Raw genomic sequence first — 229,977 nt, 5'->3', positions numbered from 1 at the left:
TTGCCAGGCTGCAACAATTAATGCATATAATTATGCACACACTTAACTTCACTACTGAATGTAGCCCATTCATTTCAATGGGACCATTCCAGTAGTAAAGTTAAACAAATGCATGTTTGCAGAATTGAGAACTAAGGCCTAGATCCTCACAGGTATTAATTAGTGCCTAACTTCCATTGAAATCAATCTGAGGATCTGAAAGCTAAACTCCTAATCATGTAATGAGCTCTAGGCAAGCAGACCTATTTCCATGGACAGCTGTATTAATTTCTGAGGGGCTTTATGTGTGCACAAGCCTCTGCCTGCATGTTCATTTTGGGATTGGGTCCTAAAAGATCAAATTCATTTTTCATTAATTTGTATTTTTCATTTTAATTTTCATTAATAATAAGATGTGTTAAAGCAAATTGCAGGGAAATCTTAAAAAGTTATAAAAGCAGGAGAGCTATATTTCCCTCCAAATGAAAACATTTGAGGATATTTTAGAATAATTTATTGGTGGGGGCACTATTTCTAATAATTGTTAATTTGTAATTAAGGGTGTTGTCCTGTTATCATTATATAAGAACTTCCTCCAGTTACTTCTATTGAAAGGCAAATTCAAATGGTTTGTGTAAAACTTAGGACTGATCCTGCAAGCTGATCTCTACAGCTTGACCCCTAGGCAGACCACCAATCAAATCAATGGGGCTTTGTAGGAGTCAACCTTACAGGATCCAGTGCAATAAATAAGCATATTTTGTTTTGCAGACTTGAAATGTTAAAAGTTACCTAGTAATGCTCTCAAGATCCTTGTACCTGTGAGGTGCCCTGTTAACTTCATTGAGGCTCTGGCCAGGATCGTCAATGGCTTCTAGGCACCTAGCTCCCACTGAAATCAATGAGGATTTGGCTCTCTGTAGCTACACAGGATCCTTCCTGCAGACCATTATGCCTATGAGAAATCTTACTGACTTCAATGTAAAATTAGTCCTGAGTGTGCATGTTTGCCAGATTGAAGCTTTTATTACCAACAAAGCAAATATGTGCTATCTTTAATTGGAAGTCTGCTTGCATAAGATTGCCAGGGGCCCCTAAGTATTTATGCAGACATCTTATGTCACCACTTCAATGTCCCTCATGTTTTGACTAAATCCTTTATTGCTCAGAAACCACAGTATCTTTTTTAAAAAAAGGAGGGGAGGGGAAAGAAGCAGCAACAAATATTCATAAAAACTCAAAGATATTCAGAAACAGGAAGTATTGTCCCTTTTCAGCCCTTGTAGATCCTCTCCTATTTACTGCAAAGAGAGAAGTTTTATTAGGGTTTCCATAGTTTCTGCCCCACTCACTGAGATAACACAGGGCCTTGAGATAACAAGCTCTTATTCTCTTTTCCAGACCAGCCAATATAAGGAGCATAGTTCAGCTGAAGACTCAGCCCACAGACTTTAAGAGAGAGCATAAGTCTTCCAGTGAAATACATTAATCAAATGTTCTTATTGTGTGTTTGAATGCTGTGCAAAACTATATATCTATATTTGGCTGCTTATATGTTAAAACTGAAGGGAAGTTTGGAATGAAGAGTTTGAGAGTGTTTAGATATCTTGATGTGGTATTTGGGGCTGGTATGGAGGGATATCTTGTCTTAAATGGTGACTTTGACTTCCTGGAGTTTTAGATGTTGCTTTATTAGGAAATGCACTTATGCAAACTCAACTGTAAGTTAAAGATATTTTTTGTGGGTGGGTATTTAAACTGAGGATAATGATGTAACATTAGGATTTCCCTAGCGTGCTCTCAATGAAAAGTCAGGACTTTAATAAAGATACTGATCTGAGTTTCTATATCCCTCCCTAACTCCCCTAATGCATTGCTGGCCTCTGCACAGGAGTGAATTTCACTTATGATGATGCACAGTAGCAATACCATATTTACATTATGTTTTGACATGATGTGCAGTTAATCCACTCAGAGGCTTATTTACTAGTAAACTGGAACAATTTTTATGACCTCATTGGCATTAAGTTATAATTAATGCTAGTTAGAAAAATATAACTATCTACTGAAATACAGGAGACTTGCTTAGTATCATATAATTTCTCTCTAGTCCCACTTTTCCTAGAATATGTCGACCACCAACCAATTTCAATACTATGATGAATTTTAGAGATGCTCTGTAAAAGCATATTCCAAGGTAGGTTTATGGTGCAAAATAATAATGAAATATCAATTCCATAAGCTATCAAATTGTTAGTGTTTTAGGCCCCAATCCTGGGGTGATCTTCCTCAGTCAAATCATTGCATAAGCAGGTCCTTATTTTGTAGTATCTAAAGAAACACCATACAAAATCAAAATATAGGGGTGTTTGTTCCAGGTCAGTAGCAAATAAGGTTACTTCATGTCCACTTTCCACTCATAAGTAAACCTAAAAATACAGTATTTTTGATAAAATTATGAGTCATAAAACCCACAAAATAAGGTAAATCCGATTTGAAAAGTGCCCATCTGTTCCTAATCCATTTCTCTGTTATAATTTACAACCACCTTGCTTGTAACTGTTATTTGTAAACCACTTAAAATATAGCCAAGTTAGGAGAACTCAATTAGAATTAAGGTCTCAGCAGTTGGCTTGTGCAGATCTCATTACAATATAAAGATCTGTGCCCCTGAACGATGAGCTGAAATTATAAAAGATACAGCTAATTACCTGATTTTCACCTTCACAGAGGGACGCTCAGCTTTGAAAATGTAGCCCTTGATGCCACTTTAGTGTACATTTTGCTGATAACAGTAGTTAGACATTGGAAAGTGAATCCATTTGTCCCTCCATGTTAAACTGGGTAAAAGGAGGGGATGACATTTTGTTGTTGCTCACTTGTTCAGCTCCTCTGATTTCAATAGCTGTTAATGATTGTTTTATAACATTTTGGCAAATATTATTACAGAAGAAAAGAAAAGAAGGAACCAATAATAATAAGTGAGAACAGGTGCATATACTCCCACTAAAACAGAAGTCCTTAATCTTTCTCCAGGGATTCTGCAGCTTTTCAAGCTTGTTGATCCCCTTTTCAAAATACACGAACAGGTGCACAGTCCTAGTGAAAATGTTTCCATAAACAAGGCTCTTATGCTATAAGAGACAAATCATTCTTAAACTTAATATTTCTGCACAATATGCAGTCAAAGCCAGAAAAGAGTGTCAGAGTGTATCAAGGAAATATACCCCTGCAGGGTATGTACTAGAAAAGGCCCTCAGCTGGATCCTGAGGCCGCAGGAAGTGTCACTTACTTGTAATACGACAAATATATTGCAGTTATAACAACCTATGACTTGACACTGTTTAATCAGTTTAAGGAATAATATACACATTGCAGACCACAAGCTCCCATCTGAACTGAATGACCCATAAAAAATACAAGCTTTCATCCCACCAGCTTCTTATCTCTTTTGTTAACTTTTCCCTCTCCCGCTCTACTCACTTGTTCTTCACTATGAAGGAGCTCTTTAACACTACCCTTCTTCTCCCTACCTGCCTCCTCTCCACTGGCCTAGGTTTTCCAGACAGAACCTCTCCCAAGCCAATTTTCCTGAGCCCAGCCAAGTAGTTCAAAATGCTTTGTAAATATTACACCCTAGTGAGGTAGATAAGTATTATTTTGCCCATTTCACAGTGAAACTGGGGCAAAGAGACTAAAGCTGAAGTTTAAATATGTCCGCTAACAAATTCTGAGCACATCAGTATTTAGGTTCCCAGTCTGAGGTACCTAGAATCCAATTTTCAGAAGCACTTAGCACAAAGCACTCCAACAGAAGTTAATGGGAGCCACAAGTCCTCAGCATCTCTTAAAATCAGGTCCTAAGCATCTCAGTCTGTGCCCCTAAAAATTGAGGCACTTAAAATTAGTAGACATTTCAACATTTTAGTCCAAGGACACACAGCAGTTAGTGGTGGTTCAGGGTCTAGAAACCAGGCATCCTGGGTTAATTATGTGTAACCCCTTTAGAGGAGAAGCTCCTGTATTACCACACTGAGCCTCAAGGAGGCTGGCCCCTGGACTCCAGAAGCAATGGCGATACAGGCTCAGGACTCTGCTTCTCAGATTATTTTAGGCTCCGGGGCAGAGATGGAATTTGCTTGCAACACAACCAGACCCAAGCATAAGCTAGAACTCAGAGACAAAGGGCTTGGTTTGGTTTTTGCTTTCAGTTTTGGCTTTTGTTTGGAGTGTAGCAGAGAGAGAACCATCACAGCTAGGAAGAACCCTTCTATTATCCACACTCCTAGCCAAGGGAAGACTTAGAGCCCTTTGAGGATTTCTGGGACATTGGACAGTGTCATCTCAGCAGAAACCAGAAACCCAGGAGGCTGAGGAGAGAGTCACAGACTACCAAGAGGCAGCCTAACTCCACATTTGAATAATGCAGACCAGAGAGCCACAAAGACTCTCTTACAATTCTTGGTGTGGATACTTTAAGAACACCCCTGTTTGTTTATTTTGATATTGTGTTTTAAGCCATTCTCTGACTTCAGCACTGCACTGCCCAACAAAGACTGTGCCTAAACTAACTGTTTACCTAAGCAGGTGCTGGGAGGGGGCGCATGGTGATGTGCTTGTAACTGCTAGCTGCTGCCTCCATCTTCTGCAGGCGAAATGCCACCTTTGAAACACCTGCCACCATCTCTTGGCAGCAGTGTCTGCAGAGGCATGCCAAATAAACAATGACTCCCTAAAAAGCAGCAGCTGTCAGTCTCAATTATTAGGGTGAGTGGGCTCCATACCTTCAGCACATAACAATGCACCACGCTGCCAGCTTGGATCCTGCCAGGAAATGAATTTCCTGGCCTAGCTCATTTCCTTCCGCAGTCCCCAGAGTGGGCAGACAAGATGACCCACAACAGTCTTCAGCGATGAGCATCGAGTGATACTGTGCATTGTTGCACTGTGAATCACAGAATACACATCTAGAAAGCTGTATTGCTTGTCACAGTCAGATGCAAGGCCAGTGCAAATGCCAAGCATGACGACAGTGTGATGATATTGACAAAGTGGTCTCATGGTAGTGGTTAATTTACCCATGGTTAGCATGCAGTGAAGACATAGACAAAGAGGGACAGGGTATCTTTATACAATAGGCTATTTCTGGGGTCCTGTGATGAAACAATTGAATGGCTAAGCCATATACAGGATTTAACCTACTCTTGATTAAAAGATATCTACTGAGCCTGCAGCTTTACTGGTCAAAATAATAAACTAGAATGGCCTGTTGTAGCTCAGATCATTGGTTTGCTTTCCCCAGCTAACTGGATCATATAGTCAGAGGTAAGATTCAGAACAGAACTTGTTCACAAATAATTCACTGCAGGAATTAAGGGCTACCAATGGTACTATAAAAAGAATGTTGATTTAGGTGAGCCAGGCCTGGCTGACCTGGGACCCAAATGTAAGCACTATAAAAACTCAAGGTATTCTAATTTCATTTCTACCATTTGTGTCTTTCAGATATGTTATGAGTTGGGTGGTTATACACCCCATTTTATCAGACTAGTCTATTATACTTCTAGCAAGTATAATCTAATGGAGACTGCAGCTATCCCAGATGTGAAGTGAGACTCTAAGGTATTTCATCTGCTTATTACAGGATTGACTATTAGATGATCCGAACATCAAGTGGTGATTGTCATGTTCCTGTACCAGATATGGACTGGCCACAGACTTTCCCTATAGACGCCAGATGTGTTCATCGTAAGATCCTTTAATGCTCTGCCAGGTATAGCTGAGGTTCATTTAAATAAAATATTTTATACAGTGACATCTAGTGGCTGAGCAATATAATATAGATTAGCATTCCATTCCGGGTGACCGGAAAGGCGGCATAACATCTAGCTATGTGAAAGAACATAGGCAGTTCTTATGGACTTTTTTGCAATCCTAATATCTTAAACTATCTTAAAGCTTATAGCTATCTGTTGGTATAAACGAAACCACTGAAACGCAAACTGTATATTCAATGTATGGTAAACTCCCCTTTACTGCTGCCTTGGGATGGAGGAAATGGCTGTGTGACATATTTTTAGGGAAGTGTTATGCAGTTCTGGGCATGTACTGGCTGTTTCTGTTTTAATTTGCAGGCAGATATTTCAAAAAATGTTGAGCGATATGTAAAGTACTGAGTAAAAGGAGTGGTCATCCCAATATTCTGGGGCTCCTGGCAATCAGGTTGTGTCCTAACTATTAGGGTATTTATACAACCACACTGATGTTTCAGAAGTCCTGTACTTGCTCAGTACACATACAGCCTGTTTATATAAATACAAAAATACCAGAGGCATAGACAAAAGTGAACCTAGGGATTTAGCTTATTTGTAATTCTACTACATTGGCATTGCTGCCTGTGAAAGCACATTCCCTATTTTCATCTGGATACTTACACCACATCATTGAGCAATGCTGGGAAAAAGAAAGGTTGATCTTATTTGGTTAGCATTTAATTAGGATCTAACAACCATATTAGATCTCCCTGATGTATATACAGGAAATTTTCTCAGAAGCCATCTCCAGTCATTTTGATTTATGATAGTGTGTTCTAATTGAAGGGACATGTGTTCATATGCATGGAAATATACACCAAATAAGTTTGAGATATTCTGGATGATTTCAAATGAACTTATCTCCGTTATTATTATGTATTTATTATTTGTATTACGATAGTGCCATAGGAGCTGATGACGAGAATCCCCCAGTAAACACCTTGTTCTCCAGTTACTATATTTTATATTGCTTAGACCATAAATTGGTAACGTAAAGGTCCATGCATAAAGGAAAAAAATAGTTTACAAATTCCTTAACCTTATTCTAGCAAACTCCTCTCATGTGTTTAGTATACATATAGGGGTATCTATTACCACTAATACTAGTACCACTTGAGAGATGGTGCCTTCCATAGCTCCCCACAACATTCCCTACTCTCTGCACATTTGTGCCTGGCTGGCTACAGGCCTGGACTTGATCTACATGTGCAGGCACTTTACATGTCTGCCTCTTCTCCCATGTCACTATCATGCATACTATGGTTCAGTGACAAAGCTTCTACACTTTGGTCTGAAGTTTCCTAATAGGCCTTATTATGTTAGCTTTAATTTTTTTGTCACACTCTCAGTAAAACATATGCATGAGTTTAGATGATGATTCACCCAGACCAACCTACATAGGAAAACCAGCCTTAATAGCCTTAGCTCTTTTGAAAAAAAAATCTTTTGAGTCATGGGAAGAATCCTGATCCTCTCTGCCCAAATTAGCAAATACAAGATATTGCAGCATTAGTTATGGAGAAAATTACACTGTCTTGAAGTGATGATCTTGACTGAGTTTATTTTTCATGGGACCCTTTCAAAGAGATGTAGAGTCTATTGACCACCTGCTATACTCTGAACCCTGCAAGCTAGTTAAACCTATTCCCCTGGTCTCTAAAATCTTCTTATCACTTAATGTTAATCACTTCGTTACTCCCTCTTTTTTTACTTTTTCTTTAAAAAGACTATGCGTGTTTAATTGCGTTATGCACATGCAATAGTTTCAGAGAAGTAGCTGTGTTAGTCTGTATCCGCAAAAAGAAAAGGAGGACTTGTGGCACCTTAGAGACTAACAAATTTATTTGAGCATAAGCTTTCGTGAGCTACAGCTCACTTCATCGGATGCATGCAGTGGAAAATACAGTAGGGAGATTTTATATACACAGAGAACATGAAACAATGGGTGTTACCATCACTCTTGTTACAGTGTGTATGGTAACACCCATTGTTTCATGTTCTCTGCGTATATAAAATCTCCCCACTGTATTTTCTACTGCATGCATCCGATGAAGTGAGCTGTAGCTCACGAAAGCTTATGCTCAAATAAATTTGCTAGTCTCTAAGATGCCACAAGTACTCCTGTTCTTTTTATGTAATTTATTTATGAAGAGGTTATGGAAAAGACACCAATCATGCTGTACATTTAAATGGCCACATGATGGCGTCAGACACTAGGAAAACAGGATAAGCTTCTCCACTTCATAATGGCTGAATATGAACATATTTTCTTTTTGCATCACCAGTATTGAAAGACAACAGCTAAGGAACACACACAATAGCTTCTTAGCAAGATGTTCACAAGATGTTCACTGCTTAACAAGTTTTATATCTTAGCTTCCCTCCTCAGTATTACCTCTGCCAAGTCTGCTAGATGCAGTGAGAGATTGTATACAGTATATTCAAAGATATATACACAGAAGTTAATTTTCCACTCATATTCCAACTGTGTTACATGACCCAGACATAATCTGCATATTCTGTAAAGCTTTCACTGTTGCAAAGTATTAGCATAGACATTTTGGACCCTGGCACATAGATTAAAAGAGACCTATATCTTTAGAGACTTCTTTCTAGCTAGATAATTACACACACCCATTAAAATATTAGTAACATTGTAAAGTCAAGCACTTAAAAATTAGGAAATGCAAAAATTAGAGTTGCCTGGTTAACCTTAATTCTGCCCCTTGTGCACATGCATTATGATACAATCATTAATCACATGCTATTTCTTTCACAGAACCTCTGCCCCATTCAGTGCACAGAATGGCCAATGCTCACGTAATGAGCAGCTATTCAATATTTTCTTTTATCCTCATTGTCCAGTGTGTGACCCCATGCCTTATTTACTGCATACTATTCAAACCCTGTTCTGAAAACAAAATAATTAATTTTCCTCATGAGCTTTCGTATGGCACTCATCATTATAGTATCTGAGTTATTCACAAACATTAATTAACCACTAATTTGGGGTACCCAGTTTAGGATGTCAAGGACCTGATTTTCCAGAGTACTTAGCATTATATAGCACTTTACAGATACCCAAGCACTATTTCCATTCACTTCAGTTGCAGCTATGAGTGCTCAGCAAATCAGATCCTAGGGTCTCAAGTTGGGCACCCAGAAATTGATGAACACAAATTAGTGACCACCTATGAAAAGTTTAGTTAAGTGACTTGCCCAGCATCACATAGGAACTCTGTGGCAGAAGCAGAGAGAGAGAATCAGATTCTCCAGGGCAACTACTACTGTCTTAACCGTAAGACCCTCCTTTCTCTTCCTATAATCCCCTGCCTCCTTCCCTACCCACTCCAACTTCTGAAACAAACAAAGTAAGGGTCCTACAGAGAGTAGCCTCCTTCACTATAGAAGCCTGATTCATTTCCAAAGGAGGTCTAGCCTGTATACTGAATGAGGCAAGGATCCTGTGGAAAAAAAACTCTGTGATCACATAATTAAAGACTGTACCATAATGCATATGCACAATGGGGGGCAAGCTTAATTCTAGCATTTCCTGACTTTTCAGTGCTTGACTTTGAACTTTAATAATGTTCTTTAGTTTTCTATAGTTTTTCTGTAATTTCCTATTTTTTTAAAAAAGAAAACTGAAAAACCAGAAATTCCATCATGTGGCATTATATTGACACCCACATGGTTCATGAGCAGGGTTAGAACTTTAAGATCCACTGCACAGACCTCTGCTGCTTTACCTAATGGAGTAACTGATAGCAATAGTAGGTTGTCATCCTCCAGGTGTACCAACACAAGAAGGGGGTGAGACATATGCTGTGACAGTGTGTTTCACACAGAATTGTTGACAGCAGAGGAATGGTGAGACTCAGGAGTTTTGGGTTCCGTTCCAGGCTCAAGAATAGCGTGCTTTTGTGTGCACAGATGCTTTTGCCCCTTTTCCCCAACCTTGACCCCTTCTCCCCACCCTAGTCCCCATCCCAGTCCCGTCCCTTACTCGCATCTAGCTCCTTATTCCCATCCCATTCTCCTTGCCTACTTGAGTCCCAGTCTCCACTCCTCAGGCATCTCATCCCAGTTTCACTCTCCTTACACAATTAGGCCTAGTCTCCCACTCCAGGTTTGCTATCCAAGTCCCAATCTCTCCACCTCCCTGTATCCCAGTGTCTCCTCCTCCCCACACCCAATAACAGTCTCCTTGCCCTGCTAGTCCCAGTTTCTCCCTCCCAGATCCTCATCCGATTTGTCTCTTTCCCTTCACTGGCTCCCAGTCCCAGTCTTCCTCCCTAGGTTCCTCATCCAATCTCAGCCTCCTCCTCCATCCCTCCCCCTGGCTCCTTGCCCCCAAACCTCAGTTCCTTGTGAGATCTGTCTGTCTCTCTCCATACTCATTCCCTTCCCACTAAATCCTAGTTCCAGCCTTCTTGTCCAGCCTGTCCCAGTCTCCCCACTTTCTTGAACTCCACATCCAATCTAGGTCCCCCTAGCCAACTGGCTCCCACTCTCCCCATTTCCCTCACCAGCTCCCAGCCCCAGATTTCCCTTTTGTGACTCCCATACCCAGTCTCCTTGCTCAACCAGTCCCAGCCTCCCTTCCCTCCAGGCTCCCAGTCCCAGTCTCCTTGTCCAACCAAAACCATTCTCCCCTTCAACTCCTAAATGCAGTTTCCCAGTCCCAGTCTCACCAGACTCCTTTGTCTCAATCTCTTTTCCTTTCCCCTGGTCCAGCTTTTATCTCAGGTGGCTTCCTCCTTCTTACAGATGTCTGCAGGGGGAAGGAAGGTTCATTGAAAGCACAGGACAGACCAGATCCTGCTCTCAGTTCTGGTGCCCAACCCCACTCCCGCCTGGAGTGGTCATTACAGAGAAAGTCCAGCTTTGCCCATGTAGGTCTAGGTTGAAGTATGCTCAGTTGCTTTACAGACATGGCACATGCGCAGTCCTCTCACATGTGGGAGCTGTGATGAGAGCATGCTCGGCTGCTCTGTATAGATGATCATGTATCCAGGCAGAGTTCCTCTGGGCAGCATCTGCTGGCTCCCTAGACACCTTTCAGGAGCAGTCAGCGCTGTCCAGGGTTCTCTGCTCAGTGTCCCCCTCCAGATCCCTTATTATGACCTCCATGCCACGGACCTCTGTGGCTCCTCTTCTTAGGCTGGGGGAGGGGCCTTCAGCTTGGCCAGCCCCCTAACCAGGATTCAATAGGTGCTCTGTGAGGATGATGCATGTCAGTCAGGTAAGCACTAGGAGCTGTGAGAGGCTCAAGCATTCTTGGTCACTCTGTGCAGATGTTGGCTGCACAGTCTGGTCAGCACTAGGAGCTGTAAAAGGCTCAAGCATGCTCAGTGAGGATAATACCTTTCACGATTTTAACTGTTAAAACCAAGTCTCCGTTGAGCATGTAAACTGAGAAATTTCAAAGGCTTATAACTTGGCCAAATTTGGGTGGATTTTCCCAAGGACAGCAAAAGGCACATCCTGGACACAAAGGCCACCCAACTGCCAAATTTCCAAGCCCTTACCCCAATCTTGTTCTCAGAAATAGCTGAATACGTTTGGCTGGTGGGGTGGGGGCGGAATTAGCCTAAGGCAGACACACAGCATAAGAAATTTCAGTCCAAGCAGTTAAAGTTTGGCAAAGTTATGAGCAACTGAAAAACAGGGTCTTATAATGGGAAGCGTCGGGCAACCTTAATAATAGATCGTGCTACCAGACCAGCCTATAATTATATGTGCCATCACTGTTGTATCTTTGCATTTGAAATGCCCAGTAAAGTTTGAGAAGAGAGTTAACACATAACTAAGATCAGCTGGCAATCAACAATTGAGAACCAGTTTCTCAAAAATACTCATAAGGGCAAGTTATTGAAGATAAGTGCATAAAAAAAAATTGGAGTTTCTACACCAAGCCATTCCTGGGACAGGAAGTTCTAACAAATGTTAAACCACAGTAACAAAAACCTTCCATTTTTCAAATGTCTGAAACTCTATAAAGCACCTCACCCAACTCACTGAAAATTTAGCAATGTCAGTTCTTTAAAGGCATGATACCACAAGGGATTTGTTTTGAGGAAGTCAGATGAGGAAGAGGTCAGTTGAGTTTATAATTTAAAGCTAGTTACATTCTTAACGATGTACAGCCTACTCTCCCACTACAACATATGCAATGTCCCATTTTTGGCACCCTGTAGATAGACTGTTCAAAATATTATGGTCTGAATTCTGCCTGCATTGACACCCTATACAACCTCATTTACTTCAGTCGGGCAGAATGTCATATATCAGGGCAGATTTTGCCCCTACCTGCACATGTACTTTTCTGTGAACAATCATGTGTCCATAGTGTTAGGCAAAAAGATTCTTTTCCCCAAGAATCAGGCAAGCACAAACAATACTGAAGGGGGTTTATTCACAGTACCAGGAAGACTGATAAACAGCTTCAAAAATATGGTGCCACCGTGGCCAGTTGTATACATTCTTTTATTAATTCATTTGCATTTATTTGTACATACAGAGACAGACATTCTTACAAGTTAAGAGAGAACCTGAACAAAGATTAAAAATAGGAACAGTACATACATATAGAGGTCAACCTGATTGCATTAAGCATCTATGGCTACCTTGCAAGGGGAAAGGGGGGGGGGGACAGTAAGGGGGGAGGGATGAGTGCTTACGGATATCCAGTGGGCTGTGAAGGGAGGGTTTGTCAGTGCCCTTGGCTGAAGCATTCCTGCTTGATCTGAGGTTTCCATCTTAGCTATTAGCTAAATTTTAACTCTTGTCTGACAATGCCCTCGTGTTGACATATCGAACTTTTAGGTGAGATAAAGTCAATACTTCAAATGCTTTGATATACATGATTTGTTTTAGGGTTACCCAAGGTAGGGGTGACGGAGGAGGGAGAGGGGATTTGGGGGAAGGGGGTAAAGGTAGGAAACATAGTAAGATTTTTAAGCATGTGTCTAAAGTACTCACACATGACCAGAGAGGTTAGTAACACAATATAGAAGCAGCAGCAGCTGTTATTTGGACAGTGGTCCACCAGGAGATGGGGCCGTAGGATGCATTATGAACAGGATCAACCAGTCGGGTGATGGTTTGGTTGGAGAGCTGGACTTGAATGTGACCTTTGGTACGTGGTTATGAACAGGTTGTTACACTATTGAGGAGCCATTGTCATTCCAGTGAACACCTGGCCAGGGAGGTGCACATCACCTAGGGTAAATGAATCAGTAATTTGCAGGCACATGGAAGCATTTGCCTGGCACTGTAATGGTCCGTATATGTAATAAGTTGCAGCGGTGATGAAACACCACTGAGTAGTGGATACTTGTACAGCAACTTCACCATCTGCAAGAGGAAGAGGCTCAACAACAGAAGAGGACGAGGTTAAAGGATGAAGGGTAGAACAGGAACACATGATGTAACTGTCCGTTTCTTTACAACAATCCGAGGGTGTCATCAGTGTAGCGTTACTGGGGGATGGTGCCAGGTATCCGGACAGCCCTACTTTGTACAGTATACAGTTAGTTACATATTTAATAGACTTAAAACGGAAAGAAGAAGGAAACACATTGGTAGGGATAACAGAAGGGTAACAAGAAGGAAATTAAAGGAGAAGAGTAAGTCTGGAGGAAGTAAAGAGGCTACTATTAGTTGAGTAGAAATGCCTGCAGTGTGGGCAAGGGTGGGGGAGGAAAGGGTATGGGACGGGGGGAAAACCCAGGCATACATTTAACATATTGTTTTTTTGCAGTGTTAAACAGATCAGGAGCCAGCATATTACAAGTACAACCTTTAGCTTGTGACTTGGCCAGGCTGACTATAGCATTTGAGGTTTTCTTAATGATTTTGTAAAAATCCTTTATGGCTACATTAATTGCAGTTAGAGCATAAGATAACCCGGTGTTAGTAATCTTAAAGGCTTGGGTGGTTTGGCCTTTGACCCAAGAATTGTATGACCTTTCAGAATTAAAATTAAGCATATTTAGTGCGGAATTGGAGCTTTCAAAAAATCCTCCAATGTCCCTTAACAAGCTACGTTCCTGTTTTTTGGCTTTTTTCCCAAAATTTTGTGATCTTGCATCCCAAAATTGGGGGCCCTCTATGTGTGTGCCCACATCCCCTGAAGCTAAATACCCAGTTACAGTCCAGATCCGGTGAGATGCAGGGAGGGAGCTGAAGGCTGCTCCCGGGCTGTTGTAGTCGGATTGGGACCTTGGAGCCAGGATTCTTCTGGGGGCGAGCCGTAACCACGATAAGTTCCAGGTGCTCCGGTCTGGGGGTAAGACAAGTGTCTGGTTTCTTTACCTAGGTGCCACTGCCTCCTGCAGGGAGTTACACATACTGCCCAGCTTTGAAACGGGCATTTTGTGTAACATGTACCAAGGGCAGTTCCCAGGAGAGGACACTGCATCAGGTATGTTTGCCAGGAGGGTTAATATGGGGAGTTACATTTGTTACCTAAAAAGGTACAATATAAACAATATAAACAAAATTAATTCATTTATACATTTTAATTGTGGTTTTATGGACCCATGTTGGGATTCCTTGCACTTTTACAGAGGTATGTGTATGGGTCAATACCAGGTGCGGGCTGGAGTATTTTGGCTGAAGTACCCTGGGGTTGACCTGATCTCCCTCCTGTACGTCCGCCCATGGGTGGGTTTCTGGAGGGTCCTGGGCTTCTTGTCAGTCTTGGACAGTTAGTCTCAGGGGCTGCGAGACTTTTTAGGCCTTTGATATATTCCTGTGCAGTGTCAGAGATCAGGGGGAGGGGAGCCTGGACTACACATTCTTACCGCAATAACATAGTTATTCCAGTTATGAGTTTGAAAGGGTGAAACTCCTGTACTAGCCTTAGGGGTTGCCCTCATGGAAAGAAAGGCAGCAGGTAGTTGTACTATGCAGTTGGTTCCTTAACAATAGTATCCTCAGAAAGGGGGCACTGATGAGATTTCCCTGTAGTCAGCATCAAGGTAGAAGGATTAAGAAGATTAAAGTGTGCAATTGCAAAGTGTTAGCTTAAGAGGGTGCATTTGCACAAGGAACCAGTATGCCTTGCTGAAGTAGAGTGAATAGTGTTACCTGCTGCATCCACAGCCTCAGGTGTGAGAGGGTATTGCTTCGTAGGTGGAGGGAGTTGACTGGCAACCTGGCTGGGTGGGCAGAGATGAGCAGGGACCGAAACTGCAAGACAGCTTCCCCCCCCCCACCCGCAACTGAGGGGAACCTGGAACATAATACCTGAAAAGGGTTAGAGGTGTCCCAAGGGAAAGCCACAGATTTGGCAGTTGCAACAGAAGAGAGAAATTTATTATTAAGGTGAGGAATGGTATGAGTAGCATAAGTTTATTAGTAAATGTAACTGTACTCTGAGCAAGGTTGAGAGTTGCTGCAAGGTCACAGAGGATGTCCATGCCCAAAATAGTTCCCTCTGCATTTGGAGCTACATAAAAGACTGAGTCCAGAAGAATAGATTAGATTTTACAAGAACAGGGTAGCTTTTATAAGCTGTGAGTTGTGCACCTCCTACCCCTGAAATAGTAATATACTGTTTAGTAGTGGGGAGGGGGAGGTCAGTAACGGGAACAAATGCTTTCATGTCCACGAGAATTGTGCATGACCGGCCCCTTATTCATGTTTGTAAGTGCGGCCTTTAGGGATTTATATCTACACTAGCAGTACTGACAAGCAAGGTGGGGGCCACTGGATCCTAGCGGGTCATAGAATTTAAAAGCCTGGCCATTTCCTCTTTGCTTAGGTGTGAGTGAGGGTTGGCAGCTGGTTGAGATACTGGTTTGGGCCGGTTGCCCAGGGCTACTTGGCTTGGGCATCCAGCTGCCCCATGTCCAGTTTTCTCACATACAAAACACTGTGAGGTAGGAGGGGGGGTGCAGACGGGACTAGGACCAGATTGAAAGGGCAGTGAGGTGCTGCAGGGATTCAGCTGGCCATGATTCTGTCCCTGACTAGGCTTTTGGGCCTTGTGCCTGCAGTTCTTATGGGTATGCCCAAGACACCCACAATTATAGCAGGCTACATTACTTTTTGCTGTTACCACAGAAACGCGAGTAGCCTTGCTTTTTATTTCTTTAGCTTGTCTGGCTTCACATTCAGAGGACCACATACAGATGGATTCATAATCAGAGCCTGGGTTCAGTCCCAAATTAAGGGCTGTTTGCAGGTGGGAGTTAAAACCTTCCTTTAACATTTTTAGAAACTCCTGATCAGTTTTCTTTGGGTCTGCAATGTCTGCATTGCTGGAATACACCTCCCCCCCCTTTTTTTTTAACAATACTGAGCCGCAGGCTTGTCCTTGCCTTGTACGCAGCCCACGATCAGTCCCCAATTACTGGCTCCGTTCCCCAAGGCTTCTTAATGACTTCCTTAAACTCAGTACAGGCACGGGTCATATCATTTTCGGATTCAAATTTAACAGAGCTCAAACACCGTTTCGATGTCCTTCTGTAGGGATCTTGGCCCATGACAGATCGGGGCATTTAGCTGTTGTTAAGATATAAAGTTCCCTGGGATGTAACGTATAGGTGGTAACCATCTGGCTTATTCTTTTCCAGAATATCAAATTTGGGTCTTTGGGCTTTAGATGAGGGAGATCTTTCAGTAAGCCCCTCATTTCCTCTGCTGAGAGGAGTGTACTTGTAAGTATTATGAACCACTCTGTTTTCACCTTTCCCTGACCACTGAGTGGTCACTTGGAGAGGGGCCAAGGGAGCACTGACACTTAATTCTGGGTTAAAAGGGTGGGTAGGTGGAGGAGGAGGGGGCCAATTATCTCGATCTTCCCCCGCGTGTGCCAGGTTTCAGTTCTGAATTTGTTTCTTAAGGTGTTTCCAATTAATTTCATTTTGGTCTTTATTAGTATTGCTGCCTAAACCAAAGTCAGTGAAATTATCCTTTTCTTGTATGCTAGCAACAATACAGCGTGCAGAGGAGTTGTTTTCTTTTAGTTTTGCTTTTAGAGTCTTGTTTTCTGTTTCAAGCTCACTCAGCTTGCGGTTTCAATCTGCCTTTTGATTTAGCTCTGATGTAAGAGCCTCTTGGAGTATTTCCAGCTCTTGTAATTTCCTTTCATATTCACAATACGTTATTACAATCCCCTTCTCTAATCTTCCTTTTGTCTTACCAGACCACCACAACACACTGTCCATCATACTCATACCCTTATTCCATCCATCTTTTGCCACTGTTTTTTGAACCTTCTCATGTTTCCCTTTTATAAAATCAATGAGTCTCCCTCCCATAGAGGACATCATTGGTGCACCCTGGGGCACACCAACCAGTCCCCCTCCCGTAGAGGGAATCGACGCATTCTGGGGCAATTCATACAACATTGTATCCCAGCTTCCTGAAACCCACTTAAGCGGCACTTCAGGGGAGACCGACTGATCACACCCTTGTACTCAGTTTACTGCAGCACACACTCTGGTGCTCAGTACCTGGCAATGCAGCCTTCACCTACAGCGATCCCTGCACCCCAAAAGTTTATAATTTAAAGCTAGTTACATTCTTAACGATGTACAGCCTACTCTCCCACTACAACATATGCAATGTCCCATTTTTGGCACCCTGTAGATAGACTGTTCAAAATATTGTGGTCTGAATTCCGCCTGCATTGACACCCTCTATAACCTCATTGACTTCAGTCGGGCAGAATGTCATATATCAGGGCAGATTTTGCCCCTATCTGCACATGTTATACTTTCTGGTGAACAATCATGTGTCCATAGGATAGAATAGTAGCAGGACTATTTAATTATTTAGCTTGTGAATTCCATTAAGAGCTACACAGATTGAATTAAAGGATCTTCTATTTTTATTAGCCATTTTTTTCACTATGTTTTTACCATAAATTGGCTCAGTGATCCTAAGGCTCTTGTAGAAATGTGATGGCAAAGCTACAAGAATCACTGGCATATTTTCAACATTTCTTTTGGAGGAAGAAGTTCATATGGCTAAAGTACAATTCAGTGTAGTGAAGTAATACCTGAATTCCTTCCAAAACAGGGCTTTTAAAAAATCTCAAGGATTGGCATATCTGACAAGTATGCATAGGAACCAAAAGAGCAGAAATTCTGGGAGAGGCCCTGAACATATTACATCAAAATACCATATTTCACTTTGTACGTGAAAACTGGTGCTGTATGATATGTAAATAAGAAAGAAAACAGGATTTTTTTTTGGCATTTTTACACTTTTCCATTAAGTTAAATTGTGCAGGTAAGAATATCATGGATATATTTTAAAAGGTATCAACCCACACTTTTTAAAACTCTGTTTGCCATCCCACCACATTCCCCTAAGAATATCATAGCAAAATTAGTCAAACTGATGCTGTCAGCTGAAGCTCAAACAAATATGTCTTCAGCAAATGTGCTGAAAACTATAATAATTATACTTAGTATTTACTCATTACATGACCAAAGCTGAACAACCATAACCTAATTAAACTCCCAACTTCCTTGTGAAGTAATTATTCTCATCCAGATTTTATATAGAGAAACTGAAGCAAACAGGTAGCATGACTTGCCCAAAGCCACACAAACAATGGCAGAGCTGGGATTACAAAAAGCCGCTTTGATCTAAATGTTTTTAACCACGTGTAAGGTTCAGATTTCAAAGGTCAAAGAGCTATTGTCAGGTGCCCAGAGTAAAAGGCTCTTACTTGTATTAGCATACCATCAGTCAGGATCCAGATCTCTATGTATCATCTGATAACTCACCTAAATGTATGCAGTGTTGTTGTAGCTCCCCTAAATGGCTTTTTTACGCCATCAAACCATGACTCCTTGCCTGCATTATTAATTGTGCCTACCTGACTATATAATCTACCTAGCTGTTTAGAAGGAAGCTGAAGATCTTTGTGACCCTTTTAGAACAGTATAGGCTAGAGGGCATAACCCTGGTGTCCTGGACAATGATAGGTTTCAGAATAGTAGCTGTTAGCCTTTATCCACAAAAAGAAAAGGAGTACTTGTGACACCTTAGAGACTAACAAATTTATTTGAGCATAAGCTTTCGTGAGCTACAGTTTATGCTCAAATAAATTTGTTAGTCTCTAAGGTGCCACAAGTACTCCTTTTCTTTCTTCTGGCCAATGATGTCTTTCTCAATTGTAGGTTCTGTCTAAAGGCTATTTGTGAACTTTCACTGAACAAATGACTGTCTAATGATGGCAGTGTTTGCTTTCAGACACTGCACTGCTGGAATCTAACTCATTAGTTTGTAAAGTGATTTGAAGCAACTCAAGTATGAAGGTTCTGTTCTATGGAGAGTGCCCTGAGACACCACTTCTGTTTCACTGTACTTTAGATAAATACTGAAATTCTTTTAAAACTAGTTTCAAATAAGTAAATCAAATGCCTATTTCTTGAAATAGTAAATCCCATATTAAATGTGCCTAAGTGTGATGGGGTGTATTCCTGAAAGGGTACATGAGGTCAGGCAGGCCTAATTAACCAATTAAGCAGCCAGCTGGGGAGAGATATAGGCTACAAGGAGGCCACTAATTAGAAACAGGCTGAGCTGCACAGGAACAGACAGTGCCTGTATAAAGCCCAGGAGCCACCAGTAGTGGGGGTTTTAGGAGAGGAGTCTGTCTCTTTTTCTTAAGAGGTAGGTGAGTGGAATAACAAACCTAAAAAGGAAGGGGAGCTAGTTATGTAGGAAGATACCCAGGTGAATAGCAGCAAATGCTAAGATAGTACAGGCTTGGGATCCAGGGTAGGAACCCAGTGTAAAGGATGGGTCTGTGTTCCCCCTACCAGCCCCTGGGTAGTGGCACAGGGCATTGGAGATATCAGCCAGGCAGCTGCTCTGGAAGGACTGTGGTATCTCTGGAATGGAGGAACTTAGTGACCTGGCCAAAGGACCAAGACATTACACAGTCTTCATCTGAGAGGAAGCCATGAGACAGGAGGCTGATCAGGAGAATGAAAATGACATAGCAAATGTGGTTCAGGTGACTTTATTTGTTATGTACACATGACCAAATCTGCCATAGCATACAACCCTCTGTCTCACATACACAGGTACATGAGAGAGAGAGAGAGAGAGCGAGCAATGGGATTTAGCTTATACACTTCAAAAGCTACCATATCAATGTGCTGTAATTAAAAGATCCAGCCTAGTTAGCTAAATTTTTCACCATTTTAGACTACCCTATATTAATATAAAGCTTAATTTTTATTTTCCCTTTATTTTGTATGCTAAATAAGCTTGATTTCTATAGGATTGGAAGTGTTTACTGCAATGCTAAGGGATAATCCCAGCAGAGATTAACAGTGAAGGTACTATGTTCTAGGTGCTCAATAAAGGCAAAGGAAACTTTGAGACCCTTGCCCCCCAAAATGTTGTAAACTAGTCAGGGTGTGTGTGTGTGGCATGCAGAAGCCGCTATGGTTGACACCAGGAGAAACACTAGATATGTTGGTTGGCAAAGTATGTTGAAAGACTACAGCCTGTAGATGCTGTGAAAGGTTTCAAGGGAATATGTCTTAACACCGATTAACTAGTAGCATGTATCAAAATAAGTCAAATTACATGCAATGTGAGTCTACATCAACCTCTACATAGACTCCACAAAAGGATTTCATTTTCGCCTAATTCTCATGGTAACCTGGACACTGAAGGCCAAATAATGTCTTTAGATACAAGCATGCAAGGGAGATTTTCTAATAGCCCAAGGCAGTGGCTCTCAACTGGGAGTATGTGTAGTTTTACAACAGGCTACATAAAAAGCACTAGTGAAGTCACTAAAACTAAAATTTCATGTTGACAATGACTTGTCTATACTGCTTGATATGCTACACAGTGAAATATAAGTACAATATTTATATTCCTATTTATAATATGATAAATGGAAAAAGTAAGCAAGTTTTCAGTAACAAATGCTAAGACACTTTTGCATTTTTATGTCTGATTTTGTAAGAAAGTAGTTTTTAAGTGAGGAGTGTTGTATGCAGGACAAATTAGACTCCTGAGAGGGGTACAGTAATCTGGAAAGGTTGAGAGCCACTGGCCTAAGGGATTTAGGACAACAAATCCTGTAGATTTATTAATTTGTATTATTACAACACCTAAGAGCCCTAATCATGCATCAGGATCCCACTGTACTAGATATCATACAAACCCAAACAGAGTTCCTTCCCTAAAGATCAGAAAATTGCAAATATAAGATGAGATACAGACTACTGGGGGTACACAGAGAAAAAAGAGACCGTATTCGTTGGCAGGATTGTGGACTCAATACTCCAGCATCATAACAGTTGTGGGCATCATGGTAAAGGAGTTTTAAGGAGGGATCTGAAAGAGAACAATAAAGTGGTTTTACAGATGGTTACAGGGAGTACCTCCCAAACATGAAACACAGCGGGAGAGAGAGAGAGAGCACAAATGCTTGTTTGAAAATTTAATAAGTAGGTGATGGAGAATTGCATCATGAGCCAATCAGAAACATAAGTCAACCTCTCTATATTGAAGGACTGATGATAGGTAGGATGGGGATAGGTCAAAAATGTTTGATATGGTAGAGAAGAGGGAGCCAGTGGACAGATGCAGACAGGGGTGTGATATGGTCAAAGCAATCGCTCAGAAGAATGATCTTTGCAGAAGCATTCTGAATGTGTATGAGCAGGGGAAGATTATATTTATCAAGGCCAGAGGGAAAGATGTTGCAGTAATCAAGACACAAGCTGATGAGAGCCTGAACAAGAGCTTTAGCTGTGTCGATGGATAGGAAATCTTCTTCTCTTACAGATGCAATACAAAAAGAATCTGCACATAGGCGCCGACTTCCATTGGCGCCGGTGGGTGCTCGACCGCTCCCCCCCCAGCCCCACCCTGCCTGGACCCCTCCTGCTCCCATTCCAACCCCTTCCCCAAATCCCTGCCCTGGCCCCACCTCTTCCCCTGAGTGTGCTATGTTCCCGCTCCTCCCCCCTCCCTTCTGGAGCTTGCTACAGCTGTTTGGTGGTGGCAAGTGCTGGGAGGCAGGCTGAGGAGCGGGGACACGGCATGCTCAGGGGAGGAGGAGGAGATGAGGTGTGGTGGGGCAGGGAGCTTGACTGCTGGTGGGTGCAGAGCACCCGCTAATTTTTCCCTGTGGGTGCTCCAGCACCCGAGCACCCACGGAGTCGGCACCTATTGTTGGATCATATTAAAGAAGTTCTGTATTAAAATCACAGATGAGTTTGATTCCCCATAGTTTAAATTCCCCATAGTTTAAATTCCAGGGTATTACTAATTAAGAGGTCTCTTGGTTTTTGGTACTGTTTCTCTCCCTCTATGTGTGAAACTTGCAAACTGCTAATTGTGTTAGTACATTCTAAGACAGAGTCTGTTCTCAAAGCAATTCTTTGTAACAACAACTACTCACACAGAGAGAGACTCAAAGCAATACTCTGTAACAATAGAAACAGCACCCAGAGACTCCCCGCCCTTTTGTTGTATTCATCTCGCTTTGTTAACATTTGTGATTAAAATAGAGATAGAGGATGTATGTGGATGGATGCTTGGTGTGGATAATAACTGAATGATCAGGGAGGTGCTAGCCTAAGAATCCAGTGTCCATCGGCTGAAGAAGGCGTCAAGTGGAAATAACCAGAGGACCCCCAGAGGGCAGACTGGAATCCACCCAACAGCCTCAAGAATGGGAGAACCAAAGAACAAGATAACATCTAGCAGCACGGAGCCATCAAGAATGTGCCATCTGCTGATTGATTCAGCAACCGCATGATGAAGCAATTCCCATAGACTGGCATAGGAAGAAATTCCTATAAAAATGGACTCTGGAAAGTGAGAACTTTGGGGTCTGATTCTGCAAACCAACTTCCAGGAGCATCAGATGAGTATCTGACAAGGCCCTGCTCCCTCCTCATGTCCAGACCACCTGACCAGTGGCTTGGCATGAGCAACTCTAAGGCTGGTAACTATGATAACAACCTTGCAGAACCTCTGTGTCTGTGTGTGTTTTTGTATGAATGAATGTGTGAATAAATATGAGATTGAATGAAATGTTATAGCTATAACTAACTGCTTACTATGGATTCTTTCTGTATTCACAATAAATGTGGTATTTTGCCTTTTCCCCTTTAATAAGATCCTGCTGGTTTTTATTTTATTGGTATAACACTATGAATCTGCAAGAGTTAGACATAGTCTGGATATGAGAACTTGCAGACAGGTCCGTGCCAAAGAGGACACCTAGGTTATGGGCCTGAGTGACAGTCATGATGCTCATGATGAGGTAGCGGGGAGGTTGGGGGGGGGTATATTTGGTGAGAGTGCTGTTTTAGCCACATTGAACTTCAACTATTAGACATGCACTGGGAGATGTCAGAGAGGTCAAGATTTATAGTCCTAAACCCCGTACAGGCTTGGAAAAATCTTCCCCAGCAATTCCTGTTGACTTCTAATGTGACAAAAGGTGTACCCAAGGGAAGAATCTGGTTCTGTAGTATTCATGTAAGATTACAATCACTGGAATCTTGCATTAAGTAACTCCCACTTTATATTTGGATTTTATTTTAAATGTATTACGGATGTGGACTATGGGGGCCAATCTTGCAAAATGGATTTTGGAATTTGAGGATGGTCATCACCTTTCAGAAGATGCTTGTCATTTTGCAGAATCAGACCCACAATGACTTTTGCTGTATGTCCAGTAATGGCTAGCTGCTTTGCCTTCTCTCATTCACTGAAAATGTGCTAGATGAACAGGGTAGTTTCTCCGTCAGTATATCTTTCCAGATGCTGTATTACTAAGATTTTTTCAATTTGAAAAATGTGTTTGAAATCATAGAATATCAGGGTTAGAAGGGATCTCGGGAGGTCATCTAGTCCAACCCCCTGCTCAAAGAAGGACCAATCCCCAAATAAATCATCCCAGCCAGGGCTTTGTCAATCCTGACCTTAAAAACCTCTAAGGAAGGAGATTCCACCACAAATGTTATCTGCTTATGTCTTAATCTTTTTTAGGATTCAAAATGTTTCTCCTATCCTCTTGCATGAATTCCTTCTGCTCTTTTAGGGGTGCTTATCAATGGAAAAAAGTTGCTCTAATAGTGGTTTTATAAATTAATAAAATCTTTAAAATACATTCATAATTTAAAAGCTTTTTAAGAGACTTTAAAAAAAAGGAAAAAATATTAAATATGGTGTACAAACTCAGGAGTCTTTGTGAACTTTAGGAGAAAAGTTAAAAGATAAATATATTTAACTAATAGGATACCAGTTTTTAGTTTGTTACAAAAATAAACATTTGAATAATGGAATTAAAAATGTGAATGAATTCTAAAAATATGCTTATTTACACTCTCTCTCCCAACAGAGAAACCTTTACTTTCCTGTAGTGGTGAAAGCATGCATACACCACTCTAACTGCTTTAATTACTACAAGAACAGTTGATTGTTCTGCTGCTTTGTGTGTCTGTGAGGTACACAGTGACTGTAGAAGAGGAAGAAACCTTTCAACAAATATCTAAATTTTCTACTCTCACTAGCTTTTTTCTTATTGCTCACTTCACTCAGCAATATGCTGCCTGTGCAAACATAAAAAGCAATAAACAGTCAGACAGGGACTGTAAATTGAGAAGTAGGATTTTTTTATAGTACTAGGCAATGAAAATAGACTGACCTTCCCTAGCTGCAAGATTGACCTTTTTGGTGGTGTCAGTTAATGATGGATCAGTGGTGAGATGCTTGTAGCAACTGTTCTATTTTGTTGTTGCAATATTAGGCTGCTAAGGCAGTGGTCAGAGAGGCTAGGTGACCATATTTCAGATTACAGTATTCTTCATAAGAAAACCAAGAAACTGAAGAGATATACAGATCATAATACTGTAGAGTAATTGCCTTCACAGAAGAAGAGTTGTGCAGTTTCCAAAGGAAAGACTATGTATTGTACATGTAATAGACATTTTAAGGTTTCTTTCCTTCCTTACTTTTTGGCTCAATATTTATCCTTATACTTATTCATTGGTGGTATATACACCAGCTGACATATCACCTTTTTACGGTAGAGTATAGCAGAAGAATTGGAACCTATGGATGGTTTTGTCCACTGGAAGCATGGCGCACTGTGACTATTTACCACAGCTTCTTTCCACTGTCATCTTATCTGTACGTATTGTATAATGCCCCTTTTTCTGCTGAAAGAGCTTGTGGAGAACTGGTGGTGCACAGACCATTGAATGATTAGGCCCTTGGTAAGAGACAACTCTGTGTCATGTGGTTTTGAAACAGGTTTAAAAAAAACTGTCAATTTAAATGTGTCCATTTTGCTATTACAACGGACAGATAATATTACCAGAAACGTTTCTTTAATCACATCTCCTCCATAATCTGTGGTGAGTGCATTAATTAGCATATTATGCTTACAGCTAGAACGGTATGTTAAATTCAGTGCCACCGCAGCAGTTAGCAGCGAAGTATTCCTTCGAAAAACTGAACAACAGTAAAACTACCTGCCCCCGATCTCTGAAAGCTGTTAGGGTACAGGGGGCTTGGAGGGGATTACGCAGGGTGGAAGAAGACAGAAACGTGGAATGGGTACAGCGGCCAGGGCAGGCAGATGACTAGAACTGTAGGGTTGGGGTAACTTCTCCGGGAGCGGTGAGTGGAAGCTGAAGGGCCCTGGCTTGACCTGGGGGCTTGACCGGGGAGCTCTCCTCCCTGCCGAACTGCTGGGCGCTGTCAGGACCGCCACAGGCCTTTGCTTTTAAATAAATACAGTAGCTGAGTGCGCAGCCTTTAAAATTCTCCCTTGCACATGCCAGCAGCGCTCCAGCCACCCCTGCCCCGCGCAACCCCCTCTCCTCCAGCCGCTGCTCCGGGCCTCTCGCGGGAGCTCCGCCGCCCCCTCGCCCAGTCAGCGTCAGGCCGCGGCGGAACCAATAAAGTTGTCGGGAGGCGGGCGGCGCTGGGCGGTGCGTGCCGCTGCCGGGGAGGTGAATATCCGCCCGGCCCGTAGCCGCCGGAGAAGCCCCTGGTGCCTCCACCTGGCCAGGCTCTTGGCGCGGAGCAGCCGCCGTGAGTAGCCCCGCGCCCGGCAGCTATTTATATAGCCCCTGGGGGGGGACGCGCTGCCAGGCTGCGCCCCCGCCCCCGCGGGCCCAGGGCGCATTGTTCGGGGAGACTGACAGGCGCAGCCGCCCCTCCGCCTGCGCGTCCCCCGGCCGCCGCTGTCTGCCTGCGGCTCGGCCCTGCGCGGCGGGACTGGACTCCCAGCTCCCGGGGCTGCCTCCCCGCGGGCGCTCTGCAGGCTGGGGCAATGTAAGTCTGGCTCCCGCGGGGCGGGGACTCCTTCCTGTTTTCCTGGCTGTTGACTTGTGGGGGGGTTGTTTGTTTTTGTAGGGGTCGCGCCTGTATTTCCGACACTAAGTGTCCCCCCTTGAAAGAGGGCAAGTCGCCAGGCAGCAAAAATGCCCCCCACTAACCAGATTCGAGTTCTGCTTCTCAGCGCCATGGAAAAGCTGGAGAAGACCCTCTTCAGGCTTGAGCAAGGTCAGTGCTGACATGTAACGGGGCTGCTCTGCGCAGCGCTGGTTCATAACTGAAGCGAGAGTCTAGGCAGAGGGTAGGTAAGAGACCACTGAAATTCATTCATTAAAACGATCGTGGAGAGCTGTTGTTTTTTCCCTCACACACTCACAGTGTGTTCAGGTTAGTTGCTGTCCTCTGCTATTGCAGTGCTCTTTTTATGTTGTTGATTGTTTGTATGGTGATAGCTTTAGTGACCACAACTATGGATCAATGTGGGTTATAAAACACTTTCAGGCCAAAAGGCAAATTGTATAAAAAAAGCAAAATCACTATTCCAGTTAAATATGAGCCTAGTTTAAGACAGTACCTGAAGGATGGTATAACTATAGCACTCCCATATCCATTGCTGCTTCAGTCCCTGTCTTTGCTATTTATAAAACTCTTTGCAATCCAACTTTTTTTGTGTAGTACTAAATCTGTTATGTACAAATCCCATATCTTAGTGGTAGGTATATGAACTATATTGATGTTGTCAGTACTTTTTTTGGGTTACAGGTAAGATTTGGAAAAACATGTTTGTGTGCTAAATGTATTTCAGCAATGCTGTAATTTGCAATTATTTCTCATGTTTGTAAATACTTGGAACTATTTTTATTCTTAAGTATACCCATCAACCTGTTAGTGAAAGGTATATTTGGACCAGTATCCTCTTGGTCAGCAATCTCAGCCCATAAACTGTTCAAGATGAAAATGTTATCTGATATCTTTCTTCTTTCTTGCATACATTTTTTTAAGCGGCAACCGTAAAAGTTTTAACTTTCACCAGGAAGATTTAAAAAATATTGTCCAAGAATGGTTGATTTATGAATTTACGGTACTTTCAAAATACTTTCAGAACAGCCCAACCTTTTTTACCCTTCTCTAAAACTAGAAGTCTGCTTAAATACTTTGATTTCAGAATTTGCTGAATGATTAGTATGTGAATTTACCAGAAACTTTTATCATTAACGAACAAAGTGCAGAGTCAGTTCTGACCTCCTTATTAACTTTTCTTCAGGCTATGTAAGCTTTGTTTGGAGGCTGCTAAATATTTGAAAACCATACATTTCAAATTGCCTAAATTGATAGCTACTCTCTCCCTCAACTAGCTAATTTAGGCAAAGCATTCCTGGTATCAGTACTGTTACTATAGGGAATAAGATATCTAAGGCATATAACCCTGTAGCCTGATCTAATTTTAGCAGACTCAATAAGGAAATGTCAAGAATATAGTGGGGAGAAATTGCCTGAACTTTTTGAGGGCACGTCTTCACTAGCAATGTTAAAGCACTGCCGTGGCAGCTCTCCCAGCACTATAAAAAACCACCTCTATGAGGGGAATAGCTACCAGTGCTGCGAGCGCAGCTCTTAGTGCTGGTGCACTGTCTACAGCGGCACTTTACTGCACTGAAACTTGCAGCGCTCAGGGGGGTGTTTTTCCACACCCCTGAGCAAGAAAGTTGCAGCACTGTAAAATGCCAGTGTAGACAAGCCCTAAGAGTGATTTTTTTGTGTGCAATTTTTGCAACCAAGTTAGCTAGGTTTTTAATTGATAGGTACCCAAATCCTGAAACTTTTTTTAAGCCTTTGCACTATTATGTGCTTGGAGGGTGGGTTTTTTTATTTCTCTTTTATGTTTAGTGGATGATAGGGTAAGTAACGTACTATAAACTTCATTGGCATGGGCTATTTAAATGTCTTTGGATAGCTGGAATCTGATATTTGGTCGTGCTAGCACAATTCCATTCGTTGAGCAACTTTTTTATTCAATCGGGATAGCGTATTCAGCTGTTTAACTTTTTTACATGTTACAGCACAATTTTAAACTCTTTTTCTAATACATGGTTGGTTTATCTATTCTTTAGACTACATGTAGAACTTCCTTACTAGGAAGACAAGACAACCAAGAGTATTTTGCTTTTTAACTGAAGAATGGGTAAAAAAGTCATGGATTCCAAGATTCTGATCCTGCAATTGACTGTCCATGGAAGTCACTGTGGCCCTGCAGGGTGCATGGCTGTGTGTGGGTGTAGGCAGTTGCAAGGTTGAGGCCTCAATCAGTAATGGTTGTTGCCTTGCAAGCGCTTAAGTATCTGTCCAATTTTACTCACATGAGCAGACCAGGCTTTTAAGGCCCTGATACTACAATCCGATTCATTCAGGCACATACTTGCAGTGAGACCTGTTGGCTTAAATGAAATTCCATGTGGACAAGTGTTCACCTGAGTGGATTAGATTTTAGGATTGGGGGACACATGTTTCCGTTTTAGGGTATTAAGGCGTCAATCTTGCAGTTTACAATTTGTGGATGAGCGCTGCACCCAGGCAGAGTCCCATGGAAGTCAGTGGGGTCCATGCAAATATAGCTGTCCAAGCTGTAAATTGCAGGAGTGGGGCCTCAGTCTGTAACTTCATTTATATCTTCAAAAAATGTAAAGGTTTTTGGATTTGTTTAATTGAACATTCCATGAAATGTAAAAATACCTAAAGTAAAATATTTTCATTTTCAAGTTTGGTCTTCTGTTTTTCACAAATACCTATCTTCCCAATTCAATTAAATTTAAAAAAATGAGTGTCCACTTAGAACCTCGTCAGTTTAAAAAAAAAAATGATAGAAAGTAAATTCAGGTGCTACATATTCCCAAGTTCCTGTGCCAGTGTATGTGGTTTGAGAGTCATATTTTCCTGTTGTGCTTTTATTTTTGAGAATTATTTTCTTTCTCTGTTGCTATGAGTATGTCTTCACTACCCGCCGGATCGGTGGGCAGCGATCGATCCAGCGGGGATCGTTTTATCGCATCTAGTTTAGATGTGATAAATCGATCCGCGAGCGCTCTCCCATCTACTCCTGTACTCAAGCGCCGCGAGAGGCGCAGGCAGAGTCAACAGGGGGTGCGGCAGCCGTCGACTCACCGCGGTGAAGACACCACGGTAAGTCAATCTAAGTACGTCGACTTCAGCTACGTTATTAACTTAGCTGAAGTTGCGTAACTTAGATCGATTTCCCCTCTCCCCCCGCCCCATGTAGACCAGGGCTATGTGAAAGATTCACATAAATATGAGAAACTGACTAGACAGCAAATGTTTCCAAGTGCACAAAGAGAAACAGACTAGAGAAAAATAGCATTCTTCCCCACTATGTCAACTATAGTGTCATTTATAGTCTTTTCCCCCCCATGTGTTAATTATAGTGATATAGTAATTGGGTGTTACACATAACAAAAATAGGTAAAATATGGGTTTTAAGTTGACATTTAAATTAAATAAAAAATGTGTACCATCTCTATATATTATGTATTAAAAATGAGGTGACTGTTTAGATAGTAATACTCCTGTCACCTCACAATTCTTCTAAAACTGCAATAAATAACTTTTTCCAGGCATTTTTAGTTACTGTATTGTATTTGAACAGAAATAGAAATAAAGTGCTCTGAAGAGGGATACATAATTAGTTTCCCATTTCCTATTTCAGGGTTCTGGTTGGTTTTGAATGGTAACACTAGCAGAGAAGTAGAAATAATTATTAGAGCATCATTATCTGTTGATGAGAAATGCCAGTAAAATAAAAACATTCTCTTAACTTTACACCCAATATACCTATTTAGAATTACAGTACAGTACATCTATTAACTTAAAATCTTCATATTGTAAATCACAATAATAAACCAAAGATTTAGTCTTTAATTTTAATAAATGAGATTATTTTTTTAAACCCATTCTCTTTTCTGTTGAGGTTTTGAACTGCAATTCCGACTGGGCCCAACATTACAAGGCAAGCATGTTACAGTGTACACTAATTACCCAGCTTCTGGAGAATTATTCAATCGCCGCAAGTTCAGGGCACTATCATGGCACAACCCAACAGGAAGAGAAGATGATTCTGACAAATATTGTAAACTGGATCTCCAAATTTCTGGATCATACCAGTATTATTTCAGTCATGAGTAAGTGGAACTTTTTACATATGAAAAACTGCAGTCTTCCCCTCACTACTCCATGTATCTCAGTCTTGACCTAGAAGGATAACTATGAGGTGTAAGATGATAATTCAGTTTCCATTTCAGTGCAGTCATTGGCTTCTTCAGAGGACTGCCCACAAAGGCTGCAAGATGTGGTTTTTGATGCTGCAGTGCTTTGGGGAGTACTCAGAACAAATTTAATCTTCTATTTGTTTATGAATTTTGGAAAGGCAATCCATGCCTGCAAGGTTTCAAAGTCATCAGCATTCTAATGGTAATTAATTAATAGACTTGGAATGTTGTGAGAGATCAGACATTAAAATAAGTAGTCTTTCTTACATATCTTCATGTTTTGTTCCACTCAGTTCTGACATATAGCTGCTACCAGAGCTAGAAACCATTATGTTCAAAACCTATGTAATAACCCATTCATCTCTAACTTTTCAGTGATTTTTTTTTGCGGTCTTGAGACAGTGTAAGAATAAAAGTAAGATGGTAATAAGAATTCAGTTTTTTTATAAAGTCTAATGCAATCAATCAATCTGTAGTGTATTGTACCTCACCTATTACCATTGTTTAAGAGCTGATAGTTTTGGGACCATTGTGGCTGATCAGGACCATAAAAATCTTCCGGGTTCTCAGCCTGGACCAGTGATCAGAGGAAAAATTTTGATCCCAGTTTATAATTTTCACCATCAGCAATACTTCCTCTAGTAGTTATCTCATCGTGGTTATGAGAATACTCGTGTTCATTCTATTAAAAAATTGCTTAGTAGAGGAATTTCTTGTAGATTATAGTCAGAGTACCTACAAAAACAATGGTGGCTGTTCTGATTCATGATTTTTAAAGTTTTATAATAAAACTTGCATTCTTACTTTTTTCCCATTTAATCATTAGCCTTGGTGTTACACAAGAATAAGACTCGGGCACAGTTCTTCAAGGTGCTGAATTAAATCAATGTGGGGGTTAAGAATACTCAGCAACTCATAGGTTCAGTCACTGTTTTTTGACCCCAATTCTTCACTTCAGTCCATGCAGGCTGATTCGCATATCTGCACAAAGCCCCATTGAAATCCATGGGACTTCAAACAGTCCTAAAGGTCTACTTGCATGGATCCAACTGCAGGACTGAGGTCTTTTGTATGTCCTTTCTCCAGAAAAAGGCCTTGTTGTAAATTTCACAGGTAGAACATGAAGTACATTTGAGTCTAAATGCATCCATAAATTGGGGAAATGGTGGGAACAACTCTGAGTTTGAAAGATCGATAACTGTTTTGTGGCTAAAATGGAATGATTTTAAACTACCAGATTATAGATTGGCTTCTGGTGTTAGAAATGGCTGGTGCAATGGGCATTTGCTTTTCCAGTGGTTAATAGACTCAATTTATTCTAGAAATGAGAAAAGTGGTGGAGGTTACATAGTTGTGGACCCTATTTTGCGTGTTGGAGCTGATAATCATGTATTGCATTTGGACTGTGTTACGCTCCAGACATTCCTAGCTAAGTGTCTGGGACCATTTGAGGAATGGGAAGATCGTCTTAAAGTTGCAAAAGAATCAGGTAATAACCACATACTCTGTAAAGGTCATTTTTAAGGGACACGGCTTACATTTATACTGGTTAAGTTCTACTGGTATGTGTTACACCGTTCATATATCTTTTTTTAGTTTGCAGTTTAAGTTATGAAAATAGTTATGAAACTGAATTCAATGCTAAACATATAATAGAGCAAACCAGTCTGATTAGTAAAATATTTGCTTTGAAAGACAAGTATTTGGGAATCACCTTTAAAAATGTGATATAAATTTTTAGATTGTTTTTGTTTCACATAGATGTGAAGCTTTGTAGACTTGATTGAAATGGGGGACAGGAGATGGGGATAGAGAATGGTTTAAATCTTACCCTAAAACTTCTCTTAGTTATTTGAAAAGTTTTGTTTTCAGTACATACTGTGATAAATGGTATAATCATAGAATTTCCTCATCTTCATTGTAACATTTTTCTTGTATTAACAAATGGTTTCCTTGTCATTTTTGTAGGTTACAACATGATTCATTTTACACCATTGCAAAAACTTGGATTATCTAGATCCTGCTACTCTCTGGCTGATCAGTTAAAAGTAAATCCTGACTTTTCAAGCCCAAACAAAAAGTGTACTTGGAGCAGTGTAGGAAACCTAGTGGAAAAAATGAAAAATGAATGGAATATGCTTTGTATAACAGATGTAGTCTACAATCATACTGGTATGATTTTTGTTACACTATCTTGATGCTTTCTGTTGCCAACTCAGTAATGCTGTCAAAGCTAATCTGGTTATTCCACTAGTCCATTTTTTTTTCCTGAATAGACCTTTTAAAAGGCTTTTTAAGGAACTTCTTCTTCTTTATCTGCCTTCTGAACCCTTTAAGTCTAAGGCATCTCTTGTGTCTGTCAGGGAGAGTTGTCTATTAAGATGGCAAAATGAGAATTCTTTATCTGTGCTTAAAGCACCAAAAATCTAAGGACATCCTCATAGAAACAATGTATCTATCGAACACCAATATGCATGTCTATATTTTCATACTAACTGTAATTATATATACCGCAGGGCATTGCTCAGGCATAAATTCACTGGATTACACTGTGTGACAAGTGTGATGTTCTTCACTGTTTAAAAAAAACACACCAACTTAAGGATACTATTATTAGAGGGAGGAAGAAAGGAAAGCAGTAGTGGGCGTGAATGGGGCTGATGGGAAGAGAAGGTATGGAACAGGTCCATATAATACTTTTAAAAGAAGAGAGGTTAAAGGAATATGTTCTTGACATTAGTAACAGGATCAATTTTGTATCCCAATAATTAAGTCTAATTATTCCACATAATAGTGCGAAAATAGATCATATGTTCTCAGTCTTTCAGTTTCTTTTATAATGTACTCTGTAGAGCTGCTACTCATAGCGCACTGCACCCCTCTATTTTTGGAACTTCTGATTCTTTCAGATGTTGGAGTGCTATTTACTTAGACATCAAAGATGCTTTTAAAATTCATTTCTTTGACTCAATGAGCAATGATTAACAAAAACAGATTAGGAATAAGATGGTTATTTAAAAGAGTAAGATGAATTCTACCATATACATTCTCCCAGATCCCGTGAAAGACTGTACATTTCCACAATGTACCAAGGAAAACCCTTTCCCCACACACCCACTCCTGTGCCCATTTCCAAAGGTCATGTGTGTCCTTGGTACCAACTCTGTATATTTTATTTTTTGTAGGAGTCTAATATCTAAATACAGTTCAGTATGTAATATTTCTATGGTACCATTAGTTAGGCCTATGGTATTTTTATAGCTAAATAATAGATGGTCCCTACTTCAATGGCTGTAAAATGAAAGAGCTGAAGCCTGCAAACTCTTAGTCACATGAGTAAGAGCTATTCACATGAACACGTGTTTGGAAAACAGTACCCAAGTTTGGACATAACATAAGTCATAATAGCAAGCAGTGTAGGAGTGGTAGGCCAAGAAGAGGCAAGTGAGGACAGCCATTAAAAACTTTGCTTGGTTAGATATACATGCATTTTAAAAGGTTCCATGATTTTATTTTTTGTTTGCTGCTGATAAACTAATATAGGTGGTGGTTCTTTTTTTATTTAAGTGGTGAAAAAGATTTCAGTTGGAATATTTTAATTCTAAGCCGCTTCTGGGAAGTATCTTAATCATTATTTGACTAATCAAAATAATTTGATAGAATATTTGGCCGTCTGCATATTCAAAAAAAGCTTAGTTTTATGCAATACTCTCAAACAACTGAATGTCTGATAATGGGATCAGCAATAAAATGATTAAACATGTTAGTGTCACAATCCTTTCTTTAAATGAAATGTAGCTCTGTGTAAAGCAAACAAAACTTGCAGTTTATTTCTTTTGAGCTAGCTAGCCTTGCAGACAACAAACACCCCTGGCCTCGTCTGGTATTCTTGCTACAATAAGCTTTTTTACAAATATAGATTAAAAGCTTGGGCTCTGAGTCTACAAATTCTCATGCATGTATGTAACTTTACTAACATGAGTAAAGTTATGCTGCTCTTGTGTGTTTGCAGGGCTGGGGCCTTATAATGTCCCCACAACACCAGATGAGAATTTGCTATATTTTAACATCTGTAACTACAGTTCCTGTACCATTCTCTAGCTACCAGCCCTGCTTATCTCTTCTGTCTTCTTTCTCTGCCCAGCGTGTATGTGCATTACAGTTTAGGGAAATTTCTCCCATTTCCCTATAGCCAGAACTATTTTAATAAGTCTTCAGTAGCACTTAAATTTATGTGGTAAATCAAACTAGTCATCAGAGTCAACACTTATTTGAGATGAAAGGGAAAAAGTCTGAGTGCTATTGTTTTTGTGCATCTGGCTGCACACTCAAAAAGACAACATTGCATTAATTTCAGTTCTGAAACTAATCTTCACAACAGAATGGGCTAGTAAACTTCTTTCTTCCTCTTTTCTTCCTTCCTTCCTTCCTTTTTTAAAATGAAGCTAATATTATGGTGAATATATTATTTGCTGAAAATCCCTACATCGGTGAATTTCTGTAATCAGATATACATATATTTTCAGTCTGTTGCATTTCACAAAGCAAGAATAGTTTGTCAACCATAATGCTGTGTGTCTAGTGTTTCTCCAGAAATAAGTTTCTCTCACTAAATTCCAATTATTGAGAGGATTAATCTTCAAAGCAATTCCTTTATCACAATGATTAGAAATATTTTCATCTCCTCTCTGGTAGGCTAGAAAGGCAGTTTCTCAGAATCAAGTGAAAAGTTGTCATTTTGCTGCCTTATATTTTGTTGGAAGGAATCAATCAACCATTTCTGAGGCCAAAGGAGAAGTCTTTCTTAGAAGCATCTATCATGCTTTTTGCTCATCTACGCAGAATAGGATAACTTTGCTTTTTAAAGAAAAAAAATATTTTTCATACAGATGTCTGAGATAGCATATGCATGTTGAATAATTCCCCATACAAAATATTTACAAGTGAAGCTTTTAAAAGCCCAAGGTAATGTTGCTTTGTTCCTTTCAGTTGAGCAGGCTGCTTTTAGTTGTGGATGGCAGAGTTCCATATTTATAAAGGTCGAACAGTCAAAGCCAAATTCTAAATGATATTGAGCTGCAATGTTAGAGGTCACTTTGAACAAGAGAGACCTATACATACTATAGGGTGAGCAGCAGTGCTGTTTCTTTTCCTTTGATATAAAAAGATCCCCCTCCACTCCCCCATAAAAAACCTCAACAAACCCCCCAAAACAGTTGGTAGTTTTTATTAATCAGCCCATGTTGTTTGTGGTTCCGTTGTGATATAGGGGATTTTTGACTCTTAATATTTATTCTGCTGTTTTACCAAGGTTAGAAATTACTTGTGGATAGTAACTGACACAATCCTTTTTTCCTCTTTCTTTGAGTTAAGTACCACATTTGCTTTACTTCAGTCTCTCATGACTCCGCTAAAACAATTCAGTGCTAAGAAAATGCACATCTAAAAGTCGAGTAAGAATTATACAGAGATGAAACCAATAGTGATGAATGAAATTGCTCCCAGAAAAACCCCATGGAATTTAATAGTGATCATTTTTGTTTGGTTGTTGAGCCATTCTGTAGCAGTTCTAATGCTCTATTATATTACATAGACTAGTTCAAAAGATCCCATGAAAATAATAATTTTCTATTAAACTCTATCTAGGACTTTTCCATGAGGAAAGAGAAATGAAGTAATGGGAGTTAGATGCTTTCTTTTCTTTTCTTTCATATTCCCCCAGTGATTTATAATCTCTTCCACCCTTCAGGGGTACCCACTATTACTACAGGCATAGCCTTGTGTATAGTGCAGTGAGTTGCACTCAGTTTCTGTGATCAGGGCTCCTTGGTTTCTGTATTGTGTTCATTTTTAATTTTATTTAAAACAAACATCAGTATTTTTCTCTATGCTGCCACAGGAGTGAAGATAAAAGGGGTCTTACATGAACCATCATTCAGCTTGCTGCATGCACCAGAGGGAAGGATGTGCTTATTACTCCGTATCAGGGCTTTGTAATGAAGATCAATGATTTGCCTCCCTTCCCATCACTACATCTGGTCCAGTGGGCTGATCAGTTTATTTACAGCATAGGGTCATATATAAATCCTCCACTCTGGGTTCACCTCTCCTCTACCCTCCCAGGCATCCAAATCACTACTCTGAAAGGTTCTGTTTCTTTGGAACATCTTGTATCTTTAGGCCATTTTTAGCACCATACTTGGTGAGAAATGATATTCTTGACCGTAAACATATTAAGGGGCTATTCGGAGAGAAATAATGCCCAGCAACCAGTGTGTGTTGTTTTGCAACAAAAAATGTAAAATTCTCTCTGCTATACTAGAAGTGATACCTGTTTGTCTACTGACTTTCTATAGTCCTATCAAAGACGTTAGTGGAATGCAAGCTTTCACATGGCCTGATTCTGTATTGGCTGAAGTCAAACCCTTCCATTGGAAAAGGAACTGATTTTACCTCCTGTGCTATCCTAACGTTTTGGTCCTAAGATGTTTGTATAAAAGTTAAATAATTCAACTTGTTTAATTATTCTGTTTTTTTTTTCTCTTCTTAAATAAGCTGCTAACAGCGAATGGATTAGGGAGCATCCAGAATGTGGTTATAATCTTGTAAATTCTCCGCACCTGAAACCAGCCTGGATCTTGGACAGGGCTCTCTGGCATTTAAGCTGTAGTGTGGCTGAAGGGAAATACAGAGATAAGGGGCTGCCTCCTTCAATTGAAAATGACCATCACCTGAATGTAAGTAAATGAGAAACATAGCATTTCACTTTTGTAATAATAATCTGTGAAACTGGATGAAGAAATGTTCAGTTATCTATACTGTGGGAGTGCCTAAAATGTGCTGATGTTTTTTAAACATATAGGAAGACAGTTCCTGCCCTGAAGAGCTTATTTTTTAATGTCAACATTTAATAGTTTTATAGGACTTGTGTATTGTAAAAGTAACTTTTCTTTCTTTTTTACAGAGTATCCGTAAAATAATTTGGGAGGATATTTATCCCAAGATAAAACTATGGGAATTTTTCCAAGTAGATGTTAACAAAGCTGTGCAGCAATTTAAAATCCTTCTGACTCAAGGTAAAAACATGCCTGTTACACATAAGTAATCCTTATACTTCAGTATGTTTATCTGCTGTTGGGCAAACCTTGTATGTAAACGATAAACACAGTGGGGTAGGGAGGAAAAAACAATGTAGGAAGTCTTAACTTAGATGATGTGTTGAAGGCAGTAGTTTGCCCAGCTCATTCATCTACAAAAAAGTTTTGGTAGAAAAGTAGCAATTGAAAAAGTTAATTCATGCTAGACCATGGAAAATTAGATATATAATTCTGCTGAAATATTTTTATTGTAATATGGAGAATATCTAAAATAGTACAACATATGAGACAGGTTAGTAGTAGTTAGTGGACAGTATTGCAAGAAACCCACAGAGTATAGTGGGTTTTGTTTTTGTTGGTGTGGGGGAGGTTTTTGGTGTTCTGTTTGGTTTGCCTCTGAGCATGCATTCATCTTGAACACTATCAATTCTGACAAACTTTATTTTTGTATCTTTCATCAGTATGCACAATTGGCAAGTACTTTAAAAACTACTTTATCTAAGAATTGAGCTAAAATCCTGACCCGGCTGAAGTCAATGGGTGTTTTTGCAATTAACTTGAGTAGACCTGGTTTTTCTCCCTTATTGTCTATATTTCAGTTTCTAGGTAAACTGGAACAGCAAAAACTGTATTCTTTGTTTTTAAGATTTATTCTGTGTGGTTTTAAACTTCCACCCTACATCATTTTGTGTTAAATGTTTTTCTTCAGGTAACAGGAAAACTAAATCTGATCCAAACCAACATCTTCAAATAATTCAGGATCCTGAATATAAGCGACTTGGCTGTACTGTAGACATGAATATTGCATTGGCAACATTCATACCACATAGGTACTGTAATATAGGGTTTGTACAAGAGAAACTGAACCTTAACTTTAAACTGAAAAATCTAGTATGGTGGTATGTTCTGGGTGGGGGAGGGAATTAGAATTTTCATTCCTCAATATTTGAGTTACCTTTGATTATAAATATATATATTTTTAAAATTTAGGAGCTTTAGACAGGTGTATAATGATATCTGAACCTAATGGCTTTTAATTGCTGTTTTTCTCTTGTTTAGCAATGGGCCAGCTGCAATACAAGAATGCTGTAACTGGTTCCAAAAGAGAATTGAAGAATTAAATGCTGAGCAGTTTCGGCAAACTAACTACCATCAAGAGCAGGTCTTATTAATGCTGCATTTAAATGTTGAATTCTTGCTTTCTGTTATAAATCATAATTTATTCTATTTTATTGAACTAACATTTATATTAATGTACTTCCAGGCAGTCACTTGTCTTCTGGAGACTGTGGTTTATGAGAGACTGGCTGACCATGGTCCTAAACAGGGTCCTGTTAGCAGAAAATACCCTTTAGTTACCAGGTATTATGCTTTTGTCTTCCTCTCAAAAACCCATTTAAAAATTTTCTTTCTTGGATTGACTAGAACTTCCAGATTTGATGTTACATACAATATTATCGGCCTGATTCTTATCATCTTTAAGGCCACGTCCTATAAGGAACTGATCACTGACATGAACTTCAGCAGTCCTGCTGAGCACCTTGCAAGATTGGACCTTTACACTGATATAAGTTAGGAGTAACTGCTCCTTAGGTCAGTGGAGTAACAACTGTGTAAGAAGAGAAGAATCAGGCCTTATATCTTAGAAACCAAACTATGTGGAACTTATTTTAATTGAGGAAGTATGAATTTGGAGCTTCAGCTTTACTTCAGCGAGGGTTAGTGTTTCTTTTGTAAACTGCTTGTGTAAGTTGCACTTATGCCTGTGGAGGAGAGACATTTCTGGTGAGGTGAATGCAAAATTCAGTAAAACTAAACTTCAAAATAAAGCTTACCTTTTTATCATAATAACATGGGATGCCTTCCTTATAGTAGTTGGCTTCATGGCTACTCTAATTTTAAGACTAAAATCTTCTGTTTTGAACTACTGGCCTGCAAAATTTCATTTTCACATTCTGAGCTACAGTGTAAGCCTTTGCAACTCTTTCCCTATCTTTCTCCTCCTCCCTTACCCACACAGATGGACAAATGGTCACTTAGTAAGACTAAACACTGATAATGCTTTGTTAGCAACTTTGTTAGCAATGACTGAACTTGATAAGAATTTTGGATAAAATCCTACCCCCAAAAAAGTGATCATCAGATGAGACTATAGAACACAATATAGTGTTCAGGACTCTATTGAAATCCAAGGGATTTTGCATGGTGTTCATATAGCGCTCATCTTGACGGAGCAGGAAAAATTATACCACGCTGCACTTGCCAGGTCAGTTGCATAGTGGAGTTTTGCAAGGGTGTGAAGTGCAGCCTGAGGGAAATCGGATGCGTAGGGGATCCTTTGTGTGGAGCTGTTAGAATCTCTGCACTAGTGTGGAAGCAGTGCACTACTCAGTAAAGAGGATACGATGACCCAAAATCCCTACTTATTGAGTATAATTTGGAATATGGAATAAAACTTAAATGGAACTATTTATATGCATTAAAATTAAGGATATGCATCAGTGTTTGCAGGATTGGGATCTTAAACCCAGATTTTTGAAAGGTATTCAGGCTTTGCTGTGCTCAGTGATGCAATCCGTAACTGATTTAGGTGTCTAAATCTAATTTTCAAAAGAGAGTTAGGCATTTAGGAGCCTAAATTCCATTGTAGGTGTTTACAGCCATACTTTTAAAAATGTGGGCCTTAGTCTTCAAAATATCAGTGAACTATCACATTTCAGCAGCTTATCTTGTCATCCCAAGTTATCCAGCTATGTTGCAAAACAGAAAACGGCCCTTCATTTATGTTCTAGCAATAGCAGATACTTTTTACAATGAATAAAAGCTAGGCGGTCTTGCAACTTATTGGTTGATATAAGGCAGGAGGTATTTCAATTGTCTTCAAAAATTAAGACAAACTAAAATGCACTTTAAAATTAACTATTTGTGCAATCTCTAGATACTTTACTTACCCATTTAAAGAGATGACCTTGGAAGAGGAAGAATCTCTGATGCATCAGCCTGATAAAGCTTGTCATTTCTTGGCTCATAACGGTTGGGTAATGGGAGACGATCCTCTGAGAAACTTTGCTGAACCAGGTTTGTGAACTGAACTTCAAATCACTTTATAAACAAAGCAAAAAGGGCATTTTTCTGTGTCTATCTCAACACAGTTCCAAATTTTAATTGAAAATTGTGCCAGTATATAGTATTTGTGTTCCAATTCAGCATGCTAATGACACTAAAAATACTTCAGGATTTAGAGAGAGAGTCTTTCAATGTAGATAACTTTTCATTCTCTGAGTGCTGTTGACTGTTATCTTTCCATGTTTATAGCAACCACTGGTAGTACCTACTATAGTTTAAGCTGCAAAACACTTCGCTTTCTGAATAAGTAAGAATGGACTTACGCTGTGATCATGATTTTCTGAGACATTCACTTTTTTTAAATGAAATTTTCTATGCTTAGTCTCTCTACTTGAAGGGATGCAATTTAAGTTTAAATGCATCTTTCCTGGCGTTTGAGTTAGGAGAACTGAACATAATATTTTTCCCTGTTTTTTTTATTCTGACTGCATTTTTCTATATAGATAGCTCAAATACATCTGAACTTTGAGGGCCAGATCCTCAATTTTGCCTTTAAGGTACCCCACGATTGTCTTAAATTCTCAGATCACTTATAGCTTTTATTTTATTTGGGGAAAACTCAGAGCAGTGGAAGTTTTGTCTAGTGTGATGGAGTTTTTAATTCCAATTCAGGAACCAAACTGTATCTTCATCTGCACAGCCTGGTCTCTGGTCTTGGATTCTCTTATTCCATACCCCCTCTAGACTGGAAGTTTTGCTAATGACTAAACTGAGAACATTCATGTTGTTGGTAAAGGAAGGAGAAGGGAAGCTCCGTAAATCTAGCCTGTGGACAACATCACAGCAACTGTTCGCTCATAAAGTGAGACTCATAAATTTACTGAAAACCTGTCAGAGCTCTGCCAATAGGTACTTTCAGTATGTGGCTCTTAATTGTTGCAGAATAATTGACTTTCTTTTTTTCTGTATATATTCTCTTTAAATAAGTAAAAGTCAAGGCATAGCTGAAGATAATACATGTTTGCCCAGTGTGGAATTAATTCTTTTTTAATCATCCTTCAGTTGGCTGACCTTTCGTGTTGGCAAATAAACATGTATTTGGCTAGTGCAGTTGTCGCCCATTGTCTAGTTTTCACTAAATGGGTGAAATCTTGGCCCCATTTGAAATCAGTAGGAGTTTTACCATTGAATTTGGTGCCAGGATTTCACCTGGGTGTTTGAAGACACTTGTATCTCAATATATGACAGTCCTTTGTATTCTCCTTTTAAATCAGTTTGCCTTAAGGGGCCACTAACCACATGACTTGCACACTTCCATTGATCAAACATTGTGCGGTGATGCACAGGTAACTGCGGTGCAGGCTATCAGTGTGTCATAGCTCTCCTTTTTCTGTGATCGCAGTGAACAGGTGTTCACGACTTGCCAGGGCCCAAATGTTTGGAGTGAAAAAATTCACAAAAATAGCAGAGGGAGAGGTTTGAAGTCATGCAGGATTAGTTTCTCAAGTGTGTGCAGAAAGTTTTCCTTATGTTTCATGATTCAACCTTTTTTACTTCGCTAACTGAGTAGAACAGTGAGAATAAGAAGACGTCATTGTAGAATCAAAGCAATCATCAGACCATCAGAAAGCCTTATTTCAAATGACTCTGCATTTGACGAGCAATATGTTTCTTATGCATGATTGTAAGCAATTACCAACTGTGGCTTGACAGCCGATGCTGAAAATCGAAGTAGCTTCTGCAGCCTTCTTGGATGTCTTCAGTAGATCATAAACACCTTTTTCCTGGTCTGACTGACAAAATACTTTTAATAAAATCTTCCAGGGCTGTGCCTTTTTAAAATAGTAGAAAATCTCATGTTTTGTGGTGCAATGGAGTGGAGCATCATTTGCAGATAAATTGTGATTTTAAAATTTATACGGATCACCTCTAAAAGACTGCAATAAGTGAATAAATGAAACAAACAGATTAGGAGTACAATTTTCAGAGTCAACTCAGTGACTTAGGTGCTTTTTCAAAATGTAACCCTAGATTAATAGGAATAGAAACTGCTGCTAAAATTGATTAAATTTTAAAATTGAGGCTGTTTATATTATACACACAGATGCCGGTACGAACCTGTTCACTATGAATATTTTGTCAGTATTTGAATTATTGTTTTGTAGATAACTGAAAACATGGAAAAGATTGTAGAGAAAGGGAAACCTTTCATTGAGTTTGAAGTGCTGTTAATTTTAATGCATAGTACACTGTTTTCTTTTATTCCATTCTTTCATTCAGCCATTGTTGTACCTTATTTGAGATTTAAAATACAAATTGGTTTACTGATATTAATATAGTTCTATAAACAGAAATCTTAAATACACCTTTAGAATAAACAGATATGGGGAACTGTAATTTAGCATGCAGTACATAATTTGGGAGTTGATATGGTATAGTTAATCTTGTTTTAATCTTTTTTTTTTAAACTTCTTTAGTTATAAACTCAATGTGTCTCATGCACTTGCTCCCAGTGGTGTATTGTAGCTAAATGAATTTCTTTTCTTTACAGGTTCAAATGTTTACCTAAGAAGAGAACTTATTTGCTGGGGAGACAGTGCCAAACTGCGCTATGGAAATAAACCAGAAGACTGCCCTTACCTGTGGGCACATATGAAAAAATACACTGAAATTACTGCCAAATATTTCCATGGAGTACGTCTTGATAACTGTCACTCAACTCCTCTTCATGTAGCTGAGGTGCGGAAAGAATAGGCATTTTTATGATAAAGTTGTTTTTGTCTGTGAAATAAGATTTACAATGCTGTTTGTGATGGAAGCCTGTGTATGTCCACATAGCAAAAGTTGCTCATGCATTAGCCTATCTGAGCTAGTTTGAACCCAGGTAATGCAGATAACAATAGCAGTGAAGGCCAGCACAGGATTCACAACAGGCTAGTGAGCTGAGTGCATATCTAGTGAACTGAGTGCTAGGCTTGAACTACCTGTGCTGAAGCCTGTGCTTGTATTGTCTTCACTGTTGTTGTTCGTTGTGCTAGCTGGGTTCAAGTGTTGTAGAGCCATACCCTGTGTATCTCCTGTCACAGAGCTTTGTCAGAGAATATTGTTTTAGGTGTGGTATGAAATTCCTTGAATGTTTATTTTTTTTCTACTTTCCGATGAGTGCCTTCTCTCTTCAAGACAAAATCACTCTTAAACAATATAGGCTACTCATATCTAACTCATTGCAATTGGTGTCATCCTTTGTGAATTAATAATTTGGGCATTTGCATCTAATTTTGTTTTAGATTACTATGGAAAATATTTTTTTCAAAGCTCTGTCTGATCAAGCATAGTGTGAGTGACTATCCAACTAGCTCTCCAAGATGCATCTTTTTTCCAATTTAAGTCCAGTTAATGAATATTTACACAATTATTTTTCTGATGACTGTATCAAAGCAGGATTGAAACTAATTGCAGATCTATAAGTGTTTTCTGCATTTGGGGAAACAAAATATTGATTCACTTAAACCAATTCTAAATGCCCTGGGAGCCATAGTGCAGACAAGCTTCCCACAGCTAGACCTGCTGTTACTACCACTTTAATTAGATCTGCTTTTCAGCAGGTTTAACTGAACTGCTCATAAAAGAGGGCATAGCCATGAGACTCTTGTCTAAGGGTATGTCTACACTTAAAATACTACAATGGCACAGCTGCACCACTGTAGCATTCCTCTGTAGACACTGCCTACATCAACAGGAGGGTTCTCCTATCAGTGTAGTTAAGCCACCTCCAAGAGGCAGTAGCTAGGTCAACAGAAGAAGTCTTCCGTCACCTAGTGCTATCTAGTCAGAGTCTTAGGTTGAGTTAACAGCACCGCTCAGGGATGTGAAATTTTTCACACCCCTGAGCAACATAGTTACACTGAACTAATTTTCTAGCATAGACCACGCCTAACTCTGGTTTAGCTGAAATGGCAGTAGAACTGATGAGAATGTTTTTGTTGTTTGTGTTTTGTTTTGTTTTTTGCACATTTCCCCAGAGTAGACATGGATATATCAAGACCAGTACTGAGTGTCACAAATATCATTTTTCATCAACATCACCAGCAACAGTGGGTGCAAATGACCATGAATTTGTTTTCAGCAGCTTTTCATAGTTACTATTATTATTGATGATGCTAGTGTTTCCTATAATGTAAACTCTTGTTGCCGACCTAAACTGTGTTTCATCATAGCCTTTCACAACTGGTAAAGTATAACCTACAACAGTATAGTTTGAAAGGGTTATTTTTAAGTGTTCTGCTTGTTTTTTCTTTTTTACCTTAGGACTTTTCTACACAAACAGCTGCATCAATATAACAAAATTAGTTTCTAAATCAATTTAGTTAAGCAGATGCAACCCGTTTGTGTGACATGCTTAGATCTTAATGCAGTTTCTTATTAAAATAAGCCAAACTAATATAAGGCCCTCTTAAACTGATTTCAGAGTATCCAAAGACAGGTGTTGCACAGATTTAAATCAGTTTTTAGAAATTATTTTAATTAATCAGTACAGTTTCTAGCTGTAGACTGGGCCTTAGAAATATGAAGTCTCATTTCTCTACTTTTGGTCCTTGAAGGTGCAGAGGACTAGAATGGGAACTTTCTCACCCTTAATTTAAGTATTGGTGTTGTGTCTTAAACAGAGATCTTTCTTCCCAACTGTTCGTTCATGCAGTTGAGTTTAAAAGGTATTGACAAAAACAAGCAAAAAACCCACAAAGTTTGAAATAGTTTGACTAAAAATCCTGTGAGTTTTTTCAAATTATTCAGGAGGCTTTCCAAATAATCTTGTAAATGTTCACAAGCACACCATGGGGGTCTAGCTTTTTTGCGATAAGTTCTGTATATTTATTGAATTCAGTATATTTTTGTTTTCTTGAGCAAAATTGTTTAATAACTCAATTATTTGGTTAGCATGCATAATAATATATTATGATAGATGCCTAGGTTTCAAGGGGTTTTTGATGAAGATAATTAAAAACAATTATTATGATCTATAGGAGATGCTAGCAGCAGCTAGGTCAGTCAGACCTAATCTTTATGTGATAGCTGAACTCTTCACGGGGAGTGAGCATATTGACAATGTCTTTGTCAACCGCCTGGGAATTACCAGTCTTATTAGAGGTACTATAGACACCTGAAAGCCATATAGGATTGCTATATATGGTTCAAAGTTTTTTAATGTGAAACTAACATTGGTTTGTTTTTTATTCTTCTTGTATCTTTGTCCTTTGCAAATTCAAACATCTTTCCTGCTTCCTTTTTCTTTTAACTCCTCCATCTGTTGTATCCTTCTATTCCTAATTTGGCTTTTTCAATTTGTTAACTTTTGTATAATTGAACTTGTTTGGTTTCTTCGTATTTTGGCTTTCCATTTTGTCTCTGCTGCATGGCACTTCCCTGCTGCCCAATCCATGCCTAGCCTTGTATCCTTTCTTTTTTTCTGTTCTGCCTTTTCCTTTTCTGTGGCTTTCTTGGCTGTGCTTTTTGCAGTACATGCTGGACACAGCTAGAAAACTGCGTGCTGATTTGTATGTAGTGGCTGAGCTGTTCACAGGAAGTGAGGAGTTGGACAATATTTTTGTGACTAGATTGGGCCTTAGCTCCTTAATAAGAGGTAGGCTTGCTATGTGTGTGGTTCCCCATTACCTCTCTGACACTGCATGTATGGTGTGCCATTTATGAAGAAAATGTCATATATTAGAACTGCACAATTTATCATATTTCATATTTTATATTTATCTATTTAAGTATGTTATTGCATCTTAGACGGAGAGATGCATCCTAGGTGTAAGGTGTCTAAAAAGAATAGTTATATGTCAGTCCGGAGGGGTGGGAGTATTTGTGGCATAGCTTTCCCGTACTTCCTGCCGATTGGTTTTGGTTTTTTTTTAAGAAGTTGATCACCTCCTCTGAAGCCTGGTAGACCTTGAAAAGGGGATCCTAACATTTTAAATGTTTTTCCCCCCTTCCACCCTAACACATGATGATAAACTACATAGTAGATGCCTTCAAATTATGGACACACTGCCTATAATTAAAGTTTAATGTTCTATTAATATTATTCATTAATATCTTTGATTATTTAACATGCCAAATGTAAAACCATTTATTATAGTCTCCCTATTGGATAACCTTTAGTTATGGTAGTAATTCTCCTATAAACACTCATGCAAGTTTTGTTCTGTAGAGGCAATGAGTGCATATAACAGTCATGAAGAGGGAAGATTAGTTTACCGCTTTGGAGGAGAACCAGTTGGTTCTTTTGTTCAGCCACGTTTGAGACCTTTAATGCCAGCTATTGCACATGCACTGTTTATGGATGTTACACATGATAATGAATGTCCTATTCAGGTGAGCACTTAAATTACGTTAGATTTTCATGTTAAATACATATTTTTTGTACTGTGATTCAGTCATGCCAATTCATAAGGGTTATGTGAAATGGAATTACTTTTGAATGGTGTTTCGGAAAGTCATGATGGTAGTTAAAAGGTTGCATGAAATAAGTGGAATTGTACAGTAGTTCCCACTGCCTTTCAACCTTCTGTCCCTTTTGGGAGAGAAGCATAAAAGCAACTAAATATGTCCTGTTTTTACTCTTGCATGTCCAGCTATTATGAACCGAGTAATGTTTGCCTGTTCTCTCAAACTTACCCACTCTGTCCTTCCCAGGATAATAATGGGAGGATCAGAGGAAGATTGCTGGGAGTTGGGATGACATTGTTAGGAGCTCTGCTCTTTTAAGCCTTGTGGTGATTTTGTTTGCTTGTTTATTTTAAATAAAAGCCTGTAGAAGTTTTAATCTGTGATTACAGTGTGATAAGCACATCAATAGACAATGAGTTCTTCTGTAAAACAGGTATTTCTATGTATCTAAGTGTTTGGAAGGAAATAAGATGATGATAGACTAGGTTCATTTGTCTGTTTTTATTCTTCTCAATAGCACCGATCTGAGTATGATGCTCTTCCCAGCTCAATGATTGTTTCCATGGCATGCTGTGCTACCGGAAGCACCAAAGGCTATGATGAGCTAGTACCACACCAGGTCTGTGTCTCCTCTTTTTAAAACTTCAGTTGACTCAGTTAAAAATAAAAAAATCACTACTATAATACTGGAACACACATATTAAAGTGTATACAATAACTTGGGTGATTTACTCATTTAAAATTCCAAGTAGATAGCTTATTAGCTATTTCACGATATCAGTGAATAATAAATTTGTAATATCGGATAAATGTATCTGTGTGTGTATAAGTAAAATATGGCATTTCCAATTATTTTTCAGAATAGTTCATATATGGCTAAAGTTTAATTTATTTGCAGATTTCTGTAGTCTCTGAAGAGAGGTTTTATGCCAAATGGAATCCAGCAGCAACACCCTCCACTCCTGGTGAAGTTAATTTCCAAACTGGAATTATAGCAGGAAGGCTGGCCATGAACAGGCTGCACCAAGAGCTGGGAGTCAAAGGCTTCATTCAGGCAAGAAATTGAAGTAAAATGTTTCACTCGTTTTAAATTTTTTTCAGAATAAGAATGTGTGTTAATTTATATATTTTGTAGGTGTATGTGGATCAAGTTGATGAGGATATAGTAGCAGTGACTAGGCATTGTCCTAACACACACCAATCTGTAGTGGCTGTGTCTCGTACTGCTTTCAGAGATCCTAAAACTTCCTCCTACAGCAAAGAAGTGCCTCAAATGTGCATCCCAGGTATTCAAACCTGTTTTTGAAGAGTTGACCATATCAAGGAAATTAAAGCTTAAAGCTGAAACTGAGTGATTGACAGACTCCATGCTCGCCATGTTGATTCTAATTTCTTGAAGGTTATGTGATTAGGATGCAACATTAGGTACCTTTTATATGCTTTAATATCTATGCATCACAAATAGTTAAAGGGACACCAACTGAAAATAACTTTTGACTTTAAAAAAAAATACAGTAACTCCTCGCTTAACGTTGTAGTTATGTTCCTGAAAAATGCGACATTAATCGAAAAGATGTTAAGTGAATCCAATTTCCCCATAAGAATTAATGTAAATGGGGGGTTAGGTTCCAGGGAAACTTTTTTCACCAGACAAAAAACTATATATACACACACACACACACAGTATAAGTTTTAAACAAACAATTTAATACTGTACACAGCAATGATGATTGTGAAGTTTGGTTGAGGTAGTAAAGTAAGAGGGTGGGATATTTCCTAGGGAATGCCTTACTGCTAAATGATGAACTAGCATTCAGCTGAGCCCTCTAAGGGTAAACACGTTGTTAATGTAGCCCCACTCTACAAGGCAGCACGAATGGGGGAAGGGGAGACAGCATGGCAGACAGAGAGAGAGAGATGTGATTGCCCCTTTAAGTACTCTGACACCATTCTAAGTACATTACCTTTAAAAAGATCAGGAAGTTGAGACAGCAGCTGCGGAGACCTTGGGCCAGCAAGCTCTCTCCGTCCTGAGCCCTGTCCTGTCTCCACCCTACTCTATATGGAGAAGGGGTAAGCAGGGAGCAGGAGTAGGGGGGAGGGGGATACCCTGACATTAGCCCCCTCTTCGCCCTCCTCCCCTGCACAGCAAGCAGAAGGATCCGGGGAGCAGCTCCAAGGCAGAGGGCAGGAGCAGCATATGGCGGTGCCGGGGAGGGACAGCTGAACTGCCAGCAACTGATAGCCTGCTGGGCAGCTGCTGCACAGGAACTTAGAGGAGCAGGGAGCTGATGGGGGGGCTGTCGGTCCACCCTGGTTCCAAGCCCCCACCAGCTCGCTCCAACGGTCTGCTCTTCCTGCAAGCAGTGGACAAAGCAGGCAGCTGCCAAAAATCGTTATAAGGGAGCATTGCGCACCTTTAAACGACCATGTTCCTTAATTGATCAGCAATGAAACAATGTTAACCGGGATGACTTTAAGTGAGGAGTTACTGTATGTCATCTGCCCCAATATCCCCATGGAAATACTGTGGTTTCATTTCCTCTCTTGCTGTTTGCGAATGAGCCACATAAATGGGAAGCTAATTAACTCTAGCAGAAGACCACTGGAAGTGACTGAATGAAAAGTGTCTCTTTTTCTTTTTTGTCCGTATACAGCAATCTTAATATCTTATTTTACAGTATTCTTAAGTGTTACTAGTAGTTATAGGTAAAGAATTTCAGATGTGTGGGTTTAAGTTGGTTGAGAGTGATAGTTTAAAAAGAAGCATCAAAGTGAGAGAGAACTGGCACAATAAATTGTACATATGTATTTTTGCAGGTCCATAAGACTGACAGTGTAGACCTCATTAGATAATTGAGCATTCTGCATTGAAGTCAATATTTGATCTGAGCTGGCTGTAACATTTCTGAAGAAGCCATTGCAATTTTTTGTATTAACCTTTAGTAAGGACCCAAGCCTGCAAACATTTCTTCACTTGCTTGACTTTTCTCACATGGTAGTCCCACTGAAGTCAATGGAACTGCTAAAATGCTTAAAGTTAAGCACATGTGTAAGTGGTTGCAGCATTGAGGGCTTAGTTTTTAGATCATTGGATGGATAGAGCAAATAAGGTCTTGAATGTCAATGTGGTTGCACTGGTATTTAAAAACTGATGTGCTCCGTTTAAAATAAGATCTGTGACTGCTGTTTGGGAAGTGGTGCAGAGCTTTGCCTAATTCAGAACCCCCAAATAGTCACATCTAGCAAGTCACCTGTTGGGTTTAATGGTGCAGGGTCAAGCCCTTATTTGTAATCCATGACTGATATCCCCATAACTCATTGTGAGTTAGGAAAGTTCTATCTTAGATTACACCATGGCCAATAAGTGTGTAGTGAACATGTTTAATCAATCAAGATTGAGTGACTGTAATGTATAGAACAGTAAAATATAGATAAATTCCCTTTCAGAGCTGTCAAATGTATTTAGTAATTTAACTGTGCAATTGAGACATGCATTTTCTGTAGTTAAACTCAAAAATGTTGTTTAATTTGTGTTTCAAGCAAGATTTAAACTTATTTTAAAACCAAGAATGCCATATATATTTGCTATCAATATTTTTGTGTATATATTTTGAGTTATGATATGTGATTTAACTGTTTATAGGCAAAATTGAAGAGGTAGTGCTTGAAGCTAGAACTATTGAGAGAAATGTTAGTCCTTATAAAAAAGATGAGCATTTTATCAACGGATTACCTAATTACACAGTAGAGATCAGAGAACACATTCAGGTAACTACAATCTTTTCTCTATACTAGCAGATGCAACAATTTATCAGAGAAGGAAAACTGAATTCATTATAGTTTCAACTATTTCTTCTTTTCTAAGATCAGAGAAAGTAAAATTATAAAGCAAGCTGGAACTGCCATAAAAGGTCCCAATGAATTTGTTCAAGAAATAGAATTTGAAAACTTAACACCGGGAAGTGTGATAATATTCAGGTATATGATGATCAACTTACTAAATGTGTGTCAATTGGCTGCACTAGATTAAAGGCAATGGAGGGGTGGGTTTTTTCAGTCTTAGTTCCATTACTTCAAAAAATAGTAGGTGGAAGTGCTAACTTCTACAATTTGTGCATTGATATTTACAGAGTTAGTCTCGACCCAAAGGCACGAGAGGCTGTCGGTGTACTCCGTAATCACCTGATCCAGTTCAGTCCTCATTTTAAATCTGGAAGTCTTCCCGATGACTGTTCAGCACCTATATTAAAAAATCTTTTTTCTTCGTAAGTATGCCTTGTTAGAGTACATACAGTAGAGGGCTGGATTAGAGGCAGAGATCAGCCTGCAAATGCTAACGAGTGACAATTCTTTGCCAAGTTCTCGGTCTGTCTTGGTTAATGTATGAACTACTATGTTTAGCCATCTTATTGCTTTATACAGAAAATAGTGGTTCAGACTTTAAAAACTCCTCACCTCTTTCACATGAGTAGTTCTCAGAGTAGCAGCCGTGTTAGTCTGTATTCGCAAAAAGAAAAGGAGGACTTGTGGCACCTTAGAGACTAACCAATTTATTTGAGCATAAGTTTTCGTGAGCTACAGCTCACTTCATCGGATGCATCTTTTTATGAGTAGTTCTGTGGGTTTGCTGCTGGCAGTAGATTTTATGCCAGGAAATTTTACATCCTGCAGCAAGGTGTTCAGATGACTTTGTCAACATACTATGTAGGTTACCAGTTCCATCTAAATGACTTTCTTAAAAGAAACTCGCATAGCAATCCAAAAACCAATGGATACTACATTATGCTTTTGTGGAGAAAAGATGTATCACTTTTAGTTGAATAATATTGAAATCTGTGATCATTTACTTAGTATTTTCTGTACTTATCTGCAATGATAAAAAGAGATCTCGTGTATAGTTAACATTGTGGAAACAAATAAGCTAATTTTAAATCTTGTACAAGAAGGGAGGTTTTTTGTTTTTGTTTTTTTCTTTTTAAAGGGAGCCCATAGTTACTCTTAAATCTATTCCATGGTTCCTAAATAAGTGGCCAGATTTTTAAAGTCAGTGATAGCTGCAAGGTGCGTGTTGCAGGCCCTGTTTTCAGGAGTCTAAACATGGAGTCTAAGCATCCCTTTTTAAAAATAGCTTGGCCTAGACCAAAACCAGAATTCTTCATGAAATTGATGTCCGTTATATAGTTAGTTATCAATGTTGGGTTTTTTTCCCTTTCCCAGTATTGCATCTAAATTAACCTTGGCTGATTTGAATCAAATACTGTATCGGTGTGATGCTGAGGAACAAGAAGATGGTGGAGGATGTTACAACATACCAAACTGGTCGCCCCTTAAATATGCAGGCTTGCAAGGTAACAATTCATGCGTGCTTTTTTGGGTGGAGGGGAAAAAAGGAGAATGGATCATCTCAATCTAGATCTAAAACAGAGGTGGGCAAACTATGGCCCGCGGGCCACATCCGGCCCACGGCACCCTCCTGCCGAGCCCCTGAGCTCCTGGCCCAGGAGGCTAGCCATTGGCCCCTGCCCTGCTGTTTCCCCCTCTCCCGCAGCCTCAGCTCACTGTGCCATCGGCACAATGCTCTGGGCAGCCGGGCAGTGTAGTTGCAGAGCTGCGGCCTGACCCAGTGCAGCGGTAGCACCACCAGTGCTCCGGGCAGTGCAGTAAGGGGGCAGGGAGCAGGGGGTGTTGGATAGAGGGCAAGGGAGTTGGGGGGCGGGAGGGGAGTGGTCAGGGGATGGGGGTGTGGATAGGGGTCAGGGCGGTCAGAGGGCAGGGTACAGGGAGGTTGGATGGGGCAAGGGTCTCAGGGGGCAAGTCAGGAATGGGATGGGGGGTTATATGGAGCAACAGGAGGTATTCAGGGGTGGGGTAGCCAGGGGACTGGGAGCTCGGGGTGGTGGATGGGGTAGAAGTTCTGGGGGGGCCGTCAGGGACTGGGGAGGGGGGGTTGAATGGGGACAAGAGACCCCGGGGAGCCGTTGCGGGGCAAGAAGCGGTGGGATCGGATAGGAGGCAGGGGCTGGGCCACACCTGGCTATTTGCGGAGACACAGCCTCCCCTAACCGGCCCTCCATACAATTTTGGAAACCCGATGTGGCCCTCAGGCCAAAAAGCTTGCCCGCCCTGATCTCGAATAGTGTTAGATTTTGTGCACTGTTTGCTCTTCAAATAGAAGAGAACAAGTTGCTTCTGCTTGGTCTATACAGTATGTGCTTGAAAGAGAGTAGCAAGCAAATGGAGGCAAGATACTGAATCAAGAAACATCTCTTAATATTGGGGTAGAGGATGAGTTTAAATATTTAATTTTACATTAAAACTTTGGTAATCTGACCTTTGGGAATACTTTAAAACATGTTTAAATAAGTACACCTCCAGTCACAAATGGCCTTACCTAAAACCCACAAATATTACCTGTTACATGAAGTGTCAGTAATAGCTGTCATTTTAACATCTGAATGCTGTTGTGTGACATATTTTATAATTATCTGAGTTAGATTTTAAACCGTAAAGAAGCATGGGCTCAGTGATTACACAGTATTTGTCTCAAACTTACTGTAGGTCCACTGAGCCATAGCAGGTGGGATGGGTCCCTTCTCATTGTACAATCAGGCTAGAGCTTTAGCCTTTCTAAAGGCTCTCTAGCCTTTAAAACACACGAAGAAAAATGACATCAGGTTAAAAAATGTATAACTGGTCCAGCTCTGGTTCATAACTTTTCAGATCTGCAGTGTTGGATTTACTCCTGGAAACTGGAATTGCAGGTTGTGATAATCATGTGGCCAGTAATATAGTGTGCTGTTTGTTTTATTTTCAGGATTAATGTCAGTGATGGCAGACATTAGACCAAAGAATGATTTGGGTCATCCTTTTTGTGGTAATTTGAGATCTGGGGATTGGATGATTGACTACGTCAGTGACCGTCTAATTTCACGTTCAGGAGCCTGTGCAGAAGTAAGTAAATCTATTAAGTGTTTATCTATAAGGATGGAACGTTTTGGTCTACTTCACAAACCTTTGCCACTTGAGCACATGGAATAACTAATAGCAGTAGTAGGTTGTCATCCTCTTTATTGACCAGCACTAGAGGCGGGGTGAGAAACACACTCTGCCAGTGGGTTTCACAGATACTCGAGGACCACAGAGGAATGCTGAGCCCCAAGAATTTTGGGTTCCAGTCCAGGCTCTAGAAAAGAGCATGCTCTTGTGGTGACAGCCCCTTCTGCACCACTACAAGATTGACTGACTCGTCCCGATCCCTCCCCCTTCTGACCCATCCCCTCCAATCTTTCCCCATCCTAGTCTTAGTCTCCCTTTGCCTACCCAATCCTAGTCTCCAGCCCTCAGGTTTCTTGTGCCAGTCTATTTCCCCCTGCATTCCCGGCCCTTCATCCAATGTGTCTCTCCTCTGCGCCCCACCACACTGACTCCCAATCCCAGGATTCTCACCCAATTAGGCCCAGTCTCTTTGCTCAGTCAGTTCAGTTCTTTCCTCAAACCCCAGCTCCTTGTCAGATTTGTTTCCCCATTACTCTGACCTTGATCCTCCCCGCAGCTCATTCACCAATCGGAGTTTCCTCTCCCGAATGCTATTTCCCTGACTGGCTCTCGTTGGTGTCCTTGACCAATCAGCCCCCCCCCCCCCCCCCCCCGGTCACAGTTTCTCTTCTCCCTCCCAGTCTTCAGTCCCAGTTCCACCTGGCTGCTTGTCCCAATCTACTCTCTTTGCCTCTTCCCCCAGTTCGTTTCTTGTCCCCTCTGCATTTGATTCAGTCAGCGTCGTCTTCTGCCATGTTGCCTGGGCACCAGCAGGGGGATCATAGAAGTGAAGGACTGGAAGAAACCTCAGTAGGTCATCTAGTCCAGTCCCTTGCACTCAAGGCAGGACTACGTAATAACAAGACAATTCCTGACAGTTGTTTGTCTGACCTGTTCTCAAAAACCTCAAATGATGGAGATTCCACAACCTCCCTCGGCAATTTGTGCTTAAGTATACAGACAGGAAGCTTTTTCTAATGTCCAACCTAACCCTCCCTTGCTGCAATTTAAATCCATTGCTTCTTGTCCTATCCTCCAGAGGTTAAGGAGAACAATTTTTCACCGTTTTCCTTGTAACAACCTTTTATGTACTTGAAAACTGTTGTATTCCCCCCCCCCCCCCCCCGGTCTTCTCTTCTCTAGACTAAACCCAACTTTTTCAATCTTTCCTCATGGGCATAGGCGCCAACTTTTCCTGGTGCCGGTGGGTGCTTGCCCCTGCCCCGCCCCCATTCTAGCCCCGTCCCCAAAGTCCCTGCCCCAACTCTGCCCACTCCCTGCCCCTATTGGACTCCTTCCCCAAATTCCCGCCTCGGCCCCGCCTCTTCCCCGAGTGTGCCGTGTTCCCCCTCCTTCCTCCCAGTGCTTATTGCCGCGAAACAGCTGGGAGCTAAGGGGAGCAGCAGGGACGTGGCATGCTCAGGGAAGGAGGCAGAGCGGTGGGGGCAGGGTGGGGAGCTGCCGGTGGGTGCAGAGCACCCACCAATTTTTCCCCGTGGGTGCTCTAGCTCCGGAGCACCCACGGAGTCGGCGCCTATGCTCATAGGTCATATTTTCTAGACCTTTAATCATTTTTGTTGCTCTTCTCTGGACTTTCTACAGTTTGTCCACATCTTTCCTGAAATGTGGTGCCCAGAACTGGACACAATACTCCATCTGAGGCCTTATCAGCACAGAGTAGAGTGGAAGAATTACTTTTCATGTCTTGCTTTCAACACTTCTGCTAATACATCCCAGAATGATGATCACTTTTTTTGCAACTGTTATTCCGTTGACTCATATTTAGCTTGTGATCCACTATGACCTCCAGATCCCTTTCCACAGTACTCCATGACTCCCTAGGAAATTCCCATTGTTGTATGTGTGCAATGGATTGTTCCTTCCTAAATGGAGTCCTTTGCATTTGTTATTATTGAATTTTATCCTATTTACTTCAGACCATTTCTCCAGTTTGTCCAGGTCATTTTGATTTTTAACCCTATCTTCCAAAGCACTTGTAACTCCTCCCAGCTTGGTATCATCCACAAACTTTTTAAGTGTACTCTCTGACATTTATCTAAATAATTTATGAAGATATTGAACAGAACCATAACCAGGACCGATCCCTGCAAAACCCCACTCAATATGCCCTTCTAGCTTGACTGTGAAACACTGATGACTGCTCTCTGGAAATGGTTTTCTAACTAGTTATGTGCCCACCTTATAGTAGCTCCATCTAGGTTATATTTTCCTAGTTTCTTTATGAGCAGATCATGCAAGATAATGTCAAAAGCCTTACGAAAGTCAAGATATGCCACATCTATCGCTTCCCCCCATACATATGGCTTGTTACTCTACCAAAGAAAGTCATTGGGTTGGTATGACTGGATTTGTTCTTGACAACTCCATGTTAACTTACTTATCGCCTTATTATCTTCTAGGTGTTTACAAATTGGTTGATTATTTGCTTTATAATCTTTCTGGATACTGAAGTTAAACTGATTTCATTGAGAGCACTGGAGAGAGAAACTTCCTTCTTTTGGTTCTAGTGCCCTGACCTGAACCAGAGCAGCAATTACAAGGAAAGTGAACCTCTCTACACCTGCTGTGGAACATTCTCAGTCACTCTATGAGCTGATGAATGCGCAGTTTGGTCAGTACTAGGACCTGTGAGGGGCCAGGGCATGCCTCATTGAGGATGCACTGCTAAATTCTTAGTTTCTAGTGAGCATGTGCAAACTGAGATTTTTTTTTTTTTTTTTTTTAGAGGCTTATAACTTGGCCAAATTTGGGCAGTTTTTCACAGGAACAGCAAAGGGCACATCCCTGACAGAAAGGCCACTCCCTGCCAAATTTCACGTCCCTGCTCCAAAGCACAGAGTCTCTCAAGTCTCAAATAAAAGGTGTCCACATTTTTTTAAAAAAAAAACATTACAAAACAACATTTTTTCCTAGCCTCAGTCTTTGAAACAGCTGAACCATTTTGGCTGAAACTTTCAAAAAAATATTTCTTTCTGAGGAAGACCTGTGGCATTGAAAACTTCAGTGTGAATGGTTAAAGTGTGGCAAAATTACAAGCAACTGAAAGTAGGATGTATAACGGGACGTTTCTGCCAACTGGAATAGGTGGTGCTACCAATCCTGCCTATAATACAAAAAAATATAATAGGGGCCTAAAAAGTGTAGGGAAACTGTAACAGGAATTCTACCCATTTTCCAGTGCAAAATGTGATTGCCAAAGTATTAATTCCCTGAAAGTAGCCTTTGCTGCATTTAGGAGTTGTTAACTTACAAAAATGTTATTCTAATAGGTCGGTAAATGGTTGAAGGCCATATTTGTCTACCTAAAGCAGATTCCACGTTACCTTATCCCATGTTACTTTGATGCCATATTAGTGGGTGCATACACAACTCTTCTAGATCTGGCATGGAGTCAAATGTCTAGGTATGTCTAATAGTGTTGAAAGAAATGTATGTGTATGTTTACGTTATGTTGTATTATCATTTGTGCATTAGGATAGTCATTTATACACTTTACATATGCTTAAAAGGCACTAAAAGTTTTCTGGCCAAATTTTGTCTTCCTTGAAACTGCAACAATCTGATTAATAAGGAGAGCACCTTTTATTGTATTCTAATCTTCCAATCCATTGCAAATGTTAAATGCACAAATGCAGTGTCTTCTGTTAGGTCTATCTCAGCTGCCTAACACAATTCTTAAACTATATGGCTGCCTGCATAACAGTACTGATGTACAAGAAGATACACTGGCATAAGGCAAAAATATTCATGTTGGCCAATGGAAAAGCATAAAGCTGATAGAAGGTGCATATAGTTTTCACTAAGGGAAAATTATAAACATTAGACTAGAAGGTCAAGAATTTATTATTGCTACAGGACTTGGATTTACAGCTAATGCTGGCAGTGCAGTAATGGGGAATGAGACATTAAACCAGGGTCCGTCTTCCAGTCTTCGAAGGCTGCCTTCATTTTTTTGTAATTGTCCCTTTTCTCGTTTTTTGTTCCTATTCTTGTTTTAAACATGGCTAATATTACTTTCCTTTAAAAATAGATATCAAAACTGTGCCAACATGGACAAGGTATCTGATACTGGTGTTTTTTGGGTTGTGGGAGGAGGTAGTTTGTTGTACTAGTCCAGCATGTAGACCCAGGCACAAATTAATAAAAATCATTTAATGCATCATCTTTTTAAATATAGTAATTGAATTTTAAAATACTTGTGCAGAGCTGAGATTTTTCTTTGCTTTGAGATCAACTAGGTAATAAAATACCCGAATGTTTTATCGTCTCCTTTCAATATAAATCATTTTTAAAAAATGAATATAAAAGTAAAGGCCATGATTTGGAAGGGAAGAAAAAAAGGGGGAGGGGAGAACCTGAAATTAGGTGCTTAAATTTAATCTTTAGGCACCTAAATAAATGGCCTGATTTTTAAGTGCTATGAACTCAGCAGCTCCCATTGGCATTAATAATTTGACTTAATCTTAGGAACTCACTTTTGAAAATCATTACAGTATTTTGCAACTGAAGCACCCTTATGAAGCTGGTTTTTAAACTATGGCAAGGGGGGAAATGGGTAAACTTTAAACAATGAAGTTGTTGAATTTGAATTTTTTTTTTCTCAATTCAACTACTTTGATTACAGCTTTGTTCAGAATGGATCAACATTTGTTAAACACCTGTCCTTGGGTTCAGTTCAGATGTGTGGGATAGGAAAATATCCTTCTCTGCCAAATCTGTCTCCTGCTTTACATGATGTTCCCTATAGGATGAATGAAATCACAAAAGAGACAGAACAGTGCTGTGTTTCCTTAGCAGCTGGTAAGTAAGGGCTCATTTGATGATTGTTGAAGCAGGTTGTCTTACAAAACCATGCAACTACTTAGAAATGTGTAGACAGCAAGATCAATGTGCCAGGACTGTGATGTTTAGAGACCAAATAAAAAATACTGTTTCTTTGGTCAGTAGCTGTTTACTTCACCCTTCCACTGTCTTATTCTGCTCTATTTAATGGGAAGGTTTTGTTTGTGTCTGAGAGAAGCATAACCAGGCAATGTTTCTGCTATTGCTGTAAAAGGAAGACTTGTGAAGAATTTCACTTTTGCTATATCTTGAACTATAAGCAACCTGAGCTACTCTGTCATATTCTGAGACCTTTTGAGCTTCAGAATTATGTTATCTCTTTCCCTGTAACTCTTCAGTAATTGAAATACATTGTGGAACACTTCCCGCAAGACTTTTGGTTTATCACTTTAACTATGTTTTTGTTTTCCTCAACTATCCCCTCTTGAACTTTTTTTAACCTCTATTGAACTAAAAACATTCTCACCAATTTGTTTGCTTTTGTTATTTAAAAAATTGCCACACTTGATCTTGACTTCAAATGGTCACTAATTCCACCAAATATCTAGAGAACTTTTCCCCAGCTGAACATGAAATAAAAATGGAAACTCTTGGTAAAATAGCTTCTTAAATTGTCATGCAGAAATTGCAGGTCTGTGACAAAAATAAATTAGAACTTGAGCATGGCAGAATCCAGCATTCAGCTCCAGAAAACTCATTCAACAAGACAGTAACCCTTGTTTTAGGAGAAGATAGTAATTATGTGGCTTCCAAACTAATTAGGTTAGTTAACTGCCTAGAAAGTAATTGAGAGAGGGGGCCTGGGTTGAATGGCAGAAGCAGATTGTTTAGTGCAGTTTCTCCTAAATTGAGATTAACTGTTTCTGGTTTTGGATCACTCTTTGCTGCAGTTATAAGCAGTCTTTAAAAATATATGTGTTCAGAAGAATAAAGCATAGAGTAGTATGTGAGATTTTTTGAATGAACTTAACTTGCAAATTTCTAGATATATTTGTCTGCCTAGTATATTTTAGAATCTGTCTAAAATCTGAATCGTTTCTAAATATAAAGACAGTTCTTCTGGGAAATATTTTTGCCTTTGTTTCTTTCAATAAAAGTTTCTCCTCTGTTATAAAAGTGTTTTGGATTATTTTTTTACATCTCTGCATTTTATAGGTTTTAAATCTTATTGAAATGGGTTTTTCTTCCTTCTAGAAAGACAAGTAATGAAAGATTTTTTTTTCTAATTAAGTAAAACAAAAGTATGAACATTATACTTTTAAGACTTAAAATGCTTTGTTTCTATCAAAGATATATTCAGAACTTTGTATCCTGCTTCATGCTGACCATAATTCTGTAGCAAGCTCCCATGATTTCTGTGGCAAACAATCCCTGAATTGTTAGGTGAACTGAAAATTCCATGTCAGCATGATTCTACCCAAGTATTCTTTCATTCGCTTTTGAAATGCGGGGGCTCTAGGTGCATACAGCAAAGGGAACATTTTTCCCCACCTCCAGCATCTAGTAGGACAGTTGTAGAAAGCATGGGATTCTGCATGTAATGAAATTATACATAGCGTATATTTTTGTAATGTTCTACAGGTGAACTTTCTTTAAAGAATTTTTGATCCTGAGTAGTTTACACACACATTTAAAGTGCATTTTTAGAAAGTGAGCACATGCTGTACAGTGTATACTGTGTGTCATAAATAAGGCTATGTTTTAGTCATGGGTATTTTTAGTAAAAGTCATGGGCAGTAAACAAAAATTCATGGCCCATGACCTGTCCATGACTTTTATTATATACCCCTAACTAAAACTTGGACGGAGGGCTGCGGGTGCCCTCTGGGAGGGGTGGTCTGGGGGCGATGCGAGGCTGGCAGGGGCTCTCTACCCCGTGTGTCTCTGCAGTTCCGTGGTGGCAGAGGGGCCAGGGAATCCATGCGCTGCTCCCGCCACAAGCACTGGCTGCGTAGCTCCCACTGGCCAGGAACCGCAGCCAGTGGGTGTTGCAGGGAAGAGGCCTGCGGGCATGGGCAGCGCCCGGAGCCCCTTGGTCCCTCCGCCTAGGAGTGGCAGGATCATGCCAGTGGGAGCTGGGGAGCCCCACTCCTCCCCAAGGTAAGCACCCCCCATGCATCCCCTAGCCTTGAGCCCTCTCCCCTACACCTTGGGCCAGCAGCAGCAGTTTGGGGGGTGGGTGTGAGTTTGTGTGTGTACATGTGTAGAATCTTCATATTAAACAGTCTAATGAGTTAGTTCATCACGTTTACTCTTTAGGTTTACCACATTTTTCATCTGGCATTTTCCGCTGCTGGGGAAGGGATACCTTTATTGCACTGAGAGGTCTAATGTTGCTTACTGGGCGTTATTTAGAAGCAAGGTAAGAAAGAATGTATAAGTATTAATCCATCTTGAAAGGTTTCTCCCTTTCTATGTATAACTGGAAGAAGGAGGTCCTTTTTTTCCGAAACAATTAAAATGCTCTCTTATTTACTGTGGCCCCAGGCCATTTTTGAATTCTCATCAGATAGAACTACAAAATTACTTATCATGTATCTCAGTTGTTTTAAATGTTGTTGTGAAGCACCTATTCCATTTTTTTATATGCATAACTTTTTTCTCCAGCACATTATAGTGCTCATACTAAGTTTGAATGAAATGTGTCTGCTATAGGTTTTTATTTCAATATAAAATACTTTTTATCAGTATTGGAGAGCAGTAGGTTTGAGAATCTCTTTGCAATCACATTTGAGGTGTGGGGAGGTGTATGTTGTGTTTTGTGATGACCACTAATATAGCTATCAAAGCTGGAAGTCAGTGGTTTGTGGATCATTGCAAACTAAATTTTGTGTGTGATGTAAGTCTAAAACCTAACAAATAAACATAGGAAGTTTGTGTAAGATTTGCGGGCATGCCCTTTCCACTAGTCAATTTTAATTTTTTTTGCCATGAAATGTTGGTGCTGAAGTGAGCTGAAAATGAAAGTATGGATTTCTCAAATTTAACTCATTCTTAGTGAAAACTTGTGTATGTATTTACTTTATATTTGCATAACCAAAAACCAAAAAATGAAAGGGTCAAGTAACTACTGGCCTCACCCTGCAGCCCTTTCTTAAACCCTATTCTTACAAAGGGATCCACAGTCTGCTAGTATGGTGCCTTATACCAGCCTGTAGTTCCTCTTAAAGACAATAGGATTCCTATGATGACATTCAGTACTACAGACCCTTACATTACTCGATTATGCCTTTTAGGTAAAACTCCCACTAAAGTCAGTGGAGGTTTTGCCTGATGTAAGGAGCCTGAGACTGATCCCTGTAAAGAGAAATTCTCTCATATATATGAAATTCTCTTCGCCCATTGCCTCCTTTTCCTTTTTGAAAGGATCAGAAGACAAAACCACTTGAGAGTGTCACACACAGGATGAGGCATTCTTTTTTAACTTTGCAAAGGAACTTGGTTTTATTCAGTTATGAGATTCCTAATCTATTGTGTTTTTTTACAAATACAGGAAAAATGTGTTTTAGGATCAAGCACTCAATATTAACTTTAAAGTAGATCTAAAATGTGGCTGAAATGTTAAGCATTCCAAAACACAGTTCTGTTTAGAACTCTTTGCTATATAATGGAGGTATTGAGTTCTGCTAGTATCTCTTTTTTTTTTTTTTTTTTTAAAGGAATGTGGTTGAACATTGAGGACCAGACCTTGAGGTCTTTACTCAGTTTTTACTCATCAAATGCCTGTTGACTGACTGACAATAACAATAGTGTAAAAACTGGGTAAAACTTCAGGTCCTTAGATAATATACATATTTTGGTTGTAATTCATATTTTTGTAAATTATTATCAAATAAGGAATGCATGTAAGAATGAACATGCATATGTCACTCTTGAAACCTATTGCCTGGCTACTAGGGCCTGATCCAAACCTATTGAAGTTGCTGGGAGTCTTTGGATTGATTTCAATGGACTTTGGATCAGGACATTACTTTCACAACATGTTGAAAGTAAAGCAACTTTTCTATATTGGCACAAATGTCTCATTACCTTTTCTGCAAAAAAAAAAAAAAAAAAAAAAAGGGAAGAAAGAAAAAGAAAAGGTTGAGCATATATTTTAAATATATCCTTCCACATTTGCAGTGGTCGGCATTACTGAGTATGTGGGGGCTTATTTTTTAAAAAGCTTGTATTATGTGTAATCACCTTTTGTACCATGAAACACCAGAATATTGACATTTGCCATTCAATCCTAATTTGTTCCCCAACATATCTTGGTATAAAAATATATTGTATTTTTTAGTTTACTACTTGGAACTTTCAGTACCTTGAAAACCAATTCAGTGTGTATCGGATTTTTTTATTTTATTTTTTTAAAGGAACATAATTTTAGCATTTGCTAGTACCCTGAGACATGGTCTTATTCCCAATCTGCTTGGCCAAGGGACCCATGCCAGATTCAATTGCCGTGATGCTGTGTGGTGGTGGCTTCAATGTATACAGGATTACTGTAAAATTGTTCCAAATGGCACAGACATTCTCAAGTGTCCCGTTTCCAGAATGTATACTACAGATGACTCTCCCGCTCAGCCTGCAGGCACACTGGTAAAGATCATTTCTAATAAACTACTTATATATCTTATATACTACAAACATAATTGTAAGTAAATGAAATCCTAAAAAACCAAAAGAATCCCTGTTCGGCATGTTGTTCTCCTACTTAAAGAAATGTTTTTGCAGAGGTCAGCTTTTACTGGGGACAGCATTTGTAGTATTTTCAGGGGCCATGTTTGCTTATTAATGGAGGGCTTCATGGAAGATTTTATAGCTGTAAAATCTTCCAGCTCTCATTTATGGTGGAATGTGCAGTAAAACAGGGATGTTCCGCTTTTTGGTTGTTTGCCAAACAGTTGGATGACTCCTATCAAGCACACGTTGGATGGTGGAGAATAAAACTTTTTGAAACCAGGGGAAAAAATGTTACCAGTTTTATTTCTAGCTTTCTCCATTTTTTTTTCAACATTTGAAATTTCAGATTTAAAAAAAAAAAGAATTGGCCAACTCTAATTGACTGGATTCCTGTTGGATTTCATATAAAGTATAGTAATCTGAAAAGTTGAAGTACTCGGTATCTGGATATTTCATACAACCTTTGTCTTTCTCCCTTGTCACACAAACAAACAAACCAGGATCAACCACTGTATGAAGTAATACAGGAAGCTATGCAACAACACATGCAAGGCATAGAATTCCGAGAAAGGAATGCTGGTCCACAGTTAGATCGAAATATGAGGGATGAAGGTAAATAACATGAGTTACTTAACTTGCTCATATATAGATCACTTATAGTGAAGTTCAAATGTGAGTAAAATTGTTGTACAGATTTTTTTTAGTTAAACTAATTTCTGCAAAACTTTTTACGTTTAGTGCTTCTAACAATGTAGTGTTTATAAATATATATATGTTAACACTTTAATTTCAGCTATTCTAACATAAGTACTGTGTAAATAATATCACATCCATAACAAAAGCATTCGTGGTGGTTCTAGGAAGACCTTCACCTTTTTCTTTCTGTGGTTCTTTAGAAACAAGCTGACTTCATTCTGATTTTCTTACTGGGTAGGTTTTAATGTGACTGCGGGTGTCGACCATGAAACTGGTTTTGTCTTTGGAGGGAACCGCTTTAATTGTGGCACATGGATGGATAAAATGGGAGAAAGTGATAGAGCTCGCAACAAAGGAATTCCAGCTACTCCAAGGTACAAACTTTAAGTGTATTATGTAACTTTAGAATAAGTCCAAGTTTAGTCTCTTGCATAGTGAGATCCTTGCTCTTGGTGTCTGTGCCACCAGTAATAAAACATGAAGAGTGATATGTGAAATATTCTGAACTCTTCCGAATTCTATTTGACTATTCTAAAACATTAACAGAAACCTTCTGTGTACAATGCAGATTCAGAGGAAAAGATCATTGCAAAACATATCTGTTGACATACTCAGTTCAATATGCTATTCAAATATAATAACTCTTCATGTCTGATGTAAATTACACTGCTGTAGCACCAAATAATTTAAAAAGTTAACTGATTAGATGCTGTTGAGAAAATACCCAGTAATATTCTCTGTTGATGTGTGTTGTGGGATTTGAGTGCAACTTGAAATATTTGCAAAGGTTTCTTTCTTATCCTCCTTCCCTAATGCTAACATTAAAATGTTGTCAGTGAAAGCTCTGTATTCTGCTGACATCTATTCAATTTTAGATAGATGAAACATTTTTTAAAAAATGTTACTATATGCCTGTAAACTGGTGCAGGCTCTCTGGCTTTGACCCAGGACAGGAGAAATAAGTTGGTTGCTCAGATCAGATCAGTTTCAGTTGTGAGAGTGAATCCAAAGGAAAGGCATTTGAACTATTATTGCAAAGCTTTCAGTGTCTTTCTACAAAATTGAATACCATGTCTGTTTGGTGGTTCTTTGAGTGCTTGCTCATGTCCATTACGTTGTCGGTGTGTGTGCTCGCCACATGCACTGGTGCCAGAAATTTTTCCCTCTGTAGGAACTGTGGGGGACTGGCTCTGGCGCCCTCTGGAGTGGCATGCGTATGCCTCGGTATAAGGAGTGCCACTGGCTCCCCACTCCCTCAGTTCCTTCTTACCGCCAGTGACTGTGCTGGAATGTCTCCTTGCTTTGGCAAGATTTCCTGTCTCTACTGTATCTAGTAGTGAATTTGTTGTATATAGTTTATAGTTTAATAATTCCCTTAGCGTTAAGTTAGAAATTAGTTGCATGAGGGACTCAGCCTAGGGACGGGGCATGCCCCGGTCCCCAGGCTTCAAACCTTGTGACTGTTGCAAAAAGCCCGTGATCCCCATAGAAGCTGCCTAAAGTGTTTAGGGGAAACCCACGTGAGCGACAAGTGTCGCATTTGCAAGATCTTCAGGCCATGGACCAAAAAGGAGTGGGACGTTTGTCTCCAAGTGCTCCTTATGGAGTCGGCCCTCGCACTGTCCTCAGAGCTGATGAGACTGGACTCTGCTGCAAGCACTGCGGCCTCTGTGCAGAACGCCCTACTGGCACTGACCTCTGACTGGCACCAGTCCCCATCCTCAGTTCCAGCTAAAAAGCAAAGAAAGGCCGGGAGAGGGTGTTCTCCTATGTCCCGTAAAGGAAAGGAGAGAGATGGAAGAGAGCAAAGACCTGTGCGGGGCAGCTCTTCACCTCCGGACAGTGACCAGGCTCGGACTCCCACAGAGCTGTCGAGCCCACTTCAAGACCCGCCCCCTCACCCTGGGAAGCGGCAGAGGCACTTGGCACCTGGCAGTGCCGTCTACACTGGAGGCCTTTCAGGCCACTAAGGACATCTGTCCCTTCCGGTGCTGGCCACTCCGGCCACTGAGGTGCCCCATTCAAGGGGTAAACCTGTCTTGGGACCCTTTCAGTTGTCTCCATCACTGCAGCACCATTCCTCACTGCAGGGGGTACCCTGCCGGCACTCACCTGAACAGTGCCACCAGCCCCCAGACGTGGGTCAGCTTACCTGCATAACAAGCAGGCATTTTGAGGATGTGTTTGAGGGTGACCTTCCAGCCTGTGGCGCGGATTCTGCTCCCCTGTAATTTCCCGTTTGTCACCCTTCCTCCCTGCCTGAGTCACTATAACATCGGACCAGTGGGTCCTCAGCACAGTGTCAGGGGAATATACCCTCCGGTCTATTTCTGTCCCACCTTTCCTCCCCTTCCTTCTTCAGGGACCCTTCTCATGAGCATCTGCTCGCTCAAGAGGTGCAGGGCCTTCTGCAGGTGGGAGCCATGGAGAAAGTCCTTGTGCATTTGAGGGGGAAACAGTTTTAGTTCCACTATTTTTTATCCCAAAAGCTGGGGGGGGTGTACACCCCATCGTTGACCTGTGGAGCCTCAATAAGTATCTTAAGAAACTGAAGTTTCACATAGTTTCCTTGGTCTCTATCATTCCTTCCCTGGATCTGGGAGACTGGTATGCTGCCCTCGACCTGAAAGACACTTACTTTCACACATCAATATTTCACAGACACAGATGGTTCCTATGTTTCGTAGTTGGGACTGCCCACTACCAATTTGCACTCCTCCCTTTTGGCCTAGCAGCGGTGCCGAGGATGTTTTATGAAATGCATGTAAGTGGTGGAGCTTCTAAGGTAGGTCTCCACCAGACATCGGGGTATCCATATTTACCTGTACCTCGACAACTGGCTCTTCAAGGGCTGCTCCAGGGTCTGGGTCCAGAGCAGCATCGAGACATTGCTTTTCAGGCTCTCGGCCTGTTGATCAACAAAAATCAACATTGATCCTGGTCCAACGGATAGATTTTATCAGAGCGGTGCTTGACTCTATCTGAGCCAGAGCATTCCTGCCAGACACCAGGTTCAGGGCAATACCAGATCTGATTTGCCAGCATCACCGCCCATCCACTCACCACGGTCAAGGTGTGGCTTATACTATTGGGGTACATGGCAGCATGCACCTACGTCGTCTGACCTGCGAGACTCGGGCTGCGTCCCATCCAGTTGTGGCTGGCATTGGTCTACTCCCTAGCCAGACATCACCTAGACAAGGTCATCATGATCCCCCTGGGAGGACTTACCTCTCTGTTTCTCAGGTGATCCGACCCAATTTTTGTGTTGGAAGGTGTGCTGTTCGTGACCCCACGACCCATGGTCTCCCTGATTTCAGATGCATCCAACCTCAGTTGGGGAGCGCATCTCAGTACACTGCGGATTCAAAGGTTATGGGAGCTTAGAGCCATCTGCCTGACTTGCGGTGTCTTTCTTCCCTAGTTGTCCAGTTGAGTGGTGCAGGTGTTGACAGACAACACGGCATCTAAGTTCTATGTCAACAGGTGGAGGGAGCTCGATTTGTCGGCTCTGTGCCAGGAGGCCCTCCATCTGTGGGACTTCTGTATCCAGTGGGCAATCCACCTGGAAGCCACCTTCCCGGCATCCGGAACGTGCTGGCAGATCACCTCAGCAGGTCCTTCTTCTCTCGCCATGAGTGGTCCCTTCACTCAGAAGTCGTCAGAATACTCTTTCAGAAGTGGGGAGCTCCCGAGTGGATCTCTTTGCCACTAGACAGAACAGAAAGCGTCATGAGTTTGTTCTCCAAGGCCTCAGGAGAGGCTCACTATCCGATGCCTTTCTCCTGTCTTGGTCAGGAGACCTGATGTTCATCTTCCTACCACTTCCAATCATCAGCAAAGCTCTCTTGAAAATCAAGATGGTCAAGGCACGAGTCATTATGATCGCCCCAGCATGACTTCACCAGCATTGGTTCGGCATGCTCATGGACCTGTCCATTGCAGCCCCGTGGCCGCTTCCCAGCCGCCCGGACCTACTCTTGCAGGATCACTGTCGACTCCTGCACCCAAACCTCACGTCTCACCACCTTACAGCTTGGATGCTGCATAGCTGAATCCAGAGGAACAAGCTTGCTCTAGTCAGGTACAGCAGGTTTTTTTGGAGAGTAGAAAGCCTTTCACCAGAACAACTTACCTGGCGAAGTGGAAGCATTTCTCCTGCTGGGCATTGGAGTGGAATATCTCCCCGACCCAGTCATCTCTGCAGTCCATCCTGGATTATATGCTTCACTTAAAGTATCGGGGTCTCTTGTCTTCCCTTTGATCAAGGTGCACCTGGCAGCCTTATCGGCCTTCCATCATCACATCCATGATAGATCCGTGTTCTTGCATGAGATGTCTATCAGGTTCCTGAAAGGCCTTGGAAGACTTTCTGCCGATCTGGGACCCAGTTCCCCAATGGGACCGTGACCTGGTCCTCTCCAGGCTCACAGGTCCACCCTTTAAGCCTATGGCTTCTTGTTCCCTTTCTCATTTGTTGTGGAAGGTTGCATTCCTTGTAGCTATTACCTCGGCGAGACATGTCTCTGAAATTAAAGCCCTCACTTTGGAGCCCCCATTCACGGTATTCTACAAGGACAAGGTCCAGCTGTGGCCCCATCTGGCCTTGCTGCCAAAGGTGTTGCCACACTTCCATGTCAACCAGGATATTTTCCTTCCCGTGTTCTGTCTAAAGCCTCATAGGACCAATGAAGAGAGGCGACTACACCACTCTAGATGTCAGGCGCACCCTGGCTTTCTACCTGGAGCACATCAAACCCTTCCGCAGATCGACCCTTACTGAGTTATATGGATGCCATTTGAGTAGCTCTCTTCTTCCCAGAGAATCATGTTGGACATTTTGTTTATCATCTTCAGGCCTGTGTGATGAGACTATTGCCCTTCCCATCCCACCTTATTTTAATATGTACATGAGGCCACTAGGAGAGAACCGTAAGTGACATGATGCTGTCACTATTTGGATGACTGGCAACTAAATCTCCTTTTTTGCCCACAATAGTCACTTGTGTTTCTAGTTTCTTGGCAGAAATTGAAAATTGAAGTATTCAATCAGAGCAAGTTGGGTTGGGCTCATCACAGATGCTGGGAGGTAATGGAAAGTGTTTGGGGAGGGCATCAGGAATGGTGTCTGCCTCTGTATATGGATTTGTCAAGAAGTTTCACTTTCTAGAGCATCAAATGTGATTTTTAAACTGACAGTAATGAGTGTTCTTTTTTTTTTTTTAGAGGTTTGAATACATTCACGGGGGGAAAAAATCCTCAAATGTTGGTATCTGCATAAAAAGTCTGTGACCTAATATCTTCCTTTAAGTTTCTTCTTAAAAGCAGCAGCTGTTCTTTTTTCATCTTAGAGATGGATCTGCTGTGGAAATTGTTGGCCTATGTAAGTCAACTATTCGTTGGCTGCTGGAGTTGTCAAAGAAAAAAGTGTTTCCTTATCAGGGAGTCGCCATAAAAAGGCATGGTAAGCTGGTTTATCTCACAAATGTGTGATCAGTGTAGAACCATGATAATTGAATCAGTGGATCAGGATCAATATTGTCTTGCAATCTGTCTACCTTGTGAACATTTTAATAAATATTATGTTTGGGGAATGGGTGTTCATAAAATTCAGGATAAGGCTAATTGTTGTTTTGTATCTAAGTAGCAAAATCTGTGCAAAGCCCACAAAACACACTTTTTTGTAGAGTATCTAACTAAACCTCACTAGTCCAGCTTTGCACTTCTGTGGGGTATTGATATGGCTATGAATTCACTTGTTTGTTTGAGCTGATTATGACAGGAGTTATAAGACCTCTTAACCCTTAAGTGAAAGATTAATTTTTAGTTTTGTACTGTATCGTCGTCTTATGATGATTTCTGGGGAGAATTCAGTACGTATTACTGAGATTGAATATATAAACTGTTTAAAATCTCTTAACCTTGGGAAGCAACTGTGTTAACTGTTCCTTTATGCAGTACTATACCCCAGCCCCAAACCCAGTCCCAGACCTGCCGTGGCCAGGGGAGAGGCGTCCCTCTCCTGGCCCCAACCCAGCCCTGGACCTGCTATAGCAGCAGGACAGGCGCCCCAGACCTGCAATGGCCGGGGGAGAGGTGCTCCAGACCTGTCACGGGTGGGGGAGAGGCACCTCTCCCCTATCAGCTTAGTTGCTGCTGTGGGGAGAGAGAGCTAGGGGAAATCCTCTCTCTCCGCTGTAGCCCCAGGACAGCCTCCATGCCAAGCCCCTCATCTCCGGCACCACCTCAGAGCCTGCAGCCACAGCCCTCACCCCCACACCTCAACCCTCTGCTCCAGCCCTGAGCCCCCTCCCACACTCCAAACCCCTCAGCTCCACTCCCGCCACATGAATTTTGTTATGTGCACCAATATGAAGGTGGTGTGTCACCCATCACCTCCATATTGGTGCAAATAACCAGTCATTCCGCACATGCGTAAGGAAAAATTAGAGGAAACACTGGTTAAAATTCCTATGTCCACCCAAAGACTTGTGCCTCCATTTTGTATTTATTTTTGGAATGGCTCTTAGATACGCAGTGTTTTTGCAAGTGATTATATGTAGTACATGTAGAAAAAGATCAGCTGTTAAGTGGGATTGTACAGGTTTAAGTCAGTACAGAATTTAAATCATAACATTTGATTTCTAATGTTAGTGTTTTATATACTCTTTTTTAAGAGACTCTAAAAATGATAGTGCAATTAGATATTTGTTTAATACATTGCTTAAAGGAAGAAAAGTCCTAGCTTTTGGCAGATACAGCAAAAAGCAAGCTGGTTTGTTCAGCAACAAGGGGAACAGAAAATAAATGGCTATTGATGTCCCAAAAGCAACCAGAGTAGATAGGGTAACACTAGAAGTAAGTCATTTTATATGTCTAGGGAGTAAGAAGTCCAGTGATGGTGGCACCATGCTAGATGTCAAGCACTGAATATTAAGAGCAGAAGGCAACTTTAATAAACTTTTGAAAAGATTTGGAAAAGTAGTATGATTGCCACTAACAGAAAAATACAAATGTTTAATGCTGGCTTCATGTCTGTCCTCCTTTATGGAGCAGAGTCATGGAAATCTACAATAGAAATTGATAAGATCAACTCCTTTTGCAGACATTTACTTTAGTATATCTTCAGAGTTCAGTGAAAAGAGTTTCTTGCAACACTGAATTTGTTTTCCTTAGAATTTCTAATGTAAAGTATCAGACGTGGTAAGAAGACAATGATGGGGATATTTAGGAAACGCTTTAAGGATGTCACCAACACAACTTCCATGTCAAGTGATAATATGGACACTATCTGGAAAGAGAAGAGGGCAACTTGGAGAAATGTTACATGGAACAATGGAGAGAGAAGCCAAATCCATCAACGTGACTCTCAGAAGCCTGAACAGGCCAATGAAGATTAAATTAAATGGCGGAAACTGGTGGATGCCCTATGCACCTAAGATAGCAGGAGGATAAAGAAAAGATATTTGAAGGAGAACAGTGAAGTGGCTTTACAGATGATTACAGGGAGCTCCTCCCAAGCATAAAGAGCAGCATGGGAGAAAGCATAAAAATACTTCTTTGAAAATTTTCTATAATTTCAGAGTTATCTGCCAATGATAGTGTTTCAGTCACATTATGTATGTCACATAGCCACAATATATCACCTGCAGCAAAAAGGAGAAAAAATCTCCATCATCCAGAAACAACCATAGATAAGTTTGTGATAAGAACCAGCAGATTACAAAAAGAGGTAATTGATGAAAAAATTGCCCAGTTTGTTTATGCAACAAACTCTCCTTTCCGTATGATTGAGAATCCACACTTCGTTAACATGGTTCAGTCATTCAGACCAGGATACAGTCCACCCAACAGAGCAGATGTCACAGGCAAATTGCTGGATGAAGTGTATGAAAGAGAAATTTGAGCAGTGTGCAAAAGGTCTAGAGGGTAAAATTTGTTAACCTGAGTCTTGATGTGTGGAGCAATGTCCACAATGATACTTTTGTATGTGCTTGTGTGACAACAGAATAAGGGAATGTCTTCCTTACAGAAACAATTGATACATCAGGAAATGCACACACAGCAGAATACTTAAAAGAAGTAGCAGTAAAAGCTATAACAAACTGGGGGGGGGGGGATCAAATGTCTAGTACGCGCTTGGTCACAGACAATGCTGCAAATGTATCCAAGATGAGAAGAAATTATTTAGAAGAGAGTGAAGAGAGTCCCAAGCTAATAACATACGGTTGCAGTGCTCATTTGATGCACCTCCTAGCCAAAGTCTTCAGTGTTCCAGAAATAGAGGTGAATGTTGCTGAAATTGCAAAATACTTTGCAGCAGCTGCTCTGAAAAAAGTGGAAGGAACCAAGCTAACTCTCCCACAAGACGTGTGATGGAACTCAGTAGTGGACTGTTTTGAGCACTATATCAAGAACTGGCCTAATCTGATGACAGTTTGAGAACAAAATCGTGAAAAAATAGATGGCACTGTCAGCCAAAGTTCTCAACATTGGGCTTAAGAGAAAAACACATGCTGAGTACCCTGAAGCCTATTTCTGTAGCCTTGAACACAATGCAGGGAAATAGCTGTTTTATTGCTGATGCTGTTGAAATTTGGAAGGAACTGCATGAGATCTTAAAAAGAGAAATATGCAATGATAGAGTTAAATTACAAGCATTAAAAAAATGAATGGGACAAGCACTATCTGCAGCTCATTTTCTTGCAAATAGTCTCAGTACTCGGTACCAGGGTCAAACCTTAGCTGCTGAAGAAGAGGAGTTGGCTATAACATGGACATCCAGCAATCATCCCTTCATAATGCCAACTATAATAATCTTCAGAGCTAACGGTGAACCATTCAAGAAATATGTGTTTGCTGATGATGTTTTAAAGAAAGTCACACCAGTGAACTGGTGGAAGTCACTTAAGCACTTGGATTCAGAGACTGTTGAAGTGATGATCTCACTTTTAACAGCAGTAGCTTCTTCTGCCAGTGTAGAAAGAATATTTTCTTCCTTTGGACTACTTCATTCCAAATTGAGAAAACGTTTGGGACCTGAAAAAGCAGGAAAGCTTGTTTTCCTTTTCCAGATTATGAATAAACAGGAAAATGAAGGTGAAGATGACCTAGTTAGCTGCAGAAGCCAATATTTTAAGTTTCTCATGTTGACCTGGCTGACAGTCGATTTTAATTTTTTTTAAACATTTTAAACTAGTTTTAGTTAAAAACAATTTTAACAAAAACCTGATTCTAAAAAACTTGAATGTTTAACTAAATTCAAAAATTCACATGCTTCTTTTGTTAAAATATGTTTGCTGTTGAAGAAAAAAAATCTAGACCTACATAACATTGTCGTTTTAATTTAAATAAAACAATTTAAATGTCTGGTGATGTTCTCCTCCTAATACAGCATGGCAAGAAAATCCTCCAAATATTAATGATTAATCTGTTGAATTGGAGCTAGTTCACTTCCCAGTGACTTCATAAATATCTGCTTCAATTACCTTTGTTTAATGAAATAACCAAACAATCATTCATTTTCTGATATACCTGTAAAATTAATCTGAAAAGTTTTCAAAATAAGTCACTTAAAAATGTATAGTGTTTACCTTCTAAAAATGGAACCTACATCTCTCGAGTTTTGAAGAATATGTATTAAGGTTATAACAACCAACAAGAATGCACTTTTATGTAAAATCCATGATTTAAATTGAGTCTTCCTGACTAGTGATTTAAATCATGATTTAAATCAAATGCACCCTGCCAATCTATTGTTTAGTCAATTTGCGGTGGGTACCAGTCAGCACTGAAAGGCTTTAAAAGAGATATCTGTGGAGAATAGGAAAACCTTTTAGCTTCATTGAACTGAGCTTTTTAGAGGGATAAGGGTGGGAAAATGATAAATACTTAACCTTAAGGAGTCTCTCAAATATTGACAGGTATCTATGCTAGTTGTTGTAAAAGTAGTAGTCTGCTGCCCTGTCAAAATGTGTCCTGAAAAACTACAGATTTATTCACAGAGCAGTTTAACAATTGTTATATATAACAGAGGCTACTACTTTTAGTTTTCACCTAAGGAGAAAACCCAACCTAAAAAACCAAGCAGATCTGATAAATTCATAGTTGGTCTATGTTTAAATCACATCCCAGAGGAAGACAGACTAGGCATAAACAGATATAAAACAAGATCTTCTACATCTCATTTTTCAGCAAAAAATACAACATTTACTCCCTCCCAACCCCTGGCCTTGGATTCACTTAGCTCTTGTCCATCTTGATGCAACAGTTTAAAAAAACTGAACTGTATTTTTAAAATTCTATTTAAAAACTAGTTCATAGTAACAGTTTAAACACTATATTTTCTGGTTAGTCTGGATGAGGCATAATATATGCTAGACTGCAACCTAACTAGTAGAGCCTGGTTTAACTACACCATTTATTAAAATGGCTACTCCCCATCCAGACTAACCAGGCAAACCCTTTGGGCCTGAACCAGTATTAAGCCATGTTTAAAATCTACTCTCCTAATACTGTTTTATTCCCAATATTGATGAGATTTCAGTTCACACTATCTTGGGAAAAGGGAAAAGAATTTCCCACGCCAGCTCTTGAATCTAGATAGCCTGCATATCCTTGAAAGCATTTTGGGGGCCATTGGCATAACCTTCAGTTTTCACGTTTATAGTAATCTACACATTGTTATAATGGCCATTCCTTATTTTATCGGCAGCTGTAGAAGTCTCTTAAGACTTCAAGTATGCAATAGTCAATAATATTTATAAAACTAAGGAGAGGAGTAGATTTATTGCCAGAAAACAAATCCTGTATATTAACATTTTTCAGGAAAAAAGGAAACCATCACATATGATGAGTGGAACAGGAAGATTCAAGGGCACTTTGAAAAGCTGTTCTTTGTTTCTGAGAACCCAGGAGATCCTAGTGAAAAACATCCAAATCTGGTTCACAAGCGTGGCATATACAAGGACAGCTATGGAGCTTCAAGTCCATGGTGCGACTACCAGCTCAGGCCAAATTTTAGTATAGCAATGGTTGTGGTGAGTGGAAAAACATGTTCAAAGTCACAGCTCCTTTAACTATTTTGATTGAATTGAACTAAACTTGCATGAGGGGGTTCATTTGCATGGGGTAAACCAGGAATTACTTGGAATGCACTTGTATCTTTAATAGAGTAGTGGATTTTTCTTTAATAAACTTTCAGAATTGGCCCATCTAGAACCTCTTCCAAAGGACTAACCTAATTATGTTTGGGCCTGCTAACCAATGTGTCATTAGGATAAATATAAAAAGGCACTTCCTATATTGAAGATGTATTTGCAGGATGCTAATTGAAAATTGCCATTTTTTGTTTGTTTTGTTTAATCTCTTTATGGAATTTGTGAGAAATCATGATACATTTTAAATCTATTATAAAGGGCTGTAGCTCTCTCTGTGAGCATATTGAAAAGTAATAGAAATGTTTGATGTGAACTATGCAGTTTGTTGATTTCATAAAACAATACTATTTTTTAAATGCAAAGTTCATTGGTTAAATCTGTTAATTGTGCCAGGCCCCTGAGATATTCAGTCCTGAGAAAGCTTGGAAAGCACTTGAGATAGCAGAGGAAAAGCTGCTTGGTCCACTGGGCATGAAAACATTGGATCCAGAGTAAGCATATTAGAGATTGTTATGTGTAGTATGCATAGTTTTAATCATGCAACAAGATTAACAGTAAGAAGTTCACTGTGATACGTTTCGTTAAGAATACCTCAAGAACTGCACTAGCTAATTACAGTATATAATATATTTATTTTAGTCAAGATTATTTAGCTGTTCTAAATCCAGTTCAGATTCATTTAGTTATTTACAAAAGTACCATTTTATTCACTATCTTGCTCCCTTTAGAAGCTGGTCATTAAATTTTCAAAAACTTCTAATAAAACTGGCTAGTATTAGTTTGAAAAAAGGCAGCACATAGAATTTTGAGCATAAGTTATGACAGAATTGTGACCAAAATACTATAGTTATGGACTGAACATAGAGTTCTACACTTACAGCTCTGTAGTTCATTGTATTAATACAATAGGCCTTGCATAAACTAACCACTGAAGAATATTAATGCTATAATCTTGTTAGGGCCAAGATATATAATGGTCCTTCCTTACTGTGCCCTTGTGCCGTGCTGAGTACAATCTAACCATGTGAATTCATATTATTTTGAGTTATTTCTCTAATGCATTGCATATATTTTATTTAACTTGTTGCTTTGTCTAAATCCTGTACTTCCTTACAGTGATATGGTTTACTGTGGAGTATATGATAATGCCCTGGACAGTGACAACTACAATGTTGCCAAAGGTTTTAATTACCATCAAGGACCTGTAAGCGCTAAAATTCCTGAGTTTCACATTAAATTAAAATTTGTTGATATCTCAAATTGATAGCTAACATACTATCTCTTACATCTTTTTGTTTAGGAATGGCTCTGGCCTATTGGATATTTCCTTCGTGCAAAGTTGTACTTTTCCAGGTTAATTGGTCCAGAGATGTACGCAAAGACTGTGTTTTTGATTAAGAATGTTCTTTCTCGCCATTATGTTCATCTTGAGAGGTAGGTCATCATACAGTTAAAATATTAATCCAAACTAGTGGTGTCCAATGTATTGCATTGCATATAAAAGATGCAAGACACACACAAATTTTGTTCAAAAAATGAGTTTGAGCATTTAAGACCTACAAAAAAGCACCAGTGATTTGGTGTTTTCTAAGTGTAAAAGTCACCACTATGCAGAGTGCCATTTAAGTCCTACAGCAGCCTTCAACATAGGCTAAACATTACTGCCTTTTTTTAACCTCTGAAATATTTAATATCTGCCCTATCACAAAGTGAGTGAACAATTTTAAAATCAGTCATGGAGAAGAATAAATAGAAAATATTTATTAAGAGAAAACAGAATTTGAGGTCTAAATTGCTAGACCACTTACAAAAAATGTGATGCAGAAGAAAAAATATGGATGTGTACTTTCAAAAATTCTAAATATCAATATTTTTCAAGAGTTTGATGATGATGAGTTTGAGGGCTGATCGCAACAGGTTAAATAATGTAAGGAAATAACCGTTAAATTGTATAAAATGGGAATACATAACTTCTGAAGTTGACTGGGTAGGTCACATGAATGTGCCAATTAATCATTACTATAGAACTGCATTTCAGAAACTAATCACTTCACTGCACAATGGAAATATTACTTCATTAAGAAAACAGAGGCATTTACTCCCCTACAGTGTATATGGCCTTCCCTAATCTCCCCCACCCCTTGCCTTTTGTTCTCTTGTCCACTGTTGAGTTTTCCCTGTTCTTCCTGCAATATTTTTTCCTCTATACACTTGTTCTTCTCCACTATAATTCTGAATAATTCCCATTTTCACCCTTCCCAAAGCATTTCTAGATAAACAGAGATCCTTCAATATGCAACCCACCCAGTTCAATGGGTGGGAGACTTGATTGGACCTGCAACATTCTGGACAGCTTTGGAATAAAAGGAGAGAGTGTTCTGCCTCCCAATGTGTGCTCTGCCACCCATTGGCCAGCCAAAGGGAGATGGGAGCCAGCTGACTCCTTGTTCCCCAGCATTATCAATTTAAACCCTTGCATGGGGTTTCTCAAGCCTCTAACTCAATTTTATTTGAACCCACTCTTCCTTCCTTTAGTTATATTGAAGCATATAGTAGTTATATAGTAGTATAAGAACTGTGTTTGAGGATGCTGTGGGTCTGACCAATTGCCTGTGTTAGGGAGAAGGAAGCAATTTTTCACCTTGGGACCAAATTAGCTGAGGCCTAGCAGGTTTTTTTCATAGCATCATGATGGCAGTTAGGTTACATAGGAATAGCACTTGAGAAATCTAGTGTTAGGAATTTGTAGGAATGGTTAATTCATCATAGCTTTCGGCTGGTATCCATTGCAGATGAAAGGCCAAAAGGAACAGCACCATCCTCAGCCTCAAAATACAATGACCAAACAAAAAGTAAAATTGGTAGTGCCGAAACTTGTGGCCTTGGGATGTCTGTGATTGGCAATCTGTAGTTTTATTTTCCTGTGTTATCTTTAATGTCTAATAGCAGCTCTCAACATTTCTCTTGTGTTCCCAGATACTTTTTCATTCAGTTAATGAAAAACTGAAGGTAGAAATGAAAAATATAAGTTTATTTAAAACAACTAGACTTACCATTTAATTTGGAAATCTTAAAATGGCTTGAAATACAATTTCATAAATAGCATGGATTTAAAAAAAAACCAGTCAGGCTGGTAAGAACCTTGTGCACGTTCACAAAACCATGCTGATTGCATTATTTCAGTATTATTACTTTCAAAAGGTAATAAAGTTGCACTGCAAAGATACCTGTACTTCTCAGGTTATTGAAGGCTCCCCTGCGTGGAGTCTCAGGAAGCTCCTGCAACATACACATGTTTCAGTATTATGATGTGTCTTGTCATATGTTAATGCTCTCTTATTTTTATTTCACCACTTTAATGCTTTTGTAATATTTTCATTGTGTTCGGTATTTCTTCTTTTGTACACTTGGCTAAATTGACTCATACTTTAAAAACGTGTTAGAAGTATAATCATAAAAGAGAAATGTTCTTTTAATTTGTTATGAAATATAGCATTAATCATATTTTATGCTGGGATTTTTAATTTTTATTTATTTATTTATTGGGCCAGGTCATCCTGGAAGGGGCTTCCAGAGCTGACCAATGAAAATGGGCAATATTGTCCATTCAGCTGTGAATCACAAGCCTGGTCAATTGCTGTTATCCTTGAGGTTCTTTATGACTTGTAAAAGTTGGCTTTGATTGCTCGGTAAAATTTGCTATGCGCTTGTATTCAAAAAGTACAAATGAAAAGTTTGCTCATACTATAATGAAAATGTTTTGCACAGTTATTTAAATAACTATGGTCTGATTTTTTTCAAAGGTGCTTAGTATCTGTATCTCCCATTTACGGAAGAGGTATTTAAGGGTGCTGTCAGCACTTCTGAAAATGAAGTCATTAGTATGAAAATATATACACACATACACTTGATACAGAAAAACTTATAAAGCAGCAACTTGGAGAATGTACACACATGCATTTAAAATAGCTTTTGATTTGTACACATACTAAATTAAACTATATCCCCGTATAGCAAGATGTTAGAAGAATAGTCTGGTTCCAAATTAGAATATGAATGCCAAGTGGTTCCAAAAATCTGAGTTTAAACTCATGGGGTTCTCTTTTCCATATTTTCTGTTAGTCAATAGATGCTATGCACTCTCATCATGGGGGAGAATAGATTGTACTGTAGGTAGTATGATGTGTTTTCTGCTGCAGTCGTGCATTTCATAGATTGCACTTTCATTAGTGTTTTGTCCCTCTGTGCTGAACTGTGTGACTTTTCCTAACAATTTCTTCTCTTCCATGTTCAATTGAACACTCCATTAAAAAAATAAAGTTTTCACTCTTTACAGATAATGGTAGTAAATTAATATCTTCACAAACTTTAAATGAAATTTGAGGACAGTAATTCTGAGCAATGATGTGGATGTATCCTGTGTGAGATACTTAATAGGTTATTTTTTGTGTTGTGGACCATATGCCAAATTTTATTTCTTTAATTTAATTTGGCTTAAAATAATGTACATCTGTCAACAAATGTGTTCTACCAGTAGGAAACCAGAAGAAACACTTTATCATGCAATGTCCTGTACGTATATCAGGATCCAGGAGCCTACAGAGTTGGGTGCTGGCTTAATGATGAATTTGAAAGAATTGTAATTTTATTTCAGCCCTTGCTTCAAGTAATCTTCTTCACTGGGGGTGAAATTCTGGCTCTACTGAAGTCAACTGAAAAACTCCTTTTGACTTCAGCGGGGTCAGGGTTTCACTCCAGTTGCAGAAAGGGGGCAGTCTGATTCCAAAGTCTCTCGATGTGTTGCTAATAAGAGCAAGGGTACTGACAGCTGCCTGTTGCTTTTCTTCCCTTGAATGTTACTTCCATAAGAGTATTTGTTCTGTAATATATAGACACACAAATAAATACCTTTACCTGATCTCAACCCAACCTTTTCAAAAATTGGGGTGTGTGGGTGGGGTGGGAAATGTATCCATTTGAATCTTCTGCTGGTCCTTAAAGTAATGAATAGACAACAGTTAGATTGACTAGTAATGTCCTCAACATCACAGAAGGAAGTACAGCACTGCGTTGTAGAAGAAATGGACTGACAATACAGATTGAAAATACAAACCTGCCCTACTTATTATTATTCTGCCATTCATATATATTTTACAGTCATGTTTTAAAATTTGCCCAACGCATTTAAAATTTGGTGTTGGCACATACCTACCTACTTCATGAGAATATACAGTTATAGGTATATTTAAGAACAAACTGCTGAGAGAAGCATTTAGGCAAGTGGACTAAAGATAAAAGTCCAGTGCAGTTTTATTTGTGATGGATTTCAGAGATTTATTTTATAGAAGCCAGAGTTTAGTTTTGTTCAGGTTATCATTTAAATTTATGGTACTTCATTGGTTACAGTTGCACTACTCAGATCACTTAGTCATATTCACTTTTTTTAATCTAACCACTGTGTTTTATGTGTGTGACGTGGTAGTTTGGATACATGAGGTAATATCATGCTTTCCCCATACAGAGTTTTTAGTTGAATAGAACTCATAGTTTAGTAATATAGGTCACTCTGTATTATTAGTGTGTTCTTAAATTTTTATATAATTGACTTTCCTTAATATGGGTTCAAATAATTGGAAGTGATGCTTAAAGGAAATTTATCTTGTTCAGATTTTCTTTAGTGCTTCGGTTGTGAGCTGTTTGAAATGGATTCCTTAGGAAACGTTGTCATCTAGCCTGACAGATTTGCATAAGAGATGGGACAAAAACATAAGTTGAAAGGAAAATGATTCATTGTTCTGTTTAAAGAATAGCTAATTCTTTATAACTTTAGTAATCAGGATTTCAAAATTAGGATCCAGATTATTTTGGTTCTTGAGTACAGTTTTTTGACTAACTGTATTTGTTGAAAAGTCAGCAACAACCCAGTAAAGGAAAATTTATATGCCTTCATAAATCAGCATGCCATTTTATGTGTTTCTGTGTGCATTTGAGAAAATTCAGACAGTTTTATTTTTGAAACATTTAATAATGATACATAAGGAACATAAGAAGTTACTGCTTTCCCATAAAATTATGGGTTTATTTCTAGCTTAGCTATTCATTACTGTGGTTAAAATTGGAAAGTGTACAGTGGGTTAACTTGGGTGAGGGGGAGGTGGGATTTATTCATTAAAGCTATCTTGAAATTGGAAAAGTTTGAAGAGCTATGATTGTTATAAATAGATTGGGATTATATTGACTGCAATAACAATCTCTAAATGTAAGAAATATTCGGGAGAAATTTTTGCTTCAAAACTTCCATTTTATCAAGGCTAACTTTAAAAAGTTTTGTGAATTGCACTGTTGACGTGAACATAATACACATTTCTCATTGCTAGTTTATTTTTAACTTAATTAAAATATTTAAAAAGAGAAATTACAGAGATGTACACAGATATATACATTATGCTAATTATGAATTTTGCGAATAGATGCATGTTTAAAATGCTACTTCTGCACTGATTAACTGAATGTAATTCTAGTGACATACCTACTTTTAAGAATAAAGTAGGTAAAATTCTATATTATGGGCTGGTTTTGCCCATGGAAACAAGAAAATTTAGATTTTAAATTACTACTCACCCCTTCTAGCTTTGATCTCAAACACTTTCAATGCTTTTGGTCAGACTGGACAATTTAAGAATAAAGTGAGGAAGTCATAGGCAACATTTCTTGAATTTTCCTCTGAACACATTTAAAATAGCTAGTTTATGACTTACATTTAATTTTGGAGGGTGGAGGGAAGAGAGAAGAACTGTTGATCTAATATTTTATTTTGTATGTTGGGCTTCAGCACCAAGTAAACCTGTATACAACCAAGTTACAAACACCTTTAAAAATAGTTGGCTGTAATTTAGAAATGTTGACTGATCCTGAACCATAGTGATACTAACACCATGGTATAATATACTGTAAAACTTACATGGTCAGTAAAATTCTTATTTTTGTAGGTAAACTGAGTGGGAACTCTGTACCTCTGCCATGTACCAATCTGTTTCTTGGTCTGTATGCTATAGAGCAGAAACTACTAGCATTGCTTCACCAGATCTTTTTTTGTCAATTCAAGTAATGTGCATTATTTCTAATCTGTTTTCATTCATTTAATAGGTTTTTACTGATCAAAAATGGATAATTTTGAGAATCTTTAAAACAAGGACTCATTCTAGTACTGCATGTTGTAATATAAAATGAAAAGACTGAGTCTAGCATAGCAACTACTGAATTTAGAAAAATGTAATTCATTTGTCTGTGAACAGCATAAAATAAAAGTATAACAAAATTGTGTTTTTCTTTCTTTGTCACTGTAGTTCCCCAACAGTAAGTTTTAAATCTTAAACTGTTAATGGCAAATCTTTTTTACAATTGTTGCTGCTGTTTGCAAATCCTGAAATCCTCTTACTTAACAGAAATGAACTGCTTATTGCCATTGTTTAAGCTGAAGATATAAAGCATCATTCTGTAGTTCACTTTTTTCACGCATAGCTAGATATTTATATGCAGCTAATGATGACCTGTGATGCTTATGTGCTTAAGTGCTTTAAGTCTGAATCCAAATATCTAAGATGAAACAACACTATTACAAATTACCAAAAAACAATGAGGATAGCAGTCTGTAACATACCCTGTTGTAAAACTCTTTAATGGACAAATCTTCACCATGTACCTTGCTGTGTGAAGTCTCAAATGGTCAATGAAGTGTTCAACTTCAAGTTCTTTTGCCAAGGAAGAAAATACCCAGTCACATAAGCTTTTGATCTAAGGAAAAGATGATTTCCACTAAAATGAAGTGTAGGAATTGTGTAGTTGGTCGAAACTAATTTCACTTTTGATTTTTAATTCAGATGACCTTCTGAGGTCTTACCCTGAAACTAAGCAAGATTACTATAAGGTAATTAAGCTAAATTGGGAGACAGTTTTCTTTATAATTTATATCATAACTTCTGCTAGAATGTGAGAATCCAGGAAGTATTGTACAAATAGTCAAATCATATTACTGTGTATGAATCGGTGTCCAGTTACAGATAGTTTTTCAAAAGAGCACAATTATTAACTCGTCTTTTTAATATGTAGAAACTTTGGATTCAAATCCTAAATCACAGATAAATAGAAATAAGACTACATGAAACATGTGCCATTGGTTTGTTAGCTTGCATTTCAGCCTTATTTCTGAGCCCATCACAAAGATGGTTTTCCAAAACTTTGTGAGGTAAAAGTCACGATCTCCATTTAGTAAGCTCTAAAAGAGAAGTGGAGAAGCAAAGGCCAGTGGGGAATGGAGCCAGAATCCCTTTTTAAGGTTGATAACCTCACAGTTTTGGTTCCTGATTGAAACTAAATATCAAGAGGACTTTTTTTTTTTTTTGAGTTATCTACGCAGACTTAATTGAATCGCCTTTAGGCATTGTCCAGTAAATGTACTTCCTTTCTTGAATATTTCCCAAACCGTGAACTCTATCCTGATAGAGGCTGTGCAGTGGTTTATTTAACTATACTTCTCAGTTCTTCTAAAAGATAGCACAAATGATCATTTGCTTCCGAGAGTATTTACCTGTCACTTTTTTGGGGGGGTGGAGGGCGGTATAAGGAGACCATGAACATATTACAGCCTGCAAAGGGGTTCTGTGGGGAAACTCTTTTCTTGCTCTTTTTGCAGGATCTGTGGCTAGGCTGAGTAGAATTACTTTTGCAGCACTGAGTGTTTTCAAGATTCCAGTCATCCATTCATAAGTGGTCCCATTCTTACATTATTCCTTGCATGTGACCTCTGTTTAAACTGCAAAGTGATATTTATGAAACACCATTTTCCAACAGATATACTGTAGGTCTGGAGTGAATGCATTAATAAAAAATTATTATATGAAACTGTCAGTACATAGGAATACGTTAAGGCTGCCATAACCTTATTCTTATCCCCATTACTCTTGCCTTTGCAGCATGCTTATATTTTGACTTTACAGTGTATCTGTTAACATTGTTTCACTGCAAAGGTACACAATAAAATATCAATTTTAGTTGATCGGTTTCTATTAAGACAAAGATTTTCACAAGAGAGGGATCTTAGATTTCTCTCAGGGAGAGAAAGCACAGCTAATTACACCTATTGCAGTAGTCAGTGGGTGTGGAGATACACAAAACCTATTTCATCATGGAAAACAAAGTACTAATTCTCGTTTGAGTTTATGGTATAAGTGTGTAATTGCCCATCCCTGCTTTAAATGCTCATGCAAACTTTTTGGTCTGAATCTCACATCTGGGTGGGGAAATTGCATGCTGGGCCATGAATGTAGGGCAGGGGAAGGGGATGAGGTGTGGGAGGGTGTGCGGTGTGCAGGAAGGGGCTCAGGGCAAGGAGTTGGGGCAGAGGAGGGGGTGCAGAGTGCAGGAGGGCGCTCAGGGCAGGAATGCAAGGAGGGGTGCTGAGTGCACTCAGGGCAGGGGGTTGGGGTGCGGCAGGGGGCTCAGGGCAGGGAGTTGGAGTGTGGGGTGCAGGAGGGGTTTGGGCTCTGGCCTGGCGCCGCTTACCTTGAGTGGGTCCAGGGTGGCAGTGGGGCTAAGGCAGGCTCCCTGCCTGCCCTGGTCCTGTGCTGCTCCTGGAAGTGGCCAGCACCATGTCCCTGCAGCCCTTGGGGGAGGGGCAGAGGGTTGTGCATGCTGCCCTTGCCTGCAGGTACCTCCCCCGAAGCTCCCATTGGCTGCGGTTCCCCGTTTCCAGCCAATGGGAGCTGTGGGGGTCAGTGCCTGCAGGCGAGGGCTGAGTGGAGCCCTCTGCCCCCCCCTTCCCTCAGGGGCCGCAGGGACTTTGTGCCGGCCGCTTCTGGGGCGGTGCGGGGCCCGCAGCACCACAGGGGTGGCAATCCCGTAGGCCAGATCCAAAGCCCTGACGGGCCGGATGCAGCCCGCGGGCCATAGTTTGCCCACCCCTGATTTAAAGTGAACAACAGAGTGGCATATTTCACATTGCTTACTAACAGAATATTTAAACCAGGAAGATCTCTGGTGGTAAATTTCATGATTTCACCGATATAAATCTGAAATGTCATTGTGTTGTAATTTTAGGGGTCCTGACCCAAAAAGGAATTGTGGGTGGGGGAGGTCGCAAGGTTATTGTGGGGGGAGGTGCGGTACTGATACTCTTCTGCTGCTGGTGGCAGAGCTGCCTTCAGAGCTGAGCAGCTGGAGAGGGGGAGCTGCTGGCCAGGAGCCCAGCTCTGAAGGCAGAGCCATTCCCAGCAGCAGTGCAGAAGTAAGGGTAGCATGGTATGGTATGCTGCCCAGCTGTGAAGTCCGCGCAGAAGTAAGGGCAGCAAGACTGTGGACACGCCCCCTCACCCCCCCCCCCATAATAACCTTGTGGACCTCCTGCAACTCCCTTTTGGGTCAGGACCCCCAATTTGAGAAACACTGGTCTCCCTCAGTGAAATCTGTATAGTCTAGGATAAAAGTACCCAAAAGACCAGATTTCACGATCCATGATGTGTTTTTCATGGCTGTGAATTTGGTAGGGCCCTACTCATGCCCCATTCTTGTATATTATGCCCTCAGGGGAGGCAGCAGCCATTCTGTTGTGGTTGTTGCCCCACTCTCCCACTTGAATAATCGACGTATAGTTTGAGCTGTTTCTAAAATGCTGTGGGTCTAACCTAACACTAGTTTTCAGTGTAGCTATACTGCCAAAGACCCTTAATGTAGATTCAGCTTATACCAGCAGCAGGAATTGTTTCACTGGTGTAGTTAAACAATCTCCCCAACTGTCATAAGCTATGCCAGCAAAAAGATTCCTGCTGCTATAAGCTGTGCCAATATAAGGATTTTTGCCAACATACCTCTGAGTTCGGAGTGTGATTTCTCCCTCCCGCCACCTCTCCAGTGACGTTGCTCAGCCACTGAAACTTTGTAGAGTTGACCTGGCCTCAGCATTGGGCTCAATCCTTGGGGTTAGGCTGAAAGGCCAACCCTGAAGATGTGCTTTTTGACATGGAGACTGTTTTAACAGCACAGTAGACCTAAATATATGTAATAGTAGATCTCAAAGTACAGGTACCCCTCCAAAGAAGGTATCCTTACCCACATTTTACAGATAGTGGTAATGCTTGCAGGGTTTTGTTTTTTGTTGGGGGGGGGGTTGTTAGTATACCCTAAAATTGTGGCCTTCACATTGAAACACAGACATGGGAATGGATTGTATTCCCCTTCATGTCCTATAAGGGAAATTTCATACTGTGGAGAGTTTTGACTTATGTAGAGCCTGCCTCAATATCTCATGTTTTTTATTTGGACTCTTCCCCTTCACTGTGAATTCATAAAGGTGATTTTTTTTTAAATCCTTTCTAACTGTGTTGAAGCAATTGATTTAAGCAAACTGAGTTTGCCCTTCTAATGTACAAAGTGTCACTAATGGAGCAGATAGAAACTGGAATTCCTTTTCCTTGGGAAATTCTGAAATTTCAGAAACAATATTTCTAAATTGGAATGAAATCTCAAAGTTTTGTTTTGAAAAAGTCAGTGACGCTGTTAGACCTTTCTGAAACTTTTCTTGAGTCTCCCTGTGTTACCCTAGACTCTCAACAGGTGGGCAGGGAAACCTTGCCTAGTTCTTATCAGGTATTCACAAAATTGTCACAGTCCAGTGGAATGCTTACCCTTTTAAATATCTACCATCAGAACACTGTCTATCCAGCTCTTGTCATCAAGTTATTGTAGACTATATCTTGACTAACATCAGTACTCCTAAACCTTTTGCAAGCTTCTAGCAATCTGAAAATACGTGCCTGAAAAATCTGGCATAGTCAATAGCTGTTAATCAACTATTCTATTTTGAAGTGTTTACCTATTACCTTAATAGTATTTGATAAAAGTACTTGGCTCAGATGGAGCAAAGAGGGGAACTAGGGTCAGACTAAAGATCATTTTTGTATAGTCCAGCTCCTGCTAAGTTTGTAATAAATATCAAAATACTTGCTAGCTTTAGTATTGAGCAATTTTGTGCACATAACTCTTCTAACAAATGTGTTTTGACAAGTTAAAAAAAATGACCTTTCTCATCATTGTTTCCTATTGTCTAGCCTCTGCTGGAGGGATAGCTGGGTGGTTTGAGCCTCCTTAACCCAGGGTTGTGAGTTCAATCCTTGAGGGGGCCATTTAGGGATCTGGGGCAAAAATTGGGGATTGGTCCTGCGCAGGGGGTTGGACTAGGTGACCTTCTGAGGTCCCTTCCAACCCTGATATTCTATGATCCTCCAGGTTGCACGTTGTCCTTTGGTGCCAGGTTAGCTGAGGGTGTTTTCCCTTTTGTTTGTATTGCATTAGTACTTGGCATCCCTTCCCTTCCTTTACGTCCCCGGCTGGGTTGCCTGGCGGAAAGGGAGGGGTTCTCCCCTGCCCTCTGGAACGAACGCAACAGGTGCCCGGTCCGGTTGGAGGCCAGGGCGTCTGCACCAGCACTGTGGTTTCCCCACTAGCTTTTACCCTTGGGGGCGGTTCTACGCGGGGGCGGTGCAGGAGAGTTTTCTCCCACGGTGGGGGAGGACTGGTTCCCTCCCTCCCGTCCTATCAGGTTACAGGCTTTGCCCCCCCAGCGGCGGCCTCTGGTACACATTTGCCCCTGCGGCCAGCAGCCCGGCGTTCCCGCCTCCCCGGGCGTGGGGTGGGAGCTGGCCTGGGCTCGGGTAAGCCGCGCTGCTCTGCACCCTTCGCCGCAAGCTGCCCTGGGCTGGCTGCTGGGGAAGTCCTAGCGCCGCACCTCGAGGCTCCTTGCGGCCCCAGCGGCCGAGCGGGGCAGTGCATCTCCGGCTGGAATGCGGCTCTGCCGGCTCAGGCCACGCCCTGGGGCCCCTCGTCTGTCCTCCCCAGGCGGGCGGTGCCAGTCTGCAGGCCGCGGCATCCGAGAGGAGAGACGCAGCCGGGCAGGGGCAGGGGTAAGAGACGCGGTGCGCGGGGACAGCCCCGGGCAGGAGAGGGGCTGGTGGCAACCCCGAAGGTTAGTGCCAGTCCAGCCCCCTGGGGGGCTGCTAAGGACCCAGTGGGGTGGGTCTATCTGTCCATCCCCCACGGCTATGGTATCTGAGGGCTGCTGAAGCGTTAAACAGCAGCACGGATCTGAGTGGGGAGCGGTCCAGTTCATCCCTCTGGCTTCGCATCCAGACCGGCCGGTGTGAACGCAAGCCCATGAACCAGTGTAGGTCTGAGCACCCGTTGTGTGTTTGGGCAGCAGCAGCGGGCTGGGTGCTTGTCAGCCAGAGACGCATTTCGCTGCAATGAACCTGAGCTGCCTTTCAGATCTGTGAGGAAATCAGGTGAAGCTTGCCCTGTTTAAACCTCGAGGATGGAGCTTGTGGGCTTTTCCTTTGAATGCTTGAGAGCTCTATCCTTGGAGGTCCTGAGTGGCTCTTGGAAGGTGAGGGCGCTCCTTACTCCTTGACTTTAGTGGGATTTGAGTGTGCCTGATACCTCAGAATCACGGCCTGTACTCACTAAGTTAAAATTGAAGTATGTGGGTGGGTTGGTTGAGTCTCCAGAGGTTTGTATCAAAGTGCAGTTGTGTGCATCCGTGATCAAAGGAATAAACTCTTCTCAGCGTGGCAAAGTCCACTTCTAATGGAGTTAAAGAAATTAATTTTAAAACACTACTTGGATGTAAGGTACAGGTGCTTCAGGCTAATTATAACTTCTATATTGTTCACTTTAGTAACAAGGCAAGTTCAAGGACACAACAGAACGGGCAAGCAAACTTGCTGATAGCAAATGGGAAAATCATTGTGGGAGCAATGCTGAGAGGGGAAAACTGGGCTTCTGAACAACTTTGGTTGTTGGTGGATTGACCCTAAGAGCTGTTTTGACACTGTCTCTTCATGGGTCACTTGCAGTTTTGCAAATCTATGCATAGCTCTGTTTCTAACCTGGAAAACGATCCCCCAATCCTCGCCTACAGACAGCCCCCCAACCTGAAGCAAATACTCACCAGCAACTACACACCACACCACAGAAACACTAGCTCAGGAACCAACCCCTGTAACAAACCCTGTTGCCTTCTCTGTCTCCATATCTACTCTAGCGAAACCATCATATCCAGCCACACCATCAGAGGCTCATTTACCTGCACATCTACTAACGTGATATGTGCCAGCAATGCCCCTCTGCCATGTACATTGGCCAAACTGGACAGTCTCTACATAAAAGGATAAATGGACACAAATGAGACATCAGGAATGGTAACATACAAAAGCCAGTAGAACACTTCAATCTCCCTGGACACTCTACAACAGATTTAAAAGTAGCCATTCTTCAACAAACAAAGTTCAAAAACAGACTTCAAAGAGAAACTGCTGAGCTATAATTCTTTTGCAAACTTAACAGCATCAATTTGGGTTTGAATAGGGATTGGGAGTGGTTGGCTCACTACAAAAGCAATTTCCCCTCTCTTGGTATTGACACCTCCTCATCAGTTATTGGGAGTGGACCACATCCACCCTGACCTAATTGGCCTTCAACACTGGTTCTCCACTTGTAAGTTAACTACCTTTTCTTCACGTGCCAAATATATTTATGCCTGTTTCTGTAATTTTCACTCCATGCATCTGCAGAAGCGGGTTTTTAACCCACGAAAGCTTATGCCCGAATAAACCTATTAGTCTTTAAGGTGCCACCGGACTCCTTGTTGTTTTTGTGGATACAGACTAGCATGGCTACCCCTCTGATACTCTGTTTCTTTTGAAAGGTAAAAATGGAGAGGGCTTGTGGCAGGGATGCCATTTCAGATTTGGGTGGAGGAAGACTTTAACCATGATTCCAGGGCATATTTAGGCACTTGAAAACTCTAGTTTTTTGGCAGATAACTTAGCAGTTAGTTGACAGGAGCACTGTATCTAATTCCTATATAAACAAAAGAAAATTAAATATTAGACCCACTCAGCTCTAATACTACCATCTAATACTGACATCTTGTGGCAAGTCACTTAAGGGACAATGGTTAGGTTTAAAATTTTAATGTATATTCTTACTTTGTTAATAACTCTGGGGGGAGAGAGAGGCCCCATCAGGACTCCTTGGCTCTATCTCAGCTCTGGTAGGGGAGTTGGGTCTAGTGAGTTACAGAACAGATAATCATCAAGTGATTCATCCCCTGTTGCCCATGCCCAGCTTCTGGCAAACAGAGGCTAGGGACACGCAAAACATGGTGTTGCATCCCTGCCCACAGGCTAATAGCCATTGATGGACCTATCCTCCATGAACTTATCTGGTTCTTATTGGAACCCTGTTATAGTTTTGGCCTTCACAACATCCCCTGGCAACAACCTGTGGAGCTTTACTGCGAAAAAATATTTTTTGTTTTAAATCTGCTGCCTATTAATTTCATTGGGTGACCCCTGGTTTTTGGGTTATGTGACGGAGTAAATAACATTTCCCTACTCAATTTTTCCATTCCATTCATGATTTTATAGACCTCTATCATATCCCCCTCCTTAGTCATCTCTTTTCCAAGCTGAAAAGTCCCAGTCTATTTAATCTCTACTCATGCAGAAGGTGTTATGTACCCCTAATCATTTGTGTTGCCCTTCTCTGTACCTTTTCCAAATCCAATATATCTTCTTTTGAGATGAGGTGACCAAGTCTGCATGCAGTATTCAATATGTTGGTGTACCATGGTTTTATATAGACGCATTATATGATATTTTCTGTCTTATTATCTGTCCCTTTCCTAATGATTCCCAATATTCTGTTAGCTTTTTTGATTGCCACTGCACATTGAGCAGATGTTTTCAGAGAACTATCCACAGTGACTCCAAGATCTCTTTCTTGAGTAGTAACAGCTAATTTAGACCCCATCATTTTATATGTATAGTTGGGATTATGTTTTCCAATGTGCATTACTTTGCATTTATCAACATTGAATTTCATCTGCCATTGTGTTGCCCAGTCACCCAGTTGTGTGAGGTCCCTTTGTAACTCTTTGCAGTCAATTTTGGATTAAACTATTTTGAGTAATTTTTTATCATCTGCACATTTTGCCAATTCACTGTTTACTCCTTTTTCCAGATCATTTATGAATAGGGTGACCAGATGTCCCGTTTTTAAAGGGACAGTCCCATATTTAAGCCCTCCTGTAGGTGTCCCAACTTTTTCTTAAAAACAGGCAACTTGTCCCATATTTACTGTCTTCCTCCCCCTCCCCCCAATCAGTACTGGAGCATCCTGCTGCTGGCAGGGCCGGTGTAACCACTAGGTGAACTAGGTGGCTGCCTAGGGCCCCAAGATTTGGGGGCGCCAAAAAGCGGTGCCCCCCAATATTTTTTTACACTATTGCTCCAGGCGGGGGGATGCTGTGGTTGGCAGTGGCAGGGGAAACAGTGCAGCCAGCAGCGCCTCCCCCTGCTCCCGGGGGGCTGCCAGCCAGGGTGGCACAGCCAGAAACACACCAACACCTTCCTGCCTCCCAGAGAGACTGATGCAGTCTGGCGCTGCAGCTCCTACTTTGAGCCAGCCTCTCCCTCCCCACTCCCCAGCCCTCTTCACCCCCGGGCCCGAGCAGCGCCCAGCCCAGGACTCACCACTCTGTGTCTCTGCCCAGGCTCAGAGCAGCCCCCACTCCAGCCATGCCCCGACAGGGGAAGCAGCCCGCTGGTAGTGCTCCCCCTGCCACAGGGGAGCCAGCCCCTCTGCCCTGCGCCTTGCAGCCAGGGGGGACTTTTGAGCGATGAGATGGCTGAGTCGCCAGCTGGCTTTTTCTCTCTTGGGGATCTTGTAGATCGCTGCTCTCCTCTTCTTCCTGGGGGCGAGGAGGAGACTAGAGGTGGCAGGACCCGAAGGGCAGACACCAAAGGTAACGAGCACCCGCTTCTCTTCAGGGACTGGTGGCTGGGGTCCAGCCCGGAACGGCGCAAGGGGGCTTTGTAAGAGCAGTGTGGCGTGTCCAGCTGTCCCGCAGGCTAGAGCCCCTGCAAGTGGCCGCAGGGAAATGCCCCGAGCACACGTGCAGCTTTGAGAACATTCACATGTGGGAGAACCACTTCGTTCGGTACCCTCCCTCCCCCTGTGCTCATGCTGTATGCCAGGCTTGGGGAACTGGGTGCCAACTTCTTTGCAACAGTTTCCCAGTGAAGTCCTTTAGGCTCTTACTTCCCTTAGAGAAGGCAACCAAACCAGGGCATGATGCAACTGAGAGCATCATCACCAGTGGCTTACATCTATCCATTAAACTCCTACCACCATCTCTTCCTGCCCAAAGGAGCTGGAGGAGCGAACAGGATTGCATGGTAGCCCAGCCATAGACGAAAGGCAAGCAGCGTTTGCTGTGATAGGACTGGAGATTAGCTCACTGGTTTCCTTGCAATCTGCAGGAGTTTTGCCTGAATAAGACCTGAAGTGCTCAGCATCTCTGAAAATCAGGCCCAGAATGACACTGACGCCTCTGCCCTGGGCCAGAGCTTTCTGAGTAAGGGGCTTCAGCAGCGATTGGCGTGGGGCAGAGTAAAGCAACCAGGACGGTCATGATGGAGGCTGGAACTCTGTCCTCGCCTCACACCCATGGGAAGACAGGCCTTCAGATACCGCTCCCACCTGCATTGCACTTTCCAGCCCAGGAGCAAGGAACCATTTTACACTTTAGCGCTGTGGGGAGCTGAAGCCCAGAACGGGGAAGTCACTTGCCTGAAGTCATCCAGTGAGTTGGTGCCATGGTGGAGAATAGAAGCCAGATCCCAACCCCCAGCTCTGTGCTCTGACCCCCAAAACAGTCCTTTCCAGATCCAGTGGGAGGCGGGGGGGGGGAGGGACTCTAGCCACGTGCAGGAGACCCAAGGCCATTTATTTTCATTAAATATGTAGACTAAATAATTAAATTAATTTTCAAGCCGAACGTGTATTAATTTCTAAAGAACAATGCCACATTATGCAGTATTCATTTTTGAAAGTTTATAATAAGTGATGATCTGGGAGGTGCAAGGTGGAAGTTTCACCTAGGGCGCAAAATATCCTTGCACCGGCCCTGACCACAGGAAGGGAACCTCACGGGACAGGAGACCCTAGAAAGGGGATAACTGTTGGGGGATAAAGGGGACTACACTGTGGCGCCGTAAATAAAAGCACAAGGGTGAAACACTGGAAGAAGGTGTGAGGAAGCTTATTTTGCCAGCCTGGGCACAGGGAAGAGAAGGAGGAAACCTGTGCAGACCCTGTGACAAGAATTCACATTTTCTAATAAAAAGCAGTTCTAGAGAGCAGGTAAGACATTGTAGTCTGGAGAAGCATTACTGGCACCTGAGAGATGTTCTACCAATAAAATAAAAACCAGCAGGATCTTATTAAAGGGAAAAGGGCAAAATGCCACAATTATTTGGAATACAGAAAGAATCCATAGTAAGCAGTTAATTATAGCTATAACATTTCATTCAATCTCATATTTATTCACACATTCATTCATACAAAAACACACACAGACACAGAGGTTCTGCAAGGTTGTTATCATAGTTACCAGCCTTAGAGTTGCTAATGCCAAGCCACTGGTCAGGTGGTCAGGACATGAGGAGGGAGCAGGGCCTCGTTAGATGCTCATCTGATGCTCCTGGAAGTTGGTTTGCAGAATCAGACCCCAAAGTTCTCACTTTCTAGAGTCCATTTTTATAGGAATTTCTTCCTATGCCAGTCTATGGGAATTGCTTCATCATGCTGTTGCTGAATCAATCAGCAGATGGCACATTCCTGACGGCTCCGTGCTGCTAGATGTTATCTTGTTCTTTGGTTCTCCCATTCTTGAGGCTGTTGGGTGGATTCCAGTCTGCCCTCTGGGGGTCCTCTGGTTATTTCCACTTGATGCCTTCTTCAGCCGATGGACACTGGATTCTTAGGCTGGCACCTCCCTGATCATTCAGTTATTATCCACACCAAGCATCCATCCACATACATCCTCTATCTCTATTTTAATCACAATTGTTAATACAACAAAAGGGCGGGGAGTCTCTGGGTGCTGTTTCTGTTGTTAGAGTATTGCTTTGAGTCTCTCTCTCTGTGAATTGCTTTGAGAACAGACTCGGTCTTAGAATGTACTAACGCAATTAGCAGCTTGCAAGTTTCACACATAGAGGGAGAGAAACAGTACCAAAAACCAAGAGACCTCTTAATTAGTAATAGCCTGGAATTTAAATTATGGGGAATCAAACTCATTTGTGATTTTAATACAGAACTTCTTTAATATGATCCAACAGAGAGATTTAAAATTTGCAGGTTGAATCTAGAACAGAGGTGAAATTGAGCAGGACTCTGGTATTTGGAAACCTGGGAGGAACATCAGCATATGTTCTTCTAATTTTTTGGGAAGAGGAAGGATAAGGTAATCTAGAGCTAGTGAAATACATTTGAGAATGAAGATCTTAGGCTGCCAGGAGAGACATAGTGGGAAGAAAAGCAAGGGAGACAAAATTTGACAAACTGTGTTCTTATACAGCTGCCATCATAAACTAAATAGGCCCATTTAAATTGTGGTGGACAGTATCCTAGAGAAATGGAGCCTTAAAGAAAAGAGCATTAATAAATCATTTATATTTTTTAATTAAGTACAAACACTGTCTTAAATTCCCTAATAATTTTAGACACTGAGACAATAATTGGATCGGGAGTTTCAGGACTGTGGTAACAATATGCAGATCTGTGAATATAGAATCTTATATTACTCTTCAGTAACTGGTCATGCTATCTGTTGTTTTAGTGCACAACAACATGCTCGATAGGATCATTATACCTTTGTTTTAAAATTTCTGCTCCTATGAACCATGAATAAAATACTGCAGCCAATGTTTGTTTTGCAGAGAATGCATGCACATACAATTTAAATTACTTAGCACTGTGAGCAGATTTTATTTTTTAATTCAATTTTCTCTTGAGATAATATCTTCCCAAAATTGAGAAGGGAAGGAAACAGTCTTTTCAAAGACACTGTGGTCTGCGTTGGAATTAAGCTGTTACACTACTTGATGTTTTGTTATCTGCTCCCCTGGTGGGGCTGATTTAACTACAAGTGTGTCCTTTTTTCTTTAAAACCATTTAACTTAGGACTGCTTACAGAATATTGGTTGGTTTGTTTTTTCTGTAGACTATGTCTCTGATCAAACTGATGGACCAATTATAGTATTCAGTGGTTGTTTGAGAAAGTGGATGTAGACTGAAGAATGTTACCAGGCCTACTTTAGAAATGAGATATCTAGTTGGTGTAAAGGTCTTGCTTCAACAAGTTTATATTCATATTATTATTGTAATTATATTCCTTTCTAGAATAATGATTTTCATCTTTTAAAAATATTGTCCTATATAAATCACATCTTGTGAGTTGGAAGTGTTTCCAGGTTTGTCCTATTTAGGTATGATCAGAAGTCTGAACCCACCTAGGAGTGAACAATTGATAAAATTTTATTATGTTGGGTTTTTTGCTTAATATGAAACTCTTAACGACTTCCAATAAAAGCAAGTGGACCAGACCCTACATGTCATGCACATGCAAAATTCCTATGGATTTCAGTTCGACTATTGGTGTGCAAGTAGATTTTCAGCAAGTACCTGTGGGGTTTTTTTTAATTATTTGCTTCTTCCCTACAGATGGAAGACTGGATTTACTGTCTCTTTCTTTTTTGTGCGGTGTTTTCTGCAAGGGTCCTTGGTTTTCCACATGGAAAAATCAGCCCAGCTTGTGATTCCATGTTACCTAGTCATGGTAACTCTGTTTCACAAACTACCTCAGCACCTTACAGGATCTCCATATCCAGCACTTCATTTGACCCAGGAAACAAGATCACAGGTAAATTAGAACTTTGAATAATTTGGAGTGTCTGGATGGAATGTAAATGAATGTAAAATTTTTAAAGAAATATCAAAGAGGCTCATTATTTTAGCTCACTGATTGTGGCCATTTCAGTTGTATTACATTGCACTGTGCAGAACCAGAATACCATTATGGTTTTTACAGTGTCTTGTGCTCTCCCCCAGCAGTCGAGCCTTCAGAATTCCAACAACATGGGACAAGACTGAGCCCTGTTCACAGGGGAGAAACCTCCTACAAGCCTCTAGTTCATCTTTGTTTGATTTAGCCATGTGTCCTATTTTATTGATTTGGTTTTAGATATGTTTAAAATGTGCCTTGCATGGTCTTCAGGTGCTTTTACTTTAGTTATGTAAATACACATAGCTCTCTCTCTCTGCCTTTAGATATCTTCTTTGTTCTTTGTATTTATAGATCACAAAATTACAAACATTCCGCTTGCAGGAAATCTGCTGTTGTATGTAACTGATAATACAGAATTAAGGGGTCGAATCCTCAGTCTGCAATTCTTATTTTCTTCATTATCAAGGTTCATATGTTCAGAATGCAATACACATTTTCACAAACAATACACAATTCTGCTAGCATCAAACCATCCCTCTCTCTGGTAAGAGGTATGGAAGCAAGCCATACTATTTCTTAGGTTATTCTTAGTGATACGAAGCTGAATGATGCTATAACTGGTTATTACTTTCACTGTCTTATCTTGTATGCGGTGCTGTTGTAGCTATGTCAGTTCCAGGATATTAGAGAGACAAGGTTGGTGAGGTAATATCTTTGGACCAATTTCTGTTGGTGAGAGAGATAAGCTTTTGAGTTTATACCAAGGTCTTCTTCAGGTCATCATTCTTACTAGACAATCTCATGAAAGAGAGTGAGTGACAGTAGCTAATATTTAAATTAACTATTTTAAGTAACTTCCATATCTTTTTCCCTCAGTGACTCTACAAGCAATTGACAATTCCAATTTTAAAGGATTTTTACTGCAGGCCCGAGCAGTCAGAGGAGATGGTATTGTTGGTACTTTTCAAATCATAGATCCAAACACGCAAGGTATTTTATGTAACCAAATTCAGGTATGCGGTCACATTTTAAACTAGTTTGTTGAACTCATAAGTTATTTTCCTTGCATTGTGTAAAAGATATGATAAATATTGTCTTTTTGCATTACAGGTAACACTAAATGTGATCTGGAGGCAGCTTCATGCTTTCTAAAGTGTTTAATTCTGCTAAATCACTTTAAAAATAAAAGATGTATACTAGTTTTTCTGTGATGTAGACTAATGCCTGTGAGAGTAGTAACAAATAGGGCTGGTTGGAAAAGGTAACAGTTTTTGTGGGAAATACTTTTTAATCGTTTTCAAAATATTTCAAAATTTTAAAACAGAAATTTCAGCTTTTGAAAAGCAGAAAAGTTTCTGGGTTTGAGTGCTCCCCCACCCCCTTTTTTGTTTCCCCTATAAGAGGAAAAAAGGGGACACGGGAGAAAACAAACTAACAAAAAAAAAACTGATTGGGGGGGTTGAAAATGAAACCAAAGTAAAAAATTATTTGATTTAAAACACAACTAATTTTTTTTCATCAAATTCTTTTGGAATTTGCCTTTGAAAAGCCTTTTGTCATTGTTGAAAAAACTTGACCCATGGAGTTTTTCAGGAATAATTACTCCATGTGTAGACAAGCCCTGAGAACTGCATCCTGGGCATCCAGATTTGTGTGTAAGTGATTTCTGCATCAAATGTGCCTAGTTTGTTCTAACGGCCAGCTTTGCAAATCATCTGGGCCCAGAGAGCCAAGTGGAGTGGGTTTTTTTATGTCCTGCTTCAGAGTGAGTGTAAACAATTGCATATTAAAATCATGTGTGTTTTTTCCTATTTCTGTGAAAAAGCACAATTACTAGGTATGTAGCTAGTCTTGTTTTCTAGCACTTTGAATCTGGACAGAGGCCACAGTACTTCTTTGACCTTAGGTACCAGGCCTAGGTCTTACATCATTAATGGAAAATGTATGCCTGTGATTCCACCTGCTAATCTTTGATTTCAGGCAATTGCAGTTGAAAGCGTTTAAAGATTATCTTCGAGGAGAAGGCAGTTTGGGTTAGATATTTTTACTGTCAAGGGAGGAGATAAATGTTTGGAAGCCACTGTAGGATTCTTGCCCCTCTGGCCACTGGACAGGGGACTTTGTATTTTACTTTCCAGCCCAATAGCTGCTGGTCACTCAGCAATATAATGGTATCAGAGGAAACTGCCTGCCCTCTCATTTCCAGGGTGATTTAAATTATCTTTGCTGCTGTTGATGCCTGGGAAGAACATTGTACTGTTCAAAGGGAATAGTTGGCTCAGAATGAAAGTATGAGTGGAAGCTCTAAAAGTCAGCCAGCTTGAACCAGTTAATATCCTGGATCACTGCTTCAATGAGAGGAGGACCTCATGATATTTCAGGGGGAAAAGTACATTACTTTCTTTCATTCGAGCATTCGGCTTGGTTTTTAATTGCAGAATTCTGCAATGAGTCACACAAATCGCAACAGCAAGCAAAATGTAACAGCAATTTGGGTAGCACCACCAGGCACAGGAAATGTACAATTCAGGTACGTTTTTGATTCCTAATATACTAACATTTCATAAAGAAATTAATTTGCAGAAGGAATAAAATCTGTTAAATTTTGCAAAGGACTTATCCTTAGCAATATTGTAATGACAGTGATTTGAGATTTTCCCATAATTTTTAGTACCTCCCTGGCCTTTGTTTCATTTCTAATACTTTTAAGATATGCTGGCAAGATGAGGTTTCATGTTTAGTTTTGTCTTATCATAAGTAGTTACTGAACAGTGCTTTCCCAAACAATGGACACCCTTAAGGTTAAATCCCACTTCCATCTCTAAAGGTAAATGCCTTTATCTATTTGAAAAAGTCAGGATTGATTACTGCCAGCAAGATGTCTGATATATTTAGAAACGTTACTGGTGCCTTATCAGAACATTTCCCAAAATAATGCCTCAAAACGATGCGTGTGGTGTTTGTTTTGTTTCTAGAGCAACTGTCGTTCAGAGTTTGAGTGTTTTCTGGGCTGATGTCAGAAGTCAAACTCTTGTGTCTTCCAGCTCCCCCGTTGACTCAGTAAGTTGTTTCATTTTGATATGATTGTGAATATATTGTTTCACAAATATACATAATAGTGAGTCAAATGAATGAATTTGGGGCAATTTTTCCAGGAAACTTTTGGTGAGAGGTTTATTAGAGCTAAACTCCTAAGATTATTATGTTTTCTAATCAAATGAACTAAATTTAAACTTAGATGTTTAATTTGCTTTTAGTCCATTTTAAATACCTTTATGATAGTGATGGTGATTTCACTTAATTGTAAATATAACTATTGTAGCTGTTGCCTCTTGGGCAAAATCTGCAATAGCTGGTCTTAGAATAGCAAAGAAGGGGAATAGAAAAGATGTTGTAGGCCAGGATTGAGGTGATTTGATAGAACTACAGGGGGAAAGATTGTATAGCCTCTGTCTGAACCAGACCTGTCTTAAACCAATGGAATTAGCTTTTCATGTACAGAAACCCTCCTGTCTACCCTCATGGCATTCCTTCAGATTTCTGTTGCTGTCACAGTACACCTGCCTAAGAGTGGCACAGATGGTGTTTCCAGGGAAAGTACCCTAGAGGGTCTATTCTTTAAACTGCTGCCTTAATACTCAGATCTGATGTGCGGAACCTCCAGACCATTTCTACCAATGCCATCCATTCAGTGTGGAACTAGATCAGTGGGCCCTGCTAAAGACTCTTCTGTCTCTACTCTCTCTCTAATCCTCAGAAGGCAATCAAACATACAGGACCTAGTGTGACCATATAGTCACACTATTTGAATTTTAAAGCTTCAAGTTATTTGTCTCCATTGCTTTTTTTTTTCTAGTGCAGCATGTCCTGGGTCATTGTGAAGGGAGGGGTTTGCATCTCACCACTGATATGTGGACCGCGGTTCAGGCCACTGACTACATGTTAGCAGCAGCAGCGCAGGCAACAGGTCTGCCCTCAGTCAGCAGCATACCTCACTGTCGGGGCGTGAGTTTGGACAGCCCCACACTTGCAGGGACATGGAGAACCTGTGTGGTCTCTCAGAGGAGTGGCTAAGGCCCTTTGCTCTCTCTGCTGAGGTTGTGGCAGCAAACAGTGAATTAAATATCGCAAAGGCAGTGCATGATTGTGGTTTCCAGCGTGTTTCTTGCCTTGCTCTCTGCCTCAGTCTGGTTTGTAAGGGAATTTCTGAAAGGGGATGCCCAGTCCAGGGATTGCTCTCAACAACCAGGAAGATCTGCAGCCATATCAGCCGATTCTGAGCAGTGTGCCGCAGCCTTACACAGCCGCAGGCTCACTCTTTCTGCCAGGCCACCAGACGAAGCAGGAGGTGGTGACCAGATGGAATTCCATCTTTTACCTGCTGGAACGTCTGTATGGGCGGAGAGAAAAGCTGTGCTAAAGGTGGGGAGTCATCACAGTCTGGGAGCAGCTGTTTTGGTAAGACCGTGCTTCAAGTGGCCTGGCTCAATTTGTATTTACTTATTTATTTTTGGCCAAGGCACTGACCCCTGGTGACCTCCCCTGATCTTTAAGCACTGAGAAGCTGTGCAAGTGTTGTACATCCATGGGCCCACACAAGCACAGACAGACATCAGCTTCCACTTGTCACCCTTCCACTGACTGCTCTAGAAGCTAATCAACATCCAGTGGCATTTTGGTGAGGCTCTAAAGCTGGTCAGAGGGAGTGATATGGGAATGAGCCAAGAAATTTCCTTGCTCTGCCTGCTGGAGAGAAAACTGACTCATGGAGAACCTCTTCCATCAACAGAGTGACAGGGGAGTTGTGCTGTCTGCTCTTCTGGGTAATTGCCATCTCCAACCCATCAGGGAGAAGAAGCACTATTTGATGGCAACATGTCTCAACCCCTGATTGAAAGCACCATGGCTTCCTCCATCTCAGATAAAAGGGAGGCTGAGGCAGCCATACCCTACTTTAAAAATCATCTGATGCCAGCAGTGAAGAGGGATGTGCGACCAGAATTGCATCCGCTGGCTGTTGCCCACCTCTCCTATCCACCATCACGCTGGCATTTGGAGCGCCTCTTTAGTGCACCGGGCAGTACAGTTTCTGAGAGGTACACGTCTCTCCACAGGGAAGGAGGAGAGACTATCATTCATCCAAGTGAATAGAAACTGGCTTCCCCAGAAGCACACCCTGATGGGAAGATCCTGAAACCATAGCAGGAGAGGAGGAGAACTCTGCTGAGAGCCTAGCCTCTTATTTGTGTCTAGACCCAAACCCTTCCCTTGTGAAATGATGCAAGTGGAGGGACTTACTTCAGTGTCCATGTTGGGACTTGCAGAATGGGCACATAACAACACAGTCAGACACCAGTCTCGGTACCATCATGTGGAATGTCATTTATTTTATATACTGCATCCTCATACAGAAAGAGAAAGGGACCAGCCTGCCAGCTGTACATATAGAGGAATGAGAGACAGATTGTATCAAGAGCCTCAGGGAAGTGTGCTTGCAGAGCACCTGCTGTCAGTGATGCTGGAACAGTTTTTGGAGTAGGGGTGCTGAGCTGCACCCCTCTTACCCCTGTCTGTGCCCCTTGAGCTGGGGCCGGGAGCAGAGATGCAGACAGAGGTAAGGTGACGGAGGCTGGGGCCACAGCTGGGGGGCGGGGTGCGGAGCCCTAGGCATGGGGCCAGTAGCCAGGACCCCGGGACTGGCGGCCAGGACCCCAGGCATGGGGCCAGCGGCTGTCTGGGACCCTGGAGCCAGTGGATGGGACCCTGCATGCGGGCCAGCGGCCGGGACCCTGGGGCCAGCAGCAGAGTCCCTGGGTGCAGGACCTGTGGCCAAGTGGGACCCCGGGGTCTGCGGCCAAGCGGGACCCAAGGCCAGCAGCAGAGCCCCCGAGCAGCAGCGGGGCTGGCGACTGGGATCCTGGGTGGCAGGGGTGCAGGGCCAGTAGCTGGGACACCGGGCGCAAAACCTGGGGGTGCTGCAGCAACCCCCTGCACCCTTACTTCCCGCGCCTATGCCTGCTGTACCTCTCTGATCGTCTTCCTTTGTTATACAGTTTACGGGAAATTTTAAAAATACCTTTTTGGGGGTTTGGGGTGGTGTGTGAGCGCAAACTCCTTTTCCTCCACTTTACATTATTTAAAAAACAAAGTGAATGTGAAAACCACACAGGGGTGGGGTCCCACTAGATTAGATTTGTTAATTAGTCAGTGAGTGAACAAGTCAGCACTTTTTTTTTTTTCTTTTTTTTTTTTAAATTTCTCTCACACCTGCTCTGGCTCTGGTTTCAGTGTAGAAATCCCAGAGTATGTGGGTGAAGTGTACTGGGAGGATTTTCTATCACCTGTCTGAGGCCATGATCGATAGTAGAATTTATGGTTAAATTTCCCATTTGTTGTTTTAGAAATCAATTTCCTTAATAAAACAAAAGTGTGTTTAAAATGAGAGGTTGGCTCCAGAATTGTTTCATTAAGTTGTTTTTAGGAGCATAATGAAGGAGTGGTGATCAGGGATTGGGAACACCCGCCCTCACGCTCCAAAGCAGGAGGAAAAGACTCTAAGCAAAGTGTAGCAGTTGTGAGTGTCAGTAATATCACACGCGCAATGCAAGTGAATACTGTATGCAGTCAGGAGTCAGCAGCGGTATCACACAGTGTTAGGGAGCAGGAAAGAGGCCCCTGTAAGGGGCTAAATGAGCCATGTGGCAGCAGTGTTTATGCATGGAGGCCACACAGAGCTGTAAGGTGTGTGGCTAAGAGCCATTTTTATGCTCTGGTAAGGGAGGGCAATTATGTTGGGGAAGGTGTTCTAGGCCCCGTGTTGCCAACTCTCATGATTTTGTCATGAGTCCCATGATAATTGTTTTCTTTAAAGCTCCAGTTCTAACGATTTTAACCTTCATTAGAAAAAGTAAGCTTCCAGCTCTTGGCTCTGGAGAAATGTGATCCCAGTGCACCCTAAAAACTCAAAAAGCAGAAGGAAAATAAAGAACTCAGAATCTATCATTGTTTATGTGATCTCCTGATTTTAAAGCCAATCTCATGATTTTTGGTGAGCCTGAATCATGGCTTTTGGACATTTGGGGTTGGCAATGCTGCTGCTAGGCCCCAAAGAGCAGACAAATAGAACTAACGTGAATATTCACATTATCATTGAACAACTTTTTATGTTTATACTTTTTAAAATAAGAAATAAAAATTAAAGGAGGGGAGAACCATCTCTCCTGGATCCATTAGCCTTCCTCCTTTAAAGGAGGACTAGAACCATCCCCTTCTACTAGGACAGAGGGTAGATGGGTTCCAGAGGATGGAGCTTGGCTTAACAGCCAGTCTGTAGGCTCTGCCTTCTATTTCAGGAACCCCTTCAATCCTTCAGGCATTGGGCATGGAGGTGCTGTTGGGTTACGGATAGAATGTAGGAACCTGTGAAGGAGCAATCATCTCCCATCAGGCATGTCCCCAGGTAGCAGTTAAGGGAACATCCTGTAGATGCAGGACAGCTGCAAATATCCAATAAGCAGTGGCAGACCAACTGGCAGCATCTCTGAACAGGGTGTGGTGGGGTAGCTGGTGCCGTGGCTACCTCTATAAAATGCCACAGAGGCCCTATGATGAAGACATCAAGGCAAATAAAGACTGCCTAAAAACAAGTCTTGCTGGGGCAAGTGGAGTTCGGTAGGCAGCTCACCTAGGAGCAGGGAAACTCCAGTTTCAAACCAAGCGTGTCAGGCTTGAACAGCCAACCTGGAAAGCTTGTCCAATAGATATGGTCACACCAACCCTCAATAAAGATGTGGCAAGGAAGAAGAAGAGGATAAAAAAGAGGAAAATGTTCCAAACAGCTGCAGAGTTGCTGGCCATCCAAAAGCCAGCATCTCCCCAGAGTTACAACAACAAAATATCTGAGATAAACAGTTACTCCCTATTCTAAGCATAGGGAGATATGGTGGTATCAAATGTTCTTTAAGGTGGCAACAGTTCTACATATAGATCTACCTATTTTATTTCTCCTAACAGGTGAAGAGTTGAAAGTGAAGTTTTGTTTTGGTAAATAGGAGACCGTAGCTCCATTTAGATAATATTGCCTAATTAATATTGGTAAATTTAACTTACAATCTAATAGTTTTTCATGCTGTTGTAAATTACAGACCTCTGGATGTAAAGGCTGTGGCACACAGAAGTTCTGTTTCAGCAGTCCCACTGGGTGTAGTCTGGATGATCCAAACTGTTATTTCATGTCTTCTGAGTCACTAGGTGGTGATGCTTTTAAATTTGAAATGAGCGGCTTTTCTGATGGATATATAGCCATTGGGTTTTCTGATGATACACAAATGGTAAGATACTATCACTGAATACACTATTGGAACAAGAACAAAGTTCTGTTTTGCGAACTGCGGAAACTTGACAATGAACTATTCAGTGATTACAGTAGAGAGACAGGGGAGACCTGTAGAGCAGGACAGTTCCATTATTTTTAGCAAACCTAGTAAGAGTGTTGATTATTCACAGATTCCAAGGACAGAATGGACATATCTGATCATCTCTTCTGACCTCCTGTATAACACAGGCCATAAGAACTTCCTTAAATTAATACCTAGAGCATACCGTTTAGAGAAACATCACATCTTGATTTAAAAGAATGATGAAGGATCCACCATGACACTTGGGAAATTGTTCCAGTGGTTAGTTAACCTAAAATTTACACTTTATTTCCAGTCTCAATTTGTCTAGCTTCAACTTCCAGCCATTGGATTGTGTCAGACTGATAGACCTATAATTACTGGGGTTATACTATTTACCCTTTTTAAATATTGGCACAACACCAGATTTCTTCCAGTCTTCTGGAACTTCCCAGTGATCCAAGACTTACTGAAGATCAACATTAATGGTCCAGCAAGGTTCTCATCCAACTCTTTTAAAACTCTTGGGTGTTAGTTATCTGGGCATGCTGATTTTTAAATGTTTAACTTTAGTAGCTGCTGTTTAGCATCCTCCTTAGATACCAATAGAATGGAAAGAGTTATTGTTATCATTATCTAATATAACTGCATGATCTATTCTTTCCCCAAATACAGAACAGAAATGTTTATTGAACACTTCTGCCTTTTCTGCATTATTAATGATAACTCTACCATTTCCATCTAGCAATGGGCAAATATCGTTAGGGTTCTTTTTGTTCCTAATTCACTTACGAAACACCTTATTATCCTTCATTCTACTGGCTACCTATTTCTGTGTCCCTTTTTCCCTTTTCAGTGTTGTATAATTCCTTGCTTCTGATTTATATTCATTACTATCAAATTCCCCTTTCTTCCTTTTGTTATAGATCTTATAGCTGACTTCGCTTCACCTCTAAACAAGACAATTTCCAATTATCATTTACCTTTTTCTGTTAACATTCTTCCTCCTAGCTGATTTGGCCCATAATTGCTTTCAACTTTGTGAAATTGGCCTTTTTAAAGTACCAAGTATATATATTATTGGTCTGTACTTTATTCTTTTTGCATATTATTAATGTAATCAACTTATGATCACTTGTACCGATGCTACCATTAATTTTTAATTCTGTGATCAGTTCCTCTTTGTGTCATTGTAAGGTCTAGTATAGAATTCCCCCATGTTGGATGCATCACTTTTTTTTGAGTTAGGAAATTATCTATAATATTTCAAAATTCTAAGAAATCATGAGGCACCATAGCACATTACCTGAATAGCAAACGCTGTTATAATATTACAGTTCTGTGCACCGCAGAGACAAATTCCAGTTAATTGGCATTGTTTATGAGATTTCATTTTTCTTGATATTTTTTCAGCTCCATAGTTATATTTCCGTCACCCGATTCAGCACTTACACTCTGAAGTCAATTTGAATGGGGTATCAGTCTGAGTCAATACAGAATTTGGCCTTTATACGTAACTGGTATCTGACTATTAGGGAACTTGATTGCCACTGTGCTTGTTGTGTGCTGATATGGCACGACATCCTTTAAGTAATACATCCCAGTAATCTTTTTTTTTTCTTTTTTTGTTAAAGTATAGTGTTATGGACATCTGCAACTCAAATCACTGCAGGACAAGATTCTCAAAAATAGGAATCTAAAGTTATGCTCCTAAATAAGACTCCAGTTTAGCAAAGCACACAAGTTAACATGCTCAAGTGTTTTGCTAAATCATGTTCTGAGTAGACAAATTTTCAGAAATTCTGAGCTGTCTCCCATTGAATTCATTGTGTGCTTGGTCATTTATATAAGTACCAACATATGGATTTAGGAACCTAACCTTATGCTCTCATGGTTTAAAATCTGGCCTTGATCAATACATTGCATTTTTAACACAGACATGTGAAAAGTGGTGGAAAAAAATCTAAAAACATCTTTTAGGCATTTTCCCCCCCAAATGAAAAGCTGATGATGTAGATCCTCCAGGTACACTGACTGACTTTAGTTACAGTGATCTTTTAAAGCACAGGTGCCTTAGATTGGAATGAAAAATTATTTGTAAAAGGAGATCATTGTTGCAGTGGCTTCTTTAGAGCCAGAGTGGAAAAAAGGCTTGTGTGATGAGAGTGGCACATGTTATACACATGCTATAACTATTGCTCCTTTGCAAGAAACTGAATGGAAGATTATATTTAAGGTGCAAAGCGACTGGACATTATGCCAGTTGTCTCTAATGTAGAGAGACCCTCAAATATCAGTAGGGTTTTGATTTTATTATTATTATGGTGCTCAGTTCTGTAGTCTTGGTGCACCTGAAACTCCCATCAAAGTTTGTGTGAGATTTCCCTGTGTAAGATCTGCATGCAGCTTTACTCAGTCACCACTGACCTGGGCAAAACTCTGCTTTTCCAGGGGAATGACGACATTTATATCTGTGGTAAGAATGCAATAGGACAAATAGAAGTTCAACGTGCCTTTTCAACTGGACGAACTATTCCCAACATTTTGTCTCTGGTAATTTAATTCCAGATTATGTTGTATGTATGTGTAGAATAACGCTGTTTCATATTTTTTAGTGTTGCATGCGTTTTATTCCAGAGTTGTTGCTGAGCTACAGTATCAGTGCTGAATTCCAGACAGGATGATAAGATCACCAAACTGTGAACTATAGTATTGAAAGCTAGTGGTATAATTTTGCTCTGAACAGAGTTTATCCCTTAAAATTGATTTGGACCATCTACATATTTTCATTCACATTAGCTTTTCTCCTGGCTCTGCTCTGATTTGGTATTAGCAAAGACTAATAGCTAGACAGAGACCAAGATAGACAGGAGAGGGGAAAAAAGTGGATCAGCCACTGATTTATGCAGTAAAACTTAAATCAAGTAATATGCTGCTAAACATTTAACCAATCAAAAATGTAAGCCTCGTAAACAGAACCATGTTGTTTATGCCTCCTGCAGCAGTATGGGAAAAAATACAGTTTAAAAAAAATTAAGACAAGAAAATAAATGTTGGTTTTATTTTTTAAGTACTTATACCAGAAAAAAAATTATTAGCAAAGGAATAATCAATAGATCTTCTGGAATATGCTACATCAGAGATTTCCTGCTTTTGTATATCAGTTATGAATATCTGCTATTACCTATACCCTAGTTGACCCCACTGATTTCATTCTAGTTACTCCTAATTTACATTGATATGAGTGTCCCGGGGAATGAGACCCTAAGCCAATGGTGGGCAGCCCGCAGGCCGCATGTGGCCCATCAGGCTAATCCACTAGCAGGCCATGAGACAGTTTGTTTACATTGACTGTCCGCAGGCATAGCCGCCCACAGCTCCCATTGGCCACGGTTCGCCAGTCCCAACGAATGGGAGCTGCGGGAAGCAGTGGCCAGGACGTCCCTGCGGCCCGCGTCACTTCCCACAGCTCCCATTGGCCGGGACTGGTGAACCACGGCCACTGGGAGCTGCAGGTGGCCGTGCCTGCGGACGGTCAATGTAAACAAAGTGTCTTGCTGCCCACAGTGGATTACCCTGATGGGCCACGTGCGAACCACAGGTTGCCCACCATTGCCCTAAGCTCTGATGTCATAGTTAACACACTGGGGAAGAGCAATATACATATTTTATTTGTGTCAAGTTAAAGAAATGACAGATTTTAACTAAATCATCATATAGTTTTCGGTCTAACCATGCACACATTTATGCATGTGAATACCTGCTCACGTGAGGAATCCCATATTCACATGGGTATTTCTAATGAAGAGAATGGGATTTCTCCCTTGACTAAAATTTCTCAGGTGCATGTTTTCAGAATCAGGCCCTTATTGAGTACTAGTAAAGAAAAACTAAAAACCCGGCATTGCTGAATCACTGTTTACTTAAAGTTGTAACGTGGTGCAAATCCATAAATGACTCTTTACTAATAGCCCATAATTTTGTAATGCTATTTCTGCTGAACAATTTATAAATTCTATCATTTGTTTATTGCTGTATGATGAATGTTCTATGTAATAATAATTACAGATATTCTGGTTTTAGGGTGATGTTCAGAGCATAATGACTTCCTTTAACAATGGAATCATCAACTGCTCTTTCATTACAAGAAATCCCATATTGACTCAGTCAAAAGCTGCCAGCAATTTGTGCTTCATATTTCTGGCTCAGGGACCATCATCAGCTGGTGAGTGTTACTGTATCATGCAAGGTCCAAATGGAAGAGTAACAATTGCGGAAGTGTGCACACATATACATACATACATACATACACACACGCACATACACATATATATTTTGTGGAGGAGAGGAGGCACAGAGAATGAGAGGTTTGAAATGTGAGCAGGATAACAGATCTTTTATGGTCTGAGAAGATAACATGCTGACGTGATGGCAGTAGCTTGATACATGTGAAGCTTGCGCTATTGGAAAGAAATATATTCTCAGTGTATTTGTGTTTTTTTTATTATTGCTTGTAAAAGAGCACAAAGAGGCTCCCTCCGAGATCAGGGCCCCATGACAATAGGCATTGTACAGACAGTCTCTGCATCAAAGAGCTTACGGTCTAAATCAGGGATCAGCAGCCTTTCAGAAATGGTGTGCCGAGTTTTCATTTATTCACTCTAATTTAAGGTTTCGCCTGCCAGTAATACATTTTAACGTTTTTAGAAGGTCTCTTTCTATAAGTCTATAATATATAACTAAACTATTGTTGTATGTAAAGTAAATAAGGTTTTTAAAATGTTTAAGAAGGTTCATTTAAAATTAAATTAAAATGCAGAGCCCCCCGGACCAGTGGCCAGGACCCGGGCAGTGTGAGTGCCACTGAAAATCAGCTCACATGCCGCCTTTGGTACGCGTGCCATAGGTTGCTTTCCCATGGTCTAAATAAACAAGACAGAGGGTGGGAGAGGAAGTAGAATTTGGTGGCTTACCCAAGGTCACACAGGTTTCAGAGTGGTAGCCTTTTTAGTCTGTATCAGGAAAAAGAATGAGGAGTACTTGTGGCACCTTAGAGACTAACAAATTTATTTGAGCATAAGCTTTTGTGGGCTAAAACCCATTGCATGCATCCGATGAAGTGGGTTTTAGCCCATGAAAGCTTATGCTCAAATAAATTTGTTAGTCTCTAAGGTGCCACAAGTACTCCTCATTCTTTTTCCAAGGTCACACAGGAAATCAGTGGCACAGCTAGGAATCGAACCCAGGACTCTTGAGTCCCATTCCAGGGGCGTACATACTGAGTCATGCTACTGGGTTAAAATATGTACAAAAATATAAAGAAATATTGACCCAACCTTTCCTACACTCCAGTGACTTTGTGCCACTCAGGCAATGCAAAGCAATTGGAAGTCTGGCTTATCTGGCTCCACTCAGCAATCCTCTTGGGTACAGGAAAATCCATTGGTGGGTTAGAGCTCCCATAGTGACTCTATGCTCCCTTCCTCTTTAACCCTTGGCATGTAGGGGTCATGGCTGGGGAAAGGAGCCCTGCACTTCTATTATCCCAGCTATTAGAACGTCCCTTTTAGACCATGCACAGGTAGGTGTAGCTTAAAAAGGGCTCAGAGGCTGCCATGTTGAGGGGACAATGGCACTAGGACAGGACAGAAATAGGGGGTGTAAAGGAGGCTTTAAGGCACCGATTTTGTGCCCACCTTCCTGAACTGTGCTAAATACTGGCATGGTTCAGGATTTGGCTCATTCTGTTGCCATCATGATTAACGCAGCCTATTAAAATATTTGTGCTGAGGATTGGGGAAAGGTTTGTTGCAGTCTGTATAAGCTTTGCCACTGTGCACTTATCTATTTGGTGCAGTGATGTGCACTTCAGGGGATGTGATTTCTAAAGCATACTAACGTGTTGCACACTCACTTATCTGTGTAGACCCTGCTGGTGTGCACTAAAAGTTTCCTAATGCACTTTAACATAGTGCTGTTTAAAACACTACTACATCAAAGTGCCCTAGGGAACATTCAGTGCATAATAGCAGGGACTACATGGACAAATTAATGCCCAACACATTAGTGTGCTTCAGTAATCACACCCCTGTAGTGCACGTTACCCCACCATGTAGACACACCCTAAGATTCCAACTCTGCAGGTGAATCAGCCAACATGGATCCTTTTGCCTTCCTGTAGTTCTATTAAATCTCTCATTTTTGTATTAAAATAAAAAGTAATTTTGTAGTTAAATCCCAAGAAACAGTGACAAATTAGAACAAATGACATTGCATTTGCAGAAGAAACTGTGACTCCAAAAGATCACTACAGACATTTATTTGGCCACCCTAAATCAACTTTAAATCCAGTCCAAAGTACTTTAGTTTGAATATGAATTTAGGGTCTGATCCTGCAGTGTGGCCAGTGCCCTAGTCTACAATGGTTTTTTTCAGGGGTTCAGCACCTCTGAAAATTAAGCTATTTGTTTAATTCCATAAATATGGATTTAGAAGCCTAACTTTAAGCATCCAAGTTTGTAAATGTTGGTCTAAGCATTCTATATGCAAAGAACAAATGATAAAATGGTTAACAACTCTGATAGCATGGGCTACATGTTCTGCAAATGCCAGAGATGATAAGTGTATGAATAATATTTATTATTTGGAAGTAGCAAATCTGAGGTGAACCCGTAGACATGAAACTGATTTCTGGCTCTCCTAGCATTCTGTGGACAAACATTCAAAAGAAAATCTAAACCTGAAACAAAAAGCCTCATCTTGAGGGATTTGTTGGAGGAGACATGCCAAAATAAAAATATTAAGCTGCTGTTGTGACACACATTCTTGGTTCCTAGGATGTGCCAGCATGTATTCAGGCAAATTCAATACTTACTGCTTACTCTTGGCCAGTGAATAACCTTTTTATTTCTTCATTTGTTTTAAAGAGCCCAATAGCTTGAATAATGGTTGCTTAATGTTTGCAGGACAGATACGGAAGCATCTTAGGACACCTTTTATCACTCCTCAGAAAGTGAACATTTCAAGCTATGAAGCAGTAGGTGGCACCAGTTCTACACCTTCTATTATTAAGGCTCACGGTAAGAATATTTTAAAGAAAGTAACTGGATGAATCAACTATCCATCCCTTCCTTGTAAGGGGGAAAGTGTATGTTTTTATAGATATGCTCACACTCACATCCTTTCCTATAAAATAAGGCTCCTATTTCTAGTTCTGCAGATTCAAATCATATTGGACTTTAAAGTCTTTTTTTTTATGTGTAGAAAATCGGTCACTGGTGCTGGACTGAATTTTACCTATTTTAGAGGGATGGAGTGGGAGAAGGAGGACAAGGTCATGCCTGACTAATCTAATCGCCTTCTATGATGAGATTACTGGTTCTGTGGATGAAGGGAAAGCAGTGGATGTATTGTTTCTTGACTTTAGCAAAGCTTTTGACACGGTCTCCCACAGTATTCTTGTCAGCAAGTTAAAGAAGTATGGGCTGGATGAATGCACTATAAGGTGGGTAGAAAGTTGGCTAGATTGTCGGGCTCAACGGGTAGTGATCAATGGCTCCATGTCTAGTTGGCAGCCGGTGTCAAGTGGAGTGCCCCAGGGGTCGGTCCTGGGGCCGGTTTTGTTCAATATCTTCATAAATGATCTGGAGGATGGTGTGGATTGCACTCTCAGCAAATTTGCGGATGATACTAAACTGGGAGGAGTGGTGATACACTGGAGGGCAGGGATAGGATACAGAAGGACCTAGACAAATTGGAGGATTGGGACAAAAGAAATCTGATGAGGTTCAATAAGGATAAGTGCAGCGTCCTGCACTTAGGACGGAAGAACCCAATGCACAGCTACAGACTAGGGACCGAATGGCTAGGCAGCAGTTCTGCGAAAAAGGACCTAGGGGTGACAGTGGATGAGAAGCTAGATATGAGTCAGCAGTGTGCCCTTGTTGCCAAGAAGGCCAATGGCATTTTGAGATGTATAAGTAGGGGCATAGCGAGCAGATCGAGGGACGTGATCGTCCCCCTCTATTCGACATTGGTGAGGCCTCATCTGGAGTACTGTGTCCAGTTTTGGGCTCCACACTACAAGAAGGATGTGGATAAATTGGAGAGACTCCAGCGAAGGGCAACAAAAATGATTAGGGGTCTGGAACACATGACTTATGAGGAGAGGCTGAGGGAGCTGGGATTGTTTAGTCTGCAGAAGAGAAGAATGAGGGGGGATTTGATAGCTGCTTTCAACTACCTGAGAGGTGGTTCCAGAGAGGATGGTTCTAGACTATTCTCAGTGTTAGAAGAGGACAGGACAAGGAGTAATGGTCTCAAGTTGCAGTGGGGAAGGTTTAGGTTGGATATTAGGAAAAACTTTTTCACTAGGAGGGTGGTGAAACACTGGAATACGTTACCTAGGGAGGTGGTAGAATCTCCTTCCTTAGAAGTTTTTAAGTTCAGGCTTGACAAAGCCCTGGCTGGGATGATTTAATTGGGGATTGGTCCTGCTTTGAGCAGGGGGTTGGACTAGATGACCTCCTGAGGTCCCTTCCAACCTTGATATTCTATGATTCTATGATGAAACAGCTGCCATTTTTTAAAGTTGCTCAGTGGATTGGATTGCTAGAATAAGTTCTAGAGTAGATGGATTACTGAGTTGGGCGGAAGAGGGTAGGAGAGGAAGCCAAAGGTGCATAATGCATTTATTTATTATATTGTTCTGCAACTGAGCATATGATTCTCTAATTTATCACATGGGTATTTATCTCCACATGTCTGGGGGGGGGGGTGGATATACACTGCACACACACACGTAGTGAACCAGATCCTCAGCAGGTGTAAATTAGCATGGCTTTATTGAAGGTCTGTTTCTATATTATGTGAAGTAATTATCTTCTGCAGCTGACACAATAAAAAAGGCTAAATAATAACAAAATAAATTTGAGCAGGAACTCATACAGGAAACTTAGATGAAAATTCATATTATACAGTTGCTAACCCTCTGTATCAGTTATGAGTTATTTTACAGTGATCTACAAAATTTGAAAATTGATTTTCCACCACACAACAGATGACCTTTAATTTTCCAAATCTCATTCATAATCTGATCTTTCTTGTGTGATCTTTCAAAAATAGCATGATAGTTTTACTTCCAGGAGAAATATTTTGTAATATAGAGCACAGTAGTTTTTAAAGGGTGTATATAATACACTTCCAGTATGTTTCAAGGAAGATCAAGTGCAATCATTAAGGCTAAAAAAGATTAATCTTCAACTAAAAGATACAGAATAGAAATAGATTTTGGAATATCTAAAATCCGTATATTTGAACATTTGCTTTCTCTGGTTTATGCTCCACAGAGAGCTTTGATCTTGACAACTGGGATTTCTCTGTACAGAATATCTTCAATATATTACAAAATATGACAATAACAGATTTACAACAAAGGATACCTAACTGTTTCCTAGGAATGGCACAGTTCTGGACATTAACTGTACAGCTGGATTAAAACTCAGGAAAATTTATATGGTTCTTGCATGATAATTTACCTGGTCATATTAATCACCTAGATTTTTGTTATTAAATCTTTCTTCATTTTTACAGAGTAACAAAGACACACATTTTGCGACATTGTCAGGTAAAAATCACTGCTGTGTGTGTCTAGTATAGGAAAGAAGATGGCTATAAAGAGAGAGGCTTAGAAAAGAAGAGAGTACCAGGGAGAGGAGAGAGATCCCCCTACAGAGACTCAGGGTATGTCTACACTACCCACCGGATTGGCGGGCAGCGATCGATCCAGCAGGGGTCGATTTATCGCAGCTAGTCTGGACGCAATAAATCGATCCCCAAGCGCTCTCCCGTCAACTCCTGTACTCTACCGCCGCAAGAGGCGCAGGCAGAGTCGATGAGGGAGCGGCAGCAGTCAACTCACTGTGATGAAGACACCATGGTAAGTCGTTCTAAGTACGTCGACTTCAGCTATGTTATTCACGTAGCTGAAGCTGCGTAACTTAGATCGATCCTCCCATTGTGTAGACCAGGGTTCAGGGCTCAGGGAGAGAGAGAGATAGAAGAAATGTATAATGACCCAGTAGGTGACTCATTTATCAGCTACACTTGTTACTCCTGGGGGCATCTGTGCCAAAAAATTAAAAATTCTTCAAATTTTATTTGTCAAAATAATGCTACATAATATTTATCTTGGTAATTTATTTCAAAATACCTGTCAACAAGTATGTCTGTAACAATACAGACACACAAGACTCCTCATAAGAAATGGAAAGGGAGGTGAATATTTTTTGCTGTTTTTAAAATTAAATAGGCAGCTAGTTTTGTTTTTAAAATTATTATGAAGAACAAGTTTAAGCTTTGTTGTAATGTGCGTTGTTTGCCCGGACTGCTCAAGACCTGAATGCTTGTGTAGGAGGAACACTTTGAGTTGGCTTCTTAAATACTTTCATTTTGTTTCAAATCTGATACTCCTTGATGAAACATAGAAGCCTTGTCTTATAACAGGCTTATTCAAAGTGATACAAGCTACGAACTTGAGATCTTGGAAGAGTGTTGCCATTTTCATAATGTAATAAAAATACTGGAATGATAAATCATTAATAATAAATAGTGTCATAAGCATGTCATAAAAACAAATTTTATATTTCCAAGATCATTGCTTTTATAATTTATACTCAGGTAAAGGAGAAAATCCCAGGAAATATTCATTTTTAGGAAGAGGTTCACGAGACTTGACATTTTCGTGAAAGGGATTCACAGGTTGTTAAAGTTTGGGAACCACTGCTCGAGCTCCCTCTCCTTCCCCCCAGCAGTTCTTCTATGTGTGAGCTGGGCTCTGCTGGATCCAGTGGCCCCTAGTGGCAGCCAGCAGCACTGCAGCCCATTTCTGTGGGGGAAAGGAAATTCTGCGTGCACGTTAATTTCTGCAAAATTCTGCACAGTGGCGCAGAATTCCCTCAGGAGTAAAGACTTGTATATAAAATACAATTGCATAGCGAAGTCTGTAACTAAAAGAAAGTGCATCAATCCTGCAACTTTTTGAGTTCTTGCCATTATTTGTATGAGTTTTTCAAGGGCTGCAATTTCTGATAAGTTTTATACCAGTCCCTGACTTCTAGAGACGAACTGTGTTTCCACCTTTGCAAAATAAGCCATTTGGCTACAAATGCAGCCTGAAGGAACTAGAGTTTTTGACAATTTGTAAAGCCTCATTTTTATCTGCCTCTGACCTAGGGCTTGTCTGCGCAAACATTTCATTTACTCCAAGCTGGGGTGAGACACTGGCTGCACTAGCCTGCTGCAGTGTAACTGTTTGTATGCATGCTGCTGATGTGAACTAACAGTCTGCCTATGCGCTTTGATTTAGTCCTGTTTCAAAGAATACTAGATCAAAGTGTTCTAATGAATTTTTAACATCCATCCCCAGGGAACACAAAATTACACTGTAGCGGGTTAGTGAGGGCTAGAGTCAAACCACAGCTTTCTGCAGTCTAATTGTTTGTGTAGGCAATCCCTAGTATGAGAGTTTCAGTGTTAAAGGAATATTATTAACATTTAACATAAAGTTTGTTCTGTTACACACCTCTCTCTAACAGCCTTAATAATACTGTTATGTTATTGCTTGAAGAAACAGAAATGTGGGACTTCCCTCTTAGCAATTAAAAACAAGTTGTTTATTATTTAGTTTGAAAGAAAGAGAGGGAGAGAGAGAGAATGTTAGCACATTAGCTTAATTACACTAAAAGAAAGAATCCTTTAGGGATCAATCCTGGAAAGACCTGATTAGCCTGGCCTCTATCCAAGAAAGTACTTTAAACACTTGGGCAGTCTCACTGAAGTCAATGGAATTACATACATGCTTCTAATTAAGCACATTCTTGAGTGTTTTGCTGGATTGTGGCCAGAGTGCTCAGCACCTTGTAGGATCAGGCTTGAAGTGCAGCATTATAGTGCTAACACAAATACACTTGCCTTTGTTTTCTGCTTGCTTAGTACTGCCTGAAGGTGTGATTTTGATTGTTTTTAATTAGGAGTGGATTGGAATTACTGTTCAGAATTTGAACATATCCTCTATTCATTGTCTTGGTTTTTCATAAGGGGCCCTGATGCTGATTGCCTGGATGACCACAGGAAGTATAGGAATGATATTTGCTAGGTATTTGAAGAATGCCATCAGAAAAAGTCTCCTTGGCAAAGATATTTGGTTTCAGGTATGTAAATAAATGGAACAAAAACTATCAATGACTATAACAGCATCACTGGCAAAATGAAATGATACAATGGGCAAACAAGTGAAAAGAAAAACTCTGATAAGATTGATTTCTCTATTTCTTCTATGATTTTGCAGTGAAAATGGAGAAACCGTTTCTAAACAATAACTGATCAAAGGGAAGTATGTGTACACACACACTCACAAAATGCATAGGTCATCCCATTTATTAGAAAAAACATCTGGAACTTTTATATCCAGTAAATGGTTATGAAAAATGACTATATTAACAAAAATCAGGGTTGGTAGCACTCAAAACAAAGTAGAAGATTCACTACCCTACAAAGAGACTAAATGTGTAGCAAATATTATTCATTATGAACAGTTTGACCAGCTCTAATGTTTGAAGAGAATATTTAAACAATGTTGAATACTACAGAACATTACAATCATATGCATGACATTATTTTGGTTAACAACGAGAAGGAGAAAATTAGATCAATACGCTTTAGGAAGTAAAAGGTCAACACAGGAAAGTTCTTGCATGATGTAAAGAATGCCAGTTTACACCTCTTGCTCTCTTCTTTTTTGTAGGGTTTATTCCAGGGTAAGGAAAAGGCATGTCAGTAGTGTGAGGAGGTAGAGCTGGATGACAGTGCACTCTAGCAGCTCTGTGTCTGCTCTAATTTTTTTTGCTGGGGAACCTTTTTTGCACCCATATGCTCTCAGGGTCAGAGAAGGTATAACAGGGTAGCTTAGAACCACCTTTGCCTCCCTTTCCTGCAGTGGTGTCAAACTTGGATCTAAGAAGTTGTAAAATAATCATTGTTAACGAAAACTTTGTTTGAGTTTCCACACTATTGATAAATTTAAAAGGGTCATCTTAGACACCACATGACTTGTAATGCCTCATCACAAACATGGAAGTTAAGAACAAGCTCTGAATTTATTGCCTTAATTTGGTGGTTTGACCACAGCTATTAGCTGAATTGTTATAAATTCTTTTGTATTTCATGTGTCTAAGTTATGGCTATTCACAAATGTTCAATGGAGGGTATTGCTATCAAAAGATTGTCATGCAGTTCTATGGGAAGTCTCATTGAAAGTATCCTCCTTGATGCAATAGACCTCTGTGTAGTAAAATTAGTACACAATGACTGTGCTGCCTGGAGTGTTCAGAGTGATGCACGCACTTGACATGATTCGCAAGAAGCTGTTATCCTGGAGGATCTCTTAATACCAGGGGTGTTGGTCAGACGCTTGACCACTGAATGTATTTATTTGATGTTCATGGTAGATTCAGATTCTTGAGAATGGAAGCTTTCATTAAAAAAATAAAAGGAGTACTTGTGGCACCTTAGAGACTAACCAATTTATTTGAGCATAAGCTTTCATGAGCTACAGCTCACTTCATCGGATGCATACTGTGGAAACTGCAGAAGACATTATATACACAGAGACCATGAAACAATACCTCCTCCCACCCCACTCTCCTGGGTGGGAGGAGATATTGTTTCATGGTCTCTGTGTATATAATGTCTTCTGCAGTTTCCACAGTATGCATCCGATGAAGTGAGCTGTAGCTCACGAAAGCTTATGCTCAAATAAATGGGTTAGTCTCTAAGGTACCACAAGTACTCCTTTTCTTTTTGCGAATACAGACTAACACGGCTGTTACTCTGAAACCTGTCATTAAAAAAATAAGTTCATAACCTGGGATTTTTCAAAGGAGTCTATGGAACTCCCAGCCCAAGTCCATGTGATTGAGAAGATAGTCTTCCCAATGCAGAACAATGTAGTGCTGTTCTAGTCAGCCTGAAATGGCAGCTAAGACAGGCATGAACTGCCCTATTTATTTAACTTATGTTGTTTCTGAAGCTTAACAATGGCACTTAAGCCCATATTTTTCAAAGGTAGCCATGCCATCTCATGCCTAATTTGCACTTGTAGTTACCATGATTGTCATAGAAATTTAGCAATTGTACACCAAATGGTCAGTTGTCATCAGTGGGAGATCTGCCGTGAATCAAGGCCAATATATCACCCTAAATTTGTAGGCTCTTGCTGTGGAGCACAGTTAAACATAATTCAGCCTTCTTTGTATAATGAATTTGACACTCCCATTCTAGGTGATATTACTGTGTATTGGACCCAAATTTTTCCCTTTTTTGGAGAATGGTGCAGACAGAAATATGCTTATTTTCATGCAATTGACATAGCAGTCAAAAAGTATTTCTCTGGTTAGAAAACCATACACATCTTGAAACCATAAAGGTGCCCAGTGCATTGCTTGGGGTATATATGTATGACATGGTGTGAACATGGAGATGAAGATGATAATTTGAACATTGTATAGAAGCATCATTAGCTATGTTTTTTGCTGAGTAGACTGAATTGCCTCAGAACCTGATATGCTAACCAAGGATGTTGTTGTTACATAGTGCTATCAGCAGATGGAGACAGAGAATATATAAAATTTACAAAGAGTACCATAGCAGCTGAACTGTACCCCATTCCTCCCTGTCTCCCGGCAGCTGGGGATCTCACCAGGTGGACTAAGCTGTTTGGTTTCTCACACTACAGTTTTCAGTTTCACAGAGCTCACTTAAAGCAAAATGTTCTAATTAGGGCCTAGATGGTACCACCCTTACTCACCCAGGAAAGCTCCAACCCAGATAGTCCCAGTGACTTCAGCATGAGGGTGTACAATCCGTGGGGCCCTTGGTACCTAAAGTTAGACATCTTGGGGCAGTTCTTCAGCTGGTGAAAATTATCAGAGCTCCACTGAAATCAAACGAGCTGCGACAATTTACACCAGCTATGGATCTACCACATAATTACTGACCCAATTTTCAGAGGTTCAGAATTGATCTTCCACAACTCCCATTGATGGGAAAATGTTGACCTTAGTTTTGAATGTAACATACTCCACGGCATAGCATTTTATTTTCTCCTTTCCCCTTTGCTCGTAATGGAAAGTGAGCTGACCATTTTTGGTATCTTTACTTCCTCCTCAGAGGCAAAGTTCTCTCCTGTTGCTTTATGTAGATTTCTGAAATTATTAATTAACTAAATGTAAGCCCTTGGTTTGATAAGAAGTATTTTAGTTACAGCTATTTTGGGATAGGCGGGTGAACGCAAGAATTCTATTTCTGCTACTTAATCATGTGACCTGCTGTATGGTAGAGTTTTCTAGAAATTCAAATGTTGGTAATAAAGAGTTAATTCATTGACCTGTAGATAGACATTTTGCAAACTGTTTATAAAGTAGCTACTTGTCAAACACTAACCAATACACTGTCTTCTAGTGGTGCCCTTAAAAAATGAAAGAGATTCTATGTTCAGATAAAACACACATATATGTGAAGCTGAATGAATCAATGGATGATCAAAGGCAAAAATAGAATAATATTTTTCATCACTTTAAGTGAACCTTTACCAACTTTGTCTCTAACCATACATATTAAGATCTTACAAATTTCCAATATCTAACAAACTGTGCACTTTTTCAGTTGTGTACTAACATAATAATTCTTCAACTTGTACTATTGCAACAAGACAACAAACACATTAATATATACTGTGGATGAGTTTAATAACCTGTAATTTGTTTTTACTTAGATTCATTTGTCTCTGATGGTGATAACCGTCGCAGAAACAATAACTGCTTTCATACTGGCCTTTGTAGCTGCAATGGGATGGGCTAGTGTAAGTTTTACCCAGTTTCTCCCCACCAACTTTCTTGGTTCACACATTATAGAAAACGTTTCCTTCTCGTTTTGGTGCCTTCAAATGTAAATACAGAACTGAGTGTTTCACTAAAGACCTTCCAGTGTATAACCCACTGCTGTTAGATTGTTATGCCCTTTTGCTAATTTAAGAAAATTGTTCATATGCAATATAATCTCTCATGTCATTCATATTCTAGACACAATACATCCTGCATTTTGGCAGGAGGTTAGACAGATGACCCTTGTAGTACCTTCTAACCCTATAATTCTGTGATCCCCTTTATTTATTTCTTGCCATTATGATGTACTGAGTAGCTGATGAAGTAATTTCTCTACCTGTTCTGTCACCTCTTATCTCTCCTTGTTTGTTTCACATCTCAGCTATATACATGCCATCTTTCCCTATCCTGGAAAGCTGCTTACCTTATTCTTGTCAGAGATCAGCCTGAATCAGAGGCCTGGAGCCAAACCCTCTGAATCCCTGAAACTCTCGGAAAGTTTGTGTCCAAATGTCACATCTGTGATGGGGCTATCTACGTAATTACTGTGAATCAGAACTTCTCACAACCTTGGGAAGTTTCAGATCTGGAATCCAGGTTGTGTAATTCATGTTGTAATTACAGGTCCTGATCCTGCAAAGGGATTACGTCACTCCTTACTGCTGAGCAGAGTGCCACTGATGGCAATAGGACTGCTGTGGGAGTAAGGGTGTGCACATGCAGATCACTTTACAGGATCAGAGCCATATAGCTACTTACCTAACTTCCTGTCTGTAATGTTTTTTTATCTCGCCACGTAACATACCGTAACACATGACCCTATTTTTACTTTTTCCTATCAAAACACAGTTTTTCTTTAACAAAAAATGCTGCTCAGCATAATCAGTATTACCTAAAGTTTGAAGGGAAAGGGTTAGGATAAGACCTTCTGATTGTTATTCTGATTATTATTGTTCTTACTTACATTACCCCATCTTTGTGGGGGAGAGTGGAACTTATTTCAATACTTTACATAATGTGGAGCTAAAACTATAGATTTCTGCAAGGAAAAATAAATTTAAAGATTCATTACTATACGCTGGCCCTTTGATGGATTTATAGTAAAATTTAAGGGTCAGATTCTACTTCCAATTGGACCAGAATAAATCTGGAGTGACTTCTTTGACTTCAGTGGAGTCATTCCAGGTTTATTCTGGTATAATTGAGAGCATGATTCAGCCCTAAGCTGTCAAGAAACATCTTTAAAAGCAGCGATGAAGAAACCAAATCCCAGACATCAATGCTATGTGCTGTTCTCTTCCACAGGATGCAGAAGCCCATGCTGTCATCGGATGCATTGTCATGATTCTTTCTTTCTTTCAACCAGTGATAGCTTTTTTTCGGCCTTCTCCTCAAAGTAAAAGGTATATACATCTAAGTGATCCAACAGAATGGACTTTTAAACCTGGGTCATTTATATAAAAGACTTACAAGGTTGTTATTCTGTAGGTCTATCACGTTGGAGCACATATTGTATGTAGGATTTTTGAAGCCAAATCATGAGGGGATGATTTGCTGGAAGTTAGTTGGAGCAAAGAAGTGTGCCACAGCATGAGGAGACAGTCCTTTGAATCCACCTGCTCACTTCTAGGATTTACGCAGGGCTTCTTTGCAACAAAATAGAAAGAAGTGTAGTTACTATGGCGTGTAGTCCCTATGACTTCCACTCACTTTTAAAGGTGACCTACATCAGGGTTTTGTATGGTTGGGGTTTGGTGGGTGTTTTCTGCTACTTTTTGCTATTAGAAATTCAGATCCAGTCTATGCTGGAAGGCTGAATGGAGAATGAGTGGAATGCTGCTATCACAAGAGTCAATGAGGGAAGGGGAAGGGATTTTCACTGAGACCGTTTAAAACACTTATTGTTTGGTTTTGTGAAGACCTATAGAACTCAACGACTAATTCACTATTCTGGAGAAAAAGAGACTGTGTTAAAGATGCAACAACCCAACCCTTTTCATATACAGCTGGAGGTCCTCCAGCAAACAAGGGGGGCAAGCTAGACTTAGCACATGGTAAACAAACAAAATAACCCTAAAAGCCAAGCAGCAGAAACAAATACTAAGTCTTACCAGCCTTCTTTTTATATTAAAAAGAAGGGAAAGGAAATCAGTCCAATTAAAAAAATCCTCCCCTGCTCCACCCATGGTCTGTGTGGTGGCAGTAAGATACTTCCCCCTATTTGAGGATGATCTTCCTCTCCGCCACACTGTCTGGAGAGTGCGGCTTGTCCCATTCTGTGTACCTTTCTGCTCCTCCATGCCAGCTTGCTGATCAATATCAGAAGGCCCTCCCTGCCCCCACCCCCTTCCAATGTGGCCAGAGTCTCAATATGAGCAGGGGATTAAGGTGGGTCTGACTCTCCCTTACCCTTCTACATGACCAGGTAAGAGCTATGGCAACATAACCCCTAAACTCAGATTGCTACTACAGTGGCCTCTCCCTAGAACAAGTGGTGCGCATGATCTGCCCATGGCCGCCTTCTGACAAATCCAACCCATGCAGAATTAACAAGCTATTGCATGACTGATGATTGCTTCTAGATGTTAGGAAAGCAGCTTACCCAAGATTTTGAAGTCACTGTTTTAAGCAATGCTAATGGGTGGTAGCTGAAGTAGTCATCAGTGTACCTACCTTTGGATACAAGGTCATATTAGTTTTCATTTTGACCAAAGAGCTCTGTGAGCCTTCTCAGTTCTAGGATCTGCAACAACTTATTTCTTATCCATAAAAGATTTTGACAAGTGTGTTGATTGACTCATTCACTTCAAACCACAAGTTGGAATGATAGCTCAGATTCATCAGGTCTTGTATTTTCACTTACAAAAAAATTGACATCTCACTTCATTGCATTAGGTCTCTTTCAGTCCACACTTGCTAATACATGTTTCTACTACAGATGAGTCAGAACCAAAACTCCATATTCAGATACCCTTGAAATTTGGGGAGTGTTAATTTTTTTTTATCCACTTGAGAGAACAATGAGTCTTGGGAAGTTTAAGGGTCACAACAAGTAAGTTGTGATGGATTTATCAGACCCTGGTCATTCTCGACCAATACCTAGCAGGTAAGAACTCTAATTTGGAATCAGATTGTAAAAGGCAAGTGCGCAATCTTTGGGAGGTAAAGAGAAAGAGCGTGAGTGTATCCTGGAGGATGAGGAGGGCAGCAGAAGGAAACTGCAAAAAGTGGAAGGTGAGAGGATCTTGAAAAGGTTACTTCTTGTATACAGCATAACAAGCATTCAGTAACAGACTGCAAAAACAATTTTTTTTTTAAATGAGAAGTGCCTTTTGCAGTTCTCTACAGGCAAATCCCTCCTATGTGAGCCATCTGCCATTTCTTTCCTGGGGTTCAGTTGAAAAATGATCAAAAGTCTTGTCTGGCATGTTATTGGTTGTCTGTGTTTTTCTTTGTGAAGTAAAATTTTACCACATCACACTGCTGTCACAGAAATGATGTGTTAAATATTGTTCTTTTATATTATACCAACAGGAGATTTATTTTTAACTGGTTTCATGCTCTAAATGCTTTCATCATAAAGGTCCTGGCTGGTGAGTTGTTGTTTTAATATTTAAATAATGTGCTTATAACTACTACAGAGTCCCCTTTGGCATGCCCATATATTCAGACTAGAACTATTAAACTGAGTTTACAATTCCATTTTTAATATTATTCATCTTATTGATCAATTTTTCAGAGGAGGCAGATCTGGGAGTTGGGATAAGGACTGGCTGAAAAAATTTAATCAAAACTGTGTTTGACAAAAAATTGTTTTTTGATTAAATTACTTTTTTGTGAAAAGTATCTGCTTCCTACTGAAAATTTTTCATTTAAAAACTTTGAAAGTTTCCAGTTGTCAGTTTTGGCTAAAATATGAAATAATTCAATTGTGAAATGCTACCACAGTTCTCATCAGAGTTATAGTTCAGTTACTTGATGTCCAGTACACGTCATCCTCACAAGGCCATTACTGGGAGTCAGGAGTGGTAGGGAGTCCCATGAACTGGAAATAGAAGAGTCATTATTATCTGTGTGTGGCGGGGGGCCCTTGTGGCAGGAAGCACCCATCCTTCTCCCCATGCCCTGGCTCCCCATGCTGCACCCAGAGCACTTAGGGGGCTTGAACATAACTTCAAGTGCTTTAGGCATCCAATCACATGGACTAGGGTGGTGAGTGCAGGCTTGCTGAGACAGCATTTATTTTTGGTCAGTTTCCATTTTTGTTCCTCTCCTCATTGCTCTGGTTCTGATTCCCAAGCCACTCGGCATTTGTTTTCTGCTGACATCAGCAATGCTGATGGCACCATATCCAAACTGTCAAGCCAAAAGTGCCAAGTTGGCCTGGCAGACACAGTCTAAGACAGGAGTCCTCTCTACTGCTGATGTCGCCCGGTGTGGATTCCAGGTACTGCTGCTCCCACTGCTGGTGCTGCTACTCTTGCCCTACTAAAGAAGAAGGGTGGCCAGGAAGAGAACAGAATCCCCAACCCCTTTGCTGTCCGGCCCTGATTCAGGAAAGTGCTTAAGCACAAACATAAGCTTAAGCACATGTTTAAGTTCCAATCAAGCATTTAAAGTTAAGTACAAATCCTGAATGGGGATGATCTTTAGCAAGTGCTTAAGTGCTTTCCTGAATAAAGAAGAGACTCCCATCAGCTCTTCTCTCTTTCTTCCAAGTGCAGTGCCCTGCCACTGAGACCCCACTTGTGGCATTCACTTACCAAGCCCTCACCAATCTCCATAGGATCAAAGCACTGAGGTCAGGAGCTAACTATCTGCTTTCACAGCATATCATCTTGGCTGACACACAGAGAATTAAATGGGGGGCGGGGGCAGGAGTTTCTACAGCTTGAGCTGTACCTGATTCATATCCTCCATAGATTGGGCACAGAGGATCTGTAAAACACACCTACTAGTGGGTTACATCACCATTACTAATGCTGCTTTCCAAGCTTCTGAATAGTATTTGCAGATCAAACAATCACACTTTAAAAAATGAAACTGTCTATTGAAATTGTGAATGAAATCCAGAATGATCAATGGTTTTATATCAAGTGTGTGTTGCTTTGTGTTGTTGTTCTTTAGTTGCTGTCATATTTCTCGGACTGCAGATGCTTGACCCCTCTCCCAGCCGATGGATGGTCAAAACTATGGGAGGATTTGTAGGTTGGGAGGCATTAGTGTACATAATGCTTGATGCAAATGCTTGGTTGAAAAAGAAAGGTAAAGGTCAGCCACAGTTCATATGAAGAAATGTTTTTCTTTTAGCAAAGGCAAGAAGTAAAATGAAGACTCATAATTTTCTTGGTTATATTTTTCAGCGAAATATGAAGATCCACATAGGAAGGTAATGTTGATATCACACATTTTAAAACATTAATAAGGTGTAAAATGTTTTATTTTTCATACTGCTGAAAATAAGTTTTGCATCACTATGGGATGTGATTTTGTCAGATCTCTTGAGTTAACTGGAGTAAAGCTGAGTCAATACTCAAATAGGAAACCACCACACAAAACCCAGGGTGCTGCAGGAAGATGCATTCATAGATTTGTATTTTTTTTTAAGGCCTGAATTACGATCATCTCGTTTAGCCTCCTACGTCAGGCCCTTAGTGCATATTTTCAAAAGACCTTCAATCTTGATTTAAAGACTTCAAGTGATGTAGAATCCTTCACATCACTTGGTAAGTTGTTCCATTGGTTAAGTACAATCACTCTTACAAATTTACACCTTATTTTCAGTCTTAATGTGTCTAGCTTTACATTTCAACCACTGGATCTTGTTATATTTTGTCTGCTAGACTAAAGAGCATTCTACTATTGGAAATGTTTTCCATGTAGGTACTTCTAGACTGTGGTCAGTTCACCTCTTAACTTTTCTCTTTGGGTTGAGTTTTCAATTGGTGGCAGTGAAGTGGCACTGAATAAGTGACAGTGATGAGAGATGGGGACACTGTTACTGGAGGTGCTCTCTTTCAGATGAAAGGCAAACTGATGTGATCCCAAACATCCCCTGAAACTTTTTGCAAGTGTCGAGTTCCTAACCCCAGTACCCTGGTCAAATTCTAATTTGGATAATTACAATCTCATTACCTGTATTTAAAAGCCTCAAGCATTTTCAGTTAGACACACGGCTTCTGCTCTTTTCGTAATTTTCTTCAGAGTGACTCCTTCTCTAAATTCCTTCTAGTGTTGCCAAGTGTGTATTGCACTTATATCAATTCTATTTAATTATCAACAGATAGAAAACTGATACAGCTGCTTAGTATGTACTTGGGCTGTTACTAAAACTGATGTACAAATAGAATTTAATTTTATATTTTCTTTTAATAGCTCTTTTTAAATGTCTTTATCCTTTCTAGATAAAAAATGAAATGGTTCTATTTTTAATATATACATGTGGAAACCTGGCATTTTTAATAGCACTGCTTGTTGGAATTGGAAAATCCTAAAATGGACGGAATTTATCTTGGAGGAATGAAGATTATTCCTATCTTGAGATGCTTCTAGAGTAAATACAAAGAAACAATGAACACTGAATAGATGTTTTAGCAAGTTTTTAATTTTGTTTTATAAATATTTTAGGTTCTCTAATTGACACATGATCATTTTCTACACAATAATTGAGAATAATTTTTATAAGTGAGATTCCATCCGCTACTTATTGGAGATGTTCTACACGGTATAGTATGATGCAGATAATTATTTCTGACCTATGAAAGGTAAAAAGGCAACATACAAATGCTAGGTGTTCAGTTGTTTCATATTACACTCCTTTCTAACCTTTGTTGATGTTTCTATCTTTAACAAAAGAGGATTTGTTTGCGTAGAGAAAAGAAAGTTGAGGACCTGATTTTCATATGACTAATTTAGACGGAGAACTGCACAGGCAAATCTCTGTGCTCACTGGGAGTCCTGTTGACTTCAGGATTTCAGTGAGGCTCAGTGCAGGCTCAGGGGTCCATCTGCAAGGTTCTCAGTGCAAGGTCAGGGCCACAGAGTATGTCTACACAGGATCTGGAAGGTGTAATTCTAGCTCAAGAAGATATACCCATGCTGTCTCTGATAGAGCTAGCACTCAAAAAAACAGAAGCGTCATCATGGCAGCACAAGCAGCAGGACAAGCTAGCCACACCGAATACATACGTATGGTCTTCGACAGGATCATACTCAGGGCAACTAGCCCATGCCGCTCTCATGCCACAGTGGCCATACTTCTTTTTTTAGCATGTTAACTTAATCAGAGCTAGCTTAGCTATGTCTCCTTGACCTGGAATTTATACCTTCCAGCTCCTGTGCAGACATATTCCCAGACTACTGTAGGCTTCTGTTCCCATTGATGTCAACCAAAAAACTGCCTCTGACCTACATGGTGCAGGATCCGATCTACAGTCAATGCCTGGCCATGTTCATGCTTGATCAGATCTAATGGGTATTTCTAATATAATTCCCTGTTTTCAAATGCTCATAACTTTCTTTTTTAGTCTGAAAATAGGAACACAATGAAACTTTAAAATTCAGCTATGTTTTGAAAATCTTAAAGTCCCAGAACCCATGGTGTACTCTATATAAGCTTCTTTTTTTTTAATTAATTATATATGATTGTAGTTTTTGTAATGCAATGTACATATGACAAATAATAAAGCAGGTCTCAAAACAGGCTAACTAGTCCATAACCTTCAGTTGTGTACAGCCATATTATGTAGTCATCTACTGGATAGGATGTATGTAGGGCCCAAATTCTGCTCACCTGACTCCTATGAATGGTCCCACTGAACTTCAGTGGGATTTGGCCCATGGTGGATACTTTTGAATTTTTGTTGAAATATATTTATAACACTTAAGATATTAAAAACAGTTATCAAAAGAATGACCCAATGTACCCTAGACTTAGAAGAACCCATTGATTATGGTGCAATAGACGTTTGGATGAAAAATGGCTTTATGGGATTTATAGGACTGCAGCTTTTACTCAATAATATATTATCCCTTTTGTCACTGCTGAGATAATAAAGCCATATCGCTGCATACAACTGTTTTATGCAGTGTTGTTGTAGCCATGTTGGTCCCAGGATATTAGAGACACAAAGTGGGTGAGATATTATCCTTTATTGGACCAACTTCTGTTGATGAAAGAGACAAGCTTTTGAGTTTACACAGAGCTCTGAGTAAGTACCTGAAGAAGAGCTCTGTGTAAGATCGAAAGCTTGTCTCTCACCAACAGAAGTTGGTCCAACAAAAGAAATTACCTCCCTCATCTTGTGTCTCTACTACGGCATTACTTTTTTAGCCAAACAGTAGGTTTGTGGTGTTATCCAAATATCTAAAGAACAAGTTTATAATGTGTAGTTCTTTAAAAACAAAAACACCCTACTACTCATTTCCATGCCAAGGAAACATGAATTTTTAAATGATCCCAAATGATGTTGCTTTACACCTACAATAAGGGGAAAGGAATAGAATTATGAAGGTGACAGGCATCTTACTTCTTGAATTTTAGGCCTCTTTCCACTAACCCAAAGCTGAATTGAACATAGTTGATCCCAAACCTGAGTTCTCAGGAATGCTAAATTATGGGACGTGCACATTCTCACCCACTTCTTTCTTACCTGAAACACAGAATTATATTCGTTTTTTTTCTTTTGAGAACTCTGTTACTGTTTTGGAAGAAGTACAGATCATGATTTTTCTACATATCCAGTAATCTGGCCTACAGTTACACGGTATAGATGTATTGGTCATGCCCCTCATCTCAGACTTATGGCTACCATTATAGTTGCTGTTACTGGTTTTTTCCCATCCAGTTGTGGTACTTTATTTGAATGAATGGTTGCAATAACCCATGCTGAGTCACACCTACTCATGGTCCAGACTGTATATGTCACCATTGTTTGATCCTTTGAAAATAAAGGGAAATATAATAAAAGTGTCGACACATCCTTAGATGTAGGCTGTGCAAACACTACTATTATATTGTTATAGCCAATGTGGTAATGAAATGTATTTTCTGGAGTTATTGCAATGGTTCCCAAAACCCCTGGTCTGTGAACCATGGAGGGTCAACAGCATACTTGGTGGTTGCGAGCTGGTCACGTTGGTGTTAGCTCTCCAATTTGTTTCCAGCTGCTAACTCTAATTAAAAGATGCATTTGTTATTTTCCTAATACTGTTTTTCAGTATAAGCTATTGCTGTGGTTACATTATGTAGTCATGAATGGGAGGGGAGGTGTCCACAAACAATCTTTCTTTCATAGTGCAGATCACATCAGAGTTTGATCCATTGACTTGGTGTGTTAGATTAATAGTTGGTATGAAGTCCTCCGTAAAAGGGTTTCACAAGCTTACCTCAGAATCAAGATGACCTGACCACAGCAGTCATCAAGAGGCTCATTCAGACTACTGGGTGGAGTGTTTGTTACTTGTATTAATAGCCAAACCTATTGGCAAAAATATGTACAAAGGCCTTTATGTTGTATGATTTTGACTATGCTACATTTCTTGCCAAAACAATCCCCCCTTTTGCTATCACCATTTGAGCTCCCTTAATGACAGCCCTGTTACATACATGTTATCTAGACCTGCTTTGAATGGCATTAGATCAGAGGTTGGCAAACTATAGTCCACGGGCCACATCTGGCCCATGGGACCGTCCTGCCCAGCCCTTGAGCTCCCGGCCAGGGAGGCTAGATCCTGGCCCCTCTCCTGCTGTCCCCCCTCCCCTGTAGTTGTGCTGCCACGCGGGTAGCGTGGCTTCCGCCCATCCACTTCCCAGGCTTTCCGATAAGCCAGTCCTGCCGCTCTGAGCGGCATGGTTAGGGGGCGAGGAGTCGGGGGGGGGTAGGTAAGGGGCAAGAGGTCCCGGGGGACAGTCAGGGGACGGGGAGCAGGGGGCAGTTGGATGGGGCACGGGTTCGGGGGGCAGTCAAGGGACAGGGAGCAGGGGCAATTGGATAGGTATGGGAGTCTCGGGGGGCCTGTCAGGGGGCAGGAGTGTGGCTAGGGGTCAGGGCAGTCAGGGGACAGGGATCGGGGGGTTTGGGTGGGGGTGGGGTTCCAGGGGTGGTTAGGGGTGGAGGATCCCGGGATGGGGCAGTCAGGGGACAAGGAGCAGGGGGGGTTAGATGGGTCGGGGGTTCTGAGGGGGACAGTCAGGGGGCGGGAAGTGGGAGGGGGCGGATAAGGGGCAGGGGCCAGGCTATTTGGGGAGGCACAGTCTTCCCTACCTGGGCCTCCATGCAGTTTTGCAACCCCGATGTGGCCCTCGGGCCAAAAAGTTTGCTCACCCCTGCATTAGATGATATGATGTTATAATGGCAGTTCCTTATTTACACTAGTTCAAGTCCACTAGTCATAGCAACAGTAGGAAATTCAGGGGGAAAAGGTTAGTGCAGGCAGTGCCTTAAAGACTGACATGGGTCCTTCTTTGTCAGCAAGAGGACCTAGGTGAACCGGCACTGACCCAGGAGAACTGGGCAAACCAACTCACACAACGCATCCATGGCCCTCTGTGAAAATTAAGTGCTAGGCCAGATGGTTTCCCTAGCATGTGTGTATTTGGTGGTGACTGAGATACAGACAAGTAAGACACAGGATCAAAAATGTTGGAAGCATGACCCAGACCCAGAATCAAATTGTGAAGCTGCCGCTGAAGGGCTGAGATATAGAGGTTTTGGCTGGATTAGTAAGTAGCACAGCCGGTGTACAGATTTGCTGCTGTTTGCCATCTTTGTGCAGGGTGAACAGAATGTGTGTTCATACTGTTGTTTTGTTTTTTTTTAAATAAGAGGAAATATCCTGTGTCTGGGCATCACTTATCGATCTCTACCCTAAATAACAGACCCATTGTAAAGTTCCACTTTCTACCCTTGAAAATGAGAGAGTGATTATTTTATTTGTATTATTAGCATTTCTAAGGTGCTTACTGTCATAGTCTCAGGATAACTGCATGTGTATCCCCCCCTCCTCCATGGTCCAGTCCACAAATGCCTGTCATCCAGCCATCACCTGTCTCTGGGTAGGGACCCTTGTCCTATTCCCTTCTGACTGGCTGCGTAGTACCTTGCCTTACACTGTGATGTCCACAGATAGCCAGTCTGCCTTACAGCTAGTGCCTGTGCATTGCTTTCTATCTCTAAGGCCTATGACCAGTGTATTGCCAGCAGTCAGGAGTTACTAAGCAAGCACATTTATTCTTAAGGTAAAAGCATTACACAGAAAACATAAGAAAAACAATAAACAGATTTAAACACACACTCAACATAGCAAGAGTCGACCATCAGTCTTATGGGGCCCGAGTAGACCAAAGTCTTTCCAACCCTTCCACAAGAGTTGTGGTCCCCCTTCAACAGACGGTCCTGTCCACTTTCTGGATCAGAAAGAAGGTCCTGAGTCAATTTAACTCCAGCTTTTTTATATCAAAATCCTTTTCTTTTTCTGTGGGTCTCTGGAAGACCCAATTTAAAACCAGTTTATGCAAGCTTTCCCAGGAATGGTACCTCTCTAGAGAGGATTACAACCTAAGCGATTCACCTTAATCATCCCCCACTGTTTTTGGTTCCTAGAGGAGCTGTGGTAACCCTCCCCTGTGGAACTGTATACAATCCCTGGCCCACAATGATACATAAACCATTCATAAAGTGAATGCAGTACAGTCCCCAAAGATATTGCACAGGGTTGCAATATCTGTCACACCTATATCAATGTATGGAGGTACCATTACATAGCTTTAGAAAAACAACACTTCCTTATGGGGAGGGAAGCAACAAATAATTATCATTGGGGTGTGTAGCATCCAGCCTTGAGTCTACAAATATTATTCAGAAAATGGAAGGAAATTGTCACTTGAGCAACCCTTCTGAGAATGCCAGAGTTCACTCTAGAACACAGGACCTCAAGTGTGTAATGGGACGCAATTAACTTGTGCCAGTTTCTGTCTTTATTATCTCATTATGTACAGCTCTTACAAACATCGTGTGAGGGCTGTGTGTACAACTCCTACGGCATGGGAATGCTGTAACCTAGTTTCCAGATCTCGCCCTGCTGCTTTCTCTTCCCTCCCCTATGGAGAGCTTTTCACTCCCCCACTCAAAGGTTAGCAACATCTGGCTGCCTCTGTCTTCACTCTTCCAAAAGGAATCTGCTGCTGGGCTGACTCTTCTCTCCTGTGCTGAGGACAGTAACAGCACCCAGCCATCTCCTCCTCCCTCTCCTCTGGCTAAACAGTGGAGGAGGGAGAGAGATTATTACCTGTGGAATGCAGCAGATCAAACTTACTGGTTTGGTGATAATTGCTGCATGCTAAGGAGGCTAGCAATAAAAGTTCCCTAGTCTGTGTTGCTGTAGAACTGCTTGAAACAGGGCACCACCCTCCTGAATCTTCTGCAGTACTTTCCCCTTTCTCTGCATTATTATTAATGTATTTGAGTAGTGCCCCAAAGGCCCACGCAGGATTGGAGTCCTGTTGTGCTAGACATTGTACAAAAACGCAGGTAGAGATGGTCTTTGCCCAAAGAACTTACAATCTGAGAAGACAAACATCATAATGTATTTATTTAGATTTTAAATGATAAAAAGACACCTATCTAAGACTCAAGGCACCCAAACACATTCATTAATTATATGATGCAATTAATCCTAGTGTTATTCAAATAATAATGCCAACAGGAACCCTGCCAGCCAGACACCTACAGAAATTCCCTTCTGCCCATTCATCCTGGTGGGGAGCACACCCTCAACTCTCTCCAAAAACCCTATCATTTAGGTGTCTTTTGGAGTATGCCCAAATTCAGCCTACTTCAGAACAAGGGAGGTAGTTTGTTCCAGAATCTCACAGCCCTCATAGCAACTATGAAGGACTGTTCATGTTTATATAAAAAGTGTACATGTGCATCCCCCACACAAGTCTCTCCAACATTTTCGGGTGGATTTCTTGTAGGAATGATAAGTGTCTTGGACATAGGGCTGCCAGATGCCTGGTTTGTGACTGGAATGCCTAGTTGAAAAGGGACCTGGCGGCTCTGGTCAGCACTGCTGACGGGGCCATTAAAAGTCTGGTCCTTGGTGTAGCAGGGCTAAGGCAGGCTCCAAGCGGCTCCCAGAAGCAGCAGCATGTACCCCCTCCGGCTCCTATGCAAAGGGGCTCTGCACTCTGCCCACGCACCAGCTCCGAAGCTCCCATTGGCCAGGAACCTTTGGTTGCTCTGCAGTAGAGTCTACTCCAGATGGCCTGGCACTCCTGCGGCCTCTCTGCAGGAGCTACCAGCATAAGACTGCTCACTTGCGCTACCCACCCTGGCTGGACTGAGCTGTTCCCTTTTGAACTGTGCCTCTAAGGTGAGAATGTGCAGTAGTTGTGGTTGGATGGGGCCTTCGGGGGCCAGAGATGCTCTTTAACCCATGGTTCCCTGGAATGGGGCTTAAACACCCCCATCACATCTGTACAATATGCATTTCATGTTTCCTGTATTATTTTACTTGTATTGACCACCAGAAAATGGCCTAATAACTGCAAGAGGGTAAGAGCAAAAGGAATTACAATCTTCAAACTAGGAGAGCAGTGAGTTTGCCTCATTAGAGTCTGAAAATTGGGAAGAGAGGAGGAAGCCTGAGAAAGAAGCAGAGTAAAAAGTTTCCTCCAAATCAGCTGTTGTTTCAAGTCTCCACATTGTTAAGTATTAATTTCTCGTACCCCAAGGTCACTGGTGAATACTCTTTGATTAAATACATTATTAGACAAGGAGTCAGACAAGCCTTAACCTAAATTACTGTAAAACGGACAGCCCAATCAACTTAATATGTGAAGTGTCTCATTGCCTCAGTCCATTAATTTATTTTAATTTGACGTGTTGGTTTGATCATGATTAGATCTAATTAGAAAATGGGTGTCTTTTCACAATTTTTTTGACTTGTTGAAAAAGAAACTTGATGGCTGAAAACCAAAAGTTTGGGCCTGAAAGTTTTCAGTTATTGCCAAAAAAAAATTTATAGTCTTCATTTTTTAAACAAAATATTTTAGTTAAAAAACAGTTTTAGTTTAAAAATGTGTTGTTAAAAAACTATTTAGGTGGAAATTTTTCACCCAGCCCTATAGTCAGGATCTTATTCTTGTGTAGACCAACTTTGGGATGTAGTTGACATTATTCCTTTTTCCAGACAGTGATCAACAGCAGCATTTTATTGAAGCCCCAGACGTGGTTTAAGCTCTTCTCCACCTTCTCTAGGGGTGGTTGGAACTTTAAGAAATTTTGCATTTTGGAAAGTTAAAAAATGTATGAATTTCTCTCTCTCCATCCTTAAAAGAGGAAGCAAACTTCAACGATGGGTGAGAATCCTCCAACTCATAACATACTAAAACAAGCAATTTGCAGTGTCATCGTAGCTGTGTTGCTCTCAGAATATGAGAGAGACAGGGTGGGTGGACCAACTTCAGTTGGTGGAAGGTACAAGCATTTGAGGTGCACAGAGCTCTGGGGAAGGAAGCAGAGTGGCTGAGCTGAATACAAGATGATACATATTGTTAAGTAGAAGGGGTAACACATATTGGAACTTGGAGGCAGTCACTTGAAATGAAGTGGGCAATTGGGGTCTATGCATAATATCTAACCCCCAATTTCCCACTTCAAGTGACCACCTCCAACATGGGTTACCCCTTCTGCTTCACAATCTGTCCCACCTTGCATTTAGCTCAAACAGTTTCCTTCACCAGACCAGAAGAAGAGCTCTGTGTAGCTCAGTAAAAGGTATTACCTAACCTACTTTGTCTCTCTCTTCAAAACAAGTCATGACTTTAATTAGGTGATGAATTGTTAATGTTTCTCCCATCCCTAACTTTATGCCAAGCAGAACAAACATGTTAGAAGAAAACTGCATTAGCACAGAGACTAAATGGTCTCTCTAGATGCTTAATATTTCTGTCATGTGTTTTAGAGTAAGTCTTTGAGTATTTTTTCTGGTCCTATTTTTCAGTGTGTCCCACTGAAAACTGTTTCCTTGAGGATACTGAAACTAGAGAGGCTTAACCATATCCACTGGAAATAATCAGAATAATATAGTAATTAGGCTTCTTCTAGAAACCTTCATTTATGAACTGGCCCTTTCCAGAAGCTATCGTTTTTTGCTAAATAAACATATTAGCATGCCAAGGCTGGAATGTTTCTCTTACAGAAGGAACAACATAAAGTATTCATTTATATTTATGGTTTACTCAGTCCTTGTCTCTTATGTTTCCAGCTGTTCAGCTACCCAAAAGGGCCACTTAAAAGGGAGCAACACAGTGGACAGAAAAGGGAAATGGATAGCAGCCTGAGTTAATTCCATGAAACAGAGGGCTCACTGTTCGGCTATATGATTTACAAGGAGTCCGTGTACTCTACATGAGGAATACGTGTGATTTGGCAGGTAGGAATGGTGGAAAGAAACAAGAGTTTAAGAAAAACATAGATCTCAGCAATGCAACATAACACAATTTTATTCTGTATAGCCATGCAACCCTGTATTCCAAAGAATTTTGCAGAGTTAAATATAACAAGATTAAACAATAAATAAGGGTCAAGGGAAGAGGAGAAATACACAAGAAACATTTTTTTTCAGGTAAGAATTGAAAAAATGAAGCTGGTCAATAAGGTGGACTTATAAAGTTGATTAAATTAAAACAACAGATTTTTATGGGCAATCTGCAGAAAAGTCCTGTGTGAAATTGTGTAGAATCTTTCTAAGTGAATACAGTTATAAGCTGAAATAGGAAAGGTTAAACAATACAACATCACTTGTTCATTCATTATTATTTCAGTGCAGCTTTTACTACATTGTGTAAGTTTGCTGTATCTTCAACAAACATTGGTATGGCTAAATATCTAATCAAACTGCATAATTTGCAGATTTTTCTTTAACACACGTGCATACACACATTCCTGTTCCACTTCACTAAGAAAGCTTTTTGACGTTTTATAGAGGTCACTGAAGGAACTGTATAAGGGGTTCCTTGTTTAGTAACTGGTAACATCACATAACACTTTCCATTAACATATTTGAAATATTTATATACAGCTTCATTTAAATCAATGGGGCTATTTGTGGAGTATGGTAATATTTAACCTGAAAATGGATGGCTCAGTCTGGCCCATAGTATTCTTCGGGGGGTTGGGGGAGAGCCATTTTTATGTCAGATCAATACAGAATCAGCCAGGCAATGAGCTCCATGCATGACCAAATCTTATTTTATAATGATCTTAATATCAAATTATAGTGGTCCTTGGAAGGTCACACAGCCCATGCAGCTGATTCTATTTCACACACACAAGAAGCATATATTTCTTCTAATGGATACTGCTATCATTCAGCCATTCTACTTAATTTTCCAGCTCACAACAGGAGGAAGATCCAACCACGAACGTCAAGGTGTGGGACTGACTAATTACAAACGCCAGATTTTCAAAGGTATTTAGTCATCCAAATATGTAACTAAGAACCTCCCTGGATTTTCAAAAGAGCCTAAGCAGTTCATTTATTTCCATGGCAATTAGGTGCTGAACCAACTTAAGTGCTTTTGAAAATCCAAGTAGGCACCTAAATCCCTTTGGCAATCTGGCCCCAACCCATCAGGGAAAGTTAATTTATTTTGAGTAATGTACTTTTAACCTGCAGTTATTAATATTCAGAGAAGGTTTGTATGTGTATGAGGCCTGGTCTACACTACAGAGTTAGGTCGAAGGAACCTGCCTTAAGTTGACCTGTTAATGTATGTGTCTACATTACTGGGGTCCTTTACACCGACCTAAATCACCTCTAATGTCACCTTCTGTAATCCACCTCTGGGAGAGGCGCAGCCCTTAATTCGATTTTCATGAGTTGACTGCAATGCAGATGCAGTGTTGTATAATTTGACTTAATTGGCCTCCAGGTGGTGTCCCACAATGCTCATCTGTGACCACTCTGGAGATTATTTTCAACTCTGCTGCATTGCAGCTAAGTACACATGAAAAAGACCCTCCCCTGCTAACGCCCCGGGAATTTTTGATTTCCCATTTCCTGTTTGATCAGCATTGGGAATGTGCAATTGAGCACAGCTGATCATGGAGACTACACACCCCAAATGTGCTTCAGCCTGGTCTGCACAGGAGGTGGTGGATCTCATCGTTGTGTGGGGAGAAGGTCTGTGCAGGCAGAGCTCTGATCCAGCAGAAGAAATGCTGACATCTGTGCAAAGATTGCTCGTGGAATGGGGGTGAAGGGCTACACAAGGGACACACAGCGGTGCCGTGTGAAAATAAAAGAACGTCACCAAGTGTACCAGAAGGCAAGGGAGGTGAACAGTGATTCTGGTGCTGAACCCCACACGTGCTGGTTCTACAACAAGCTGCATGTGATTCTCGGGGTGACCCTACCAGCACCCCCACAAACAACATGGACACCTCACAGGTGTGTGAGTCTAGGGACAACAGGGAGGACGATATGGTGGATGAGGAGTAGGAGAATGGGAGACGGGAGCAGTGAATCCATTCTCCCCAAGAGCCAGGAAATATGTTAACCCTGGAGCCCTGTGGGTCACAGGACATCACAGTGGCCAACTGTGATGCTGGGGAAGACACCTCTGGTGAGTATACAGTTACAATCAGAGTCCAGTTAAACTTCAGCAGGCACACACATGCAGTGGTATTCCATGTTTTCTGTGGAGAAAAAGCAAGGCACTGTGGTTCTCTGCTTACAAGAGGCCACTCCAGCGATGCAGAGGGTGCCCCCCGGAAAAGACTGTTTATGTGGACTGGGGTAGCCCCGGGACTTCTCCATGGATAGGAAACTTTCATGGAGGTACTCTGCAATCCTTTGCAGAAGGTTTCTGAGCAGACTTTCACTGATTAGAAGAAGAAAGAGAATGCAGGAGGACATGTTCACTGAGATAATGAATGCCTCTGGGACAGCTGAGACAGAGCTGAGAGCATGGAGGATTTCTCTGCCTGAGAAGTTAAACATAGACATGGAGAGCAGACAAGCTTCCCATGAGTGTGCAGCACAGGATGAGATGCTTCAGACTATGCGGGACCAATCAGACATGTTGAGGCATCTGGATGAACTGCAGGAACAGAAGCAGGAGGGTAGAGTCCCTTTGCAGACCCTGGTAGACAGCCAGACAGCATCGCCGGGCACAGAATCACCCTCCCCCAAGCGTTCCATAAGGTGTGGGAGAAAAGTCCATTATCCCTTTCACTTAACTCAGGGGGAGGGTACAAGGTACAGAAGGCACCCATTCACAGACCTTTGATGGTCTAGAATGAGGTGCTGTGTTACACAGCTGAAAATGTTTCTCCCGTTCCAACTTTACAATGCCTTTTCCCCAAGGCTACCTTTTCTTTCTGTTCTCCCTCTTTACTTATGTTTGTTAAATAAAGTAAATGGACTTGAGAAATAAATGTTCTTTATTGAGTAGAAGCAGTGGGCTTGGGCGGGGGGGTTGGCTTTACGGGGACAGTGATACAAGCCAGGTGAAGCTTTGGGAAAGCACATGCAGACAAGCAGCTCACATTACTGTGACTCATTACTGAAACGGCTTTTCAAAGCCTCGCGGATACGCAGCACCCCTTGCTGTGCTCTTCTTATTGCCCTGGTGTTTGGCTGCTCAAAAATGACTGCCATGTGATCTGCCTCAACTGCCCACCCCTACAGAAAATTTCCCCCCTTTTTTTTCACAAATATTATGTGCACGCATCAGGCAGCTATAACCATGGGGATGTTCTCTTCACTAAGGTCCAACCTTGTTAGTAAAACTCCTCCAGCGCCCTTTTAAATGACCAAAGGCACATTCAACCACCATTCTCCACTTGCTGAGCCTATAGTTGAACTGTTCCTTACTGGTATACAGACATCCGATGTATGGCTTCCTGAGCCATGGGAGCAATGGGTAAGCTGGGTCCCCCAGGATAACAATAGGCATCTCAACATCATCAATGTTCATTCTGTGGTCTGGAAAGAAAGTCTCAGATTTCAGCTTTTTGAACAGACCCAAGTTCCTAAAGATGCGCGCATCATGAACCTTTCCCGACCATCCTACATTGATGTTGGTGAAACGCCCCCTGTGATCCACCAGCGCTTGCAACACCATTGAAAATTATCCCTTTCGGTTTATGTACTCTTTGGCAAGGCGTTCTGATGTCAAGATGGGGATATGCGTACCATCTATCTCCCCACCGCAATTAGGGAACCCCATCGTGGCAAAACCATCTACTATGTCCTGCACATTTCCCAGACTCACTACCCTTCGTAGTAGAAGTCGATTAATGGCCCTGCACATTTGGAGCACAGCAACCCCCACAGTTGATTTACCTATTCCAAATTGATTCCCCACTGACCAGTAATTGTCTGGCACTGCAAGCTTCCAAATAGCGATTGCCACTCACTTCTGCACTGTCAGACTAGCTCTCATTTTTGTGTTGCTGAACTGCAGGGCAGGGGAAAGCTCTGCACAAAGTTCCTGGAAGGTGACTTCTGCATTCGAAAGTTCTGCAGCCACTGCTCGTCATCCCATACCTGCAAAACAATGTGGTCCCACCAGTCAGTGCTTGTTTCACAGGACCAGAAATGGCGCTCAACAGAGTGCAGCTGCTCTGTGACTGCCAGCAGCAACTGTGAATTGTTTTTTTCAGTGGCGTGCAGCAGGCCTGTTTGCAGGACATCGCTATGTTCCACACGGCAGACCCTACTTTGGCTCAGGAAATACTGCAGGAGAAGGCACGAGGTGTTTGAGATGCTCACAGCAAGAGTGCACAACTGAGCAGGCTCCGTGTTTCTGGGCGTATGGCGTTCGCGTGACAGTTTTAAGGCACGAAAGTCATTGGGATGTTTGCCATTAATATGAGGGAGGGAGGACAGTACATCATGGGATGCTGACCCAATGTTTCCATTCTCCCCTGCAACAAAGTTTTGTCCCATGAGGCATTGCACAAACTTCCCAAAACACACTGCAGCAAGTTGCACTTTGGGATAGCTACCCAAGATGTGCTGCTTTGTGCACTGATGCAGGTGCTGCTAGTGAGGATGCACTCCTTCAAAACAATAAGCATGGTGTGGCCCTGCACAATCGACTTAATTAATTCAGAGGCTCGAGGTCGAATTAGATAAAGGCGACTTAATTTTTTAGTGTAGACAAGTCCTTAGTCTAATTGGTAGTCACTACTCCTTTTTTTAGAACTCCGTCAGCAAGTGGCAAATTTCCAAATATCTTTGTGATTTCTGTCTTTTTTTCCCCTGAGTTTGGATACAGTGTCAATTTTACTATGTTATTATTGGTATTGTGGTAGGGCCTATGGGCCCCAGTAATGTACTAGGCCCCACTGCGCTGGCCAATTATAACCAGTTAGCATATATTTGAATCTTAATGAACATTTGCTTGACTAAGCTGAAAACTTGGCCAGACTTTCTATGAGTATAGTTAGGGCACTACCAAATTCATGGCCATGAAAAACGCATCACGGACTGTGAAATCTGGTCTCCCCTGTGAAATCTGGTCTTTTGTATGTTTTTACCCTATACTATACCAATTTCACGGAGGAGACCAGAGTCTTGACCCAAAAGGGAGTTGCAGGGAACACAAGGTTATTTTAGGGGGGGTTGTGGTATTGCCACCCTTACTTCTGCGCTGCCTTCAGAACTGGGTGGCTGGAGCGCAGTGGCAGTCGGCCGGGCACCCAGCTCTGAAGGCAGCACCCCACCAGCAGCAGTGCAGAAGTAAGGGTGGTAATACCATAGCATGCCACCCTTCTGCGCTGCTGCCTTCAGAGCTGGGCAGCTGGAGAGTGGTGGCTGCTGACTGAGAGCCCAGCTCTTCAGGCAGCAGTGCAGAAGTAAGGGTGGCAGTACCATACCAGGCCGTCCTTACTTCTGCACTGCTGCTGCTGGGGGCAGCTCTGCCTTCAGAGCTGGGATCCCAGCCAGCAGCCGCCACTCTCCAGCTGCCCAGCTTTGAAGGCAGCGCTGCCGCAGAAGTAAGGGTAGCAGTACTGCAAATCCCTCTACAATAAATTTATAACCCCCTCACAACTCCTTTTTGGGTCAGGATCCCTACAGTAACAACACCATGAAATTTCAGATTTAAATAGGTGAAATCATGAAAATTACCATTTTTAAAATCCTATGACCATGCAGTTGACCAAAATAGATGTGAATTTGTTAGGGCCTTTGGTACAGTGTTTCGAGGACACTCATTTGAATTAACATGGTTTCTTAACAGAAGTGTAGACAAAACAGCGCTGAAAACATAGGCACCAACTCTGTGGGTGTGGAGCACCCACGGGGGAAAAATGGTGGGTGCTGAGCACCTGCTGGCAGACCCCCATCAGCTCCTGCCCCCCACCCACCCGCAGCGCCTCCCGTCTGCCGGTGGGCCCCATGGATCAGCACCTCCCTCTTCCTCCCTGTGCATCCCACCAGTTGCGAACAGCTGTTTTGCAGCGTGCAGGAGGCTGGGGGGGAAGGGAGAGGAGCAAGGATGTGGCACGCTCAGGGGAGGGAGCAGAACTGGCTGGGAAGAGGTGGGGCGGGAAGAGACGGGACAGGGGTGGGGCTTTGGGGAAGGGTGGAGTGGGGGCAGGACATGGGACAGTGCCAGGGTTTGAGCACCCCCCTGGCACTTTGGAAAGCCTTTGACTGGAAATAAAAGCTAAAATTAAATTCTGTTATAGACCATTCGTTAGCTATAAATAATCCCTACAAATGTAATAATCAGTTATAAATAAACATAAGTTAAATTACAAAAGTTCAATTACATTTTAGTTCTTTGAGCACTGAAAGGGACTAAATCAAATAAGTCAAATTTACCAGCTATTGGCTTGATACTCAATGACATCAATTGCTATAGTCTTTTTTGTTACTTAATAGTTTTTCATGCATATTTCTCATACACTGATCATCACAATGGGAGTGGAATGCCTCATGGATCCTCCATGAAATATGCCATCTTGGTTCTCCTGTGAAATGACGAAATTACAGAAATGTTCACGTGACAGATAAGAGATAAGCAGTCACTGTGTAAAATAATACTTGAAGGTAAGATACACCAACAATAGCCATGGACTTCTCACCCTGATTTGACATTCCCAAAAGAACTGCAGCCAAAAGCGTGAGCTATCATATGCCATGAAATGTGATGACCATGCCAGTAAATCAGTATACCTGGTACTGTAAGGTTATTGGAGAAGACAAAGCCTCCTAATAAGGCAGCTTTCCTGTGGATAAACAAATGTCTGAGTACTAAAAGAATTGTTCTTCCAGCAACCTAGTAAATTCTGCCCTCTCTGCAGGTAGCTAAATCTCATGGGAGCTATCTATGATATAATCTGCGTAAAGTATATATAGCCAGATTTATTTAATCTCATTAGATGCTTCTTTGTAACAACGATTCCAGGGGTGACCCAATAATAATTATTCCAAACCATTCAGAACTTCTCAAATACGTAAATGAATTGGCAAAGACACCCAACCATCCTTTCTACTGCTGTCCCCACTGGGACAATGGATATTTGGGGGTAGAGAGGGTTATCATTCAGCTGTGTAGCTGATTAGAGCACACATTCAGTTCTTTGATATACATACGCAGCATTTGGTAATTTTTCAGTAGAGAATATGTGCATCATATGTTGTCATATGGTGCTACCTTTTGATTAGTTCTACCCTTTTTTCCCAGCACACCTCCATACCCTTTCTCCCCAGGCCTTTTCTTAGAAGTACAGTTCCCGCCCTTGTATAACTGCCAAGCTCTTTGAGTGAACTCTCTGTTGGAAACAGCAGACTATGACTTGGCTGAGAAGTAGGAAACAAAGCCAAGAAAAGTGCTCCCACTGTGCAAAGTCCTTAGAAACAATGAGTTGATATCACATAAGAGACTGCAAAATAGTCTGACAACCTATGGAGAGATAATAGGTATTATTAATGCCTGCCACACCCAACTTTTCATTTCACAGGCCAGGTGAATAAGATTCTTCTTTGCAACTGTAAGTAAAGCCACACATCTACGATTTCATCTGCATGTAGGAGGGGGCTCCCTTTTAGAAATATTACACCATATTTGGAGGCTGACACCCTCCTAATGATATGATTAGTCACTTAGAAATCCCAGTGGTGTTGTTACTAGATTCTAAGCTCCATTTTTAGGAATCTGGTCTTAGATGATCCCAAAGACAAGAACTGCTTCAATCCTCAATTCAGTTTATTTCCTTAGGCATTCTGTTTATTTTTTATTTTTACTTTCTTTTAATTTTATCAATTTTTAGAAATAGCCTCATTATGGAATAACATTTCAAGCAAGTTTTTCTACCTTCTGAACTTCCCTTATTCTTAAAAATTTTCTTTCTAGACTTTCTTAACTCATTTCACTGAGGTTTTATCACCAGCTACTTTCTTGTGTCTTTTAATCTCACTAATAAAAAATCCAGGTTAGACCCTTTTAGAGCGTGTATGTTGTGCTTTCCATCCTGACTCAACCGTGGGGAATTAATTTTCTAAAATCCATTTGCTTTCTGTATGTTTGGCAGACAACTGCTTCAAAGAGTCCCATTTGTGTGTGGGTGGTTTTGGGGTGTTTTTGGATTAGGGTTCAAAGTAAAAAAAACTGTAAATGGTTTAGGAAGTAACTCAGAACCTGATAGTAGAGTGAAGTGTCTGTCTCAAGCTTGCTGTTTTACTCTGTGGCTTGGGAAGTCTGCAGAACAGTTCTCCTCTGACCTCTGAGGAAACTTGAGGGTAGCTGGAAGAAGCCCAGGGCTCCATGGCTAGAAGAATTGTTGACTCAGTGTGGGGTTATTAAGAGCAAAATGGGGGAAAGAGTGGATATCCTTGGAGTGCTATGAGATCTACTCATAAACATAATTATAGGTTAAGCCTGATGAAACAGTTCAAAACAGGATGTGCTGAAGCACACAGCCTTCCCTTGCAGCTCTTCCACATGTACCTTGTGTTTGGCAAAGCTCTATCTACACCTGCATCAGGATAAACAGCTGCAGGCCCTTGGTATGAGAACACCACAGATGCTACACATTTCTTTTTAGAGGCTGGGTGGTGGTGGTTGTTGTTGTTCTAAATATTGGATATCAAGAGTTATCATGTGAGTGTGGTGTTTCTCTCTCTCTCTCTCTCTCTCTCTCTCTCATATCTCCATTCTCCTCTCCCCTTTAAGCCTACCAGTTGTGTACCCACAACCCTGGTAATTGCACTCATGCAGCTGATAGGATAATCAGATAACAGGAATTTATTGGCCCACGTTACTTTTCTTTTAATAATTACTTTGTCTCTACTAGTATTTTGGCACCAAATAAGTAACGATCTTGTTGTAGGATTATTGTTACTTCACTGATATTGATTGCTTTCTTTAGGAGGATGAGGATTAATCCTCTTCCCATGTCAGAATATTAAATTTACTCAGAGTTGCACCCAGTTCCAAATTTGTCACTACAGTGAAAAATCCAACTCAGCAACTTTCCATATTGCACAGGGCATTTGGATTCCCTAGTGTTGGTCCCATGTCATCCAACATTCCTGCTGTACATAGGATGGGTGAAAACTGAAAAGGTTCTAATTAAAATGAGAACCAACCCAGAAGTTCACCCATCCTTTGAACTGAGTGTGAACTTTACCCCGGCACTTCCTGTTTTAGTGGTTACAGGGGAAGAAATAATTATTTACTATTGTTAGTATTTCTAAAGCACTCGTGGCCATAGTGTCTAGGTACTATTATGTAACGTTAGGAAAGAGACAAGTTCTTTCATTTTCCCCCTTGAATTAAAGCTGTTTACTTTTGAGAAGTTAAGTCCAGGTGGTTATTTCCAGTAGTAGCATTGCCAATCTGCAGCAATTTAATGGCTCATATTCTAGGAGCAGGCCTGATGAATAAAGCGAGGCTGACCAAGAGTTCTTGCCCCCCTCAACTCTGTTGGCAGTGAGTTCCACAGCTGAGAACACTCTTTCTTTTTCTAAGCACTAAAACAGCAGGGCTAGTTGCAGTGTTGCCAAACACAACCATTCAAAAGTCATGAGATTTTAAAAATAATAATAATAAATGTTGAGTTCTTTTTCTTTGCCTTCTGGTTTTTGAGTCTTTAGGGTGCACTCAGAACAGATTTTCCAACTTGTCTTTGCAAGCTTGAGGGCTAGAAGCTTACTGTTTTTAAAAATGAAAGCTGAGACTCCCATGTAACTGCTTGATTCTGGGAGCTGGGGCTTAAAGAAAAACACCAGAAATGGTGAGATTCCTGATTAAATCTTGAGAGTTGGCAATGGATGTTTCCGTTAAACAAGAAAACAGAAAAACTTGTGATGTGCACTAGCCAGGGCCATGATAAAATGGGAAACACTCAGATTCCCTACAGGCTCCAAGTCATCACCACATAGCTCTGTGTCAGCACCTAGCACCTCATGCTGAATGCCTGCAACAATCCCCTGCAGTTGCAGGTTTAACCGCACTGCTAGTGTGGGCTTGTCAAACAGCGTACCGTTAAAGAAGCTGCTCTCACTGTCTTTCAAGCAGGCCCATAACAGGACCAAAGAGAACTCTCTCTATATATTTTGCAGGATGGAAGGACATGGGCTTTTGTGTAAATGTGTTGAGGGAGTGGGGTTGTGCTCATTTAGTGCAGCATCCTGACCATTCAGTGGAGTAGAGCATCCAGAAATACCATATTTGATAGGGAACTTGAGGCTCTGAGAACATAAAACCTGCTATCTTCCCCTAGGTCCTCTAAGTGATCTTAGACTCTGAGTCATGACAACATGGTTTACTGGTCATAGGTCCACACCAGGAAAGAAGTGGGGGGAAATAAAAGGGTAAGCCACAACCTTATACCTCACAGTTGCTAAAAATTGCTGTGAACATCCCTCTTGCTGGGCACATGGGGTAAAAAGAACTTGAGCCCACATCGTTAAGAATTTCTTCTGGCCATTTCTGTGTGACTGGGTATTACCACATGTCATGCAAGACAGAGGAGTGGATATGTGACATAGGAAAGCTACCCCTTGTACCCAGGCCTATTAAAACCACTAAGCATGCTGTCACAACAGAGCAGAGCTTTTGCCACCCAATGGTAGATTATTGGACCTTGAAGGTGTATCACTGAGTCCCATCAAATCCAATAAATTCACAGATACTTGGACTGATTGGATTATCTCAAGGAGTAATCGTCTGCCAACCGTGATTTTAATTTCAAAATGAATAGGAGACTTTGGGAAAAACATGGAGTGAAGCGCTATCATCACTCTATCAACTCCAGACCAATTGGCTGGCTGATTTTCAAAGGGTTGGAATGATTAATAATATTTGAAGTTATGAATATTAAGGTGGGAAACCACCAAATAATAATTTAACCATAAATGCCTTTATTAAATCCAAAGGCCAAATGGTACTTATACATTTGCTCTAACGTACCTAAAAAGCCTAAAAAGCAATTTGCTACACCCAAACAGTAACAAAACATTTATAAAAAGAAAAGGAGGACTTGTGGCACCTTAGAGACTAACCAATTTATTAGAGCATAAGCTTTTGTGAGCTACAGCTCACTTCCTCAGATGCATAGCGTGGAAACTGCAGCAGGCTTTATATATACACAGAGAATATGAAACAATACCTATTCCCACCCCACTGTCCTGCTGGTAATAGCTTATCTAAAGTGATTTCCAGCACAAATCCAGGTTTTCTCACCCTCCACCCCCCCACACAAATTCACTCTCCTGCTGGTGATAGCCCATCCAAAGTGACAACTCTTTACACAATGTGCATGACAATCAAGCTGGGCTATTTCCTGCATAAATCCAGGTTCTCACATCCCCCCCACCCCCATACACACACAAACTCACTCTCCTGCTGGTAATAGCTCATCCAAACTGACCACTCTTCAAGTTAAAATCCAAGTTAAACCAGAACATCTGGGGGGGGGGGGGTAGGAAAAAACAAGAGGAAACAGGCTACCTTGCATAATGACTTAGCCACTCCAAGTCTCTATTTAAGCCTAAATTAATAGTATCCAATTTGCAAATGAATTCCAATTCAGCAGTTTCTCGCTGGGGACACCATCACAGGGCCTAATAACATCAGCCACACTATCAGAGGCTCGTTCACCTGCACATCCACCAATGTGATATATGCCATCATGTGCCAGCAATGCCCCTCTGCCATGTACATTGGTCAAACTGGACAGTCTCTACGTACAAGAATAAATGGACACAAATCAGATGTCAAGAATTATAACATTCATAAACCAGTCGGAGAACACTTCAATCTCTCTAGTCACGCGATCACAGACATGAAGGTCGCTATCTTAAAACAAAAAAACTTCAAATCCAGACTCCAGCGAGAAACTGCTGAATTGGAATTCATTTGCAAATTGGATACTATTAATTTAGGCTTAAATAGAGACTTGGAGTGGCTAAGTCATTATGCAAGGTAGCCTGTTTCCTCTTGTTTTTTCCTACCCCCCCCCCCCCAGATGTTCTGGTTTAACTTGGATTTTAACTTGAAGAGTGGTCAGTTTGGATGAGCTATTACCAGCAGGAGAGTGAGTTTGTGTGTGTATGGGGGTGGGGGGGATGTGAGAACCTGGATTTATGCAGGAAATAGCCCAGCTTGATTGTCATGCACATTGTGTAAAGAGTTGTCACTTTGGATGGGCTATCACCAGCAGGAGAGTGAATTTGTGTGGGGGGGTGGAGGGTGAGAAAACCTGGATTTGTGCTGGAAATCACTTTAGATAAGCTAAAAGAAAAGGAGTACTTGTGGCACCTTAGAGACTAACCAATTTATTTGAGCATGAGCTTTCGTGAGCTACAGCTCACTTCATCAGATGTTTACCGTGGAAACTGCAGCAGACTTTATATACACACAGAAATCATGAAACAATACCTCCTCCCACCCCACTGTCCTGCTGGTAATAGCTTATCTAAAGTGATCAACAGGTGGGCCATTTCCAGTGCTGGAAATGGCCCACCTGTTGATCACTTTAGATAAGCTATTACCAGCAGGACAGTGGGGTGGGAGGAGGTATTGTTTCATGATTTCTGTGTGTATATAAAGTCTGCTGCAGTTTCCACGGTAAACATCTGATGAAGTGAGCTGTAGCTCACGAAAGCTCATGCTCAAATAAATTGGTTAGTCTCTAAGGTGCCACAAGTACTCCTTTTCTTTTTGCGAATACAGACTAACACGGCTGTTCCTCTGAAACCTTTAGATAAGCTATTACCAGCAGGACAGTGGGGTAGGAATAGGTATTGTTTCATATTCTCTGTGTATATATAAAGCCTGCTGCAGTTTCCACGCTATGCATCTGAGGAAGTGAGCTGTAGCTCACGAAAGCTTATGCTCTAATAAATTGGTTAGTCTCTAAGGTGCCACAAGTCCTCCTTTTCTTTTTGCGAATACAGACTAACACGGCTGTTACTCTGAAACAAAACATTTATAAGTATTTCATCAAGATACTTACGGGCTAAACCCAGGGGTGCTTAGACCCATATTGGTCGGCTCCAGTTGGTCAGGCAGGTATTCATAATGAACCCTTTAGGAGTTTACTTTTTATACCCTTTAACAAATAAGTGATGTCATTGGCAGTTACTAACTTCAGCTAAAAAACAATTTGAGACCGTTCACCCTTATTTCCAGTCTTAATCCAGTTAAGATTTACAACCCTTCTCTCTTCCCAAGGCCCTTCCTTCCCTCCTCCTTGCTGTCCAACCATTTTCCCATTGCACCTGGGGTGTGGGTTGGGAAAGAGGCGTGTTGGCGCATTTTAAGACACATTCTCATTGTTTGATTTAAAATCATCTGCAGACACCCCTGTTGGTCAGAGGCCTTGTTTTTAAAAACTTCCCTTTATCTCAATAGTTATTCTTTGAACCAGACATCCTCTCTACTTCATTCCTTCTGGCCTTATCACTTATTATTTCAAGGCCTGCCTCCTACTTACTGGTCAGGGCCTTTTTTTATAACACATATATATTTCTTTAACCAAACTTAAGCTAACTTTAATTCTTTAATTTTATACTTATCCTACACAAGGTGTCATTAAATACTTTTGCAAACCTCATTAAAGCAGCACAGCAAATGGGATAAGTCATTCACAACTATTTCTCACTGACCAAGTGTATGTCTACACGGCAACATAAGCACACAGTTAGGGGGACTTAAGCCAGCTGACCTGTGTGAGAGAACTCAGGGCTTGAACATATACACTGATTCTTAACCCTTCTTTCAGACTTTTCTAACCTGGGCTCAAACCTGGGGCTCTAACATCCATACTGCAGCATGCAGACCCAAGTGAAACCAATCATATCCCAGACTTCCTAGGACCATCACAAAATATTACTAAAAGAAAAGGAGTACTTGTGGCACCTTAGAGACTAACCAATTTATTTGAACATAAGCTTTCGTGAGCTACAGCTCACTTCATCGGATGCAAATATTGCTGTGCTCTTCAAAATCTTTGTGAAGCCAGAGGTGAGCCATTTCCTCCTGAATGGACCTGTGACAATGAGGGGCTGCTGAATGGGTACATTCAGGCAGAAAGTGCACCTCCCACAGCTGGATGCACCCAGGCAATAGAAAACAGTTATGCTTTCTGCTCCCACATTATGGACTTGCATGACCTCAATGAATGTGCTTTTAGGGCAGGAGTGATGGGGCTAATTGATTGGGTTCAGTGCTTGGGAGGGGAGGGGGCTTGGAATTGCCAGACAATGTAGTTGTGAATGGCTTAGGAAAAGAAGGGCACGGGTGATTCACAGTATGGATTCATGTAAGGAAGTGACTGAAGTGTGGATTGCTGTACCTAACTGTATACAGCAATAGTATTTGCTTACTAATTCCTAATCGTTCCTGATCATGTTCCTTTATTATTGCAAATCATGGTTGTATGATAGCAAATTTTCTTGATGACGTCATAAAATACTTTGTTTATAAACCTGCGTTAAAACAGTACAACAGTCACCCGTTGTCAGGCAGGCCAGCTGCCATCACAACACCCAAACACCAGTGACAAAAGAACATTTCCAAAACAAACAAAAGTGCATCAGCAAGTACAAACAAGACAGAAACCCCCTAGCACTGCATGTCCCCAGGCCCCACATTCTCCTTTCCCTTCTTTCCCCATTTTCTGTGCACTTGACACTGGGGGCTGGGGGTGGAGATATCAACTGGAGCGGGGGTCAAGGCAGAGGGTTGCCTGGGGTTTAGTTGTCCTGCCCAAACACTCAGAGGGCCTGATTGCACCGGCTACCTAGACATGGAGTTTTCCAAGCTGTTTCTGGACTGAGGGTACGTTACAAGGGAATCAGGCTGTGGGGTTGAAGAGACAGCAGGAGCTGCTAATCTTGAAGTCATGATTGAGATGAGCGCTCAAACAGTTCTCTCTTTAGAGCTCTGTCCTCCTCCCTTAGCCACCGTTCCTGTCTAGGAACTGCCTAGCAAGTGCCTGGTCCCATGCGGGAACCCTGTCCTCCAGCTGTGCAGCGAGCCTCAGCCTGTCCTCTTGCCTGTAGGCATGCCTTTACTCCAGTCTTCAGTCCCTCTGCTCCTGGTATGGGACCTGCTTGTTGGCCTGCTCAAGAACTTCAACCATCAGTTCATCGCAGAAACACTTCCTCTTGGAATGGTCCGTGAAGAAACACTGGGCCAAGCCTGTGGCTGAATACATGAAAACTGGAGTGCAAATCACATGAATACCAAGGACTTAGGACACTAAACAGATGATCAATCATGAAATCTTATAATACTAAATTATATGGGGAAATTTGCCTCTTGTCTTTCTGTTTCCATCTTCTACATTGTAAGTCTTCTGGGACAAGGCTTGTTTTTATATTTGTATCTTCTTGTACAGTGCTGAGTACAGGCTCTCACCTGAGGAATAATAATAGTAATAGCTGACATAACTCAGCTAGGGTCACTGAGCCATCAAAAAGCCCCTGGCTTCACTAGTCATGATTCTGAAACCGGATGGATACACCTGTTTTGTAGGGGTTACCATAAAACGAATAGTCATTGTGGCAGATGCCTTTCCAATACCCAGAATAGATTATTTAAAGGAGAAGCTTGGGGATGGTCTAGAATGGACCATAATTGACTTAACAAAGACGGGGTGCAGGCTAGAGTCTGCTATTGTAAAATTAACTTAGATCACATGGGTTCCTGATGTTGCCTGTCAGCATGAAGAATGCGCTAGCTACATTGTGGAGGCTGATTAATGGAGTGCTGACAGGTCTGGACAAATTTGCAGTGGCCTATAAAGACAACACAGCCATGTACAGTCAGAGAGAGGATGCTTTCTTACCACATACAAGGACAGAGTTTATCAGCAGGACCTGATGCTCAAGATAGAAAAATGTGAGCTTGGCATGGCTGAGATAGCACATATAGGACACACCATGGGGAGTGGATAATCTAAACTGGAACCAGGAAGGTAGAGACTCTTAAAAACTGGCCCATATCCACCACTAAATGCCAGATGAAGGTTTGCACAGGGACAGCAGCTACCACTGCAGTTTTGTGAGGAATGCCATCATTATGTAAGCAGGGAAATGGTCCCGCTATTGTGGGGAACTTTCCTGGCTTCTGCACTACCCTGGTGAAATGGGCTAGCGAAAGGATCTGAGTCCTCGCTCCCACTTCCTTTACCCAGAGGCCTCCCTGCCCTTGAGGACTCCCCTTCCACTCTCCTGACTGGCAGAGTCCTCGTAACCCCAACAAGGTGGGGTCCAGGGTTCGTGGGGGGCTCAACCCCCAACCCTCCTGTGGTCACGTAGGACAGGGGCTAGGGTGTCCGCACTCCGGGATTCTCTCTCTGCAGCTAGCCAACCAAAACACCCCCACTAGTTTTGTAAGGGGACAACAGTCCCCTTACATTTATCACTGCTCCTCAAACATGAGGAAGAAGAAAATGCCCTACAAGTCTGGATGGAAGGACAAATATGAGCAGGCATTTAAAATCCTCAAAGAAGAACTTGCAGATTTCCAATGTTCATGCTCTCAAGTTTGATCTAGAGAAGCGTTCAGCAGGTGGATGAAGAAGGGCAGAACATCCTGTCTGCTAGCAGTCAACTTGTTCTCAGCTAGACTCCCCAGGTTGATTGCTGCTCTCCCGGCCCAATTTGCATTATAAATTATAAAGGAGCTAGTAGCTACCTGAGTGTACATCTTATGACATTCTCCGAACCTATGAGGCCAATGTTTGTCTCAGAATTACCGTGTACCTCCTACGCCAAACAAGTTATTAAGTCTGGTTAAGAAGGTGGAAACTGTGAAGCACATACCAGCTGAGTTAGGAAGGGTCGTGTAGTGGTACGGAAGCAGGGAAGCTGTAGAACTCCCAAGTAGCATGTGCACTGAGGCCCAAGGGTGAGCAAGGAGCTATAGACAGACTGCAGCTCCAAATCCAGTTTCCAAACCAGCAATACTCTTTAGGGACCCCAGATTAGCCTAGGCGGGGTGCAGAACAGAGAAAATCAGCCATTCTTCCTACTGCCTTCTCCCTTGCAGCTGTGGGTAAAGCAGCAAGTGACTACTTGAAAGTCACCAGCCTTCCATCCCTGCTCCCACAGAAGCCCCTAATGCAGCCAGCCACAGGAGCAGCTCACAGATACTTGGTTGCAGGCTCACATAGCACAGGAGCTCTCAGTTTGAAGCTTCTCCCCTCTGTTCCTGTAGCACTCAGCTTAGCCGCATATGAGATGCAGCCCAATGCCTCCACCAATGGATGCTCCAAATCCCAGCCGTGTGTAACCTTCTGCTACGCAGGAAACAGGGAGGGTGAGTCACAAAACAAGCCTATCTTCTCCAGGTCACAATTCTTTGCTTACCAGTGTCCCCCTTCTCCCTCAGGTGCCCCTGCTATTCTAGTCTATTTCACATAACTTCTAACTTATTTTAAGTGAGAAAGAGGTGCCTGTATCAATGGTCAATACCTAATTAGGTTGTGTAATGTGCAAACAGTTCATAATTGAAGTGTTGGTATTCTTTCATTATAAGTCATATGTGGAATGAACCTTGCAGGGTAGTGTTCACATACTTAGCTGCAAGGGCGCTGAAGCTTCATACGTTGGTAATTTATACTTTGAAATTATTTTAAGTCTTTTTTAATTACGTTGCACGAATGGAGAAGTAAAGTATTGTGTCCTGTGAGTCAGCGTTATGGTTGTTTGGGGAAATGCCTTGTATGCATTTGTATACCTCTGGATTTATTTAAATACCAGCAAAGTAGGCATTGGATATTTTGGGCCAGAGCCTCAGTTGGTGTAAATTGGCAGAGCTCTATTTACATCAGTTGATGATCTAGCCCAGTAATCTGAGGGAGCAGAAATAGATCAATGTGTTGTCTCTTGCTGTGTAATATTATATCAGCCTAAAGGGTTCAGGGAAACAATGCAGGAGAGACCTGGGCACTTTATACAAATGAGACGGAAGTTACTTTGATAGAAACAGAAAATATTAAGCTCGCCCCTGAAAGTAAACTACCAACTCTTTTGTTAAAGTGAGGATTTTGCATCTATAGGAGATGATCTTGACATATAATGTATATGTATTGGGTTGTTGATGCTGGGTTTTGCATGTTATGTTTAAAAGTGTTACTCCTTGGTAGTTCTAGGCTAGGAGTACAAGAAGAATTATTTGTGGGGAGACAGGAAATTATTTTTTAATTTGGGAGTCTCAGCTGAGAGGAATAACTCTGAAGGGTTACATATTTCAAATTCCTATATATAGACTGTGGGCAAAATTCAGATGTGACACTAAGGGTGCAGGATGCAAACAGGAAATTGCACCAATTTAAGGTTATGCCTGCGCTATAGACCCTGTGCCGTCATAGCCCCCAAGTGCAGGCACAGCATACACTGATGGAAGGAGTTTTTCTGCCTGTGTAGGAACACAACCTCTCCAAATGATGTTAGCTAAGTTGACAGAAGCATTCTTCCATAGATGTAGTGGTGTCTACACTGGGGATTTTGTCAGGGATTTTTCACACCCCTGACTGACATAGCTGTCAGTGTAAGGTTTAAGTGTACACGAAGCCTAACTAAATTGAATTTTAAGTAAAAAAGAAAAAAAAGAAAAAAAACCAATACAACCTCTTTGTATGGACTCTTAAACCAACTAGAGAGTGGCTAATGTCTACAGCTGATTGGAAAAATGCAGAATTATTTTGTGAAAAATGTTCCAATATTGTTGCAAAAATTATTTTTCAAAATCTCAGGTTTTTTAAATATGTCAATCAGTCTATGAGCTGCACAAAAAGAACCCAAATTATTTTTACAAAAACATTTGAAAAATATTTGTTAAAATGTTCATCCAGTTCTTCTAATATTGATTTATCTTAATTCAGTAACAAATAGATAGTAAGCTTAATTTTGCAATTGCCTTGATTTAAAAACTGACTGAAATTTGTGCACGTCAAGAAGGCATCTAAATTAGTATAACTTACACTCTCTACCCTCCTCCTCAAAAAGCATCCAACACTAACGATGTTTCCATTACTTATGCTCCTTTAGGCTTGGTCTATACTTAACGTACGTCGGCTTAGTAGCTACATCAGTCAGGGGTGTGAAAAAACCCCATCCCGACTGACATAGCTGTGCTGACAAAACCCCCAGCATAGACACAGCTATGCCTATGGCAGAGTGCTTCTGTGAACGTAGCTAATGTCACTCAGAGAGGTGGTGTTCCTACACTGAGGCCTGGTCTACACTAGGAAATTAGGTCAGTATTACTTTATCACTCGGCGGTGTGAAAAATCCACACCCCTGAGCAATGTAACAGAACCGACCTATCTGCTGTAGATAGCATTGGGGAGAATTCTCCTGTCAACCTAGCTACCAACTCTCGGGTAGGTGGAGTTCCTACGCTGAGGGGAGAAGCCCTCCTGTCAGCATAGGTAGCATTGTTACTAAAGTGCTACAGAAATGCAGCAGCAGAGGTGCCACTGTGCCACCGTAGCAGTTTATGTCTAGACAGGTCCTAACAGAAAAACTCCTGTTGGTGTACGCTGCCTCTACACTGGGGGATATGCTGGCACAGCTATGCCAGAACAGGCTTCACAGTGTAGACAGAGCCATATACTCATTTAGGCTTACTCAGTCTTACTGAAATTCTGGTCTATTTACACCTCTTACAAACACATTTACTGCAGCGGGATTGCATAGGAAATAGCTCTGAACAGAATTTGGCCCCTAAAGTCCCACCTACTTACCATCATAAAACTCACTTCCCCTTCCCCACCCAACACCTCTCTTGTCTGCATGAGGACATGCAGGAACATTCATCCAAATTAACTAAGGGCATGGCTACACTTGCAAATGTAGAGTGCTTTGAGTTAAACCAGCCTTCATAGAGCGCAGTAGGGAAAGCTCTGCAGTCTGTCCACACTGACAGCTGCAAGCGCACTGGTGTGTCCATATTTGTGGCACTTGCAGCGGCATTAGGAGTGGTGCATTGTAGGCAGCTACCCCACAGAGCACCTCTTCCCATTCTGGCTCTGTGGCTTGTGGGAAGGGGGTGGAGGGGCAGGGCATTCTGGGTCCTGTCCCAACACCCCATGATGCATTGGTTCGCATCCCAGCAATCCCTCTGCTTCTATCCACAATTGGCGCCATCTTTCAACCGTTTTTGTACTGCACTCTCTGTCTTCCCTTTTAGTCTGCAGGACTGGAGCTTGAACTGCTGAGGAATATGCTGATGAGTCTCGCCAGCATTTCACGTTTGGCAGTCGAGTTATTCCTTAAGATCCAAAGTGACAGTGAGGACTCTGACTATGATATCGACTCAAGTAACCCATACAACACGAGATTGCTTCTGGCATTCACGGACATGCTCATCACCGTGGAACGCCACTTTTTGGTTCAGGAAACAAGCACTGAGCGGTGGGATCACATAGTCATGCAAGTCTGGGATGATGAACAGTGGCTGTAGAACTTTCGGATGAGGAAAGCCACTTTCATGGGACTGTGAGATGAGCTCACCCCCACCCTGCGGCGCAAGGACACGAGATTGAGAGCTGTCCTGCCGGTGGAGAAGTGGGTGGCTATTGCAGTCTGGAAGCTGGCAATACCAGATAGCTACCGATCGGTCACTAACCAGTTTGGAGTGAGGAAGTCGACCGTTGGAATTGTGTTGATGCAAGTTTGCAGGGCCATTAATTGTGTCCTGCTCAGAAGAACCATGACTCTGGGTAACATGCATGACATTGTGGATGGCTTTGCACAAATGGGTTTCCCTAACAGCAGAGGGGCGATAGATGGGACGCATATTCCAATTCTGGCTCCAGTCCACCTAGCCTCTGAGTACGTTAATTGGAAGGGCTATTTCTCTATGGTTCTCCAGGTGCTTGTGGAGCACGGAGAGTGTTTCATTGACATTAACACAGGCTGGCACGGAAAGGTGCATGACACATGCATCTTTTGGAACACTGGCCTGTTCAGGAAGCTGCAAGCCGGGACTTTTTTCCCAGACCAGAAGATCACCCTAGGGGAAGTCTAAATGCCCTTTGTGATCCTTGGAGACCCCACTTACCCTTTAATGCCGTGGCTAATGAAACCCTCCACAGGGAGCCTTGACAGCAGCAAGGAGTGGTTCAACAACAGGCTGAGCCAGTGCAGAATGACTGTGGAGAAGCAGATCGAGGGATGTGATCGTTCCCCTCTATTCGACATTGGTGAGGCCTCATCTGGAGTACTGTGTCCAGTTTTGGGCCCCACACTACGAGAAGGATGTGGAAAAATTGGAGAGAGTCCAGCAGAGGGCAACAAAAATGATTAGGGGGCTGGCACACATGACTTACGAGGAGAGGCTGAGGGAACTGGAATTGTTTAGTCTACAGAAGAGAAGAATGAGGGGAGATTTGACAGCTGCTTTCAACTACCTGAAAGGGGGTTCCAAAGAGGATGGATCTAGACTATTCTCAGGGTAGCGGATGACAGGACAAGGAGTAATGGTCTCAAGTTGCAGTGGGGGAGATTTAGGTTGGATATTAGGAAAAACTTTTTCACTAAGAGGGTGGTGAAACACTGGAATGCGTTACCTAGGGAGGTGGTAGAATCTCCTTCCTTAGAAGTTTTTAAGGTCAAGCTTGACAAAGCCCTGGCTGGGATGATTTAATTGGGGATTGGTTCTGCTTTGAGCAGGGGGTTGGACTAGCTGACCTCCTGAGGTCCCTTCCAACCCTGATATTCTATGATTCTATGGAGTGTGCTTTTGGCTGTTTAAAGGGCCGCTAGCACTCTCTGTATGGGAAGATGGGCCTGACCGATAACAGCATCCCTGCAGTTATATCCTTGTGCTGTACCCTCCATAACATTTGTGAAGGGAAGGGTGAAAGATTCACTCAGGTATGGAACTCAGAGGTTCAACACCTGGAGGCTGAATTTGAACAGCCAAAGAGCAGGGCTATTAGAGGGGCCCAGCACAGGGCTGCCAGGGGCCCAGCGCAGGGCCGAAAGCAGGACTGCAATTGAGGGAGCAATTTGAGGCTGAAAGCCACCAGTAACGTCTGGTGCCCTGCACGGTAGTGAAGTGCAGTGGTTCCAATGTTAATAGGAATCTGTGTTTCCTACATATGATACGCTGACTTGCAGTGGCTGTTGCTTTCCTGGGCTAAGGTATCTTTTACTTTATGCAATAATAAAGAATGTTTTCAAAGCAAAAAAAATCCATTCATTGAAAAGAAAATGCATTTATTGAAAAGAAACACAACTGCTTGGGAAACAGAAAGGGCAAGGGGCTGGCGTGGGGAACGGTACAATCACAGATTTGCGTATGTCCTGTTATCATACTCTCCCTTCCTGTCTGGAGTGCTGTGCAATGAGTGTTGCACTTCAGGATGGCTACGCTGCATGGTGATGGGGGTTGAGTGCAGTGGGTAAGGGTCGTAGTTTTCAGGGCTGGGTGGTGAAGCTACAGGTGTTGGAGGCAGCTGGTGGCAATAAGAACCCGGATGTTGGGGAAAGTGGGTTGGAGGTGACATGGGGGCACAAGGGAAAGTGTTTTGGGACAGAGGCTGCAGGGGTGGGGGCGGGCGCAGTAGTGCTCCGCCCGCATGGCTACGAGCGCCTGGATCAAGTCTGCTTCACGCTCCATGATGCTTATCAGCCGCTCCGTGCTTTGGTGCCGGCCATCCGCATTCTGCTGGTGGACCCTCCTTTCAGTCTCCTGCCACTCCTGCACTTTTTGATTTTCATGAAGGAAGTGCTCCATGACTTCATGCAGCATGTCCTCTTTGCTTCAATGTGGCCTCTTCCTGATTCTTTGTAGCCTCTGGGCCGGTGATATCATGGACAGCTGAGATCTCAAGGTTGCATCTGTAAGGGCAAAATGCAACACTTAACAGAGGCAGCATTGTTCACACCAGACAGAGCAATGATTCCCCTGTACTTAAGGAGGGCAAGCACAGTCTACACAATAGCATAATTTGCCCGTCCCAAAGCGAGCGCACATAACCCACTGGAGCCCCAAAATGGTGAGTAAGCACAGGGTCAAGGGGGACTGATTGTTTCATGTACTGTCCTCTGGGTTTCTGTGTCTTGGGGAGAGCCAACAGCTGCAGGGGACCCCTATACTGAACACTGTCCCCACATTTTCTGAAGGGTTCATGTTTAGCTATTCCACCTGGAAGCAGGCAGGGCACACCCTGACTGTTTTGTAGAAGCAATGCACACATTGCTCTATCCAAGGACAAGGGCTAGATATGAACCATGAGAACTTGATTGTTGGGACAGCAACTGTGGGAAGCTTTCTTAGCCTGGGCTCAAGGCCTGAGAACCAGGATTGTAGTAGATAAAGGATGGTAAATAAGTATATTAATCAACGTCATACATTCCTTTGTGTATCTTTTTGCGGTAGCAGTGTGTAATGCTTAGGGGGGAGAAATATAATAAAAGGAGAAGGTGGAAGGCGGGGGGGCAGAACAGCCCATCTCAGCTGACCAGCCTGCTTGCTTGCATAAGGCTGTGTTCTGTCTCATCATTGAACTGCCACAATTTTCCACAGGAGTTCATCCTGGAAGATATCTTGCTGCTGAGGGAGACCTGGGAAGCAATGGAGGGTCTTCTACTACAATGCGGCTTCCACCCTGGCCCACATGCAGCTTGCCTGTGTGCAGCAATGGTCCCTCCGCCCCTCATGGCACAGTGGTGCGGATATGCTAGCCTGACTCCCACAAAACCTGCGCAAGCGCATTGCCCAAGTTCTGGCTGAGACCTTTGAAGAGATCACTGAGGCTGATTACCACAATGTGAGAGAGCACATCAACGCCCTATTCCGCATCTAGGCATGCATGCAGTCCTAACCCTCCTTACCCCAAGAGCCCGCACCGAATAACTTCCTTCCCAAAATAAAAGTCGCTTACTGGGAACCTCCTCCGGTGTTTGTCCTTCCCCAAGCATTGGTGCTATGACTAGCTACCTTCCTCCTGGCTTGAGAACAGCTCCTGGCTGCATGCATCTAGGGATGCCGGGGTGTCTTCCTCCTCCTCAGCACCCTCGCTCCTGCTTTGCTCCTCCTTCTCCTCCTCCTGCCTTGTTGGACTAGGCTCTGAAGTGTCCATGGTGGTATTTGGAGTGGAGGTGGGGTCACCCCCAAGTATCGCGTCCAGCTTTTTGTGAAAACAGCGGGTCGTGGGGGCAGCACCGGAGCAGCTGTTTGCCTTGCAGGCTTTGTGGTAGGCATTCCGCAGCTCCTTCACTTTAACCCTGCACTGCAGTGCGTCCCAGTCATGACCCCTTTCCATCATGTCCCTTGATATCTGCCTGAAGGTATCGTAATTCCTACGGTTGGAGCACAGCTGGGACTGGACAGCTTCCTCCCCCAAACACTGATGAGGTCCAGCACCTCACCATTGCTCCATACTGGGGCTCGCCTGGCGTGTGGAGGCATGGTCACCTGGAAAGATTCTCTGAGAGCACTCCATGCCTGGCTGAGCAAACAGGAAGGGGATTTTCAAAATTCCCAGAAAATTTAAAGGGCGGGTCTGACAGTTGGTCACCTGAGGGCAGGGCAGTAGAGTTCAAAGTGATGACCAGAGTGGCTAGAACAGGCATTGTGGGACACTTCTGGAGGCAGATCAGAGTGCACTAACAGACCAGGGTGTCCACACTGGTGCTGCGGCACTCCAGCGGGGGCGCATCAAACGTTATTCCACTCGCTCAGGTGGAGTACCAGGAGTGCTCTAACCATGGAGTCAGAGCACTCTACGTGCCTTGCCAGTGTGGACGTGTCGTGAGTTAGAGTGCACTGGGCTGTTTTAATGAGCTGTAACTCGCAAGTGTAGCCATGCCCCAAGCTGGTGTAACCATACACCACGAGGCCAGAAGGGAGCAAAAGAAGCAACTCCTGGACCTAAAGCCTGGTCTATGTGTGAACAGTTACCACCCAAGATGACCTAAATTCTGAACACAGTTTAGCAGTCAATGTGGGCCAGGACAAATCGCATACATCATCATGTCAGCTAATTGTGGTCAGACTCTGAGATTTGCTGACATGATTGGTCCTGATATACACTGTGCTGCTGAATTATCTAATATGATTATTGACAGCTATATTTAAATGTGCCAGCAGTTCACAGAGGGGACCAGACCTTACATGCTTTCCTCTCTTCCATTCTGGCTCCACAGTATGTGCTTACATCAATTTAGATTCATTTTAGAGCAGGCTTCACAAGTAGGTGTAGGAAGGTTCAAGTTAAAGTAGGCTATGCTCAAATAAATTGGTTAGTCTCTAAGGTGCCACAAGTACTCCTTTTCTTTTTGCGAATACAGACTAACACGGCTGTTACTCTGAAACCTATTTAAACTTACACCATCATCCTGCTCCTTGGCCTATAGGTTATACCAGCTTGAACTCCCTTCCACTCACACTCTTATCAGTAAAAGGCTGCAAGGAGGACTCAGGGTATGTCTACACTTGCCAGTAGATCAGCACTGCTGCAATCGATGCAGCGAGTGTTGATTTAGAGGTTTTGGTGTAGACACGCTAAATTGATGGGAGAGCACTCTCCCATCGATTTGTGTACTCCATCTCCCCGAGAAGTGTAGGGGAAGTTTGCGTAAGTTAGCTTGATTTACCACGGTAGTGTAGACCAGCCCTAAGGTACTAAGTGTACCGAAGTCTACATTATTGCATAGGCATCTAACGTGTGTATAACCTTTTAGTTTTACAAAAATACACCCCGCCCAATGATGTTCTGCAAAAACAGAAACACACCCAATGCTGCCAATTTCAGATTCCCAAGAGATTGTGCCAGGGAGACATTTGCTTTACTCTCACATAGACAGAGGCAAAGTGGGAGGAGTCACTCACGTACATACAGTACCTTAAAGTAGGCAGTGAGATACTTTTTTGCTGGCTATACTCTGATTATACATTGGGTGACTTGATTCATCTTTAGGTAGCCAACTGGTTTACAGTCTCCTGGTCAGCCTCAAATGGGTAGGTAGGAGTAAAACAGAATTGGATGCTTTTTTTCTCTATATATCCAGGATCATAAAGGTGTCTGGTAGAATACAGAGAAGCAACCCATAGCGGGAAAGGATGGCACTATGTTCCTGAATTGAAGGTGCAGATACAATTCCCTTCTGAGCCTACAGAAGAAACCCTTTATACATGAGCATCACTTCTGTTTTGTCTGGATTTAATTTCAGATATCTCACTTGCATCCAGGTTCAAACCTCCATAAGGCACAGAGAAAGCACCAAAACAACAGAATCCATTATTCAGTAAAACTAAATTAGCATTAGGTTCAATATCTGCAGGGTCTCGTGTAATTATAGGCCTACATAAATTGCTCCTTAGTTGCCCTTCTTTCTGAAATTGCCACATAATTGTGCCCCAGAATTTAATATTTAGTGTAGCAAAATATTTCTAGTCCTTATGGTGGCAAAGAAAACCTAATAAAATGTGAATGATGTCTGCCTAAGTCTGCAGACAGCTTGAAACAAGAACTCTAAGGATAGGAAGTGCCCCTTTCATCTCAATGCAGTGTTAAATCTGAAGTCTAATGATCCTAGTTTAAATGTTAGCATTTACCATTTCACTGCTGATCATTTTAGAAAAAGCGGTAAGCTAATGTGCTTTGCCACCATGGTTGGTGTGATGACCAAGAGAGTGAGGCAGGGTGCAGTGGGACAGGTACTTGCTGTCAAATGTTGCTAGGTGCAGAAAGAAGAGAACCTTTCACTACTTTTTGTTTCTCTCATGGAGCAAAGCAGTCAGAAAGCAAGCTTCCCCAGATATTTGGGGATTCCTCTTCAATAAGAGAAATCTTGGGTGGCAAAGAACTAGCTACACTCCTCCTGATCCCTGGCACAGGAGGTATTTTGGGGAAAGGTACACAGTCAGGGCACCTGTGCACTCTGGTTTCCTTTGGCTGTTGGTTGGAATGGTCCCTTGGGGTTGTAGGCAGCCAGAAATTGATTAGAGCAACATTTGGGTGTTTTTTGTTTTGTTTTTTTTACTCTAGGGACTGGAGCAGTCCCTAGCCAGTACCCAGATCCAGGGCCACAAAGTTGGTGTAAAGCCCCCGTGTGTCTCCACAGGTCCTTCACTGAGCACAGCTGAGACAGACCAGAGGCTCAATGCTTTCATAACACCGTATCTATTTTACTAGTACACCGTCTGTCAAGGTTCCTCCCCCACTCTGAACTCTAGGGTACAGATGTGGGGACCTGCATGAAAAACCTCCTAAGCTTATCTTTACCAGCTTAGGTCAAAACTTCCCCAAGGTACAAAATATTACACCCGTTATCCTTGGACTGGCCGCTACCACCACCAAACTAATACTGGTTACTGGGGAAGAGCTGTTTGGACGCGTCCTTCCCCCCAAAATACTTCCCCAAACCCTTGCACCCCACTTCCTGGACAAGGTTTGGTAAAAAGCCTCACCAATTTGCCTAGGTGACTACAGACCCAGACCCTTGGATCTTAAGAACAATGAACAATCCTCCCAACACTTGCACCCCCCCCTTTCCTGGGAAATGTTGGATAAAAAGCCTCACCAATTTGCATAGGTGACCACAGACCCAAACCCTTGGATCTGAGAACAATGAAAAAGCATTCAGTGTTTTACAAGAAGACTTTTAATAAAAAATAGAAGTAAATAGAAATAAAGAAATCCCCCCTGTAAAATCAGGATGGTAGATATCTTACAGGGTAATTAGATTCAAAAACATAGAGAACCCCTCTAGGCAAAACTTTAAGTTACAAAAAAGATACACAGACAGAAATAGTTATTCTATTCAGCACAGTTCTTTTCTCAGCCATTTAAAGAAATCATAATCTAACACATACCTAGCTAGATTACTTACGAAAAGTTCTAAGGCTCCATTCCTGGTCTATCCCTGGCAGAAACCAGCATACAGACAGACACAGACCCTTTGTTTCTCTCCCTCCTCCCAGCTTTTGAAAGTATCTTGTCTCCTCATTGGTCATTTTGGTCAGGTGCCAGCGAGGTTACCTTTAGCTTCTTAACCCTTTACAGGTGAGAGGAGCTTTCCCCTGGCCAGGAGGGATTTCAAAGGGGTTTACCCTTCCCTTTATATTTATGACACGCCCCCCAAATCTCAGCTAGGGTGAAACACTGGCTGGGATTTCTTCCTGGAGCTCTAGGAAAACAGAGTTAATAAGACACATGCATCTCTAAATATACTACCAAGTACATAAAGACTAACAATATTTTCCACCTCTCAAGGACAATTTTAACCAGTTGATTCTGGGAAACTTTCACAGGAGAGTGCATCAGCCACTTTGTTAGAAGCTCCTGAGATGTGTTGGATGTCGAAATCAAAATCTTGGAGAGCTAAACTCCACCGAAGAAGTTTTTTGTTAGTTTCTTTGACGGTGGGAAGCCACTTTAGTGCAGCATGGTCGGTTTGCAGGTGGAAACGCCGTCCCCAAACATATGGGCGTAGCTTTTCCAGAGCTTAGACAATGGCATAACATTCTTTTTCAGTGACTGACCAGTTGCTTTCCCTCTCAGACAGTTTTTTGCTGAGAAACACTACAGGGTGGAATTCTTGATCAGGTCCTTTCTGCATTAAAACTGCTCCCACACCACGCTCGGATGCATCTGTGGTTCCTAGGAACGGTTTGTCAAAGTCTGGGGCCCTTAGTACAGAGTCAGACATGAGTGTCGCTTTAAGCTTGTTAAAGGCCTTCTGACACTTTCCGGTCCACTGAACAGCATTTGGCTGTTTCTTTTTGGTTAGGTCTGTCAGTGGGGCAGCGATTTGGCTGTAGTGCGGTACAAATCGTCTGTAATAACCGGCCAAGCCTAAGAAGGATTGAACCTGTTTCTTTGACTTTGGGACAGGCCACTTTTGGATAGCATCCACTTTGGCCTGTAGGGGGCTGATAGTTCCTTGACCCACCTGGTGTCCAAGGTAAGTCACTCTGTTTAGGCCTATTTGACACTTCTTAGCCTTAACAGTTAGTCCTGCCTCCCTTATGCGCTCAAGGACTTTTTGTAGATGTTCCAGGTGGTCTGCCCAGGAATCCGAAAATATGGCCACATCGTCAAGGTAGGCGACTGCATATTCTCCTAATCCCGCTAGGAGACCATCTACAAGTCTTTGGAAAGTGGCGGGTGCATTTCGCAGCCCGAAAGGGAGTACATTAAATTCATACAGCCCGAGATGTGTGATGAAGGCTGACCTTTCCTTGGCAGATTCATCTAGCGGTACCTGCCAGTACCCCTTGGTTAAGTCCAAGGTAGAGATGAACTGGGCCCGTCCCAGGTTCGCTAATAGTTCATCTGTGCGTGGCATGGGATAGTTGTCTGGGCGAGTTACAGCATTTAGCTTACAGTAGTCCACGCAAAAACGTATTTCCCCATCTGGTTTGGGAACTAGAACCACTGGAGATACCCATGCACTTTCAGAGGGGCGGATTACACCCATCTGTAACATATCCTGGATCTCCTGTTCTATAGCAGTTTTAGCTTGAGGAGACACCCGGTAAGGTTGGACCCTAATTGGGTGAGCATTACCTGTGTCAATGGAGTGGTATGCCCGTTCAGTCAGTCCTGGGGTGGCTGAGAACGTTGGCGCGTAGCTAGTGCACAGCTCCTGGATCTGCTGTCGCTGCATACGCCCAAGGGTCATGGAGAGGTTCACCTCTTCCACACCACCAGCACATTTCCCTTCGTAGTAGACACCTTCAGGCCACTCAGCATCGTCTCCTCCCTGGGCTGTAAACTGACAAACCTTTAATTCTCTGGAATAAAAGGGCTTTAGAGAATTAATATGGTACACCTTAGGCTTTCGGTTGGAGGTGGGGAATGCTATGAGATAATTAACAGCTCCCAGGCGCTCCTGGACCATGAATGGCCCTTCCCACGATGCTTCCATTTTATGGGCCTGGAGCGCCTTTAAGACCATGACCTGGTCTCCTACTTTGAAGGAACACTCTCTGGCATGTTTATCATACCAGGCTTTTTGCTCTTTTTGAGCATCCTGTAAGTTTTCTCTAGCAAGGGCTAAAGAGGTTCGGAGGGTGTTTTGTAGGTTGGTTACAAAGTCCAGAATGTTAGTTCCTGGAGAAGGTGTAAATCCCTCCCATTGCTGCTTCACCAACTGCAATGGCCCCTTAACCTCACGGCCATATACAAGTTCAAATGGGGAAAACCCTAAACTGGGATGTGGTACAGCTCTGTAGGCAAAGAGCAACTGCTGCAATACTAGGTCCCAATCATTGGAGTGCTCATTTACGAATTTACGTATCATAGCCCCCAAAGTTCCATTAAACTTCTCCACCATGCCATTTGTTTGATGGTGGTAAGGAGTGGCAACCAAGTGATTTACCCCATGAGCTTCCCAAAGGTTTTTCATAGTTCCTGCCAGGAAATTAGTCCCTGCATCTGTGAGGATGTCGGAGGGCCAACCTACCCTGGCAAAAATGTCTGCTAGTGCCTGACACACACTTTTAGCCCTGGTGTTGCTTAGAGCTACTGCTTCCGGCCATCGGGTGGCAAAATCCATGAAAGTCAGTATGTACTGCTTTCCTCTGGGTGTCTTTTTCGGAAAAGGACCCAGAATATCCACAGCTACTCGCTGAAATGGAACTTCAATGATGGGGAGTGGCTGGAGAGGGGCTTTGACCTGGTCTTGGGGTTTTCCCACTCTTTGGCACACCTCACAAGACTGGACATAGGTAGAAACATCCTTGCCCATTCCCTCCCAGTGGAATGATCCCCCCAAACGGTCTTTGGTCCTGTTCACCCCAGCATGGCCACTAGGGTGATCATGGGCTACGCTCAAGAGCTTGGCCCGGTATTTAGTTGGAACTACCAACTGTCTCTGAGGATGCCAGTCTTCCTGGTGTCCCCCAGAAAGAGTTTCCTTGTATAAAAGTCCTCTTTCTACAACAAACCTGGATCGATTAGAAGAGCTGAGAGGCGGTGGGTTGCTCCGTGCCGCCGTCCAAGCTCTCTGGAGGCTTTCATCTGCTTCCTGTTCGGTCTGGAACTGTTCCCTTGATGCTGGAGACATCAGTTCCTCATTGGATTGGGGACATAGGCTTGGTCCCTCTGGAAGCGATATAGGGGATGGAGCTGTTTCTGTTGACTGTGAACCGCTCTCCGCTGGTGCACTATGTTGGGATTCAGGCTCTGGCTGAGCCTCTTGTGTAGGGTTATCGGCTGCTGCCAGTTCAGGTTCGGTTGGGCCCTCTGGTGTTGAGGTTGCAAGTACTGGATTCAGTGCTGACACGGGGTCTGGTGTTGGTTGTTCGGCTGGTTCCGGTTCTGGGACTGGTTCCGTCTGGGTCTCTGGGACTGGATCCACTACTGCTGTTGCAGACATTGGCCTGGGGTCCAGGTCCATCACCTCTGACTGGGTCCTGATAGAAGTTTCCGGAACAGAGCTAGGCCTCACAGCTTGTTTAGCCTGGCTGCGGGTGACAGTTCCCACCCTCTTGGCCTGCTTCACATGATTGGCCAAGTCTTCCCCCAACAGCATGGGGATGGGATAATCATCATAGACTGCAAAAGTCCACATTCCTGACCAGCCCTTGTACTGGACAGGCAACTTGGCTGTAGGCAAATTGAAAGAGTTGGACTTGAAGGGTTGAATCGTCACTTGGATCTCTGGGTTGATTAAATTGGGGTCCACTAAGGAAGCATGGATAGCTGACACTTGTGCTCCGGTGTCCCTCCACGCGGTGACCTTCTTCCCGCCCACACTCACAGTTTCCCTCCGCTCCAAGGGTATCTGGGAGGTATCTGGGCCTGTGGACCTCTGGTGTGATTCCGGTGCAATGAACTGTAATCTGTTGGGGTTCTTGGGGCAGTTGGCCTTTACATGCCCCAGCTCGTTACACTTAAAACATCGTCCAGCTGACGGGTCACTGGGGCGAGGAGGGTTGCTGGAGAACGGGGTGGTGGGACGATAAGGTAGGTGGGGCTTTGGGCGGCCCCCGGTAATAGGGTGTGGTCTGGGGTGGTCCCTTCTGGTCTCCGCTCCAACTGCGACCAGTTTTCTTCTTCTCTGCCACCTCCACCCATCTGGCTCCAATCTCTCCTGCCTCAATTACAGTTTTGGGTTTCCCATCTAGGATGTATCTTTCTATTTCCTCAGGAACACCCTCTAAGAATTGTTCCATTTGCATTAGGAAGGGCAAATTTACTGGAGATTCAACACTTGCTCCTGATATCCAGGCATCCCAATGTTTTACAATGTGGTAGGCATGTCGGGTAAATGACATGTCTGGTTTCCACCTTAGGGCTCTGAACCTCCGACGAGACTGCTCGGGTGTTATCCCCATTCTGACTCTCGCCTTGGATTTAAACAGTTCATACTTGTTCATATGTTCTTTAGGCATTTCAGCTGCCACCTCAGCTAAGGGTCCACTGAGCTGCGGCCTCAGCTCTACCATGTATTGGTCAGTAGAGATGTTGTACCCAAGGCAGGCCCTTTCGAAGTTTTCTAAGAAGGCCTCAGTATCATCACCTGCCTTGTAGGTGGGGAACTTTCTGGGATGGGAAGTGGTACCTGGAGAAGGATTGCTAGGGTTTGTTGGTATATTCTGCTGGGCCTTTATCCTCTCCATCTCCTCCACATGCTTCCTCTCTTTTTCCTTCTCCTCCTCCACATGCTTCCTCTCTTTTTCCCTCTCCTCCTCCACATGCTTCCTTGCCTCCATTTCCCTCTTGTGGGCAGCCTCTTGGTGTTGTTCTGCCTCCCTTTCTTGTTCCTTCTTCAGCTGCATGAGTTCTATCTGTCTTTCATGTTCCCTTTGTTTTTCCTCAGCCTGAAATTTGGCTAATTCCAGCTGTAGTCGAGCTGAGGATTTGGCCATTCTAACCTCTCTGTTTTTAACTAACTTTACACCCGAGGTTTAGAAATAAACAAACAAAACTTGGCTGTAAAATTTTGCTGTGCTGGAATAGAATACCTATTCTCTGATAGTGATTGTCAGCCTACAGAAAAAGACAATTCCCTTGTCTCTGCTCTGGGCCCAAATTAAAGCAAAAAAACCTCCAACTACTTGGAAACCTGCTTACCCAGCCCAAAGAAAAAAAAATTTCTTTTTCAAACCTGTGCTCCTTGTAAAACAAAAAAAATCAAAATCCTAAAAAAAAACCCTGCCACTTTTGTCTCCAGGCAAATGGGTAGAACACACACCCCCTATTTACTTTTAGGAAGAAAAGAAAAAAAAACCTCTGGGTTGGAAGACTGTGAATTTCCCTGCAGGAGTTAAGTACCCTGCCTCCAGGCAAAGAAAACCTGCAATTCACAAGATAATCCCCTTTTGTCTCTAATTGGCCACAAAGCAGAGAGAAACCAAGCTGCTTTCAGTTTCAAAGCTGCTTTCTGGACTTTCTTTCCAAAGAAAAAAAAATTTCCTTTTTAAAATCTGTATTTCTAGTTCAAAAAATCTCAACTGGATCTCAAATGATTTCAGGTTAATCCCACCACTGTGCCACCATGTCAAGGTTCCTCCCCCACTCTGAACTCTAGGGTACAGATGTGGGGACCTGCATGAAAAACCTCCTAAGCTTATCTTTACCAGCTTAGGTCAAAACTTCCCCAAGGTACAAAATATTACACCCGTTATCCTTGGACTGGCCGCTACCACCACCAAACTAATACTGGTTACTGGGGAAGAGCTGTTTGGACGCGTCCTTCCCCCCAAAATACTTCCCCAAACCCTTGCACCCCACTTCCTGGACAAGGTTTGGTAAAAAGCCTCACCAATTTGCCTAGGTGACTACAGACCCAGACCCTTGGATCTTAAGAACAATGAACAATCCTCCCAACACTTGCACCCCCCCCTTTCCTGGGAAATGTTGGATAAAAAGCCTCACCAATTTGCATAGGTGACCACAGACCCAAACCCTTGGATCTGAGAACAATGAAAAAGCATTCAGTGTTTTACAAGAAGACTTTTAATAAAAAATAGAAGTAAATAGAAATAAAGAAATCCCCCCTGTAAAATCAGGATGGTAGATATCTTACAGGGTAATTAGATTCAAAAACATAGAGAACCCCTCTAGGCAAAACTTTAAGTTACAAAAAAGATACACAGACAGAAATAGTTATTCTATTCAGCACAGTTCTTTTCTCAGCCATTTAAAGAAATCATAATCTAACACATACCTAGCTAGATTACTTACGAAAAGTTCTAAGGCTCCATTCCTGGTCTATCCCTGGCAGAAACCAGCATACAGACAGACACAGACCCTTTGTTTCTCTCCCTCCTCCCAGCTTTTGAAAGTATCTTGTCTCCTCATTGGTCATTTTGGTCAGGTGCCAGCGAGGTTACCTTTAGCTTCTTAACCCTTTACAGGTGAGAGGAGCTTTCCCCTGGCCAGGAGGGATTTCAAAGGGGTTTACCCTTCCCTTTATATTTATGACACCGTCTGTGGCTCAATTATAGGAAAAACACAATGACACACCCTCTAGAGGTGCAGCTAGCAGTTCCCAGAACCTCCCCCCTCTCACATCCTGGGTCATCCTCCCCTTTTCTCAGGTCCTCCGGTGCCAAACACTTATTTTTAAAAGCAACAGCAATAATGACCCTAATATTGGGGCTTTAGTGGACTCTCTAGATATGGCTTGAGGGATGTTGTGAGGAAACCTCCCATGTGATTGCTTCCTGTAGTGTGTCTGTTCGGTGGTTTAAAAGAAGACTAATGTTGTTACCTGAGCTGTCAGCCTAACCTCTTTCTGAAGCATTACATTCCGTTTTAAAGAAAAAAGAAAAACATCTCCCTTTTTCATTGAACAGGGAGTGAGTGTTAGATGCAGCTGTGGAAGAAGAGATGATGCCACATTCTCTTCCGAATTAAAGCAATGGAAGCCCAAATAAAGTCAAAGTGTGGGACCAGAAAAGGCAATGCTCATGAACGCCGAAATTATCAAACTTTTGTGTCTGTAGGCACATAAATCCATATAGAGGGATCTGGAAAGTGCCCAGATTTGATGCTGAGATGCTGAGCAACTACAGCTCCAAGTAATTTCATTGATCTCAGTAACTAAATTTGGGCATTCAAGTTTGACAATTTTGGGCAAAACTCTGGGTTGGTGCCATTCAGGGGCATGGGATTGACAGAGTTCCTTCAAGACCCAACATGTTCTGTAGCAGTCATAAAAAAGGGCTACAGGGAAGTAACATCAATCTGTACTATGCTACCCACAATGAATCTGACCGTCCACAGGGAGGGGCATATGATGTGGGGCACAGCACCCTGTGACAATGCTTGAAAATTCCACTATGGACTCCCATGCCTTTTGCATGGGAGTTTTCAGAGGAGAGAAGGTGCTAGGGAATGTGCTAGGAGTTAAACCATCAGTCCAGAGACAGGAAATGCCAAGCTGAGGGTATGTCTGTACTTGACATTGGCGATGTGATTCTCAGCTCATGTAGACGTACTTGCACTAGCTCAATGAAAGCTAGCATGCTAAAAACTATAGTGTAGCTGTGCCGAGTACGTATTCAAGGGATTCAAGCGGGTTTGTACTCAGGGCAGCTAGCCTGAGACATTGCTTGCCGCTGCCCATGCTACCATGGCTACACTACTCTTTTTAGTGTGCTAGCTCAATGACAGCTAGCATCAGCATGTCTATGCAAGCTGGGAATCTCACCCCTAGCTCTTAGCATAGGCATAACCTTAGAGAGATGAAGGTATCACTTTCCACTGAGCTAGGTGTTTACCCGGGAGGGTGTGATGGGGTATGCTCCCCACACTGGCCCTGCAAGAGTTGAGCTGGGCCACATGGGCTGAATCATCTAATTAGGTTGCAAAGGGGGCAGGGGGAGCTTGAGGCTGGAGGCAGCTAATTAGATAGAAGCTCACCTATGGGTGCTGGGCGGGGCTTCTACAAAAGACAGGACATTGGAAGTTGAGGAGCCTGCAGGGACGAGTTGCCTAAAGTCTTCCGGGGGTCTGCCGAGATGAATTGCCTAAACATGCTCCCTGGGAGGAGGGAATGAAGAGATTGGCAAACCCAGAGGAATGGGGAGGGCCAAGAACAGTGCTTAATTTGTTCATCTCTAGGCTTGTCAGTTCGTAGCCCCAGCACCTCTGGGCTTGCTGCATAAGTTATGAATGTAAAAAAATTGCTTGAGCTCCGGCACCTTATTAATTACAAATTAAGGCGGTATGGAAGCCGCTCAGGGGAAGGCAGCAAGGAATGGAGCGTTAGAGCGTCTCTGTGTAGAGGGTCCCTGAGCTGGAACCTGGAGTAGAGAGTGGGCCTCAGTTCCCTTGCTAGCCACTGTGGGAATGGCAGTGAAGCAGAAGACTGCCTGAGGCTGCTGGACAGCAGGAACTTTGATCCTCCCCTCCGAAAAGGGAAACCACAACAGTGACCTGCCTGGAGGGCTGAGTCACGAAGAGGCCACGGCAGCTCATGGAGCAAGAGAGGGGCTGCAGACTGGCAGAGAGAGACAGAGTGATGGCGTGTTGAGCTGGTGAGCTATTCCCCAGAGTGACCAGGAGGAGTCGCCCTCCTAGCTGTGAGAAGAGCAATCCCCGTGAAAGAGGGAAAGTGTGTGTAAATAACATAATTTATTTAAAACACAGACAAACCTTCATTTTTGCCTCCGTGACTAACCTGATTGACCAAGGTTCCTTGCATGATGCAGACAGAGCTGTGAGAGTGATGCCACAGTGACTCTTCAAAAAACCTTCACAGCAAACACAATAATCAGGTTATTACTGTGCACTCAGACGTCACCTTCTATCTGAGGAGCTCAACTACTTCACAACTGGTAATTAAACCTCCCACCACTCTATGACTTAGGTATGGATCATCATCCCTATTTTACAGATGAGGAAACTAAAGCATAGAGAGATTAAGTGACTTACCCCTGTTCACCTCGGAAGTGGGTGGTAGAACAGGAAATAGAACCCCAGTCCCTGACTTCCAGTCCTCTATCTTAACCATAATGACAGGTTTCAGAGTAACAGCCGTGTTAGTCTGTATTCACAAAAAGAGAAGGAGTACTTGTGGAACCTTAGAGACTAAAAAATGTATTTGAGCATAAGCTTTCGTGAGCTACAGCTCACTTCATCGGATGCATGCAGTGGAAAATACAGTCAGGAGATTTTATATACACAGAGAACGTGAAACAACGGGTGTTACCATAAACACTGTAATGAAAGTGATCAGGTAAGGTGAGCTATTACCAGCAGGAGTGGGGGGGAACCTTTTGTAGTGATAATCGACGTCTCCGACTCAAGAAATATTTTCAATACACCTCTGAACAGCATACTAACCCACAGAGACCTTCCTACCAACACTACAAAAAGAAAGATTCTGGGTGGACCCCTCCTGAAGGTTGAAACAACAGACTGGACTTCTACATAGAGTGCTTCCGCCGACGTGCACAGGCTGAAATTGTGGAAAAGCAGCATCACTTGCCCCATAACCTCAGCCGTGCAGAACACAATGCCATCCACAGCCTCAGAAACAACTCTGACATCATAATCAAAAAGGCTGACAAAGGAGATGCTGTCGTCATCATGAATAGGTCAGAATATGAACAAGAGGCTGCTAGGCAGCTCTCCAGCACCACATTCTACAAGCCATTATCCTCTGATCCCACTGAGGGTTACCAAAAGAAACTACACCATCTACTCAAGAAACTCCCTGAGAAAGCACAAGAGCAAATCCGCACAGACACATCCCTAGAACCCCGAGCAGGGGTATTCTATCTGCTACCCAAGATCCATAAACCTGGAAATCCTGGACACCCCATCATCTCGGGCATTAGTACCTTGACAGCAGGATTGTCTGGCTATGTAGACTCCCTCCTCAGGCCTTACACTACCAGCACTCCCAGCTATCTTCGAGACACCACTGACTTCCTGAGGAAACTACAATCCATCGGTGATCTTCCTGAAAACACCATCCTAGCCACTATGGATGTAGAAGCCCTCTACACCAACATTCCACACAAAGATGGACTACAAGCTGTCAGGAACAGTGTCCCCGATAATGTCACGGTAAACCTGGTGGCTGAACTTTGTGACTTTGTCCTCACCCATAACTATTTCACATTTGGGGACAATGTATACCTTCAAATCAACGGCACTTCTATGGGTACCCACATGGCCCCACAGTATGCCAACATTTTTATGGCTGACTTAGAACAACGCTTCCTTAGCTCTCGTCCCCTAATGCCCCTACTCTACTTGCGCTACACTGATGACGTCTTCATCATCTGGACCCATGGAAAAGAAGCCCTTGAGGAATTCCACCATGATTTCAACAATTTCCATCCCACTATCAACCTCAGCCTGGACCAATCCACGCAAGAGATCCACTTCCTGGACACTAGAGTGCTAATAAGCGATGGTCACATAAACACCACCCTATACCAGAAACCTACTGACCACTATGCCTACCTATATGCCTCCAGCTTTCATCCAGACCACACCACATGATCCATTGTCTACAGCCAAGCTCTACGATACAACCGCATTTGCTCCAACCCCTCAGACAGAGACAAACACCTACAAGATCTCTATCAAGCATTCTTACAACTACAATACCCACCTGCTGAAGTGAAGAAACAGATTGAGAGAGCCAGAAGAGTACCCAGCTACACAAGATGCAAGTTACACCAATTAAACTCCCTTAAATATTGGTACATTAGATGAAAAGAAGTCTACTTGAGTGTAAGGGGATCTAAGTTAATGGAAGGGGACCTAATTTACACATCACCTCTGAATTAGGACATCTGTCTTTACTGTCATGCAGGTGTCAACTATTAGTAACACAATATATCCATCATCACCACCTCCAAGTAATAATAGGTTTCAGAGTAACAGCCGTGTTAGTCTGTATTCCCAAAAAGAAAAGGAGTACATATTGTAAGGAGAGTGATCACTTTAGATAAGCTATTACCACCAGGAGAGTGGGGTTGTGGGGGTGGGGGAACCTGGATTTGTGCTGGAAATGGCCCAACTTGATTATCATACACATTGTAAGGAGAGTGATCACTTTAGATAAGCTATTACCAGCAGGAGAGTGGGGTGGGGGGAGAGAAAACCTTTTGTAGTGGTAAACACCCATTTTTTCATGCTTTGTGTGTATAAAAAGATCTTCTATACTTTCCACAGTATGCATCCGATGAAGTGAGCTATAGCTCACGAAAGCTTATGCTCAAATAAATTGGTTAGTCTCTAAGGTGCCACAAGTACTCCTTTTCTTTTTCCAAGTAATAATGTACTGCTTCCCATATTCTCATGTTATACATCTGGTCAGTTTAGTAAAGAATAGGTTTTAAATGCCTTTATAGTCTTCTTTCTTAGTAGTCATGCATAAGTCATGGGCTTAACCAACTCTTCATTTCCATGAGAATCTCTGGGAATATTCAGAGTATGCCTGCTTCCACTGTGAGCAGCACATGTGTCAGCTACCCTCTTAGGCAACACACCAGTTGAACCAGGGCTTTCCAGAACTAAAAACATAAACTGCTACAGATTAAGATAAAGCCCCCTAACTGGGGGCCGAAACAACTCAGATCTAGCAGGTTACACATGCACATATACACTTTACATCAACATCACATATACAATTGTGTCTGAGTCCCCTTGGCCACCACACTGATTCAGCACTTGTGCTATTTTTCAAATGGCCTTTCCTATCCATATGCTGTGGTTACAGTATCCTATAAAATACTTGCAAACACAAACATGCAGTGATTCTAATAGGTGTTTTGTGTAAGAAAAACCCTATAGATTGCCTATGAATGCACAATTATATGCATTTATATGCAATTATATGCAATGATACTATATGTCAATATTATGGCTTTCCTGTTTCATGGTGTCATAACCATAAGGGTAGCCTAAAATTCCTCCTTACCTGTAATGGGTTAAGAAGCTCAAATAACCTGGTTGGCACCTGACCAAAAGAACCAATGGGGACAAAAGATACTTTCAAATCTGGGCGGGGAGAGGGTTTGTTTTGGGTTCTTTGTTTCTGTGGCTGTTCTCTCTTGGGACTGAGAGGGGCCAGACAGAAATCCAACTTCTCCAACCCATCCTAATCCAAGTCTCCAATATTACAACCAGCATAGGCAAGCCAGGCTAGTTTATCTTTTGTTTTGCTTGTGAATTTTCGCTGTGCTAAGAGGGAGGTTTATTCCTGTTTTCTGTAACTTGAATTTTCCCTGTGCTAAGAGGGAGGTTTATTCCTGTTTTCTGTAACTTTAAGGTTTTGCCCAGAGGGGAATCCTCTGGGTTTTGAATCTGAATACCCTGTAATGTATTTTCCATCCTGATTTTACAGAGACGATTTTTATCTTTCTTTTTTTTAATAAAATCTTTCTTTTAAGAACCTGACTGATTTTTCCATTGTTCCAAGACCCACGGGTTTGGGTCTTTGATCATTTTGTAACCAATTGGTTAGGATATTATTCTCAAGCCTCCCCAGGAAAGGGGGTGGAAGGGTTTGGGGGGATTGCTGGGGGAAGAGGAACTCCAAGTGGTCCTTTTCCTTGGTTCTTTGTTAAATCACTTGGTGGTGGTGGCAGCATACTTCAGTCCAAGGACAAATAGAGATTTGTGCCTTGGGGAAGTTTTTAACCTAAGCTGGTAGAAATAAGTTTAGGGAGTCTTTCATGCAGGTCCCCACGTCTGTACCCTAGAGTTCAGAGTGGGGAGGGAACACTGACACATGGGGATAACCTTATAATCATATCCCAGTTCTGTAGCATACCCTCAGCATGGTGAATGAATGTTTAAATTGTGTACCTATGGCTGAGTGTAAAATAATCTACTATGGTGAGGCACAGTAAATCACCTGTAAATGGTAGTTAATTAGATGTGACTTTGCCTCACAAGACATACTACATGTGTTAGCAGTTACACCCAAATACCTATCTTAAAAGTATGCAGAAACTACGTCAGGTCTTCAGCTGCATTATATTGCACAATGCATGAGATAAAAATGAAACAAGTATCATCACCCTTACACATGCTACTCATGTCCCTTGACATCTTTGGCAGCATGTAAATATACAGCAGCAATAAGCCACAGCAGGGTGTGGTTTGGTGGGATACTGATACATATCTCAGGTGCACCCATAGCTTTCTCATGACACTGTTAGCATAAATTATTCCTTTTAGTGTATGGCTCCTTCATTTTCAATTTAATATTTTTAAATGTTTTTAAATGAATCTTCAGAGGAATTTGTGCAGTGTGCCTTTCTACTGTGGAAAGTAGATTGCAGTAGAACTAACTGAGTGCATTGTCCATTTCTACTCATTCACACTCGTGTGAAAGTCCCACTGGCATCACCTGAGTAAGAACTGCATAGCACTTTAGAGAGGGAAAAGAAGAGAAGAAATGTGGATTCAATCAGTCAGACTCCCATACATTATTATCATGCATTGGCCAAAGGACTTCACCTGTGCTTTGAGCTCTTTGAAAATATACTAGGCTCCTTGAATCGGTTGGTTAAGCAACATCAGCTGTAAAACCTTGTGACATCTGATGGGTTATCAAAGAATACTTCAGACAGTTCTCCTCCCACCACTGTCCTACTACCAAGGTCCTTTGTATTCCACAGCAAGTAGGACCTAAATTTTGCTTCAAAGTCCCTAGATTCTTTGGCGCTTCTATGCTGTGGACTGAAAACTCAGCAGCAGCTTCATGTGGATACTAAACATTGATGTTTTTAAATGATAACCACAGCTTTCACCCTGATTTTAAATAAATTTTTATTTATTTTATTTAAATACATTATTTTATTTATTTAAATAAATAAAAAATAAGTTATTTTAAATAAAATTTATCTTATGCTTTCCAGCGTTTTCAGTAGGCCAAAGATTATTTTTAATGAACAATACAAGATAGTTTCACAGAAGTTGTCAGAAGAATGCTGGAGGTTTTGGCAGTTGGGTAGGGACATTTGGGGCTTTTCGCACCAGGAGAGTAGGGGGGGGCAGTTTAGGAATGTGCGGTAAGCACGTTAGCTGGATATTTCTGCTAAAATGATCAGCAGTAACATAATTAAATACTAACAGTTAACCTGTCATCTTTAATTAATAACCCAATGAGAATGAAGAATTTCATCCTTCTCTTAGAACTTTTGTTTCAGACTCCCTGCAGACTCAGGAGAACAACACTACAGCAGTTTACATTCTGCTTATGTTTTCAAGGTTGTCTATACAAAGATCAGAAACAAAAAAAACCCAAACCAAAAATCTAGATTCTACAGGGTGGAATATATGAAGCTTGCCTGTGACTCAGATCAAACACAAGTTCCTCTGAAATAAACCAGAAGAAGAGAGAGGCACTATTCCTTATAGGATCAAGGTACTCGGTTTACAGCCACTGCCTCAAGACCTAATGGCCTAAGTCTCCCCTAGCTGCCTTTGTACAATGTCTTACCAATATTATAGCAAACACAAGCATGTAACTAGCCTTATCAGTATTGCTTTATAACTAATTGTGCACTGTAGTGACACTGCTAGCATTACACCTTCCCACAAAACCTTTTTTAAAATATCAGATGTCACAATCCAGCCTCATTTGGCTCTTTGGGAGAGGGAGGATGCAGGGGGTACTTACCAGCATCCCTCTGATTTGAATGTTCCATGCTGTAATACTGGGGTGAAACAGTGAAAAGCTGAAGACAGGAGTCATGGAACTAAAGTGAAATATAATAGAATATACTTTCACTTGAGATCCTTATGAAATATTGATGTCTCTTATATGTGTATTTTCCCATAGATTTTAGCCAATAAATGTTGCTTTAAGCCATTACCCCTCAAAAGTTTTATGTATCCCAATAGTAGTCATGGCTTTAGAAAGGCATGACTCATTTGTGATCAGTATGCATTGTTATTGCCCCATCTGGATGGGAGAATTCCATCTGTTGTCCTAATTTCCACAGTGGAGATGCCAGTGTCACTGATTGGCTGCTTGCCTTTCTCCGCCCTGTCTGTGATTGGTGGATCCTCCCACTTCTGCCTTGATTTCTGTCTCTTTCTTTGCTCAGATTCTTGCACTTCACAGCTGCAGCTGTTCTACACTGACTACAGAGGGACCAGGTGTTGCTCACTGATCAGGACTCAACCAATAAGGTACATTGCTGGGATTTTGGAGGGAAGATGCACTCTGATCAGATGCTATTTGTTCTCAAAGGCTTCAGAGCAGTGGTGGGCCACCTGCGGCCCGGGGGCTGCAGGAGGCCCACCACTACTTTAGAGTGTGTATTTATGGCTAATGAACAGGATTTAGGACTAATAAGGGAAGAAGAAGGATGTTTTAAAAGAATGAGTCTGGGAAGAGGGTGTCTGTTGGGTTTAGGGGATGCAGGATGGATCCCCTAAATTGCAAGCATGCAAGGGCTCATCCAGGCTATATTTCAAAGGGAAATGTTTAGATTTAATTAAAGTGACATTATTCATTGTATTGTAAGGCTTTGTTTTTAAACACTTTTAGTCTTGATTTAAGGGTTTGCCCAAGATTCTATGGAACAATGGGAATCAAGTCACCAAACTGTGTGTATCTGAGCGCCCAGATTTGGGACAGGGGAAGGGTCAATATTGAAATAATTAAATAAATCGACAAGGACTTACGTTGGTGAGAAGTTATGCTAAATTAAATGTGGCTGGAGGTTTTGAAGGCAAGGGATTAGAGACTACAGTGATGAGGGCCATGTAAGTATTTAGACGAGAATGTATCCAGGATGGGGAAACGAATTAGAATTTTGCCATTAGATATGCGCAATATAGATCACTGGAATCAGTGGGAGCTGACTACATGTATCTGAGGGCACAGTTAATGGTGTATTTTTTTAAAAAAAAACAACAAACCCACCCTCATAGAAGCATGAAAATAACATTTTCCCCTAAAAATGTTGCCTGTTTGCATTTGACAAATATTAATTTTTAGGTTTGTATCAGAAGGATGTTTTCAGGGAGAAAATTATAGCTTTATGCCACCAAGAAATTATATTACACTGGAATCTCTGTACTAAAGCAAAATTTCCATGGGAGTTATTTTTTCTATGGGGATCTCTCTGCATTTATCTCCAATCCAGATTTGAAATTTAATAAGGTGTTAAGATAGCCACTATTTTTGCTCATTTTTAACCTAGTTCCTCAAGATGCCACGTCACAGATATATCTCCTGGCCAGAATGAATGGACTTCCTTTTACAAGTTCTTTGCATTGCTTTTCATCTAAAGGATCAGAAGGCTGATGCAGACGGAAGTCCTTATCACTCATGGTTCAGCATGCTGCCTTTGGTCCTCTGTCTCCCTACCATCCATAAATTGAGAAAATAAGAAACTGAAGGCCAGTTTTCTTGCATAACAGACCAGAGTACATCCAACTACAGAACAGTTCCAGAAAACAAATATTTTAGGGTGAATTTTCTAGTCTCCACTAATTTAAATGCCATGGATGCTATGCTTAAAAATAAAGCAACTAATTAGAAACCAAAACACTTCTACCTATGATATGAGTCAGACAGAAGAATCTCAACAACACAAAGACTAGTTCTTATTAAATCCCTGGTTTCAGAGTAGCAGCTGTGTTAGTCTGTATTTGCAAAAAGAAAAGGAGTACTTGTGGCATCTTAGAGACTAACCACATGAGCTTATGTTAAAATAAATTGAACATAAGCTCATGTGGTTAGTCTCTAAGATGCCACAAGTACTCCTCTTCTTTTTATTAAATCACTGTTTATCGCAGCAGTTAATACAATAGCACCACATGCTATACTTAAATTTTAATTAGAAGTGGTCCAAGTCAAAATTTTCACAGGGAAGTTAGTAACTACACCCACCTGAACATTCCTGAACATACTTACAAGATTTCCATTTAAATGGCATTTTCCATGAAAGTTTTGGGGGAGAGAGTCTCTTCTTTAAAAGATGTGGTTATTTGTTTAGACATCTTCCTGGTTGTGCACCACACTTATTGATTGTGGCATTTCACAAACCTTCATCAGCTTCTCCTCATGGGATGGATTATGATGCAGACCTCATAACTGCCCATTTTGTTATCTGCTGACATGGTGCCTTGTTGGCAAGGCGTTCAATTTCAGTTCAAAGTTAACCCAGTATATCCTTGGTCCCTTGCATCAGCTTTTTATATTTTTCTTACATCTGATTGTTCCTTCCCCTTTTTACAAGGTAGTTTACTCTTTTTTCCACTAGCATGTACAAAATCAAATATTCCTCTATTCTAAATGTGGATTCAGAAATACGGCTCAATGAAAAAAGACAGACAGGCATCCCTAACAGACAGTGTTAGAAGTCCTTTAAGAAATCTTGAGCCAATTTCTCCTTTTTGATTTATTCTTCAGCCTAATATGTCACCACAAGACAACCCACCAACAGGTAGATGTGAAAAATAGGGAGGGCTTTTAAATAACATTCCGAAATCCCGAATAGATCAGCACAATTATAACTGGGACAAAGTAGAATATTCATGAGATTTAATGACCTTATCAAATTACGTGGTGGCATGGTTCAAATATTGAGATTGGTTAGACAGTTGGGCAATAAAATCTAATTTTACAGGCTTTAGCAAACTTTTGGAAAATGTTCTCTGTGTTCTTCAAGACATTGCACCATTAGTGCCACCACTGGGGTGAATTACAAGAATACTTCCTTCTCCCCAACTTTTTATCTCATTGAAGTTCTCTGCAGCATGAATCTATTTTTACTCCTGCTCCCCATCATTAGTTTTTGTGAAGTTGCACGTCTGAGTGACATTTAGTCTTAACTTATTTGAGATATATACAGTAACAAAAAATGAAACTAAGAGTTTAACAGGGGATTTAACAAAATATTTCCTGGCAATCATTTGGCAGTGGAAGGGATGGCAAGAGACCTCGCCAGTCATGATTTTTCTTAACAAGAAGCATGCTGAGGGACAGGGGCTTTTAAACTGGATATGGCTGGACTATAGTGGGGCCTGAACCAAAATTCTGGATCCCCAGACCTGGGGGTTTAGTAAAGGCCTCTTTCTAGTTTTGAGAGGCCATCATGAAACCAAAGAACTGGAGCCTTCAATTAAAGGAAGCTCATTGTTTAAGAGAAATATTGGTTAGGACCATTTACTGAACTGTTGTAATCAATATTTATAGGCATTTTATATTAACTGGTTTTCTGCAAAAAAAAAAAATGAATGTGATGAAAATCAAATCTTTTATGTTTGTTCTGTTTTCTGGTCTGGGGAACAGGAGTAAGCATTAAAGCTGTTGATAGGGGCTGGTCTACAGTGAAAAGCTACATCAGCATAGCTACGTCTCTCAGGTGTGTGAGAAATCCACACCCCTGGAGAAGTAGTTAGGCCAGCCTAACTCTGGTGTAAATTGCACTTAGGTTGGCGAAAGGGCTGGCCTACACTTTAAAATCAGATCAATCCAGCTACATTGCTCAGGGTGTCAAAAATCCACACCCCTAAGTGACATAGTTAAGTCAACCTAAGACCCTGTGTAGAATTCTTCCGTTGACTTAGCTACCGCCTCTCTGGGAGGGGAACAATTACAGCGATGGGAGAAAGCCTCCTGTTGCTGTTGTAAGTGTCTATACTGAAGTGCTACAGTGGTGCAGGTGCACCACTGTTCCATTTTAAGTGTAGACACAGCCATAGCAACTTCTCTATGCTTTCTGTTTTTCCACAGATGGACAGATATCCCTTCTTCGTGTTTGTGTTGTGTGGGGTATTTTTGCCAAGAGACCTTTGTTTTCCGCATGGAAACGCTACAATAGATTGTGATACCATGCTACCGCACCATGGAGGTGAACCACAAAAATCCACTCCACCATATGTTATTGCTGTATCTTTTGATAAATATGATCCGGGAAACGAAATCCAAGGTAAACTATATAACTCATTTAAAAACTCTGTCTCCGTGTAAAGGTGCAAGCAGTCCTTGAGCACTCTCTTGCAGCCTGGTGTGGCCCTACAGGTGTGCCCTTCCTTAATTTCCCTAAGTGGAGCAGCAGTAGATTTCAGTTTAACAGTGCCGGGGCAAGGAGGAGCTGCCACAGATTAACAAAATGCCCTCACATTTTAATCAGGTTTCAGACCAGGAATCTTTACAACAAACAGTTCATCAGGCCCCAGGTTCCAGGCATCCAAATTTATAGTCCTCCACACCCAAGTCTCTGAATCAGGTTAAACTTGTCTCCAAGTGCCTGAGAGAGAAACCACCACCCACTGCAGCCCGCTTGCTTGCCCGCCTTCTCTCTTGTTCTGCTTCCAGTCCTAATCTAATTGCCTTCTATGATGAGATAACTGGTTCTGTGGATGAAGGGAAAGCAGTGGACGTGTTGTTCCTTGACTTTAGCAAAGCTTTTGACACTGTCTCCCACAGTATTCTTGCCAGCAAATTAAAGAAGTATGGGCTGGATGAATGGACTATAAGGTGGATAGAAAGCTGGCTAGATTGTCGGCCTCAACGGATAGTGATCAATGGCTCCGTGTCTAGTTGGCAGCCGGTATCAAGTGGAGTGCCCCGAGGGTCGGTCCTGGGGCCGGTTTTGTTCAATATCTTCATAAATGATCTGGAGGATGGTGTGGATTGCACCCTCAGCAAGTTTGCAGATGACACTAAACTGGGAGGCGAGGTAGATACGCTGGAGGGTAGGGATAGGTTACAGAGGGACCTAGACAAGTTGGAGGATTGGGCCAAAAGAAATCTGATGAGGTTCAACAAGGACAAGTGCAGAGTCCTGCACTTAGGACGGAAGAATCCAATGCACAGCTACAGACTAGGGACCGAATGGCTAGGCAGCAGTTCTGCAGAAAAGGACGTAGGGGTTACAGTGGACGAGAAACTGGATATGAGTCAACAGTGTGCCTTTGTTGCCAAGAAGGCCAATGGCATTTTGGGATGTATAAGTAGGGGCATTGCCAGCAGATCAAGGGACATGATCGTTCCCCTCTATTCGACATTGGTGAGGCCTCATCTGGAGTACTGTGTCCAGTTTTGGGCCCCACACTACAAGAAGGATGTGGAAAAATTGGAAAGAGTCCAGCGGAGGGCAACAAAAATGATTAGGGGACTGGAACACATGAGTTATGAGGAGAGGTTGAGGGAACTGGGGATGTTTAGCCTTCAGAAGAGAAGAATGAGGGGGGATTTGATAGCTGCTTTCAACTACCTGAAAGGGGGTTCCAAAGAGGATGGCTCTAGACTGTTCTCAGTGGTAGCAGATGACAGAACAAGGAGTAATGGTCTCAAGTTGCAGTGGGGGAGATACAGGTTGGCTATTAGGAAAAAATTTTTCATTAGGAGGGTGGTGAAATACTGGAGTGCGTTACCTAGGGAGGTGGTGGAATCTCCTTCCTTAGAAGTTTTTAAGGTCAGGCTTGACAAAGCCCTGGCTGGGATGATTTAATTGGGGATCGGTCCTGGTTTGAGCAGGGGGTTGGACTAGCTGATCTCCTGAGGTCCCTTCCAACCTTGATATTCTATGATTCCTGTTTATATGGCTCAACCCTCAACATGGACATGGCCTCCTTAATTATCCCCAGGCTGCAGGTTGTGGGCTCTTGCCTGTCCATTAAAGGGCTAGAACCCTTTTCCACATATACTCTTTCACGCTCCTTCTCCTACCAAATTCAGGCTGCACCAAAATTCCACCTGGTTTCCTTCTGCAGCATCTCCAAAATGTATCCCTTTCTTTCATCCCCACTCGTCCATACCCAGGTTATATCTTGCCTCTCCATGTGAGAAGATGTTTTTCCCTCGCCTATTGGGCAAATATGATTTCATCCCATTCTACAATGTCTGTGATGAAATTAAAGTCAACTGGCAAAACTGGGCTATGCTATTATTTATTTGATTTGATTTCATTTGTTGAACACTGGTTGTGTGCTGAGCGCTGTGCAGAAGGAAGGGGAACTACACTCAACTTGCTACAATACTGCAGGAGAGTAAAAGTTGCCTACAAAACTCAACATGTTAGAACTCCAAGGGTGGCTTTGTATGTTGTGCCTCTCAGAAGCTCAGCACAGAATTAGCAGCCCAGGCTTTACACCACCTTTGCACCTGCCCAGTCCTGGGCTGCGGCAGCACCTGCTGTAATTTAGACATCCTTGTTTAGGTTACAGCAGCCTTCCTGCTGCCATGTGGACAACAGCATTGCTTAGATTCTCACTGTTGCCAGCCTGAAGCATTCAACTCGCATGAGTCAGACTCTAAAATTCCATGAGATTGCATGAAAAGTCATGAGATCTTTCTAAAAATAATACAATTTGGGTACTTTTTATTTGCCTTCTGGTTTCTGAGTCTCTAGGTCATGTTCGCTTCATGTTTTCAAGCGTTTTTGAGCAACTGAGAGAGCTAGAAACTTTCACTTTAAAAAACAAAACAAACAAAAAAACCAGCTAAGATTCTCCTGCAATCCTGAGTCCACCAGCTGGGGCTTTAAGAAATACACCAAAACTTGCGAGACTTGTGATTTTTTTTCTGAGTTGGCAACACAATGTCCACAGTTCTGGATGCTACAGCCCACCCTAACACATTCTTTCCTCCACCATTCCTGACCTCAGCATATCTTCTATGCTGAGGTTTGAAAGGGGGTCCTCAGAAGAAGTGCAGTTCCGGCTCTTTCAAGGTGACAGAGCAGGGGTGAGAATCTCTCTCTGAAACCACAAGAAGCTTGGGGCCTAGCTTAGCACATCTTAAGCCTGCTCCCCAGCACTGATCTGTGGGTCCCTTTCAGCTTGGTGGCAAGGCTCCTAAAGCAACTTCATGTCTATTGACTAACTTCAACAACAAGCCTGCAACAAGCCCCCACTAAAATGAGCAGGCGGTGTGAAGGGGAGTTAGTCAGGTCAGTTTCCTCTTTGAAATCCAGGCAGCTCAAAATGGAGAACAGAGCAGCTGTTGTCCTACTGTGCCCCAGAATGCCTTTGGAATCCCAGGGACCCAGTCCCATGGAGTTGAGATGGAGGGGCTTTCATGGGGGACAGCATACCAAGGACAACACGTAGAAGAAGGGGAACATGTGGCTCATTGTGATTGGAAACATCAGAAGAAATCCATGCAGATCTAAAAAGAGGTTTTGTTAAAGGCTCCTCCAAAGATGGCAGGGCTGTTAGACCACTCAAAAGTGCCTATGAGTTTTAAAACCATTCTCAGCAACAAAATGATGGTGGATTTTAAAGGAACATTTAGGTGTGGGAGAACATTCCCATCACGTTTTAACAACATTAAGAAACAGTAAAACAAGCAATGGGCCTTACCAGCTACTAAGATTTTCCTTTCCTGTCCCTCTGGCCTTGCCCTTTTTAAATCCTGCCACTGGCTCCCTATTTTCCATTGCTTCAGGTTTTAAGGTTCCTAAGCTTGCCTTCAAGACCCTGCATAATTCTGCCTCTCCCTGCTCATATCTCTTTTTACATTGTCCCCAGCTCCACCAGCGACATGCTCTTTATCTGCTTCTTTTACAGCAACTTCTGTGCCTTAGTCCACACGGCCCTGCAGTCTATGGAATGCCTTAACCTGAGTTGGTCTCTAGGCCGCTACTCTTTCCTCCTTCAAATCCCTCTTCTACCATTACACCTACAAGGAACTAGTTGACTAATTATGGGCAGGTTGAGGATTAATTGGAGGTAGTCTACTATATTTTTTTAATGTTCGCTCAAGTACTGTATTATCAAGAAGTAGCCAATCACTACCTTAATCTAGACTTGTATGTTGTCCCCTGGGTCCTCTATCATTCATCTGGCTATCTTTATTTTTAAGACAAGTTCTTTGGGAAAGGGACCAGGCTTTCTATTATATTTGGGAAAACACCTAGTACTTTGTTGGCATTACCTGAATTCATTTATAATAATAAAAACTTGTCTGTGTCCCTTTAAAGTATGGTTTCACTTTGCAAAGTGACTCTTCAAAAATGACATTGTGCAGTTCTCTGTTTGTCTCTTGATTCTTTCCATAACAAACATAATAGTTTATGAGTAAATCAATGTGTTTCCTAACTTGCATACTCAGCAGCCTGGGATCTGAGAGCCAAGTTGGGTTTTTTCCTACCTTGTACATCACTGAAAATAAAGATTCTGAAGTTGGAACTTAGCTAACAAAACAATGGCCCCCTAATTCTGGAACTCAGACAGAAGAGAAACCATCTCTCTCTTTGTCTCTTTCAATACCAACTAGTCCCATGCTGTGTTGGCTCTGCAGGCTTAACAAGTAAAAGTAGAAAATCTTTGTTACTAAAGCCAGTAGTTTAGGACTCTGAATACACACAAGGAGCAGGTTGGATGAATAGGAAGATTTTGATTTTACAGTTCACTTTGTAAAGCATCTGTATTGCAGTTTAAAGTTGTTTAAAGTTGTTTGTAAATTATATGGGGTATTAAGTTACTTCAAAAATGTGTTTAGTAATATGTAACACAGATGCCTATGCTACTTTTGTTTCTTTTCTTCCTTGTCAGTCTTAATATTGCTAATAAAAGCTGCAGTTAGACATAACATTTAAAATATATATAAAGGAACATAAGGCATTTCTGTAGATGCAGGATGCTTTGATACATGGGAAATGTGATGTTAAGTATTATTTAAAACAACTCCACAGCATGTGAAATTTACATTTATTTAAATGACTGTTTTCTCAGTGACTCTAGCGGGAATTGCAGAGCATGGTTTTCAAGGATTTCATCTACAGGCTCGAGAACTTGAAGGAGATACTCCTGTTGGTTCCTTTAAAATTACAGATCCCAACACACAAGCCCTTGCATGTCATAATGTTTCGGTATGTGCTCACTTGTTCAGATTAGTTACTTGGCTTGATTAACATTTATATACTTCTGTTGATACTGATCAAAAGAAAAACACATTTTTCATTATGCAATACATGTGAAATTATATCAGAACTCCAGGGTTCTGGCTCACAGAAAGAAAAGGACTCTTGTTCAGACAAATCATTAGACCTGTTCACCTGTTTGTGGCCTCTGATTTCCAAGCCTGTTCGCTATATGATATATCAGACTTCATAGTGACTAGAATTCAATGCCTAGAAGACACATTTGGATTTTTATGTACAATATTGCAGAGGGTCAACTGCAAAATCAGAGTAAAATGTTTGGTGCTTGGCCCAATTCTTAGTACTGGACTAATATTTCCAGCATGGTGCTGTGGGGCTCTGCTGTGCGGCTAGATGTGCTGGCTGTTCGATGAGGTATAGATCCAAAGTCCTGACCTCTTGTGGTGGTGAAAGATCATTTGTCATGGCATTTTTTAACAAAAATCATACAGCAGTCATGGTAAATTTAGTAGAAAATCATGGGCGTAAGGGGAAATAGAGTGTAAAATCCTGGGTATGGACAGAGAAGGGGGATGGATTTTGTGCACGACCCTGTGCACCAGGTCGCCACGCCACTTACTCAAATTTGGTCCGGCCACCCCCCATCATGACAGAGGGGCACCTGGCCCAAATCTGAGTGGAGCTGTGACTCCATGTGCCAGGTCAGAACTCCTGGAGCGGGGAGCTGGGCCCAATCCTGCAGGACAGGAGCTGCTGCTGTGGGCTTAGTGCCAGTAGGGTTCACTCTCCAAACCCTCCTCTTCTTCCTGCACCTCAGGGTCTCCCCTCTGCATGGATGCTTTATTAAAATCATGGACAGAAAGTAAAGTCACGGACAGACTGAGAAATCACTGTACCTGTGACTTTTCAACCACTGTGACAAATCTGCAGCCCCACCCATGTAGCCAAATTCCTTTACTAATATATGCAAGCACATATAGATGAAAAATGCTTTCGCTTTTCATATTTATATTTTTATTACAGAATTCAGCAGTAAGCCACACAAATTCAGAAGTGAAGCACAAAGTTACAACAACTTGGATTGCACCTTTGGACACCAAAAGTATTCAGTTTAGGTATATTTTTGATTATTATTATTTTTTTTGCTTTGATATTTTATTTTCATGGGACAATTCAATATGGTTTCCTTGGGTGTACACTTTCATTCTGGCATAACCATTCTATGCTCTCCATATATTTTCCGTGGCATTGTTTTGTTTCATTGTTTGCATTAGCTTCCCATTGTATTAGTATAATAAAGCCACTACCATTTTGATGTAAACTTTGTTAAAAGTAACTACTGTATATGTGGCCCAGTCCTACAAACCTCTACTCACCCAAATAGTTCCATTACTAGTGGACCCTGGTTCAGAAAGCAATTTTTACCCTTTAGTTCCCCATTCCTTATGCACATGAGAAACTATATGCATGTGAGTAGTCCCATACATGAGAGAGGCCTTTTATTGATTTCAGTAGGCTTTGGCTCAGGCACTAATACAACATTTTTGCTTGTTTAATAAAATAATTTCTTTCATATTGAGTCTGGAATAAATAATGATTAGAGGTGGGAATCCTTGAAGACTAATTTTAAACATCACTTTCTTTCTTTGTTTATTTAATTCTGGCATTTCCATAACCTGTTCTCAGCAAATTTTTTTTCATGCCCTTTTGTGGAAATGACCCAAGACACACACTGAGTGAAGAAAGCTGCTAAAGCCAAATTTATGCCACGTTTTATGTAACTTTAATTAGCCTGGCATATTACAAAGTTTTCATTAACAACAAAAAATAACGTCTGGGGCTAACAATAAGTTTGCCAAGTGTTATTCAAAATCGATTTGAAACAGCTGAGATATTAAACTTCTGAAATCTGAAGTTTACAGTAGAAAGGCCAAATCAGTAACTCCCTTAAGTCCTTACACATACAAAGAGGAGCAAAAAGACACAGAAATGGAGTAACTCTTCCACAGTATGATCATCTCCTCTCCCTGGTCCCATCAAAGCCATGCTTCACCCATAGGTTGAGGCTATATGAATATGAGAAGGTCTGTCAAGGCCTTTCCAAACCTGGTGGATATTTGAGCAGATATCCACACAGGAGTCTATGCTTCTCCAAGCAGCTTTCATTCCTCTTCCATGCATTCTAACCTTCTATTTTGTTGATCCTTAGCAAGATGTTGGACATTAATATAGGAATTATAAAATAAAAAAGTTTCTAAGATTATTAATTACACTTCAAACTTTTTTCTTACACCTTTTCTTGAAGGCTGCAACATGAATTCATACTGAAAATCATACATTTTCAAAAAACTCTAACAAGAGTGAATTTTCTTAGCTGAAAGAAATCTTGTGATTTTATTTCATAATATACTGAAATATAATTTGCTAGAGAAAGTAAATCGTACTGATCTTATTTTCCCTCTAGAGCAACATTTGTTCAAGATTCAGAGAACTTCTGGGTTGGAGTTCTCAGCAAAACTGTCGCTGCTGAACATTCTCAGTCAGCCAATGTCACAGAAAGAAGAAAGAAGAAGAAGGTATGTTTTGAGTTTATCTTGTCTGAGTAGTATAAATAAATGTGGATGTGAAAATATACTTCCATGACAATGGGCCCCATCTGAGGTGTTTCAAATTGGGCATCCATAAACTGAGTCAGACAAAATCAGTGTCTGCTTTGGAAAATTTGACCCTACCTATTTAATCCTCACAACACTCGAGTTATACTAAGTATTATTATCCCATCTGACAGTAAGGAAACTGAGATGCAGAGAGTCCAGTCATTCTAGCCAATGAATACCATACAAAGAACAGGAGAGGGGTTAAATTACGGAGTCAGGTGATCCAAGAGGCATAAGGCACATCATAACCCCTGTCCTCCATGGCTACCCCAGGGCATAAGGATTGGGTGACTACACTGGATGTTCTTAGAAATGAAAGTTTAAGTATCCAGTTCATTTTTATTTTCAAAGAACTCCTCATACTAAACTTTCCCATAGTGTAGGGAGGTGAAGTGAAGTAAGAATAAACCAGGGGACCAGATCTTCCGCTGATGTAAATCACCATTGTTCCATTGAGTTCAATGAAGCAATGCTGGATTGCAGCAGCTGCTGATCTAACCAAAAGTGAACATCTTTCTCTGGTCCTTCATCTCACCAAGTAAATGGGAGTTTCTTTCCCAGGAAAAGGATAATATTCCAAAAAGCTCTTTTACAAAATAATAATTGGCTTCTGTTTTCTTTATAGTCTTCACGGATTGTGATAGAGATGGAATGTATCAAGGTAAGAGCTATTTTTCTACATTTTCCCAGTGTCTTTTATTTTTTAATTGCATTGTGTTTATTATTTGTTTTGTGGGAGCATTTAAAAAAGAATGTCGCCATTTGCATAAATATTTTTCTCCTGAATGTTCCGTGTGGCTCTCACAGAAAATCTTAATAAGACAGACTGACTTTTAAAGGACTGGCATTTAATTTGAGGCTTTGATTATCTCAGCTTTAGAATTCCCATCCTTCATATGCCTCATCCAGTAAGTTCTGGTCCATTCATTTTGTTGATGCTGTAATTGGACATGGACAATGCCAAAAAGTTGACACTGCCTGTGGTTTCTTCTCAAATCTGAGTGCATCATTATCCCGTTTGTTTTTATTTTCGGAGAGATACCCTATCAGTTCTCATATCAGACCATTACATAGAGTAGGGTGATAGAATGGAAACAAACTCCTCTGGTCCTTCACTCAAACCAAGCATGTAAAAGTGTTTATTTTCCTGAAACAATATGGTATTTATACAAGCCCTTTAAGAAGTAACTGGATTCTGCTTTTCTTACAGAAAGGAGGAATTTACTCAAGCAATAGTGGATGTATTCAGGTAAACATTCCTTCTCCACAGAGCACTGAGTCACTATTTGCCATCCACAAATGACAAGAATTGCTTACTTAGAGTTTCTCTCTCTTAAATTTGAACTGGTTGCAGCAAGGAGAAATGATCATTTCCCATTCATCAGAATTTCTCAGAATGTTTCTACTTGTGATAGGCAAAGCGATCACAGAAACTGACCTATATCATGTAGTATATCTAACTCAATTTATTCTTTCCATTTAACAATTTGCCTTTGGGTGAATAAAATCCGCCAAAACTTCTAGATATCTATTTGTCATTACTGCTTTATCCTCCAGATGTTTCTCTCTAAGGTCAGATAAGCTTAAGACTTTCTGCTGTCAGCTTACTTCCTTTATCTTCATTTTCCAGGCATAATGATTCTTTCAGGTTTTGTAGTTCCACCAATATCACTTATCTCACATATTCTGAAATCTTCCTTTCAGTATACAGTAATTTCTATATGAAACTGAACAAAATATGAGTTTTGTTTGAGAAACAATAGGTGACAGCTCAGTGAAGATGTGTTTTTGTTTTGCCTTTCTTGTTTCCAGCAACTATGCTATACATTTCATACACTCCAATGGTTGTGTAGTCGTATTACTAAATAGCTGTGTACAATCATTTTTCATCTGAACATTACTTAGTTTGGAACTCCTAGAAGAATTTACCAGCTCAGGCTCAGTCCAAGTACTGGGCATTAAATATGAGACTGCAACCTCATATTTAGTAAGTAAATGGAATAATGCCAATATAAACCCACTGAAGAGCTGGCCCAATATGTATATTTAGGTTTGTTTGTGTGGAGAGGGGAAAAGGGTTAAGCTTTCTGTAGTAAACTTTTTAATGGTTTAGGTTGGTGGAATGAAATGACCAAAAAATGTCCCCTGTGGTATTTCATTCCACAAGGTCGTTCTTTTTTCCCTAAAGCAGCAGTTTCCATAGAATTAGTTCTTTACAAAATTAATAATTTATTTCTGATTTGTTTACAGCGTGGATCCTCTGGTTCCTCTCATACCAGCTCTTCTGTAGTAAGTACCCTAACTCCCCTCTATTTATAATTTTGCCCCAGTCTAGCTCTTAGTATACTTGAGTTTCCAAAATTATAGAGATAGAGGCTGACTGATGTTATTCAACACTGTGGTAAAATATGTCTCTGTCAGTAAGCTCAGGGATTCCAAACAGTTATTGATCCACTAATGCATGGTAATAGACAATAACCATACAGGATCTAAGTCTTTGCAGGTTAACTTGTTATTGCACTCAGTACTCACTATCCATATCCTCACTACAAACATGGCCACCTCTACTTTATTAACCAAGCATTAAGCTGATACTGTCAACAAAACAATAAATAAATCCTTGTTTCTTTACTTGTGGTGTTAATGCTATCTGGAATCATTAAATAAAATTATTCCACATAGCTAATTTGTTCTTTCACCCTTTTAAGTGTCACTTTTTTTCTTTTCATTCTGCTTGGATAATAAAAATAGAATGTGCAGTTTCTCTTTTGTTTCTAGCCATTTTCGTTTTTTCCCTCTAATTCATTTACAAAATGTTACAAAACTTTCTGGCCTAACGTCCTTGACATTCACTTAATTCAATAATATTTGCAACACCATCTCCAGTGCAAAACATATGACCCCTTCAACGCAGGACTACTGTTGTAATTGAGTTCATTGTCCATTCCTATTGGCCTTTTAAAATTCCAAGTGTACTTATATATGTGTTATTATGGAACAATTTACATCTTTTTAATCCAAGTTATTTTGGGCACAATTATATTTACACTTAATTTCCTTCCTAGTAGATTTGGGCCTTTTTAAACCCACAGGGTCAAGTTCATCCTTATTTTATCTCTGTTGTCTTGAACTGAGTTAGACTGTATATGTACTTAGTGTATTTATTAGTGAGTTATTTGGGAACAGTTTCCACTCCACATACCCCATCCCCAAACCTTGTTGATTGCAGTTGTATCCAGCTATTGTGACACTCTCTGAATAGGTATTTCTTAAGCAACACTGTTACACAGCAAATACTGATTTCCTTAATCTTCAGTTTCAAGCAATAATTATTCTGTTTTCTCTCTCTTTTCACCATATGTATGGACTAGGACTTGGATTGTCATGGTTTGGCATGACTTGTGTATGGATCTTTTTCCTGGATTTTGCTTACACTTAGGAAACCTTACTAACTCAGACTGACTCTTGAAGGCGACGTATTAAACTGCTACAGCCCTAGACAGCTCACTTTCATTAGATTTTCTCTCCTCTATACCCAAAGCTCACTGAAGTCAATGAAAAAACAACGAGGAGTCCTTGTGGCACCTTAGAGACTAACACATTTATTTGGGCATAAGCTTTTGTGGGCTAAAACCCACTTCATCAGATGCATGGAGTGGAAAATACAGTAGAGAGCTATAAAGACACAGCATATGAAAAGATGGGAGTTGCCTTACCAAGTAGGGGGTCAGTGCTAACGAGCCAATTCAATTAAGGTGGAAGTGGGCTATTCTCAACAGTTGACAAGAAGGGAGGAAAAATCACTTTTGTAGTGCTAATGAGTTCAATGTAATCGAGGTGGCCCATAAGTGTCTTTCCATTAACCTCAGTCGGATTTGGATTAGGCTCCATATGACTAATTCAGGTCAAATGTCCCCTCAGCACATGTGGTATTTTTTCAGTTCTGATGACTCTTCAGCAGAATCCTTCTGCTACTACTATATCAAGCCTTTCTAGTGTAAAGCAATAGATAAAGGCAGACAAAATGGAATGTGAAACTTCTGTTACCCTTCACCTTACCACACAGGAAATTACAGGAAGGTTATTTTTCTAAAAAGCTATTGTGTTCTAACAAGTCCTTCTACAAAGAAATGGCTGATTTATGGTTTCTTTACAGGGTGTGCACACAGGCGCCGACTTTCCAAAGTGCTGGGGGGGGCTTGACCCCGGCATTGTCCCAGGCTCTGCCCCACTCCACCCTTTTCCCAAGGCCCCACCCCTGCCCCGCCTCTTCCTGCCCCACCTCTTCCCGCTCAGTTCCAACCCCCTCCCCTGAGTGCACCACGTCCTTGCTCCTCCCCTTCCCACCACCGCAGCCTCCTGCATGCCGCAAAACAGCTGTTCGCAGCAGGCGGGAGGCACAGGGAGGGAGTGGGAGGTCTGAGCCATGGGGCCCACCGGTGGACAGGAGGTACTGGGGGTGAGTGTGTGGGGAGCTGATGCGGGGGCTGCCGGCAGGTGCTCAGCATCCACCATTTTGCCCCCTTGGGTGCTCCAGCCCCAGAGCACCCACAGAGTCGGTGCCTATGGGTGTGCAAAGTTCCGCATTGGCTGGCAGTAGCTATATGAGCTGTTTCTTCAAAGTATTAGAGTTGGTTTATTTATTATTTATTTATATAGTTGATCAGCATTCAGCTCAGTAAGGGCCTGATACAAAGTGAATTGAAATCAATTGAAATACTCCCATTGATGTCAATGGGCTTTGGTTCAGGACCACACTGCAGTGATAGTTATCGGTTTCATCGGGTTCTTTACTTTTTGTTGTTGAGGCCAGCCAAGAGTAGGGCCCCATTGTGCTAGGCACTGTACAAACACAGAGAAGTAGAAGATCCTTACTCCAAAAAGCTTACAGTCTTAAAGTGACAAGACAGACCCAGGATGAAGGCAGGGGCAGAGCACACAAGCAGAGTGAACAATGTGATGGCAACAATTATTATGTTCCATGATTTTTTGTGGTGTGGTATTTAAGATGGGATCAACTACATGGAAGGAAAAGGGAGGGGAAGGGGCAAGGGGAGAGGACGGGAGGAGAGGGTAAAAGAAGCAGGTGTGGATGAAGTTGAGGTGAAGAGACTATGGAGGAGGAGGAGGAGGAAGGAAGGTTGGCTGAACAGTCAGTCAATGCAAGGCAGAGAATATCCAGTCAAAACTGTAGAAAGTTATTGGAATGTCTGAAGGACCAAAGGTACCTGCTTCTGCCTATATTGGCTGGCAGCTCTGGCTGGTTAGTGTCTCCAGTTTTCTCTGAAGCCCCATGACAAGGGGGAAGGGGAGGCACCACTGGGTCCTAGCGCCCCCAGAGTCAGTATGGGGGCGGTCTCCTTCACAATATTATAGACAAGAGGATGCTGGCAGGAGGGGTGGTCCCAGCTGGGTCCATTTGACTGCATCCCTGCCAGTGCTGCTTTTGGCTGCTTCTGCCCCTATCAGCTAGAATCTCAAATTGAAGGAGGGAAATTCTTTTGAGGTGAAGGGCAGGAGAGCGGATGGAGACATCATGGAATGTGGAATCTGCTCTTGTCCTTCATCTCACCAGGGAGATAACCAGAGGGAGTTCTCTGTTCCTAAAACAGTAGCTCAGCTTAGCAAGCCCTATTACAAGGAAATAAATTATTTCCATTTTCTTTATCATATATCCATGTTTCACAGGACAGCAATAGCTATTCCCAAGTCAGCCCTCTTTCTCTAGTTTGTAGAGGGTATCTCCATGATGCAACTTTTAGCAACTTCCCAGGTGGAGAATTAGTTCCCTACTTCTGTTGTGAGGGGTTTGATGAAGGGCTACATTCCTAAGGATAAAATTATATGGAAACTAAGAGGATGGCTGAGGTTATCTTACTGAAATGGAATTGTTCCAGGCAATCACATCATATGCATGTGCCACAGTTACTGACTCAAACTGTATGATAACATCCACCTGTACGTATCCCCAGTCTCCACATACGGCTGAATGGCAATGCAGACTTTTGGTGCTGAAAATTGAAGATTTCTTTTCCCGTGTTTCATAAAGCGTGGAAATAACTGGTATCTTCTTTCTTTCAGGTTGGAGTCATTTCTCCAGGAGGAGGCCGGGGTGGATGTGTCCCAGTAAGCACTTTTCTCATCCTCACTGAATTTTGTCCCAGTGTGACTATTTTAACTACAATGCTTAGCTATCAGTTACATTAGTGTTAATGTGGGAGCTTTTGTTTTATAGCAAAAGTAATGTAGAAAAACTAAGAGATGATTTTGACAATGTACTCAAGTAGAATAGACTCAGCTAATCAGAAGGCAAGGATGCTGCCCAGTTCATAGACTCATAACATTCATAGACTATGCCAGTCTGTGTATTCTGATTTGCTGCTGACCTCAGAATTCAGCAGCTGTAACTCCACAATAAATATCGCTACTTCCATTAAAGGAAGTGTTATTAAAGGAACACTGTCAGGTTAAAAATCTTCGACAAGTAAATCCAATTATCCAGTAAGGCGCTAAGCACACTCAGTTCCTACTGAAGTCTGTGGGTTGAGAACACTCAGCACCTCACAGGACTGAGTGCTTGGAGAACATCTGAAACATTCTTATCATGAGAGGTTGGAATAAATGAAACTCACTTCTACATGAATTTTGAAATCAGCAGAGAGAAACTAAAATTTAGTAATCAGTATTTACCTTTATTTTGGAAAAAAAATCCTTGCTTGTGTTACTAACATGTAAGATTGTTAATATTAAAAGAACTTTTAAAATATACACTACTTTTTCACCATTTTTGCTGGTTCTTGACATTTTACCTTACATTCACTTTGAACAATGAAAACAGGAGGCTCCATTTAACTTTTGCTTCTCTTCAGTTTAAGCTTTCTGTTTTACATGCACCAGCAAAATACTACAATGCTGGGCTGTGTAATGGGGTCTACAAACCCCGTACTGAGCATAAACAGAAGGGAGAGGAGAATCTCTCCTGTTTACAAGCAAGCAGTCATAGAGGCAGGCACCCATAGCTGCAACCAATAAAGGAAACAAGGCCTGCTATAAAGGGGAGAGTACAGAGAAGGAAGAGGAGGTAGAAAGGCCTGGGACAGCAAAGGGGCAACCTGCACCTGCACCTGCACCAGGCTCCCTCCATGAACACAGCCAAGAGACTGAAACAGACTGCTAGGTCCAAGAACTGCCCTGACTGAGAGCAAACTAAGGAAGGCCAGTCAGGAGAAGCAGAGGTCCCTCAAAAGACCATACCAGGAGACAGTAGCAGGCTGCAAACATAATGTGGGCGATTTTTTAAAGCAAATTTAAATTATTTTTCTATTTATTTACAAAATCATCAAACATTTCTGTTAATACCAGCATATATTAATTTATTTAGGGCCAGAATGTGCCTAGCCCTTTTGTGGAGGTATAGTGCAGAACTGGGGGGAGGCATCAGGATCTTTTGCATCTCCCAGACTTGAGGACCAGCTAGAGTTGAGGTTCTGTGTACTTGTGCTTACTCTTCTGTAATAATTACAACAACAATAACAAAATAAGTACTTTCTGTTTCCTCTACAGGGCACTTATGGCATATACAGCAAATATGGCTGTAAAGATGTAAGTATTCGTTTCCCTCTGTATTTGATGTTGTCTCCCAAAATACTACTCAATAATTCAACACTCTGTTGCAAATTGTATTAGATCCATTACAGTCATTGTGTTGCAGAGTTAGATTACTTTGGATAAAGATGAGGCAGGAGCTAGAGGATATCTGAGGTTAGTTAGCATTATGCTGAAACAAAATTGTCTCAGTTAACCAAGCACAAATATGTTGTAGGGTTACTGACCCAAAAGTAAATGCTAATTGTCAATAACCATTCCACTGATTTTTTAGTGGTCTGATATCTCAACATTTGTATCTCTAAAACAAGAAAGGCAACCATAATTGTTAGTTTCTATCCCCAGTTCCATATTCTGCATAACTATTCCCTACATTCATCTGAGATGATGTTCTTTGTATTATTCTTAGTCAAGTACTGCCTGCTTTTCGGATTCCTCTTTTAAAAATGTAGTATATCACACTCACTGCTCAATTTAACCCTCCTTTTCTTAGTGGAGTTCTCTTTGCATGGCTGAAAAACATGTCCCATAATATCAGTTGATTCTTTTAGCAACGCTTTTTTATTTTTGTATTAATCTAGAGAATTTATGTACTGTCAACGTCCATTTTTTCTTATAATTGTATTGAAATGACATTATTTTCTATTTCTATTTTGAATGCCATTGAAACGAGCAAAATATTTTCACCAGAAAGGTGGCACTTTCTCTGATGTGTACTGAGAACTGAGCACATGATCTGTTTACAATGGGACTACTGCCATGCTAAGCTTAAAGTTAGGCTTATATTTACATGCTGTGCTGGAACATGACCTAAACATATGAGTATAAACTTTAATTTCAAAAGAACACCATCCATTAAACTTACATATGATGTAATGTAGTTGAATGATGGAAGAGTCTGATCTCAGTAACCTTGGCATAAATCCAGAGTAGCTTAACTGAAGTCAGAGGAGTTACTCTGAATTTATTCAGCTGTAACTGAAATCAGAATTTAGCTTAATATTTGTACCTTCCCCTAGTCCTCCATGCCACCAAACAAAGAATTCCATGTAGGTTTCATTTCCAAAAATGGTATTTTATTGAAACACGCCATTTTACAAAGAAGTAACTGGTCTGTGGTTTGTTTACAGAGTGCTGTCTCAATTAACACCGGCATTTCCTATGGCCAGGTAGGAACACATTCTCTACTGTATTAACCAGGTAGGCCCAAATGTTGCCCTACTGTGGGGAAATTCCTGGGAGGACCTTAGAGAGGGATGTCCTGAAATTATTAGGTAATATTACTAGCCCAAATGATTTCAGCAGATGAATGCTGCAGTTATGGGGCATTACATAGCTCCACCTTGTTAATTTCCTTCTTCCTGGTTAAACTGACCCTGGATTAGTCATTTTTTCTACAAACGGACAGCAGATATTTTCTATTTTGATTACTATTGGAAACAAACAAAATACTTTCACCAGAAAGGTTTTCTCTGGTGGATACTCGGAACAAAAAGCAAAATTTACACATAGGCGTTTCCTCTGATTCTGCCGTATGGGAAGTGTATGTGTGGGTCAGTGTGGTGGGAGGTTCCTGGAAATTGTTTTAAACTTCGAACATTTCTGTTCATATGGAGAATTCCATTACTTCCAGCTGGCTCTGTTCCTACAGTCTTCTATGTTCTCCTGATGTTTCTACCTCTGATCAAGGGAATCAAAGTCTAACTTTCTACTGTCAACGTATGACTTATCTTCCATTTCAAATAATCATTTCACTCTACCTAACATTCCACCTAGATTTATTACTTCAACTATTTGAAACTTTCTTTTCAACATAAATTTGTTGTGTATGAAACTGGCAGAAATAACTAGGTATTGTACTAGAAACAATGGTGACAGTTGGGTTACGATAACTCTTGTGCTCCCATTAATCTGTTGCCTGTGTTATTCATTAATTGCCCCACATAAGAATACTTTTCTTTCAAATGTTTCATGCTTTGGCAATCCAAGATCTTATAGCTATTACTGTCTCCTGTCTGATAGGTACTGAATTAAATTTGGCAAACTCTTTTCTAAGTAAATAATTGGTTTCTGTATTCTTTACAGTCTGTCTCCACAGGCAGTGGTATTCAAAAGGTAAGCACTCATTCTCTGTTGAATTTAAAGGGTCAGATTCTCTGCAGGTGTAATGGGTATAGCGCCTTTAACTTGAATTAAGCTATACTAGTTTACACCAGCTGAGATGTTGGCCCAAAGCTGTTTCCCATATTATCTCTCAGTAACCGAATACTTGGTTTACTAGTTGTTAAATGCATTAGGCTTATGAGTTATATTATGGCAACTTTTGTTGACAGGTTGACTGTACTGTGGATAAAGTACTATAGTTACAAAGCTGTCTATGCTTTTTTTTTTTTTTTAAGACATCATAGGATGGAAGGCACTATAGTTTTTGTTACAAAGGGAACTTTAGGATGAGATTGATCTAAATTCATCCCTGATGTAAAGCCAATGGAATTAGCACCAGGGATTAATTTGGCCCATAATATTGAAACCGAATAGTCTCAGACAAACAATTGGAGTACAAGGATGTTGTACATGGACTGAGTCACTATTGTATGGAAATGATTGATAAACCCATAGTAGGCAAACCCCTACACTCAGATTTGTGACTCGTCAGACCTCTCCATCCAAATCACCATAAGTATGGCCACCTCAATTTCCTATTTATTCTAGCATTAAAAAAATACCATGAGGTTTTTTAAAATTACCTATTTTTAAAATCAAATGACCCAGTTCTCCCTCTCATCAGAATTCCCTTGTATATGCAATAAAGTCACTTCCTGTCACGGTAATTACTCCACTCAAGAATACGGGCTATTTTCCTTTTTTAATTCAGTCAAAACAAACTTTTCGCCAGAAAAACAACATTATGAGCAAAACAACATATTACTATTGAGTTTGCTTTAATTTTCAAAGGATCTCCATATTAAACCTTCCCATAGAACAGGAGTGAATGAAAGGACACAAAACGGAGTGTGCGTCCTCTTTTGGCCTTCCATCCAAAGGACCCGCTTCAGCAAGTCTCCATGTCCGGGTCTATAGATTCGGGTTCGCGGGGCTCATGCTATGACACTAAGAACAGCTATGTAGACCTTGCAACTAGAGCTGTAGTTCAGGTTCTGAAGCCCATCCTCCACCCTAGGCTTCAGATGCCGAGCTCCAGCCCAAGCCTGAACATCTACACACTATTTTTAGCACTGTAGCACAAGCTCCTCCAGCCTGAGTCTGTAGGCCTGGGTTGTGAGACTCACTGCTGGGGGCTGCAACTTGCCCTCCAGTGACTCACTGTTGGCCTTGGGTAAATCACTTAGCTCTTGGTGCTTCAGTTCACCCATCTGTAAAATGGGGATAATAATACTTTTTGTAACATGGTTTCAGATATATAAATACGCTATATTGTGTAAGTGCTAGTCATTATCATTCCATCAAACTTTTAAGTACAGAGAGGTTTCTTTTCATGAAACAATACTGCATTTTAAATAAACCCCCATTATGAGAAAATAACTTGTTTCTGGTTTCATTACAGCCAGTGTCCTATCCCGACAGCAAACCTTATCCTCCTGTGGTAAGCATCCTTTCTCCACAATTCTTAGAGTTATGAATCCAAGTGCTTCTGAATAGCCACATGCTTAGCTCTCAGATAGATACAGCAGTCTGGTTGGTGGGTGGAAGCTTTTGTTGAGCGGGATTATATTACTGATGCAATTATGCATAGAGAAAGAGGCTGACTAAATAACTAAAAGTTACATAGAGAGTTAAGAGATCACTGCAATGATTTGATGTATACAGAAATGAGATTGTCCCAGTCAGGTTACAGGAATGTTGTTATTGACTCACCAGTAGATGATTATGTTCTGTAATTGTATAGTGGTCTGATTCACTGCTGATCCCAGAACTCACTAACCATTATATCTACCTCAGACAAGGCCACTTCATTTTCCTGTTTCTATTGCAACTTTCTTCTGTAAACTTACTTCAGTCTTTAGTTTCCAGCTGTTGTAGTTCTGTTGTACCCATTCACTTTGAAATCTTTCTTTCAGACTAAAATAATTTCTGCCTAAAAATGGATGAAATATTTAGGGCTTGTTTCAGAATGAAATGTGGCAAAATACCCTTTTTTCCATTTGCCTCCAGTAACCTTCTTTAGTACTAAATCCTTCAGATTCCACTATTCTTGGTGTAGTCAGCTGACTGAAAAGCTGAATATCTCTCACAAATGATGGGTGTTAAATGTTTGGGGCTATGGACACCTCACCATGCGTTAGAATCCCACCCCCCATCTCCACACCCACAATATTCTAAGGTACAAAGAGACTCCAACTGACTCCCGGACTTTGGATCAGACTCTTGGATCTGTGTACTCTATAGGAAGACATAGACTACTATCATTTTAGTTGCCACTCAAATGAACAGAACTCTTTCACTAGGGGACAAAAAAAGTCATAGTTTCTACTGTGTACTCAAAACTGAATGGAGAAGTATAAACACTACTTTAATTTTCAAAGAATCGTCATACATGGTAAACCTTTTTATAGCGTAGATGGTGCAATGAAGAGAGACAAAATAGGTTGTGCACTTGCCTTTGGTCTTTCACTTCACCCAGGCAATAGGGTTCTTTTTCTGAAGCAGTAGTCTATTTTAAACAAACCCTTACACAAAATAATCAGATTTCTGGTTTCTTTTACAGCGTGAAACTCTCCCATCGGTAAGCATGTTTTTTTTTCTTCTGTATTTATAATTTCATGCTATTATGAGTGCAAATCCTATGCCTGGTTTCTCCCATATGGAAGGATGTCCATGATCCCTGCAGAACCAGTGGGACTGATCTGTATGGAAGTGGCATAGGATTCTAGGTGGATTGCTGTTAGGAGGTGGAATGGAGCGTCATCTGAAAATTTTCATTACACTAGATAAAATGATCAAAGGACAGATACTACGCATCCATATAATGCCCAGGCAGAGAGAGTGAGGGAACATAAAGGCTCGTCCCCAACCTATCATGGCCCACTTAAAGGCGAGGCAGAGTTCCAGTTTGTTCAAGGGCAGCTCTATCCCTATTCACATTGCAAATGCACAAGGTGGGAAGGGGACAGGGCAGGGAAGAGGCAGCAGCAAGGCTCCATCCCCCCCCTCAAGCACCAACAAGCTGAGCACTGTGGCACTGTCAGCCACAAAGCGCTGTAGTAGCAGATACTCTAAGGCTCTGTCTACACTGTGAGCTAGGGTGTGGTTCCCAGCTCACGTAGACATACTTGTGCTAGCTCTCATCACGTGGCAACACAGGCTAGCTGTGCCAAGAACAACCCCACCTGACCCCTGTGGGGTGCGTACTCAGTATGACTAGCCTGTGCCACTGCTCACCGCTGCCTGCTATGCTTCTGTTTTTAGCACACTAGCTCAATGAGAGCTAGTGTGAGAGTGTCTACATGAGCTTGGAATCACAACCCTAGAATTAGACATACCCTAATTTAAGCTAGGGACCTGCCTGCCCCCTTGCCAGCCTGCTTCCTGAGACCTGCAGAGCATATATCCGCCACATCTGAGGATCTAGCCCAGAATTATATCCAGTTTATTTTTAGTTTCAAAGAATCTCTAGAGTAAACCTTTCCATAGTTTCGTGTGGGGGAAATGGGGAGACAAACTCAAGTTTCACTTGCTCCTTCACTCCCTTAATCAGGGAAGTACAAATCATTCCTTTCCTGAAACTGTATTTCATTTAAACAAGCCCAATTAAATAGCCTCTGGTTTCTTTACAGATCTTGGCCAATTCTGGACACAGAATTATCCATGTACAAGTAAGCACACTTTCCTGATTGTGTTTAGAGTTTTATCCCAACATGCCTCTGAGTGAACTGAATGCTTATTCAGCTCCAGTGGATTAGTTGAATGGGAGCCTTAGTTGAAAATGGACAAACTATGGACAGAGAGCTAGGAGATGTCTAAGATTATCGGACAGTGGTCTCGGCAAGTCAGGGATACTATAAATTAGTGACTCACGACTATGCCATTATTTTCAGTAACAATACAATATGGAAACCTTTGATTCTTTAGTGCTCTCAATATCTACATGACCTTAACCATCTAGGCCTGCTTATCTTCCAAGGCCAGATCATAAGGTGATGTAAACTAGCAAAGCTCCACTGGAGTCCATGAAGGTAGATTGATTTGTACCAGCTGAGGATCTAGCCCTCCGTTTTATTCAGCATTAAAAAGATTTTGCAGGTTACTAGTCACAATTGTAACCTGAAGGTTTACAAGCTCTTTCACATGGTAATAACTAGTTTCTGATTTCTCTACAGAGTTCTTCCTCATATGAGATGAAAGTCCATACTCAAATAAGCATTTTCCCCTCTGTACTTATAATTTTGTCTCAGCATGTCTCTTTGTAACTGAACAATTAATTTAATTAGCAATTAGATTATGTCCATTACTTTTATTGAAGGGTTACATCATACTTTTATATCCTACAAGGAGATAAATGGCTTCTCGATTATACATAATCGTACCCCCAAGGCAAATAGTCACTAGCCCTCTGCTCTTCTTCTTCCCTATTATAATCAGCAAGGCCATGGGCCAGATTCTCAGTTTCAATGAAGTAGCTACACCAGTTTACAGAAGCTGAGAATCTGGCTCAGTGTGTTTATGACTTTCATGGCAAAAAACAGTTATTTTAAAGATATTTTATACACAGTTATGGATTTGCCAGCCCAGTATGGAGTGAGATCCCTCCATGATTTTCCCCCCTAATTTGGTGTGATAAATGGTCACTAGAGTAGAATATTTGGTTTTTGAAATGCTTTTAAACAACATTATGTTGTAAAGTGAAGAAGATATGTCTCATAATTTCACATGATTTTTATTTTAAAGTTGTATACCATAGCTTTTCTTTTTAAAAAAAAACAACCTGTAATTAAACATTTGCATTTTGCATTTGGCCATGGCAAATCTGTATTAAGGCAAATCTGTGTTTGGTGAACAGGATTATTTGGACCCCTTGGAAGTACTATAAAATCAAACAGAACTTATTATATAAAATGGCATTTTCTCTAAGAATATGACAACTGGCACTAGATAGAGTGGTGGAATAACAGGAGGGAAAACTGAACCTCATCTGGTTTTTCATACCACAAGTATAGTATGGTTTCTTTTCTTGAAACAATATACTATTTGAACAGTTCCTCATCAAAAAGAAATTGGCTTCTGGGCTCTTTATAGAGTGGACACTGTTTCTCGGGCAGCAGCAATATTAATGTACCACATTAAGAACTTTGCCATTGACTTGAGCAGGAACAGTAGAATTTTGAAACTGCTTCCCAAATATTTTAGCCATTGTTTAATTCTAGTTTAGGTTTCCCAAAACTTTTTGGATTTATTTCTGATTTTTTTTTCTGAAAAATCATCTGTATGATCCCTAATAGATGTGTGTAAAATGTCAGGGCCCCAAAACATCCTTTATCCATATTTTTGTGTTTGATAAGTAGAGGCAAATCCATATATTCCACTCAATAGAAGACATAGTCCACTTTCTCTTTGGAAACATTACATACATAACCAGAATTATCTTGTTGAAAGACTACGTTCTCTTACTTAGAAAGAACCCCCACATGAAATCTTCCCAGAGATGTTCTTTGTACAAACAGTACACTCTTTTAATAAACCCTGTTTCCAGGTGATTTCTGGTTTCTTGTAAAGAGCTCACAAAAAAGCCAGTCATATGGCAAAGTAAACCTCTCCCACCGCAGTTTTGCTTCAATGTGCTGCTTTCTAACTAAACATGTGCTTACCATTTGATTATGGCTAATAGTCGTGGTTGTTGGAGCCTTGCTTAAATAAATGTGATTAAAAATAGAGAGAGGTGAGTGAGATTCTTTGCAAAAGCTCATCTATCTCGCCAGTTTGGGATTCTCATGTCATGTAGAGCCAATATGGCCAGCACATCACCTTCTAGTGTATGTAGAATGACGTAGTACATTACTTTGCCCCCAGTAAGCCCAACATAGTAGGTGTTGCAGGAAGAGAGGACATGGCCAAAACACTGCTGTACTCTATCAATTGCCAACTATGGAACAGTCCCTTGGGGAGATTCAGGGGTTGTCTACACTAGATCTGACACTACCACCAGTGTGTTAGAATAGACAGTACTCACCCATTTTTACCACAGTTTACTGATGTGGTGATAAAACCACTTGTGCCTGTTCTACAGTAGTGGATCATCTGGGACTAGCAGGAGGGTAGCACATCCCACTGGGAGTAACATATGAAAATTTCTACTGTGGACATGGCTACAGTGGAGTCTTCTCCCTCCTCTAGTCTTTCCCTCTCACATATAGGCAAATAAAAATAGGTGTCTTTTGAGCAAGCAGTAAAAAATTCAACATACAAACCCATTTACAAAGAAATAAATGGTTTCTTCACAAGGTTGTCTTCATCACAGAGCGTCAGTATCTTTGGCCACTTAACCACCTTACAAACAAACAGAGCCTATTTGACTAAAAATATTACATTTCTCAAAATGAAAATTGTCTACGTATTCAGTTTATTTAATATTTGGAGGAACCCCACCCATACTAAACCAATCCATAGTGCAGGGTGGATGAACAAAGGGAGGCAAACATGGAACCTCCTGTGGTCCTTCACTCCATCAAACAATTTATAAGTTCCTTTTCTTGAAACAGTGTTGTATTAAAACAATCTATTTTACAAGGAAATGACTAGGTTTCTGGTTGCTTTACAGGGTGGACAAAGAGTCAATCCTTGTGATAGAGTGAGTATTCTTCCCTTCCCTACTTCCTCCCACCCCCCTCTCACTGTACTTGTGTTTTTACCTAACTTGCCTCTTAGTCCAACTCACAACAAAACATTTATTTACTACTTCCATTAATTGTTCTGTAGCAACTTTTGTTGAAAGGTAGCATTACTATGGCTAAAGCAATAGAGAGATCTAGAGGATGATGGTGGCTACTTAAATGATAAGTACAGGGTCTTCCTTTTTTATGAGGTAATAACAATATCCTGGGTTGAGTAAACTCTGAGGTTGAAAACCAAGGTGTATAGAAAGAAAACAACTCCTTGGCCAGAAGTGGAGTTTACTAGCCATCATATGATTTATTACCAAGTTGAAAGGTTGTTCAATTATAATTCTTTATTACACTGACATTTTTAATTTATTTTTAAAAGTTTCAATTAAATAGAAGAAAAAATACAAATAAACCGGGCTGTAAAACTGCTGAGACAGAAATTGTTTAAAAATTAATTTCCTCCTCCATGTTCATTTTTTTTTCTTCTTATCCAGGTCAGTAAGGCATTTCTCCACAGTATAACTCTAATATGTGTGTTTACATTGCATTGCAAGACTGAATTGGGGCACTCAAAAGACTGGAATTCCCTCACTGTTTAAAAAAGAAAAAATAGAGATGAGAGTAGTTGGCCCATTAGGGAGAAGACTGTTATTCAAATGTTGGATATGTCCCCTGAGGAGTGACTTCAGGGCATGAAGTTTTCTATGTGGAAACCATGTGTACCAAGGGGGAAATTTTCAAAGGAACATGGAATAGTTAGACACACATCTCTTATTGAAAGTCAGTGGTCACCTTACTCTTATTTTTGCCTTTAAAAAATCTGGCCCAAAGTCCTCTTGGCACACAGGTTTCAAATTTTTAGCCAAAGTAAGGCAGCTACAGAAAAGTGGCCTGATTTTCCAGAGACATGAGTGGTAGCTCCTATAGACATGAGTGGTAGCTAGAGATGCTCATCACCTCTGAAAGTCATCAGTTTTACTTAGATGCCTATAATATGGATTTGGAGGCATGTCCTTAGACACACAGATTGGAAAATATTGGCCTTAGTACTTAGGTGCCACACTGTGCTATTTGTACAGGACTTTGTGCAGAGCTAGACCACCATAGGGAGATTTTGAGAATTGTGCAGAAATTTTGCCTCCTAGAGCCCCCAGGGCTACAAGTTACCCAAAATGGGCCTGGAGAGAGGAGTGCAGGTTGGGGCCACACATGCTTCCCCTCTCTACACACCAGCCAGTGTCAAAGCGCTCTGATTGTGACAAAATCCCCCTGGCAATTTCTTTTAGATTGGTATGGCTTGGCAGTGCCCCTCATATAGGCCAATGTATAATTCACTAATTTGGCCCATAATTATCCAGGGTTTATTTTTGGTTTTGTTGGTTTTTTTTAAACTTTCCTAAAACCTCCATTTTAGACCTTTCATTTAGTGTCCAGTGGTGATCAGTAGGGGCAAAATAAGGACTAGGCAACTCTCTGCAGGCTCTCCCCTCACTGAGTAGATAAATACAAATAATTTCTTTTGCTGAGATACAGTTATATTCAAACAACTCTGCTTACATGGAAGTAACTGTTGTTGGGTTTCTTTACAGAGTTCCTCCTCCTACAACATCATTATCTGTAAACTGGTAAGCACAATCTTACACTGTGTTTAAAGATTTGTCCTGATGTGCCTTTTACGGTAACCAGAAATGTACGGCTAGATTCTGGATGGTCCTTACACAGGCATGGGGGAGAGGGAAAGAGTTTTGAAGAATTACCGCAGAAAGAATTACCAGAATTGCAGCCCCTTCACAAAGGGGAACACTGTACCCTGAAGGGGCAGATAGGAAGGGGCATAAGTTGACCATGGCTCTGCCCTCCCCATGGTGGGACATGTGTATGATGATGTACCCCTTTAAAGGGGTGTAGCAGTTTGCACCTCACCACTGCACTGGAGAAATGTGGGAAGCTTTATGAGACAGAATGTGTCTTCACTGCTCCCTATCAATGGTGAAAAGTAAAATAGGGGCTTGTCCAACACTGTTAACTCAAGCAAAACTCTCATCAGGTTAATATTCTGGCAAAACACTTCAGATTCCTCTGTAGTTAAATAACGTGTGTATATACATTTGACTGATTTTCCTAGGAGATGCTATTAGCTCAGATTGACACCTAAAGGATGATCATTGAATGTACACACACCTAGATACATCAATGTTCATTAGAATTTGCCTCTTCTATGTCTCTGTATAGATTCAAAGCAACTCTGGAGGAGATTTGAGTACCATTCAGTAAATGGTGCTCTTTCACCAGATATGACCCTTCCACAGGAGTATACTCTCAACTTTCCATAATGTAGCCTAATGGAACAGAGGCAAAGCTTGTACCCTTCTCTGTATATTCCTTCCACCATCCAGATAAATACAGATGGGTTTCTTTTACTGAGACAGTATGGCATGTAATCAAAGCCTTTTCACAGCAAAATTACTGATTTATTGTTTCTTTACAGAGTCAATCTTCTACCCCACAGATCAGCAAAACCAATGGCCAAGTATGTACTTTTATATCCATTCTATAGGGTTTTTTTGTGTTTTTTTTGTTTTGTTTTGCTTTTAAGCATGGAAAGCTTCTAAGCAGCCAAAATCTTAAAACATAGATTTGGTATATTGGTATCATTGGTGGTGGGAGAGCTGTAAAGAATAAAAAAAAATAATAATTTTTTTTTACAACTACAGCAATCAGATTTGCTTCCTGTGAATATTCTAGCAAAGCATCTGCATTTGTGGAGAGCCAACACAAATGGTCCAAAGTCAAATAAAGAGCCATTGGGTTGACTGCAATTATTTGTGTTATTCTTAAACAAGAGCAGAAGGATGCTGTGTAATTACTGACAATCAACTCTACATTAGTTAGCAGATGTATCCATGCAGTGCATAAATCCCTTTATAGTGATTTGCTTCTCTCAGAATTCAATATATACAGATCAATAACAGCTAGGACCTCCACCGTTTCTGTCTAACATTGTTAATTTAAACTTAACTTAGATATGTATTCAAGTTGCTGAGGTTCATATAATTAATTTAAAAACCAAGGAACCATTTTTCACATCTCTGCTTATTCAGACTGTCCTCTTTTTATTCCTGTCGTTACTCCTAACTTTATGTTTATTATTGAATAATTCTGGAACAGTTTCCACTTCCTCTATTTCTTTTTCTTTCTTCTTTTTGGCCTCTCCCAGTTTTTCCCAAATGAATTTCAGACAAGCACATTTTAAAAAGGAAACACACCTATTTTCATTAGGGTCACTATTGCTTAGGGAAACTGTCATATATTTTCCAACCCTTTTGCAATTCTAGTCCTGTCCTCTGTTATTCAAATGCCAAGAATCATTCATAGTTAGATTCTTTCTTAAATGTTGTACGGATGAGATCATGTGGTTTATCCTTTCACAAAGAAATTATTGGCTTCTTTAGAGAAATCAGTCCTCCTCACAAAGTCAGGTAAACCATATTTATTTTTCTCAATTTTTTACCCTCAATGTTGCTTGCAGTAGTTGAGAGCACTCATAAGAAAACTTACTAGCTCAGACCAGCATCTAAAGGATGGTCATTCCATTGATGGGATCATGGATACCTCATATCTCATTTAAGGCTCAGGTGCACTTAACTACACAGACTCCATATATTCACATGGACTTATTAATACAATTTTAAACGAACAGTGCTCTTCTATCTGAAAATCAAAACTGTCTCTGTGTGCTCAAAACACAACATAACGTCACTTTAGCTTCTGTAGGTCCCATATTAAATCAGTGGAGTGGCATCAAAGATCACTAATACAGTGTTCTCCACCTGTTCCTTTCGTCTCACAAGTAAAAAATACCAACAGACATCCCTTACACTAATAGTACAGTATTCAAATATGCTTTTTTTTTTTTTTTTTTTTTTTTACAATGAAATAAATGGCTTCTGCTTCCTTCACCGGGGCAGTCCACTATTTCACAGGGCAACCAAATATTCTCACAGAGCAGCCAAGTAAGCAATCTTTTCTCCTCTGCTCTTAGTTATCTTCTGAGTAATCAATTGCTTCCCTACTGTTTGGATTATGTCCTCTAGTGTTGGCATAATTTGTTTTTGCAGGGTTAAATTACTTTAGGTTAATAAAGAGAGAGAGAGGGCTGATGGCAGGGGATACAGAATGCAGAAATGCTGTTTGCAATGGGTCCAAACTAGAATTGTCACAATATAGGCAAAGTCACTGCATGTTTCTTCTCTAGGGCCCTGAAATTATGTCAAAATCTGTGGGCCAAGTTCTCTACTGGGTTAAATTGGCACCACTCTATTGAAGTTAATAGTGCTATGACAATTTATATCAGCATAGAATTTGGCCTTATTTGTCTGTATCAAACATGACTTCCTTGGCTTCTTGTTTCTTCCTGCTGAACGGCGTTCAAAGATCCTAGCAGTGCATTTTCACCAGAAGAGCAGGGTGAGCTTTGGAGCAAGTGGTGCAGAGCAGAAGAAAAAAAAAAAGGCTGATCCCATGAATAACCTACCAGGGCATGTGAAGCTGGTCCCTGAAGTGTGTAACTCTGGAGGGGAGTTAACTGAAGAGTGCTCTAAAACTGTTGCAAGCTAACTTCTCCATGTTGGCCCTGCTGGCACACTCTAGATCAGTGGTTCTCAACCTATTTACCATTGTGGGCCGCTTTGCAGCTCTCTGTGTGTTATGTGGTCTGCATCCACATAATATATACATACTATCTACATATATATATATATATATGGTATTGCCCTGAGGATGTCACATGGACTGCAGCTGTGTGCTGATAGGGCCACAAACGGCCCATGGACCATGGGCTGAGAACCACTGCTCTAAAGGGTACCTAGAGCATATTAACATAGTCCTCATTGAAAGGAGACTACATCAATAAGAACCAGGTACATTTTAGTCCCCCAGCAGGGTTTAACATGGGTCAGTAAGATATGAACACTTTAGTGACACACTATAGTCACTGCAGCTTGTGACTTGGGAAGTGAATCCAGTATCCCAAACCCCACTGAAAATCAGTGTTGGCTTCACCTTTGGTTAGACCTTAACTACACATGTGCCAGAGGAGTGGTGGTGGAGAACACCTTGCTACTAAAACGAATTACAAAGACCACAAATCTGTAGCAGGCTTCTGGGGGTGGGGGAGAGTGATAGCTCAATAGTTTAGAGCATTAGCCTCCTAAACCTAGGGTTGTGAGTTCAATCCTTGAGGGGACCATTTAGGGATCTGGGGCAAAAATTGGGGATTGGTCCTGCTTTGAGCAGGGGCTTGGACTAGGTGACCTCCTGAGGTCCCTTCCAACCCTGATATTCTATGATTCTATGACTTAGATTTGCTGTGTTTGCAATTTGTATTTAGTCATGTGTGCACTCTCTCTTGCTCTCTCTAACATACACTCTATATATGTGGACTTGCATGCTTCACTGGGACAGTGTCCCCAATGCCCTCTATACTCTTCTGCAATGGCAGCTTGTGTAACATCTGTTTTCAGTGTATTCACAAATAAGGGCCAGGAGTGGAATTTTCAGTCATCTGAGTGACTTAGGACCCTGACTCACATTTTCAAGACTTATTTAGACACTTAAGAGCCTAAATCTCATTGAAAGTCAATGGGATTTAAGCTCCTAAAGTAACCTGAGTCTCTTTTGAAAATGGGAGTTAGTTTCCTAAGTCACTCAAGTGCTTCTGAAAATTGTAACCCAGGTCCAAACCCCATTGCAGTCAGTCTTTCCATTGACTTCAATGGACATTGGATCAGGCCCTAAACGTATAAGTACCTTCTTCACTTTCATTTTGAAAGGTAAATCTTTTCATAGTGTAGGATGGCAAGATAAAGGGAGGTAAGTTGGAGAACTTACTATCGTCTGGTGCTTCACTCCTTCAGACAGAACCCTGCTTGAAACATTATTTCTACAATGAAAATAAATTGTTGGGATTTTTTTTTCCAGCAGGGTGGATCATCTTCTTTCGGTGTCAGTAAGGGTTGTGGAGAGGTAAGTCCCTTTCCTCTCTATATGTGGAGATTTGTCTCAATTTGCTACTTTGTATTAAAACATTTTGTTATAAATTAGATTGTGCCCATTAACTGAAGTAGGAGCTTTTTGTTTCCATTGTTGTGCCTAAAATTATACAGTGCGGAGAACCAGAGAGACTGACATTGGCTACTGTACTGAAAAGCAATGGCCTCAGTTAGACACTAGTATATAAATAATAGGTACAGTTAATGACCCATCCATTTTGAGAGTAATCATTAACCATATAGTTCATAAGTACCTGAATTCGGATTCTCTACCCTCCTCTAAAATCACAAACAAACACAGCCATGTGTGAGTATGTCTCAATTAAACGTTGCTGCATTTAACACAACTATAATCAGAGATTCTCTCTCAGGCTGACTCCTCAAGAATGAGAGTTGAATTAGTAGTTTCCTGGTCAAAGACCACCCTTCCTTAGAATTCTGTTCCCCCATGTGGACACTTGAAATGACCTCAGGTCCAGTAACTCTGTATTGAATAGTGAGAACATGGCTATGTGAGGAAAAAAAGGGAGTCAAATATGAGGTCAAAGTAGTGATAGCGAAACTAGGTAAAAGAATATAGTGGAGTTAATCATGAAAAAGAGAGGTTGAGACTAGAAGCTTCAGGAGGAAAGATAAGTTGTTTTGCAAGGAAATGAATGGTTTGGGTGTCTTTTTACACAGGGTACTTCATACGACAGCAATCCCTGCCACCAGGTGAGTAACCTTTCTCCATGGATTTTAAGGTTTGCCTTCAACTGGTTCTTAGTAATGGAATGTGTTGTTGTAAATGTAATTTCTTGTTCTCAAATGGTGGAACAATGCTGCAAACAATTTCTCTGAAAAGTGTGTACAAACCTCATTAGAGAATTTGACTTTGCCGCTAAACTGTCTAGGTGATTTTGGGCAAAATTTGAAGAACACCTAACTTACTTGGAAGTTTCTTTTTAACTTAATTAAATTGTCAGATCCAGATCATCCACCTCTCCCACCTGTAGGAGGAGGTGTGGGGAAGGACGTAGGGGGGGGGGATCCTTTCACAGCGATCCCACTCCCCAACTCCAACGTTGCCCCTTTGAGGCAGTGAGGTTTGGCCCCTCTGTTGGACCCAAACCCAAAAACTTAGCTGTGTTTCTGGCTCCCTGTCAGTGTGACTACACTGAAGCCATACCCAACAGTATTTTTGAAACTCATTTTAAGCACAAGAAGAGAGGGACCCTCACTGTGCTGGGTGCTGATGAAGCAGTTCCTCAGCACCAGAGAGCTGAAAGACAAGTGACCAGAGAATAGAACATTAGCAAAGACAGAGAATTCCAGGGCCCTGTATTGGGAGGGGGTTGTGTCCCCTACTGGGGAGAGCACTAGCTCACAATTCCCCTTGTGGCTCATGTCTGTGATCAGCATTAGGGGAATCCAGGCTCTCTCGGTCCACCAGGTTCCAACCCGGGGCCCTGGGACTGTTAGTTCAGGCGTGCAGCCGGGGAAAGAGTATCACCAACCCTGTTCCCTGGATCACTTTCTACCATATTCAGTCTCACTGGAGGCCCAATGTGGGCCAACTGTCAATTCACAACATGCTCTCAACTGAAAGGGGTCCAGGAGCTCAACTCCTTCACCCGTGGGCAGATGTTCTGCTTTCTCTCTGGAGCTGGCCTGCAGCTCCCTATTGAGGTTTGTTCCAGGCAGCATGGGACTTCTGCTGTCCCCCGAGAGGAACTACCTGTGCAGGTCTACTCCCTTGCACTGACCACCCCGACTGACCTGTGTTGCAACCTTTTAAGCTCCACTTACTGCATGGAAATTTATTCCAGCATGCCTCTTGGTACTGGAAAACTTCACTGTAATTTGCATTGTATCCATTAGCTGTTGTGTGGGAATTTTTGTTGAAGGATGAAGTTGTACAGAAAATTAGAGGTTGAATTACATTATTTGCGACTAGAGAGACAAGGTGGATGATGTAATATCTTTTACTGGACCAACTTCTGTTGGTGGAAGAAACTTTTGAGCTTCACAGAGCTCTTCTTCAGAAAAGGTAAATGTTGTGTATTTGGTTGTTGTGGTAATAGAACCGTGTTGTTGCTATGACAACTGAGTTAGATTATTAGGGGATAGCGCAGCCAGTTTTTGGCTGGCTTTGATTAGTTCAAATGTGTGGCAATAAATGGCAGCATTTAAGGTTTACAGCTCTGCCTCAAGTGATTTCTTCCTAAAACTGCTGCCCCCAAGGATACAACAAAGTGGTGATGAGGATGGGATTCCTGTGCTGCCCCAGCAACAAAAGGAAGTAGAAGTCAAGGTGCAAAAAAACAACAACAAAACCTTTTTGCTGTTGGAAGGGGGTGAGAACTGGCTTGTTTGCACTGACTGTGCAATCTGAAACTAAAACCATGGCTACACTTACAGGGCCGCTGGAACCTTTTGAGGACACTATAGTGCAATGGCACATATGTACTGAGCTTTTTGAGCTTTTTGTTATTGCAAATGACATTACAGAAGAGAAGAAGGTACCAATATTCTTAAATGTTGTAGGGGCTAAGACCTACTCCCTGCTACGCAGCTTACTACACCCTGTTAAGCCTGATTCCAAATCTTACAATGACACTGTGGAAATCCTGGGCTCCCATTTTTATCCAAAACCATTGGTAACTGCTGAAAGATATAGGTTCCACAAAAGAGACCAAAAAGAAGACGAAACAGTTGTACAATTTGTAGCAACTTTGAAAAGGCTTGCGGAACACTGTGAATTTAAGGAGATGTTAAATGATGCCCTACGTGACAGGTTAGTGTGTGGCCTGCACAGTGAAGCTATATGGAAGCGCCTATTGACAGAGGCTCAGCTTACCTTACAGAAAGCTGTTGATATTGCAGTCTCCATGGAACTGACTACAAAGGAGGCACAATACATGGGTGCATCCCCTAGGGTGCATAAGGTGTCACAAGAACCTACCCACAAAACTATGGAGAGTCAGGAATGTAACTGCTGTGATAAGCTGGGTCACCATGCATCAGAATGCTGGTGTAAGGACCTGGTGTGTTGACACTGTGGAAAAAAGGGACACACTGAGTGTGCCTGTAAACAAAAGAAAAAGAGGCCTGTGGTCTGGCCGACCAAAAGGGGAACCTGCATACCCTAGAGCAGACCCAGGACGACCAAGGAGACACCTCTTCACAAGAAGTGCCACTGCACATTTTGTCTTCGGCAGTGGGCTCACAGGAATACTGGGTAACCCCGTTGTTGGACGGCAAACCTATACGCATGGAACTGGACACCGGTGCAGCCATCTCGCTGGTCTCCGAGACTGTGTATAAAGAAAAGCTACAGCATCTTTCGCTTAAGGCAACAAAAACTGTTCTGAAGACGTATATGGGAGAAGCCATGCCTATGTTGGGCACTATAGATGTTAAGGTGGAGCTCAGTGGACAGGCTGCTAAATTGCCACTGTTTGTGGTGAGAGGTAATTACCCAGCATTAATGGGTAGGTCTTGGCTTAGGAAGATTCAGCTGAACTGGCAGAAGTGCACTGAATGACTAAAGAAGAAACTGGTCTGACTGCTGTACTAAGGAAATATGCTGCTGTTTTTGGAGAGGATCTGGGAAATATGAAGAGAATCACTGTGACATTGAACATTAAACCTGACAGTCAACCAAAATATCTGAAAGCCAGAACTGTGCCATATGCATCAGGCCGAAAGTTGAAGCAGACCTGGAGTGCCTGGTCACAAATGGAGTCCTTATACCAGTTACCCTTAGCCCAGGGGCAACTCATATCATTCCAAACAGTGAAGAAAGATGGCTCCCTCTGGATTTGTGGTGATTTTAAAGTCACTGTCAACCCGGTGTTGTGTGCAGAGCAATACCTGCTTCCCTGCATCGATGACGTCTTCGCGGGCCTGGCTGGGGGACAAAAGTTCAGTAAGATTGATCTGAGTCAAGCATATTTACAGATGCATGTCGATGAAAAGTCCCAAGAGCTGTTGACTATTGTGACGCATAAAAGGCTTTATCGATACTGTCACCTACCCTTCGGAATAATGTCTGCTCCCGCCCTGTTCCAGAGGGCTATGGACCAGATCTTGTGTGGCTTGCCAGGAGTCCAGTGCTATCTGGATGACATCTTGGTCACTGCATAAAATGAGGAGGATAACCTAAAGAATTTTAGAGGCTACCCTACAAAGACTGGAAGAGTATGGCCTACGAGTCTGCAAAGACAAGTGTAAATTCTTCCAGCCCTCTGTTAAATATTTTGAGAGACATCATTGATACTATGGATCTTTGTAAAGCCCCTGCAAAAGTTAAGGCTATTGTTGAGGCTCCCCCTCCTCGAAATGTTAGCCAGCTTTGCTTGTTTTTAGGACTATTGAACTATTATTGAAAGTTCATTTCACAGTTAGCCACACTGCTAAAACCACTTCACGAACTCCTTGGGCAGAACAAGGCCTGGAAGTCGACTGAAGCCTGTGATGTTGCATTTAACAAAGCTAAGAGTGCACTGCTAAATTCTGAAGTTCTGACGCATTTTGATCCATCCTTACCCCTAAAATTGGCCTGCAATGCCACCCCTTATGGAGTGGGAGAGGTCGTGTCACACATTTATGCCTTCGGGAGAAGAGAGACCTATTGCTTTTACTTCACACACTCTAAGCAAAGCTGAAACTAACTATGCCCAAACCGAACGTGAGGCATTGGGAACTGTTTTCGGAATTCGGAAGTTTCATCAGTACCTGTTTAGGCAGAAGTTTACTCTTTTCACAGACCATCGACCTCTGACTTCAATTTTTGGACCTCACACAGGCATTTCCCCATTAGCTGCTAGTCGTATGCAATGTTGGGCATTGTTGCTTTCAGCGCACACGTATGAAATCAAATATCGGAAATCCACTCTGCACGGCAATGCGGATGGTCTCTCAAGGTTGCCTTTGCCAGTCAAACATCAAGATATTGCCCAGAAAGAAATCTTTTACTTTGAACAGGTAGAGAATACACCCATCACCGCTACTTAAGTAAAGAAGGCAACTCGCGTTGACCCAGTATTGTCCCAAGTTATGGACCTGGTGATGCGTGGAACATCTCGATGAACCTCTCCAGTCTCACCTGACCTAGTTACCTACATATCCAGGAGGAGAGAGTTATCGATCCAATCTGGTTGTTTGTTGTGCGGGAGACATGTCATTATCCCACCACCACTGAGATCACAGATGTTAGAACAGCTACATTCCGGTCACTGTGGAATAGTGCGCATGAAGGAAATTGCACAAAACTATTTTTAGTGGCCTGGATTGGACAGTGCTATAGAAGAGAGGGCAAGAGCTTGTATGTCATGTCAGGATGTGAGGAATGGGACACCCATGGGACTGGCCTGAAAACCCATGGCAACGTATTCACGTTGACTTCGCTGGCCCCTTTGAGGGAAGCATGTTCTTGGTGGTGGTAGATGCCCATTCTAAATGGCCAGAAGTCTCTATATTGCAGTCCACTACTGCAGAGAGTACTATCCAAAAACTACAGAGACTCTTTAGTCGTTTTGGTCTGCCAGAACAACTTGTGAGTGACAACAGACCGCAGTTGGTCTCTCAAGAGTTTCAAAATTTTATGAAGGCAAATGGGATACACCACATCACTTCAGCACCATATCATCCATCCACCAATGGATTAGCTCAAAGTTTTGTGCAGACAATGAAACAAGCTTTGAAATCGGCAAGGGGACAATTATCCATTCAAAAGCGTCTGGACAACTTTTTACTATCCTACAGAAACACACCTCATGCTACGACCCAGGCATCCCCGGCCTTTCTAATGATGGGACAACAGCTGCGCACTTGCTTTGATCTGCTGCAACCTTCTGAACCCCGACAAATTGTGCAACGTCAGCAGCAAGATCAAGTCATCAGGTGTGCACCCAGAGCAAAAGACTGAACCTTTAGCCCAGGACAGCCAGTTTTGGCTCGGAATTATACTTCTGGAGCTAAATGGATCCCTGCCACGGTCATCGCTCAAACAGGACCTCTTTCCTACACAGTCTGGACCGGAAAGGATCTCACCTGGCAGTGACATGCAGATCAGCTGTTGCCCGGTCATACCAGTCCTCAAGACACATCTTCAGTTGAGTTGCCTGACTTCATCGCTTCTGGCGAGAAACCTGTTCCTGACTGTCCCCTTCCATTACTGCCGGCGGCTGAGATACCCCCACTGGCCGGAATGAGCTGATACCACATCCTCACCCATTCACACTACGAACCCTGAGCCCATTGTCAGGCCTGCGCCCAAGACAGACACTTTCAGATGCAACAACACCAGAAGTCTGCCGTAATCCACCTAGAGACAGAAGGCCTCCTCAATGGCTGGATCTTTAGCTAGTGCGAACCCACAGTTACGGAGCAAAATAATCCCTGGGGTTTAGCGGGGAATGGAAGCAGTCTACCCTCCTTCTCTAGTTTAGTGTTTGTTTTATTTAGGGGATGTTCTTTTTACGGGGGGAGGAATATGTTGTGTATTTGGTTGTTGTGGTAATAGAACCTTCTTGTTGCTATAGCAACTGAGTTAGATTATTTGGGGATAGCCCAGCCAGTTTTGGCTGGTTTTGGTTAGTTCAGTGTGTGGCAATAAATGGCTGCTTTTCAGGTTTACAGCTCTCTGTGTCTCAAGTGATTTCTTCCTAAAACTGCTGCCCCCAAGGATACAACAGTAAACATTGTCACAGATAGATACAAGGTGGAAAAGACTGTTAAGCATAAGAGGTTAACATATGTTGCAGGAGATCACATAAAATGAAGTGGGCAGTTAACATCTCTGCAGTCCTAGAACACAGGAGAGTTAGTAGGTTACAAATTGTTGTAATGAGCTATAAAATTAGTGTCTCTGCCAGTAACCAAACTATAACATAAGAACATAAAATCCTGAGCTCAATGAAGTCAGTGGCAAAACTTCCATTGACCTCAGTGGGGCCAGGATTTCACCCATCCTTGGTTATACATTTTGTATTTCCCTATAGTTAGAAAAGTCATCTTGCTGACTGACCCAGGTATGCGCCATTGTCAGTTTTGGCATTCCAAGGAGATATTACTATTGTCGATCAGAGTTCCTCCTCAAGGATGAATGTTGACCATCTTGGAACCTTCAGTTCAGACCATTCATTAATATTACCCTCCTTGAAGCTTCCATGTTCACGTGTGACAAACTCGTGGCCATTCACTGTATTAATGCAATAGAAGGACATGGAGTGCTCCATTCTCCATGCCATCCACTTAAACAGAATTTTTACTGAAAAGTGATAGTTTCTGTGGAGACTGTTCAAAATTGGGCATATGAGGGCAGTGTGGAGCATTTAAAAAATACAAAGCATTTATTGCTCCACAGTATTTACCTTTTTACTATTTTCAGTTTATATTTAAGTCACATAATCATCAAGTCTGCAGTGTTCACCATTCCCTAATCCTTTCTTCCCCTAAATAAATATCAATAGGGTTCTTTTCCTTAACAAAATCATAGTGAACCAATTTACTAAGAAATAATTGATTTTTAGTTTACTTTAAAGGCTGGATCATTGTCCTCTCAGAGCTATGGCAGTAGCCAGGGACATAGCTCTTCATTTTGCTTGTTAAGGTCTTATTTTACTCCTTATCACAAACCTTAGTTTTTAGGGACTCTTTATGCTACCAAAGCTTTCTATTTGTGTGACCTTAACTTCCAAGCTACAGGCCCCAAGATCTAGTCCATTGTCTTTAAGCAACCCATGTTATGAGGAAATAACTGATTTCAGATGTCTTTACAGGGCTCACAAAGTAATTCAGGCAGCAGTAGCAGTGCTTGTGGTCAGGTGAGTACTTTTTTCTCCAGTGTGTCTAAGTTTTTGTCCCAACTTTCCTCTGAGTAAATGAGCACTAATTTACTTGTCATTCTATATACGCTCACCTAATTTTCACCTTTCATTCAGCTGTGAAGACTACGAGCCAGGGTCACTTCTGTTTCTAGACACTGCTTTTTTCCTTAGGCACTAGCACAGTGCGGCAGTGTTTTCACTGAAAACACCAAAGGGAAAAATGTCTCTAAATCCCCCCCAAAAACTAACAACATTTGAATTGATATTGGAATTTCTAAACTATTATATGTGTGACAACACTTATAGTATATGATCTTGACTGTTTATTTAACTATGGTCAAATGAAACCCTACGGGGCCATTAGTGTGGTGAATGGGGTTTTTTTTACCGTTCATTTGATCGTTTACATAAAGACTGAAGCTATTTGAAATTATATTGATCTGTATTGACCCCTTCAACCAGCTTTCAATGCTGCTGCACAGTTGTTCAAAATACATAATACTTTTTAGCACCATACAATAATTCAATTTTTAGTTATCATATAGTACTCAAACCTATGTACTCTGACTGAATATTTCCCTAAGAACTCACACTCCGTATGCACACAGCACATGGGCATATCAAACTCTTGTGTCACCCAGAGTTAGCATTCATTTAAATCTACATATATTCCATTTTTTAAAAAAATAGTTCTCCTATGGCTGCATTTACCCCATCAGGGCTCTGCTCTTGGGCTTTCACCTAGTGGAAGCCAGGGTAAATCTGGGCAGAATCTGTCCCAGGGAATTTTACCTTTGTGTAGGTGAATGGACTATCTTGTTACTTCTACAAGACAATAACTATCTTCTGGTTTTTTCACAGAGTTCATCCAGCTGTGCAGGCAGCAAGACTATCGTTGCCCGGGTAAGCACACTTTCTTCATCGTATTTAGGGGATTTTCTCTAGTATGCCTCTAAGAAAATGAACAATTGGTTTATTTACTTGAAGAGTAATTTTACTGTAAAGAGAGTTAGTTTTCGGAGAAGGCCTGATTTTGTAAGGTCCTGCTGCGGGGTTCAGGACACCCTTAGTTTCCATTCATCTTGCAGAATTGGGATATACTGAAATTAGTGGACATTAAACTGGAATAGAATTATTTCATCCAAACAGTGCTCAGGAACGCTGTACAGTTGTTGCACTCAACAAACATGGGAGGTGTGGACCTGAGAATTATGTACAAATAAGCCTTTGTATTATAATTATGTATTATACCATTTAATTTATAGGCCAAAAGGTCTTTGGATATCAGAACAAATAAAAATATAGCCCAAAATGAGGCATTGTGCCTGAATGTACATGTCAAAATTTTCATGGGTTACTAGCTCATTTCGTTGTCTTTTTACAGGATACAGCTCATGCTCTAAGCAGAAGCAGTTACAATGGACAGGTAAAGCAATACCGGTCATTTTTTCCTAGAATTTTGTCTCAGAGTAAAGCTGTTGTAATGCTAGCAGTTTTGAGGGTAGACATACGCTAAAGCTAGGTCTATAGTACCACATATGCTGGCAAAACGTACGTTGTTCAGAGTTGTGACTATTCCACCCCCTAGCTGTCACCTAAACTAGTGGCTAGAGAAAGAGTACAAGGTCACTGGACCATATTCACCTGTTTCCATAAGATGTCTCCTGACAAATAGTAGTTTTTCAGGATAAAAGACCCAAGGTGATGTACACCAAGAGAGTAGTATTCAGAGTCTCTTTTATGTGATGAACCCTCAGAACAGAATACATATTGTTAATGACACAAAGAGCTCAGAGGCAGATCCATCCAGTGGAGACAGAGCACTTCCTGCTACAAGTGCATGCTAGATAGACTGTTGTGTGTGCATATGCGTGGAGAACCCAATATGCACTATTGGCAAACAAGAGTGCAAATCTGGCCGCTAAACCAGTATAGAACTACATTGTGGGGGAAATCTTCTTGTAAAATGATGGTGGTATAATTGTTCTCACAGAGAAATTACTCATTTTTGTTTTCTTTACAGAACGAATCCTCTAGCACAAACAGCATTAGTGCCAATGTCGAGATAATGACACATTCTCTACTGAATTTAAAGTCTCCCCCCAAAGAGCTTCCTAGTGAATGAACATTCAAGTTTCAGAAATTACCTCCACTTGTGTTGTACAGTGAACATGGTTACACAGGGACTGAAGTTATTTGATGATGAACTGATTTGGAATGTCACTTTCTGATCAGATCTAAACTCCTATAGGAGTTATCTCATCTTCCTTAGAATCCCCATCCTTCATACTTCCACAGCTGTTAAAAGCCTGTCTGATCATTATACTTACTCCATCGCAGGACATGAGCTGTCTTTCATTTTGGCTACTGTTCAAAGAGAACTTTTAACAGAAAAACAATCATTCAAAATCATTCAATCATCCTGTACAATCAGGAAAGTACAAATAAAGTAAATATCTGTTCCTCAAACTGGACTATAGTTAAAGACGATCTTTTACACTAAAATAACTGGTTTGTACCTCTTTACAGGGATTACCTTCAGGAGGAAACTAGTCTGGTGGAGACGTAAGTCCTGTTTTCCCCATAGTATTTACCACTTTCTTCCAGGAAAGTGAAAATAATAGATATCATTTGGATATCAGTTCTGCTGTGAGAAATATGTTCAAGAATTACTTTACTCTGAGTAAAAAAATACATAAGAATACTGGATGTTACTACTCTGCAGTGGAGTAGCAACACAAATGCTGCACATCACAATGGGGAGCCATTACAGTAAATCAACACATGTGTAGCATAATGTAGTTCTCTCTCTCTCGCTCAAACTAGTCATGCATAATCACCCGAGGGTTTCCCATATGATGCAGGCACACTCCAGGTCTGCATGCTCAGTCTGTAGGCACCATCTTTTCATGTAATAATAGAGTTGTAATTAGAACTTTATATTCCTGGTATCAGTCTAAGTACCTAAAGTACAAAGACTGCAGCACATTCATGAGAAGATACTCCGAGGCATGGTTGTTGTTTGAACGGCACCTATAGTTGTGGCATGGGATATTTTATTGAAAACTTCCTTCAGTTTCAAACCATAATGATACTATAGTAATCCCATATAAGGAATCACATCTGACAGAAAATTCAGAGTGATTCAACAGCTTCCTTTCTCATTAACCAGAATGAAATAGCTTGGTCTCCTTGCAGAAAAAAAAAAATAGTGGCTGCTGTTTTGAAATACTTGGGTTTTTAATCTTACTGTAGCCAGACTTTTGTGCAGTGTATTAAGACCACGTAGCTCACAGTAGTTGGCTCATGTAATGGTGGAATTCACACCAGTGCAGAGGGCCAGCACAAATAAATTTTAGGTTGCTTTTCCTCACAGACCTACAATCACAGAAGGTTTTTTTAAACACATTATACTTTGTTTACACTTTTGTCTGCTAGACTGAAACAGTTACGAAATTTCTGTTCTTCATGTAGGTACTTACAGATTATGATCAAGTCATCCCTTAACCTTATCTTCTTTTGATATCTGTTTAGTTTGAGCACCTCGAATCTTTTACTGTAAGCCATGTTTTCTAATCTTTTTAACCAGTCTCATGCCTCTTCTCTGAACCCTCTCAAAGGTTTTCAACATCCTTCTTGAATTGTGGACACCAGGCCTGTGTGTAATGTAAGGTAGCTGAATGAAAGGAAACAAAATAAATGTTCTTTCATTCCATTTAGCAAGGATTTTTAGATAAAGTCAGTGAGCCTGATTCACTGCTCCATTTTATGTCCATGCAACTTTGTCTTTGTGAGATTACAGCAGTTTCAAACCACTTTCTCAGAATAGTCAAACCCTCATACCATAATTTAAAAACCATTTTACATGTGGGAGGAAATAACTGTTTCCATTTTTTTATTAAACAGGGCTCACATTCCTCAGAAGGTGGTTACAGAGTAAGCACTCTTCCCTTATAGCTTTTACTGTTTTCTTCTAATATGCAGCTTACATTGAAAATATTGATATAATTTTGATTAGGGCTGTTTGTGATATGAGGGATCTATCAGAGTTCCTTTAGTCAATACAAATATCTGAGAATATTGAACGTTATAGTGAAGTATAATAGGCTCATCAAATTTGAGTAGAAGTATACAAAATACTGAATTTCCACTGTATTGCTTCGATTCAGCCTACCACTTAGAAACTGAATGCGTGGTTATTTTTTAGATTTGGTCTAATAATTGGAATATTTCATTATTCAGAATCCTCTGCCTTTAAAGGACCAGTATTTCCTTTTCAGTGCCAGGTAACTGAACACAGCACCCCATTGAAACCCAGCATAAATGAACACAACTCTACAGGAATCTCTGGCCTGCACCTCCTTAAACCAAGTCTGAATTTGGTGCACGGATTCTGAGTTCTGCAGACAAACCAAAAAGGCTAACTGTCACACATACTCCTCCCGTACAGTTGTTGTTGTTTTTTTTACCCCACCACATAAAGTTATTTATGTAATATACTGGCTAGCCAGTACTTCTACCCAAACCACACAGTCAACATTTATTAATGCGAACAGATAAGTAGTGCAGTTCTCTGGAATTTACCATGCTTTGAGAATCACAATGAATAAAATTGTTCTTTGCTTCGGATTTATCAAATTGTTCCTCATTGCCTGGCTGTTTCTGAGAATGAGTAACATGTATTTCTGTTCTTTGTAGAGCTCTGCTGGGACACAGTCCAGCCCTGGCCTTTTGCTGCTATTCAGTGTTTTGAGTGCCTTTGCCATCTCTTCTTCAGTTGTGCCCAAGTGAACATCTGAAGACGTGACTGGAGACCACAAAGCGTATTCTGTAATAACAGATTAATTTTCTGTACAAAATTCTAGTCAACGTTGAATATATAATTTGCTGGTTTGTTGTAATGTCATTATGTATGGTTAATATGCCACGCTTTTGATTAGTTCTATCTTTTTTAGTTTACAGTATATGCTGGTTTATTTTTCAGTATTTTAGGCATCATTTGAAAAGGAGATATTGTGTCCTAACTATATTAATTTTTATTTCTAACTGATGTGATGAATACTTGATTTGAATCTGATCTAATTGTGAATCCAGCCACTCAGATATCTGGAACCACATGGCTATTAACCTGGGGGTGGGGGGAATTGCAGATTGTCATGTGTGAAAGCTGAAGGCTCTCACTCGTCATTACATAAAGCCAATCCTGTAATTTGTATAAAAAGGCCTCAGTGGAACAGAAAAGCAATGTTGGACCATTACTCTTAATCTATTATCGTAATTAAACTAGAACTAAGTGTAAATCTTGCAATGCACAAATTTCTTATTGCAGTGAAACTTTTGGATATTCACCTGTTCCATAAAAGGCCATTGAAGGGAGACCTTCTGATACTTAAAATAGAACACCGTGTGTCTAGACCAGTGGTTTTTAACCTTTTTTCATTTGCAGACCTCTAAAGAAGATTTCAAACTGGAGGTGTAGACCCTTTGGAAATCTTAGACATAGTCTGTGGACCACAGTTTGAAAACCACAGATCTGGACACACTCCACCTAATGCCTTAGTAGGGAGTGTAGCCCGGAAGAAGCTATGGAAGGCTAATAACCTTGGAACTGGTGAAAACCCACCCACTCTGGGAATGTTTGAGAATTACTCTGGCTACTGAAACTGCTAGTATCTCTGTATCAGCTCTCTTTCAGCAAGTATTTTGCCTAAACTACAAGACCTGATTTATTGTCAAATTTAATCTCAAGAATGATATTGAGATCCATAAAATAGTATTGATGTGCAGCAGACATAGTCTGAGAGAAACATCATCTTTGACTGGCAAGGATTTCAAGAAAACAAAGTTTTACATATAGCATCTTTTAGCAGTGTTTTCCCTTGGAGCTCTGTTCAGAAGTGTTGCCTTTGAAAGGCTGGATATGGAATCTGGGAAGATGCAGATTACACCCAGAAAATGCAAATGCTAGTAGTTTTAAAATGTAACCTGTTAACATACTCACTTCCAAGCAATAAATTCCTAGCAGCAGGTAAATGGTGTTTAATAAATTACATCTTTATTGTAGGTTTCAGAGGAACAGCCGTGTTAGTCTGTATTCGCAAAAAGAAAAGGAGGACTTGATCTATGCAGGAAATAGCCCGACTTGATTATGTAAAGAGTTGTCACTTTGGATGGGCTAGCACCAGCAGGAGAGTGAATTTGTGTGGGGGGGTGGAGGGTGAGAAAACCTGGATTTGTGCTGGAAATGGCCCACCTGTTGATCACTTTAGATAAGCTATTACCAGCAGGACAGTGGGGTGGGAGGAGGTATTGTTTCATGATTTCTGTGTGTATATAAAGTCTGCTGCAGTTTCCACGGTAAACATCTGATGAAGTGAGCTGTAGCTCACGAAAGCTCATGCTCAAATAAATTGGTTAGTCTCTAAGGTGCCACAAGTCCTCCTTATCTTTATTGTACTGTCTCTAACAGATGTGTACAACTGTCCTAGTTCCAACAGCATGGTATGTTTTAAGATAGGTTGAATGTTAACCACATGCAACTAAAACACTTTAAAAGAAATTAATCCAAGACCTATAGAAGTTGTACGTAGTCTTAAAGCACTTAAAACTATATCCACACTGTAAACCTGAAATCCTGTCCCCATTGAAGTTGATGGGAATTTTGCCATTGACTTCAATAGGGCCAGGATTTCACCCATTGCTGGTTTTTCCCCCTATGTTCTGTACAGAGCACACTGTCAGCATTCCATAAATACTTAATATTATCAAACCAAATCCTGAAGTCATTACTCACTCAAAATGAGTTTTGCTTGAATAAGAACTCCTAGATTTGACCCATAGTGCATATCTTTAAAACAGATTTATATATACAATAAAATAGTTATCTAAAATACAATATGCTGTGTAGTGTTCATTTGCATAACTTTATTGCAGCAGTGCAATATCTATCATTGGGTCCATACAATGTCTTGCCATTCATCACTTTTCTGAGGTATAAAAACATTAGTTTTAAAACTGTTTTTGGTATAATACTTGTGAGCAGTTTTATGTGAATTATGAAACTCATAACATATGATAACTAAGTGTGGGCAGAGTGAAAATGCAAGGATTGTAGGTGTAAATAATGTGGACCTGAGAATTATGAGTTTGGGTGAAGTGATGTTTGAGAGAAAAATACCGTAATTTTCCCTTATTACAAGGTTTTTCTAAAGTATTCTCTGTATGGCTTTGTCTCCAAATCAATAGCAGGAACAAAGGTAACATGGGATAGTTGGAGTGAATCTCTACACTGAATTAATAAGAGAAAAAGAGAGGCTTTATATATAATATTGTTTTCCTTATTCTAATAAAACTTGTTCAGCTGTTAAAAATTTTCTGTAATTATTTTCCATTCGCACAAGACACCCACCAATAGATATGATCATCTGAGCAGTTTCTATAGTTAGCTAGGAGTTTTGGGCTGCCACTTCTAGATGGGAAAGAAATTGAGTCAGAACTATTCTTTGGGTACAATGAGCATCAAGGCTGCAACTCTAACAACCAGACTATGCACGTGTCATGAAGAAAGCTGTGGAAATCAGTGGGACTTAAACTTTGCTCCAAGTACTTGCTGGGATTATTATTTTCTATAGCACTTTTCAGAAGCATTAAAGTGCTTTACAGAATTATAGACAAAACCACATATACATGATCATGTCATTAAATCCTCTTGTGAATAGAGTAGCCATAACCCCATACAGCAAAATTGCACAACACTTTTAGATTGGGAAGTGAAGACTACTGAATTCAATTTAAGTGTGGGGAAGTAGATGGGCAAAAAGTATTTACCCAAACTGGAACTTGGCCATGACACCAGGGCTTACATCTTTATTCTTGCAAAAAAAAAAAAAAAAGCAGCCATGTGCTGTTTAACAAGTGGTCACATCCTTGGTTTTGTGTTATCTGAAATATGGCATTTCCTGTCCCTTAACAACGTAGTAGGACATTTGCTCAGTACTACCTTAGAGAAAGTTTGCAAACCTTTCCCACTGTCTGACACTGAAAACTTCAGTGTTGACTGGCTGTTTGCTGCTGCTGACGCTTTCTAGTGTCATCTACTGTACTCTGTTAGAGAGATGGATTATTACAATGTCAGTATTGGCTGGCCCACTGTACAAATACCAACAGTGTTAATGCTGCTAGAGCTGAATCAGTACTAGCAACAGCGAGAAATCTTTCTAAAACTTCCTTTAGTGTGCACACAACTAGAAGAAAAGTGTTAGCTTGAAATTTTAGGAAATCAGTCAGACTTTGATTGCACAAAGTTTAACTGATGGCTTATGGCTGATGTTTTAGGTGTATTTCTTTCAGCGTCTGTTTTATGATTTCTTCCCATTAAATCTACAATTTATTTCCTCCTCCTCTTATCCCTGCTCCCCAGAACAATTAAAAGGTGGAACCAAACCAAACAGGTTTGCCAAACTTGGCATATTTGTGAGGCCAGACTGGTTTTTCCTGTCCAGCATGGAATTTCAGTTCAGTAGTTCAATCTTTTTTTTTAAAAAAAGCAAAAACTATTTCACTCTTAGTTACACATTTTTGCATATTACACATTTACAAAGCCTGGGATTTTTTTTTTCTATGCAAAAGAGCTTGTTACTAACTGTGCCTTCAATGCTAAACCTTATTTCCTTGAATTACAATGTTGAGCATGTGTAAGCACCATGTATGTCACACTTTACACATGGACAAGTGAATCATTTGATATTATTATGATGTTAAATGCTTACTGCTGTGAAAAGCATACAACAAACTATCGTTCCTATGAATTGGAGGCTTCCATCCAAACAGAGGGACAACACACAATGGACAGAGAGAGGAAGGTTCTTCCTTAGCATGTATTTTTTCTTTTTCACTTTAACATACTGGGGCACTGCCAAGTCACTACGTTTACAAAGTTCTTATTCAGGGGTGCAAGTAACACTCAACACTTACTGGTACGGGGGCGGGCTCCTCCACCCAGCCCACCTACGCCACCTAGGGCTCCAGTGGCGATTTAAAGCACTTTAAGCAGGGTCCTTTGGCAGGGACCTAGGGAACTGGCAGGGCCGCCAACAGGGGGTGCAAAAGGGGCAGCTACTGGTGGCTACTTTTTACCGGT

At 41.4% G+C, this 229,977-nt stretch overlaps 3 protein-coding genes across 18 annotated transcripts; all 3 read left to right on the top strand.

Moving 5' to 3' along the window:
• The first annotated feature begins 25,729 nt into the window (after positions 1–25,729).
• AGL (amylo-alpha-1,6-glucosidase and 4-alpha-glucanotransferase) lies at positions 25,730–82,732 on the top strand. Of its 3 annotated transcripts, XM_073356929.1 has the most exons (34): positions 25,730–25,851; positions 26,176–26,325; positions 30,077–30,287; positions 31,697–31,863; positions 32,343–32,546; positions 36,930–37,111; positions 37,339–37,450; positions 38,181–38,301; positions 38,531–38,633; positions 38,736–38,833; positions 40,410–40,549; positions 43,089–43,276; positions 46,055–46,178; positions 46,752–46,915; positions 47,508–47,609; positions 47,889–48,044; positions 48,126–48,276; positions 50,637–50,761; positions 50,859–50,971; positions 51,124–51,258; positions 52,211–52,341; positions 53,808–53,944; positions 57,319–57,452; positions 58,674–58,849; positions 61,151–61,253; positions 63,250–63,475; positions 64,060–64,171; positions 64,494–64,629; positions 69,607–69,719; positions 75,083–75,294; positions 75,808–75,905; positions 76,531–76,618; positions 76,715–76,848; positions 78,966–82,732. In XM_073356929.1, the coding sequence occupies exons 2-34, from the start codon at positions 26,244–26,246 to the stop codon at positions 79,081–79,083; spliced, it is 4,596 nt and encodes a 1,531-aa protein (XP_073213030.1). In that variant the 5' UTR covers positions 25,730–25,851; positions 26,176–26,243; the 3' UTR covers positions 79,084–82,732. The 3 variants fall into 3 exon arrangements, 2 of the variants coding, with proteins under 2 accessions (XP_073213030.1, XP_073213031.1); XR_012160376.1 differs by lacking the exon at positions 76,531–76,618 and having other exon boundaries at positions 78,966–79,052; XM_073356930.1 differs by lacking the exons at positions 69,607–69,719; positions 75,808–75,905; positions 76,531–76,618; positions 76,715–76,848; positions 78,966–82,732 and having other exon boundaries at positions 75,083–75,204.
• A 5,443-nt stretch (positions 82,733–88,175) lies between these two features.
• Positions 88,176–160,026, top strand: LOC140916036 (putative ferric-chelate reductase 1). 14 transcript variants are annotated; one of them, XR_012160382.1, is made up of 17 exons: positions 88,176–88,367; positions 96,034–96,232; positions 97,193–97,329; positions 98,755–98,846; positions 99,292–99,376; positions 104,461–104,646; positions 107,164–107,265; positions 108,796–108,937; positions 111,678–111,791; positions 116,809–116,921; positions 120,542–120,628; positions 121,956–122,053; positions 124,185–124,243; positions 125,778–125,921; positions 126,014–126,039; positions 135,921–136,088; positions 159,673–160,026. XR_012160382.1 is itself a non-coding variant. In XM_073356931.1 (16 exons), exons 1-16 carry the CDS (start codon positions 88,248–88,250, stop codon positions 127,142–127,144), a joined length of 1,794 nt encoding a protein of 597 aa, XP_073213032.1. In that variant the 5' UTR covers positions 88,176–88,247; the 3' UTR covers positions 127,145–128,818. The 14 variants fall into 14 exon arrangements, 4 of the variants coding, with proteins under 4 accessions (XP_073213032.1, XP_073213036.1, XP_073213035.1 ...); XR_012160384.1 differs by lacking the exon at positions 159,673–160,026 and adding an exon at positions 156,328–157,699; XR_012160385.1 differs by lacking the exon at positions 159,673–160,026 and adding an exon at positions 140,327–140,665.
• On the top strand, positions 137,053–226,895 carry LOC140916039 (uncharacterized). Its single transcript, XM_073356936.1, has 29 exons — positions 137,053–137,126; positions 178,292–178,448; positions 179,134–179,218; positions 182,778–182,973; positions 187,727–187,863; positions 188,899–188,990; positions 190,340–190,451; positions 191,158–191,193; positions 191,743–191,781; positions 192,783–192,821; positions 196,614–196,658; positions 198,096–198,134; positions 199,268–199,306; positions 200,223–200,252; positions 201,703–201,741; positions 202,864–202,881; positions 203,933–203,971; positions 206,911–206,940; positions 208,564–208,599; positions 209,463–209,504; positions 212,954–212,998; positions 213,706–213,738; positions 220,791–220,835; positions 221,700–221,741; positions 222,223–222,264; positions 222,862–222,903; positions 223,368–223,403; positions 224,745–224,774; positions 225,537–226,895. The coding sequence occupies exons 4-27, from the start codon at positions 182,778–182,780 to the stop codon at positions 223,389–223,391; spliced, it is 1,281 nt and encodes a 426-aa protein (XP_073213037.1). The 5' UTR covers positions 137,053–137,126; positions 178,292–178,448; positions 179,134–179,218; the 3' UTR covers positions 223,392–223,403; positions 224,745–224,774; positions 225,537–226,895.
• The last annotated feature ends 3,082 nt before the right edge of the window (positions 226,896–229,977 follow it).

This window comes from Lepidochelys kempii, chromosome 8, assembly GCF_965140265.1.
Source record: "Lepidochelys kempii isolate rLepKem1 chromosome 8, rLepKem1.hap2, whole genome shotgun sequence".
Lineage (NCBI taxonomy): Eukaryota > Metazoa > Chordata > Testudines > Cheloniidae > Lepidochelys > Lepidochelys kempii.
The sequence above is the reverse complement of the archived record's forward strand: the minus strand, read 5'-3'. Positions and strand labels throughout refer to the sequence as shown.

Excerpts from the sequence above, each read along its gene's own strand:
- AGL (XM_073356929.1), top strand. The coding sequence starts at position 26,244 with ATGCCCCCCACTAACCAGATTCGAGTTCTGCTTCTCAGCGCCATGGAA. Across the intron at positions 48,045-48,125 it reads GAGTCAAAGGCTTCATTCAG|GTGTATGTGGATCAAGTTGA; the intron begins GCAAGAAATTGA and ends TATATTTTGTAG. Across the intron at positions 53,945-57,318 it reads GTTCAGGAGCCTGTGCAGAA|GTCGGTAAATGGTTGAAGGC; the intron begins GTAAGTAAATCT and ends TTATTCTAATAG.
- LOC140916036 (XM_073356931.1), top strand. The coding sequence starts at position 88,248 with ATGCGGCTCTGCCGGCTCAGGCCACGCCCTGGGGCCCCTCGTCTGTCC. Across the intron at positions 98,847-99,291 it reads ACAGGAAATGTACAATTCAG|AGCAACTGTCGTTCAGAGTT; the intron begins GTACGTTTTTGA and ends TTTTGTTTCTAG. Across the intron at positions 99,377-104,460 it reads CCAGCTCCCCCGTTGACTCA|ACCTCTGGATGTAAAGGCTG; the intron begins GTAAGTTGTTTC and ends TGTAAATTACAG.
- LOC140916039 (XM_073356936.1), top strand. The coding sequence starts at position 182,778 with ATGGACAGATATCCCTTCTTCGTGTTTGTGTTGTGTGGGGTATTTTTG. Across the intron at positions 200,253-201,702 it reads CAGGCAGTGGTATTCAAAAG|CCAGTGTCCTATCCCGACAG; the intron begins GTAAGCACTCAT and ends GTTTCATTACAG. Across the intron at positions 220,836-221,699 it reads GTAGCAGTGCTTGTGGTCAG|AGTTCATCCAGCTGTGCAGG; the intron begins GTGAGTACTTTT and ends GTTTTTTCACAG.